This window comes from Pseudonaja textilis, chromosome 3 (genome assembly GCF_049901715.1).
Source record: "Pseudonaja textilis isolate UNSWEBS1 chromosome 3, rPseTex1.2, whole genome shotgun sequence".
Taxonomy (NCBI): domain Eukaryota; kingdom Metazoa; phylum Chordata; class Lepidosauria; order Squamata; family Elapidae; genus Pseudonaja; species Pseudonaja textilis.
The window spans coordinates 19,896,616-20,184,973 of NC_141992.1; the positions used below are offsets into that span (position 1 = coordinate 19,896,616).

The window sequence follows — 288,358 nt, forward strand, 5'->3', positions numbered from 1 at the left end:
ATCTTTCCTATGAAACAGCCACAACCATTTCAAATCAAGCCCATCAAACTTTATTGCAATTTAATTCACAAGAATGGAATGTATATGTGTAAACAAACACACACAAACACACACACCAGACACATACACACACGGATGAGAGAGAGAGAGAGACAAAGAGAGAGAGACAGAGGCAGACAGACACAGAGAGAGAGACAGACAGACACAGACACACACAAACACACACACACACACACAGAGGAAATAGACATATTCCATTCTTTTACTGCAACTGAATAGTTTATTTACTTAGTATTTTACAATATTTATATTCCTATTAATTCTGAGCAGATAATAAACTCCAAACACAAATAGATAAAAGCTCCAAAAACAAAAATGCCATATAAATAATAGAAAATAGCAATAACTTTAATTGTAAGCCACCTAGAAATGCTTTGCAGAATGAGATGGGCAGCACATAAATTAAATTAATAAATAAAAATATCAAAAACAACAAAAGTACCATTTAATTGGAATAGTGCTGTTTTTGTCCATTATTGAATTGTTTTGGTTGGGTGGGGGCTTTTGTATCGTCATAGGGAGAATGTTCCATCAAACAGGGGCCACCACTGAGTAGCTCTGTTACTAGGCCCATGTTCCACAAAGCTCTTGGCTTCTGAAAACAGCTAATGCTTAGTTATTTACTCTATTCTTACAGCTAACTAAATCAATCCCCTTTTGCTCTCAGTACTTAAAAAAGATGATGAGAACATAAACAATAAGATACAGTCATATAATGATGATGATGTCTGTTTTCCCCAATCTGAAACCCTCCAGAAATATTGAACTTCAGTTTTTAAAAGATGAGCTGTCTACTGGCTGAAAATTGTAATACTTGTGGTCCCAAGACAGACAGAAGGGAGTAGGATGGGGAAAATTGATTCATATTTTGAATATAAACCTTACCTCAGTCTTACTCCTTTTCCTTTTCTCTCCTCACAGTTTTGTTTTCTGTTGTGGCTTTTAGATCATAAACCTGTAGATTCTAGAATAGAATAGAATAGAATAGAATAGAATAGAATAGAATAGAATAGAATAGAATAGAATAGAATAGAATAGAATAGAATCCTTTATTGGCCAAGTGTGACTGGATACACAAGGAATTTGTCTTGGTGTAAATGCTCTCAGTATACATAAAAGAAAAGTTACATTTGTCAGGAGTCGAGAATCCTAAGGTACGACAATTAATGGTAGTCATAGGGTACAATAAGCAATCAATCATACTAGGAAACAGTTGCTTGTAAGTATACAAGTGACAAAGTTCCAGTCATACAGTCACAAGTGGGAGGGGATGGGTGATAAGGAATGATGACAAGATTTAACAGTAATAGTAGTGCAGACTTTGTAATAGTTGAACAGGGTTGAGGGAATTATTTGTTTATCAGAGTGATGGCATTTGGGAAAAAACTGTCCTTGTGCCTAGTTGTTCTGGTGTGCAGTGCTCTATAGAGTCGTTTTGAGGGTAGGAGTTGAAACAGTTTATGTCTGGGATGTAAGGGGTCTGTAAATATTTTCACAGCCCTCTTTCTGATCATGCAGTATACAGGTCCTCAATTGAAGGCAGGTTGGTAGTAATTGTTTTTTTTCTGCAGTCCTAATTACTCTCTGAAGTTTGTGTCTGTCCTGTTGGGTTGCAGAACCAAACCAGGCAGTTATAGAGGTGCAGATGACAGACTCAATCATTCCTCTGTAGAACTGGATCAGCAGCTCCTTGGGCAGTTTGAGCTTCCTGAGTTGGAGCAGAAAGAACATTCCTTGTTGTGCTTTTTTGATGATGTTTTTGATGTTAGGTGTCCATTTTAGGTCATGATATAGTAGAACTTAGAAATTTGAAGGTCTCTACTGTTGATACGGTGTTGTCTAGTATTGTAAGAGGAGGTAGTATGGGAGGGTTTCTTCTAAAGTCTACCACCATTTCTACAGTTTTGAGTGTGTTCAGTTCCAGATTCTTCTGGTTTCACCACGAGGCAAGTTGTATTACCTCCTGTCTGTATGCGGATTCATCGTTGTCTTGAATGAGACCGATCACTGTTGTATTATCAGCAAATTTCAGTATTTTTACAGATGGATCATTTGAGATGCAGTCATTGGTATATAGGGAGAAGAGAAGTGGAGAAAGCACACAGCTTTGGGGAGCCCCTGTGCTAATTATACAGGTATCGGATGTGATTCTGCCTAGCTTCACCTGCTGCTTCCTGTCTGTTAGGAAGCTTATGATCCACTTACAAGTGTGTTCAGGTACCACTAGTTGGTTTAATTTATTTAGAAAAATGTCTGGAATGATGGTATTGAATGCTGAACTGAAGTCTACAAAGAGGACCCTTGCATAGATATTGGGAGATTCAAGGTGTTGTAGGTTGTAATGCAGAGCCATGTTAATAGCATCATTTGTCAATCTATTTGCTCGGTATGCAAACTGCATGGGGTCTAACAGCAGATCCGTGATGGTTTTCAGTGGGACAACACAAGCCTTTCAAAGATTTTCATAACTACAGATGTTGGAGCAGCTGGTCTGTAGTGATTCAGTTCCTTGATGAAAGTCATTCTGAGATCTATTTTGGCAAAATAGTAGATTAAAAATTACCCAGTAAATAATACATATTCTAAAAGAGGTGTTGACTAAGTAGTAAGGGAGGCAAATGTTTTGTTTTGAAAACATCTTGATTCTCTGTGCTCTTCAATGAGACCATTTGAGGACATCCATTTTAAGTTTTGTTATGAATGAATCTTAGTTGTATGCTGATTTACCCACAGGGGGTGGATCTACAAGGCTTTGCTTAAAAATATAGGTGATGCTGCAGTGTGTATGTGAGAAAAGCATCTATACAAGTGAATGAAAGCCTCAAATATTCATACTTTTCAGTATGTGATCATTTTCTCCTTAGTGCTCAAAATAAGCAAATATGATCAGAAAGAAACTTCCTAGGGTGGTATGGTAAACTGGTATGGGGGACAACTGTGGCAAAGATCAAGGAACCAGTGAGTAGTCTGGTCCCTTGCAACCTCTTCAGATAAGGAGAGGAAGGGAGATTGCCACAAGTACTCTGGATGGCTGCTTCTTATGAGGAGATTGATGAACAGTAAAGAATAGGACTGTGAGACAACAGGATTAGTCATCTTGCTAGCAGCCCCAACAGAGCTGATGTTTGCAAACTTTACCTTCCAATCACTTTTGAAAATTGCTTACCATTTATTTAAGAAAATTGCGCACCAACATGCCTTTTATTTTTCTTATAAGTATCCATGTATTCATAACTATGTTTTTACTTATACCTATTATCTTGTAAGCAAGTGACAAACCAAATAAATAAATAAAATAAATAAAAATAAATAAATAACTATCTCTGAACTATCTTCAGAACAAGTTTTAAAACAGACCAAGAGAATTACTCAGAAAAGAAAGTTTGCTAATTTGTTTTTCTTCCACTCAGTCATGTCCGATTCTCTGACACTGTCTGGACAGGTCCTGGCAGTTTTCTTGGCAAGTTTATTTATGTAAGTGGTTTGCCCTTACATAGTGTTCGGAGAAAGTGGCTGGTCCAAGGTCACTCCGCTGACTTCATGACTGAGGCAGGACTAGAACTCACTGTCTCCTGGTTTCTAGTCTGAAGCTTTAACCACAGTAGTAAACTGGCTCTCTGTTTATTAATTAAAATTATATATTCAAAAAAGAAAGAGTTCTACAGAGCTGCAAAACTCTAGACAAACCTTAGGTGGCAGCAAAGGGACAATGAAAATCATTCCTGCCATCTTGTGGTCATCTGATGTTTTGCATTCCAGATCTGGTAGTATTTACAATATTATTTACAGTAATAGTAATATTCTAGTTGACTACAGTAATACTACTGCAATTGTTAAAACTTGGTTTTCAAAATACTGTAAAATATTCTGGTGGTGCTTTATTACTAAGATAATAGGCAGCTTAATTTTAAAATAATAACTTTCAAGCCTTCCTAAAATCTTGCTTTATCATTTGATGTACATGGAGAAAAGTTATGAATCCTGCCATTCCTGCAAGGTTTTTCTTTTTTCTTTCAGTGAATTTATGTTACAAACTTAGCAAATGGAAGTGAAAAAAACATCTTATTTTGTTCAGAATTTAGGAAGGAATAACTTCCAAATTAATTTGGCAGGAGAATTTGGCATATTTAGCCTCCTCTGGTATAATTGATTTGACTGGGGTTTTTTTCCTGAATGATGATGTCTGTAGCTTGATTTGCTTGCCCGTATAATTTCCTGCAATGTATTCTGCAACCATAATTTGGGGACTGCATGGTGAGGAAGATGGGCAGTCTCCAAAATTTGATAAATAAATAAGTAATTTTTGAAATGTACTGTACCCACATTCTGCAATGTCTCATACATTTGAATGAATACTTTCTGTGTGTGCATATTTTATGGATGGAAAATAATCCAGCATTTAAGAATTAGCTCATTTAGATGCCTTCCAGAGTTCTAGCCACAATGCAAAAAATATTTTTTATATATATATTAGTGAAAAGTATAGAACTGCTGTTATACAACTCCCATTTTCTAAAATCTGGACAGCAGATCCTTTTGTGAGACCTTGATCATTTGGATGGGAAGGGGGAAGGAAAAAAGGTTATTTTCTGATTCTGAGATCACTAAATGAAGATCTGGAGGCTAAATTGTACAATGAACAGTTAAGGGAATTCTGTATGTCTAGCCTAACAAAGAAAAAGTTTAGGGGGGTGACATGATGGTGTCTTCTGATATTTAAGGGCTGTCACGGAGAAGAGGGGATTGACCTATTTTACAAAGCACCTGAGGGTAGGAAGCAATGGGTGGAAGCTCGCAAAAGAGAGATCCAACCTGGAATGAAGGAGAAGTTTCCTAAAAGTGAGAACAATTAATCAGTGGAACAGCTTGCCTTCTAGTGTTGTGGATGCTCCATCGCTGGAGGTTGTCAAGGAAAGATTGGACAACCATTTGTCCAGGATAGTATAAGGACTTTTGCCTTGGGCAGGAGTTTGGACTAGAAGGCTTCCAAGACCCCTTCTACCTTATGATTCTCTCCTTACTAAATGAAATGAAAACCATGTTCCTGTTACTAAAGAAAGAAAATAAAATAAATGGCATCTGTATGTATCTTTTCTTTTATGTATACGGAGAGTATTTACATCAAGACAAATTCCTTGTGTGTCCAATCACACTTGGCCAATAAAGTATTCTATTCTATTCTATGATTCTATTCTGTTTTGTGTTGCTTTGTTTTGTTTTGCTTTGCTTTGCTTTGCTTTGCTCTGCTTTGCTCTGCTTTGCTTTGCTTTGCTTTGCTTTGCTTTGCTTTGCTTTGTTCTGTTCTGTTCTGTTCTGTTCTGTTCTGTTCTGCTCTGCTCTGCTCTGCTCTGCTCTGCTCTGCTCTGCTCTACCCTGTCCTGTCCTATCCTATCCTATCTTCTAGGGAGAGAACATCTGACTCAGTGAGTTTCCCTTATTCCTACTGAGGAATATATGAGCAGAAGAAGCAATCTTATCTCAATCCCTGCCCATTTGGTGGGAAGAGGAACAAAAGAGTCAACCCAGATGGAAGTCAAGAGAATTCCAACAACTGGGATCAATGGTGTCAAGGAGAACATTGGAAGTGATTAGGACTAAGGAGGCTTCTCTCCTTACTAAATGAAATAAAAACCATGTTCCTGTTACTAAAGAAAGAAAAGAAAAAAATGGCATCTGGTCTTCCACCAAAAGGAACTGAAATATATAACTATATAGAAAACTCTTCTGGTTTCTAGGGAAACTCCTTCTCCTTCTCCTTGGGAATTCCAGGAAGTTATATAACACATGAACTCGCTTCCTCCCCAGTCCATGGTCACTCTCGGGTCTCCTGTAGCAAAGCCAGTCCCAGAAACGGTACCACCAGGAAAATTTAAGTCAGCGGTTGAGGAGCAGATGGGGTTGGCTGTCCTTCTCTCCAAGCCTTTGACAAGCAGCTGGGTTTGGAGAAAGTTAGATCATTCAGAAGGCAGCCTTTGTGGCCAACTGTCCCTTCTGGACTTGGAAGGGAATAGTAGGAGTAACAGGATTCAGCATTTTTCAAACTTGGGGAAAAATGCTGGTGGAAAAGAGATATTTTAGGAAAATTCTCTCATGTGTAGCAGCAGGAGCAGATGGATTTGGGGGCTATTTAAAGAAAAGACAATGTATTTTTAGAACAGGACTGGCTGAGGAGGGCCAAATGAAGTGTTCTAACCATGGAAAAAGGATTCTCCCTGTTGTAATGCAGGAATGCGGAGGAGGATCTTTCCACCTGCAGAGCCCAAATTCTCCCTTCCTTTGGAGAAATATGTTAATTTAGGAAACCCTCCGTCTCTCAAGAGAAGCAGGAGTTCCTATACTGTTGTGGTCAAGTCAGTATGTATCCTGGTAGGTAAATGTATCTGCTCAACTACTTTTTTCCTTAAAAAAAATATTGATTTACAGATTCAAAAATGCCACTTCTTAAGGGCTGCGCTGAAAGTGTCAGTCCCTCTGTTTCAGCATTCTTCACATTCCTGAACATTTAATATAGATTGAGCAGCATATAGGTGGATTTAAAAAAAAAAAAAACACCATGCAAACCCTATAGATACCTGCCTCCAGACATAGATTAGAAATGGTATGCAAGAAATTTTGAGTTTGCACATTTGATTAAGCCTTTGTTTGGATGCATTTGCACAATCCAGTATGCCAGGCATAGACTATGGTTTAACCCCCCATAACTGGAGACAACATGCTAAACCTCAAATATATAAAAGAACTTATTGGCTAGTGTAATATGGGAATAAAGTGTGTCTGTGAATTGTGTCTTTGCGTAAATGTATAGTTCAGTGGATTTTTTTGTTTATATGTCTCTAGGTCTTGATTCCTGAAGACTGCCTAGACATGTCCCTGCAATCTTCTTGGTAAGTGGTTTGCCAATTGGCCCCTACCTGGAGGGATGAGCCCAAGGGCACCCAGTTGGTTTTATGTTTTCCCAGTTTCTAGCCTGGTGGCTTAACCACTATACCAAACTAGCTCCTTCAATGGAAAATCATGTCCTGAAAAATTATGAAATATGCACTTTTTCTATCACCACATGATTATAGAAAACTAGTTCTGCTTTTGATACAGTCCCAAGAGATGAGATAAGCAGTGGTGCAACATATGGGTGTAGAAAAATCACACTTTGATTCCCAAAGAAAAACAATACTCCAAACCTATCGTTGGTAGAGCACTTCAAAGCTTTGAAACAATCTTGGCTTCATTGAAGGCTTTTGCACTCTTGGATGCCACAGGCCTCTCACCAGCCATTTCTAAAAGGGCACTATAGGTAGTCATCAAATTACAACTGGTTGCTTACTGATATTCAAAGTTACAATGGACCTCAGAAAAGGGACTTATAACCCAGATACAACATTACAATGGCTACCCTTTCCCAGGGTCATGTGATCACATTTAGAGCACTTAGCAACCAGCCCTTATTTGTGACCATTTGCAGCATCCTCTGGTCACATAGCCACAATTGACAACATTTTTGCCAGAAATCGAGATTTTCTTTGCATTTCTGTCAAAAAAATGTCCCATAGCAAACAATGGGTTCAGTTAACAACCATAGCATTTGCTTTAAGATTGCAGATTTCACTTTACAATTACTGTGTTCACTTAACGATTGATGCAAAAAGCTAGTAAAATTGGGCACCTCACACTGTAACCAGCCTAATGTCTGTTGCAACTTAAAACTGAAATTGCAACTCAATTATGCTCATAAGTCAAGAACTACCTGCATTGCTTTGCTTTGCAAGGATCTGAGCTAGTAATTCTGCCTACTTAGTACATGAAGGATTTCCATCACCTCCTGCAAGGATTGCCTAGGACAGGAGTGTCAAACTCACGTCATCATGGTGGTGGCATCACGTGACTTTTTTCCCCTTTGCTAAACTGGGTGTGGCCAGCTTGTGACGCATCCAGCCCACAGGCTGGGAGTTTGAAGCCCCGGGCTAGGACAAGGCCTTGAGAAGTGAAGCAGCCTCCACCAGGAGAATCATGAGGTCTCTGCAGTCCAGCTGAGATGAAGCACAGCTATCTAGACCAAGTCTAAAAATTTGCCAATATCTTTATGAGGCCAAGTGAAGTCACAAAAATGGGTACAAGCCAAATTCTATTTTAGACTGGCCATGGCATGGCTGAAAGCTCAAGTCTAATTGAGCGGGAATTTGTTTTATTTTATTTTGCTTCTTTGTAATTCCATAATTTTTGAAACAGCCAAAACAAAAAAAAACCACATTGTGGCTTAACATGATATGCAAAATGTGTAAATCGGCTTCAGATGTAGCTTTAATGTTGCTTTATTATGCACTTCAGTTTCAAAGGTATGTTTTAAATCGATCGCAGGTCTGAATTAAGGGCTAGATATCCCGAGGAATATAACACTCTCGTTTTATTTTTATGTAACTCAAGCAATTTGGAGCATTCTTGAATCATGGTGATCATTGATCATATAATAGTATCTCATCTCGATTACCAATGAAAAAAATCAGATTGATTACTTCAGGAAACCTAAAGATAAACAAATGGTACTTTATTTCCAAAAAAATTGTATGAGTAATATAATATAGAAATGTAGAAATCTATATATACTACCGGTACTAAAACTATCCTGTCTGTAACTTTTAACTTGGTGAAACTTAATGCATTGTAGGTCAAAATGTTTTGAATGAAGATACCTCAAATGGGATAACTTACAGAATGCATCCAAAACTGGGGATCCATGATTTCTGTGGAACTGAAATTTGGCAAATTTTATAAAATATTTCATGACAATTTATGATATAATACAAGATGTCTTAAAATACTTCCTTTGGTCAATTTCTAAAGTTTGATGGTGCTATGCAGTTCAACATGGGCTACTTTCAAGACAGTTACATCTCTGAGCATCTCCGCGAATTTTGAAGAACTTTTCAAGTACATTAGAAGCTCTGTGATTGGTTGAAGGCACTGAGGAATATGGTAAGGAAATATCTCTGCAACAATGAGCAAGAGATATGTATGGACATCTTGTAATAGATGACATCTCCCATCTCGCTGAAATCAATAGGTTTCAGTGTATATTTTCCATTCACTTCAGTAGAATTTCAGGATTTCCTCTCTATATCTCTAATTAGCACCTATCCTCATGAGAATAGGAAATGCTTTTATAAAAACGATTTATATGCATATATTTCTTTGACAAAACGTATTGTCAGAATGAGATCTGCAAAAATCTTGTTTTATCCTGTTTTGATATTTTTCTAATTGCTTTGAATGAGAATGCTGGTCTTTCTGATCTTTCTGAAAGAAAGAAAAAAGGAAGAACTGTTCTCTGAATTCAGAATATTGTGTTTGTAATTACATTTAATGATGCACATTAACACGGGGCTGAATTATACCTATTGTTTCTAGTATTCTGTGTGACTGATTTATTTCTACAGAGCTTTTCTCCAAAAGCAGAGGTTTCAATTGTGAAGTCTAAAAAGACCTGGGATTAAATTAGTCAGTGTACTTGACCTGGAACTTACATTCAGTTACTCTCCTTCTTTCACATAAATATAATTCAGAAGTGTCGCAAACTAGACCAGAGAAACACCAACTGACTTTTGTGCTGAAATATGAACATGAGACCAACTGTTTTTGCAAGTAAAATATTTTTACCTGTGTAGAACAATATGAAATACTCCCTTAATACATAGAATCCACTTTGGTTCAGTGAATTTGGACTAGGGTATGGCTGCTGTATCCATTTCACTTGTGCTTAACATCCAAAGCTCTAGAGAATTGAAAAGGCTCTTACCATTTTGACTGGTGCTGTCAGTCTGTGCTCCATGCAAAATCCAAGAAAGAAATACTTAGACTCCATAGATTAGAGAAAAGAAATCTTTTACTGAAAAATGAAATGGTAGCATCAGGTAAAATTCTGAATCTGAGAAATTAGGTGCGCAAACCACATATGCAAAGTGATGGAATTGTTCTCACCCCCCAAAGTTCAAAAGATTCTTCCAGTTAAAAGTTCTGGATATGATCATGTGGGTATCTTCAGGTGGCGATGAGGCCTCTTTCCATTGACCTTGGCATATTTTGATAAAGATTTGCAGCTGCGCAAAGGAAAGAAAGCTAAGCGAGAAATAGAAAGCTAAAAGCAAGAATTTATACTCCCCCCGCCACTCCTCATTTACACAACGCAAGAATGTAACACCTCCAGCTCTCTTTCCAGACAATTCCCCCCTCCTCCCCCCATTACTTATGGCAGCCAAAAGATGCAAAGCAGTAGCAGAAGATCTTGAAGGCTGACATTCGGCCCTCCTAGAAAAAAGACGTTAGTCCTGCAAGAGAAAAAAGAAAACATAAAAGATACTGATTACCAATCAAATACATTTCTAGGGTTTGTCAGGATATTTTGTGCAAAAGTCTTTGATCAGCTTAGGGGCTCTAACATCCTTCTCATTGACCCACTCAGCTTGGGAAGAAGGGAAATGTTTCTTGAAGGCTGACAGGTGCTAAAGGTAGAACTCTACTGTGGCTTCAGAATAAGTTTGTTTTAATGACCTTCCTAACTCTGTATTTTAATTCAGAATGGGACCAATTGGAAATCATCCCATAACTGCTGACAGAAAGCTCAATGAACTCACGAAGTTATTTCATTTCTTTAAGGAAAAAGTAGCCCCTGATCATTTCAAAATCAGAAATGCTAGTTTTTTTCATTGGCTGATTTTGTGGAATTCCAGTTAATTTATTCAAAGACTAGCAAACTTAAGCCAGTCTCCAATAGTGGTGAAAGTGCAGGCCTAGAAACCAGTAGATTTCTAGTTCTGCTTTAGGTATGAAAGCTGGCTGGGTGACTCTGGCCTAATCACTCTCAACCCAACTCACCTCACAGGTGGGAGAAATAGGAGGAGAAAGGAGTATTATATCTGTTTACCACCTTCAGCTATTTTTAAAGTCATAAATATGGATAAAAATTAAATAAAAACCCCTATTTCTTCAAATGTGCGTGAATTAGATCTTTTGGCATTGGTATTTGTAGGGAATCAAGATAGCGGTCATCACTTTAACTTGGCAAATGCCCAAATACACTGTGAGAAGGGGTATAGACAAACCAATGTAGAAGTGTGCAGGTAAAATCCTGAAGGCAGATCCACCTCTCATTCCTTCTCTAGTAAAATATCTGATGGATCTTGAAAGCCAAAGCGGAAGAATACCTTTGCCTATAGCAAGTGGAACACTCACAAATCAGAACAATAGCAATAGTACTTAGACTTTTATATTGCTTAGAGCCCTCTCTAAGCGGTTTACAGAGTCAGCATATTGCCCCCGACAATCTAGGTCCACATTTTACTGACCTCAGAAGATTGGAAGGCTGAGTCAATCTTGAGCCTGGTGAGATTCGAACTGCCAAATTGTAGGTAGCCGGCAGTCAGCAGAAGTAGCCTGGAGTACTGCATTCTGACCACTGTGCTACCACAGCTCGTGCCTTTGGACAATTACTTGGAACAGACACTATAGAGATAAGGGCAGGGTGTGGCACATCTTACATTGGCATTGTTTTGTGCTATGTCAAGGATATGTATCCACTACTTCAGTCTAAAAGTCTACCATGAAAATATATATATTGTAGACTATAAGTACTCTACAATATTCATCTTTTAGGAAGCAACAGCTGTAATGTCAAAAGGAGATGAGGGCAGGTTCAAAAGACAGCTGTTATTTCTCCCCTTGGGAGAGAAGTCTGTCATCCACACTTTCTTCATTGAAGGTTCATGTCCTTCTGTATTTTCCAGTTGAGCACACACGGGCTGCTTGGAGCAGGTTCGGAAGAAATTGTGTTATGTAACATGTGCCCCTAGGCACCAGTATATTTTCTCCTAAGTGTTTCCAAGAGTGACAGGACAGAAGGGGGTGGGGGAATGTGTTTCCCTCTCTTGCTCTCAGTTGCTACTACACAAACCTTACCATAACAAATCCAGGAACAGAAATTCCAGAGATGCAATTCAAAAACGGAGGAGAGGCAAGATGGAAAGGTCTTGTTTTATGCCAGCCAGCTGTATTGTTCAACTGGAGTCCAAGTTCATGAACAGAAGATGACTCAGCCTCTGCTGATTCCCATGGCCACCTCTGACCCTGACAGCAGTTTGTGTACTGAATGGCAGTTTTGAGATGGCCCAGAGCATCCACAGTTATCACTCACCCTGGCGGTAATTCAGATAGAGACTAGCAGTTCCAAGGTATCCCAAAGGGTCAGGTTCAAAGGAGTCCAAAAATCTAGTTTTATTTAACCTAAATCATCTCTTACTCTGACAGCTGACAGTAGTATGTATACCAAATCCTCTCCTTTCCAACTTATCATTGCAACAAGTCTGTAAAACAGCTTAAGGCTGTGTGTGGTCTAAGATCATCAGGAACAGGGTTGTCTCAATAGGACCCTTCCAGTTCTCTCTAATACTCTAAATATTGCACTATCTCCATGTGTATTATAAGTGTTTTCAACCTAAAGCATTCTTCTGCATAATATTATTTAAACACAGCAGCTGCAACCCACTTTAATGAATGATTCCTACCCATCCTGAATTTTTCAAATTTAAAATTAATTGTTTGGAGATAGCTCTCATTTCATTCTCATATCAGTTCCCATAAGCAACCCTTATGGTTCACTGAGTCAATTAATCAACATCAAGTAATCTTGGATGTAAATTATCAATAAATGTAATGAAAGAACCGTATGCATATTCACATAATTATATTAACACATTAATACAAATTCTCTTAATATAAATGTCCTGCTAAATCTGTTTGGGTGTCTCATTTTTCCATGGACACAGAAAATTGAGGCTATCTTTGAATTTTAAGTGTTATTCCTAGGTGTGCTCTCAGAAAGGACATGGGACCAGGCTGAATCAGAGTTGCGCAAAAACAACATTTTATTTTCATTTAATGAAATGTACCTATATAAAATGCAGTAAAAACAATTGATAGAACAGGGGTGTCAAACTCAAGGCCCAGGGGCCAGATCCTGCCGTGGGGTGCTTGATCTGGCCCGTGGGGCCACCGTGGAAACAGTGAAGGACCAGCTTGTGGTGTCCCTACCAGCTAAAATGGAGCTCAGGAGGGCTGCGTGTGGCCCTAATGAACTACATTTTTGCTGGTGGAGGGTTGCAGGAGGCTGTTACAACCGAAAATGCAGCTCGGAAGCCCATTTTTGCTGGCAGAGCACTTGAGTCTTCACAGGTGCCCCACCCTTGAGTGACATTGAATTGGCCATGCCCACCCTAGCCACACCCACCATCATTTCCCCCCCCCCCCCGACCCGCCGAGGTCAAACACAACCATGATGCGGCCCTCAATGAAATTGAGTTTGACAACCCTGTGGTAGAGGCTGTGTAGACTTGGCTGGGAAGGATCTGACTCCAACTCAAACCTACCAAGACTGAGAGGACATGGATATTAGGGCCAACTATACATTTGGATGGGGTAGCACTTCTCAGTTCGAGAGTGGTGTCAACAGTAGGGCTTATCTTGGACTCATAACTCCTGCTTGATGACAGTTGTACCTAAGGAGCATCTGTTACTAAATCAAGAGGCTCTTCTGAAGACTTCCCTTCAGACTTTCATCATATTGTCATGTCATAGCTGAAGTGTAACATAGAGCAAAACTAAGTGAATTAATCATTAGATTTATATCCTGCTTTTACTTTGTACAACCCCACATGGTGCATACAATTGTTGGAATGGGTCGTCTGAAAGAGGATGCAGTAAGGGTGAAGAAACAATCATGTTTTACCATCCCTTACCCAAGGTAAGCTTTAACAGGGTGATCTTCCTCTGTAGTACTGTGGGTATTTCTTAGCCCTCTTTAGCTTCCCCAACTCTCCATATATCATGGAGGCCATTTGGACATGATCTGATCCAAGGCCATGGCTGCTCCTCCATTCCATGTGGCCACCAAGCAGATTTCTCAGGACAACCCCAGGTTCCCTTTGCAACCCAACTGGATCCATTAGTTGCTTGGGGCAAGTCAAGCTCATAGGTTCAGACTCCCTGTGGAGGGGAAGGGAGGCTCCCCAGGGTTTTACCAATATCTTCCCCAATTCCAGAGCACCCCACCATTGACAGAAAACAGATCATGCATATAACCAGAGTCCATTATGTGCTGGACTCTGGATGATTAAGATAGGGCCATTGTGGCATGAACTCCAAGGCTAAGGGTTGGCAGAATCCATGCTTAGGGTTGGCAAGTTGAAGTTCCCCAGGACCATAAGCCTGGGCAACTCCACTGTTAGGGAGCTGAGGAACTCAGGCAGGGATGTTGCTACACAGCAAGTAAGCTGGTACAATAGCAACAGTCCCAATTGATCCCTCTTAGTGCTTATTTAATAAATAGAGCCTGGCACCCAGTAATCTGAGGAGTTGTGCCCCTAGATGCCTCTCAGATATATTGGATGACCTCTTCCCACCTCACCCCCATCTTGGCCTTCTGCTGTGCCATTGATAGATGTTGGGTGAATATCTGAAATGAATGCCATTACATCCCCAAAATTAACATCTCAGCTACTGATAATATTCAGTAGCGAATAGATTTCTCCTTTTCTCCCTTTCTCCTTCAAAATTCTCTGCAATATATATATATAATTATATATAATTTTGGGGATATATATATTTGCTTTCCAGAAGTGGTAGCAGTTTGACTCAGCTCGATCCCAAACCAGTCAGAAATCATCTATGTCTTAGCTCTCAGTTCATTCCATTTTAGCCCTATTTAATAGGGCAAAGAGAACAATCAATTTATGCCCTAGAGACTTTGGGAGAGAATCTCATTGAATTCTGAGGGTCACCTTCTTAGGTAAAGGCACCAAGAAGGAATAACCTCCATCGTCTGTCCGTCCATGTGTCCATCATCTTCTCCAGGGTTTTTTTTTTTTTTTGGTCCTGGCGTTCCCCTGCCCCCTCCCCCCCCCCCCCCCCCATTGGCGCAGCTCAACAATCGGCTGCTTGTGTCGCGGCCCAGAGAAAGAGGAGAGCGGGAGAAAGCGGGGGGAGCTACAGGGCCGCCTTTTGGCTCCGCTGCAAGGAGACGTCATGGATTCCGGAGTGTGGAAGTTTGCAGGAAAGCCCTCAGTTCAGGCGATGGAGGCGATCCAAGGGTTTCCATGGCACTGGGCATAAACAGGAGGAAACAGTGAGGGAATCCCGTTATTTTACAGCATTCAAGACTATAAACACTCAGAGCAGGGAAGGAAGTGGCTTTTCCCTCTCGGGTGACCCACCTCTCGCAGCACGCAAAGCCAGCAGCGCCGTCCGGGCCGCAGGACCCACGCGCGGCGCGGATCCTTCCCACGCGAGCGAGAGGCGGCGGATAGGCGCGGGACGACCATGGTCTGAATGAAGAAGACCTCCGTCAGCTCGCTCTTTCGCCCGTCCTCGGCGCCTTGTTCCCTCCCCGAGTAGCTTTGATTTTCAAAGTCCCAAATGCAGAGAGAAACCGCGTGCCGGCTGGTCCATTACCACCACATCATGAGGTCTGTGGATCAAGGTAGAGTCCTCGCATTTCTTCTTCTTCTTCTTCTCCTCTTTTTCTCCCCAGTTAATTATGCCGATCCCTCCTTCCGCGCGATCCCGTTGTTGCCCGCTTTCGCTATGCCTGAGTTAATTGGGAACGCGGGTGGGGGATCGCTACTCCTCCCTCCCTCCCTCCCTGCTCTTTTGCGCTCTCTGCGCGCGTCTCCGCTTGGAAGAAAGCACGGAAAGCGCAGGAGGGATCCGCGGGACTCCTGCCTGGCCGGAGTTAACAGGCACCCCCCCCCCCGCTCCCCCATCTAAAAGTGGCATCCCCACCGGCCGCCTTTCTGAAGTGGTCGCGGAGAGGATTGGGGAATACAAGAAGGGATTCCGGGGAAAGGCGGGAGAGCGGGGATAAATGAAGTATTTTCACGCGTGTAACCAGGCGCCCACGCACGCACGCCCACGCGCCCCGGGGAGACGCCTTTTTAACCGGGGAGAGAGGTTAAAGAGGATCCCTGGCGTGGGTTCGCCCATTGCTCTCTTCTGTTCGGGATCGTTTCCTTCCTGAATCCCTCCGAAGAGGCGTTTTCCTCCGGGACAAACCCCTTCCCGGAACCGTAGACCTTCGGGTTGGCTTAAAACGAATGCAAAGCCCGGTGGTTTGCACTGAGTTCTCGATTCAAAGAAGTGATTTAAGGCAAGGGGGATCAGTGTGGGAAGAAGAGGCCATTCTCCTGAAATCAACCGCTCTCGAATATACACGTCAGGGCTGGACTCATGATTGGACTCTATTCTGAGAGCGCCCGATTTGAGCCAAGGTTCCTGAGAAATGTTAACTATGATTTATGATCTATGACCTATCACTTTGTTCTTGTATGTGTGTACACTGAGAGTTTATACACCGGAGACAAATTCCTTCTGTGTCCAGTCACACTTGGCCAATAAAGAATTCTATTCTATTCTATTCTATTCTATTCTATTTTATTCTATTCCATTCCATTCCATTCCATCCTATCCTATCCTAATATCCTATCCTAATCTAATTCTATTCCCATTCCCATTCTAATTCCATTCCATTCCATTCTATTCTTTCAACGATACTCTATTCTATGCTGCTGTACTCTACTTTGCTCTACCCTACCCTACCCTATCCTACCCTATTCTACCCTACCCTACCTATTTTAAATAAACCGCTCAGTTTTAGCGCACTGCTCCTACCAAATTTATCCGTCCGAGCGCGAAGTTCCTCCGAAGTCCATCCCCCTCCCCTGCACGTTTTCAGGGCTTTATTTCCAAGTATGCCTACAGTAGAGTTCTCCGCCTTTAGGTTCCTTCTCAACCACCCACTCCCCAATATTTTTTAGTTCCTGCCTTGTCGTGCCAGGCATCCTCAGCAGCGAACTCCAATGGCGCTTTGGTAAGAGATTCTCAGAACGGCGGAAGATCCGTTCTTTTTAATAGGTCAGTCCTTAACACTGACCTATTCCCATTTCCTTTATTGGGATCGCGCGATTGGGGTTTCCAGCAGATCCGATCTGGGGGTGTTGAGGCAGAGCAGCAACATCAAGGACTAGTCGAGGATAGCGAGAAGGGGGTGGGGGGGGTAGGACTGGGAAATCCAGCGGGGATGGGATTGGGGTGAAAATTGGCGCAATTATGCCAGGAGCCAAATTCTGGAGAGAACCCATCCAAAATGTGCTTCAACATTTGGCATCGGACAGATCGCTACCTTTCCTTAAAGGCGAAAGAGGCAGTCAGTGAAAGGTATGAATATATTAAATATGATCTCTGGATATTATATTTCAATATTTATCGTTCCTCCTCCCCACCCCCATAGGACTTTAGTTGAATTCAGCCCTGGAGCACAAATCCTACACGGACCCTCGGGAGAAGCAGGTGGGGCCAAGTAAATATTCTCCCCATACCCCACCCCAACCTTTCTCTCCAGGTTTGGTGCCGTGAGCCCCGTTCCTGCGTGTCCCGGTCCTCGAAGTGAAGGAAGGAAGGGTTAAGAAGGGAGAAGGGGAGGTGTTTTCAGCGGAGATCAATGCGGATGGCTCCTCCGTTCAGCCCGGGCCTTCCAGCCGCTGTCGCTTTCCTGGAATTGGGCGCTCGAGGCTGCGCGTTGAGAGAATTGGGTAACTTCAGGTGCTCTGCGTCGTTATGTATGTTTGTGGGGGTGTGGTTAAGAGCCCGGTTTGAGCTGAACCAACAGCAGTTTTCCAATCTGGGGAGATTATAGGGAATTCGGGGGGTGCCTGGAGAGCGATCGGTAGCAAACGGTTTAAAGCTGCCCTTGGCTTCCCAATCACCCCGTGGTTTGCCCAACGTGCCCGGAAGGCTAAGATGTAGCTGGCAGGGTTCACTCCAGGCCTTTTAACCAGTCGAAGGCCGAACGTCTGCATTGGCACTGGCTAGCATTCATCTTGCATAAGGGAATGGGGATGTTGGGGGTGGGGGTTAACTTGGTGAGAGCTCTTTTGCATGGTTATAGGCGTCGTTCAAAGCCAGATAGTGGGCTGGTTCGAGAATAACAGAGTTGGAAGGGACTTTGGAGGTCTTCTAGTCCAACCCCCCGCTTGGGCAGGAAACCTTACACCATTTCACACAAATGGTTTGTCCAGTCTCTTCTTAAAAAAAAAAAAAAAACACTCCCAGCGTCCTCAACTTCTGGAGGCAAGCCGTTCCAAGCCACTGGTCCAACGATGACCCTCCGGGGTTCCTTCCACCTGAACTGCACCGACTCCGTTCGCTAACCGAGTGACGCCTCCCTCGGCTGTCCCTTTCGGGCCCGGGGCCGCAGCTCATGACTCAGGCTCCTCTGCTGAGAGGCGGTGAGTCCAGCGCGTCCGGGGCAAGAGCTCCGGAGATGAGAAACGGCGGAGGAGGAGCGCGGAGAGTGCAGTTAAGGTAACGCTCGTTGGGAATGGCAGGGAAAGGATTGCAGGCGTGCGTTTTTGCTTTGGGTGTGCGAGCGAGGGAGCGAGCGTGGTTTTTCTGATCGCGTTGAAGCGAAAAGGTCCCCTGGAAGCGTTCCAATCAACCCCCGGCCGGTTGGAAAGTGGCCACTGTCACTCTGGCCACCCCACGCGCGCCCTCCCTCCCTCCCTCGCTGGAGGGGAACTTCTCTCTTTTCGTCAATTGCTTGCCCTCTTTCGAGCTGGCCTCGCGGAGCCACGAGCTGGCGAGAGATGCTGGCGGGCGATAGGATGGGTGGTTTGGAGGCGCGGAGGTGGTTTGAGAAGGATCTGCTAGGGCGAAATAGGCAACCTCACCCTCGAGTGGCCGAACTGACCTCGGACTTGTCCGGATTGCGAAATAAGGCATGATCTAGCCGAACGGTGAACTAGCAATAGTCAAGGCACTTAGTCTTATATACCGCCCCAAACCACGGCCTGAGTGGTTTATAGCAGGGGTCTCCAACCTTGGCAACTTTAAGATTTATAGACTTCAACTCACAGAATTCCTCAGCCAGCAAAGCTGAAGTCCACAAATCTTACAGTTGGCCAAGGGTGGAGACTGCTGGTTTACAGGATCAGCATACTGTCCCCAACCATCTGGGTCTTTATCTAACCCACCACTGAAGAATAGAAGGCTGAGTCAAACCTCGAGCCCATCAGGATCGAACTCCAGACTGTGGGCAGAGTTAACTATCCCATCGTGCACAGCTCTTCTTTAAACCTGAAGCAAGAGTCCCAGTATGGGAAGACTTGCTTGGCGGAAGGGCAGTGGGTTAATGGAAAACAGGATTACATATTAATGAGCAGTACTGATTAGTATTGCTGTAGACTTTTTCTCAGGGAAGGAGGGGACTGCATTTTGCTCCTTCACATATCCCCCTTCCTCCAATTTTCTTGCACTAATATTGATTCTCTTGTGCAGGTGAAGGGTTAGTGTAGGGTACTGGTCTGTGTATCATTAAATAGGCCCATATCCATTGAATACTACTGCAAGATTACCTTGTGAATCATCAAGTACAGAATTGTACTCCTATTTTGTTTTTGGTTTTTTTAGCCATTGCAACTGTTCTCGTAACTCTCTTACTCTCTGAACCATCAGCAGAGTATACATCAAACCCTGAATTGCTGGTTTTACATAGCATTTTAATTGGAGCAGCAACTTCTAGTATTACAGGGGTTGTAGTACTCCAGATTGCAGAGTGTGGGATGGTACTTGATTATGCTTTGCTCAGCAGCAAAACTGATTGCTGTTGCTAAGCTGAAATGATTGGATTTTCATATCACCGCAGACGAAAATTAGATCAACCGTATTACCGGTATTGTTGCTTGCCCAGTACACTAATAGTTAATTAAATCCAGCTGCCACAACACACTGAGCTACAAACATTTTAGTCTAATGTGTGTGAACTAAGCCTAGAGTTTAGCTTTGTGTTGAAGTTGGCGGGGTTCACACACAATTCTAAATTATTAATTGTAAGTCCCATTGGCTGGATTTGGGCGATTACACAACCAGATTGTTTGTTACGCTCATTTTTCATAATGGGCTTAGTGAAATGGTTTTGCAATATAGAGGTGATAATAACCCAGGATTGCTTCTTTGGCCTTAGCTATTTGCATGTGAAAGGATTCCAGGGATATCTGTTGATGTCTAGGCCCACCTTATTTTACATTTCAGAAATGATCCCCATCTCAGAGCAGATAATTTGAAAAGGAAACTACAACAAAGAATTTTTCAGCTTATTTCAATTGTTGAATAAGCTTCAAAGATTGTTGCTATATAGCTGGATAGGGAGGAAAAAATACCACCCTATAATTAATCAGAGCGGCTCTGCTTTCCCCTTCTACCTCATTATGTCAGCATCCCATGAATGGCCAAATTAGCTGTGCATTATTGCTTTCAAGATCTCGCCAGTAATAAGACTGGTAAGGTGGAATCTCCCAGCTTGGTTTCTCCTCTAAGGCAGGGGTCTCCAACCTTGGCAACTTTAAGCCTGGTGGACTTCAACTCCCAGGATTCCTCAGCCAGCTGAGAGAGAGTAACTGGTCTGAGGTCACCTAGCTCAGGGGTCCTCAGCTGGCTGGGGAATTCTGGGAGTTGAAGTCCACCAAGCTTAAAGTTGCCAAGGTTGGAGACCTTTCCTCTAAGGTCCCTCCCTTCAGTGAACAAAACAGTCACTATTCATTCTTCTATAGGTGTGAGGGGACCTGTACGGGCAAGTAATGGTGATCTAGTAACTCATCCAACTAAAGGTCATAGGTGTTCTGTACAACTTCTGAATAGCAAGATGGGTGGCATGTAAATTTAATAAATATGCTTTTCTGTTAGGAGCAGGTGTGGAATTCAGCCAGTATGGGTGAACCAGTAGTTCCAGTGATCAGTTGGCCCCACCCACCCGCACCTGTGCTAGTGTCCTATATTTCTGTGTTTTGCAGCTCAGCTGATTCACAGGGCACAGTGGATAGCTGTGCCTCAGCTGTTTTACTCACTGGGGCTGCAATAGAAGGTAAGTTTTAGAGCTGAAGATGGGCAGTTTTCAAATGCAGCGCATGCTCACCGAACCAGTTGTTACACCAGTTGAATCCCACCACTGGTTAGGCACATAGGCAGGACTGGATAACTAATCTTGAATGAGCACAATCCTCGAAGATGCAAGTGTTATGGTTTGGCGGTCAATACTGGCAACAAGAGACATGGCTTGTAGCTCCCAGAAATAGCCTGTGAAATTGGTCAAATGTAGGTGTAGGATAGTTTCCTCGTGATCTCTGCTACTGGCTGGGGAATTCTGGGAGCTGAAGTCCACATATCTTGGGAAGATTGGGAAAGGCGGTGTAGACAAAATGGCACCTCTGCCCCATTAACCGGTGACCAAACTAGTAACGTAGCTGGGGGAAACTATCTGTCCTCTGTGTAGCACAGGACTACAGCTCTATCAGAGTTTGCTAGGCCTAGTTTTTAAATAAGTCTATCACTTTTTCAAGAGTATCCAACCTCTGTTTATGTGGTGCTCATGTTTAAGATCCTTTGTGTGCTGAGAAGCAGAAAAAAATTCATACGTTTGAGATAACGAAACTAGAAACCAAGGTTGTTTTTTTTAAAAAAATACATAATAGGTTATTGGAGTAGGAAGCCATAGTAAATTTAATAAATAAGAATATTATGCTTATGCATTTATTTTACCTCATATGTCACTCACTTCATAAGATTACGTTGCTCATAGCAGCAATTCATGGTGCATCCTATGACCAAACCCCCCCCCAATAAAGCTTATGACAAAATCCAGCAAGAATACAATGCAGGAAATAAGTGGGATAAAAGCTTTAAAAAGTTAACATCTAGGTTAGACACCTGGCATGCCTCTCGTGGAAAGTATTTTACAACTAATATGTCACTGCAGGGAGAAGAAAATTCTTCACCTGTTGTAGCTTATTTATTGAAGGCCCATAGAGAAGATTCTCTAAAGAAGATCTTAAATCCTGGATATTGTGTGGAAGTGAAAAAGTCTAACTACTGGTACCATACATTGTCCATACTCAGCGGTATTCTGGGCTAATAGAAGCTCCCTTGTACATTTCCAGAGAGGCTCCCATGGTATTAATTCAAGTGGCAAGGTAAGAAGCGAGGCTTTTTACAGTATATTCTAATGGGAGAACAGCTGTCCTCTTGGCTTAAGCTTTCAAAAACCCCTTCAAGCATTTTTTTTAATCCCTGGAAGAATGAAGATAGACCAGATGTCTCCAAACTTGTCAACTTTAAGACTTATGGATTTCAACTCCCAGAATTCTCCAGCCAGCTATGGAGAATTCAATTCTGGGAGCTGAAGTCCTCAAGTTGCCAAGTTTGGGGACCCCCTGAGATAAACCATTAAACAATGACAAGGAAAAAAACCTGGTCCCTTAGAGCAGGTTTTCTTAATCTTAGCAACTTTAAGACTTCAGTGTGTGGACTTCAGTTGAAGCACACATATCTTAAAATTGTGAAGATTGAGAAACTCTGATTTAAAGGCACCTCCACAAGGGTTTTAGTCGCAATGAATACATTTTAGGAGCATCTCAAGAGGACTCCCTGTCTAAGCAGAGAAATGGAACTAATAATTCTCATGCAGACTCAGTTTTTGGATAAGCCTTGTCCGTTGCTCGTCTTCATAGCATGTGGTTCCCGTGGGTACATCACTGGGTAAGGGAATGGATGGGGTTCAGAGTGGTATTCAGCAGGTTTTGGCCAGTTCTGGAGAACTGGTAGCAGAAATTTTGAGTTCAGAGAACCAGCAAATCCCACCTCTGACTTGCCCTGACCCCATCTATTATCTGCCCCATCTATAATCAGTCCCAGCTGATTGGCTGGGTCTTCTTTTGTTGCCCTGCACAGGAGAACGGAGCTGCTAAGCAGGTTAGTGGGGTGGGGAGGGAATGGGATTTTGCAGTAACCTTCCCCAGAAGTGGGGAGGAAATGGAGATTTTACAGTATCCTTCCCCTGCCACACCCACCAAGCCATTCCCACCAAGTCAAGTCAAGCCACGCCCACCAAGCCATGCACACAGAACCGGTAGTGAAAAAATTTGAATCCCACCACTGGTGGGATTTGAGACAACATGCAGCTACTACATACATTGATTGAGGGGTGGAAACCACTCTAGAGAAATGGGGTTGAACATACATTGAGGTTTCATCCAGCTCGCCACATGGCTTGGTTCGGTATCCAAAATGACTGTTAATGATAGGCAGGCTCTGAGAACCTGATTACTCTTGGATGGGAGACTATCAGGCATTCCCAGGGTGGTTAGATGGGAAACTGGAAAATACTGTGGAAGCAGGCAGTGGGAAGCCACTTCTGAATTGATGCCAACAAAAACTGTGGATAAGTGTCAAAATATCAGCAGGGGTTATGCCTGCTTGAAAAGAGACTTTATCTTAATTTAGAGGGGTTGGAAATTATAGCAATATCAATCATGGAATGTTGATACGTAAATATTAAGACATTATTATTATAGTTGGGAAGAACTGGCTCTTGACCCAGGCTTCTGGCAATGGAGAGTGGGACCCCTCATTTCACTACTCTTGCCAACTTTTATCTTTATCTTCAATCTTTTATTGGTTTTATTGTAATTTCTTTGATTGTTGTAAGCCACCCAGGGTTGTGGAGAGTTGGGCAGCATACAAGTTTAGTAAATTACTATTATTAGTGATTTGCATATATAATTCATGTATTTGAAGAATGCAACATTGCAGGCTAACTCTGCCGATTGCCAGCAGTTTGATCCTGACTGGCTCAAGGTTGACTCAGCCTTCCATCCTTCCGAGGTTGGTAACGTAAGGGTCCAGATTGTTGGGGGCAATATATGCTGACTCTGTAAACCACTTAGGGAGGGCTGTTCAAGCACTGTGAAGGAATATATAAATCTAAGGGCTATTGCTATATATTATGTTAAATTTATTCAATTAAATTTATTGCAATAATCCAGGGACAATGATTATGGCATTACTTTTTTCATGGCATGGCAATGTGGGCAATTATTTTATTTTATTTTATTTTATTTTATTTTATTTTATTTTATTTTTCCGGCCAAATATATAACCTTAACCATTATTTTCTAGAAATCAAACTATCCAAACAACCATACTACACTGCTGTGGCCAACATAAAGTGTCCTAATTTGCTGACACTTGATTTGTATGATATGATTGGAGGATGCTCACTTAGTTTATAACAAGCAATAAGATTATTTAGGTCAGATTAGCTAAGAGTTCTTACACTGTAGACTGGGATCTCCAGGGGTTATTGCAGGGGGGTGTTTACACATTTTAAAATCCATAGTGGGCAGTAGACATTCCAGAATTACATGTGTATTATTAAAAGTGGTAATTTTACTTCTTGGCTAATCCTAACCCCAGTGAACTTGTTAAATTTGTTCATATTGAGAGTCTCACAAATTTATTTCTCAATTTACTGGGTGACTGCACTGTCAAGCTTAAAACAGTGGGTTATTGACATCCTAGAAGTTGCTCCAGAATTACAAAATATATTAAAATATTTCCATGAAATCTAGTCAAATTATGAAACTTTACTCCTGATGCTTAAAATCAGGGTATTAAAGATCATAGTACAGGAAGGCATAATTAAGGCAAAAATCTGGTAAGAATCATTTCAGAAAGCAGTTCAGAACATTAGAGAGTGTCTTGTTCCAACTATTCTGAAGTTGTGTCTTTGTTCTTGATAACATTGTTTAAACTCTGGAATGAAGCTATGCCTGATGAAATTGAATAATAGATTGAGTTTCCTTGATTGTGGCCGGGATTAAAAATAAATAAATGGAAGTGACCTTTGAGAGAATAATAAACACATGTTTAATATCTGTGTTATTTAGCAAATTAATGTGCAATTCTGCTAGCACCAAAACACTAGACAGATAGAAATGCTTTTCTAATTAATGAACATATTTTACACAGTGAGATTTCATGTAAAATATTATCAGTTAGTACCTAGGGCATTATGCTTGTGTGTGTGTGTGTGTGTGTGTGTGTGCATAGTTAGCCTTTATCTTTAAAATGGATTATTCTTGTTAATATATTATAGAGAAAAAAAGCCATGAATATTTCTGATAAAGAAGACTTTGGACCATACAACATAATACAGCTGTAACCAAGTTTAAAGCTGAATCCAATTAATTGTTTCTTAAATTGCTTGTTTCCAGTGGAAATTAACTCAATACACCCCCCCCCCCTTTCAGTAGTTTTTAAATTAATAATAGAATCAATTTGTAGTTTTTAATATGCTACCGTATAAGACTTGGCTGGTATTTTTTCTGTTCCCAAACAACTAAACAGGTACATAATAAAAAGAAAAAATTGCGCAGGAATAAAAAATTACAAAATATGTAATTTATTTAGCATACATGTATGCTCAAGAGAACCTTATCAGATCCTTTTCTGACATATCTAACAACAAATTCTGTACTTATGTTTTAGCAACAATTCCTGTTCAAAAGGTAATAGATCTAAAGTTGAGCAAACTCTGTTGCTCCACTAAAATAATGTCATCGTTCACCTCTGTGGAGGAAAAAGTCTGGGATAATAATATCTTATGAAGCCTTTTCCAATATTTGGTTTCCTATATACTTTTTATTATGATATGTACATTCCATTGGTTTTCAAGGCTGCCTTCAGCAGTTTTAATGGAACATGGAGATTATGAGCAATTTTTCCATTGGCTTTTCTTACCAAAACCACATTATGCTTCAAACTGGGAGCAATATCTCTGACTCAGACTGACCCCAAAATTAAATATGTTTTTAAGAGATTTGTATTCATATTTTATTTTTACTTTGTATAAAACACATATGTTTGGTGGGAAACTTTTGTTATTTGTAGCAACAACGGTAATGTTAATTAATCTTTGTTCTCCCTGCCCTGTTCTTATAGCCTTCCCTAATATGAAGGCTTCCAGATTTCCGAGAATTCCCTGACCGGTCCCAGAATTCCCAACTAGCACTATTGGAGAACATTGTGAAAGGAAAGGGTATCTAATTATTTTGTTCCAAAGCTAGTTCTGTGGATTTCAGAGTTCCTTGAATGCAACATTTCTCACACATTTTCTTGGTGGTATGGATTTAACTTAAAAATGGATCGGAATTAGCAATATTCCTCACATGAAGTTCTTTGGGCAAAAGGCATGTTCAAATGGGCTCATTGTGTGTGCAAACTGATCTGTGTGATCAGCTCAGAGGTGGTATTCAGCAGATTCTAGCCAGTTCTGGAGAATCAGTTCTGAAGAACTGTAGCGGAATTTTTGAGTAGTTCGGAGAACCAGCAAATACCACTTTTGACTGATCCTGCCCCCATCTATTCTTTGCCTCCCGAGTCCCAGCTGATCGGCTTGGTCTTCTTTTGTTGCCCTGCACAGGAAAATGGGGCTGGAAAGCAGGTTAGTGGGGTGGGGAGGGAATGGGATTTTGCAGTAACCTTCCCCAGGAGTGGGGAGGGAATGGGGATTTTGCAGTACCCTTCCCCTGCCACGCCCACCAAGCCATACTACACCCACCAAGCCACTCCCACAGAACTGGTAATAAAAAAATTTTTGAATCCCACCACTGGATCAGCTCAAGTGTGAAGGGACACCTACTTACAGCAAAGTGCAAGCAAATATCTTTCCAAGGAGATGTAAGCCTTACTGTGAATCTATTTGGGAGGTGGGGCAGGCTGCAAACCCTTATCTATTCGTACATAAACCCTCTTTCATCAGCCTTCCCTGGTAAACAGAATTAATAGAATCTTGTAAGTCTAAAAGTAGAAATCTCCCACTGTCTCCTTTATATCAGGGGTGTCAAACTCATGGCTCATGGGCTGGATGCATCATGCACTGGCCATTCCCACCCCAGGTTTAGCGAAGGGAGGAAAAATCATGATACATCACATGATGATGCCATGACAACATGTGTTTGACACTCCCACAGGGAGTGTGGGTTAGAAAAAGTTACCTTACAAGTAACTCTTAATAAGTGCTCATATCCAGCAATATAGCTAGCTGATTTTTAAATCCTCGATGGAATGTTGACTTCAGTTGTATAGCAAAACTGGCTTGCAATTTTCCAGGAAACCACTAGGTGGCAGAAAGCCTTGAGAACTTTCTGCATCTCTTTCCTGCCCTCTAGTGGCTTTCAAGACTTGCAGCTATAATCCTTAAATGATCCGTCATCTCTTAGAAACCATTTGAAGTTTTGATGAATTCTGCCAGAAGGGCACTTGTCAACCTGCTCAGTTTTATGTCTGGTTACAGCATGACTGATGATTTATGGTGGGGGAGGGGGATCGTTGCCAGTTTTCGTTTTCAGCCTGTCAAGGACCATGTGTACAGTTGCCTATAGCATGCAGTTAATCAGCATGCTGATGGACTCTGACATTTCCATTCTTGGCCCACCTGCTTATATCCAAATCTTGGCTGCTCTCCTTATCCATTTTTGCTCTCTTTAATTGGTCATTTTCTGCTCCCTATAAGTTTTAGTTTTCCAGAGTTTGGACCTGAAAGGATCTACCTTAGACAGGGAAGGGCTAGGTCATGGAACAGCTTGGGTTTTTTTTTTTCCATGTCTTTTCAGTGAGTATTTTTCTTGGTTCACTCCTGGCATATGAGATATTCTTAACTACTTGAAACATCCAGTTTGCCTGGTTTGTATAAAGGCTGTTATTCTCCACTCAAGGAGTAGAGAGACACTTGCATCTGCACACAAGCACTCAACGATAAAGCACTAGAAAAACATTAAAATTCAAAATATTCAATTCATATTTGTTCATGCTACAGAGCACACCTACAAATTCACAACTGTGGGAGTTATTCTAGAGAAAATGAGAAGATTGGCTCAAGATTTCCCAACAGGTTTTGAGCCTAGAGACAGATTTGAACTGTGATCATGGCCTGGTGGTATTTCCCTTGTTACCATGCTGATTCTCAAGGAAATTTTTCTAAGGCTTTAGAGTGAGCGCTGTAATTTTAATCTTTGGTGTGACTTTGCAGACACTAAAAATGGCACCTATTGGTGCAGTATATTTCAACTGGAATTATCTCTCAGACTTAAAATAACCTTCTGCTCAGTGCTTTACCCCTGTTTCAGTAACATAACTCTGCATTACAATACTATTTATTGATGCTGGCTGGGGAATTCTGGGAGTTGAAGCCCAAAGTTGAGAAACATTGCCATTAGCAGGTCAAAGGTAGGAAATATAGGCGGGGATATTGACCATGGGAGGGACGCAGTGGCTCAGTGGCTAAGACGCTGAACTTGTTGATCAGAAAGGTCGGCAGTTCGGCAATTCGAATCCTTAGCGCTGTGTAACGGAGTGAGCTCCCATTACTTGTCCCAGCTTCTGCCAACCTAGCAGTTCGAAAGCATTTAAAAATGCAAGTAGAAAAATAGGGACCACTTTGGTGGGAAGGTAACAGCGTTCTGTGCTCCTTCGGTGTTTAGTCATGCCGGCCACATGACCACGGAGACGTGTTTGGACAGCGCTGGCTCTTTGGCTTTGTAGTTTCGGAGATGAGCACCACCCCCTAGAGCCAGAAACGACTAGCACATATGTGCGAGGGAAACCTTTACCTTTACCTTATTGACCATTAGATAATGTCCACTTATAAAGCAGATGTTGGTGTGACATGACTGTATTGATGAGTTCACCTATGCATTGTGATGATGTGATGAATTACATTAATTCATTTGTTTCATATAGCTGGCATATTCTATTAATTTTCAGGGGATGAATTACATTAATTCATTTGTAGTCCAAATTGATGATGATGCAAAATGCTGATTTTGCATTTTGGAGAAACTACTTAACAGCTTTTGCCTTCAGAAATCATGAGTGCTCCATTGCTGGAGGCTTTTAAGAAGAGCCTGGACAGCCATTTGTCTGAATTGGTACAGGGCCCCCTGCTTGACCAAGGGGTTGAACTAGAAGATCTCCAAGGTACCTTCTAACTCTCTTATTCGGTTAAGACATAAAAAATAAGAGGCTAGGAAAGAAAAGTAAACATAAGAAAAGACAGCTAAAGAAGATGGTGATTAAGCCTGTCTGGTTTGCTGCTGAAGCACTGCTTGGCTGGATGACATCCAGATCCCTTCTGTAATGCTTGTTTTGGCAGTGCTGAGGATATGCAACTAGCTAATCTAGAGGGCAGACATCTTAGTCTGGGCTGTTAAAAGTATATATGTGTGTGTGTGTGTAAAACTATAAGCCCAGAAGTGCACCATTGGCGTTTTACGTAAGTACTAGAAAGCACCATAAATGTTGGCTTGGCTTGCTGTACTTTGTTCCATGTCATTTTTATTATCCTGATGTTTGAGGAGTCATCTGCAAATGTGATTCAAATTATAGGGCTGGGTTACTGTTCACTGAGGCTTTGGGACCAAACAATGCTTCGAGAAGGGAGAAAAGACACACTTCTATCTATATAAATGTCTTAGGTTTTGAATGTCTTTTTACTTCCAAAGTTATACTAAAAGTGTCAGCCCTGAAGCTGACCTGACCAAAGCCATTTTTGACTGCTTCAGTGTTGCCATACCGGTGCTGAGGGATAGGGAGGGAGGGATTTGAGATAGTTAGGATTCTGTAGCCAAAACAAAATATTTTCTCTTGGGAACCAAGGACATTCTCACACCTGGTCAGAGGAAGATGGAGTGATGTCATCTGGCAGCCAGACCGCACCGTGATTGGACTGTGTGACTGGTTGTTTGAGAAAATGGGGAAACTTTTCCTTTTAATTAGGTAAAAATGGCGGAAGTCTTCAGAGTTGGTTTTCACCAGATCTGTGCCAATGTGATATTCTTGATATGGATCTATTACTTGGAACTCTGACAAACAGACTGCCTTGGTCTTGTTTGAGATGGTCCACTGTCTGTCCAAAATATTCTATAATTAGTTCAAATTTGGGTTGCAGGTAGTCCTTGACTTACAACCATTCATTTCATTATCATTCAAAGTTACAACAGCAAAAATGTGACTTCTCACACTGTCAGTCATAGCATCCCCATGGTCATGCAATCAAAATCCAGGTGCTTGTTGTCTGGCATGTTTTCACAATAGTTGCAGCTTCCTGGGATTGTGCGATCACCATTTATGATCTTCCCAGGTGGCTTCCAACAAGCAAAGTCGATAAAGGAAGATAGATTCATTTTACCAGTGCAGCAAAGAAGACTTGAAATTGGGTGCAGCTCACTTAATGACTGCATTGCTTAGCAGTCCTGGTTGTACCATAGCTGTAAATTGAGGACTACCTTATAAAGGTAAAGGTTCCCCTTGCACATACATCCTAGTCATTTCCAGCTCTAGGGGCAGTGCTCATCTCTGTTACAAAACTGAAGAGCCAGCACTGTCCAAAGATGTCTCCGTGGTCATCTGGCCCGAAGGCACACAGAATGCTGTTACCTTCCCATCAAAGTGATCCCTATTTTTCTACTTGCATTTTTACATGCTTTCGAACTGCTAGGTTAGCAGAAGCTGGGACAAGTAACGGGAGCTCACTCTGTTACGCAGCGCTAGGGATTCGAACTGCTGAACTGCCAACCTTTCTGATCGACAAGCTCAGCGTCTTAGTCACTGAGCCACTCCGTCCCTGCATCTTTTTTGCAGCCAGTTGGAACTGCAGTTCTGTTGGTGGCATGTTACAATCTCAACAAGTTTGGAAGTTGCCAGATTGGGAAAGGGGCATGTAGCACATGCATTTGTATGCAAGATCTGGCTTAGAAATCTGAATTTAGCTTTTGCAAATGAGGTTGATTATCTGAGGACATTGAGGAATATAATATATAACTTGTGTGTCACACAAGGATTTGGGGAATTTTATATATCAGGTGGGGTGGAATGGAGATAAAGGTAGGATATTAATTTTATTCTAACATCATCTGATTTACAGTTCCTAACTTCCAGTTATAATGCAGTTATTATGGTCCTAAGTTGTGATAGCATTTAGCAATAGCACCTAGACTTATATACTGCTTTACTGTACTTTATAACCCTCTCTGCAGTTTACAGAGTCAGCATATTTCCTCCAACAATCTGTGTCTTTATTTTACCCACCTTGGAAGGATGGAAGGCTGAACCAACTGGTGAGATTTGAACTGCTAAACTTCTGGCAGCCAGCAGTCAGCAGAAGTAGCCTGCAGTACTGCACTCTAACCACTGTGCCACCATGGCTCACAAGTGATCCTTGTAAAGTGGGTGACCCACAGTGACCTATCCAATTTGATGACCTTTTTTTGTGGTGGTCATTAAGCAAATACCACAGTCATTAAGAAAACATCATCATTAAGAGAATCAGTTGTTCACTATGGGATGGTTTTCCTGAAAACTAGAAATAAATGTAAAACTTGGTCACATGTTCAACATTTTGCAATATACTGACAAAACACCTGTGCAACAAGGAAGTCCCCCCCCCCCCATTTCTTTCTAGCACTTCTGTACCTGTTTTCAGTTACATGCTGTTAACTTTGTATACAAGGCTTTATGCAAACTTTACTAATTTACCTTAGTGAAAGGCAATAGTTAAATGTTCTTATACAGATGTCCTGCACTTGTTTTTCATGTATTTAATAAATACATCAGTAGCTTACGTAACTATTGAGAGGCAAAAGGACAGTGTCACATCTGAGGTGGCACGCTTGAGAATGTACTGTTTTTTAAAATAAGTTTGATCAGGATGAAAAACTGATTAATATTTCATGTAATCAAATTTTTATGCATTTCAAAATGTGCATTTTGTATGTTTTCCCACAGGATACCAGCTTATGGTATATTAAATCACCAATATTTGAATAATTAAAATACACAAAATGCCTTTAATGAAATAATAAATTGTACAGGAGGCAGTGATGGCAGTTATGCAGCTCATCATTACATTTAAAATAGACACATAATTTTATAAGGCCTGAGAGATATCAAATCAGTAACTGACCTCCCCTTGCTTTTAACAATGTTCCCCTTTTCTTATTATTAGCACCCAAAGCTTTCAGGAACATCGGAAAGGCGCGCGGTTTGTGTAGCCTCATATCCCTCGCAAAATTCATCCCTGCGACCTTGTTTCTCCCCATTTCCCATGCCCCATTCAAGGGAGCGCACGTGTATTTATTTGCCTTCATATGTGTCTGCATGATTTAAGCATCGGTTTCCCCAGTCCCAACTTCCACGCTTCTTTTGATAGCAGGAAGAAACGCATCCGGCGAAAGTTCACTTTCTTTTTTCCCTCCGCTTTTTCCCGCGTGGTGAATTTTTGCAGCGAAGTGAAAAGAATCGTGGGATCCCCTCTTTTCTCTCTCCAGGGGAAAACGAAGTTAGGCGCTGGTTCAGCATGTCGGGCTGCTGCAAACAACTTTAGGGTTATTATCCCAAAGGTGCTTTTTCAGAAGGCAACTGGACTTCGTTCTTGTTTTTTTGAAGTTATTTCGCTTCTTATCCAAGAAGCTTCTTCGGTTCCTCACGATCCTGCCAGAGCTTTCAAGCTTCTCGAATGAGAAGCGTAACTGGACTTTCTTGGTTTTTTTCTTCTTTTCGGAAGACATTTCGCTTCTCATCCGAGAAGCTTTTTCAGCTCTGGCAGGATCGTGGGAACTAAAAAAGCTTCTCGGACGAGAAGCGAAACAACTTCAAAACAACAACAAGAAAGTCCAATTGCCGTCTGGTTATCTCAAAGGTGCTTTTTCCAAAGGCGACTGAACTTACTTTTTTTTTTTTTCCTTTGAAGACATTTCGCTTCTCATCCGAGAAGCTTCTTCAGCTCTGGCAGGATCGTGGGGAATCGAAGAAGCTTCTCGGATGAGAAGCAAAACAACTTCAAAACAACAAGAAGAAAGTCCAGCTGCCTCCTGAAAAAGCACCTTTGGGACAACCATGACCTGGATGCCTGAGAATCTCTACAGGCCCTTAGGGTTAGCAACCCAGCCCGCGGGCAAAGCGTCACCTGCGGAGACCCCCCGCGTCCGCATCCCCACGTTCTCAGGGCCCCGCGTGTGTAAGCGTAAAAAGTCCGCCCGCTCTTGGCCACCTTTTCATCTCTCCATCTGGTTCCCAACCCTCCCTCCCCTCCACCTCCACCTCCACCTCCAAAGCGCAGCTTCCACTTTCTCCCGCTTTGAAGAGACGGGGCCGGGCAGCGATCAGCGGTGGGAACGCCGCCGCTCCTCCCCTCCCCTCCCAGAGGCAGCGCCGCCTCTTCTCGCCCCAGGTGGCTCCCCGCGAACAGGAAGTTTCCTCGCCGCGCCTCGAACGGGCTTCACGCTCCGGGAGCGAAGCTGCAGCCGTGCAGAGGGGCCAAGGGCGGCGAGAGAGCTGCAGAAGTGGCGAAGCTCTTGCGCGTGCAAGCGCCTCTTCTTTGCCACGCGAGGTGGCGGAAGGAGATCCCAGAGTTTGGGGCCAAACGACCTCCCAGGACCTAGGGGATTCCCCCCTCCCCTCTCCCCTCCCCTCCCCGAGAAGTTTAAAGGAAGCCTGCGTTTCATTTTTTTTTTTTATTCTCGAGTTGCACGGTTCAGACGAGCGGGCGTTATCAATCATTCTTCTTGCGATTGCTTGCGAAGGGAGGGCAGAGTTGCCCCTCCCGTGTTTTTCTGCCTCTTCCCCCCACCCCCCGCTTCCCCAATTAGAATTGTAAAGAGATCACCCTTAGACGATATAGAGATGGCTTCCAGTCCAAACGATTCGGATCCGAACTCCCAGCAAGGGGACGATGATCCGAATCCAAATATCAGTCCTCAAGAAGAGCTGGACTTCTCGATTTTATTTGATTATGACTATTCGCAGCCAGTAGCAGGTTTGTGACTTTGGATTATTATCCTGTTATTAGCAGCGTGCATTTTATTACTCTTATCGACACCTTCGAGCTTAATGGATGCTTTTCAAGAGAACTTAGGAGTGTGTTTGGAATGGATGGGGTTTTTTTTTTCCCTGAAGGATGCGTGTTCCCAAGGTCCAAGGAATAGTTTACAATGGAGCTGGTGTCATTCGGTGGCCGGGATGGGATCCTGTTTCTTTAGCACTTCGGTTGGAAACTATCTGATCAAGAGTTGGGCTGGCTTGGCCTGGCCTGTACAGGAAAAAGTGGTTTTTCTGCAATTAACCCTAAAGAGGGCAGCAGGGAAACTTTACTATGTTTGCTGAGGCTAATTAGGATCATCTGCAGTTTAAAAAGTTTACTTTTCTTCCATCAGACTAAGGTGGGGTTGAAAGTCTGCCTATATCTTTCTGTTTAGAGAGGGATGGATTATTAGATTCTCTGCTGGTTTTTTTTTTATAGGCCAGGCAAATCTAAGAAGCAACAGCAGAAAGGGAACTGTCATGAAAATAAAAAAAAATATAGTGCCAATAGTATCATATCTTAGCACACCAAAGATGCTTCTTTGTCATTTCTGGGTCATATAGGTAACCGCTTTTTTTTCTTTTCATGACTTTCTGTTTTATCTGACAGCATCAAAACTTTCATTGCACTGTTTGTTTGTCCTAATGCAAAGCACAGATCCAGAGGATAGAGCCAGAAATTCATATTGGACATTGGCTTTGCTAGAATCAGTAGAATCAGTAGACTTTTAGCAATCAGAAGCTTGCTAAAATCAGTAGGTTGAGTAACAGAAGACAAGTCTTTGGTAGCCTTGACTGAAAACCAGAGTGCAACAATTGTAATTTCTTGCCCTGTTTGTAAGTTGCTGTAGAATGTCACACTATTTCTACTAGCCTCAAGGCAATGATTGCATTGCTCATGTTTTCAAAGTGTGTGTCTTTGGATGTGATAAAATATACCTGGGGTTTTGCTTTTTTTTTTTATGTCCCGTAAAAATACCACACTGCTTGTTCATGCATCACATGTTCTTGTTACACATTGGGAATATCTAAAAGTCAGGATTCTGAGATGTTTCTTTATTTCATAGTACATAGATATTTGGCAAACACAGTCTCTGAAAACTCCGGGAAGCACGGTTTAATATGTGTCAGAAATTGCAGATGGTGTGGAAAACAATGGCATACTCATGTGAGTTTGCCTCTTAATTAGTCATCAAAACGGACAGTATGGTTTCCCAGTCATCTTCTGAGTATGGTCAGTTTTCTTTTGGCAGGATTTTCTGTACCAATGTTAACATAACAAATTCTATAGCAAATTGTTTTGAAGTCTCTACTGCTGTCCAACAGTAACCACATCTACCAAGAAATGAAGCAAGAATTGGGATGTCTCAGTTAAAAACAAAAACCATCACTCAGATTCAATAATCTTTGATTTCAGAAGGGGGATTCACTTCTTAAGCTCTGCTATTAAGATTTTTTTTTTAAAAAAAAAAACCTGTTTGCTACTACTGCTAATACTAAATATCTTAGGTCAGGAGTCTGGCAACTTTAAGGCTTATGGACTCTCAGAATTGCCCAGCCAGCATGACTAGCTGAGGAATTCTGGGAGCTGAAATCCACAAATCTTCAAGTTGCCAAGTTTGGAGACCCCTGTTTTTAGGTCATCCCGTGACTCACGATTTGGTCCTGTCTGCCTGTTGTATGCAACAGTGAAGCTATAAATAAGCTCTCCCCCCCCTACCTCCCCAAATCAGAGATGGAAGAGGCAGATTCATAAAGAAAGGATGGGCAAAGATTGCAAATGGAAAGGTGCAGAGTGTATTCCTCCCTCTTTTCAGTCAGTTGAAGAGCTGCTTTGACCTAGAAAGAGAGAGCAATTGACTTGGATCCCAGGAGTTTTGAATTGCAAGCCATGATACTGTTTGAAAAAGAAAAACTGTTTGTAATTCAGATATAATCAAAAACAGACATGTGGAAACCTGCAAAGCATTCCCTTCTGCATGCTTCTCAGCCATTTATAAATGCAAATTAAAGGTTTTTCTTTTGCTATTGTAACCTCTAATATTGTTGACATTATTGTAATCACATAGTTTTAAACAGTTTTAATTTTCTTATTTACCAACATATTGCTTGTTTTGCCTCTTTGGGGTAGAATATAATCAATATGTAATTTTTCCATCCCACCCCAGTTTTCTTTAATCCGATTGCAAAAGAACAGCAACAATCAACATTCTCAGCAATCATGACCCAATAGCCAAAAGTGCCAAGCTGGGCCTGTCATACTTTTTTTTAAAAATGATTTTACTGCTGGGGACAGACTTTTTAAATGAGACTGTCATTATATGAAAGTCTTCGTTTAGATGGGATATATCCAGAGAAGGTTTAGATACACAACTGCAATGAATGTAGTCAAACATTCTTGTGAATGAATATATTATTATAGAATGAAGAAAGGTTTACTGATTTTTTTCTGAATATGGACAAGAGGGAATATAACCAAGAGTGATGGATTGTACATGAGGGTAGATCTACTACAGTTGCTTTTATGTCACACCTTTTGAACAAATGACTACTGTGAACAATAACTTAGAATGTGTAAAATGGTGTAATCCTACAGTGCCAAAACCATGACTGAGAATATCTTTTCCTGTGAAATAAGTCAACAGTAGTTGCTAATTTACAATTCTGATGGTGGGTCTAGAGAGATCAACACAATGTTTTTACAGCTTTAATGCACAGACATTCAGTTAAACAATAAACCCAGTTTACTGGTTTATTACCGAACTTTGGGAAATCTGAGGTTATCTTTGATTCCTAGGTATGCACAGGAAAAAAATGTCAGTGATTTTCTTATTAAAACACCTTATATTTTAGTTATTGTTTTAAACCAAAAGCAAAAGTAGGGCTGCTAACTTAAATACCTTTAATAGAAATAAGCTTAACTGAATCAGTGAGACTTAAAATTCATGCATTGGATCATGATGGAAATGCTTATCTTTATGGATGTATTTAATTCTTCATATAATACAAAGAGAACTCAGTGATGCAATCCGTAGAATTGTGCTACAATACTTTTCAGTTAAATTAGGTTATCAGATCTGAACTACCAACATTGTGACAGCCGTAAAACAGTAGAAAAGAATTAGCTTATCAGCCCCCCGCCCCCCAGGTAGATCAAGCCAGGAAATCAAATCCAACTACTTTTACTGAAATTGGCTATAATAGCTGAATCTTGCAATTCTGATTGTGTTTTGCCTCTTCCTCCTCCTTGTATTTCAGTGAATCAGGGCATCTGAGCCACTTCTGAATGTTATGTCATAATTTAGGAATAAAAAAGTCCCCCTCAGTTGCTTTTGTTTATGTAATTCTTGTATATCTCCATCAAGGTCACCTTACTTACTCTCTACAGAGCAGTTTTTCTTAAACTTTTCCTGGTATTGATCCTTTGGAATGTGGGTGACCCCTTCTCTATCAAATTTGAGAAGTTGGTGCAAGTAAAGTTGTATTTTACCCCCATTCAAATTCCTGGAACCTAGGTTTATCATGGATCCGAGGTTAAAAATTCCTGGGTTAGAATTTTTTGTATCTTTTGGACATTATACAGTGGTTTTCTGGATTTTTGCTCAACATGGAAGAACATTATGTGGGCATCTAAATGTTGGCTTCTCCAGCATCTTATAGTTAAAAGAAAACTCGAAGAGTGTTTGTTGTATTGGGAAAAAAAATGGTCAGTTATGCGGCTTTATTATCTCAAGCTGATTTACCCTCACAGAGAGTAAATGTTTAAGTGTCATGATCCAGGTGGTTACATTTGGTTCAACATTTTGATTTATACTGCATTATGAAACCTGTTGGATGGATCTGGTATAGATACACACTATGCTTAACCTACTTCATAAGTTTATAAGGATAAGTTTGGCCTTTTTGTAACTACCATAAGAAAAGGTGATATGTATATGTGTGTGTATGTATGATGATCCGGGGCGTGGCACAAAGGCAACACAGTCAGATAATCAATAAGAGTCCCTTTATTATCTCCAACTTCGCCCCCAGTGTCCAGATTATCTTCTGGCAGGAGAAAAACTCTCCCAGGAACAGCCTTTGACTGCAGAAGATTAAGTCCAAAACATGGTCAACACAAACTGTCACCATAAGTCCAATCAAGCCAAACTGAAGTAATTAGTTTGGCAAGGCAGGAGCAAGAATTTCAGATTTGAAGGCACTGCAAAACTCACATGGTTGGGAAGATGCCAGGAACATGGATAAGCAATGACAACACAAGATAAAGTCGCATTTGCTCCCAGCAGCCTGCCGCACACAGCCTGCCTTTCTTATCAACTGTGTTCCCAGCTGTGGCTAATGAAGGGAATCAGGGCCCTTTCCTCCCCCATAAGCCATGCAACCCACATTGCTTTTTTCTTCGTTCCTCCCTGTGTGCCCTAGGATGAAGAGGGAGTGGGCCTGGGTCTTCCTCTGAATTCTACCTTGTTCTACCTCTTTCCTGCTCTGCCCAGCTGGACTTTGTCCTTCCCCAGTTTCCTCCACAGCCAATGGAGCTACACTCTAACTCCCTGTCAGCTGTTCGTCTTCCTCCTCGGATTCAGACTTGGACAGGGGCATGAAAATATGTATATGTATGTATGTGTGTGTGTATGTATATAGGTTAAGTAACAATAGATTTTGTGACTACAGGGACTTAATACAGTAGATGGAAATATAATAAACCATAATGATCTGGATCAAGCTTGAAATTTAACCTTAGCAAAACGAATGCCTAAGTGAAGGGAAGACAGTAAAAGTAATGTCCTTTGGAACTGTGCATTCAAATTCTTAATTTCTAAAGCTTTAATCATGTGCTTATAGAACCCAATGCAGCAGCATTTGTTTGCCATTGGAAATCAAAACTGAATGAGATTATTGATGTTGTCACAATGCTTTCATTATTGGATGAAGGACTTGCTGGTACCTTATAGGTCCATTTGAAGCTGTGGCCTTGAAGTTGGCCATTGGCTCTGTGAAGCAAATTTTATTAGCAGTAAAAATATACATTCCTTGGAGAAAAATTGCATGGAAAAAATGCCTATCACCTGTAATATAATGCATGAAACCCATTATGTAAATTGCACTTAGCCCTAGTATGGGAATAACATTGCTACTAAGGCAAGCCTGCTTAGAATAATATTTTTTTTTAAATAATGTTTAGTATTTAAATTTTATATTTAAAATGTGTAAATAATATTTTTAATGATCAAGCTCACTTCAACAATCAGAGCATAGATGGAAAATTGGTGTGGCAGAAAGGTGTTTGCTTAAACTCTCTTTTTTCACAAACTGATTGGGGAGTCTGCCTTCCATAGTATCTATCTTAGATTGCAATCAGAACCATTGTTCTTTTATTGCAATCCCCTCTCCCCAGTAGAAGTCACCTTTAAGAAAATATGCAAAGGGTTTAGAAAACCTGCAGTGCTGATGTTGATTCATTCTTAAAGTATAGTGTTACAAACTAGCTTGTTGTTCACATCAGCAAGATGTATGGCACTGTGTGGCACCAGATAATAGATAATCAGAGTTGGAAGGGACCTTGTAGGTAATCTAGTCCAATCCCCTGCCCAAGCAGGAGACCCTACACCATTTCTGACAAATGGCAGTCCAATCTCTTCTTGAAAGTCTCAAGTGATGGCGCTCCCACAACTTCTGAGGGCAAGCTGTTCCATTGGTTGATTGTTCTCACTGTCAGAAAGTTTCTTCTTATTTCCAGGTTAAATCTCTCCTTGTTCAGTTTCCATCCATTATTCCTTGTCTGGCCTTTGGGTGCTTTAGAAAATAGCTGGACCCCTTCCTCTTTGTGGCAGCCCCTCAGATATTGGAAGACTGCTATCATGTCTCCCCTGGTCCTTCTCTTCACTAGACTAGCCAAGCCCAGTTCCTGTAACCGTTCTTCATATGTTTTAATCTCCAGTCCCCTAATCATCCTAGTTGCTCTTCTCATGCAAACATTTTGGGCTCTGACCAGAAAATCTTAGTTCAAGCTTCTGCTTAAATCACCAAGGTTGTAGAGTGCTTGGGGGCAATCACTTTCTTTATCCCAACTGAGATTTTGGGGTTGATATGAGGATAAAGTGGGAGAGGAATGTATCTTGGCTTCAGCTTGGAGGACAGATGAAATTATCATTATAACTTTTCATCCTGTGTGAATGGAGAGTAAAAGATGCCACTGAACAGACTTGGAAAGCACTTCCAGAGACTGTTTTCCTTATTCTGAGGGCCTGAATGCCATGATTATTAATTTTTGGTATTTTTGAGATGGAAATCATTAGTGTAGGAGAGATCACAACAAAACATATAATCTGGAGGACATTCTTTGCTTTCAGAAGACACCATTATGAGTCTGTAAGTAATCCTTTGTACATCAGTGATCTTTAATGTTCCAAGATTAAAGCATGTTTACAAAGAGATGGATTTAACAAAAACAAAAACCTTTAGTCCACATGTCGAAGTGTGCCTAGAAATTGTGGAAGATGACTGTTTTCTCAATTATGTTAGCTTCATTGGAACTGAAATTAGTTTTGGATGTTTACCAGAAATGCAATTCTAGCTATGGGTCAGGATCCCAAACTTTCTCTTCTTTCCTGTAAACATTCTCAAAGTGTGTTCTAAAGAAATTCCAAAATCAAGAGGAAGCAGTACATTTGTTTCAAGCCTTTAACAATTAAACATGGATAGGGCTCCTGGCCGATCTGGTTTTGTCAAAATTTTCTATTATATGATATTACCAAAAATCCTCTGGATTTTCATTGCTGTAATTTAATACATTCAAAAGCCCACCCGGAAATATACTACACATACAGTATGTCTGTTATATTTATTTTTACACTAGCCAGCTTTTAAGACTCAGGGAGGTTTATAATTCAAGATCTTCTTCATCAGAAATCCATTGTTGCCCCCAAATTGACATTATTCAAACATCAATAAACCATAAAAGCAAAACTTGCCCAATCTCAATATACAAAACAAAAATCCAAACTTCACATATTATAATTTAAAAGTCCATCTAAACAAAAGAGGCTTGACAGCTTTGGAGACAGATGAAAGAGAGGTCAGGATGACCTTTGAGGGCAGATAATTAAACAACATTGCAACTAGACACAAGAACAGTTTTTTCCTGAACTCCATCACTCTGCTAAACAAATAATTCCCTCAACACTGTCAAACTAGTTACTAAGTCTGCCGTTACTATTACTATTAATCTTCTCATCCTTTCTTTCACCCATCTCCTCCCACATATGACTGTATGATTGTAACCTTGTTGCTTGTATCCTTATGACATTTTTATTGACTGTTTCCTAGTATAATTTGATTGCTTTTTGTACCCTATGACTATTATTAAGTGTTGTACCTTATAATTCTTGACTCTTGACAAATGTATCTTTTCTTTTATGTATACTGAGAGCATTTGCACCAAGACAATTTCCTGTGTGTCCAATCACACTTGGCCAATAAAGAATTTATTCTATTTTATTCTACAACATGGCCACAACAGAGAAGAACTATCTCTGGCTCCACAATTAATCTCTAGCATACTTAGGACTTTAAGCATCTGTTCCTTGATGCTTGCACAACATGAGAATAATCCATTTGGAGGAAATACAGATGGTCCTTGACTTATGACCATTTGTTTGGCCACTGTTCACAGTTACAGTGGTGCTGAAAATGATCCAGTCCTTGCACTTATGACCATTGCACCATCCCTACAGCTACGTGGTCCAATTTTTGACTCTTGGCAACCGGTATGTATTTATGATGGTTGCAACGTCCCAGGGCTACGCATGATCACCATTTGTAACCTTTCCACCTAGCTTCCAACAAGCAAAGTCAGTGGGTAAAACCAAATTTGCTTAACGGCCATGTGTTTTACTCAGCAGCTGCCACAATTTGCTTAATGACCACAGCAAAAAATAATAATAAGATCTGGCACAACTTGCTTAACAACCATCTTGCTTTAGCTGCAAAAGTTCCAGTCTCAATTCTGATTATAAATCAAGGACTACCTATAGTTCCTTGAATAACCAAACCATGCAGATTGCAGAGCTCTGAAAGCAGGGCTTTGAATTGGAATAAAAATCCAGAATGCAGGAAATTTAGTGTTATTTTACAGTAGCAGATCTCTACCATGTTGTGCCAACTGCATTTTCTGGCAGTCTTTAAAGCAGACCCATGGAGAAGGCTTTGCAATAGACTAAACCTGTCAGTTATTATTGTTAAGTCTTCTCACTCCAGGAAGGTTTGCAATTGGTTACCAGCTTAGCTGAGCAAAGGGTACCCTGGCCACGATTCCTAATCATTGGCAGGAGCCATAAATACCAATAACACTTACACTTTACAGTACTTTACAGCCCTTTCTAAGCTGTTTACAGAGTCAGCATATTGCCGGCAACAATCTGGCTCCTCATTTTACCCACTTTGGAAGGATGGAAGGCTGAGTCAACCTTGAACGTGGTGGGATTTGAACTGTCAAATTGCAGGCAGCCAGCAGTCAGCAGAAGTAGCCTGCAGTACTGCACTCTAACCACTGCACCACTGTGGCTCAAATCAAGGAGAATTCCCAAGTTCTCATTCCCAGAAATCCCATCCTATTCCTATTCCAGAACTATTACTGGATCTGGAACAAAGCCAGAGTGTTTCTCGCAGAGATTTGAGCTTGTTTAACCCCTTCAGTACAATATAGCACTCTTGGTACTTTGTCAGGATTTCATTCCTCAGTTCAGCCTGACGTATGGCTGAACATCATCGGCATGTTAATGAGACCTTAGTCGACCTCTCCCAGTGGCTTCCTATAGGGAAGAAGTCTGAGTTAGCTATGGATCATATGCTTGAGTATGGAACTAAAAGTTCTCAGATGGACATGCTCAGTTGAGCTTATTCTTGAGCCCTGGGAACTAGCATATTTAACTATTCCCTAGGTAGCAACAAATTCCCTAGGTAGCAAGAAATGTGCCAGAGGAGGGCCCTGCCTTCTCTTCTTGTTTCAGCTCCCCCATCCTCTTGTTTCCAAGACTTTCTTGACTTTTGTTAAGAAAGATCTAGGACAGGGGTCTTCAAACTTGACAGCTTTAAGACTTGTGGACTTCCAGAATTCCTCCTCCAGTCATGTTAGCTCAGGAATTCTGGGAGTTGAAGTCCACAAGTCTTAAACTTGCCAAGTTTGAAGATCCTTGATCTAGGATGAGAGGGGAGGGAAATTGCAAGAAGATATCAAAGTGAAAGGCAAGTTTGATCCCCTGCTGTTATCAACCTCAAATGCAGATTTTTTTTTCCTGAGAGTTCTTCCAGTTTTCAAAAAGATCTGGAGACTTTGGGAAAAGTGCAGAGAAGAGCAACTAAGATGGTTAAAGGTCTAAAGACTAAAACATATGAAGAATGGTTGCAGGAATTGGGTATGGCTTGTCTAGAGAAAAGAAGGACTAGGGGTGACATGATAGCAGTGTTCCAATATCTCAGGGGCTGCCACAAAGAAGAGGGAGTCAAGTTATTCTCCAAAGCACCTGAAGGCAGGACAAGAAGCAATAGAAGGAAACTAATCAATGATAGAACCAATTAGAACTAAGGAGAAATTTCCTGACAGAACAATTAACCAATGGAACAACTTGCCTCCAGAATACGCCAGCACAGGAAGTTTTTAAGAAGACATTGGACAACCATTTGTCTGAAATGGTACAGGCTTTCCTGCCTGAGCATGGGGTTGGACTAGAAGACCTCCAAGGTCCTTTCTTGTTATTCCTTTTATTCTGTTAAGCATTATTGTGATATAATTCTGAAGCCTCCATCAATATCAATCAGCCGGGCAATTTGTGAATAACTATTTTTAAAAAGCAGTATAAAAGGAAAATGTATAAACATGTATGTAGAAATGTATAAAAGTAGCAATCAGCAGATAGAAATAGCTAATAACAGCAGCCATCAGTTAAATTTCGGGAAATAATGTTTAATCAATTACTAGTATTTGTTAGGTTTAAGAAAACTTTGTAGGAATGAGTTTTTAAAAAGGTTTTTAACCTGATATCACAAAGTCTAGTGTCAGTGCTGAAGGAATGTATACTGGAAAGTCTACAAAGCTGATAGAAGAGAATATTCGTAGCTCAGGGTTGAACTTGTGGAGTCCTTGGTGATGACTGAAATTAGTCCGTTTTTCTGGAAAATACACTTATAATATAGGCCCTATCCACACAGCTGCTGTAAACAAAATGTTCATATCCCAAGGGGTAAAGGGACATTTTCTTCATGAAATAATTTCTCAACACAATGCAGGTCCAGATAGTGCACATGTTTGTTTGTGGAAAAGGAGAATTACACAATTTCAGCACTTTTAGACTTCTTAGAGCTATAGCTCGGTTTCTGATCTTAACATATAAAAAATGGGACCATATGGGGACTACTTTGGAACTTTGTATGTTTTTATTTTCAGGTATGCAAAGCAGATTAGTACTTTTCTTTAAGAAATGTGAAATGTATACAGAGATTCTTAGTCATCCAAGTCATGGTTGTCCCAAAGATGCTTTTTTCAAGAGGCAACTGGACTTCCTGGCTTTTCTTTGAAGATGTTTCGCTTCTCATTCAAGAAGCTTCTTCAGCTCTAAGAAGCTTCTTGGATGTGAAGTGAAACGTCTTCAAAGAAAAACCAGGAAGTCCAGTTGCCTCTTGAAAAAACACCTTTGGAACAAGAAATGTGAAACCGTTTGCCTCAAAAGAAAAGTTCCAGTCATAACTATAGAGAGATAATGAGAGTTATGTAGGAGGGTGGAGGTATGTTGAGTTAGATCAAAACTGCGTGCCCAAAATTAAGTTTTTTGTTGATGACTGTATGTATGTATGTATGTATGTATGTATGTATGTATATGTATGTATGTATGTATGGCATTCAGCTTTGTTCGGGTATTTTCCCATGTCATTGTAGTTGTGCTTTTAAAGTTGTAGCAACGTTTCGGCAGAATCTCATCTGCCATCATCAGGCATATATACATATATATATGTGTGTGTGTGTCTGTGTGTGTGTGTGTGCGCGCTTGCATATATATATATATATATATATATATATATATATATATATATATATATATATATATATATATATATATATATATATTTTCTTAAGTTTTCATGGTATTTATATGTATGGTATTCAGCTTTGTTCAGGTATTTTTCCATGTCATTATAGTTGTGCTTTTAAAGTTGTAGCAATGTTTTGGCAGAGTCTCATCTGCCATCATCAGGCTTCTGTATTGTGTGATGTGATGATGGCAGATGAGATTCTGCCAAAACATCGCTACAACTTTAAAAGCACAACTATAATGATGTGGGAAAATACCCGAACAAAGCTGAATGCCATACATATAGATACCCGTGAAAAATTAAGAAAACAAATATATATGTGTATATTGTTTCTTAATGTTTGGCAGTTGGCTTTAGAGTACAAGTAATCCTTGACTTATAATCTGTTCATTTAGTGACCGTACAAAGTTATAACGGCACTGAAAAAAGTGACTTATGACCATTTTTCACACTTACAACTGTTGCAGCACCCTTATAGTCACATGATCAAAATTTATTCACTTGGCAACCACCTCATATTTATCACAGTTGCAAGCAAAGTCAATAGGGAAGCCAGATTCATTTAACAACCATGTTATTAACTTAACAACTGCAGTGATTCATTTCACCACTGTGGCAGGAAAGGTTGTAAAATGGGCCAAAAAGGTTCACTTAAGAAATGTCTCATGTAGCCAAAGAAATTTTGGGCTCAGTTTTGGTCATAAGTTGAGGATTCCCTGTAGTAGAATCAGGACGAGCCTAGGCTATTAAGCCAAATAAATACTTCAGTAAATAACTCAAAGTCTGGATTGTTAGAGAATAGCAGTGTAAGCAATGAGCTTGCTTTAGAGGTTTGCAGTGGAGGCTGCTTTCAATTAGTCCTATACACACAGTACCTATATGATGAATTAGAGAAAACTATTGCTGAAGTGTGTCTAGCTGCACACTAATTTGTTGCATGCTAACTGGCACAAGCTGACATTGCCATTTTAGTCAGGATGGAATAAACAACAACAAAAAAAACCCCTTATTCCTCTGTGTTCAATAAGTTGTTGGCTGGTCTTCCTGTCTTCACAGCAGAGGCATATTCCAGCACAACGGTAGTCTTCATGAAGCTATGTGATTAGCAGCTGGGTTTATTAATTACAGGCTCCCAGTTTTGGTGGCCATGGAGTCTAGATTGGAAGATTTATATTAGACCAAATTGGATTACTTAATATTGAAAGCAGGAACGGCAGATTTTGTACTAGCCTCATGCTTTGTCTATTCAATAATTGGGCTGGCAATATACCATTATGGATGTTTCCATGACTACGGACTACGATGTCACAAAACACATGTGTTGTAATGACGAGGCAGTCAAGTTGTTTGATCATGAACAACTGAATCATGATGATCTTTATTGGAGCCTAGTCTTGCATTTATACACATTTTTAATTATCCTCCATCATTGGTTAACTTTGGTTACTGCTTAACTTTCGTTACTGTTTAGCATAGAAATCCATACAATTAATTATCTCTAGTTAAAGTCTAACATATGTTTACTTCCTTTCTCTAATCCTCCTTTAGATTAGTGACTTTGTTTACCTGAGTTGTATTTGCTTGGAAACATTCTTTATCTGAGGTTTGCCATCCGAGATTGGAACATTCCTGCAATTACAACTCTACATATCCTCGTTTTTTATTTTAAATGGAAGATTCAAAGATTTATGAATGTATTGCAATTGTAGAGGATTAAGAGAGGGGGAAGCAGGACGAAACAATGCGAATAAATTTGGAATACATTGAATAAAACAACAGATTGCAATTAGTACAATAATAATAATTATAGCATAAAAGAAAAACTGTCTGAGCCAATACCAATCAGGGAGCCAATTGGTTAGCCGCTCAAAAGGTGAGTAATGAGCATGGATATTATTTTAAATGTATGATTGTAAATTGGCAAGCTCATCCTCAATAGTTTTATTCAAAGAATGAAAATGCACAGCACATCCACGGTGTCCAACTAATGTACAGAATCCTCCCTGACAGGCTAAAAGATAGTCTGTAGCAAAACGCTGCTGTAAGACATCTTGATTTAAGTCTTCTATTTCATGCTGCAAATCACGAATAATAGCAATGGTAGCATTGATGGATTTTTCAAGTCAGCAGGTGAGACCAAGAATAGATCGTCTGTTTTCTTGAGCAATTATGCCAGGATAAGAGCCTAGAGTAAGGACTCCTGTAGCGGCCCCTGCCAATGCACGGCCAAATGTAGAACCAGAAGTGTCAATAATGACTTCATCATTACATGTAGGCCCCAGAAAGGAACGCCGCTGTCGAGTTGATGGGAGCGTACCTATTTGAACAGGTAGAGTAAAATAACCTACAGTTGCACATTGATAATCTGAGGATGAACATTAGTAGCATATTTATCAAAAAAGAACCACATATTAGGATCCTTAAGCTACCAACCAGCGCATATCGATCCTGTATTAGATTGATCAGAGGCATTAAAAATAGGAAAATTGTCAGGATACATATCAGGAGCTATATTAATTCCATGCAAAGAAGAATTAAAGGTACCTGACAACCAATAGTAGTCAGAACAATAACTATAATTCCCTAGCTTTTTAAATATGTGCTGAGCATCTTCATAATCAGACCAATTATGAAGCCAAGTGTGTTTAGTGTGACAACAGAAACACAGACCACTTATAGGTGATCCATCAGTAAAGACTGTAAGAGCTTTAGAAATAGGATTTCACACAAAAATGGAAGAAAAGGCCGGATTTAAAGTAGTAGTAACCACTAGGATCCTTGGGTAAAGAATACAAGAAGTTTCCCACATATTGAGAAAAGGCTATCTGATATGATTCTGAAATCATATAACAAAAACAGGAGTATTCCAAGGACTAGTAGTTCTATATGACTAGCAGCCAATTGTTCTTGAACCAATTGTTGTAAAGCAGCGAGTTTTTCCCTTGATAATGGCCATTGTTCCACCCAAACCGGCGCAGAACAGAGCCATTTAAGAGGAAGAGCCATCATCAAGAATCAAATGGGCATTAAGAAGAGAAAGGATATCATGGCCCCAAATATTAGTATGAATATCTAGAATGTATGGTTGTAGGAAAAAGGACTTACCAGCAGATGTTGTAACATTAATTTCTTGAACATTCTGCCAAGCAGCTGTTGAACCCCCTATTCCCCACAATGAAGAAACTCTCGTTTTTGGCCACTACTGGCCACTGTAAAGAGGAGATGACAGTAACATCGGCTCCACTATCCAATAACCCTTGAAATGGTTGTTTATTAAGGAAGAGTGTTAACAAAGGATGAGAGGAGTTCAGCTGATGAAGTAAGCCTACAGATAAAGAAGTTGATCCAAATCCTGCATCCGCACGATTACCTATACCAGGGATGGAATTTCATGTGGAAGAAGAAGCAACTGAGCAACAGAAGAATTACAAGGAAGAACTTGAGAAAGATTCACCCAAATCTGAATCATGAGGATACCAGTGTAATCTGAATCTATTACCCCAGGCATAACAAAACAGCCCTTTTTGTGTGCAGAAGAACAAGGCAAAATTAAGCCAACTAATCCTGAAGGAAGAGGACCTTTAAATTGAGATGGAACTATTTTAACTTCCATGGGAAATTTAAACTCAATTTCCTCTTGAGTGATTAAATCGATCCCAGTGCTACCAGCTGTGGCTGGGGAGAAGTGAGAGAGACTGCTGGAGGAGTCAGAGTGATGGGAAAGGCACGCTTTGGATTCTGGGTGGGTGCCACACCCATTGGCAAGTTTCCTGACCAAAACCGACATTGATTGGCCCAATGAAATCCCTTTTTACAAATAGGGCACTTCTTAGAAGGACGATTCTGAGGCATAGAAGATGTAGAACGACAGTCCTTCTGAAAGTGGCCAGGCTTCTTACACTTAAAACAGTTACCAATTGGTCACTGTTCTTTCTGAATAGCAGCTGCTAACATATGCATTTTATAAGTTTGTGATCCAATATCCTGGCAGACTCACAGCATATCTGCCAGAGTGTAATGAGCAGTAGCCTTTAACGGCTGTAAAGCTCTTTTACAATCTGCATTAGCATTTTCAATAGCTAACTGGCGAAGAAGTTCACCAGCAGCTTCCTGATGATCAAACTGATGTCTAATTGCTTTGGACAGATGCTCAGCAAAGTCAGCATAAGGCTCATTGGCATTCTGTTGAATGTTTGAAAAATTTGCTCTAGGTTCTCCAGCTTGGGGTACCTTAAGAAAAGCACAAAAGGCACATTCAGAAACAATAATGTAGCTGGAGGAAGAACAACTTGAGTAGGAATTGTACCAAATGGTCCAGAACCAAATAGCTGCTCAACTGTATATGCTCCTCTCCCTCCTAAAGCAGCAACTTGAGCATGTCTCTTTATTCACTCTCCCAAACCACATATTGCTATGTTAAAATCATGTGAAATATTTGCTTCCAATCTTCAGGGATCATTGAATAACCATTTTTTTATTCCTTCTACAAGTCTTCTTGTAAAATTACCACTAATCCCATAGTCTGTAACTGCCTTTTTAAAACTCTCTTAAGATCTGATAAGGCAGACCCTCCCATTCTGCTAGCTGTGGCCCCTGTCCAGGACGATATTGTACTGGGCAAACAGACAGTAATTCTGCAAGTTCTGTTCTTGAGACAGAGGCATCCCTTTTACAAGTCTCTACCATTTTCTGAAAAGAAGACTGAACAATAGAGTCAGGAGGCTTTTGCCCTGTATCTGCAGGAGCTGAGGGAATTGAAGACATATATTCAGGTGAAGAAGGGGGACAAATGACAACATTAGTATAATGTAAAGGTGGAGGTGTTAAAAGAGAAAGTTCATTGTGACCAAATTTTTCAATTGCATGCCTACATAAATGCCACACATGCAAAACTTCTATTTTTGCTTGAGGTTCAGTATGCAATGTTTTCCCAATACGTTCCCAATCAGTTAATTTTAAAGACCCCTTTTCTGGGTACCATAGGCACTGAGCTGCAATCTCCTGGACCAGCCTTAAGAAATTTCTCTGTGGTACCTCAGTATTATTTTTCTTCAACAAATAGCCTAATTCATCTACGTGCTTCCTTTGTTCCTCAGAAAGCAAAGACCCCATACTTACAGAAACCAAAAGGTTGAAGAAACCACAAAGGGTTGAAGGTGCACCAAATCCTTGCCGGACAAAGTAAGAGGGTCCCTGTTCAGGTGCCACTTGTTGTAATGACGAGGCAGTCGAGTTGTTTGATCATGAACAACTGAATCATGATGATCTTTGTTGGAGTCTAGTCTTGCATTTATACACATTTTTAATTATCCTCCATCATTGGTTAACTTTGGTTACTGCTTAACTTTTGTTACTGTTTAGCATAGTAATCCATACAATTAATTATCTCTAAAGTCTAACATATGTTTACTTCCTCTCTCTAATCCTCCTTTAGATTAGTGACTTTGTTTACCTGAGTTGTATTTGCTTGGAAACATTCTTTATCTGAGGTTTGCCATCCGAGATTGGAACATTCCTGCAATTACAACTCTACACACATACATTGCGGTATACCAGTTTAGACAGTGGCAAGGCTTCTCCCCTCATCCCCCCCCCAAAAAAAACACCCCCGCCCAAGCTGCAAGATGTGGTGACTCAGTGAATATCACCTTCCTTCTCACTCTTGAGCCAATATATCTTTGGAATCCAAGCAGTTTATTTTGTTCATTTGCAGGCTGAATTCAGCATTTCAGACAGGTGCATTGGTGTCCCTTACAGGGAGCACATTCATGCAAAAACTGGTGGTGTTATATTTTGCATCCATACAAAAATCTACCTGCCATTATAAAGATTGTATTCTGTTGTTACTACAGTGTACAATAACCTTGCGGGTGTGATGATTTCGCTCAGTTGTCTGTTAAAATTAATTTTCTTGCGCAGGGAAATGAGTGACTAACGTGTCAAAATATTAACTTGTGAAGCATCAAGTGAGCACCCCCGACACAAGTGACATCATGCTGGCCACGCCCCCTCTGGCCATGCCCCCCCCCCCCAAGGTCAAACACAACCCTGATGCAGCCCTCAATGAAATTGAGTTTGACACCCTTGATCTGAGAGATACTTTTTAAAATTGCACGGATGCATTATATTATCAGGGACTGGTTAAATAAATTCTACTGCTGCTGCTATGTATCTGCCAAAGGTTTTATTCAGCTGGGTATTTCAGATATTTAAAGGCACATATTGCCATCCTTTTTAAAGAAGTACATTTTGCATGAAAAATAGTTTTCCTAGATTTTTCATTTTTCAGTAGAAAATTCTTTAAATGTTCCTTTGATTTGCGAAAGATAAAACCATTTACTTTTTATAAGTTCTCAGTTTTATAAAAAAAACTTGAATTCTGATAACATTTTAAAATACAATAGAAAAACAATAGACAATATAGATTTTGTAACAAGGGGTCATATTTGAAGACGCATTCTGATCAGTGTTTCTTTTTAATGGACAAAAACAAAATTAGCTGTATTGTCTGCAAGAAAAAAAAATGACATCTATAATAGAACAGTAAATTGAAAATCCCTAGGCATTGAAGCAGCTGTAAAATTTAACGAAGAAAACAAAGGAGTTGCTAAGCTACAGTGTTTTATTCTTGTGTTCTTTTGAATAATAATCTTTCATTAGGGAATACTCTTAAAAATAGTAAGTTGTTTAAAAATAAATGTAAACTTTAATGTGACCCTATTTGAGATTTTTATCCATTTTATTTCTTAGCTTTATACACCATCTTTCCTTTGGGAGTTCAAGGTGGCATTTCCCTCCTCTTAATTTGTTTCACACAAATACAACCTGGTAGGGTAGGTTGGGCTAAGAGCAAATAGCAAATCTCAGTACAAGTAGTCCTCCATTTATGACCACAATTGAGCCCAAAATTCATGTTGCTAAGTGAAAGATTTGTTACGTGAGTTTTTCCTCTTTTACAACTTTTCTTGCCACCTTTGTTAAGTGAATCCTTGCAGTTGTTAAATTAGTAACCCAGCCGTTAAATGAATCTTGCTTCCCCATTGACTTTGCTTGTCAGAAAGTCACAAGAGGGGAATCACATGATTTGCAACCGTCATAAATGAGAGACAGTTGTCAAGCATCTGAATGTAAATCTCATGACTTGGGATGCTGCAATGTTCATAAGTGTGAAAAATGCTCATAAGTCACTTTTTTCAGTGCTGTTGTAACTTTGTCACTAAGTGAACTGTTGTAAGTCAAGGACTACCAGTAGTTTGACTACTGAAAATGAATGGAGAAATTTTGAGATGTGCAAATGCTAGTAGAAAGTTAATGGGTAGCATGCGGACTGTTACCAGTGGTGTTATTCTACCGGTTTGACCCGGTTCTGCAGAGCCGGTAGCAGGGATGAGCAGCAGAGAGAATTGGTTCAGAATTGGTTCTGCTGTTGGGCCCACCCACCCACCCAGGCTCCCATACTCACCTTTATCCTCTGAATTTGAAGCACAGCTACTTTGCGTGGCACAGAAGAGTGCTGCGTGGCAGCTGCTGAAGTGACTGGGATCGTGCAGGCTTTCAGGAGGCAAATTAGAACACCTCTGTGCCTGTGCAAATGCCTCTGCGCCTGTGCAAAGTGCGTGTTTGGCGCATGCATGCACGTAAAGTGTGTGCGCATGCGCAAAGCACGCCCACCAAGCCACACCCACCAAACCGAAATATTTGACCACTGACTGTTACAATAAATTAATGGCTGCCAAAAGAAGCAAAAAATGACCAGGTGTTTGTCTCCTCGCTTCTTCATATGGGAGTCAAAGCTGTATGTTAGGAGAAGTGTGGTAAGTTGAATGTGGAGTGAACTTAAGAAGGGTGCATGGTAAAACAAGAGACAAGGACAAGAATGAATATGTGTTGAATAAATGTCTATGGTGATTCTCCATCATCTTGCAGATCATGGCTGGTCATGGTTGTCTCAGAGGTGTTTCTCAAAAGACAACTGGACTTTTCTTGTTTTTTCCTTGGAAATGTTTCACTTCACATCCATGAAGCTTCTTCAGTTCTGACTGAATGGGGGGTGGGCGGAATGGAAGGATGTACATTCTATTTGAATTTGATTTGTACATTTTCTGTTGAAGTTTGATCTTAGCTCTCTGAGAGACAGGAGATAGTTTTTGGGCTGTTTTCAGGCCGTTTTTAGGGCCATATTCAAGGCATTTTTGGCTGAAAAATGGCGCTGAAAACAGCACAAAAACTGGTCTGAAAATGGTCCAAAAACCATCCTGAAAACGGCCCAAAATCCAGGCCATTTGGGGGGCGTTTTTTGGGCTGCTTTCAGCCATTTTTTTCAGGCCAAAAATGCCCTGAAAAATGGCCAAAATGACCTGAAAAACAGACTGAAAATGGCGTAAAACCAGACTGCAAACGGACCAAAGAACAGGCTGAAAAATGGCCGGGGGTGGGGCCAGCCAGTGATGGGATTTTCCGGTTCGCCAAACTGTGCCTAATCTTAACTACTAGTCCGTGAGAACTGGTGCAAAACAACAGCAGCCCACCTCTGATATGGGCAAGAATATGGAGAGGAACAGTGAACGGTGCAGAGGATAAGCTAGATTGTTCTGCTCTCTTACTCCTTTTCTGCAGTCTGCCAATTATTCCTTACTCTAAAATGGAACAGTGTGATGGGCATATATGTATGTAATTTCATTAATAAATAAGCAATATTAAATTAGCAATGAGTGGCAAAGTAGCTGAGGAATGTCTTTCATAGCATGAACTATCCAGTTAGGGTTGGAAGTTCAAGCCCTTCAGGAGATAGTCTTGGTGGCTTTGTCCTTGACACCTTTGCCTGACACATAGTAAAGGGACTTCTCTTGCATTGCTCTCATGTGATGGAAAGCACTACTGTATGAGTTGTGTTTGGCTCTGCTTTTTTCGCATTTAGAAATCATATATGTGTAACATCTGTTGTAAACACCTTAAGATAGATGTGATTGAGTGCTGGTCTACTGTTTATAGCATTGATTTACTGATTTTCTAACGCAATACAAGAACCAGAATGCTAGAAAAGTAGGAAGTAAGTATGTATGTTTTTCCATAGGTGTATCATACCATTTTCCTTAAAAAAAAAAAAAGAAATTAAGTAGGAGGGACATTTCAACATTGTATCGCAGTCAAATTAAAATCTAATGTTCTGGGAGATTTGCAATCAGATGAGTCTGAGAGAAAAACACATGGTTGCCAAAGGGATGAAAGTTGAAGATTCGTACTCAATCAAACAGTGGTCAGGGGTGAGGTTGGAAACAGGCTGTAATGAGTGCATTTTCTGAAAAAAGCTATCTGAAGGGTCAGCACTGAGTATGGAGTTGCATAGTTGCTGCCAGTGCACCAGTTGGCTGCTTGGTAGAACAGAGTAGGCTGTTGATGGTATGGTTGGGCCAGCCTGTATACTGCAGCTTCTAATTGCTCTCTGATCCACACCAAATGTGCCATTGTCAGTAGTCATAGCAAAGCATGATCAGAAGGCAGCTGATGGTGGAATGCTGGATTGGGTGGACGAAATATTTCAAGACTGGTGCAATACCCAAGGATGCAGTGGGGGCACGTTCCTTTTCATTCTCTGGCTCTTACTTGGAGAGTGCCCGGTGGGCTTCCCCGCTGAGAAGGCTGACCTGCTGCTTTATGCATACAATTGATGTCTGTGTATAATGTAACCTTTTTCTAAAGCGCTATCGCTAATGCCTTCTTGTTAACCCAGGATTGCTCAGCTTCTGCAGTGGTATATCTAGTCTTAAAAGCGACCCTTCTTTTTCCAGAAGAACCGACTCCTTCACATAAAATCATCAGCCCACCCACTGGAGTTACTTACCCTCATGATGATGTCTCGGATTATGGCCTCAAGCCGTACCCCTTCGCTTTGTCTAGCCTTTCAGCAGATCACATGGGCAGATATGGACAGCCAGATAGCATAGGGTCAAAATGCTACTTGGACCCTTTCAAGGCTGCAGGTCCCCCTACTTTGAGCCCTAGGATTGAGATAACACCATCTTATGAACTGATTCACTCAGGGGGGCCCTTCAGCAGCAGAGACACAGATCTATTGGTAGAGCATCAGTCCAGCTCAGCTACCGCTAGCCCAAGGTTTACCCTGCCGGTCCCTGGCTTTGAGAGCTACCGAGAACCACTGTGCCTGAGCCCTCCTAGCAGCGGCTCCTCTGCAAGCTTCATTTCAGAGACAAATTTCTCTCCTTATACTTCACCATGCGTTTCACCAAATAATGGCCCTAGTGATGACCTGTGTCCACAGTTTCAAAACACCCATGCTCATTATTCCCCTAGAACCTCGCCAATAATGTCCCCACAAGCAACTGTCGTGGAGGATACCTGCTTGGGGCCACGTTCACCATCACCTCGTCCCAACTCAAGGTCGTCATCGCCAGGGGCAAAACGGAGGTACTCTTGCACTGAGCTCTACGGGAGTCAGCACCCACACTCTTCTCCACGGCAATCGAGGACCCCTTCTCCACAGGCCTCTCCCCACATTTCCCTGGGAGAAGACGGAGCGACAGTCACTTACACCCAGTTGTCCACCTCATCTAGTCTCATGGATGCCATGAACAATCTCACCACTGACCCTTCCTGCGGAGTTCCCACCAAAATATGGAGGACCACTCCAGATCCTTCGCCACTGGCTTCCCACAAAGCCAGTATGCCATGCCACGTGCTTCAGCCCATCGAATACATTGGATCCTGTGAGCAGGAGAACCGAAGGAACCCACCGCCAGATTCAATCCTTTTGGTGCCGCCATCTTGGCCGAAGCAACTGATGCCTCCGATACCAATCTGCAGGTAAGTACTAGCAGGTCTTGAGTATTTATGAGCTGCGGTGGCACAGTGGTTAGAGTGCAGTACTGCAGGCTACTTCTGCTGACTGCCGGCTGCCTGCAATTTGGCAGTTTGAATCTCACCAGGCTCAAGGCTGACTCAGCCTTCCATCCTTCCCAGGTGGGTAAAATGAGGACCCAAATTGTTGGGGGCAATAGGCTGACTCTGTAAACCACTTAGAGAGGACTATAAAGCACTGTAAAGTGGTATATAAGTCTAAGTGCTATTGAAATTTATGGAGCTCTATATAATTTGTCTCATAGATACGTATATATCTGTGAGACAGATTGGATATGATAGAGGAGGATTTCTTTTAATGAATGAAGAACTCTCTTGTTCTTCCCAAAGGTGCTTTTTTTTTTCAAGAGGCAACTGGACTTTCTGGTTTTTCTTTGAAGACATTTCACTTCTCATCCAAAAAGCTTCTTCAGCTCTTCATCCAAGCTTCTTGGATGAGAAGCAAAATATCTTCAAAGAAAAGCCAGAAAGTCCAGTTGCTTCTTGAAAAAAAAACCACCTTTGGGACAACTGTGATCTGGATAACTGAGAGTCTCCACAGACACATCCTGTTCTTTTTTTTCTCCTAAGCTGCCCTGGATATTCTTCTGTCGGAGATAACAGCAAATGCATGCTCCCGTAGCAAATCAAAGTGCATAATATTTGAGGAGACCAAAATCATTACAGTGTAGATACCAGCATAATTTGTTTCTCCTTCTTGACTGGGAGAAAGCTAAACATTTTCTACTTTTCATTACATTCTAAATATCTGATTCACCAGTATTTGCACACAATGATGATTGAATGGCTACTGAAAAAGTTCTATATCGTCAGTGTGGAAATAACCTAGAAGGAGAAAGAAACAGATGCTTTTATATAAGATTCTGGGTATTTACATAAAATTAAAATAAATTTTAAAACAAGAAAAAAATACAGAAATTTAAAACCCAGAAAAGAACAATATAAAAGCATATAAATTACATAATTTATATATATATATATATATATATATATATATATATATATATATATATATATGGATCTTTGGTTGTTGGGTTTCTCCGCGTAAGATTCAGAGATTCAGGCAGCGTTTCGATGAGTCTCATTCATCATCTTCAGGCTTCTGTCTTCGGCTCTTGCTTCTCAGAGTCACTCTGAGAAGCAAGAGCCAAGACAGAAGCCTGAAGATGATGAATGAGACTTCATTGAAACGTGCCTAGATACTTCGAATCTTACGCTGGAGAAAACCCAACAACCAAAGATCCACATACAAATACCCGTGAGAACCTCAGAAAATATATATATATATGTATGTATGTATGTATGTATGTATGTATTTATGTATGTATAGTGAAATACCATTCATGCATCATCACAAAATCTTCAGAACCATAAAGCCTACAAACTTGAAATTTGGCACGTATGTTCCTCTTGCCTTCTAGGCGCTCACTAAGAAGGGATTTTTTGAAATGACCATCAGAGCATTAGCATTTCGTATATTATTATTAACACAATCTGATGCTAAGGAGTTTTACTCCCCCTCCCCACCGGAAAAGAAATCTGTTACAAATACAAAACACAAACAGAAGAAAAGAGCTTCAGTTTCAGTTTTAGTTTCATAGCACCAAGCAGTTTTAGTACAGAACCATTGAGCTAAACCATGGCCAGACTCCTTGCTGTCTCCTTCTTGCTCACACAGCAAATACTGCTTCAGTTTCCAAACAGCCCACAACTCTCTCACAGGACACTAGCCTTGAATACTGATGGATGCTGATAGGCAGAGGCAGAATTTTTTCCCTTATTTTCCTTCTCAAAAACTAAGCCCGACCACATAGTTTCGTAGTGAAGCACGGATATCGAGCAACTCACAACCAAGGTAATCCCATTCATCTAAATAATCAATATAGCTGTATTGATCAATATAGCTGTATCAATATTTCACCAGCTCTTCCATGTTCTTTGGTCCCAAATGTCAGTTAGCAATACTTGTGAGTTCCTTTAGGACCTTATGAATAGCCAGCGGGGTTTGGGTCAATCTGTTCATTATCATTGATCCTTCTTGAATTAATTGCCATTGGTTCTTATTTGGCTCCTAGTTAGTGATTGTTGGTAAATGGTGAGGCAAAGAATCCATTCTACTAATATGTGTTAAGCAAATTGTTCTCCATCTCCTGCCAATCAGTGGTCAATCCAGCCCTCTTGAATTTTGAAAAAGAAACACCATTTTCAGTTGTTTGAGTCATTATTGTGCAGCCTGTCCTTGTTGTGCAAGTATTGGGCTAAGATCAGAGGTGGGATTCTACCAGTTCGCACCTATTTGCTAGAACCGGTTGTTAACATTCTAAGTTCGGAGAACCAGTTGTTAGAAGAAATTACTGGCCTAATCCTGTAAGGAAGGCAGGAAGGAAACATTCTGGTGTTGCTTACAGAAACTGCCTCTCCGTTAACCCTTATTACATTCTTGGCAGGACTAGACTTCCTGTCTCAGGAACTTCTCTGGAGTTATTTTCCCCTCCTTTGCTGGTACTTTGCTTGTGTGGAGTGACCATTCAAAGTTAAAATGGCACTGAAAAAAAGTGACTTTGACCATTTTTCACACTTACGACTGTTGCAGCATCCCCACAGTCATGAGAGTCCAGGTGAGGAGATGCGTGCCTTGATGTGAGTGATATTGAGTTGGCCACACCCAGCCAATAACAGGACCACTAAGCCATGCCCACCAACTTAGCCATGCCCACAGAACCGGTTGTAAAAAAATTTGAATCCCATCCCTGGCTAAGTTTCTTTTCTTTCCTAACTTAAATCCAAACTTTCTTCTCCCCAGCATTCCTGTTCAGTCTCTTCCACCTCTGGAGTGGCCTCTTTCGAGCCATTCGGGCTCCTATGAATTACAGATTGAAGTGCAACCCAAACCCCACCATCGTGCTCATTACGAGACGGAAGGGAGCCGAGGGGCAGTCAAGGCACCAACAGGAGGGCATCCTGTGGTTCAGGTACGTTGTGTTTTGTGGGGGGTATTTTACGGTGCTGTGGGGTATTTGGATCCCAGAAAAGAAAGAGTTCTTCAATCCAGCATCAGCATATTTTCCCTGCCTATCAGCTACTCCTTAAAGAAACCATGCCTTTTCCTGGGCTTACAAAGTAGCTATGCATCCCTAGTCTAATGAAGAGAAGGACTAGGGGTGACATGATAGCAGTTTTCCAGTGCTTGAGAGGTTGCCACAGAGAAGAAAGGCACCAAAGCACCTGGTAGCAAGATAAAATGTAATGTGTGGAAGATCCTTAGACAGATACAACCTAGAAGTAAGTAGAAATGTGAGAACAAATAATCAGAGGAATGGCTTTGCTTCCAGAAGTTGTGGATGCTCCATCATTGGAGGCTTTGAAGAAGAGACAGGAGACCCATTTGTCGGGAATGGTATACGGCCATGATGGTGAACCTATGGTACGTGTGCCAGAAGTGGCACACAAAGCCCATCTCTCCGGGCACTCCAGCTGTCGCCTGTTGCTCTTCCAGGTCCTTCGTGCACATAGGAGCGCCATAAACTGGAGACCAGCTCCCCAGCGTGCATGCACACGCCAGCCAGCTGGTCTTTGAGTGTGCATATCATTAGAAACTGGACAACCAGGTGGTTGGCATGCATGCGCGCGCTGGGGTGCTGCTCTTCCAGTTTCCAGGGCGCATGCACACGCACTCCCGTGTTTTAGCACTCAGTACCTTTTTGGTGCGCACGTACTCCTGTTTCAGCACTTGGTGCCAAATAGGTTAACCATCATTGGTATAGGGCCATGTTGGCGAACCTATGCCATGTGTGCCAAAAGTGGCACTCAAAGCCATTTTCCCTGGCAAGCAAGAGGTCACCCAGAAGAGCCCACTGCGCATGTGCATGTGCCACCACCCGACAGCTGATTGGCGTGCATATGCAGGGGGGCCGGAGCGGGTGCGTGAGAGATGCACGTGTATGTGCAGGAATACACTGCATGCGGGGATTCTGTACACATGCGCAGACATGCTGCATACGAGGGGGAATCGTGTGTGAGATGAGGCGCACAAGGGAGATGAGGCGCACAAGGGGGAATTGCACATGCATGCGCAAAGATGTGTGATGCACGAGGGTGAATCCTGCGTGCATGTGCAGGGGTTATGGGCAGTAGCACGCATTGCCTTCTGGGTGGTGGCGTGCGCACGAGCGTGCACAAAGTATCGGCATGGGAGCTGAAAAAGGTTAGCCACCACTGGTATAGAGTCTCTTGCTTGATAAGGGAAGTTGGACTCAAAGACCTCCAAGGTCCCTTCCAACCCTATTATTCTATATTTTATGTTTGTTTGAGTTAGGAGGCAACGTGGAAGCAGCCTGCTTCTGTCTCTTTAAGCTTCTCCTTAACTCTAAAGCGTATTTTTCTCAGCCCCTGGACTTTCGATGCCAGGTATAAGCCAAGCTTCTTCAAGTCTCATTTGATGGGGAGATCAAATGATGCCATCCCAGTTCCAACACCCTTAATCGTTTTGCATCCAAATGGCTATTTTAGAACATCCGTGTCTCTTGATAATTAAATATAGCTTAACTACAGGGTTTTTCAAAGTTGGCAACTTTAAGATTTGTGGACTTCAACTCCCGTGCTGGCTGGGGAATTCTGGGAGTTGAAGTCCTTCCAGCTTAAAAATTGGTATATGTTTATCCTGTATTTATTATTTTCTTATAAACAATTCAATGTGGCTAACATATCGAATATTCTTTCCCCTTCCTATTTTTACCACAACAACCCTGTGAGAGGTTCTCCCAAGGCCCCCCAGCTGGCTTTCATGCCTAAGATGGAACTAGAACTTAAAGTTTCCTGGTTTCTAGCCTAGGCCAGTAGCCCCAAACCTTTCGGTTATCAAGGACTGGTTCCATGGAGAGAGGTTTCTCCGTGGACCAGAGGGGGCATGGTTTTGCATGCTTCCCGCATCCTGCTGATGGCGCTTTGCTTGTTTGCATGGCCCTATTTCTGGCATGCCATAGTCTGGTACCATTCAAAGGCCCAGGAATGGGGAACTCCTACACTAGATCAATCTGGCTTTCAACAAATGTTTCCAAGTTTAAAAAATACTGCTCTATCAGATGGTTTTTCTGAAAGCGAAAGAGGAGCAAAAATACATGTACTGGTAAATTGTTCTCTTTTGCCTGCTTATACAGTTTAAAAGCTTCATTCCAAAAGATGCCATCTTGTACACAGAGAAATAAGGCGTTTGTTCTCATGTAAAGGACATTTTGTAATTGGGAGGGAAAACAAAAAGGGCACATTTCCAAGGGCTAAAGAAAAGAACAGGCTGTAAATGTATCAGCTGAATCAACTTTTAATTAATAAGGCTAAAGAGATACCACCTAACATCCTAAATTGGCCCTTAACACCAACATTTGAACCATTTTGAAATTTGGTATGGAAAGCTTTGCAAAAATTAACTTTGGTTCTGGTATAGTTGAGTATGTAAAGTAAATTTGGAAGAATTTCCTTTTCCAGGATGGCTTGCACTGTAAATATTCTAAATCTAGTGTAAATATAAATCAAAATCATGCGAAATATCATGTGAATGTATAAAACCTTAGTAAGACCACACCTTGAATACTGTATACAGGTGTGGAGACTTTGAAAAAAGGAGCAGAGAAGAGCAACTAAGATGATTAAAGGCCCGGAGACTAAAACATGTGAAGAATGGTTGCAGGAATTGGGTTTGGCTAGTCTAGAGAAAAGAAGGACTAGGTGTGACATGATAGCAGTATTCCAATATTTGAAAGACGAGGGGGTCAACCTATTCTCCAAAGCACTGAAGACAGGACAAGAAATAATGGATGGGTAATTAAGGAAACAACCAAGTTGGAAATAAGGAGAAACTGCCTAACAGTGAGAACAATTAACCCATGAAACATCTTGCTTTCAGAAGTTGTGGAGGCTTAATCACTGGAGGTTTTTAAGAGGAGACTGGAGAGCCACTTGTCTGAAATGATATAGGGTCCCCTGTTTAATCAACGGGTTGGACTATAAGACCTCCAAGTTCCCTTCCAGCTCTATTCTGATTAAATATTCTGCTGGAGACATGTAGACTAAAACACCTTCTTGCCTTTCATACAGGGGGTGCCATAAATCAAGCAGCCAATTTGATGTTTATTGGCCATACTGTTTGTTTCTTTGCCAATACCTTTGTTATGTGACGCCAGTATAAGATCTCTTCATTGGCATGGTTAGAATTGTGATAAGGAGGTCAATTGAGGCTTGCCACAGTTGGCACTTGGTTCAACGAGGTGTTTGATGGCATATTGTAAACTTTATGCTGTTATAAAGATACAGGGGCACAGGCTAATTGGGTTCATGAATTCGTAAGAGAAAGGTGAATGTGTTGGAGCACGAGATTTGTTGATTTAGGCTAAGGTCACTGATAGCATGGGGCATTTTTAAAACAAGAGTAGAAAGCTGCTTTCCTCCCCACTTATTAAACTTGTATCCATCTTTCCCACCAAAGTGAGCACAGGAGGCTGCTATCAACAATACAACATAATTATAAAAACAAAAGTCGAATTAAACCTTGAAAATGGGCAAATAAAATCTCCAAAAAGAAATAAACCATACACACCAATTGAAACTAGTGTCAATAGACAAGTCAAATTGTATGCCCAGAAGTCTGTTTGGATAAACATGTCCTTGGAGAGGACTTTGCGATCTGATCAATCTAGCCAGTATGAACAGTAGGTGGGGATGATGGAGATTGTAGTCAGATGATAATTGGATACCATCCTGTTTTAAAATATTCTCTTGCGTTTATTACAGTTGTGTAAATGAAGGCGAACCTTGCTGGATAAATCAAGTTTAGTCTAAGTGGTAGATGGATTTAAAATTTGAGGTATTTGCACTAAATAATGTGATTGCTGGGATCCAAAGCAGAAACATTAAATCTGTTGATTTCTCCAATGCTTTTTTTTTAAGTGATCAATATGCAAATGTACTTAATAGAAATTAAAGTTTAAAGCTCCATTTGAGGAGGGCATTCTCCAAGGGAATTCTGGTTCTTTTATCTTCCCTTCTGATATTTTGGTATATGTATTTGGTTGGTACATATCAAAACCTGTCTATCATACTGTCATAAAATGGAAGGGATGGAAAGAGATCATCTAGTTTCATTCTCTGTACAGTGCATGGATACTTTACTGCAAGCAAGAATTTCTTTCTTTCTTTCTTTCTTTCTTTCTTTCTTTCTTTCTTTCTTTCTTTCTTTCTTCTTTCTTTCTTTCTTTCTTTCTTTCTTTCTTTCTCTCTCTCTCTCTCTCTCTCTTCCTTTCTTTCTCTCTTTTCAGAGTAATGAAGTGTAAATTCAGCACCAGAAAAGTAAACACAGATGGCTGAGGCTTCATTTACCTTCTTTATAAACATATAAAGTAAATTTTACAATACCAGTTGTAGATTTCTTCAACATGGAACAAACTCAAACAGAAGCAGACATGTTACAGGTTCAGAGCACAACAGCAACTCAGGAGCTCAGAAACAGACATCAATTTCACTTTAGTTCAGCAGGTGAGCAAGACACACAGCAGAGGAGAGAAGCAGTTTCATTTTCAATAGACAGACTCCAATCTTAACATCACTTCAGAGCTGCAGAGCTTAATATAGAGCCATGCCTAGGCTACTTCTAGTTTCAGTTTCCAAACACTCCTTATTGGCTGGTTTAGTTGCTATGCCTATTCATTGGCTGACCTTGTTACCATGCTTTATTCCAGTTCATGAATATACTCTGATTCTTTCTGTCTTTCTTTTGATGGAGGAGTACATATTCTGGTTCTACAGGTAGTCCTTGACTTATAACAGTTCATTTAGCAAACATTCAAAGTTACAGTGGGACTGAAAAAAGTGACCGATGACCATTTTTCACACTTACAACCATTGCAACATCCTCATGGGCATGTGACCAAAATCCAGAGGCTTGGCAACTGACTCATATTTAAGATGATTGTAGTGTCCCAGGCCCCATTTTGTGACAAGTTTGACAAGAAAAGTCAATGGGGAAGCCTGATTCACTTAACAACCGTGTTACTAACTTAACAACTGTGGTGATTCACTTAACAACTGTGGTAAGAAAGATAATTAAATGTGGGGCAAAACTCACTTAGCAAATGTTTTGGTTAGCAACAGAAATTTTAGGATCAATTGTGGTTATAAGTCAAGGACTACCTTTATAGTTATAAGAGCTGAAGCAGTACTGATGTTTTAACTCAGTTTGATACCCGCCCTAATCAAATAAGCTAAAAAATGTCCAGAGAAGAGAAGATGGGGAGATTAGCTCTTTGTGGTCTAGAAAGAAAGTTGTAATTGGACTGGAGGTGTTATTTTCTGTTGCTGGTTTGACAAAATGGTTACGAGTGTGGTGTGTGGGCCAGGGTGCTTCAATGTGCCCTCTAAGTGTGTGGCTGAGTACCCACTGCTTCGGTTTGAACCACAAACCAAACTGGACTAAAATGGAATGCAGAGAATAGCAGGATCCCAGCTGCTAACTTTGTTTAAATCAGGACATACTTTTAAGCCATCATACAATGCAAACTAATGGCTGATGGTTCTGCAACATCTCAGTTCTTAAACTGAGTTAACTTGATTTTGTTAACCGGGTTTTAGAGGTTAGATTGTTGTGGGAAGCCAGCCACCATTTCTACATTTAAGCCTACACCGTTGGAGCCTCCTCCTTAATTCTAAAAAAGAAAAAGGAAGACGCTGCTGAGAAATGATAAGGAGTTCCTAAGGAGTTATATTCCACATATAAGGAGTTATATTCCACATATAACACACACCCCCAACCCTGCCTTAAATATACTTCATATATTGTTGCTTTGGGTTTTTCCAAACATGTTTAAGATGGACAAGGCTGAAATAATAATCTGGATTAGGAAATATCTTGTCCTTCACCCCTAAAAATCTGTTTTTTTTAAAGGAGGGGGAATATAAGTTCTGGATCAATGACATGGATTTATACATAGCGTCTTGCCTTAAAAGTGTTCTTTACTATGACATTGATTACTGTCATAATCAATGTCATAGCAAAGAAGACCAACTGTGAGTCTTTGAAGAAGGCAGCTCTTTTGGGACCTCCACAGTTTTCTTCTTGGTCTGTAGCTGATGGACAATAAAACCAGTTGGCAATGTCCAAGATCCCATATGGATAGATAATACAGGTAGCCAACTTACAACAATTCTTTTGGTGATTGTTCAAAGGTACGACACTGAAAAAAGTGACTTATGACTGTTTCTCACACTTAAAACTGCTCAAAATTTGGACAACTGGTTCACATTTACGACGGTTGCAGTGTCCCACAGCCATGGGATCCCATTTTTTTGCAACCTTCTGACGTGCAAAGTCAGTGGGGATTCCAGATTCTCTTAACAGCCATGTTATTAACTTAACAACTGCAGTGATGCACTTAACAATTGTGGCAAGAAAGGTTGTAAAATGGGGCAAAACTGAACTTAACAATTGTCTTGCTTAGCAACAGAAATGTGTGGTTGTATGTTGAGGACTACCTGCACAGTTGGATTGTCCAATGCTTTCCTACCCAAGTTGTGGAAGTATAAAGTGGACAAGATACAAGCTGCACAAATGAACTGAATACCACATGTAATTTACAGTAAGATATTTGCTTAATGTGCATCAGTTAAGGAGGAGAACAGGGAAATATGTTCATTTATAAATAGAAGCCATGTTTACATCCCTTTTAAGTATTGCACTTACTACCAAAGTTACATTGACCATACAGATTACACACTATAAAAACAGTGGAATTCCTTCCTCCAGCGTGAGGCTTGGAAGTCATGTAAATCATCCTACACAGGGGCATGCAGAAGTGGTATTCAGCAGGTTCTGACCAGTTCTGGAGAACCAGTAGCAGAAACTTTGAGCAGTTCAGAGAACCGGCAAATACCACCTCTGACTGGCCCTGCCCCCATCTATTCTCTGCCTCCTGAGTCCCAGCTGATCGGCTGGGTCTTCTTTTGTTGCCCTGCACAGGAGAACGGAGCTGGAAAGCAGGTTAGTGGATAGGGAGGGAATGGGGATTTTGCAGTATCCTCCTGCCATACCCACCAAGCCATGCCCACAGAACCGATAGTAAAAAATTTTGAATCCCACCACTGTGGGCATGATCTGTACATCTCTTTCTCCAAGAACTGAATGAAAACTGGAGGAAGGAATTCCACTGTTTTTATAGTGTGTAATCTGTATGGTCAATGTAACTTTGGTAGTAAGTGCAATACTTAAAGTTGTATGTAAATATGGCTTCCTGCATTTATATGCGAGAACATTATTTCTCCTGTTCTCCTGTAGTAACTGATGCACAATTAAGCTAATTATTTTCTTACTGTAAATCTAGATGAGTGGTATTCAGTTCATTTGTGCAGCTTGTATCTTGTTGATAAGCTATCTTACATAAGAAATTGTTTATTTTAATGTTTTCTCTATAAGAGCTTTATTCATAGATGGTCCTTTGTATGCTTTAAAAATTGGCTTTATTCACATCCATGATTACATTTGAAATATATGCTGCACTTCTGGGTGATAATTTGCACACTTTGAAACTTATTTTGTTGAGCTCAGACATGTTTCTCAATGATTCTTTTAGTTGCTACCTGAAATTACTTTATATCAATGTAACGTTGGGCCTCCAGTTATTCTGGCTTTCCAGGAAACAGTTGCTGACATACTGAAAGTTGTGATAAGTTTGCTCTTGTTTACTTAAATCTTTCAGGCATCTGAGGTCACCTATTGCTTTTGCCAGTATTCAGAATAAAACACTGAAATTCAGAGTTGAAATATCATGGGATAACAATGCACAAAATTAGCTTGGCTTACCCATCATGCTAAACTATGATTTCTCTAGTCACCATTTGCTAAATATGCAGTTAGCTAGTTTGATGCAAAGGCCTATACCTTCATGAGAGATGGGCGGCTATACAAATATGATAAATAAATACATTTTAAAAAGCCTAAGGCCATGGTGATGAACCTATGGCACATGTGCCACCTGTGGCATGAGAAGTCATTTGTGCGGGCACGTGAGCCCCAGCCAAACTTACCTGCACTGCACATGCGTGCATGTCCCAGCTGATTTTTGGCCTCTCTAAGTGTTGTAGAGCGGCGGTAGATATGAGGCAGACACAGAGCTAACAGCGAAAAGTCTTTATTCAATGAATAAAGGGGTGCCATGGCTGCCAGGGCTAACAAGCAGTCAGCTGGCGGCAACAGCTGATGCCGTTTGACAGCTCCTTTTATAGCCAGCTGTCAAACGGCATCAACCAATGGGAGCGATCGGCGGTCCCACCAGAAACACAGACCGGATTGGGAACTGTCGTCAGTTCAGTGAATGCAACACTAAGGCTCGAGGGAAACCTCTGCAGCCTCGGGAGGCTGAAAAATCGGCCTTCCGGAAATACCGGAAGTGCCCATTTTCAGCCTCCAGAGCCCGGGAGAGGTCATTTTTGCCCTCTCGGGGGCTTGAGGGAAACCTCTGCAACCTTTGGAGGCTGAAAAACAGGCCCGTTTCATCACTTCTGGTATTTTTGGTAAGGGGGTGCAGCGAGAGGAAGGTTTTGTGCATGCATGCACAGGAGGTGGGGTGCATTGCCTTCTGGGTGTTGGCACACGTGTACACACGCATGAGTGCACATGCAGTTTTCAGCACAGGAGCCCAAAAAGGTAGCTACCACTAGCCTAAGGTTTTCAGATTACTTGTGTGTGCTTGTTATACAACCATATTATGCAATAAGTGAGCCCAGCTATCTTGGTACATTTGCTTATTATCCCATATTTTCCTTAGCCAAGCAGATTGTGTAAACATTCACCATCATGACCTGAGGTTGTGGCAAGGTAGAGAATGTTAGGCGCAATATGAAATCCTTATTTGTTTTCTTAGCCTTGGAATCACATATTGACTGAAATCATACAGAGCATTACAGAGATGTAGAAATTTATTTGCAAAATCAATGCAAAGCCAGGAAACCTGCTCATATTGCATTCCTGGTCCTGAGATTCAGCACTTGTCAAATGACTGATTGAACATATGGCAGCAGCAAGTTCTGCTTTTTGTTTAACCGAGGAATCACTTTTAAAAAGTTTATAAATCCTTTTTAATAATCCAAGACACTGTCATTGGTTCTAGAAATCTCCTAAACCTCTGCTACTTTTTCTGCAACACTTGAGCTGAGGTAGCCATGTGCACAACCACCAAAAACATAGGATGGAACTCCAAATTAAACAATCTGTTTGGGCTTCTAAATCCTAAACAAATAGAGAAGAATCTATTAATAAATTCTAGTTCAGAAATTTGATCTTCTCTGTGTTGAAGTACATGCCCCTACTAACATTATTCAAGAAAGAGTTTGAAGACGGGTACAGCTGCTACACTGACTGAAGAGTTGAAATGTGTTTGTGTGTGTGTGTGTGTGTAATGTATAAAATCTGTCTTGTTCTCTCTGTGTTTAAAAAGAGTGTTGTACTCTACTGGATCTGATATCCCTCAAAGCTTTATCTTGTGGTTTTGCTAACTGATGCCACTTCCTCTTCATTGCATGTTGGTCTCAGGAGTTTGGCACTCTCCACTGAAGAGTGTGCATGTGTAAAGTGCTTCTAGAACACCAGAACAATTGTCTGTCTGTTAAAATGAAGAGCCTCTGGCGGGAGGAGAGGCATTCAGCAAGGACATGGGCTTTTGTATGTTTAATGTCTTGTTCAAGAGCCCAGGCTAGCAATAATTGCCTCTGTTTGGTGGGGGGGCAAAGGCTGGTGTTGACATGAAAATTTGTTCCTTCGTGGTTGGCGCAGATGCTCTATTCAGAGAGAGGATGTGATAAATATATCCCTGCCTCTTGGCAAAGTTGAATTTGACCAACTGTGGTTTAAAAAAAATGCTCCTTGCTGATAATCATTGATGATTGATTGTTTGAGAAATGATTACTCTCCGTTGATCTGTCCATTGCATTAATGACACTATCTAACCATCTCATCATCTGCCATCCCCTACTTGTGTTGCCTTCAATTTCTCCCAGCATCTGGGTCTTTTCCAGTGAGTCCTCTTTTCTCATTTGGTGGCCAAAGTATCTGAGCTTCATCTTCAGTATCTGTCCTTCCAAAGAATCGTCAGGGTTGATTTCATTTAGGATTGACTGATTGGATCTCCTGGCAGTCCAACACCACAACTGGAAAGCATCAATTCTTCAGTGCTCAGCCTTTCCCACAGCTATACATTACTACTGGGGAAACAATATCTTTGACTATACACAGCTTTGTCCATAAGGAGATTCTCTGCTTTTTAATACACCGTATTAAAAGATTTAAAGAATATTAAAGATTTGCCATAGCTTCCTTCCCTAGGAGTGAGTGTCTTTTAATTTCATGGCTGTAGCCACCATCTGCAGTGATCTTAGAACCTGGGAAAATAAAAAGCTCTCTCTGCTTCCATTTCTTGCCCTTATATTTGCCAGGAAGGGATGGCACCGGATGCCACGATATTAGTTTTTCTAATGTTGAATTCCTTGCTGATAGTTGTATTCAGCTTGTGTATGTAATACTAGTTTTCCCATCACTGAATAGAAGATATTAGGCATTCAGCAGTCAAACAGATCTGGATTTAGGTTCACAGAAAAGAAAGACCATTATCAATGATTCATGCTATTTATCAACTTTTTTGAGAAGACAGCCCCATTCTCTGTGGGTGTGTCTTCTCAAAAACGAGTAGAATGGAATAGTTGAAGAGTGAATGGGGATTTTACAGTACTCTTCCACTGCAATGCCCATCAAGCCACACCATGCCCACCAAGTCATGCCCACAGAACCAGTAGTAAAAATGTTTGAATCCCGCCACTGACATGAACATATAAAACCTTAATAACAGGGAGCTATTTTAGCAGCAACACTTAACATGCTGGATGTCTACGGAGATTTTCAGTCTCTCCAGGTCATGGTTGTCCCAAAGGTGATTTTTCAAGAGGCAACAAGACTTTCTGGTTTTTCTTTGAAGATGTTTTGCTTCTCATCCAAGAAGCTTCTTCAGCTCTAAAAAGCTTCTTGAATGAGAAGCCAAAACATCTTCAAAGAAAAACAGAAAGTCCAGTTACCTCTTGAAAAAGCACCTTTGGAACAAGAAAAACCTTTTGCCTCAAAATAAAAGTTACAGTCATAACTATAGAGGGATAATGAGAGTTATGCAGGAGGATGGAGGTATGTTGAGTTGGATCAAAACTGCGTGCCCAAAATTATGTTTTTCATATACATACATATGTACGTGAATATGTACGTATGTATATGAAAAACATAATAAAAACATAAGTATATGAAAAACATAATAAAAACATAAGTATATGAAAAACATAATAATCACCCCCACTAGCAGTTAAAAGGAAGAAGCAGCTGCAAGCTCACATAACTCCAAGAAGCACAAAGCCGAAGACACAAGCCTGAAGATGATGAATGAGACTTCATCGAAACGTTGCCTAGATACTTCCAATTTTACGCGGGAGAAAACCCGAATAACCAAAGATCCACATATATATATACATACATGTTTTCTTAATATATAATTATATATTATATATACATAATATAATTATATATTATATGTACATACACGCACACACACACACACACACGGTGTTTCTTAACATTTGGCAGTTGGCTTTAGAGTACAAGTAATTCTTCACTTATAATCTATTCATTCAGTGATCATTCAAAGTTACAACAAAGAAGCTTCTCCAGCTCTAAGATGCTGGGAGAACAAAAAGGGTCAGCTGAGTTCTGCACTGCTTTGGTGCAAAATAACTGCCCAGAATAAGGCATTCTTCACTTGAGATGTCCTGCTCAAAGATTGAAGATGCAAAGGTTTTTCTTTGACAAAAGAGGAATCTTGAGGAACAATCCTGACAAATTACTTTAGAAAGTATCTGGGTAAGGTCACAGAGATTAGGCAGTGCCTGCTACTTTTTTAGCCTTCGGCCTTGTAGAGGAAACTCCACGGAAAGGGGTTTGGCAGTCATTATGACAGGGGTCTCCAATCTTGGCAACTTTAAGCCTGGAGGACTCCCCAGCAAAGCCAGCTGGGGAATTCTGGGAGTTGAAATTCACCAGACTTAAAGTTGCCAAGGTTGGAGACCCCTGATCTATAATATCCAAAGTTCATTACATTGTCTTTCCCTGTAATAAATTCAGAAGTGTCCTATCAGTTTGGGGTCTCAAGAGGCTAGGGTTTTACATTTCTGGTTGACTTGGCACTAGCCAGATGATTTCTTTCATAAGCAAACACAGAGGCGATCTACGTTTCAGCCAAAAATCTCTTTCCTCAAAGATTTCTCTGCCACTTGGTGTTAAAATGCCCATTTATCCCTAAAACCTTTGTAGATGGCAACAGCTAGCTTGCCTTGCCTTGATCCCCATAAAAATAAATAGAATTGGATCATGTTAGCAGTGGAAGGGAGACTGCTTGGAAATCCAGTGATTACAGATCTGGAAATTGAAAAAAAAATGGACGGAATCTTTGGAAAATCAGTGTCAGGGGATGTGTTCATGGAGTCCATTTTGAATGATGTTTATTTTGCTTATTACAAACACATATCTTGAACAAGGGTCACCAAACTTGGTACATTATACCATTGGGCAGTCTCACTAAATGGTTCCCATGCTGAGGATAAATGGTTCCCATGCTGAGCATATGTTTGAGGCAGAGGTGGTATTCAGCAGGTTCTGACCAGTTCTGGAGAACCAGTAGCAGAAATTTTGAGCAGTTCAAGAACTGGCAAATACCACCTCTGACTGGCCCTGCCCCCATCTATTCTCGGCCTCCTGAGTCCTCCTGATTGGCAGGGTCTTCTTTGGTTGCCCTGCACAGGAGAACGGAGCTAGAAAGCAGGTGAATGGGGTGGCGAGGGAATGGGATTTTGTAGTAACCTTCCCCCAGGAGTGGGAAGGTATGGAGATTTTATAGTATCCTTCCCCTGGAGTGGGGAGGCAATGGAGATTTTACCTTATCCTTCCCCTGCCACGCCCACCAAACCATACCACACTCACCAAGCCACGCCCACAAAACCAGTAGTAAAAAAATTTGAATCCCACCACTGGTTTGAGGGTGAAAAAGTGCTAGGGTCCAGCCATCAAGGCAGCCAGCATTTTAATTTTAGAGAATGTTTCTGAGATATTGATGGAGCTCAGAGGCATTATCAAGTTAAGTTAGTTAAGTTAAGACTGGTGCTTTCCCTCTCAACATGCTAGCCTCCCTATAATATTTTGATTAAAAGAATCTTTAAAAAAAATCATGGGGCAGGGAGCTTGCCAGATCTCACAGAATATATTAGCAGGCATGCTACCCTCTCCATATATATCTTTTGTCATGTGAATTATCCAGGATATAAATATCATGTTAACTGTCTAGGATATAAAATTTCATCTTAAGTACTTAGGATCTGAAATTGTGCTGGTACAGCAAAGGGGACAGAACACAGAGGAATTTTTTTCTGGGAAAAATTACACACCAGGACATTTTTTTGGAAAAGTTAAAGTGATGTTTATATGCATGCCTACATGCAAAACACCCAGCTACCCTGCTTTTTCCTTGAAAACCATCCTCTTCCCAAATTGCTGTTAACAGTTGCTGGAAAAACATACATGTGTCTGGCTTGGTGGGTGTCGACCTACTTACTACTATTATTCTTTTTTTAAAAAAAATAAATGTTTATTGAATTTTACACAGTTAAAAACAACACAAATATAAAACACAACAAAACAACACAAATACATTTTTTACAATGCTGTGACATCTACTTTCCCTGTTTTTGTTAACTATCTATTATACATTTATTATACATTTATGTACTATTTTTTTTGTTCTTACTGTCCTATCATCCAACCAATTGTACCATTTTTTCCAGACTGTATAGTATTCCTTCTCTTCCCTCTCTTGTAATTCGAATGTGAGTTTCGCCATTTTAACTATCATTCTGTGTGGATAGATCCTTGGCCAATTGAAGCCATAGTACCTGAAAAATGCTGGCTTGACAGGAAGACAATTTTTGCAGGCTGTTTTCATACAATTTCCATGGACCTCACTAGTCTGGTGCAGAGCAAAGTGTATTGGTATATGTGTATTAAAATAACAAGAGGAAGGAAGTGGTAAGAAGTAGAAAAGGCATGCTTACTCTCTCTCTTTGTCTTTTTCTGTTGCTTTCTCTCCCTTTGTGAAAATACATCACAACAAATTTTGTCCTTTTTTGCTTGGTACTGGTAACATCTTTTCTCTTGGTAGACTATGTTCAGGTGTAATTCCCATTGGTTTCAAGAATTTGCCTTCTGAGTTTGGATGTCTGGTTAACACAATTCACAGAAGAACACTTCCAAAACTTCACTTGCTCTTTCGATTTTTCTTCCCTGTAAGAAATCTGACAGTGGCCAATTGGTTTCAGCTCAGAATTGCTACCAAATTAATGACAGGTTTTGTATTGGTGAAGATTCATGCAAGCAAAAGAGAGGCTCTGTTGTCTCTGTGACTTTAGACTCCACAATAATCTATTTCCTTCCCTTCCCCCTGCTCAAAAATCCAAATTCCTTGAAAAGACAGAATAAATTAAGAATGCAGAATGAGTTTTGTTAAAATGTCTATGCATCGCTGTATTTTTCTGACAGCTATGGTCCCTAATGTAAGTTATATAGTTACAATATTTTATGATGAGAAATTAGAGTTTTTTTTATATATATGTTATGCTGTTTTACTGCAGAAAAGTACTCTTCCACAATGATTTATACCTGGAGAATTAGGACAATATAGGCATGGCATGTCTGGTATAGAAATCACTGTAGAACAACAGACAAACTGTTAGGGCTTGGCACGACATCCTTTCTCTGTCACAGTAGTGCATGCAAAAACAGCAATAGGACACAACACACCAAGCATCACAGGAGTTGAATAAACATTTTACTGATAGATCAATGCCAAATGCTACAAGAGCATAATCAAACTTGAAAAGATTGTAAAATGTCAGGTCTGAAATACTGTACAAAGGTTATGGCGTAAAAGGGCAGAACGTTTCCTCTTATTGTCACACTCATCCAGACTTGGGCTCCTAGGATAGAAAGACTCTCGACTCCATCTGTCCAAAAGGTATACTTTTACTAAAGCCAAGTCGTTACAATACAGCAAAAGTCAGAACGAAAGTTTTGCGTCAGACATTTCCCCACTAACTTTCCCTTTTCTCTTCCTCCTCCCTATTATCTCCCTATTGTCCAGTTACAGTGGAAAAAGTTATTTTGGGAACAGTCCCTGGAATGGCAGGCTGGATGGGACCCATTCTATTCATTCCCAGGCTCTGGCCTTGGGATGGTGAGCTGCTATCTCGGGATGGCACAATGAGTGGTTATCCTTCTCACAGCTCTCTCGTCCCATAGTCTATGGCAGACTGGCTTATAGCGAAGCAAGGCTGGAGCTCAGGATGGCAGTTCTGACACTTACTTACTGCAGAATTAAGAGCTATAAAACTGGGATTGTCAAAATTGTTGACAAAATTAGAATTAGTCACTTTCACAACATTCAGTTTACAAAAAAAGGAAGTCTTTGCATTGAACTACATAGATAGGATATATAAAAGGGCACCACTTGTCCTTTTAGACATAGGGTCTCTTGCCAGAGCAGGGTACAGGATTTGAAGACTTCCCTTCCAGCTTCTATGCTCTGCTCTGCTATGTTCTGCTCTGCTCTGCTAGCCTAGCCTAATTCTAGTCTAGTCTAGTCTACACTAGTCTGCTCTACTCTACTCTACTCTACTCTACTCTACTCTTTATTAATTTTGTTTCAGAGAAAATATTATTGTACTTAGGAATGTTCAGAGGTTATGCATCAAATGAGTATAAGGAAATGTTTAGAAGAACATGGCAACTAATTTAGACTTATAATGTAATTTATATAATAAATTATCAATGAGGCCTAACTTTACTTATGGACCTTCATTTTTGTTACACCCTGTATATTTTAGTTGCATTTGGGCAATTTTAGAATAAAACTTGAATTAACCCTAAAGTCATTGATTATTTTATTATTATTAGCCATTGGCAGTTGTGACTTGAAATTCTGGGTTTTTTTGCACCAGGGAGGGAACACTCTCTTTCAAGAGTTTTCTTATCTTCTTGTGCACAGCAGGAAAAGAGGAAAGGTTGGAGGAAGTTAGTTTTTACTTGGTTTGTATTTGCCTTTAATTAAGCGTAGACAGCAGGGACTCTCTTTTCCTATATATTTTTCTAACTAAAAGTTGACAAATGGGTTTCTGAATCACCACACCATTTCTGAAAAAGCTGACAGCAGACACACATGCTCTCATTGGATGCTAAAATTGCTTCCCTTAAGACTATAAAAGGCTCTACCAGGAATTAATTTTGAACCAATGATCTCCCTCATAAAATTTCCACCCATACAGTCAAATCATTTTGCCTGCTAGTGTCTGTTCGTGGGATTTTCAATTGGATGCCCGTGGATACTTTTATTCCTTCCCCTGTTTGAAAAAGAGGCACTTTTAATTAAAAGGAAAATAGCAACAACAATGGGAAACTCTCCCCCTTTAAATCAAAATGACAGATTCCATTCTTCTCCTTCTGTTTTCCAAGAATAAAGGTAGCCATCCATCAGCATTCTAAGAAGTAAAAGGAGAGCTAGGGGTTCACAGTTGCAAAACTCTGGAAAAAGAAAGCAAAGATAGGAACAATATTAATAGGCATGTTTTGCAATCCCAATTCATTGGAGCACCAGATGAATACCATCGGCATTGACAAATCACCACCAGTCAATTGCAGAAGGCAGTGTTAGTCGTAACAGCTTACATCCTGCAACAATACCTTTAACCCCATCAAACACCAACATCTGCCTAAGGCAGGTCCTTGGGAAAGTCTTGATAGGTGGATAAAACTGCCCAATCCAGTCTAAACATCTGGGTGACCCTGCGACAAACCAATAATACTAATAATAAATTGAAATGGAACATTCAGATTTTTATCGGCTTACGCTTCTTTGAGATAGGGCAAGCCGGTAACTGAAATTTAATCATGCACATATTCTAATAAGCCAATTTTTGCAATAAAAGTCTCCTTGTTTTCAGAATGATGTTATTTATTTATCTGCCTGAGTACCTAGCATTTCCTTGGTCCAGAGGCCAAGTCTGGCCCTGTTAATACTCCAGGGGTGGGCAAAAGAAAAGAGTTCATTTCTACCGAAAGAAAGAAAACCCCAAAATAGAATGTGGAAAAGGTACACATCATGTCTGGCTGGTCTTTCCCTTTTTGGTAAATGTGACTCAAATACATTGGTTTTTCTCCAGTCTACTCTATATATACACTTTTGGGGGAGGATTGTTTTGAGTTGCTCACCTAATATGAGAGGCGAAATCCTCTTTGGGATCCCTATTTGTCTTTCTTGTTTATGTTATGTTCTTTTTTTTTTCCATTGCTGTCCTTAATTCTTGATTATGAATCCTTTTAGTGCCTAGGTGCAAAAACCAAGGACAAAAACTTGCCCTTCAGTAAAAGCAGTTTGCCTTTTTTCAAGGTTATTCTCAAGTCTCAGACTATTTTGCAGCCTTTCTGTTTCTTAAATTTGTACTAATTGACTCTTAACTCTACATAACCCTTTCAGATTAGCAAAGATTGAGCGGGTGCTATCACTTATCTGATCCTGCCATCTTGAAAAGCAAGCAAAATCTTTCTATTTGCAATTGAGGAAAAAAAAAAACGAGTTAACTTTGCTAATGTTAATTTAATTTGCAGAGAAGCATTTAAATTCTCTATGTATTTCTGTGAACTCTACATAAGGATAACTTCCAAAAAAGAAGGATCAATAACAATCAAATAATAATCATTACCTGAGCTACTTTTTACTATCCAGTTAAGTACAATCACATTCTTGAGAAAAACAATTATCATAGAAAAAGCTGCTGAAATATTTGAGGGCAACTCTAATCTCTTCTTAGAAACCTCCAATGACGGAGCGCCCACGATTTCTGGAGGCAAGCTGTTCCACTGGTTAATTGTCCTCACTGTCAAGGAAGTTTCTCCTTAATTCCAGGTTGCTTCTCTCTTTGATTAGTTTCCAACCATTGTTTCTTGTTCCACCCTTTGGTGCTTTGGATAATTATTTGACCCCCCTCTTCTTTGTGGCAGCCCCTCAAATACTGGAATACTGCTATCATGGTGTGTACTTCTTTGAGATACTTCTAATGACAGGCTTAGAAGTCAACTAAGCAATCTGAAAATAATGATTTTAGGGAAGCTCATGGAGATCTTGAAGTCGTCATTTCACTCTCTCTCCCTTGTGGGGAATCCAAAGCTGACTGTTCCCTCAAATAGTTGCTTCCAGAGTTCCTCTTTGCACAGAGCATAGGAAGGCTTTTAGTAGGAACGTCATATGTATTTTTTTAATCATTCAGAATTAAAAGACCATTGTAAATATTTTATAAAAGTTATTTATCATAAAAGAGAGCTTGGTCCGGGACAAGCCAAAAGAGATTTTATGAATCATAAGCCACAAACCCTTATGCTGGTTTAATGACGAAATCCACATTTTTGTGGGTGAATCCAGTCTGTTGGCACATGTGTAGAACTGTGTACCAAGTTAATGAAGTTATTTGCACAAATAAAACCTGCAGACTTGTCCCCTTGTCTTTCTTAAATTCATGCAAAGGATATGAATTTTGGGGAGGTGGGAGAGCGGGGACTTTTGAATATTAAATGCTAGATTTGTGAAAGCAAAATAGGTTCAAAAGACTGTTTGTCTCTGGGTTCTTCTTTATTAAGCAGACTGTGGAATGCTGCCAGCCAATCTAGAAATGGCATGTGGTCTTTTTCTGGGAAGGGGGGTGGGTAGTGATGGTGGTGGTGGATTAATCTAGGCAGAGATACCTCCTGCTGACTGTTAAAATAGAGAACAAAGAAAAAGAACTTTTAAAAAAAGCCATAGATGCTATTAGCTTAATGTTTCTGTTCTATGATCTCCTTGCCCTGCTTGCTTTGTATAGTTTAATCAAGATTTTTTTTTTAAAAAAAATATGTGGACCAAGTAATTGAAAACAAATTTACCGTGTCTTAGACCATCAAGTTCCCTTTCAGCTAGATGGTTGGCTATGCGGTAGATTCATCTGCTTTCAATTTTCAGTGATGTGAGAAATATAGAATGACTTGATTTGTAATTGTGAGTGTTAATAATGAAAGAGATATTCTCTGGTCTGGAGTCTGCATAGGAATTCTGGCTCTGTTATGCTTCACGTAATGAAATCCAATTCAAAAGCTGCTGTTATCCTTTACTGAACGTTTTTATGCTCAGCTAACTTTTTAAATAAACCCAGGGCTCTTTTTACTTCCTCCAAACATACGCTGCATACAGGATGCATAAATATTTGCGTAGAGAAAGATTGCCATGAACGTTTTAAAAACTTGTTTGTTTAAATACATAATTCATTTGATAAAAGTTTTGTTTCGGCCTGTCACCATCAGTGTCAAAACAGTAGGAAACAGTTCATTAACTAAAAATGTATTTTATGGAATGCTCTGCTTTATTTGGGGGGATTTGGGATGTATGTTGTCATTTTTTAAAAATTTCTGTTGGTAGATAATCATTTGATGAAAAATTGAAAATCCAAAGGTTTGGGGGGATCTTTTTGTGCACTTTGGAGTTCCTTAAATCAAGCTGTCAATAGTCTTTTTGGCAAATTAGGAAGTTCTAAACTACAGGATGTTCCCAACCTCAAAATCTACAATATATTGTTTGCAAACCTTCATTTTGGCTCATGTGACTTTAGGTTTTTCAAAGAGGCAAGGCCATAGTGTGGCTGTTACTGCATATGTGGTTTGAAAGACTTTTCAGAGAGTTTAAAAGAAAAGAAGTATTTCAAGAAAGATAGGAAATATATCCAAAGGCAGTCCCTATGCTTTAACTCATCAGAGCTGAGAATGTTCCGTTCTTGGTCAGACAATGTTAGGTTTTGCATGGCTTCTGTACTTCCAAGGCTAGGAAGTGGCTTTCTGACTTTTGATGTATCTGCTAGCATAGCATTTTGCCCCCTTCCCACACACTTCTATCATCCAGATCTTTGCTGAAAGGCTTTTTAAGAAATTTTGAGGGAGGCAATTAGTAATATCAGCAAGAGATGGGACTGACTGCACTATTCTGAATTCCTGAGAGAAAGGAAACATTAAATGTGATTTACACTACCTTAAGCATACCATTAGCCAGGTATATCAAAGATATGTATATATTTATTGGGGCCTGTGTAAATCATTCCATAAAGGTTAATTTGCTCTACATCCATTTCTGAAGTAGCCACAACTGCAGAGAAGCTTGGTGTGATTGTTTTGAGGTCCTCCTGTGATCTTCTGGAAATGGCTATGCATATACAAGACACATCACTGTCCAGCTGCAGGCCTAAAAATCTTGGGAAAATGCAACTATGCCAAGCTTTCAAGAAATTATAGCTGTTTTGTAGCTTTTAGAATCAATTTCCATGCTGCTTTTCCAGGTTCATAGCTTCACATTAAGGAAAAGTTAAACTTCTTCCTAATGTTCTGTTGTATTGTTTGTTTGGGTAGGTTTGGGTTTTTTGTTTGTCACAATGGCTTTTAAGGTTGCACATCTTGCAAAGTCACTCAACCTGAAAGTGACATTTTAAATAAGAGACACCACTCCTAGACAATCTCAGCTTCTCCCAAAGGGGATTGTACTTTTCCTGTACTGGGACTGTACTTGGAGAGAGACAATATATTGGTCCATAATGGTGTACCTTTTTCTGTGATTGACCTGTGCTTCCTCTTCCTCTGTTTCTGAGCTTCACGCAAAGGATGGGTGCGAGCATTTCCTGTCATTTCTCAAAACCTGGGAGAGACAGGAAGCACAAGTTATTTGTGCATCCTCTCAAGCCTTTTCTACAGAGCGTGCAAAGTGTGACTGCATTTCACAGTAGATCAACAATAAAAGTCACTGCACTCAACGTAAAATGGCTTGCAAGCTCTATGTAACCTTGTTTTGCAGGGCTGGCTCCATATTTCAATGCGAAGTCGTAGAAAATAGTCTCCTGCCAATCTGTTCTATGTTGTCAAACCAACATGGTGGTACTGAAAAGTGAGAGGTTGTTGAATAAAGCAGTTGGGTTTGTCCACAAGATCAGGTGCACACTATTTCAGAGTAGTGTCACATCAGGGGCTTTGTGGAAAGATGACTTCTGATAAGTATAGATCAGGGCCAAAGGAGAGAGAAAGCAATCATTCTGAAATCTGACACAGATGTCAGGGTACACGAGACTTTGTTGAGCATTGAGGTCCAAATAGTTAGCCAGAGGTGTTGCATACTAAGGTAAAAGTAGAAGTTTCCCCTTTCCAATGATGTCCAACTCTAGGGGATGGTGCTCGTCTCTATTTCTTAGTCAAAGGAGCCAGCATTGTCTGAAGACACTTCCATCGTCATGTGTCCAACATGACTACATATACACCGAGGCATAGGGAATTCTGTTGAATACATTACCTAAATTTTGAAATATAAACTATTGGGTGCTTGACACATCCATTGCCACTCCAAGTCTGTTTCTGAATTCTCCGGAAGGAAAAAGCAAGACAAAAAACTATGATTGAATGGGGTGATATGGGGCATGATTTGTGACTACGTTTTGCAACTGCAGTGCTATCTTTAACTCCTTTTTACTGCAGTCTTATTTTCTTGCATTATAAGCTGCAACTACTTTTTCTGTGCACAAACTTTATTTACTTATTTATTTTATTTACTAATATAAGCATCTCTTCTCTGGACATAGATAGGGTCTGTGTGTGTTGTATTTATATATTGTATACCCACATGATAAATTACACACACACACACAAACTTCCTTAGTTTTGATCTAATCATAATTACAAATTATTATTTTTTCTGCTAGATTATTTCCAGCTATTGAAAAGCAGGAAATGCTCTGTAAGCTGCAAATGTAAACTACCAAAACCTTTGGCTAAGTATTTAGTTGATGCCTTACCTTTTGAAATTAAGCCTTCAGAGTTAGCTTTGAAGTTTTTTCTTGCATTGTAAGAAAGATTCTAGACGTCCTGTCTTAAAAGTGTTTTGCTGTTGTTATTGTTTTGCCAGAGAAGAAAAAGGAGCAATGGTTTTCCTCAGAAAAACAATTGAGAGATTCAATTTTTCAGGTGATTACTCAGCATTTGTTTATGAGAATTCAACTTCTGCTTCATACAGTGCCTCTTTCCAATGTCTTTGTGCAGCGATATTTGGGAATATTTTAATTCTGATTTAAGGCTTGTAAATTCTGCCTCTACTCACGGAATGAGACAACTTGCTGAAGCCAACTTGCCATGGGACAATCCACATAGGATAATGCAATAAATATTATATGCCACTATTTCTTCGGCATTATTTCCATTGACAAAAATGGAAATAATGTTGAAGAAATAGTGGATGATTTATTGTGTTGAGTTATCCCACATGGATTGTCCCATGGTGAGTTGTCTTGCACCACAAAGTAAAAAAGATATTGAGACTCTAGAAAGAGTGCAGGAAAAAGCAATAAAGGGGACTGGAGACTAATATATATAAAAATTGATTGCTGGAATTCGGTATATCTAGTTTAATTGAAAGAAGAACTGGGGATGACATGATAGCAGTGTTCCAATATCTCAGAGGCTGCCTCAAAGAAGAGGGAGTCAAGCTGCCCACCAAAGCACCTGAAGGAAGGACAAGAAGCAATGGATGGAAACTAATCAAGGAGAGAACCAACCTAGAACTAAGGAGAAATTTCCTGACACTTAGAACAATTTGCCTCCAGAGGTTGTGATGCTCCAACACTGGAAATTTAAAGAAAATATTGGATAACCATTTGCCTGAAATGGTACGGGTTTCCTGCCTAAGCAGGGGGATGGACTAGAAGACAACTCTGCTATTCTATTCTGTTCCGTTCCATTCTCTACTCTACTCTACTCTACTCTACTCTACTCTACTCTACTCTACTCTACTCTACTCTATTAAGAGTTGGCCTCAGCTAGTTGTCCCACAGTGAGTTTACTGGGGCAAGATGGCTGTGGCAAGTTGCCCTAAATCTCTCTAGTCAACATTTTTAGATAATATGTCCTCCGATGCAACTAACTCTAGGCAACTTATGTACATGACTTCAGCAATTGAGTTTTAAGGTGACTCAGGTTTTGTCATTTGTACATTTTGGGATGCCTTACTGATGATGTGGGTGTTGGTACAGTTTGGCATTGCATCTGCTTTCATTTGGCCATTTCATCATGCTGATCTCTTCTCTCTGATCACTGGATAATGCCTTCTGTGGCTATTTTGGGTTGGCCTGCAAGGGAGGTACGGAATCTGTCTTTTGTAGGGGCCTTACCCAGAATCTCTACATATAACATTGAGAAGTTCATTTTTAATGTGTACCAATGTGTTCACAGGAAAAAAAGTGACAGTAAAGGTTACCTTATCTTATAACATAGGTTTTTTTTCAAACTTGGAAAATTTAAGATCTGTGGACTTCAACTCCCAGAATTCTGCAGCATAGAATAATATTATTCTGGAACACTGTGAACACATGTTAGTGATCAGACCAGTTTATCTGATGTTTTTATTTTGCATCTTATTGTACATGTTCTTATTCAAATTGTATTTTTACTATGCTTTACTGTAATATACCCTGAGAGCTTCAGCTACTGGGTGGTTTTAAAATAAAAAAAAAACATTTTCCTGCTGACTTGAGTACTGGAGGCATATTCAATAATGTGGTTATGACAAAGAGCCCACAATGAAGACTGGAAATGCTAATCAAGAGCTATAATGGTTATAGTCTGACTGACTGATTTTGGTTTCATTTTTAGATGAGCAAAATGTCTTTGATTAATAAATTGTAGCCATTAACTGATTAATTATTGTAATCCGAGCTTTTCTCTCTTTTTCTCAATTTCACTGATACTTTCACTTTTACCAACACCTAGACTCCTATGTTTAATAGTCTTAACAATTCTGTGTACATGCAAGGTTCTTTTTCTCATAATGGGGAAGTTACAGCTACTTTCTTTTCCCCTTTGATACAATAGCTTCTTTCTCTCTCTCCCTCCTCTACTCCCCCCTCCCCCCAATCATGTACACTTTTACTGCAGAGGTGACAAAGTGAGCTTAGGGAATCCAGGCAAATGTTTTTTATTTTATTTTGAAAGACATTTTAAAAATGGTTGATGATTCTGTGCAGTTTAATAAGTTACATCCCAATTATGAAGACTGTGAAAATGCTAAGAGCAAAAATTTTACCAAGTAACATAAGGTAGGAAACTTCAAAACAGTTCCTATTAGAACTATTACATATCTCCTTTTTGGAAAATAATAGGAAATAGTCAGATTTCAGTCTTGCAAAACAAAGCCACAGGAGATAATAACATTATTGCTCAGTATTCTTCATTAGTTAATTTATCCAGGTTCTTTGTATGCAAAACTATTTTATCTTGAAGGAAAGGAAAAGAACCATCTTTCTTAGTTATAAAAATTTCCTGAGGTGATTCTCACTCACCGCAGGGAATATGATGAGCTGTTATAAGCTTTTTGTGTTCTTTATCTGATACTGCTAAGACATTTCAATTCTTGCTCTATTTGTTGTTAAGATAATTGTGTAAATGGTTTGTTCTCTTGCCAGCTTCATGGTTATGTGGACCACAAGCCCTTGGGCCTTCAGATCTTCATTGGAACGGCAGATGAGAGGATTCTTAAACCACATGCTTTTTACCAAGTCCATCGCATCACAGGGAAAACAGTCACCACCACCAGCTTTGAGAAAATCATTGGCAACACCAAAGTGCTGGAAATTCCTCTGGAGCCAAAAAACAACATGAAAGCAACGTAAGGTTCAATATTGTAAGATAGCAACAGAGGAGAACTTAATACGCTTAATGTAAAAGATGCCTGTATTTCATTTGTAGAGAAAACTCTCAAGAGTAAGCTTTACTAAGGAATATACTGTAGTTCAGTAGTAGAATAATTCAAGTGAGTGCAGAATGGGTCCTCTTCAATCCCTTAACAGAGGTCATCTGTTAGGAGAACAATCAATTTCTACTGGAGATCTTGTTAGCAGAATAGACTAATAAGTCACCAGCTTTGTCAATTTTTCTGGAAACTTCTATTTCTCAAGGCCCGTAACTAGAGAGTCTTTTAGTGCAAATCCCTGATCATTAGATGATCTGATTTCTGCACCAGGAGAGCTTTCTGATTTGCCAGTCCTTGAGAGAAGAGGACATTTCAATTAATCAGCCTCTTCCCTACATGAATTAGGATTTGAATTGACTTCTTTCCCTCTTAGATTTTGAACTGAGATCATATGGTCTAGTGTCTTATATTGAGCTTTCATGTTTGGATGGATGGATGGAAGCAACCATATAGCTATATTAATGCCACTTGCTCAAGTCATTGCAAATGTGGAGAATATATGTAGCTCAGGGTTGAACTGTAGCTTCTTGTTGGTCTAGAAACAAAATGCCTATAGTAAGAAAACTAAAATTCTGAAAATATCAAAACTCCAGTGGATCATTGTTCCCGGAGGGACAATGACACTGATAAGAAAGATATTGTCAGCTGCTTAAGACTGCAATATATTCCATGGAATAATGGAGACTTTAGATTTAGAAATGTTGTATCAGCCAGCACTATCGTAGTGGTCCATTGGTATCAGCTGATTTCCAGATTAGGAGCAGAGAAAGTATTTCACAGATAAACCAGCTGGAATTACTTGCACTTTTTCTTTGGAACCCTTCTTTGATTGACAGGGTTATAAGATAACAGAGGTAAGTTTAAATCCATACTCTTGCAGAGGTACAGTAGTCCATTTTCCCTCAGGGAAGATAGAGAATCAGCCAGCCTCTTGTTGAGATTCCATAGAAAGGAGCTAAGCATACCTGAACCATTAAATCTGTAGTCATAATCAGAGAAACAAAAACAGACATTAATTTCAGGAGTGAGGAGTATTAAATTTCCAAATGCAATTGGGGATGAAAGTAATGATGTCACTGGACAAGGATTATTCAGTTATTTGTTTGTTTCACAGCATTGACTGCGCAGGAATCCTCAAGCTGAGGAATGCAGACATTGAATTACGGAAAGGAGAAACAGATATTGGCCGAAAGAACACTCGTGTACGATTGGTGTTCCGCGTGCATATCCCTGAATCTAGTGGCCGGATAGTTTCGTTGCAAGTTGCATCCAACCCCATTGAATGCTGTAAGTCATAATTTTCTGATAATTTTATTATTTTTCTGTAACTTTGTTTCTGAAACCCATAACTTTACAACAGAGGTCCCCAATCCCCAGACTGCAGCCTGGCACTGATGCGCAACCTGCTAAGAACTGGACCATGCAAGTCCCATCCAAAGCCCCATCCGTGCATGCATGGGATCCAAGGCAGCACGTGAAACCATACCTCCCCCTGCCCAGTCCATGGAAAAACTACCCTTCACAGAACCAGTTCCTGGTGCCCAAAAGATTGTGGGCCACTGTTTTACAGGACTGAAATACAGGCAGTCCAGGATTAAGACCATCTGACTTAGGGATAACTCATAAATGCAAACAGGCTACCTATTATTAAAAATGGCAGATTGCTTTCTTCTTTCTTTAGTCAATGAAGCATTGAAAGGCATACAATGTTTACAGGAATTGCTGATGATCACTGAAAGTAGTCTGTATTTTAAAAATGTGCAGTTTCAATGGTTCCTGAAAGCATTGCATAGCTTCAGCACTTTGTCTGTTCGAGGAGAGAATACTATCTACTACCTTTAGTCAGGGGTGGGATTCAAATTTTTAATAACTGGTTCTGTGGGCGTGGCTTAGGTGGTGGGTGTGGCTTGGTGGTCATGTTATTGTCTGGGTGTGGCCAACTCAATATCACTCACATTGAGGCACACATCTCCTCGCCTGGCCTCTCATGACTGTGCAACAGTCGTAAGTGTGAGAAATGGTCATAAGTCAGTTTTTTCAGTGCCATTGTAACTCTGAATGGTCACTCCACACAAGCAAAGTACCAGCAAAGGAGTGGGAAAAAACTCCAGAGACGTTCCTGAGACAGGAAGTCTAGTCCTGCCAAGAATGTAATAAGGGTTAATGGAGAGGCAGTTTCTATAAGCAACACCAGAATGTTTCCTTCCTGCTTTCCTTACAGGATTAGGCCAGTAATTTCTTCTAACAAACGGTTCTCTGAACTGCTTAGAATGTTAACAACCAGTTCTAGCGAATAGGTGCGAACTGGTAGAATCCCACCCCTGCCTTTAGTAACAGGCAGTCCATTTGTAAGTACAAGATCTGACTTAAATACAAAGTTGGGTTAAAGACAGAGTTAGGGAATACAACTTGTTCTTAATTCAGTGACCGCCTTGAAATCTGGAAAAATTGCTAAGCTCCTGCCAAAGGCAAACGTCACCCTCTTTACTTCCTGTCTTTTGATTCTTAATTAACCAATGTAAGGTCTTGGTCTTTGATCCTGTGCTATGCATCCTTATTTATCTGGGACTGTCTTATGAACTTGAAGATAAACTTCGTATTGCACCATTAACAGAGAGATGTTGCAAACGCACTGATTTATAAAAGAATGCCCAAATGTAGCAGCATTCTTCCAGAATAGATGGCTCAGTATGATTTTGTCCATATGCCTCTAAGATTTCATGATGCTAAAAAAAAAAAGGGGGGGGGAGTTTTCTAATTCTCACTGTGAATGCAGCAATCCAAGAGACTTTAGGATAAGCCATAATTCAAGAGGAAAAAAATGGGGTGGGAGTTGGGAAGAGGAATTTCCACTAAATAAGTACTATATAAACAATACAGGAAGTATATTGTACTCTCCCATCATGTTTTCCATAGGGCTTTCTGGCAGGTGAGCCTCCTCTTAAATATGCCAGTTTATCTTCCCTTGAGATAGGAGGATGATAAAAACATTTACAGATCCTCAATGTTTGATGAGTCGAGACTTGTGGCATAGCCTCATTCTAGCACCTCAAAGGAGGCTTAGTCATTTTTGGAGAACTTACCCTTGTGACCATCTTTTCTCATCCTGTAGTGTATTTTTTTTAGTAACTTGAGCTTTCTCAGTGGTTCGGGGATTTCATAGTTCTAACGAATCATTTTTACATCTTTTGTTGTATGACTGATATTAGTGTACAATACACTACATATTAATGTAACAATAAACCACCTGAGAAAGGAGGCTTTGAAAGATCTACTCTGTGGTTTTTGATCACAGCAAAATGCTTTCCCTAAGACACATTTGTATTGGAGTTGAACCCTGCTAAAATGGTGTTAGGTTTGCAACTGAATCATCTGGAAAAGTTTTATTATCAATTGTTTGGGTTTGCTTTTCTTGGATGAGGACAAAGTCCATATACTTCCGTGTTCTATTTCTCTTGCATCCTGATAAGTCGATCTATAAGTGTGTTGGTGGCAGTGTATTACTGCTTATGGTTTTCACATGGTATCAAAGTTGGATTCCTCCTTTCCAATGAGATTTCCTTTAGTTAATCTACCTGCTGATTGTAAGTTGTATCAAGAATTTAACAATTTCTTACAACACACACATACCACATATACCCTAACTTACAAACTTGGACCCATTTGGGCAATTCTTGAACTCCTAGTTTAATATTATCAGCATACATCTTGGTGCTTTGCCTGACATGCTTTTTTAAAAAATTATTTATATTTATTAAGAATTTCACATAAAGTAGGGAAAGAAAGAGGAAAGATTATAAAAGACGATTTCCCACCTTCTCTTCACCAGATAACCCATATTAAAATTGTTCACCAAATGTGTACATTTTCTCCTTACTCTTAGTATTGATGATGTTTTGTAGTTATAGCATTGCTGTAAGTGGATTTAATGAACAGCAAGCTGGCTAGAGATGAATGGCAGACCCCATTAAAATAGTTTATCAGAACTGCCATTCCATATAGTTGATGTATGGGGATGGGGAGTCGTGTGAGCATGATTGTAAAGTCAAAAACCATTTATTAGCCCTGGAACTGAAAAAGAGGTAGAGGTCTCCAACTTCCCATATCAGTATGTAAGGGTTTATAGAGTTGTACCTTTATAAACAGGAATTCTCATTACTAGCAAACCACTCAGGGACTGGAGTTGTGGACGTCAATCCCAGGAGAAAACTCACTGAAATAGCAGTGTTATTAGTTAGCTCATCGGTTGCTCCCACTAACTAGTCCCTTGAGTTGATGGTTGCTAACCGTAAGGCATTTAAAAGCTCCAAGGAGGTCAGCAGCTGCAGAGAAATAAGAATTGCCTTGAGTAGATATGTCATATTCCCCATCATGGGTTTTGAGAGATGTGCTCCTTCATAATTGAAAGGGTGAGGAGTATAAAAAGTGGGGTGATTATAAAGTAAAGTACTAAGACACTGCTTGTATGGGAAGCAAAAAGTAAATACTCTCTTGATCTGAGATCAACTTGTAGCAGTTACATGGAAATAACCACGTTCAACCTCATAGCAATAGCAATAGCACTTAGGCTTATATACCACTTTACAGTGCTTTACAGCTCTCTCTAGGCAGTTTACAGAATCAGCAATCTGACTCCTCATTTTTCTGACTTTGGAAGGATGGAAGACTGAGTCAACCTTAGCTTGGTGAGATTCGAACTTTCAAATTACAGGCAGCTAGCACTTGGCAGAAGTAGCCTGCAGTACTGCATTCTAACCACTGCACCACTGTAGCTCGTAGGTCTCATAGTCTCAGTATGGAATTTGTTTGGTCTTGCCATGTTCTGTGCACTTTTTCCAACTTCCCACTCTAGTTCCTTGGCCTATCAATCAAGTTTTGTCCAAATTAGGTTTTGCTTAGCATTTTGTTTTTAAAATCAGATGGTGTTGATTTAACTCAGATGGGGCAGGTCTACCTGCGGCTGGATATTTGTGATGAATTATGTCTCCAAAGGAATTTCTTTGTGTAAGAAATCTGGTGGCAATATGGAGTGAAAGAAATCATTTTTCCTTGAATAGATGAAAGATAAGATGCAATGTTTGAACAAGATGGAAGCATTGGCATGTTCACAGAACTCAATGATTTGTAGAGAGTAAAGATGATGACCCTTGATGAAAAGGGAGATGATTTGTTGCTGAAGCAACAAGGGAAACATTGCTTGAGTCGAACAATGAGGGAGGATTACAAAAACATCTCAGACACTCCGAAGAAAGTCTTTAGTCTGAAACCCTGGAAAGCTGCTATCAATTAGGGTAAACCAGAACTGCCTAATTTCTACTGAGGACCACACCTGAATTTTTGAATGACATGCTGGGACTCAGTATCTGGTAATCACGATGGGAAGGGAAAGGTGCATTTAATAACCCTGTGGTCTGAACTAGCAAGACTTTTAGGTCTTATCTTTTCCTTGTGCAGATATTCGGTACTATAAATATTATCAGAGCAAAGTTACCGTTTTCTATTCCTCTCTCAAGATTTACTAGATTAATGTTGACATCCCTCTATTTACTTTCAAAGGCATTTCTTAATTTGGATGAAATTGGATTAAATCACTTCTTTTGAAACAAGCTCCTTGGAAGTTTTCCTTTTTAATATTTTTTTTCCCTCTTCTCCAAGTTTTCCATAAAATTGAGATAGCCTACATTTATGATATGTGGCACATTTGCAAGGGCAGTGGAAAGAATGTTTTCATCTTGGCAAACCTTCTGCGGCTTTCCTGCAACAAAGAAAGCCAACTGGGAGATTGGCAACAGAAGTCTAGTTAAAGAGCAACAACGAACTATTCTGAGGATTCTTAGGCGATTCATCAGCCTGCTTCTTTTCAGGCAGGGCATTCCGAGGGCTGTCCATTTTCATTAACTTTGCTCAAAACCAATGTCCTTCCTTCCTTCCCTCCCTCCCTCCTTCCTCAAATTACAATCATGTTATTTCAATAACTCTTCCATTAAGCTTCTCAAGCAAGTTTAGGTGCATTGTTTAATATGAAAATCTTAGTATGAAAATCAATAGTATAGATGCAAATGGAAATATTTTCCATAAATGAATGTTGTTTGCATAGGAGGAAAATTGTTGTAGCAGGAAGAGAAATACATTGTTATTCTAGGAAAAAAATATGGATAGATGAGTAAAGTGCAGAAGTGTAATAATTCAACTCCTTTGAGATCTATTTATGGAACATATTTACATAATAAATGTTTTTTATTCACACAATATTGGTAGTAAGTGAAAAATGTTTTAAAAATTGGTAGCCTGGTTTTCTAATAATGCAGAAGTAAAAGTACAGCTCAATTAAAGAATCATTCTTTTCCCCAAATCATTTATAATTTTTCTACAGTGTGTCTTTCTAATGTTATGAGCTAGAGTTTTGGTTTTAAATAATTTAATGTGTTCATATAAGTTCAGCTCCATACAGTCCTTAACTTACAACCAATTCGTTTAGTAATCATTTAAAGTTACAACGGCACTGAAAAAAGTGACTTACAACTATTCCTCACACTTACATCCTGGACATAAACTGTTTCAACTTCTACCTTCAAAACGACACTATAGAGTATTGCACACCAGAACAACTAGGCACAAGAACAGTTTTTTCCTGAATGCCATCACTCTGCTAAACAAATAATTACCTCAACGCTGTCAAACTATTTACTAAGTCTGCATTACTGTTACTATTACTATTAATCCTCCCATCCTCCCTTTCATCCCTCTCCTCCCACTTGTGACTGTATGACTGTAACTTTGTTGCTTGTATCCTAACTATTTTTATTGATTATTTCCTAGTATGATTTGATTGCTGATTGTACCCTATGACTATCATTAAATGTTGAACCTTATGATTCTTGACTCTTGACAAATGTATCTTTTCTTTATATGAACACAGAGAGAAAAGAAATTCTGGTCTCAACTGTGTTCATAAGTCAAGGACTACCTATATTCTATGGGAGTTCTAAACAGCTTGGAACTCTCATTGGGCTCCTGAGTTCCTAACTCTTGAGTTCGCACTTTAAACACAGTAGGAAGGAAAAGCTTGATGTAGATTGCAAAGTTATCTTGAGCTTAATCCTAGAGTGATTGCCACCATGGGAGCCATAGCTTGTATTCAGTGAGCTGTATATCATCCACAGCCAACAACAACTGTCACACCTATTGTTGGAATTTCTGCTTGAAATATGAAACTGTATAGTCTTGTCTGTTCTGGTGCTTTTTATGCTTGCAGTTCCAGGACTTAAAGCCATAACTTATGGAAAATGGCAGATTGTAAAAAGTGAAGTGATTGCCTTTGAATAATGGGTGCAGGTTTTGGGTGGGAAGAAGGAGAAATAGCACAGGAAGGTCTGTTGTTTCCATATTGTAGATTTCATGGAAGCATCTAGTTAACTATTGCTGGATAAAGAATTGTAAGTTTTTTGGATGTTGTCCTGGTATAGAAGGAATCTTCTTACATTCTTAGTAGGAACCTTAGCTGGACCCTAGTTTTAATTTCTGATATACCAGCAAACATTACTTTTAAAATTACAATCCCTTCTCCTTTTACCTCTCCTGCATTTAGATTAGAAGACATGCCTTCTAATCTAAGATAAGCAGAGAAATAGAAGCCAGACTTCATTTGGAGTCTGTTTTATATAGTACTGTTATTCCATAAGAATGGCCCTTCTGTCCCCATTTTCAGTCGTTGAAGTAGGTGCTGGTTGTGATAGTGCTGCTGCATAGCCAGTGTGACTCCTTGAAACAAATAGAAGCAGCTGTGGACAAATAAGGACCACTTCATTGAAGCACGATAGGTTCTTAGGGTCTCATGACTGATTTATAATCTTGTTCCTCCCCAAACAACTGAATAGCCTACTGAAGAGAAGGCTCGGGGGAGACATGGTAGCAGTCTTCCAATATTTCAAGAAATGTCAATACTTCAATATTTGAAGGGCTGTCACAGGGAAGAGGAAAAAAGGATTTTCCTGATAGTGAGAATAATTAATCCAGGGGTCCCCAAACTTGGCAACTTTAAGACTTGTGGACTTCAATTCCCAGAATTCCTCAGCCAGCTATTCTGGAAGTTGAAGTCCACAAGTCTTAAAGTTGCCAAGTTTGGAGACCTCTGGATTAATCAATAGGAAAGCTTGCCTCCCTGAGTTGTGGGTGTTTCATTTGTGGAGGTTTTCAAGAAAAGATTGAACAACTATTTGTCTGGGATGGGACTTCTGCCTTGGGGAAGGGGGTGGACTAGAAGACCTCCAAGGTCCCTTCCAGCCCTATGATTCTATGTTACTATGAAAACCTGTCTTTAGAGCTTAGATTCAAGAGGAAATTGAGTTCCAAGAATAAATCCAATGCTTTTATTTACTAGGGAAGAGAGGTTTCTGCCCAGCCAATGGACAGTGTAGTTCACATTCAATACATGGTGGCTAATTGTGTGATAGTTCCATGCTAGAAGTTGTGACATGAAAGTTCACATATGTAACATTGGTTTTATCTTAATAATTTATTAACTGTTGCTTTATATAGTAAAGATATGAAAGAACTTTACTATAATTCCTTTCTGGGAGAGAATTTGGGTTTGTCTTACACCAAACATCTGTGGTGGGACAACTGGTATTTGCCATCTGAAATTCAGTTAGTGTTTGTCCTTCCCCAGTGGGGGAAAAAGACTGGGGGGAAAAAAACAGGATGGCCCAAACTCTTGTTTTTCCTTTTTCTTTTTATCAAAGGAAAAATGTCCTGTAGCATTGGATTCTCCATAGATATTGATTATCCTCGGCAGCATTTCCTAAATTGACCATATAAATTTATAATATTTCATAATCACATGCTCAGTCAAGAAGTATTACATCAAGGCAGCAGTAATTGAGAAAAATCTTACACCGCTATTTGGGGAGGTTGCTGTGAGAAAAAAGAAAGGTGCAAAGATTTAGTTACCACCTACCGTTTCAAAATTAGATAAAACCATCATTGCTTCATAATAACCTGCCAAAAGGATGTTCAAATGTTTTGATTAAAATGTCTGGATTTAACCGTGCTGGAACAGATATCTGCCCTTTGAAATAGGAAATGGAGGAATCCATTCTATTTTTTTACTGATCGGCTTATCTCTCATCTACAGTAATTTTAACTATTCTGTAGATTTCCAAATGTTTTCAAACATTTAGGCTATGAGATTATGAACTGTTGTTTTTAGACTGTAACAAAGAGAGAAGGTTAGTAATATATGGTAATGGTGAATGCTTCATTAGCAGAAACTCTTGCATTATGTTGATAGCTGTTGCTATTGGAAATAAACATCCCAACTAGATAACTCAATGGTGTTATGTAAAGAGCTCTTAAACTGTAATAGCTATATGAAGTGCCACCCCCTGAGGGGAAGAGAAGGAGCAATGTGACATTGTAAGTCTAAATTTTACTGATTTCTAAGCCCTAGGAATTTACTAAGGATCAAGACAGCTTATCTACCCACCCTTAATCAGTCTATGCCAATATAATGATCACATATTACCCCTTTTCAAATATACATTAGTCTGGTCTAGTCTTCCCAAACATGCCCTACAATTTTTGATTGTTGGAATGCAGTATTCTGCCCACAGCCAGGAGTTTGATCCTGATTTGATTTAACCTTCCATTTTTCCAAGGTTCCAGATTATTAGGAGCAATATGCTGATGCTGTAAATCACTTAGAGAGGGCTGTAAAGCACTATGAAGCAGTTTATAAGTGTATGTGCTATTGGTATTACAACAAAATCATTCTCCACCCAGCTTGGCAGTAACTATTCCTGCTGGTTGAGTATAGCAATTTCAGGCCAACACATTTGGAAGAACCAAATTTGGAAATATTGGAAGATATTAATATACTGTCTGACCTCCTGAGTTTTTACTATTTGTATTTATTTTTCTGGTTCTTAGAATATTAGATTTTTAAAAAGTTCACCTAGATTGACTGCATTCCCAAACCAAAAGCATAAACAAGTCAATTTCCTCACAACAATGTTTAACATATCTTTTTAAAGAAATATTTACACATATACAGTTCTGCAATATAGGTTTACAAATATTGCCTGCTATATTGGAATCAGATACCCCTGGAAAGACAGAATAGCAATCAAGAGAGCTAATAAATCTTATAAGCATTAGTAACAATTAGCCTCACATTCAAGTGATTTTTATCAACAAAGAACAGAGATTTAGATCATCATCCAGGTATATAACTTGAACACTGAGAAAACACTCCTTCGTGGGATGGTGAGCAAGCAGAAACCCATCCACTTTGTCTAAGAAACATTTATTTTGCTTGGCTAGGTTGAGGGAAATAAAAGGAGGACAGGTGGGTGGAGATCAGAAACCATATTTACTCATTTATCACCAGAAGTCAAGCATATCTAGATATCTTAGTCTTTCTTCACTTCCACCTCTTGTTCCTTCTCTTCATGACTTTTATTGTTATTGCTATTGCTGTTGTTAGTATCCACTCAACTACACAGTTGCCCAATCTGTGTTATTATCTTGAACTGTTGTGTCATTACTACTCATAGTTTTTCGGCCGTTTCTCCAATATGATAACATATTTGTTTGTATATTTGTTGTATTTTCTCATTAGTATCAGGGAAGCAAAGCACTCTTAATATGATAAATCCCTTTCTGATACTTGGGACTGCCAGTCGATATAATCAGGAAAGGCAACCTGTAAATTCTCCAGATGTTGCTGAACTACAACTTTCAATATTGACTGTTTACTAGGGATACTAGGATTTGTTGTTCAGCTTTGGAATACCACTGTTGCTTGATATACAATACTTAGATCTACCATGGTTGCATGATAAAAGAGAAAATTGCTGCAAACAGAGTCAAAGATATACATGGGGTTATCCATTCCTTCTCTTAATACTTCCTTTTTTTCCACATTTTTCCTATTTTGGGCCCTCTTTTCTGTCTCCCAAGAAGCAGATTGCAAAAAATGAACAGGGTCTTGTTACCAAGGTCTTAAGTGGCTGCTGTCTCATGGAAAATGTTTGGAATTAGGCTGAAAGGGTGGCCATGGGCCATGGGAGTATTTGTGTCCTGGTTTAACCCTGATCTAAAGCAAATCTCTATATTCCTAATTGTTTATCACTTCCTAATAAAGTTCAGCTTTTAACAAATTAAAAAAAATGTTTGTAGGTCAGCCCTTTGTTCTACCCTTACAGTATTTACTTCCTTGTCCTTTCTTATCTATTCTGCTATATTTTAATATCTTCAAAATGCTGAGTTTGGGTATGTAGCATGCTTATATCGTTGTTCGTGTGTTGGAGCATTGATTATTTGGAGTAAATCTTGGTAAGTAATTTCCCTCCTGTGAGCTGAAAGTTAGTGAAAGTTTGCTTTCTCCTGATTGGTAGGGACAACTATGACTCACATAAGGTGTTTCTCTTTGCCTTGGCAGTGTAGAAAAGAAGAAATAAATAAATTTGTTGTCCAAAATGTGGTTAGGTATACCAGGGCCAACAAATCCTTTTTTCATGATTTTATTATTAGTATGTTTTATGCATTACAGATGTTTAAAGCTGGCTTTTTATGTTTTCATTTCTATTTGTATATTGCACATTGTTTGCTTTCCCTGCTGAGTCAGGGCTGATGGGCACAACAAAATTAGTGACCATTAACTGCATCAGTCCATCCTTAGTCCTGCCACTCCTCAACATTGACTTACAGGCAGAGGATAAATCAGTGGTTCTCAATCTTTTCTTCATCATGGACCCGCTTTAAATACCTTTTGTGGATATGGACTATGGCCACGGACCCCCAAGACTTAAAATTTAAATCATAACATTTCTTCAAGCCTTTGCAGACCCGCTGTGACAACATTGTGGCTCCCAGGTTGAAAACTACTGGCCCAAATAACAACTTGGTATAAAGGAATTTTCCCAATGGATCAAATGTCTGCTTCTTTTCTAAAGATATTTATCCATTTTCATGAAATAAGCATCTAAGAGCCATGGTGGCACAGTGGTTAGAATGCAATACTGCAAACTAATTCTGCTGACTGCCAGCAGTTCGAATCTCATTGGCTCAAGGTTGATTCCATCCTTCCGAGGTGGGTAAAACAAGGGCCCAGATTATTGGGGACAATATGCTGACTTTGTAAAACTGAGAGAGGGCTGTAAAGTACAGTGAAGTGGCATATAAGTCTAAGTGCTGTTGTTGTTGCTTTGGTTTTCCTAAGAATAACACCTCTCAGAGATCTGCACTTTGAAAATGGACCATATAACTCAATGGCAGAATGCATATTTGATTATAAAAACTTCCAGGTTCAGTTCTTAGTACCTCCACTGAAACAAACTTCAAGTAGAACGATGCTTATGTGAATATCTGGAAAGCCATTCAAACTTGCAGATGTGGCTTAACTCTCAGGATCCTTCAGAGAGTATGGCCATTGCAGAGAATTCTGAGAATCTACACATCTGGAAGTTGCAAAGGTTGGGAAATATTGAATGAGACCAATTATATAATTTGGTCAAAATAATGTCATTTCATTGATAAGACTTCTGAGTATAAATTGGTGTGTTGTCATAAGGCTCCTTTCTGTATCTTGTGAATATGCTTATAGCTTTCAAAAACCATAAGAATATTCTGATTTAGTTTATTAAACTTAATCTTTTAATAATTTTCTTGCTTTATCATACACACACACACACACACACACACATGTTCATACATAAGGTATGCATTTATTTGTATATATTTGTTCATTATTAAAGTATAGGATCATTTTGATTAAACAAACACGCCTCTGAATACACATCAGTATTGGGTCAATCAGGTTTTAAAGGTTGAAATTAATTTAAAATAGTTTTAAAAGCCTAGAAGGAAAGACATTTGCCTAATTTCTAAAGATAACAATATAGGCATCTAACAAGCCTTGTAGAAGGAATTCCACAGTGACAAATGTTCTTTCCCCAGTCATCACCCATCCAATATCTGTCAGAAGACACACCAAGAAAAGCAATTGTAGGTTGATTGGCAGGTTGGCTTCTTTCAACTAGGGGAGGATTATTATAAATGAATTATTGCAGCTTACTCTACATTTTTCTAATGTGTCTTTAGGAAAGGAATTCCCCCTTCAAGGGAAACCATAACTAGACCATCCCTGTCTATCTTGAGCTAGTAAAAGATATCTCTCTGAAATATTTCCCACAACAAGGTACTTGTATCTCTATAGCAAACCTGAAACTAAGAATAAGAATATTTGCAAGTTGAGAATCTTATTTCAAACCCTAAACAAAGTGAACACATTTTCTGAAAACCATAGGTAGTTAAATTGAACACAGAAAGAAGTAGAACATAGAATAATAAAGTTGGAAGGTACCTTGGGGGGGGGTCTTCTAGTCCAACTTCCTGCTTAAGCAGGAGACCCTATACCCATGATGGTGAACCTATGGCACACGTGCCACAGGTGGCACGCAGAGCCATTTGTGCCGGCATGGCAGCTGCAGGCTAACTTACCTCACTGCACATGTGCACGCCTCACAGCTGATTTTTGGCCAGTTTGAGGCCTTTTTCGGCCTCCCAGAGGCTTCAGGAAGGCTTCTGCAGGCTTTTCAGGCCAAAAGCTAGGCCCATTTCATCACTTCCTGTTTTTCCAGAAATACTGGAAGTGATGAAATGGGCCTAGTTTTCGGCCTGAAAAGCATGCAGAAGCCTCCCTGAAGCCTCTGAGAGGCAGAAAAAGGCCTCAAACTGGCCAAAAATCAGTTGTGAGGCCAGTGCAGGTAAGGGGGTGGTGTGGGGTGGCAGCTGGGTGGGTGGGGATTATGCATGCATGAGTAGGGGGCGTGGGTGTGTGTGCATAGCCTTCTGGGTGCTGGCATGCAAGCACGAGCATGCAAGTGCACGCACAATTTTGGGCACAGGAGCCCCAAAAGGTTATCTACCACTGCCCTATACTATTTCATAAAAATGCTTGTTCAGTCTCTTAATGGTCTTGTAAGGTCCTTGATTTCTGCTGACCATAAGTTCCTGCTTTGCCATAAGTATGCTCCTTTTAACTATCTCTTTCTGTTAGTGAAGTTATTCAAATTATTAATACCATAGTACAATGAAAGAATACATGCTACTGTACAATCTTTGTTTCTTTACCTTGAAACGTTGATCATGGGGTAGATCTGTTACTGGAACTACATTGAAATTTTCTCCAGTACTTTCTAAATTTAGAATTAGCTCTATAAAAATATTTTTTTTATTTTTCTTATTATTTATTTGTCAATAGTTTACAAGATAATAAACATATGTATAAATACAGGAATAATTGGGAACAATAGGACAGGGATGGTAGGCACAATTATGCTCATGCATGCCTCTTAAGAATGGGGTGAGGTCAATATTGGTTAGTTTCAGCGAAAGGAGTGTGGGTTTGGGGATGAGCAGAGTCAGGTAGTGTGTTCCAGGCATTGACTACTCTGTTGCTGAAGTTGTACTTTCTGCAGTCAAGTTTGGAGTGGTGTACATTAAGTTTATATCTGTTGTGTGTGTGCTCTTGTATTGTTGCAGTTGAAGGTGAAAAAGTCATTGATTTGTAGTACATTAAAGCAGATTATTTTATAAACTATGCTTAAGTCAAACCATAGGCGGCGTAGTTCTAGGCTGTTCGAATTCAAAATCTCAAGCTTAGTGGTGTAAGGTATTCTATTGTGAACAAAGGAGTGTAGTACTCTTCTTGTGAAATACTTCTGGACATGCTCAATTAATGTCCGATATACAGTTTGGATTCCAGACAGCCGAGCTGTATTCAAGTATTGGTCTAGCAAAGGTTTTGTATGCCCTAGTTAGTAATTCAGTATTACCAGAGGAGAAACTTCTTAAGTTTTGAATATTAAGATTAAAAGAATATTAAGATAATCTCAAGACAGCATTTAAACTTTTGAACATTGTAGCTGGATTTTCTTTTTAGATATCTTGTATTTTCAGAACCATAAATCTTCTGTTTAGTGGTCAATCCAATCATTAACTCATCAAGACTGTTACTGTTTACAAAGAATGATTAATCATACATACCATGTGGAAGAAATAAGCAACTTCTGTGAAAGTAATCTCGGCATAAAGTACTGGCAGCTTTATGGGCCAGCTGTGTTAATAATAAAGAATGAAGCACACTAAGTTAAAGAGAGAAGAAGAAACATGTCCCACATTGACAAATTACTGTGATCACTTCTGAACTATAATTTGAGGTTAATTTTAATCACCCAGGGAATGGGTGCAGCTCACTGAATATTAATAGATATTCTGCTAGTTCTCTGAAATATATATGCATTTGGTAATAGATGTGTACTGAGTTTCATGTATGCAATAAACCGCTGTTCAAAATTGAAGTTTGGGAATCCTTTTGTGATTGTACAATCAAGTTAAGTTTTAATAGACTAACAGCAAAAACTGTTCAGGCAGAAATCTAAAGACATGATGTCCTCCAGATGTGTTGAGTAATTCATACCAACACAGTCAAAAATACTCATGATTGTTGTCCAATATAACTGGAGATCATCAGACTGCATCATAGTACACACAACCAACCACAGACCTCTTCTCCCAATTCCCACTTGTTTTTCAAATATATGGAAATTCATATTTACAGTATATAGATTTTTGTCTATGATATGCACTTGGTAGTGTCTAATTAAAATAAGTCTTCTTATATGCATTTTAACTCCAAAGACCCTTTTAGCATGCTTTTCCCAGCTAAGAATATTTAAAGAATTCCCTACCAGGTAATTAGAACTGAAGAAGCTTCTTGGATGAGAAACGGAATGTTTTCAAAGGAAAAAACAAGAAAATAGCAATAGCACTTAAACTTATATACCACTTCATAGTACTTTACAGCCCTCTTTAAGCTGTTTACATTATCAGCATGTTGCCTCCAGCAGTCTGGGTCCCCATTTTACTGACCTTGGAGGATGGAAGGCTGAGTCAACCTTGAGCCTGTGAAAAACGAATTGCTGGCAGTTGGCAGAATTAGCCTGCAATACTGCATTCTAATTACTGCACCACCTCAGCTCTTTCGAAAGGCAAAATACAGTTGCCTTTATAAAATACAGTTTGAGGGTGGGGGGAAAGCACCTTTGGGACAACTATGACCTGGATGAATGAGAATTTCCATATACACTGCTGTATATAAATGAACGATCCTTAATCTTCTCTGAGCTTTCATTACCCAAACCATCATCAGTTGTAGTAAGGAGTTGGGTTTGCTCTCAGTTTATATTCTAGTGGGCAAGTCCACTAAAATGAGAGAGCACTAAAGAGCCCCCATTTCAATCCTGAGCTACAAATATTCTGTTTTACTGGTACAATAAGTAAAGACATGTTTGAAAACCGTTATCTTCCAATCCATAGTTTTACCCAGAAATTATACATTTTATTCATTAAAAATATCTAGACACTAATCTCAATTATTTCCAATCTCTAGTAGCCACTGAAAGCTGGGATATTAGCATGTCTACTCTGTTCATAGTGTAGTTCTCATTTCCTGCTCATCATTTAGAAAGCTACTGCTGTCACTTCCTCTAAAAACTTGACAAGATTAAACTTTCAAATGAAGAAATTGTGAAGACTTTGTCATCAGTTTTATGCATCAGTGTACAAATTGTAGGGCGAGTGATGGTATCTCTAAAAAGGATGTTTGCTTGTGGTATATTTTGGAGACATTCTTTGCAACCATGGCTATTGTTCATTTCAAGCAGAAGTGGTAGAAAATCTTTAAGCAGAAGGGCTGCATGAATTAGTTTGCAATCCATGAATCAAGACAAAGCACAAATGGTTAAGGAGATTATTAAGATGTTGAACAAAATTCCTCAGAGATCTTCATTGAACGGATGAGATTAAAATTGAGGAGTTTGAATTCAGATCTTGAACTTCTAGGTCACTTAATCTAAACAACAGCTTGAGAGGTATTAGGAACAGCCCAAAGAAAATATTTGATCTTTTCAATGGTGAAAGAAGAAAAAAGCACCAATCTGATGAAAGATGAAATTCTGAAAATTTCATTACCACAAGGAATAGTCCAGCGAGGAAACTAGCTGGATCTTTATTATGGTGTGGGTAGATACTTCATGAACAAGATGTCTTTCCTTATGGCAAAGGATTGGTCTAGATAAGTTGTTACTGAAGGGTCTTTGTTGGTTGTTCTGTGAATTTAAGTAAGAAGGGATTTGAAACTCAAAATTTGCCTGGCTAGCTTGAATCTGTGAATTCAGTCTCTCTCTACCTCTTTCCAATCCTTTCTTTCCTTTTGAAAGATTTTATTGTAAAGGCAAATTGGGTTAAATGCAAAAGTGCTATATAGACACTTCACACTTTTTAAATGCACATCAAAGGTGCCTTACAAGAATAAGCAATTGGACTTTCTACAACACCTTTTTCTGCAATTTAGCTCCCTGTCTGAGATTCCTCTGCTCTTACTTATCCCAGTGAAATACAAGATAAAGTATGTTCTAACTCAGCAGTGTCAAACTTGCAGCCCGCGCTGGATGTGTCACGCGCTGGCCATGCACTCCCTATTTAGCAAAGGAGAAAAAAAATCGTGATATGTCACATGACAACAACTTGACGCCATGAGTTTGACACCCCCGTTTAGCTACTTAGCTGATTGAGAAAGTTGTCCTGTTCCATTTCGGAATAACTTATGTTTCAGCTCACTATAAATAATTTGGGCCTATTGATTGAAATTGAGTCTGCAGGTGGCACATTTTAGGTTTCATGATTGTAACGTATGTTCAATTGAATATTTGGCCATTGGCTTGGAATGAAACATGGGCTGATTCCATGTTCTGAGTTCTTGTTTGTTAGAGACGAGGAATAAGGCCAATGTCAGCATTCCAGAGATTATCCATTCCAGCCTGTAACTCCAAGACAACCATAATCTCAAAGTACTTTTATTAGAATAGAAAATGGTACTTCTGTGGAATTTTGAAACTAAAGTTTCCCTCCAGACTTCCCACAAGGACCCAACCTACAACCCATCCCCTTTTTCCCACATCATACATCACGTGAACCAATCCTCCTTCAGCCCCAATTCTTGCTGCGCCTTTCACAATGACCTTGAATACTACAGAATCTATTTTATCTACTGAGAGCTACTCAAACAACATCAGTCCCCTCCAATCCTCCTCAGCTGTGTGGCAGATTTTAATAACGATTCCAAAGCTGACAGCCAGCAGAGCTGTAGTTCTGGAATTAGTTCCTAATTATTATTTCTGTATACATTTATGTTTCCTCTTCTATTTTTAAGCCCTTAATTGAGTCTCCCAGATTAGTGGCAGGATGGCCTAGAGGTGAAGATGCTTGCCTCCCACTCGAAAATTTGAAAATTCAATCCTAGACAAAACAGATGTTTCTCTATCAGGACACAAAGAGAAAATATCTGCTGCAAACTCCACATAGGTGTCAGGAAGGGCATCCAGCCAGTTAACACTCAGCTCTATCCAATCACCCTGACTCCACCCTGATAAAAATGATTACAGAGTTGTAAAAAGAAAAAAAAAGAGTCTTCCAGATAAGTTCTTTAACAGTGAGGGAATGGCAATATTGATAAAATAGAATCTGTGAGTACTTCTGAAATTGCCCACTTTTAAAAAAAAGATTTAATTTAATTAATTCTAGTCTGTATTTTGTCCATAGCTCAGCGTTCGGCTCATGAACTTCCAATGGTTGAAAGACAAGATGTGGACACCTGCCTTGTATACGGTGGACAGCAAATGATTTTAACCGGCCAGAATTTTACAGCAGAATCCAAAGTCATCTTCACAGAGAAGACACCAGGTATGGCGTTCTTTTCATTCTTTCTCTCATGTGACTGATTAAGGAAAACCATGCCTTGAAGGACCCAATCTTAAAAATAATGTTAAAATAGGGTCAGCAACTGTAGGTAAGAAAGCTCTTTTATTATAATTTTTTTTCACAAAGATAGTCAGAAAGAAACAGTGAAGTAGCTTGATAGCTTAGCATTTTCAGTACCAAGCAACCAAACCTGAACAAAGAGGTTGGAGATTTTCAACTGGAATCTGGATGATCATCTATCAGAGTTAGTGTAGTGAATCCTGCTATGTGCAGTGGCAGTAGATTTGATGACCTGATACATCACTTCCAGTTCTATAATTCTAAGGGGTAGAAATTGTCCTTGGTGTCTTCTCTGCCTCTCACAACTTGTTATATAAAACAAGGTAAAAACTCCATCAGGTCAAGTTCAATTACTAATAATTGCAGTATATGAGCATATCCACAACTTCCATAACCAAATAGAAGTACACGATTTGCTATAGCTTCAGTTTTTACTTTCCAGTATAGCCTAGAACCTTGAGATTTTCATAGTGGCTCCTCAAGTACTAATTCAGCCCAACCCACGGTGTTTTGAGGTTCTTCAGGACACTCTAGATGGTACCTACTTGCTAGCTTTTCCATCATGGCAAACCCTAGAAGCATGTCAAAGTCAGCAATAAATTCTACCAACAGCTGTCTTGATTTCTTTCAGGTTTGTTTCTTCCTTTCTTTCAAATACAGCATTCTACCCACAAGCTGAAGTCCTCCCTGGGCTATTGCTTAGGCTATTGCTTCTCAATTTGCTGTCTCCCAGTTTTGGAAATAGTCCAATCCAACTAACATTGTCAGCCATGTTGTCCAGTTATTTTGGAAACAGTAATTCAAACACCTCTGGAGTGCATTACGTTAGGATGTGTTTAGTTTGGCAGATTTCTGTTGTTGTGCACAAAGGATGTTATGTTCATCTGAGGCAGGGGGTGTCTGTTGAGGGAAGTTCACTGTACACAGCTTGTGAAGATATTGGAATCACTTCCCCATTCTTCTGCAGGTTCCCCAGTTCAGATAAGTAATTCTGAAAGAAAACATTGGGTTACTACTAATCTCATTTTACAGCATATGATATACGACAGTCTTTCCAAAGGCAGAATGCATAAAATTGTTGTCACATTACTAAAGGAAAGTGGTTATTATAGTAAGGACACATATAAAAGTTGGCAATCTGAGGTGACTAGTATTAAAACTGTACATTGAGTAGTATACTTACATGGTGATCCCTTACAGAACTCTTTGCAAGAATGTCCTCCTAAATGAACCTTTTACTCCCAAACGAGACTTTTGAGGTAGAAATATTTCAAGAATTTTAATGAGCTATGCATGAGTCAGAAGAAGGGATTGTTAATCAACAGAAACTGGGAAACCAGAACAAAAAAATGGAATCGTGACTAAGAATAATAGATGATTTGCTTTGATGATAGGTCTGTTTAAATGAATTTTCACTGAGATATCTGTGCAAATGGGTCAAGAGTTCTTGTTCCTACCAACAGCAGCCTCCCTGAGGAGGTCAAATTCTGCAAGATGGCTGAGCCAGCATCAAGGGGTGGAAGGCCTTCCTCTTTTGTATGCATATATAAAAACCTGAGGCAGCACTTCTACTGAATGCCAAGTCTGCACAGTTCCTGACAACCCATTGCTGTCAACACCATGATCATGGATTGATTGATTATACATCATCAAGTTGGTGCTGACTCTAAGTGACCACATAGCTGGATTTCCTGCAGGATGATCACCAGAGTTGAACAATATTCAGATTGTTCAGCTTTTACCAGTACTGTAATAAAAGGGGGAGCGGGAAATCTCCCAGTTGAATTTATGGCTTTGCATTGGAGAAAAACAAAACCAGAAGTATAGTGCAAATGCTGTATTTCAAGTGATAATTCAGTGACTTAAGTATTTAGTTAGAGATTCATATGATCAACCATCTTGTATGACAAAAAAAACATATTTGGCATTTAGGAAGAGTTAATCAGTGATATTACTACCCTTAAGTAATTAAATAGATCTTTATTTTATTTCTGTTTTGCAAATGTTATAAAAATCTTTGTCCCTGCTGGGTCAGTCCAAAATCCAGTTTGGTCTGGTACTTAATTTCTCACAGTGACTACTGATGCTTTTGGGGTGTTCAAAGCTGCGGATCTCAGCACAATGTAACAGAACTGCAGCTTATCATTTCTTGGAAGTGTCTTCTGCCCTAATTGCAGCCAAGCACAAGTGAAAACACTGTTCCCAATTTGAACAAATTCCCCTGTAATATTAAGGGAGGAAGGTATGTGGGGAGTAAGAACAGCCATGCTTAGAAAGCCAATATTAAATTTCCAATAGACACATAGCAGCTCCAATTCTGACACCATGACATTTTTTCACAGTAAGGCATGCCACAAATTAAGATTGTCAAAACTACATTTGTTAAAGAGAGGAAAGAGGAAGAAAGTACAGAATGGAAGTCAAGACTAGGCCAGTCACTGCAATGTGTGTGTGTTTTCTCTCCCTCCCTCCCTCCCTCTCTCTCTCTCTCTCACACACACACATAAACACACACACATAGCAAGTTTGTTGAGCCACAACACACTGACTTCCCACATCACAGAGTTGTTCTCTTTCTTGCCTTTGTTCCTCTGCAACTGATAATTGTGTGTGTGTATATATATCCATATCCATATCCACATACACACACACATATATTCACTCAAATATTTGCTGCACTCCCCAATGGTCTCTTTGATACTCCCGAATACTCTTGCTCTTCCCTCCAAATCATAATCTTCTTAATAGCAGCTGCAAATTTAGCCCTGAAGTTATCAGTTGCTGAATCCTTACATATATAAATATGCATGTCTTTTTGGGGCCGTATCTTTACTATATCTTCCCTTTCTTTTCTGTTGCTTGCTTTGAATAGCTGCTTTGATTTCTGACCTGAATCACATCCAACCTTTAAAAAAAATATTTAGGAAGGACTCATTGTTTTGTTTTTTAAATATGCAGTGCAGCAGTTGAAACAATTGTAATAACAGAGGATATAATTTAGCATCCCCACCCCTAATGGATTACTGCAAAGGTTCTGTTACCTTTAAGGATCAGTAAGGTGCTACTTCTAGCTTTATTGCTTCTCAGGAACTAGTTCACATTCAGAAGTATCCAAAGAGGACTCCTGTACTTTTCTGTTTTGAGTTTTAAAAGAAAAGAGAAAGGGTCTAATATCTATGGAGACTCTCAGTCATCCAGGTTGTCCCAAAGGTGCTTTTTTTTTTTTTCATTTTGCTTCTCATACAAGAAGCTTCTTCAATTCTTCAGAAAAACTTCTTGGATGAGAAATGAAAGGTCTTCAAGAAAAAAACAAAGGAAGTCCAGTTGCCTTTGAAAAAAGCGCCTTTGAGAAGAGGCCTAACGGTCCCTCCTCTTCCTTTGTATTCCATGCTGAAACTTTACAATTTGTAGACATAAGTCCACAGTCTTTGAGGAAAAAATTGAAAACCTTAGTGGTCATAATGGAAATTTCTGAAAGGAAATCTTCAGCTCAACTTTCCAACTTTTCTTCAATTTATATAAGTCGCTTATGTTTCTCATGTCATACAGAGAGATACAGAAAAAACACATGCTCTTCAGAATATTAACTAGCTTGTCTGCCTTGGTATCCAATGTAATTGTTTAGGTAATACTGATGGCTTAAAGAAAAAATAGAGAAGGGAATAAGAGCTGTAATCATAATTTCTAAATGGAATTATTTTATTAGATAATCAGCCACATGGATCTTAATGGACAGGAATTAAAGCAGTTGTAAAGCTGACCTAACCCTTTTATCACTTTGCTTCCTTGTTCTGGATTTTTATAGAGTCCATTACATCAAAGCATAACTGCAGATATGAATATACATATGCAGATCTAGTTGTTTAGTTGTTTCTGGAGAGCAACAAGATTACGTATTGCTTTATTAAACAGATGTTGATTTTTTCCCATTGTATCTATGATAATCTCCAAACAGGAATACAAGATTGAAATTCTAACATTATAAAATCATGGAATTCAAATGTTGTTAGATCATTAAATTGCAATATCATAAATGTGTAAAATCCCAACATTGTAAAGCTGTTATTTTTTAAAAAATAATTAAAATAATGAGATAGAGCATCACAGTTAAAAGCTTGGGTGAACAGTGTTTGCACTTGATTCCAAAAACCTTACAATTTTGGTACCACCTATTCATTTCTGAACAAGGGTTTTTTCCCCCTACAATCAGGTGTCTACATTAAGAATGTTATACTTTTAATAGTAATGCTGCAAATTCCTGGCTACTATGCCATCCTTGTAAGCATTTGCCCCCAAATCTTATAGACTGCTAAATAGTAAGGGCTACCAGTATGTCATCATGCCTGCTTTCTTGATTAATTTGTTGATTATCTAGCAAGATTCTTAAGCTTGTATATGCATTTTGAAATCAGTGTTGACTTCTTGCAACTGCTTGGACAAGTTGATGCGTTTTTCTTGGCAACATTTTCAGAAGTATTTTTTCACTGTCTTCTTCCTAGAGCTAAGAGAGAATGATTGGCCCAAAGTCACCCAAGCTGGTTTTCTGCTTAAAAAGACTGGAACTCCCAGTATCTCAGTTTCTAGTTCAGTGCCTTTAACCACTACACCAAGTTGGCTCACACTTCTTAACTTAGGATGGTTTATTCATCATTGCTACGTCAGATAGTTTTCGTTTTGCTATAACTGTTTTTCCTTTGCTAGCCTTAATTGCTGCAATCTAATTACAGTATCATGAAATGAACGCTACTCAAAGTTGCATTTGGCTGGAATAGCATATCAGCCCATCCAATTAATAAATACACAACTTCCTTTGTTTTGAAGACTGCTCTTTCAAGTGGAACTATTCAAATCTGAAGGGCAGTTCTTCTGAACGTTGCACCCTTCCATTTATGCAATTTTTTTTTAAAGTGGCCTGTTCATTACTCTTTATTTTACTAGGTTCACATCTTATTGTAGGTTACTATGATTGCAGATTAACTTTGGAATTCCAAAGTTCCACTTTACATTGGAATTAAGGTTTTGAAGGGCTTGTTTCCATTCCTACACAGCAGCTGCAGACTTTGTCTGCATTCAAATACAGAAAAATGTACAGAAAAATTGTAGATTTATCTATGGGAACATATGCATACATTTGTAATCGGGCTTCGACTTGTATATTTTGTACATAACGTTAATGAATAGTTCAAAGGATACCCAAAGTACTATAAGATCTTGGAGCAAGGGCTACCTAGCGTCCTTGGTGAGGCTATCAGTTATTTTCCTCGATTGTTGATTCTAGGAAAAGACATGCATTTTTATAAAAAGGAAATAGCAAAAAGAGAGAGAGAGAGAGAGAAGAAAAGCACACCAGCAGTTGGAAAGGAAAGCCTGCTCCCTTATCTCTTCATTTCACTTGGATGACTCATGGGGAATGGAGACAGCCAGAGGCAGCATTCAAAGCCGCATGATGAGCCCTGCAAATGATGTGGTTGTTTTAATGGTTTGAAAAAAAGGTGTTTTGAATAAGTTGTAGCTCTTGGCAAGGCTCCTGTTTACAGTTCTAACTTGTAACAGTTAAGTGTGTGCAGCTGAAATGGGGGGAGATACCCATTAGTATGATGGAAATGGGACATACAGAGACACAGAATTGGAAGGGACCTTGTAGGTCAACTAGTCCAGCAGTCACCAACCAGTGGGCCGCAGCCCACTAGTGGGCCATGAGAAAATTTTGGTGGGTCACAGAGAAATCTCACCCCAAGAGCACCCCCCCAATGCAATTAATCCAGGCTGTGCAGAAACACAAGCGCCACATGGCCCAGGGAAACCCTCCCCGCCCACTCACTCCTTACCTGGTAAACTTGCCTGCTAAATTTCTATTTTACCTTTTTCCGACCATCATCTGTTTTCTGTGCCGGGAGCTTTAGAGTAGCTAGAAAGCAGAAAATGGTTGGATTTCTTGCTTTCTAGCTAGTCTTTAGATTGTCAGCTCTGCTTTTAAGTACAGCTGGACCTCCCTTAGGACTGAAGGTTTGCTTGCAAGCATATTCAGTGCAGACTCACAGCAAGCAAATTTGAGAGACTGAGCTAGCCAATGGCAGATAGATAGATAGATAGATAGATAGATAGATAGATAGATAGATAGATAGATAGATAGATCATTGAATGATTCTGTGAGCAACTCAATCTGCCTGCTTTGCCTGATTTGGGGTAAAAGTTGCTCTTTTTTAATAAAAAATTCAATATTTATGTAAATATTTATAATATTTACATACAAGCCATGTCCAGCCAGTCACATGACCACCAAGCCACACCCACAAATTAGGTCACACCCACAGAACCAGTTAATGGTCCCTGGGATCTAAAATTATGAGTTTGGTGTCCCTGAGGTCCAAAAGGTTCGTGACCCCTGATCTAGTCCAACCCCCTGCCCAAGCAGGAGACCCTATACCATTTCTGACAGATGGGAGTCCAATCTCTTCTTGAAAGTCTCAAGTGATGGCACTCCCAAAACTGCCAATTGTTCTGTCAGAAAGTTTCTCCTTATTTCCAGGTTAAATCTCTCCTTGTTCAGTTTCCATACATTATTCCTTTTCTGGTCTTCAGGTGCCTTGGAAAATAGCTTGACCCCTTTCTCTCTGTGGCAGCCCCTCAAATATTGGAACAGTGCTGTCATGTTTCCCCTGGTCCTTCTCTTCACTAGACTAGCCATGCCCAGTTCCTGTAACCATTCTTCATGTTTTAGCCTCCAGTCCCCTAATCATCCTGGTTGCTCTTCTCTGTACTTTTTCTAGAGTCTCAACATCTTTTTTATAGTGAGAGTTAAGTTTCTTCTCAGCTTCATGCAGTTAATCTACTCAATATCTTATGTTCTCTAAGATTGTTATTTTGAGATAACAATCTCTAAATAGAGCTAGGGGAACCAGCCAAGTTTTAATTTCCATAGCTAGCCACAAGACTATCCCTCTCCCCACAATCAAATACGGCTTCCAGACCTTTGACTAGGACAGATATCCCACTTTGATTTTGTATCTGTGTCTTCCAATTCAAAAACATGGTGACAATTTAGATCAGCAATGTAGGCTATTGTTGGGTATATGAATACACCAACTGGTTTGGGTGAATGAATATATAAAACCTAGTTTTAAGTGTTTGCAGCTTTAAGCTCCAAACTGCAATGTCATCGCATAATTATGGGTGCGGTTGCAGGCTGCAATATTAGGCAGTGAGAGAGACGTAACACTTCCTGGTTTCTGATACTGGTTTCTGATCCTGGTTCCTGGTGTTACTGATCTCTGGTCTGTGCTGTCTATCTACTACTGTTTCCTCCTGTATGAGATGTCTACTGTGCAAGATACTTCTCTCAACTGAACACAAGGACTGTCTGCTTGGTGAGCTGTGGATTCAGCATTGTATTTGAGAGAAAGGTATCAGAAGAAGAAGATTTACAAGCAGATAAAGACATTGTATTTACTGTTTAAAAGACTAGGTAACTGGATTGATAAACTGGATACTGACATATGGACTGAATGACTATTCTTAATCTCTGTGTGAATTAAATACCTATTTAAAACCACAAACAGTGTTTTTGTCTCAAGTGTGTGTATACTTTTTGGGCCCAGCCTCACTCTCATTTGGTTGCCTGGCTTGACTGCTGCTGTGCACTCAGCTCGGGGGTTTATCCCCAAACACTAACATTGGTTATGGGCCCAGCAGTGTGCACAGTCTAGCTAACCAGGTTATACCAGTGAGAGTTTGGTCAAGAGTTACACATTGCTGTAAAGACAAACTGTTTGTTGAATAGTTATTTTTCTGCAGAGCAATGGCACAAGTAAATTTGCCAAGTCTGTCCATGATATCCAGGTTAGATGGAACAAACTATGTTTCATGGTCAATGAAGTGTAGTTTACTTCTACGAAGAGAAGGTTTGTGGGACATAGTTACAAACCCACCAGATGTATCCAACTTGGATCCTACTGTTGATGAGGATGCCAAAAAGATACAGGACTATAGGCAAAGAATGAACAAGCTTTGTGCATCATAGGACTGACTCTCTCAGACCAGCAACTGATTCATATTCGTGGAGAGGATAGTGCTGCCAACTGCTGGGAGAATCTCAAGAAGGTTTATGTTCGAGACAGTGTAAGAGCTCATATTAATCTTACACGGAAGCTGTTTAGAACACATCTTGAGAAAAATGGAGATATGTTAACTCATTTAAACTGTATGAAAAGCATTTTTCAAGAATTACAAGAAAAAGAGCTTATATTTAATGAGTTGCAACAAGTATACATTATACTGTCTTCTCTGGAACGAAGCTATGATGATTTTGTAACTGCATTAGAAGTGTTGCCTAAAGACAGTTTATCAGTAAATGAGATTACCGGCAGGCTATTAGAGGAAGCCAGGAGAAGGAGTGAACGTGACCAGCTGAGAGCAGATAAGCCTAATGAAGAGAAATTATCTTCAAAGCCTGAAAGAAACCAGCTATGTAAGCTGAAGCACCCAGAGGAAGAGAAGTTATCTTCAACGGCATACACAATTAAAAAGTGTTTTAATTGTGGAGGCAGAGGACATTTGGCAAGGTTCTGCAGAAAAGGAAAACGCCAAAATGTAAAGAAGCCAAAGAAATCCTTTGAATTAGCCACATACAGCAACTGTGATGTGAAGAGTGATTTATGGGTGGTGGACAGTGGAGCATCCCACTGCATCACGAGAGATAAGACAAAGTTTATAAAAATGTCTACAAGTTCTCAACGTATATCACTCGCTAACGGCTGGCATCTCAAGGCCAAGGGTGAAGGTATTGCATATTGTCCATGTTTAAACCAGAATATAAACATGTTGTATGTACCACAGTTAAAAATGAATTTACTTTCTGTAAGAGAATTAGATAAACTAGGATATGTGGTTACATTTAAGAATAATAAGTGCATACTGGAAAGGGATAACAAAAAGGTAACTGCAGCTTTAAATGGAGCATTGTATGTCTTACATGATAGTAAGAAAGGGGAGGCACAGACTGTATTTAATAATCTCAAGCCTCATGATGAATGTATCCATTTATTGCATAGGCGTTTGGGGCATGTAAATTTTAAAATGCTAAAACGTACAGTAGAGTTATCTGAAGGCATAAGGTTAAAACCCTGTGATAAGTATTTGCGTTGTAATGTCTGTTGTGAAGATAAGAGTAAAATATTGCCTGCAAATAGGCTAAATGGTTTCAAAACTAAAGAACCTTTAGAAGTAGTATTTGCAGACATTATTGGTCCAAAGAAACCCAGTATGGGGGGTGCTCGGTATATACTGAGCATTATGGACCATTACTCTAGATATGGGTTTTGCTACTTAATGAAAAGCAAAACTGAAACATATCAACATTTCTTCAACTGGTTAAAGTTTGCAGAAAGAAAAGCTAAACGGCAACTGATAACCTTGGTGACAGATAATGGCACGGAATTTGTTAATAGCAAATTCCAGACTAGATTAAAGGCAGCTGGTATAGAGCATAAGAAATCTGCACCATACAGACCGCAACACAATGCATTTATAGAGAGAAGAGGTCAAACACTACAGGCAATGGTTAGAACAATGTTAACTGATTCTGGATTACCTGATACTTTGTGGGGGGAGGCTGCAATGTGTGCTAATAATTTATTGAACAACGTGGTTAACTCAACCACTGGTGAAATACCATTCACCATGTGGCATGGCAGGAAGCCTGATCTGAGTTACCTGCACACATTTGGTGCACCAGCATGGGTGCATATCCCTACACAACTCAGGCGTAAAGGGCAACACAGAGCTAAACAATTTTTCTTCGTTGGTTACCAAGCTAACCATAGGGCATTTAGATTTTGGGAGAAAGGCACATCTAGAGTGTTATGTAGTGCCAATGCCCAATTTCTAGAGCACGTAGGATGGGATAAGTTAGAGCAGGATAACAATAAAGAAGTGGTTATTGAATCCTACAGAAATCCCATTAAGTATCCCTGTAACTTTAAAAATAAAGTAAAGACAGAAGTACAGGAAGAGATAGTGCCCATAGAAGAAGAAATAGAAAAAGAAATAGCTCAGCAAGATGAGGAAAAGGACCAAGTAGTAACTCAAGAAAGTCCTCATACAAGCCCTGTAATTCCCAGAAGAACTACACGTGTATCTAGACCGCCTGATAGATACCAGGCTAACACAGTGTGCCAGGTAAATAGAGTTCCATCTACTGTGGATGAGATAAAAAGGTATCCTTCTAAAGAGAAAGAAAATTGGTATGCAGCAATTAATAAAGAATTGAAGTCATTGAAGGATATGCAAGTGTATGAAAATGTGAGATTACCTGTTGGTATAAAACCCATTGGCTGCAAATGGATTTTTAAGTTAAAAACTGATAAGGATGGAAATATAATCCATAAGGCAAGATTAGTAGCCCAAGGCTTTAGACAAAGTGCAAAAGACTATGATGAAGTATTTGCACCTAGTCTTAAAGCAGCAACTTTAAGGGCAGCCTTAGTGTGGGCAGCAAGCAAGCAATATATAGTTAACCATTTAGATGTGGAAACTGCTTACTTGCATGCTCCACTAAGACATACTGTGTATATGAAAAAGCCTAGTGGATTGAAAGGTGATAATAATGATGATTGTTGGTTGTTAAAGAAGAGCCTCTATGGTCTTAAACAATCGGGCTATGAATGGAACCAGTATATTGTGAAGGAACTGAACAATATAGGATTTAAAGCTGGTTTAGCCGACCCATGTCTATTTAAGAGAGAAAAGAATGGGAAGATATCATTATTATTGTTGTTCACTGATGATATTGCTCTGATAACTAAGACTAATGATGAAGCAAATGAAATAATATCATCATTAGCCAAGAAAATAAAAATCAAGCAATTAGGTGAGATAAAGAGATATCTAGGTTTGAATATACTGAGAACACAGAAAGGGTTTAAGATATCTCAGGAAGATAAGATATCTAAATTGCTAATAGATTATAAGATGGAACTTTGTAAGCCTGCAAAGACTCCAATGAGTCAGGATATTTGCAAAATGGATACACAAAGTCCCAAATGTGATAAGGCACTGTATCAATCTTTGATTGGTAGCTTATCATATATTAGCAATTGGTCAAGGCCAGATATAGCTTTTTGTATTAATCAGCTGGCACGACATAGTAATGACCCGCTTCAATGTCATTGGAATGCATTGAAAAGAATCTTAAGATATCTTAAAGGAACATTACACCATGCACTGTATTTAGAACCAGAAGGTGATCTTATATTGAGTGCTTATGCAGATGCTAGTTTTGCATCAGAAAGAGACACAAGAAAGTCGACTTCAGGAACAGCCATAATGCTGGGTAAGACATTAATTGGTTGGAAGTCAATTAGACAACAGCATATAAGTTTGTCTACTATGGAGGCAGAATTCTCCTGTTTATCACTATTGTGTACTGAGTTGATTATGTATATACAAATGTTGAAAGATATGGGTATAACTGTAAATTACCCTATAGTTGTACATGAAGATAATCAGGCAGCAATTCAAATGGCTACAAGTATTGCAGTAAAAACTAGGAGCAAACATACAGATTTGAGATATCTGAATGTAAGGCAATCTGTAAATAGTAAAATGATACAGCTAGAGTACTGTATGTCGGAGGACAATATAGCTGATAATTTTACTAAAGCCCAAGGTGTTAATAAGCACCTAGAGAGTTGTGAAAAATATGGGTTCAGATTGTAAAGGCATTATATATTCATGTCACCCAAAAGGGGAGTATGTTGGGTATATGAATACACCAACTGGTTTGGGTGAATGAATATATAAAACCTAGTTTTAAGTGTTTGCAGCTTTAAGCTCCAAACTGCAATGTCATCGCATAATTATGGGTGCGGTTGCAGGCTGCAATATTAGGCAGTGAGAGAGACGTAACACTTCCTGGTTTCTGATACTGGTTTCTGATCCTGGTTCCTGGTGTTACTGATCTCTGGTCTGTGCTGTCTATCTACTACTGTTTCCTCCTGTATGAGATGTCTACTGTGCAAGATACTTCTCTCAACTGAACACAAGGACTGTCTGCTTGGTGAGCTGTGGATTCAGCATTGTATTTGAGAGAAAGGTATCAGAAGAAGAAGATTTACAAGCAGATAAAGACATTGTATTTACTGTTTAAAAGACTAGGTAACTGGATTGATAAACTGGATACTGACATATGGACTGAATGACTATTCTTAATCTCTGTGTGAATTAAATACCTATTTAAAACCACAAACAGTGTTTTTGTCTCAAGTGTGTGTATACTTTTTGGGCCCAGCCTCACTCTCATTTGGCTGCCTGGCTTGACTGCTGCTGTGCACTCAGCTCGGGGGTTTATCCCCAAACACTAACAGCTATCATTTCCAACCTTCTTGTCTAATTAAAGAGAAAGTCAAGCCACTGGTCTGCATCATCTGGATCTCAACCTGAAAGTAATGTAGGTGCTTAATTGCAATACATTGAGGCTGGGCCATGAAAATAACTGACCTTCAGTATGTTGGCTTGACTACACTACATATTAATGAGATCAGCATGCAGTTTATAAAAAGACCCAGTCATTCTAAACCTGGCACAGGAAATGGTGGAAGGAAGTGAACTCTGGGGGAATGGGAGTTTGCAAATTTGTGCTCTAGCAGCATCTGAATAAAGCCCTTGTGTTTTTTTAAAAAAGCACCAATGTGTGCAATACACATGTAGTATGTGTGTGTGCTTTGCACCATCTGTGGATGATGCATAGTAAGTGGAATGTGCATTGCACTCACTTAAATGAACCTTGTGGTGTTAAGAGTTCCTTATATATATCTCCCTAAAGCATTGATGGTGATAAGACTAGCAATACTTTCTGGGTAGGGAATGTTAGTAATGTGCAAAGGTAGATGAGTAGACCTGGGAATATGTGATAAGTTGAAGTTCACTCTTAGCATGATAGAATTGGGTTCTTGGGGGCAAACCATCCCTCTCAGCTAAGCATGCCTCATGGTGTGTATGTTTTTTAATGGGGATAAAATAAAGGGATGTTTCCACATAAGTGATTTTGAGCTTTTTTAGGAACGGCCAGATAATGCATCAAATAAATGGGTGAATTTTTAAGTTTCTACAACTCTTGAAGACAGTGCAGTCTGGAATGATGCTTAAAGTAGGTTTCAGTTTTTACGTTCCTTTCGTCTCTTCAGCTTTTAGCTAACATTTAAAAATATGTGCCATTGGAATCTTCGGTGCTTGTTGAGTTTTCTTGCAAACATTTCATTACCCAACTAGGTAATGCTAGTGAGTGTGGGGTTTACTTTCTGTTTATATGAATTAGCTTACCCTGTCAGCGTTGATGGGGTTGTTTTATCCTTGGTAGTTCTTTGATTATGACATTGTTTACTGCTTGATTGTTTATCTGGTGTTTCTGTGTTTTCTTATACCAAACAGAATCAAGATTAAGTTGTCTTCAGTTTTTTTCTCACCCTCTATTCCTTCCCAGGGTTAAGTTGATATTTACTTAAGGATTCTTGCATTCCTTTTTTGAGGGTATTTCCATATTCCTCTACAAGAAATCAAGTGACTAACTGGGAGCGGAGGCTGTTGAAGCAGGATAGGGATTGGCAATAGGGAAAATCGATTTTGTGGTGGGATAGTTGTCTAGTGTTTTAAGACGCAATGATAGCATGTACTCAACAAAGGAGAAAACCCCCAAGTTAGTTTTCATAAGCAAGGGATTTGGCCCCAAGATGAATCTTATTTGCAGATGTTCATCTGTTACTTCATTAATGCAAGTGAATCTCTTTACAATCCTTGTAGTTTACTAATTCACCAAAAAAAAAAACACCCTAGGTTTCAATTTACTTTCCAAAGAATTTCCATCTTCTCATGTCCCTTTTTTAGTTAATGGAATTGAGGCTGTAGAAAGCTGTATGAGGACTAAAGAATAGTGCATTGATACAAAACCTCCATGATTTGTACATTTTCTACCTCATTTGATATCTTCCTAAAACTTATAAACAATGTGATTAATTTCTGCTAAACCATTTGATTATTTTTAGTTTTGAAGTCCCCATCTCTCCTGCAGACCTCAAAAATAATTCCCCTCCCAGATCATCTTCCTAAGATGTTTCACCACGCAAAAAAAATCTCTTGATAGTAAAGAAATATAATATGCCTTTTTCTTTACTTTATAACTTAATTCATAGAACATTTCTACCAGTGGCAGAAATGAAAATAATGTTAGAAAGAAAATTGGGATGGTATCTACCTTATTCCTAGCTGAATGAAGGAGCATTCAGTTTTTTGTCTCCCAGGAAAGTACTGCTTTGCAGAATATCGGGTTCTAAAGCAGTGTCAGGATTACTTGGTTTTCAACAAGAGCACAATCTGAATTGCCTTGCAGAAAAAGTGTCAAAATTCATCCATTCAGTCACAGTAGCCCTATCCTTCCTGACATGCCTTCAAGATTGTTTTGACCTAGTACAGTTTGACTTTGTGATGATTATCTAGCAGCTGTGAATTTTCTGCCGTGGCTGGTATTGTTGCAAGTAGGACAATTGCACCCAGGGCCCTGAATCCCTAGAAACATATAGTTACTGTAATTTTCATATATTTACAATTGTTCTATTTTATTGACATTATACTCCCAATATTGTGCAGTATGGATAGGCAACTTTAGAGGTCCGATAGGCCTCAGAGGCTTTGAAGAATAAGTTGACCCTTTCTTCTCTGTTGTAGACCCTCAAATATTGAAAGAGTGCTATCATATCACCCCAGTCCTTCTCTTTGTTAGACTAGACATACCCAGTTCCTGCAACTGTTCATCATATGCTTTCACCTTCAGTCCCCTAATCATCTTTGTTGCTCTTCTCTCCATTCTTTCTAGAGTCTCATCATCTTTTTTTTTTTTTTTATTGTGGTGACCAAAACTGGATGCAGTATTCTGAATGTGGTCTTACCAGTAGAATATAAAGCAGTACTATACTTTAGTACTTCATGTGATCTTGATACTGTCTCTCTCTGTTGATGCAGCACTGGTTTTTTTCACAGCTGCAGCAGATTGCTGGCTCCTATGTAAGTGGTAGTCCAATAGGATACCTATATGCTGCAGTTACTGCTGTTGAACCAGGTATTACCTATTCTATGCCTTTCTTTTTCTTGCCTAGGAATAAGACCTTACTTTTCTAACCACTGAATTGCATTTAGTTGGATAGGACCCAGTGTTCATGTTTGTCAACATCCTTCTGAATCTTGAGCTTATCTTCAAATGCATTGGCTATTCCCTCCATCCCCAGCTTGGTCTCATCTGCAAATTTCTATCCCTTCATCTAAATCATACCTTGATGAGTACTGGGCCTAAGATAATTTTGAGTTACCACTGAATGCTTCCCTCCATGTAGATATAGTTCCATTGAAGACTACATGTTGAGTATGGTTGGTCACACAACCTGCCAACAAAAGTGCGTATACTCAAGGCTATGGTTTTACCATTTGCAATGTATGGCTGTGACAGTTGGACCATAATGAAGGCTGAGCGCCAAAGAATTGAAGCCTTTGAACTATGGTGCTGGAGAAGACTCCTGCGAGTCTCTTGGACTGCAAGGCAATCAAACCTTGCAGGGGGATCAACCCTGACTGCTCTTTAGAAGGCCAGATCCTGAAGTTGAACCTCAAGTACTTTGGCCATCTAATGAGAAGGAAGGACTCACTGGAGAAGAGCCTAATGCTGGGAATGATTGAGGGCAAAAGAAGAAGGGGACGACAGAGAATGAGGTGGCTGGATGGAGTCACTGAAGCAATCACCGTGAGCTTAAATGGACCCTGGGGGATGGTAGAGGATAGGAAGGCCTGGAGAAACATTGTCTATGGGGTTGCGATGGGTCGGACATGACTTTGCAACTAACAACAACATAGTTGGTCAGCTATTTACAAATCCATCTGGTGGTGATGCTGTCTATCCATATTTTTTTTTATCTTACCAAAAAGTAGGACGTGGTCTCCTTTGCCAAATGCCTTACTGAAGTCTAAGTAAAGTGTGCCCACAGCATTTCATTGGTTCACCGATTTAGTCACTTTTTCAAAGAATGTAATATTTTTAGACTTGCAAGTTTCTGTTAATGTTACCTTACAATAAATAAAATAAAACTAAATCTAGTACTACTGAGTGTGCTTCTTGTCTGGACTACCTCACAAAAAGCTGACTTGTATGGAGGCTAACAGAATTATAAAGCTGTGGCAGTTTTGGCAAGGAGAATAATGTGAACATCGATGAATGTGGCTTTGTGAATATTCTATTAGAATTTCTACCTTTTTTATTGCAGCTCTTCATGTCTTTGACTGCTTGTACAAGCATTTCTATAATATGGTCAGTAAATGTCAGATGGAAAATAGGGGAATCCCAGACAAATCTTGTAAAATTAGGGTGGGGGTGGAGAGTGGGCGATAATCCCGAAAATAAACACACAAGAGAAAATAAGAGTGGCCGTAGAAACTCAGTTGCCATAACTAAAAAAGAATCAGTGACAGCGTGGAATTCAGTGTTTTGGAAAATCTCTCTGCATGACACACGGTTTTGGAATTTTGCAACTGGTAAGCTCTCTGTTAACAAAGGCAACTACTTCTGGCTTGGATTCCCTGGCTTGCTACACACACTATGGGGGCGCCTAGAAACCAGCCTGTCAGAGATTATCAAGCTTTGCAGGGTATTTGTTTAAAAGCAGCAACTGCCTTTTAATGCATTTGTCTTGGAACTGAGGAAAAGCAGAGGGAGGAAGAGAAAGAATCTTCTATCACCTGTTGAAAGCTAATTGATCCCATTAAAAAGCTGGCACACGGAGTGGAATTCCCTAGTCTCCCACTTAGTCATCACATCCTGGTGTGACTCATTTCTTTATACGGTGGTTCCCAGTGGTTTTATTTTGAGTGGAGCTTTTGTTTCATTAAATATTTATGCATTTTTGTTGTTCTATGTTGTTTCTTGAGTCACATAAGATATTTGTTGAAATAATCCTGGAACCAGATCAGTATATGCCGTTTCAATGCTGAGCCACTGTTATATTCTGTTCAGATGAGCTAGCAAGGGGGATGCCTCGAAACTTATTCTCTGGGTGCAAAATGTCAGTTTTGGGGTTGGGCTACGGCATGGATGATTAATAACCCTGGCCGTTTCCCAGTTAGACTTTGACATGTATGTTTGGCCTTGGTGAGTCATACCTTGGGTGCTTTCTTGGTGAAATTAAAATACTGGCCTGTTCATCATTGGGCTTGTTTAAATAACTATGCTCTCTTCATCCACTTGAACAAACAAGGTGACCACAGAATGTAGCCCTTCTGAAGAAGGAAAATGTTTTGTTGACTTCTGGAAATCAAATTCTCTTGAACTGCTATAACAGCTTTTCTAAGATCATGGAGATGCCCTATGTGATTAATCATGCACAAGATTAATCATGTACAAGATCACAATGGCAGCTTAAGATAATTGTTTTACTTGATCAGGACAACCTTCGGTGAAGTCCAGAACTTATATCACCAGACCATCAATTGTGGAAGATTACAAGAAGTCGGGTAGAACTGATATGTAATTAATTGTCTGTGATTATGCTAACCTAGGTCTAATGGGGAGATGCTAACACATAACTTTGGAAGCCTCAGCAGATGTATCCAAGTTATTTAGAGGTGACTGAATAGGAATTTTGAAAAAGCATGCGTGCATAGCATCAGAATTAGCTATGCATTAAGTTTGAAAGCACTCAGGAAAACTGTTAAGTCAGGTCTTTGATTATTAAGAACCAAAATAATTTTTACAGAAGGTTGTGTTAGTTACAGTTGACTTTTCAAAGGTAGCTGAAGATTTGCTTACACTCTATGGAGTAGCATATTGTTGCCTCACTAGTAATTCTACACTCCAATGCAAATGGTAGTTCAGTAATAAAGATCTTATATAATATTTTAGCCTAAAGTCAGTGATGGGGCAAATACTTATATAGTAGAAAATGGAAAGGCTTTCTGTCTTCAGAACAAAAATATTGACTCATGAAAAGGATTGGGTAAATAATAACTGAGACCAGTCCTGATCAATATTTATTTATCAAATTTATTTATCAGATGTACTTCCTGCCCATCTCACAGTTCATCTAAGGCAAGGTGTCAAACTCAATTTAATTGAGGGCCACATCAGGGTTGTGTTTGACCTTAAGGACCAGAGGGGGCATGGCTAGGGTAGGCATGGCCAGCTCCAACATCACTTGTGTCAGGGGAACCTGTGGTGGCCCGAATGTTCTGCCAGCAAAAATGAGCTCACAAGCTCCATTTTTGGCTGTGACAGCCTTCTACAACCCTCTGCCAGTGAAAGCTCGATTTTTTTCTGGCAGAAGCACTATGGGTTAGTCTTCCACTGTTTCCAGGGTGGCCCCATGGGCCAAATCTAAGCACCCTGTGGGCCAGATCTGGTTCCCGGGCCTTGAGTTTGACACCCCTGATCTAAGGGCCAGGATTCAAATTCTGTACATATTCTGTTACTATAATTCTATTCAGATAACAAATGGACTTTGTTGTGGTTATCTATTTAGATTTCATGAACAATGAACCATAAAATGGTTATGATGAGATACAGACCCATTTGGAGTTAACTAAGAATTATTTAGTTTGAATGCTAAACTTGGACATCAAATTTGGTTGGATTGGGATAGTGCTTGGGTGAGAGACTATTAAGAAATACAAAGGCTGAAATATAGATTTGGAAGTTTAAAAAAATACCCTGGAAGATGGTTAAGGCAAACCCAATCATTATTGTTGCTGAAGAACTATATAGATATACCCATGAGGTCATTAGGAGTCAAGTTTGAAGAAACATTGTTGGGGCATTCACTCATAACATTAAGCCACAACACCATTACATTTTCTGCTAAGTTGCTGAACAATTCTCTAGCTACCCCTCTCCTTGCAGTGTGTTCCATTACCAGCCCTGGGGGCCTTTTGGAAAGCCACCCAGACATGGTTGGGAGATTGACCCAATTTTAGGTATCTAGCAGTAAACAATTCCCAGCAGTAAACAATTGTTTCCCTGTAAAATTCCCACAATTTTATTTTTGTAAGTTGCTCAGAGTCTTTTTAGGAATTAGGTACCAAATTAAGTGCAGAAATAAAGAAAGAGGAATCAGCATGGCACAATGGCTTGGTTTGCATATAATAATAAGCCACAATAGATGAGTTCATGCCTCAAGCAAAATCATGAAACCAAGCCAGCAAGTTCATACATAAATCCAGGTCCATGGCAAAGTTAGCCTAGATTGATTACTCATGCTGAATCCCACTTGTGTTGATTGGATCAGATATACTATTGGAAGCTACCGTAGATTTTTTTTTCATCCACAATAACTTAAATAAATGTTACTTATTTTGGACACTTTATTTGACAATCTGTCAAGTTGCTGCTCTAAAACCTCAGAGTAAGCTTGTGAGAAATGCAAAGAGAATTTCCCAAACCTCTTGGTTGATCTCTTATGCCAGCTCAGCTAAGCTGTGGCAGAAAGCACATTTTTACCGCCATTTCACAAACCCCTATTCATGAGTAAGAGATTGTGAGTAATGTGTACAGATTTGGGGTACCTTTTAATTGGCTAATTAAGCAAAACAACTGGAAGGGTACTGTAATAGATCAAATAAGATTTACCTAATGCAGGCTGACATCTCGACTTCTCCTAAAGTTTGGCACAAAGCTTGTGGTCCAATCACAGCTTGAGTTAAACAAGATAGAATTACACATTTCCCTTAAAAATGCATTTAATCCTGTAAAGAGTGCTGACACCATTAGATCTGCTAGAGCTTAATTTCATATTATGTCTCCATGCAAAATCAGAACAAAACCCACCATTGTACTACAGAGTAGAAATATCACTCAAAGAAACATCTTTTGATACGAGTGCGCAGCATTTTTTATAGGCATGGCTGGGATGGCTTCACTTTTACAACCCTTAATCCTTTGTATCAGGGTGGAGTCAAGGCTACTGAATGGAGCTGAGTGTTTACTGCCAGATGCCCTTCCTGATGTCTCTGTGAGGCTCACAGCAGATAGTTTCTCTTTGCGCCCTGATGGAGAAAAATCTGTCACTGCCTAGGATTGAACTTTCAGCCTCCTGAGTGTGTAGCAAGCATCTTCATCTCTAGGCCACCATGCCGTTCATGGAATGGCTTCACTATACTTATGTGCTAATAACATCTTGGTACATCTGAAGGGAAGAGATATGAGAATAATATGTGGAGTCCTTGGTGATCTCTGAGTTTGGTTGTTTGCTTGTAGATGTTTCATTAACATATAACATCATCAGTGCTAGCATAATATCTATTGAATGCATTTATGGGTTCTTCGCACTGTCTGTATCCATATGGTTAGCTTGGTGGTGAAGGACCCATGTGTCTCTGATGTTGCTTGAAAAAGGTGAAGTCAACAAGTAATTGGCGCTTTAGATTAATATTAATGTTATATGCAACCATGGGACTCTAGCTATGGAATTGTGGAAGAAACCAGGGAATGAAACCACTAACCAATTAACAGGTCATGTTTTTATTGACTCTGGAGCATGAGTCAACAAAAACAAGGATGGGCAGAATCTATGCATGGGAGCCTCTTAAGAGTCCCTAGTTGTTCATAACATAGTCTGTTTCTAAAAGAAAGAAGGTGAAGATAAATAATCATACCATATGTATCCGGTATGGTTGTGCAGAAGCACTATAAATATTTTCATATCCAGGCAATCAGCCCTCTGGCTTACTACCTCAATTTACTTCCCATTATGAATGCCTACCCTATTTTCCACTGGCCCATATTAAAATGATACCATCCATAATTAGCAACATCAATTCTGTTTCTGTATTTATATAAAATCCAGAGTAAGAAGTATGATGGTTGAAATTATGGATTCTGGAGACATCAAAAGTTTTTGATAACCTGAGCATACTAGTAACCATTAGGAAGCCCATAACAGAAGTCCATGTCCCATCAATGCTAGATCAGCTTCACTGCTACCCATACAAACCCAGATTATTATTATTTTTTACTTCATTTGCCCTTGAACAACTTGCCTTAAGTTGCACAATGATCTTAGGGGACATCAGAAATCTTAACTGAGGGTCCACACAGAGGAAGTTCTTCAGAATGGTTTGAACTACATGGCACATTGTTATCTTGGAATTGTTTCCTATGTTGACTGGTTCCAATGGGGGAACAAAAAAGATTCCTATGCAGACAGACCTGCATTATAGATATTCCCAGCCTGAATTCTGGATGTTGAAGAACCCAAAGTTAGATGACTTACCCGTTCTGCTATTTTATAGGCATAGAAGTATATTCTCAGATTTTGTGGCATATGCCCCTCTTTTTAACCATAAGTGGCTTATAACAAGATATTAACAATATGAAACCAGTTAGGTAGCCATTAATAAGCCAAGAATTTAGGAACTGCTATAAAATGTCCTTTTCCCTTGTTAATTCCAAGCAGGAGCTTAGAAGTAGCCAAAGATGAAATAAAACATTGCAACATAAAATATAGCAGATATCTTTTGTCTGTGTGCAAAATAATCCTGGAAAAAAATACTGAATACCTATGTTTATCCCTCTTAAATTCAGTAATGTTGTGAGGATCTGTGATATCTGAATTAATTAATCCCATGGACTTAAGCTATCCACGGACATTATTACCCTTTGCTGGTTTATGAATCTCTCAAGGAGCTTCTATTGCTGTTCTTTTATATATAGCTTTCTAAAAGGCAGGATATAAATGTATCAGATTAATCTTTAATTAATCCATAAAATTGATGGATAAGCCACCAATAAACTTTAGTAGAGGCTAATTGAACTTTAAAGTTAATCACAACTAATTAAATTAATGCATACTGTATATGAAACGGTTACAATGATCATTTAAAATTGTTATTAATTTTTTAAACCCACACTAAAAATAAAGATAATACCAATGATAACAATTGCAAACAAAACAGTAAATTTCATTTCACGTGTAATTAAAAAAACTCTATAACATAAAAAATTAAGGTTCAGAGATATAAATACATGTTAAAAAAATTTTAAATGTTGAGTGTCCCTATTTATGAATGGCTTGGGATATATTCTGCAGGCAGTTTGTAACAAGAGTTATGTTTTATTCTTAGAAATATACATGTATATCAAATTTTAAAATCTAACTTTATGATTTATGTCAACTCATCCTTCAAGATGGCCTTGTACTAATAAAGTAACAAGATTGAATAATATGATTCTATGTGGTCTAAAATTTAACAATATAATAAGCATACTCTTCCATTAATATTTTGAAAAAATAGAAATGGGGCTCCCCTTTTTGCCTTCATTTTTTTTCCTTCATCTTTTTCTTTGCATTTTAGTGTTTTCTTTGGTATCGATTATATTGTATTTCTATATAATCTGTACCTCTCAGTATGTGGAAGTTGCATTATTATTGCTGGGATGAATAACAACTAGTCCAGCTGTTTCTAAGATTAGAGGATTCCCTAAGTTTGAGACTCAGATAAAACTTTGAGGGGAAGTGTGGATGATGGCTGGAATGTTGGACTAGATCAGAAATTCTCAGTCTTGGCAACTTTAAGATGCATGAATTTCAACTTCCAGAAATCCCAGCAGGGATGCCTGGGAATTGAAGTCCACATGTCATAAAGTTGCCAAGACTGAGAACCCCTAGACTAGATCTATGAAAATGTAGTATGCATTGCCTAATCTTGAGATATTTGCTATCTACCAGGCTAACCTATTTGATGAATTACTGGGATGATAACTGGGAGGTGAGATAGAAGAATTTTGCATGCCAATTTGTGCTTGTTGAAACTTGACTGAGATAAAGTAGCATAAAATATTTGAGAAATTAAATTAAATGTTCACCAACAGCTTGGCAGTTAAGTGGATTCCTAATGGACTTAAAATAATATTCAAAGAATGCTCATCAATAGATCTTCATCAGATTGGAAAGAAGTAATACATGAGGTGGATGAGGAGCAGTCCTGGGTTTTTGTGAATGAAGAGATAAATAGAATGCTTAATGAGATTAGCAATGGATAGAAAGGGGTTATGAATAACTGTTGCATTACAAGACAGAAATAACATTTACAACCATTTTGATATGTTGTAATAAATGGGCTAAAATATATTCCAGATTTCAGGAAGCAATAATTGCATTCTTTTCTGCATTAGTAGACTCAAGCATTACATTAAATATAAAGGATTCAATGAAATTGCACTAGGCTTAAGCGAGAGTGAAAATGTTTAGGGGACTATAAACAGAAAAAACAATTAATGGAGCTGGATGTTTAATTTGGAGAAAAGATTATCAAGGAGAGTTATGATAGTACATTTGGAATATAAGAAAGGCTATCGTGTGCCAGAAAATCGAGATCTGTTTGTCTCATTCTGAGTAGAAGATCCAAAATAGTGGTTTGAAGTAATAGAATAAAAAAAAGCAGTTCAATATTGGCATCAATTATTCAAGTGGTATTAGACTCTCTTTCATTTCATGTGTTCAGGTAAAATCTGGATCTTTGATCTGGGGTGCTTTAAAATTGTATTCCTGAATTGAGCAGAAAGTTGGATTTGATGGTTTAAGCAAAACCTCTTTCATCTCTAAGATTCCATACAGCCTTCAAATCAAGAAGCATCAGCTACACATTTGCTTCGCTTTCTGTAGAAAACCCAGCACAACGTTCATTCAAAGTAGGAAGTAATAGATTACAAGTTGATTCTTTTCCCCCCTCTCCCAAACAAAGCAAACCTGATTTCAGACAGCCTCCTATTTGCCATAGATTTAGAGCTAACATTCAGAGATGTTAAGGGAAACACAAATATTGACAAACTAAAATTAGGGCTTGTACACTCAAGATTATAACAGCATATTAGCAAGACAGATGGAACATGATATACAAACGAAAAGGTCAGTACAATTGCCATGAGATTATTACCTTTTTATGTACAAGGCTACCATACTTAAAGAATCAGGTTTGTTTCAGCTGTGCTAAGGAAACATTTGTTTCCTGCAGACATGGGCCTGTGCAGGTAAGATCATTTGTTGTCATTAGAACATTGCATGTGAGTAAATAAAATGCTGGTCAAATGGGGGAAAGCTGCATTAATTTAATGTGTATGCCTTCACTACCATCCCTAAATAGACACACAGTTACATTGCCTGTAGATTTTAGGGTCAGTCTAAACCAGGGGTGTCCAACCTTGGCAACTTTAAGACTTGTGGACTTCAACTCCCAGAATTCCGCAGCCAGCTTTGCTGAGGAATTCTGGGAGTTGAAGTCCACAAGTCTTAAAGTTGCCAAGGTTGGACACCCCTGGTCTAAACTGACCCCTGCTCTAAAGTATTATCAGGTGGTCTGAATGACTACTGAGATTCTCAGTTATTCAGGTCATGATTGTCCCAAAGATTCTTTTTCCAAAGGTAACTGGACTTTGTTTTTAATAAAGTCCAGTTGCCTTTGAAAAAAGCATTTTTGAGACAGGTGGCTTGAATATTTCATGAGATTTTCTTAGTATTATTTGAGTGGTTTGGTCACCAAATAAAACTAAATGCTTCTGTTGCTTTACTAGTGGAGCACTCTATGTCATTTCATTTACAGTTCCTTGGTCTTTATATGCAGCAGGCATCCAAATGAGTCTGTTGCTTGAGGGAAGCAAATGATGTGGTGAGGTGGTGTGTATGCCATTTTAGACTACATGGTGAGGAAGGGAAGAGTTTTCAGTGTTCTCATTTGCAAAATGCTGACACCTGTTATAGAAGTTAGACTCATTTGGAAATGTTCTTTTTATTGTGCAATTTGTTTAAGAATTGCAGGAGGATTTTGTTGGCTCGCTTGCTTGACATAAAGAAGGGCTTTAAAAAAGCACTTGTTATCAGCAGCCAAAATAATCCTATCCATTCCTGTCAGATCCAAATTCCACCACATTGTTCTGTCTCACCTGTAATCCATGTGTTGTAACTCTTCCAAAATAGTGGATAACAGTGTTGCTATCTTCTCTCTCTTCTTGTTCCAGTTAAAATGAATCTAAGTATATGTAATAGTCACTGTTCATACCACACTTATTTTTCTTACTTCCTTCTTCAACTTCAATTGCTTCCTGCGAAGTTGGAACTGTGATTGTGAACCTCTTCAGATAAGAACATTGTTTTCTCCAAATTTCTAGCCTACTTTTTATCTATGAAATGTCTGGCATAGAATAAGTAAAAAAAAAAACCACGTGTCCCTTCTCAGTGAGAAGAAACTAAATATGTTTAGATTAAAAAATAACCTCCACAAACTTCTGGCAACCATATGAATATATCCATGATGTTTTCTTATGAATAATATATAGAAGTTGTTTACTATTACCTTATTCTGGGATGAGTTTATGATTCAATACAGCCTACAATCTTGAGTTTTTTGGGTAGGATCTCATTCAAGTACCAACTAGGTCAAATCCTATTTAATTTTATTGAAATCACTCAAAGTTAGATAGATGCTGCCATCTGCTGTGGGCTGCTCAGCTGTTGAAATCAGGCCTTCAAGAATTTCATTCACATTTAGGAGACTGGAAGAGAAAATGAAATGGTTTTCTTATTTGTGGCTAGGTTGATGGAATAAAAGGAGATAAAGCAGCATCTAATTCAATAAAGAATTTAGGAATGTCAGTGAATAATAAACTGTACAAGTTCTCTGCTAGCTAGCCTAAATGAATTTGTGACTTTACAAATATATGAATGAATACCACATTTGAAGAGACAGAATGAGGATGGATATGCCTGCTCCAGCCTGTTTTTCTTCCTTCATAAGTAGAAACTGATGTTCTGCAATGTGGCAAACTTCTGTCCAAAGCAGCTCTGTAAGATATTTAAAATATTACATATACTGTGTAGATTTGCAAAATCACCAAGGAACAAGTAGACCACAACCTACTTCTTAGTAAGCTAGAAAAAGATGGAATAGATAGCACCACCACTAGATGGATTCGCAACTGGCTGGCAAACCGTACTCAGCAAGTAGTCCTTAATGGGTCTAAGTCTACATGGAGGGAAGTAAGCAGTGGGATGCCACAAGGTTCTGTCTTAGGCCCAGTACTCTTCAATATCTTCATTATCGACTTAGATGAGGGAATAGAAGGGGAACTTACCAAATTTGCAGATGATACTAAGCTGGCAGGAATAACTAACACCCAAGAAGATAGGCTCAAAATCCAGATGGATCTTGACAGACTAGAACACTGGGCCATATTTAACAAAATGAAATTCAATGTAGAGAAAAGTAAAGTCCTACACTTAGGCGAGAAATACCAAAAGTACACATATAGACTGGGTGAAACCAGGCTCAATAGCAGTAACTGTGGGAGGGATCTTGGAGTCTTAGTGGACAACCAGCTAAATATGAGCCAGCAGTGTGCAGCAGCAGCCAAAAAAGCTAATGCAATCCTAAGTTGTATTAACAGAGGGATACAGTCAAGATCAAGGGAAGTACTAATACCACTCTATAAAGCCTTAGTAAGACCACACCTAGAGTACTGCATCCAGTTTTGTTCACCACATTATAAATAGATGTTGAGACTCTAGAAAAAGTATAGAGAAGAGCAACCAGGATGATTAGGGGACCGGAGGCTAAAACATACAACGAACGGTTGCAGGAACTGGGCTTGGCTAGTCTAGTAAAAAGGAGGACCAGGGGAGACACGATAGCAGTCTTCCAATATTTGAGGGGCTGCCACAGAGAGGAGTGGGTCAAGCTACTTTCTAAAGCACCTGTAGGCCAGACAAGGAATAATGGATGGAAACTGAACAAGGAGAGATTTAACCTGGAAATAAGAAGAAACTTTCTGACAGTGAGAACAATCAACCAATGGAACAGCTTGCCCTCAGAAGTTGGGGAAGCACCATCACTTGAGACTTTCAAGAAGAGTTTGGACTGCAATTTGTCAGAAATGGTGTAGGGTCTCCCGCTTGGGTAAGGGGTTGGACTAGATGACCTAAAAGGTCCCTTCCAACTCTGATTATCTGTTAAGTAAATCTTTAACAGCAATAGCAGCTTTTTTCTAACCAGCAGGCTTACCCTTTGAGATAAACAACGTTATCCATAGTGCCCCAGTTCAATCCCTACAGTAATTAAGAGATGATGGGCTGAAAACTATTGCAAGCCGTAGGATAGGGGTAGCTTCTGGCATCTTTGTCCTTTTTTCATGACTAGCAGAAGGATAATAAATTGTATAAACTTGTTAACTTTGCACAACTAACTTCAGGAATTGCAAACTTGGATATAGTTGCCTGCACCATAGAATTGTACTGTTTGTTTGCTTACTGCCGGATTTAATTTTAGGCTTAAATATATTTCCAGCTGTGTTTAGTCTAATGTGTTCTGTTTTAGTCATTTGAGTTGGCTGATTGTGTGCTACAACACTGCAATTAACCTGTGTTGAAGGCTGCCTGTTCTCTTGAGCTCTGCAGCTGCTGTTCTTCCTGATGGTGGTTTGGTAATGATGTTTCAGCACACTCTGTGAAAAACTGGAACCCTTGTGTTAAGCTGACTTCAAGAACAATGAAGGACTGTATGACTGTATGAACTCCCCTTGAGCAAAACTCCCCTTGGGTAAAAGGCAGCCACCTTGGAGTAGTCCCAGAGATTCCTCTGACTCAGTAAATCTGACTCATAACTTCTCCTTTCCCTTTCCCTTCTCTTGTCCCACAGATTATGCTTTTATTCCCAGCTTCTAACAATACTGTCATTTTACTTTCATGTTATTTTCACTGACTGGCTGTCCAGGCATATCAAACTCACTCCTTCCTTACCACCTTTTAAAAAACATTTAGCGCTAGCTGAACTAAAAGACGAGTCCAGATGTCCATAATATCTTCAAGACCGACATTGGATGCAACTTACTATACCTCATATTGAAGCTACAGGGAATGGAAAAAATGTACCTACACAAGACAACCATGAAAGGAACAGAAGTATCCATTAATAAGTCAGTCCCAACATAAATCTTGCTCAATGTAATCTTGGCTCCAAGTATGAAGTGCGCCTGCTGCTTCTCTTCTTCCTTCTCATCTCTGCTCCCACACCTTCAGGCCAAATTGTTTTATCTGTTCTTTGAAGCAGCCCATCTTTTCAGGCTGCAAATGGAGAATTTTTTTTTAACACAGGCCTGAATGCTCTTTGACAACAGAATATTTCCATGCACTTGGAGTCCTCATTGATACCCAGGTTGTCCTTATAGATGGGGAGTATTTTCTTTTAGGTCATTGTCAGCTCTATCTGTCATGTAAGGTGATACAATCTAGAGACAAACATACTTTTTTCTGGAATGGGCCAGATTGAAACAAATTTCTCTCCGGAGAATAAAAGGGTGCTTTTTTTTGGAGAAGGAGTCCTGGTTTGGTATAGTTTAGAATTGCAGATGAACAAATACTAATTGTATGTATTTACAAATCCATTCTGGTCAGATTCCTTCTCAGACATTGAGGTTCTTCTTTAACCAGATAGGTTTAGTTCATTGTTTTTCAGCACGCCACGATTTGTTCCACATTGTTCAAATGTACAGTATTTTTCAGCACGGGGGAAGTTTGCACACTGATATGCATACAATTGAGTGAGAAGTTGCTCAGTGGATTGAACCTGTCACCAGTATCAAAAAGCACACTAAACACAATGCTAAAATGTGGGATGGTGGGGAAATTAGGTTATGCATAATTAAATCTTATTTTGCAGAGTCCTTGGTGCTCTCTGAGGGTAATTGTTTGCTTGCAGATGTTTCATTACCTGACTCGGTAACATCAATGCTAGTGAGTGTGGGGTTTTCTCACAGTTTATATTCATTAGCTTTCCCTGACACTATTAGTGGGGGTTTGGTTTTCTGGATAGTTCCTTGATTGTTTGTCTTGTGTTAATCCCCACTTATGTAAATGTGGTCTGCTGGAGAAGATGTGTTCTGATCTTTTCGTTTCTTTCTTAGCTTTTGCATTGTGTCTTATCCCCATTGTCACAAGCATTAATGATGTGACCTAATCAGATAATGAAACATCTGCAAGCAAAGAACCAATCTCATGGAGCACCAAGAACTCCACAGTTGAACCCTGAGCTACATATATTCTCTTCTGTTTAAACTTTATTTTCTTCCAATATTACCCTTATGAATATTTTCTATTATTGTAGTTATTATTTCTGAAATGGATGCTGTAAACAGGACTAACAGCTACAGGGGGAAAGGGTTTTTTGAATATTACCACTACTTTCTGCTCCAACGTAACTATTTTATAATCTGTAGCTTCTAGTAATTTTATTTTTTTTAAAAACAATAGCACTTCAAATTGTACATTTAACATTCTAGCCTCCTACACCTGTTTAGTCAATAATAAGTTCTGTGAATAAGTTCTGTGAATGTAAATAAGTACATTTTGCTAGTATCATTGTGACTTTGCGAGAAAAACAGAACTTTAGAATAAAGTGTTTTTAGATAAAGTCACTGATTTAATTTTAGACTTTTTCTAGAAAACATCCACCTCTCCAGTAAGGTTGCTAGTTTAAGTTAAAGCAGAATGTTGAACTTTGCTAAGCTATTAAGTCTAATGTTATGGCAAATATATTTGTTCTGTGTATCCTTATCAAATGTCATAAATGCTTTGTGGTCTTCATTGTTTTCAGCAAAACAGAAAATACAGGGTCTTGCTAATTTTTAAAGTGTTCCAAGAATGTTTGCTGTTTCAGTTCCTGAATCTTACTGGTTTAATTTAAATTATTGTCTATAGACTATGATATTATCAGTCATACTTCAGTGTGTAGTAAAGATACTCTAAAACAATTCCCTTTTGGTTGGTATTTAAGAAGAATGCTTACATTATCAACGTAGGTTGGTTGATTATTTTGAGTAAGTTCAAATTACTTTGCAAACATCATGTTTTTTTTCTATTTGATATGTGAAACATTTGAAAGAAATCGCTAAATTATAACCATCATCAAGAAAAACCACAGGATTGGCACCATAACAAAATAGCAATTATGAAATTAAAAGCATCAAATTTTGTTAGCAGCATTGGTAGAACCAATTATGGAAGAGATAACTTCCCCCACCCTCAAAACTCCAATTCAGCATCAAGGATGTGAAAGTGTGTTTCATGTACTAGTGAAAGATTTGTATAATTGTTACAATGCCTGTAATATGCTGACAAAGTAGAGAGGAAGGAAAGGAACTCATGTAAGGTCTTCTGAGTTGCAAGGAAAGTTTGGAGGAACTAGGAAAGTTTTAGTTCAAGGAAGAAGCTAGCGTTTGTGGGAACATCATAACAAGTTTTAACTTTGGGGCAGGATGCTTATCAGATTTCCCCCACCTCTCCTCTGTGCCAACTATGACAGATCAAGAGTAAGTCTCACACTGAGAAAGATTGTGTAGCTAACAACTGTTTGTCCTTAGACAGTATAGTAGAAGAATCTCCACCTGGAAACATTTTCAAAACTGGCAGAAATAACAAACATTGAAAGGCTTTTAGTTTTACTAAACCTAGGTAATATTATAGAATTCCTTAGGTGAGAAATTAATAGCATTGCAATCCTAATAACAAAATTAGCCCTGTGCTTTCTGAAATCTTCTGCATGCATTTAGACACACCTATATCCATATACGCTCATATTTGCAGCTGAATTTAAGTTCTAGAGTAATGAATTTTAATGTGGTATGTTAGTTTAGCAATTCAAAGAGTTGCCTTTTGCATGACTGACTGCAGTCAGATTCTTGACTTTTCTAATTTCAACTTCATCTCTATGATAAGTTTGTGAGCTTGTCCGGGGGTGGAAAGTGATTCGTTCAACTTTATCTTTCCATTTGCAACAAGCAACAAGCAACAATAAATTGGAGCACCACTTAAACACCATTGGCATTGACAAATTCACCATCGGTCAATTTCAAAAGGCAGCTTTTCTCAGAATAGTTTACATCCTGTGACAATACTTCCTAAGCCATCAAACATCAACATGTGCCTATCCCAGGTCCTTAGGATGAACTCAGTAGGTGGATTAAAATGCAAAATCCATTTTGAACATATGGATGACTATGTAATGAACCATAAAAATAATCATCATTACCATGTATCTTTAAGAATGGTTGTAGGACAACATGTGCAAAAAAAGTACTTCAAACATTATAGTATAAAAAGGGGGTGCATTCTTAATGACTTTATTTACATCTGTCTTCCATGCATTCTGGAACAATTTTCATGGATGACTTAATTTTTTTTCAGATGGGCAGCAGGTTTGGGAGATGGAGGCTACAGTGGACAAAGACAAGAGCCAATCTGTAAGTTCAACTCTATTGTTAGCCACAGAAACACAATCTTCCTCTTTATATGAAAAATAATGGTTAGTAAATTATGTTCTCCTGTAATGCTTAACATTGGCCATAGTGAACATGAATCTGTTCTTGTCCTCATGTGTTGTGGATGAGATTCTCATAAATAGAAATATTAAAACTAATATTTTAAATAAAATTAAAATTAATTTCTCTAAGGTTGAAACTTTAGATACTGTATGTCAAGTCAACTGTTTAAGGGGAGTTGCTTATATAGATACACACATACAACTATTCATTTAATAACTATTCAAAATTATGACAGTGCTGAAAAAAGTGACTTACGATCGATCCTTGCACTTATGACCGTCACCAGTGGTCATGTGATCCAAATTGGGGGCATGGAAACCTTCATGTTTTTATTATGGTTGTAATGTCCAAGGGTGACATGATCACCATTTGCAACCTTTCCAGGGACTTGTGACAAACAAAGATAATAAGGGAAGCTGCATTTGCTTAACAGCTGGTCCCAGTTGTAGTCATAAGTCAAAGACTATCTGTATTTACAAGATTGTAGCCCAGTGATCTCTCGCTGATTGCAAAAATTAGGCCGACAATATTTCAACTGCAAAGTCTAGACAATCATTAGAAAACTCATTTTCTGCATCTATTGATCATCTGGATTTTTGCAGGTTAGATGGGTATGTCTATTAATATTGAATTAGTGACATTATTATACTATATTGTACCCACAGTTAGTTGTTGTTGTTTTCAGAACATGCTGTTTGTAGAGATTCCAGAATATCGGAACAAACACATTCGTGTCCCTGTTAAGGTGAATTTCTATGTTATCAATGGGAAACGGAAAAAAAGTCAGCCACAGCATTTTACCTACCATCCAGGTAATTTTTTTTTTTTATGGAAAGGACTTGTAGCACAAACATTTTGTGGAAACAGAGAGCTACTGACTATTGACAACCGAAGTACAATATACCCAAGGGCAATATAGCATTTGGATGTAAAATATCATGGTTGTAGAGCAGAAAAAATGAGAACTCTCTTGAAAGATGACAGGAATGAAATACTGCCATTCTGAAAAATAAATAGATGTGGTCATGAGGCATCAAGGAGTTGAGCTCAACTCAAAGAGGACTTTACCTTCAAAACTAAGTAGAATCGTTTTAGATTAAGTTAGGAGAAGAACCTGGGGTTTGTATTCAGAAAGTCTCTCAAGGATTGTTTGTAAGATTCCCATTTTGCGGAGCAATTTGTGCAATCATTTCCCATTGGTTGATCGTTAATTTTCTATCTTGCTTTTCCTCAAAGCAGTGCTATAGAGCACCTCACCTCCTTTCTTTCTTTCTTTCTTTCTTTCTTTCTTTCTTTCTTTCTTTCTTTCTTTCTTTCTTTCTTTCTTTCTTTCTTTCTTTCTTTCTTTCTTTTAAAACTTACAATCTCCACATCTAGAGTCCCTAAAAACCACAGGTGCTAGATCTTTCTTGAGTGGAGCCCTATAAACTTCCCCATCCAGATAGCCACAGCCTTCAGATGCTGGGGAAAAACTTGACTTAATTGGCCTAACATAGACCCCCTAATGAAGACACACATTATTGGTTATTGTACCCTATGACTATTATTAAGTGTTCTACCTTATGATTCTTGACGAATGTATCTTTTCTTTTATGTACACTGAGAGCATTTGCACCAAGACAAATTCCTTGTGTGTCCAATCATACTTGGCCAGTAAAGAATTCTATTCTATGCTATTGATATGTTAGTAAATTTTCTGGCAGCATTCAGTTTGTTGCTTACACACACAGAGATTGTTCAATTCCATAATATTGACTTATTACATCACTTGATGCTGACTTTACTAAATAGAACAATATAAGCAATATTTTATGTTGCTTGGCTTTGTGGAATTAAGTACCATGTTCAGCTGGTAGACATTATGTGCATAATGAGGGTGATCTAAGTTGCTATTGTTGTGGGACGGTGGTTGGACTCTAGGTCCCTGAGATAGGACATCCCTCAGAGCTTGAGTCTCTCTCCTTTCCACTTTATCATTTACATGGAAATGCTAGGTCATTTGCCACCACAAGATGTAATATCATCATATGCCGCCCATGGCCTGCCACAGGGAACCAATATAGTGCTGACTGTGCAATTGGACACTGTGTGGACTGGATGAAAAGAACCCACTTTAACTCAATCCTAGTATGACGGAGTGGCTTTCTGCTGTTGTAACTCTAGGGTAGGGGTCCCCAAACTTAGCACCTTTAAGACTTGTGGACTTCAACTCTGAAAATTCTGGGAATTGAAGTCCACAAGTCTTAAGGTTGCCAAGTTTGGAGACCTCTGCTCTAGGGCCTAGTGATATTAGTCCATTACCCCTTGTAGCTGAACACATTAACTGAGTCCACCAAAAAGTATTGGAGGAGAAGGCAATCGAAGGTGATATGAAAGTTCAAATTGAATCTGCCAGTAGATATGTAGTAATATCTGAAAACTGAACAAGCTGAAAACTGGTAGTGGGGAATTACAGTGCCAGAGTCATTCATCTCTTTGACTGTCTATTTAGCAGTTCTTTTAAAACTGATATCCTTTATATGCTTTGTTCCAGTGCCTTCCATAAAAACAGAGCCCATTGATGACTATAATCCAAGTTTAATCTGCAATACAGTACACAGTGGTCTGAGAACAGTAACACAGCCTTATTATTCACATCATACAATGGCCTCGGAGTCTCCTTCCTGTCTTGTGGCTACAATGGCTTCTTGCCAACAGTTGCATTCAAATCTCTCTTCTCCCGAATCTCAGTATCCTTCACAAAACCCAGGAGCTATAATATATCAAAGAAGCAAGAGTCTCAGTCCAAGCCACCTGGGCTACCAGCAGTCCAACTTGATGGGTACCCAGGTTTCCATTCCAGATGTTCATAGGTCAGTGCTTGTGCACACAGGATCTCCTAGCCAAAGTTCAGCAATGCTCCATCATTCCCCAGCCAATCAGCCATCTTCTCCAGTGATTCATTGCTCTCCCACAGCCAATCATCAGATGAGATGTGAAAGCCATCAAGAGTTTCAGCATATAATGTGTAGTGAAAATTTCACATCCAGCGGAGTAAGGCCCCATCAGCCTCAAGTCAATCAAGCCCAAAGGTTAAGCCCAAGTTCTTATCCCACTGTGATTCAGCAGCAGAGAACGGCCAAAAATGGACCACCAGTAAATGATCAGAAGGAAGTGGTATCAGCTGGAGTCACTGTAAAACAGGAACAGAATCTTGACCAAGCTTATTTGGATGATGGTAAGCAATATATGTTTTATAAAATGTTATTTTCTCCCCAGTTTGGCCTTTGAAAGACATCAGTTTGGCTTCCTCTTTCTTAGGGTGCAAACCTGTAGTTTGGAGAATACAATTGGCTGCATATGCACAAAACAATAACTTAGAATTATACAGTATCCTGGCATATTATTAATATACACAGCTCTGCTTTTCCATACGCATTATGGTTTCTTCAAATTGGTTTCTTCTGCCAGTAAAAAAAGAGGTTCAATATCTTTAAAAAAAGTTAATGTGAAAAAGCATAATATTATAATGGAATTTACTTTCACCACACAAGGCAGAAATCATAAATAATTTCAAGTCTTGATTTCAAATTCTGATTCTGATTAAAGTATCCCAAACCAGGAGTTCTGGTTTGAAGATAATGCTAGTGTTATTCGTTGATAGTGACTTCTGGCTACCGAATTTGGCTTAAAATTATTTTAAAAGTCTGCTCTTTTTTAAATTCTCTAAACATGTTTGCCTTTGGATCAAAATCCTTGACTTAATAATAATATTAACCTAATACATTTGTATTTGTTTTAATGGAAAGCACAGCTTTACTGTTTAACTGCAATTGTCTAAGCACATTTTAAATACATCAGGATATGACTTGTGCCACAAATTAATTTTAATACCACTGTTGGAAGAAATGTCCATCTAGGTTCAGTTCCAAGTGGGGAGATAGACGCTAGAAACCTGGAGGTTGTTTGGAAAGGTGGTTTAATGGTGGACAGGACCAAATGGTTTGAGGTCCTGGGCAATTGAGCACATAGGTGAGAGAGGGAGAGAGATTTATACCTTCTCTTGGGCTTCCTGTTCTTGTGGCAAGGGCATGTATTCTGACTGGTTGTCAGGCTCCCATGGGGCCATTTAGGGGTAACTTTGTAGGTTGTCTTGAGTCCCAGACTTGGTTGAATCTTTCCTGGGTGATGATGTAATGAAGAAGGTTGTGTTCTGAAAGGGTATTGGGCAATTCCTATTATGGCTTAATGGCTTTGTCCTGGTTTGGATCTTGAGTCAGGGTTAATCTTATCATGTCTTGAGGGTGAAGATCTTTTATTTTGTAGATAAGCTGGCCCAGCCTTTTGTCTTGTCGATACGTTGGCACCAAAATATCTGCTGAGGGGTGCAGGGAGCTGTGGCTCCGAGTTTATGTCTTTAGAAACATGTTTCTCCTTTAGGAAAAATTTAATATTCTTCCTTTTTAATATTTTCTACAATATTTCATTTTTCTAGGAGAGGGGTGGGTGCTAACTTTCTACAACACTCAAACCATTATTATAAAGTATTTTATTAGATTTATTATATTATTTGCTTTAGATACATTGTCATGTTTTCTATGTCTATTTCTTGTTTTTACCCTTCCTTTTGGATTTCTTAAATATATATTTTACATTTTAGCTTTTTATATAATTTAATTTGGGGGAGGTTTTTTGGTTTTTAATTTTTTTGTACCCCATTCTCCTTATGCTGGTCTTTGACTGTAATAAAGATTAACTTGATTGCCCAAGCAAAGGAATAAATTGGATAAATTAAGACGCTAATATTCAGGTTTTTAAAAGCAATATACCATAAGTGTGGATTCTGTTTTTGCAAAATTCTTTTGAAGCATGCTGAATGACAAAAGAAATTTTTGTTGCCAAGAGCAACATTTTCACTGTTGTTTTTTTTTACTTTTAATTGCCTTGAACGTTATTGGGTTCTTGGACGTATAGGTGGCAATGTGATTTTACCACTGGAATGGCTAGAATTGAAATTGTCTGCCTTAGAGGTGAAGAATCTGGGAGGGTTTCAGCTCAAAATGGACATATTCATAATGGCATTATTACATTCATGATGTCCCACACCTCCCAAATTTAAAACCATTTCAGTAAATATTTTATTAAGATACAGTTGGCTTATATTTAAAAAAAAATGTAGAGGTATATACAAATTGTTAAAAGCATCGTATTTTTGCCAGGAATTCAGATATTTTCACTTAGGGGAAAAATAGGAAAATTGTAATGAAATGCTAAGTATGGGGCCATTGTAAGCAAATAGACGATAGAGTTGTTTTAAAAAGTAGGGTTTTTTTGCCTTATCGATATGAATAAATAGTGCTCCGAAAAAGATGGATATGAGTTTTTGCAACACATTTATAAAGTTTATTGTGCCTCCTATTCTTGGTCAGTGTTTCATTTCAGAATTAAATAAAATTCTAAATCGCGCAAAACTGAACGAAAGCTATTATTTAACACTTCAGGTTTAAAGATGACATGTTCTTGGAGACATGAACCTTCTCATGTTACTCATTCTCCTGAAGAAAGCTTTCATGGATTCGAGTTTGAATGAAGTAATTTGCTGACCTTTGATCACTGAAAGGAAGAGTTATTTCTTAATAAATTTGGGTTGGTTCCCCTTTGTGATTTTGGATCTGCTTAAAAATACTCATGAGAATTGACGCTGGGTGACTTTGGGAGTGTGGTTTCCAAACATGTCCACTGGGTTATTGTGGATGCTTACAGATAGACAGGTTCCTAAGGTTCTTGGTTAAAAAAAAAAAGGTGCAGTAAATCTGTTTTTGTCCTCCTCTTTGTTCTCGTTCTCTCTCTCTCTCTCTCTCTCTCTCTCTCCTGGGTGCGTGTGTGTGTGTGTGTGTGTGTGTGTGTGTGTGTGTGTGAGAGAGAGAGAGAGAGAGAGAGAGAGAGGAAATACAGTAATGCTAATGGGAAAGCTTCAGAAAATTGCAAATAGGATCTGTAATTTATTGCATGCCTGTACATTGCTTTGAGACAGAGGATCAGTGTAATAAATACTAAACGAACTAGGTGTAAATAGCTTGCATGGCCATGAGGAGATACACACACACACACACACACACACACACACACACACAAATACATCTAATGAACCATTCTTAGGACAGCTATCAGATAGAATATGAAAAATAGATATTTATGGGAGCTCATTTTTCCAGTAAAATTAAAATAGTTGCTGAAAGCAAGCAATACATGTTGTTCTCATCATTGTCCAGATTCTGTACGTTCTGCTTTCTCCTCTCCTAATGAAGATTCAACCTTTATTCTTTTGTGTTCTGAGATTTTTCTTTCTTTCTTTTTTTCTTCCTTCCTGACTTTCTTTTTTTGCCACTGCTAACTTCTCTTTTGTGTTTTATCTGTTTCCCAGTCTTTCATAATTTCCCATTATTATGTGGTAGCAATTTCTACCTTTTAACTTTATAGACTTGACTTCTACTAATGGGGTGTCTTTTAATTATGCTGTTCTGAAACTAGAAGATGCCTGAATGGGTAATGCTGCTCAGAGTTTATTCTTGATAAATACAATTTCTGTAATCTTTTCACTCAGTAAAATGGGCATAAATTAGATTTGTCCCATAGCAACTCTACCAGGCTTTCCCTTGCAAATTTGTCTCTCTACATAGATATTCAGCATGCTGGGATGGCAGATGCCAAGAGAAAAACTGCATTTTTTCCCTTTATTAAATGGATAACTGGTAGATTATGAAACATATGCATGGATTCTTATGGCTGCTTTCTTTGCACAATTTATTGAACTTTTTCCTGGACGACTTTTAACCACTTACAAAAAATTTTTTAAAAACAAAAATTATCCACCCTACAAAGCAACATAAAACTCTTATACCCATTTGATCTTCATTGAAAATTTACCACTGCCATGCAAAATCTGGTAATGAAAACCAAGCAGGAAATTCACATGTTCTATCTGACTCAGCACTGTGATTGACAGCAGGTCTCCCAAGTCTCAGACCTTTTTCTGGGTAGATTTTTAAACTGGAGGCCTTCTCCACTTGCAAAGAGATATTACATCTTTGAATTTCAGTCTTTTCAAATTTTGTCTCATAATTGTTACAAAATGTTTCAGGAGCATCCCTGGACTATTGTAGAAAGAAAACAAAATATTTGGGACCGATCCTTTCTAACCAATTTAGGTTAACAGAGGCACAAAGTACATTTCTCTTTCAAGCAGGTGAATAGTCAAAGGTGGATTGGCATCTGCATTACGATGTTCATGCAAGTTTCGTTGAATTAGTATTGTCCAAGGTGATCCATCAAGCCAAATTTATCGAGGAGTCCATGGTGCTCTCTGAGCTTGCTTGTTTTCTTACAGACGTTTTATTACCCAAACTAGGTAACATCCTCAGTGCTAGTAAAGTGCTGCTTGCTGTCAGTTTATATTCTAGAGCAGTGGTTCCCAACCTTTTTTTCGCCCCGCACCCCTAAAGAAATTTCACTCGAACCTTGCACCCCCTGAAATTTAGACTTTAGGAACTACTGAACGCGTTAAATATATGGTAGGGTTGAATCTTTTCAGTTATGTATGTGAGGGCCACTAAATAACGATACTTAACTCTAAAATGAAAACAAAGTTAATCCATTGCATAATAAATAAAAATGCCAACATATAGCCAATATCCTATTGTTTACCTGGACTTTTCTCACACCCCCTGGAATATTGTCTCGCACCCCCGGTTGGGAACCCCTGTTCTAGAGGCTTGCCTGTCAGTGTTGGTGGGGGTGATCTTAGAGATTCTTTGATTGGATTGTTTGCTGTTAGCTTCTCTCACAGTTTCTTGATCGGGATTTTGTTTACTTGATCTGATGTTAACCTTGGAGTTAATCTATGCTGACCTGGGTGCTAATTGCTGGTGGAAAGGTATTTGGGTCTTTTTAGTCCTTTGTTGGGCTGGGTGATATTTTCTTTTGCGTAGTCTATAAATGTTGTTAATGTCTATATATCTGTTGATTTTACTCCTCTATATTTTCCCACAGATTGAGCTATAGATGGTTAGAAGGAATTCTCAATCAGGACACCACGATTATGGGATTGTGTTGGCAGCAGCTTTATTGCCAAAATTGGGGTCACCAACCTTTTGGACCTCAGGGACCACCAAACTCATAATTTTAGATCCCAGGGACCACTAACTGGTTCTGTGGGTGTGGCCTAATTTGTGGGTGTGGCTTGGTGGTCATGTGACTGGCTGGGTGTGGCTTGTATGCAAACATTATAAATATTTATATAAATATTGAATTTTTTTATAAAAAAGAGCAACTTTTACCCAAAATCAGGCAAAGCAGGCAGGCAGATTGACTTGCTCACAGAATCACAGTTTCATTCAGAGATCTATCTATCTGCCATCGGCTAGCTCAGTCTGTCACAAAATTTGCTTGCAAGCAAACTCAAAAAAATTGCTAGCAAGCAAACTCACAAAATTAACTCACAACACACCATGTATGTAAATATTGAATTTTTATTTTTTTAAAAAGAGCAACTTTTACTCAAAATCAGGCAAAACAGGCCGACTGAATTGCTCACAGAATCATTCAGTGATCTATCTTCCATCAGCTAGCTCAGTCTCTCAAATTTGGTTGCTGTGAGTCTGCATTGAATTTGCTTGCAAGCAAACCTTCAGTTCTAAGGGAGGTTCGCTGTACTTAAAAGCAGAGCCGAAGATCTAAAGACTAGCTAGAAAGCAAGAAATCCAACCATTTCCTGCTTCTAATCTAAATCTAGCTAATCTAAATCTCCCAACACAGCAGAACAGATGATAGTCAGAAAAAGGAAAAATAGAAATTTAGCAAGCAAATTTGCAAGGTAAGGAGTGAATGGGCAGGGAGGATTCCCACGGGCCATGTGGGTGGCGCAGCCTTGTGTTTCTGTGCAGCCTGGATTAATTACTTTGGAAGGGTGCTCTGGGGGTGAGATTTCTCTGCAGCCCACCAAAATTTTCTCACGGCCCACTGCTGGCCTATGTCATAGGTTTTATTTCATTTTATTTTATTTTACTTTATTTTATTTCATATATATATATATATTTACTTTGCTTTGCTTACTTTATTTTATTTATTTAATCATGCCTTTCCTCCAGTGGTGTCTGGCAAGTAAAACTATTACATTTTTAGAAAGAGTTGGATAAATAACATTTATTGTTCTATATTCAGTAATGTTTGAATTGAGTTGCACGGTTTTGAGGCACAAATATGCTTTGCCTACAATATTTTTATTGCTCATTATTGTCTAGGTATGGCTTCACTGTTGGCAACACTGTTGGCAACAGTTTCAGATCTTTCAAAATACAGTTGGAAGGGAGCTTGGAGGTTTTATAGTCCAACCTCCTGCTGAAGAGGGAGGTCCTATACCATTTCAGACAAGTGGCTATTCAGTCTCTTCTTAAAAACCTCCAGTGATGGAGCACCCACAACTTCTGAAGGCAAGCCATTCCACTGATTAATTGTTCTCACTGTTAGGAAAATTCTCCTTAGTTTTAGGTTGCTTCTCTCCTTGATTAGTTTCTGTCCATTGTTTCTTGCCTTGCCTTATGGTACTTTGGAAATTCACAGAATTTCCAAAAATTCATAAAATTCATAGAAGTTTCACAGAAGTTTAAAAGAGTGTTCCAAAAAGTACTCAAAGTTCCTTGAATTGAAGGTGCCACATCCTGGGTTTGATTGCATATATGTGCATTATAAGCATTAAAGATAAAAACAAGTTTAAATACTGCAAAGTCTAATGTTTTTTTAAAAAATGTTTCCTTTGGTATTATTCTTCACTTGCTTGTCCAGTCATGTAATAACATATAAGTTACAAACACACTCAGAAACAGACACATACAGACATACAGACATGCTGCAAACCCCAAAACGATAAACCCAAATTCAGCATAGGAGGAAGGAAGAAAATAAATTGAGCTACTAAAAAAAAACAGCAGTTGCTCTACTGGTACTTCTTTGTTCCTGAATTCAGGAATCCTTTAACTGGTATAGTACAATGCCTGCAGGCAAGTTTTGCTATAAAGCATTTCCTGTTCAGAAGAACATACAAAATCTATTAAGAGAGCAAGAGCACCACAAAAACGGAACTTGAGCCTTGCTCAGAGTACACATTCACAATTTGTCCTTGCACTTCTCACATAGAGGCTGTGTTTCAGAGTGAAAAATCCCTCCTATCTTTGCAAAATAAAGTTGGGAAGCCAAATCATAGCACTAGCATTGTGACTTTTGTGGAAAAGCAGCGGTTCGGTTCTTTCATGACAAATATATCCATTCTGTTGCCTTGCAACCCAAGAGTTGACTACAGAATGATTTGGAGAGTCTTCTAGACAAGCTTAGAATGTAACCTCTGTTAAAGCAGTGAGACATTTTCCAGTTTTGGAGATGTACTAAATACTCAGCTGGGTGATTATCTGGAGCTGGTCAATGCAACTGCCATAGCAAAAGTCCAAATAGCCCAATCTATATACTACTAAAATTCTTGTCATGATCTTCATGATCTTTAACTGGTACATCGTAGGGTAGCAATTTTTGAACCAAGATACCTCAGATGGGCTTACAAAATGTGTCCAAAATCCAGGACCCATGACTCCAAAGGAATGAAGTTTGGGGGGAATGGTGGCTACTTCACTACGACTGGCTGCTGTTGGGTTGCTGCTGTAGTCATGTGATCTTCATTTTCACTCTTCTGAGGAAGTTTCTCAGCTAGTTTCTCAATCCCTCAATTCTCTCTTCATCCAATAGTAGCTACTTATCTGCTGGGAGGGAGCGAGGGAGCGAGGGAAGGAAGGAAGGAAGGAAGGAAGGAAGGAAGGAAGGAAGGAAGATTTCCGATGCTTCCTGCCAAATTTCTCCAAGGAAGTTCAATGGAGAAGCTGCAGGAAGTCAGAAGGCACTCCTGTCCCCACTGTTTTTTCCCTGCCCTTCATCCTTCCCTTCCCTGTGTGTAGGTAAAGAAATATTTCTGAAATGATGACCCAACAGAGGACAGGTTGTCTAATATTCAATTGACTAGTATTCAATAATGTTCAATATCTAGTATTCAGTAGCCAGTGGCATTTTAAGATTGTCACTGCAGGGAAAGTGGTTTGTTTATATAAGGCAACCCTGACAACCCACCTTATTTCAGTAGAACTCAGGGTGGGATGGATTCCATTAAAGTGAAGAAAAATGATCAGTAAAAAGAGAAGTAAAAATATATATCAGGCATTAGGTTGACTCAGCCTTCTGTCCTCCTGAGGTGAGTATAATGAGGACTCAGACTGTTGGCGATAATGTGCTGACTCTGTAAACCGCTTAGAGAGGGCTGTAAAGCACTGTGAAGTGGTATATAAGTCTAAGTGCTATTGCTGTATCCTACATTTTAATTAGTGGGATTTAAGAAACGGTATCTTGTTTTCCTTAGTAGTTTCTAAGTTAGAGTTCCTTGTATTGTCAAGAGAGACTTTGAAAAAAAGGGACATAGAAGAAAATAAGAGTGAGGAAGGACATGGGCCTCCCTGCCAGGGTGCCATCACAGAGTGGGTTTTCTGTATGCCATATTTCCCACGCCCCATCACGGGATGGGGATTGCCTCAATCAGAAGGACTAAAAGTGAGGAAAATAGAACAAGTGCAAGGAAAAAGTATTTTAGACTAATCTCAGAACAGAGTGAAATGGAAAGTAGATATACAGTTACAGTTATTATCACTACAGTAGAATAATGTAGGGTTACAATTAGAGTGGAAATTAAAACTGTTTTCGAATTGAATGAAGAGTGCTAAGTGATGACTCTCCAATAGACTAAGTATGATAAATGGATTTGCAGATGAAATAGAAGTAAAGGAATATCGGAAGGAGTATTTTAAAGATTTGACGGGGAATTATATATAGATATATAGACTTATCAATTAGAAAAGTGGAACTGGAGAAATGTTATAAGTGTTAGTTCAGACATATTGTTCATAAAGAAGTCAACGATGCTGTGAAATTGTTCAAAAAATGGTAAGGCTGCAGATGTAGCTCAAGTAACTGGAAAAGTGTGAAGATATGACCAGGATTTGCTTGTGGAGGCTCTATGATTTATTTAACACATATGTGAAGATTATATCTGTGGCTAAGAACTTGAAGAATATTGTTACTATTTACCTGTACTAAAGGAAGGGCAGGAAGAGTAGGTGGAAAACATACAGGTGTATTAATTGGTTAAACTTTGTCTGTGAAAATGGTTAGCAGATTTTGATTGAAAGCATATGAGAGGTGACTATGAGCAAAATTTAGGAATTTATATGCCAGACAGGAAATGTGTAAACCAGATATTTGTGCTTTATTAGAACTTTGAATAGTATACAAATGTGAGGGGAAAGATTATTGTATCAGTGTTGAATTAGATAAAGCATGACATAACATTTATAGGCTTGCATTTTGGAATGTTTGTAAAGAAGTAGTTTGGTTGCTGTAATTCAATAAGGTTGATAAATAATGACACAAAAAGGGTGTTTCAGTGCAAACAATAAGACAAGAATATATAGTGACCCTTGTTTAATCTACTTAGCAACAAATATGTAAAGGATCTTGTGACATGAAGGGGGACATGTGTTGCCTGGGGATATATATGTATGATTTATATGCAGATGATGACATGTTGTTGACTGAGAACCTGAATAAATTGCAATAAACATTAGATGGATTGTATGATGCAATAAGAAGCATGGTATGGTACAAAAATTGATGTAACACAGCAATATAACATGGTACTTGATATTTGAAATGAAGTGAGTTGCAACCCATAATTAAGTGGTGAAACATTAGAACAAACAGGTGGATTTGTTGTGCCTTGCCAGAATGGATGAAATTTGTGCCTTGCCAGATAAAGAAATTTTAAAATGTGCAAATTCTGGTAGAAAGGTATGTTTTTTTGTTGCAAGGAATTAATGATTGTTGGAAGAAGCAAGGATGCCTGTATATAAAAATGTTTTTTCTGCCCAAATTGTTACATGGAAGTGAAAGTAGGATATGTTGGTTAAATTGATTACAGTGGGAATGGGCTAATTAAAAGTATTTGTGAGTGAACCATTAAGAGTTAATTTGGATTGTCAAGAGTTATAATCATAATAAATAAATAAATAATAGAATTCTGGGTGAATGAGTACTTGAACAAACATGGGTTATCTACAAAAATGAATGAGATGAAAGACACATGGTTTTGCCATCAGAGTAAGGATGAAACTGAAGAGCATTTATATGAATGAACTTGGGTGGAATGGACTGAAAGAAAGGGGAAGAGCAAGAAAGTTGTGGTTAGATGTAGTTGATGAAATCCTTAGAAAAGGAGAAATGAGACATGTAAACTTCACAACTGAAGGCAAATATATGTGTCCTGGGGTAATGTTGCAGGATCCAATCTGGGTTGGTAACCAGTACCAGAGGTGTAGCATTCTGAGCTTTCAGACTCGTGCTGGAGCCCATGTTCAGGGAACCTCTCTCTCATCAAAATGTATGTGTGAGGGAGAGACTGAAAGAGGCTTAGAGCACAAAACTGAAAGCTCAAAAGACTAAATCTCTGCTCCCATTGATTGACCCAGGTTGGATCCTGTAGTGTAAACTTCATATGAAGGGCAAAGTATGAAGTAGGATATGGATATAGTGGAAGCAAGGGAGGTATGAGAGGCTAGAAAGGCAGAGAGAGGAATATTAAATGTTGGGTGGTATAAATGAATTTTAGCTGTCTGTGTTTATTTTATTTCTTTACCTTCTTTGGTTTACTATTTCCTTTTTCACTAAAATACACACACACACACGCACACACCCACACCCCAACAACAACAACCCAGATAAAACCAAAATGCCAATCAGTACTTGGCTCAGACCAGTGGTGTATTAGCCACTAAGCAGACTAAGCACGTGCTTAGGGTACCAGGCCCAAAGGGGGCACCACAAAGTTGAGAATATGGCTTCATTTGTACAGTATGTACAAAGAAGGCGGGGCACCAAGATTTGTCAGTGCTTAGGGCACCAGTGAGCCTTAATCCGCTAATGGCTTGGACTGGATAATGACTATGACTGTGAATGGACCCTTCCTTTTTGTCCATCGGCCCTGTCTTTGCCCTTCCCACAACTCTTTATGTGACAGGATTACAGATGGTTATCAAAGCCTTTGAATTCTAATCAAATGCTCCATGGGTTTTGTGAAAGGCAGATACTGACAGATGGGAAACAAGGCTTAGCAGGCACATTTTCAGTCTTTGTGTAGTCGGCCGGTTGGGAAAAGTAATATTTTAATGCAGGGTCCTGGCCAGAGACGGCATCTATACATTTCCATGCCAGGGCAAAGTATTTCTATGTGGTTTCTGCATTTGGCTCTGAAAACGAGCCAGACCAAACATTCGTTCTGGCCAAGGAGCTGCCACAAGCTTCCCTGATCCTGTTCCTCCTGCTGAAAATTTAACACACAAGCATTCAAACCTACAGGACACCTCCCCTTTATTGCTTAGAGCAGCATTTCTCAACCTTGACAAATTGAAAATGGGTGGACCTCAACTCCCAGCAAGCTGCCTGGGGGATTCTGGGAGTTGAAGTCTGTACATCTTCAAGTTGTCAAGTTTGAGAAACTGTAGGCAGAACCTAACATCACCAGCTTTCCACTTGTTCAGATGTCAAGTTGACAGCAAGTGTATGCAAAATTCTTTTTTTCTGATTAGATATAAAAAGTAGGGCATAGTGTGTCATCTACCAAGGAGGAAAGCAGTAATGTATTCAATGAAACTTGTGCTTTTATAAAATTGTTAAAAATCCAAAGGTTTTGTCTTTCTTTGCTTCTGATACCCTATATGTTCTTTTAGTAGTCAGATAATTTTGCTAGTTCATGAAATTTTTGCCCTTTTAACTCACCTGAAACATTATCGTTATATAAATCTGGAAAGCTTTTTGCGGGATTTGATTTATTTAGATTTATTTATACAGCCTTTGAGGACAAAAGTCCTCCTGAGATTATTCATTTCCAGTAAAATAAGAAAACAGAAAGAAAACCATCATAAAAATAAATACACTGCAAAAGTTACAGAGAAGGAAGTGCAGTTTTGCCACCCTGGAGCCAACTTTGTTTATCCCTGTTTTCATTGGGTCGCTTGGACTCCAAAGTAAAAGAATTTATCAACACTGAAAAATTAGTTTCTCAATAAAATGCAACTAATTTAACTGTTTTGAAACTAAAATGGCAAGAATATGACAGTGATTCCTTCTGTAAAATGTTTGCAGAATCATAGTCATTAATCAACTGAATTAATCTTCAAGACTGATAGAGGTTAAGATTTGAAATCCTATATATTTCTAGCAACTGTCAGGATTATGATTTTATCGTAATCAGAACTGATTTTGTCTAGTTTGCTTTGGCACAATTTTCGTTTGCTCTGGTTTGGCTTTTCCGTGTCCATGAAGTTTCTATCCTGTCTTTTTGTTTAGACTCTCAGTTTAGAGCCATTACAACACGGGTATCAAACTCAAGGTCCGAATCTGGCCCACGAGGTGCTTAAATCTGGCCTGTAGGGTCAGCCTGGAAATATCAAAGGACCGGCCCACGGTGCCTCTGCAGGCCATGTGACCTCCCTGCAGCCTGTTTTCAGCCCCCCTCCCTGGCTCCTGAAGCACTGTGCCAGCCAAAAACAGACCACATGGGGTCTCAGGAGGCCTCCGTATGGCCCATTTTTGGTCAGCAGAGTACTGCAGGAGGCCATGGAGGGCTGAAATGGGGCTGCCTCCCATTTTGCCCAGCACAGTGGTGCAGGAGGCATCTATCCAGGCCCACCCTGCTCCCCACCCTCCCTGGCCCACGGAGGAGAACTACAATGCTGATCTGGCCCTCAAAGAAATCCATTTTGACACCTCTGCATTACATCATTGGAGATTTCCTACCTAATTTTTCAATAAAATGCATCTAATTTTAACTGTTAAAAGTACCTGAGATGGCAGGAATATAATCTATCTATTTTGCCTTTCAGCCCTAAGAACTTAATCCTGTAAGAATTGGAATATGAATATACAATAATAGTGACAACATGGTGTGGGGAATCAAGCATAGACCAGACAGTAAAAAGTAAAGGATCCTTCAAGCACAGTTTGACTCTTAATGACTTCATGAATAACTTCATGTGATTTTCTTGGCTTTGCCTTCTGAGATTTTTTTTTTTTCTACTTTCAAGCCTAGCCTACAGACTGTCATCCACAAGCCAGCCAGGTTTGAACCCGCCAAGGTGAGATTCAAACTCAAATGGCTTATGCAGCCATGCTGAACTATTTATTTTTAGATTAATCTATTTTACAAAATTGTTCACAGAGACAAAATAGTGTGTGGAACCCACAGAGACATTGAAAGCTTCCTCCAAGGAATTCAAGATGTTATTTCAACTGTAAGATTTGAGGACTTCAACTTCCTCAGCCAGCTGGGGAATTCTGGGAGCTGAAGTCCACAAGTCTTAAAATTGCCACATTTGCAGACTCCTGATCTAAGATAAGCTAGGTGGAAAGTAAATGGTACAATAACTGACCCCTGTTTCATCGTAACATAAATAATATTTTCTCACCCAAACCACCAGTACGTACAATTCTTTTAACCCCTGTCCCAACTATACAGTTGATACAGGCAGTCCTTGCCTTACAAGTTCATTTAGTGACCTTCAAAGTTACAACAGCACCGGAAAAAGTTGCTTACAACCATTTTTCACACTTACGACCATTGCACCATCCCCACAGTCATATGATCAAAATTCAGATACTTAGCAACTAACTCATATTTATGATGGTTGCAGTGTCCCAGGGTCATGTGATCCCCATTTGTGAACTCCCCATGGAGAAGCCAGATTCACTGAACAACTGTGTTACTAACTTAATTTTGGGCTCAATTGTGGTCGTAAATTGAGGATTACCTGTAATTCTTAGCTAGACAGGGAAATAGGATTTATTTATTTCTGGGCTTTAGAGGTTTTAAAGACTATTGCCAGAGAACATCTACCAAAACCTATGATGTTCTGACTAATCAAATCAACCTTCATTACAAAGACTTGCATAGTTCTGATTAAGGAAACAGTATTTCTTGCCAAGGTTTGAATTCTATTATAACTGGGAACTTTAGCATAGATGTTGGTGTCAAGAAGTAGTGAGTCTGGAGTCCATCTTTGCAAAATAAAATTGAAATAAATTTATATACCATTTTCCATTCTATTTGTTGTTCATATTTAGGGGTGTCTTATAATGTTTCAAGGCAGACTTCAAGTAACTGATATCTTGGAATGTTCTAGATCAAGCACTGTCTAGATGGAAAGCATAGTATATACCAGCGATGGCTGGTATATACTATGTGTGCTATCTATGTGTACTATCGTGTGCCGAAAGTGCACATGTGCGACTGCACCCATAATGCAATGCACGCACGACCACCATCACCCCACCCCCTGGGTCACTTGAGTAGTGCAAATGGGTATGGAGCCTTCTTGGCTGCAGGGTGTTTTTCTGCCCTGTGTCCCTTCACTGTTGCAGATGAGTCTGTGTTGTCTGCATCTCAAAATAAAATTTAAATGGTTCCAGTAGTCTGGAGTTTCTCTGGAAATCCATTCGTACTCCCATACCATCTGAAGGATGTTCATTTCAAAGTGAAAAACACCTTTGGGACAATCATGACCTGGATGGCTGAGAATCTCCATAGATGTTTAGCTAATCCGAGCAGATAGGTCCAAGGACAGATTAGACCAGAGGTCCCCAAACTTGGCAACTTGGCAACTTAAAGTAGGAGACCTCTGGACTAGACAACCGTCTGTTAGGGATGCTTTAATTTGGATTCCTGCCCCAAGTTAGATTTCATGGCTTTAATGGCCACTTCCAATTCTATTGATATGAGAAGTTGTATTAACCGAATATTATTATTCCCCAATAATTATAATATAGCAGTTGGGGAGCCTACTTCTTTCCCTAAAGGGAAGGTGGAGAAAAGCTCAGGTAAATGCTCTGGTTTTGACTGCAGGTGGCTTATTATCAAGAATGAAAAGCCAGATGTCTTAATCAGTGAAGTTAATTTGAAAGTTAAGTAGATGGGGCTTAATTGAATCTGCTCAAACAAGCAGATTTTGGCAGTCAGCAGATTTGGGTAAAAAGCCACAGGAGTTTGCTGAAAGCTATAAATGCAGGATTTGTTTTTCCTATTGATAAATACTTGCCCAGTTATGGGATTCTTTGTATAGTTCTTCGTTGGTTCTACAAAGGCTTGAAATAAAATGACGGTGAAATGTAGCTGTGAAAGTCCTTTAGATTCTACAGTAATTTAAAAAATGGAAGCTATATTTCTAGATACTCAGAAGTGTAAAGAGTGGTACAGCAACACTTTTGCTTCCTTTATTTTCACCAGGGCTTCCACCCTACAAGGCAAGATTTAATATGATGGCTGAGGAAGAAGGAACTTTCTTCATTGTAGTATCAGTTCCAGTAAAAAAAATTGAGTACAACTCAATGAGGTTGAAATACTTACAGGATTTAAGATTCTGTTGAAATGTTGTTAATTGTTTAGACTACAACAGGTCACTTCAAAACGTTTATAGTTAATATTACTTACTTTTGAATTGGTACTACACTGCTTCATTTTCACCTGTTTTTATATCCATATCAAGATATATATATATATATATATATATATATATATATATATATATATATATATAGAGAGAGAGAGAGAGAGAGAGAGAGAGAGAGAGAGAGAGAGAGAGAGAGAGAGAGAGAGAGAGAGATCCAGAAGCCTGATGATGGCAGTGAGATTCTGCTGAAACGTTGCTACAACTCTAAAAGCACAACTATAATGACGTGGGAAAATACCTGAACAAAGCTGAATGCCATACATGTAAGTTCCTGTGAAACCTTAAGGAAACAAATTTGTTTTCTGTACCCGTGAAAATCTACGAATATAGATATAGATATACACACACACACACACACACACACACCCGCACACACATACACATATATATATTCATAGATTTTCACAGGTACAGGTATGCAGGTCTTGGCGTGTTCGGGTCTTTTCCTGTGTAAGGTTGAGAGCATCTTGGCAACATTTCGATGAGGTCCCACTCTCCATCTTCAAGCTGGTGCTTTCGGCTTCGTGCTTGTGCAAGACTAACTCACAGATGAACACAATACACAAGCCTGATGATGGCAGATGAGATTCTGCCAAAACGTTGCTACAACTTTAAAAGCACAACTATAATGACGTGGGCAAATACCCGAACAAAGCTGAATACCATACATATAAATACCCTCGAAAACTTAAGAAAACAAATATATATATATATATATATATTTGTTTTCTGAGGTTCTCATGGTATTTATATGTAGATCTTGGTTGTTCGGTTTTCTCCCGCGTAAGATTTGAAGTATCTGAGGCAGCGTTTGATGAAGTCTCATTCATCATCTTCAGGCTTCTGTCTCCAGCTCTGTGCTTCTCAGGTAATCATTACTCTGAGAAGCACAGAGCTGGAGACAGAAGCCTGAAGATGATGAATGAGACTCATCGAAACGTTGCTAGATACTCAAATCTTACGTGAGAAAACCCAACAACCAAAGATCTACATATATATATATATATATATATATATATATATATGCATGGTGTATGTATATATATGTATGTATGTATGTATGTATGGTGTATGTATGTATGTATGTATGTATGTGTGTGTGTATGTATGTATGTGTGTGTATATATATATATATATATATTCATTCTTAAGTTTTCGAGGGTACTTACATGTATGGTATTCAGCTTTGTTCGGGTATTTTCCCACGGCATTGTAGTTGTGCTTTTAAAGTTGTAGCAACGTTTCGGCAGAATCTCATCCGCCATCATCAGGCTTCTGTATTGTGTTTGCCAGACGAACACAATACAGAAGCCTGATGATGGCAGATGAGATTCTGCCGAAACGTTGCTACAACTTTAAAAGCAGAACTACAATGACGTGGGAAAATACCCGAACAAAGCATCTCACAGACTACCCTGAATGATAAAGAACTTTCTGTATGGCAATCTCTTATATCACATGACCATGATTTACTGATCTGGTTGAGACTCGATAGTCCAGAGATCAGACCATATCTTGGCTGTCCAATTTTAAATATTCAACCATCTGAATTTTAGGTCATCTACATATTTTGCTTAGATATCTAGTCTGCATGACGTTGCTGTCATTGCCAATAATAAAAAGAAAGAAATTATCCTTCAGTAAATCATACATTTTCCATTGATTTAGCCAATTCTTTTTGTAAAAAAAAACAGTTTTATGTTTGGGGAAGCTTTCTATCTATCCACAACTATAATTAGCATGACTGTATGACTAAGTTTATTCACCAAATGTAGAGTACACTCTTGAACAGAAGACTGTTAAGTTTCTGGAGAAGCAAACATGAGAAAGAAAAATGTTACGAAGGAAACTCCTATAAGGATGAGCGAAAGACTGGATTGATAAAATATCCTTCTTCCATCTGTAATTAGAAGTTTTAACAGTGCAATATGTGTTAAAATTCATCTATCTCAATCATCTGCAGAAAGAATTGTGAATTTAATGCATGTTCTAACGTTTACATATTAGCCAACCACTGCCTGGTTTAGGCTACGGTTTCAGAGTTTTGCAGGCTTCAAGGATGCAAGGTGCATACTACAGAGAACAAAGTTTCATTTCCTCAAGTTAGGGAGAAAGTTTTGTAATCTGTGCATCTTATTGGCAATACTTGAGAGGAAACTATAGGTATTGCCATTCAACAGAAAGCCTACAGAAAACTGTATATTTTCTGGGTCAATATAATTGTGACAACATTTGATCTGCTGGGAAATATTTAATTTGTTAATAACTATAGATCCCTTCCAGTAAAGAGTTTCTGGGCATATTCAGGCCTTTGCCCAATTTCTGTTGCATCTTAAACTCTGCTAAAGAAGAAATGCAAGGTCTAGGTTTCATACCAAGCATAGATGTACTCTTTATTCAGGAATAAAATTCTCAAGCATGATTAGTGTATTTATTGTAGACAAAAATGAAACCATACATTTACAGAACTGTAATACTATTAATAATCTTTATCAATATATATTAGACTTTATCAATATATTTGTAGACTGATTAGACTGATAAATCTGTTAGATTCACAGAGGTTTGACAATGACATAAATTTACTCCAAGCCACAAGGTAATATGTAACATCTACCGAATTAATTTCCTAATAAAATTAAAGTATTTGGTTCCTGATGGCACACAGTCAATCTCCAAAAGCCTTCTGGAACACTATGATCTTTACTGTCATCTGGAATTCCATCACTGAGAATAGCTGGCTTCTAAGGAAAAGCTGCTCTAGACTGTAGGTACTCTCCAATATTTAGAGAACTTTTGTTGGAGAATTACAAGCACACACACAATACTCATAGTTTAAAATAGAGGTCTCCAAACTTAGCAACCTTAAGACTTGTGGACTTCAACTCCCAGAATTCCTCAGCCAGCCATGCTGGCTGGAGGATTCTGGGAGTTGAAGTCCACAAATCTCAAAGTTGCCAAGTTTGGAGATCCCTGCTTTAAAATGAACTCTTCAAAAATTGTGCCATCTAATTCCACATAGCTGTTGAATGAAACATCAAGAGTTGGGCTTCATATCCTTGAAGACCCTAGTGTTAGCTCACTAAAGGAAATGCTGTAAGCTCCCCAATTATTAAATTTAGATCAAAATGATTTAATGCTTCCTTAATGAATAACTAGGTGCTCATCGTTCTATTAGCATAGGATTAATGTTTCATTGAACTAATCAGATCCAGACTTATGTTTTTAATCCAACACTGTGGGGAATCTTCTTTCTGTCTTTCTGATGTAGAAACCTTATAAATAATTATTTTTTATTAAAACCCAGCTTTAGTGTGCCATAGTGTTCTAGTGTAAGGAGCATTTTTATAGTCTATGGAAATGTGTAATTGTAGAAGATGGGGCAGCTCTTTGAAATAAAACTAAGAGACATTCCTTAAAATAAGGGACATGTGGTAATGCTAAATTAACATGGAGACTGCCACCAAGCACGAAACTAGAAAGAGAAAAGCAAGCAAATACCTCCAGTATGAACTTATTTTCTCAATTTTCTATGCAAATTGAGTAGGGGCCAGTTAAATGTAGGCTGGCTAAGTTGCTTTTGGTTTGTCTGTGTGTTTAATATAAAATTACTTCATCATCTATGAATGGATCAAGTCAAACATAAACCAAGCAGAAGGAAATGTATGAATGACGCCTCTCACATGTTCAATGTCTCACTTGGTGCTCGTTTATTTGGGTGGTTTCAAACCTTGATGGAAAGAGTGAGGTTGATTTAATACTAGCTGTGACATGCAGTTGTGTGTGTCTTTTTTTTTAAAGGAATTAACCAAATGTATCTCAGAGAGGCAAAGGGTTTAACCAAAACCAGCCAGGGGGAACTGCTTAACTCTTAACAGTCTGTAATGCATTCCCAGATGTTCCTTCAGTTTATATTTCTTTTAAGAAAAAGTAGACCCAGAAAATGGGTAGGCTTTGTCATTTTCTCCCAGCCACTCTTTTGCTCAGATGCTTCCTATACTGGGATACTTTCTATACTTGGGGTTTTGCAGTAATCAGCCTTTCCCACACCTAGAACAGTTGTGATGGATGGGATGGGAGGTTGTCCCCAAAAATGAAAATATAGTGTAGAGCAGGGGTCCCCTGACTGGAGAATTCTGGGACTTGAAATCCACAAGTCTTAAAGTTGCCAAGTTTGGAGACCTCTGGTGTAGAGGGTGAAAATATTCAGCTTTGCAAGGTGTTTTTTTTTTTTTTGCTTACAGGTAATATGAATAGAAGGATAACATGATCATAACCTGGTTCAAACATCACAGTAAGCCATAATATGCTTTGCTTTATTGGAACTTAAAGACTTGGTTTTTTTAAGCCTGACTTGGTTTAAGACTTAGCATGGTTCACGAATCCATTCAATATGTTTCATCTGCTATGCATTAACCAAACCATAATGTTTTTAACCTCATTAGTAGGAGGCCAGGTGAGAAATCTGGCAGGAATACAAATGCCTTTGGCTGGAAACTATAAATTGCACATGTAACAATTGTGTTGAATTATCACCTCCCAGCGTTAAATGAATCATTTGATATAGTGCCACAAAAGGAGGAAATATTCTTCGTATGCATCTAATCAACCTGTAGAACATGGTTCTATGCGTTCTGTTGTGAGCTGCTGGTTTAAATTGTTACAGGAAGGAGTTATATACGTTCCTAGAGGACATGCCTACCAATGGATATTAGTCTTAATCACTGGGTGCTGCCTCCAGAGGCACCCCACCTATACATAGTAGATGTACAGGAACAACAAATGGAAAAGGAAGGATGCCTTAATCTCCTGTTGGTGGCCTAAGATGGGTCTAAGCCTCATCCAGCAGGGCTAATCATGTGTTCACATGTTGAAACCAATGCAGAGAAATAGACATTGATGTTCAAAACTAGAAATCACGCTACACATAGTCCTTGTTTGCCAACTGTTCTTTGAGTGACCATTCAAACTTACAAATGCACTGGAAAAATAGATTTACATCCTTGAACTTGCAGCCATCGCAGCATTATCTGTGGTCACATGATTGCCGTTTTAAGCTGACTTTCAATGAGCAAAATCAATGGGGAAGCCAACAGGAAATCTCATGTGATGTCACTGCTTAATGACTGTGGGTAAATTGATTCACAATCTCAGCCAGAACTGATGTAAGTCAGTCACAGTCACATGAGGTCTCACATTAAAATCTCATAGATTAGTGATGGAATTGACAGTCCTAATTGCAGTTGGCAAATGAGGACTACCAGTATGTCATTCAAGAAATCAGTTGGCTGGTAACAAAACTATATTTTTTACAATTGAAACATTCCTTCCTATAGCTCACTGCAACATCACAGTGTTTGTAGCCTTGGGTCCAATATCTAAGGGACTGCCGCAAAGAAGAGTTATTTTCCAAAGCACCTGAAAGCAGGACAAGAAAGACTGTCTAGAATCTAATCAAAGAGAGAACCCACCTAGAACTAAGCAGAATTTTCCCGACAGTTAGAACAATTAACTGGTGGAACAACTTGCCTCCAGAAATTGTAAATGCTCCAACTCTGGAGGTTTTTAAGAAGAGGTTGGACAGCCATTTGTCTGAAATGATATAGGGTTACCTGCCTGAGCAGGGAGCTGGACTAGAAGACCTCCAAAGTCCCTTCCAACTCTGTTATTCTCGTTCTGTTATTCTGAATTGATATCCTGTTTTTCTTTCAGAAGCTCAAGTTAATGCACCTAGTCCTTTTGCAGTTTTTTCCCCCTACAACAACTCTGTGGAAGACAAAACCTAAGCCAAAGTCATCCTTTGCACTTGCCGGTTTGTGGGTGGGCGAGTTAGTGAATGATAAAATGGTCACTATGAGAAATAAATTGCTAGATTATCGTGACTTTCTAGTTTTATCTTATAAAGGCCCCCATATACATTATCCAGCATTGTTCTGATGCCTTGGATTTTTTTTTCCTGGGAATGCATGTTTCATTTTAAGACCAACATGGTATCACTTGCTCAATGATTAAGGGAGGAAAATAGCTTGAGGAGCTAAAGCTGTGAGCCTATCCAAATGCATCTCAAAATACAATGATTCCACTAGCTATCCACCCTTGCTGACAAGAATGGGAACTCTTTATTGCCTGAAAAGAGTCCATAATCCCCTGCCTTGCCTTTTGTTCATGTTGACTTGCCTCTGGGAGTGGCTAGCAAAGAGGATAAGAAGAATCTGCAGCCAACTCTCAGTCCTCTCTTCCTTCAACAGAGCAAACTCTGTTCTTTTTTAGGCTTCAGCTCTTTGAGTAGGCAATCGATCTGTGTCCCATTCTTCTCCCTCTGTTTAGCCCAGTGAAACATGTAATAATTCTTCCCCTCATCCGCTTCTTTCAAACAAGCACCTCTGTTTCAGCATCTATAAGAATACACTTATTCTTGAGTATAGCTGAGATGCATTTGAACATAATTTTCATATCCACTTCCCCTCGTTAAAAAAAAAAATCACAGAAAAAGAATGTAGGAAATGGGTGTGGGCTGGAAATTGCCAAAACCCCTTTCAACAGACAACCCATGCCTTCAATCAGGGAAGTCGGGGTGGGATGGGATGGGGGCAGGACAGCTGCACATGTTCTTAAATTGTAATCTCCACCGGCTCCATCCATTATGGTCAAAAGTGAAGAAAGCTAGAAATTGTAGTTCAGCAACATATGGAAAGTGATGGTTTCCCTTCCCTGTGAGATAAAGGAAGAGCATTTGTTTTTCCAGGGGTGGAAAATATTTTCAAAGAAATTATTGCTTACTTTGTTGCTCTGTCAGCTTTGTTTGATCAGATTTTGCACATTTGAAAGCATTACTACCCTCCCTCCAAATTGTGCAAATCATATTGAGCAGAGCCAAAATTAAATAAATATTCAGGCTGGAAGGAGGGTTTTTTTCTTAACCCCTCAAAAGATAAAGGTTTCCCTGTTCAGTCATGTCCGACTCTAGGATGATGTGCTCTTCTTCTGCCGAGTAAGCCAGCGTTGCCCAAAGCCTCTTTCCATGGTCATGTGACCAGCATGGCTATGCACACAATGCTGTTACCTTCCCACTGAGATGGTACCTAATTATCTACTGGCATTTGCATGCTTGTGAACTGCTAGGCGGGCAGGAGCTGGGACAAATAACAAAAGCTCACCCCATTGTGTGGAGTTTGAGTCTCAAACCTGGGCTGTCAGCTCTTTAGCTGACCAGCTCAGCATCTTTGACGGCCAAGCTATTACTCTCCTCTTAGCTCAAGGGTCTTCAAACTTAGCAAGTTTAAAACTTGTGGACTTCAACTCCCAGAATTCCTGAGCTAACATAACTGGAGGAGGAATTCTGGGAGTTGAAGTTCAAAAGTCTTAAACCTGTCAAGTTTGAAGACCCCTGTCTTAGCCCATCAGGGAAATATTATTGCCACTGGAGAAGTTTCTTTGGAGTTTAGTAAAAGTATTCTGTGCCTTCTACAAAACACTTGAAAAAAAATCCATTGAACCTTCCTCCTGATTTGTTTGCATTGAAAATATTCCCACCTACCCAACAGTACAATCCCAGCTTGACCAAACTACTAGTGTTTCCACAATATTGTGGCGAATAGATCAAGTTGTTTATTTCCTCTTTTGTATGTAGAAAGACAGCAAGCGATACACATAGGGCACATCTGATTTACGGCAGGAAACTTGCGTGACTGCATACAGATGCTTTGCACACAAAACCCAATGAGGGTTCTAGCTGGGATGAATGGGAGGAAGAGGATTTGGGAAGAAAGATGGTTTTCCTCATGTTGGGCTTTTGTTGCCCAGGAATCTCTGGAAAGAACCTAAAATTGTAGAATCTTAGAGCCAAAAAAGAAAAGAACTATTTATGCTAATCCTTGCTTAGGAATCCATATGAATTCCCAATCAATGCTGGTCTCTACTTTGGCTGCAATGCATTCCGCAGGAAGGGGAATTTGAGGCAAACTTCCACTGTGGGCTGGATCAAATATACATATCAAATGTAAATCAAATATAAACATTTCACTTCCAGAACCCACTTCAAAGACTCAGGACAGTTATTTTTTATTTTATTCATATTTAGAGAACCCCCATCTCTCTCATAGAGCAACTCTAGGCAGTGATATACTGATAATTTTCTTGGGTTTTTTAGTATTATTTATTATCCTGCCTTTATCCCTTTATAAGTAATCCAACGCAGTGTGAACACACATAATATTCCTTCCGCCTATTTTCCCCACAGCAATCCTGTGAGGAGAGTTAGGTTGAGAGAGAGGGCCTGGCCCAGAGCCCCCTTTTGCACCTAATTTGCCACCTTTTGAGCCACAGTGGCACAGTGGTTAGAGTGCACTTCTGCTGCCTGCTGCCTGCCTGCAGTTCGGCAGTTCAAATCTCACCAGGCTCAAGGTTGACTCAGCCTTCCATCCTTCTGAGGTGGGTAAAATGAGGACCCAGATTGTTGGGGGCAATTTGCTGACTCTGTAAACCGCTTAGAGAGGGCTGTAAAGCACTGTAAAGCACTGTAAAGTGGTATATAGAGTAAGTCTAAGTGCTATTGTTATTGCTAATTGTGAGATTAGAATTTATAATCTCCTGGTTTCTAGGCCAGCCAGCCTAGGCCACCTCGACCATAACCATTATGCAAACCAATTTGTATATTCCCCTATGGGCGGAATTACCTGTCCTCAGAGAAGTACCATGGCATATCATCAGTTCCCAGAGAAGACCACTTAAAATAATAATAAAAACATTTTATCAGATAAAATGGTTCTATTGGTGTTCGGGTTGAGCCAGGGATAAATATATCCCATTTACTTACTGATGTGTTTACTTAGTTACTTACTTGTCAAATGTATATATGTATGCTCATTTGAAGTAACTCTGGATAGTATACAAAATATTTTACAATTTTACAAAGCCAATTAAAACAAATTATGAAAATAAGATCACAGGAATGTTACACATGATACAGCCAACAAGCAGGCACCCTTTTTCCAGGTGAGCCCTGGGTTTTCTAAAAGAACCAGTGTTTTAAGGACTTTTCTGATGGCCACAGGGATTGGAACTAACCTCAGCTCAGGAGGGAGGGATGGTTCAGAGGGTGGGCCAGAAAAGTCTCACCTCCTAGGTCCCATCAGATGGAACTTCTTTGCAGACAGGACCTGCAAGTTACCTCTTCTGCAGGACCTGATGAAATTGGCAGAGGAGATTAGGAAGAGGCAATCCCCAGATAACTGTACAACTAGTTCTTGACCTAATGACCATTCCTTTAACAGATAATCAGAATTGGAAGAAACCTTATAGGTCATCTAGTCCAACCCCCTGCCCAAGCGGGAGACCCTACACCATTTCTGACAGATGGCAGTCCAGTCTCTTCTCAAAAGTCTCAAGTGATGGTGCTCCCACAATTTCCGAGGACAAGCTGTTCCATTGGTTGATTATTCTCACTGTCAGAAAGTTTCTCCTTATTTCCAGGTTAAATCTCTCCTTGTTCAGTTTCCATCCATTATTCCTTGTCTGGCCTACAGGCGCTTTAGAAAATAGCTCCTCTCTGTGGCAGCCCCTCAAATATTGGAAGACTACTATCATGTCTCCCCTGGTCCTTCTCTTCACTAGACTAGCCATCCCAGTTCCTGTAACTGTTCTTCATATGTTTTAGTCTCCAGTCTCCAATCATCCTGGTTGCTTTTCTCTGTACTTTTTCTAGAGTCTCAACATCTTTTTTTATAGTGTGGTGACCAAAATGGATGCAGTATCCTAGATGTGGTCCTGCTAAGGCTTTATAGAATGGTATTAGTACCTCACTTGATCTTGACTGTATCCCTCTGTTAATGCAACTTAGGATTGCATTAGCTTTTTTGGCTGCTGCTGCACACTGCTGGCTCATATTTAGCTCGTTGTCTACTAAGACTCCAAGATCCCTCTCACAGTTACTGCTATTGAGCCTGGTTTCACCCAGTCTATATATGTACTTTTGGGTTTTCTTGCCTAAGTGTAGGACTTTACTTTTCTCTACACTGAATTTCATTTTGCCAGTGTTCTAGTCTGTCAAGATCCATCTGGATCTTGAGCCTTTAGTTACAAGGAATGTTCAAAGTTACAGCAGCACTGCAGAAAGTGACACATGACTGGTTTTCACCTTTATGATCATTGCAGCATCACAGATCACATGATCAAAGTTTGGCCATTTGGCAACAGGCTCATATTTAGGGCAATGGCAGTGTCCCGGGCTCATGTGATCACCTTTTGCAACCTTCTGACAAGAAAAGTCAATGGGGAAACCAGATTCATTTAACAACTATGTTGCTAACTTAGCAACTGCAGTGATTCACAAGTATGGCAAGAAAGGTTATAAACTGAGCAAAACTCACTGAGTGGCTGTCTTGCTTAGCAACAGAAATGTTGGGCTCAATCGTCATAAGTCAAGGACTGTATATCACGGCATTTCTTCTGCTTTGTGCTGCAACAGCTTCCTATTGCAAACACAAAGTTGCAAACTTGCTTGGGAAAAATAAGGAGCAAAGACCACAACGAGCGCTCCACTCTACCTGTGCATTAACTGATTTTTTAAAAGATCCTCTCTTAAGTTGCTTGTGGCTATTTGGGGAATCCTGACCTACAATTTGAGAAACTTTTGAGAATATTTGCCTTCGCTCTTCCCCAAAAGGTGTTGTTTCTCAAACAGCACAAATGATTCTTCAAGTTACTCAAAAGAACGAGATGGCAAGCCTGCAGCAATGTTATCACCAGGAAAAGAAAAAAAAATGATGATGATTTTGGGACTAACTCCTAATGGTTTGGAGAAATATCCTTCTGGGGTCATTTCCAAATATTTGGGGGAAAGTGTAGGTTTACTTGGCAGCCGTCTGCTACTATCTCATAAATTTATCATCATTTGGAGTCATGTGTTTTATTTACTTAGTACATTCCTGTCCTACCTTTCTTCTAAAAGTTCAAGACAGTGTAATTTTTCCCCTCCCTATTTATCCTCCGAAACAATGACCTGGTAAACTAAGTTGAAGCAAGAGTTTGTGGATGGAGCGGGCATGTAAAAAGAGTGAACAAATAAGCAATCGAATAATGTTTGCTCCCAAATCTTCACACTTAAATGAAGATTAGTAGCTGGATCTCCTCAGCTGTAACTCAGGACCAGGCTAGCATTGCGATTGCAATGCTTTAGGACAGAGGTCTCCAAACTTGGCAACTTTAAAACTTATGGAAGTCCACAAGTCTTAAAGTTGCCAAGTTTGGGGACCCCTGCTTTAGGAGATTACAAATGCTTCCAACCCTTAGTCATTTGGAAAGTATTTTAGGATGCCGTAATGAGGCGGCTGCTGTCATAATAGCACTTATCACCCAAATCCAGGACATTAAAGTTAGCGCTTTGAGAACATAAAACCTGCCCTAGCAGCAGGCTCGATCAAGCTTTCTTGTGATGGCAACACAAACTCTATGGAAACCAATAGTCTTGGATTGATGTGTTTGGCATTGTTTTGATGTGGGTCGAGATCCTTGGATGCTGGGGAGGAGAACCAGGGAATGCAGGAGAGAACATCAGTTTCTTTTTTTTCCATACCCAAGATGAGGACTTGCCAAACTGACACCCTCCTCTTTCTTTCCAAACAAAGTGGTGCTCCCTCCTAAAGATAATCTTCACTGTGGCCAAGGAAGGATGGTGGAAAACATGAGGTCGTCATGGATTAGCACAGGAATTCATATGGATTGACAGGTTGGGTTTCCCCCATAAAGAGCAGTAGTGTTTTCTTCCCCTGGACTGAGCTACATATTTCATCCCCTCCTTTTCTTCCGTCCGTCCCAAAGGCTCCGATGGAGTTCAAGCTCCATTGCAAAGCCTTCTTTCTCTGCACGGAAAATAGCGTGAAATCAAAGTGGCATATATTTTGTTTTACCCAGAAGCTGGCTTTTCAAAAAAATATTTTGATTTCTAGATGAAAGGACCAAAAAAAAAAAAAAAGTTTCCACTTTCGTCATTAACCACCTATGGCATGCTTTTTTTTTAATGGTAATAAATTTCCCTTTCACTAATTTCCTTGAAACTGTGCACAGACTCAAAACTCATTCATAACTTGACACAGTTCGGATTACCTCTGGTAAAGGGTTTGCAGGAGGCATGGGGGTGGGGGAAGGACGAACAATTTAGCAAAAGATTATGATTATTTGTTTATCGGCCAAGAGTATTAATGCAACTTTAAAATAGCTTTTATGGAACAAAACTAGGGAAGATTGTACTAAAGTATTATTGCTATATTACCAAACGGCGAAAGCGTGTTGCAAAACTACCTGAGAAGTATTTCCAACCCTGAAAGGTAGGCTGATTCAAGATACAGATGGAAATAGTTATCACTCAAACGTTAGCCAGTGAAATTATAGGAATGTTGAAATTAGACTAGCTGGAATCTTTACCGCATAATTCTGTATATATCCTTTCGGAATTGATATATGCCAGTCTGTCAAGACCACTTTCGTTCAGTTTCTTTTTTGTTTGCTACATAGAAGGCCTATAATTTTCATAACACATTTATTGTTGTGAAGAAACTAATGGAATATGAGTTAGACATATGATTTGGCTGGTGGAACAAGAAGTTCATTATATAGTCTACCAAGTCAATTTTATTTTATTTTCTTTCATTTTTATTTAACAAAAAAGAAGAAACGTTTAAAAACTATGAACGTGGTGTAATCATCCTGACCCACCTAGTTATCTTACATAGCTAATTCATATGGTGAATAATGCATATTTACATACTATATACATAATATATAGTATATATATTAACATTAATCATTTTTAATAATCCTGATCTATCATTTTAAACATCCTTATTTTATTTTCATTTACCTTTTGAGTCCTTCTTTTTTTTTTGAACCAGTAGTAAAACTTTTCCCATACTTTACAGTATTCAAATTCGTTTTTATTTTTTAATTCTTGCATCAATTTGTCCATTTCTGCGCATGTCCATATCTTTTTTATTATCTCTATTTCATCTAGAATTTCCATTTTTGGGCATAAACTAATCTTGCAACTGTAATTACATGTATTATTAGGTACATTGTATCTTTGTTGTATCTCTCTAAATTAATTCCAAATAAGAAAAATTCTGGTTTGTATTCAACTTTGGTTTCACACATTTCTTCTAACCAGCTCTGGATTTTATGCCAAAAATTTTGGGCTTTCCTACTAGTTCACCATACATGATAATACAATAAATTTTCCTTGGCACATTTACAACAAATAGGGGATAAATTTGGGTACATTTTGGCCAATTGTTGGAGGAATATGCCATTTATAAAACATTTTATATAAATTTTCTTTATACGATGTGACCAATGTTATTTTTTTATTTCATTCCCATAGAATTTGCCATTTGTGTAAATTAATACCATGCCCGATATCTTTCATCCATGCCAACATCATTTCTTTTACTTTTCTTCCTCTAATTTACATTCCAATAGTACTCTATAATTTTTTCTTATCCATTTATCACCTGTTCCCAATAATATTTCATCTAACTGCATTTTTTATCTGCTAATTTCCCAATCTTTCATGTCTTTCCTATAATTCGACTGCACTTGTAGGTAAGCCCACCATTCTATATCCACTTTCAGTTCTTGCCTCGATTTTAATTCTCTTGTCTCATTTAAGATATCCTCATAAGTAATAATTTTCCCTTGATGAAGCAAATGTGGATACATCAGAGCTTCCAGTGTGGATAACCATATTGGTGTTTCTACATATATTTGTTGTCTAGTTTTATTCCATTCAATGACAAATCCTGCCTAATTTTGTGTCTTTGAAAGTGTCTGAGGACATTCCTGCCATAAAAAAAAGAGAGTGCCATCCTGCCTGTAGGTTGTGACCTTCTAAAGCTAACATTCTTCTTTTCTTAGGGTTTATTCAGTCTTTATCCATGTGAGAATTGCAGCCCTATAATAAATTTCCCAATCAGGCAAGCCAAATCCAGCCCTTTCTTTGGCATCTTGCAGCCATTTTAATTTAATTCTAGGTTTTTTCTTTTACCATATAAATTTCAGTATTAATTTAACCAAATCATCAAAAAAAAAATTTCTAGTTTTATGGGGACGTTTTGGAAGAGAAACAGTAATTTTGGTAGTATGTTCATTTTTATAATTGCTATTCTGTCCATGAAGGATAATCTTAATTTACCCCATTTTTCCAAGTCTTCTGTTATACGTTTAATTAATGGAGTGTAATGTCATCTTTCATTATTATACATCGCTCAGAAATCGTAATCCCCAAGTATTTTACTTTGTTTGTTATCTGGATGTCCATTATCTTAGTCAGTGTTTCTTTTTGTTTATTTGCCATATTTTTTTGTAATTATTTTTGTTTTTCCTCTGTTAATTTTCAGTCCTGCCATGTCTCCAAATAAATTGTCTGTGAAGGCTTGTAGGCTCTTCTTTATTAATTTTTAATCCTTTTATTTTTGTTTCATTTCTAATTATTCTCATTAATGTCAAAATAAACAAAAGTGGCAATAATGGACATCCCTGCCTTGTTCCTTTTTGTATTTTAAATTTATTGTTTCCCCATTCATCATTGTTTTGGCTTCTTGATTGTTTTATATTGCCAAAATCACATTCAATTTTTTTTGTCCAAAATCCATATATTTAATTTCTTGCAGAATAAAGTTTATAATCACTGAACCGGTAGTAATACCAATTGAATCCACCCTTGCTTCAGGTGCTTTGGAGAATAAGTTCTTTGAATATTGGAACATTGCTATCATATCACCCTTAGTCCCACTTTTCATTAAGCTAGATATATCCAATTCCTGCAGCTGTTCTTTGTATCTTTTATCTCCAGCACCCTAATCATCTTTGTTGCTCTTCTCTGTACTTTTTCTAAAATCTCAACATCTTTTTTATATCATGGCAGCCAAAATTTGATGAATATTTGAAGTGCGGTCATACCAAGGCATTATAAAATGGTATTAACACTTTATGTGATCTTCATTCTACCTCTATTAATGCAGCCTAGGACTGTATTGGCTGTTTTGGCAGCTGCAGCCCACCGCTGGCTCACACTGAGACTAGAGTGACTCCCTTTCTTAGTTGCTTTCAGGAAACCATTGCAAACCACTGTTGGGAGTAGATTTGTAATGAGGCAGGGAATCTCCTGCTAGGGGTTTGAAGGCTGCTGGGCACCTCGGTTTTGCTTTTCAATTTAGACTTTCATCATTTTTATTTTCAAATTATTTTGTAAGATGCTTCGAGATAGTGCTACAGTTATAGTAAATAAATCCATCCTTTATTCAATACGAAATTCAACTTCTTTGTTGAAAAAAAATGTTCCCGGTATTTGAATGGTGAGCCAAATTGTAACTTTGAATGGTCACTTCACACAAGCAAAGTACCAGCAAAGGAGGGGGAAAAAACTCCAGAGAATTTCCTGAGACAGGAAGTCTAGTCCTGCCAAGAATGTAATAAGGGTTAACGGAGAGACAGTTTCTGTAAGCAACATCAAACAACTTTTGTATAATGCAATTTTCATCAGGTAGTCCAGCAAAATCATATTTTCTATCCTTTTTAATATACCTTTCTAATTCATGAAATGTCATAAGCAACTAATTAAAAAAGCAGAGATATTAACAGTTTTAAGAATTGCCTTTAAATAAATCAACTTTTCTACTTGTGAATAGATACTGTCTTGCTAACTGTTCCAATCTGTGTGACCTATGCAGCATAGAGACTTAGCTCTGAATCACAAGAAGCAAACAAGAAGGAAGGAAGGAAGGAAGGAAGGAAGGAAGGAAGGAAGGAAGGAAGGAAGGAAGGTTGGTTGATTCTATGTCTCAAAATATGTGAAGGATGGCATTGTCTGTGAGCTCATAGCCAAATCAATACTCAATAACTAGATCAGAAATTAACAGGAATATTAATAAATTAATAACAGCTGACAAGCTTCAAAAAGGATTGATAATTATGCACCTCTAATGGAGATGATAGCAGCTGCGTCTCACTTGGCCCATCACGTCCAGTGTGCAAAGATACGATTAAGCCCTGAAGCATTTTGTGTAGCACAAAATATTTTCATTATTTAATACTGTGTTTTTTCCCCAGGAGAATTTATACTTTGCTTTTCTGTGCAAGGGTAATAAAACTGTAGAAATAAATGATTCAGATATCAGTTTACAATCATCTATATAAAGTAGGCTAAAACATTTTTTTTTAAAAAAACAATAAGTATAAAGTAAACTTAACAGCAGTGGTCTGCAAATGCTCACTGATGTTTCTTTTTTAAAAAAGAGACAGCAATCAGAACAGCCTGATCTCTTTGAAAAGGCTATTCCCACAGCTCACATGCCTGTTGTTGGAACATTACTTGTGTATTATTGAAGGCTGAGATTAAAAACAGCACCCCAAAGAAAGAATTTTTTGTGTGTGCGCACTAGGATGAAAACAGATCACTGAAAAAAAAAAAATCCTAAACCTATTCCCTATGATGCAGCCGAAAAGAATTAAAACAAAGGGGAAAATATGTAAAGGAATGAAAAAATGGGGAATATCTCAAACCAGTAGCTGGTCTGATTAAGTAGAATTCTTAACTAATTCACTTAAGCACAAATTGTAAAGTTCATGATGCTAAATGTTTAATTCTTTTTTAAAAAAAAAGCAAGAATCTTGTCCTTGCCAAATAAGCAAAAGAGAGCCAGCAAGATTGTACAGAAATGTCTAGATGAACAGTGCCCTGCAGAATTTTGTGAACCTTCCTGTAAATTGCAAATATGCCATAAATTGCATTTGTTATTAGCTAAGTAGCTAAGTTTTCATAATTGCCTTGTTCAATTTCCCAGCATAGTTTAATATTCAACTTTTCTTAATAAAGGATCTTGATGTTTAAACGCAGGGTATACAGAGGCCGTGTCTGTGTCTCATAAACAGAGGTTTTAATGTGCCCCCCACACACACACACCTCAGTGGACTTGCTTGGTTGCAAAGGACTTTCCAGCTACGTTTTTGGATTTCAGTTTTGGCATGGCCAGGCAATCAGGGAAGGTAATCCAAGTCTGGAAGATAGTTGACTACTGTTGGCTACAAATAGGTGACTGGAGAGCATGCTGTACTAGGGAAATACCATCTCAGCCTGCATCCAGCTGTTAATAAATTCCTAGTGTGTGCAGCATTCCCTGGCCAAGTCTTTACAGCACAGTGAATTTCAGGGCTGTCTTCTTTTGAGTTTGTAGCTCATCTGGAATTCTTTCCCATCGTGATTTGTATTGAAATCCTTTCTTTTCAACCAGAACTCTTCAGTATTGATCACCTCAGTAACGGTGGTGGATTGACCACGTTCTCAAGCATACTTGTAAACATTGGAATTGTCGTTATGATTTTTAATCTACAGTCCCCTCCCTCCTTCCCATTATAGCATCAAAAAACAGAGGAACCTCAGGCTGTTCTGTAAATCAAAAATGTATTTTAAATGCATTTTAAAACGGACACTGTAGTATCTCAGGAAAGTTTGTCACTGAGCTGAAAACGTGTTGAAAAAGGCTCTGCTTTTAAGGGACCTACCTCAGCCTTCATGGATTTTTCTGATGTTCTTTTGATATGTATTTGGACTGTGCTTTTATATGTTATCTGACTGGATGTGCCAAGGCAACCCGGGTGGCCATATAAATCGAACAAATAAAATAAAAGCTATTAAGCTTATTGCATCTGACATGTTACTGGCATCTAGCTGACCTTTTGATCTTGAAACAGCAAAGCAGAATTGGACCTGTTGGTACTCTGTTAGAACTCCAGAAATGTCAAGGCTGAAGGCTTGGCAAAACCACTGAGAAGACAACAATGGCAAACCATGTTATTGCCAAGAAAACTATATAGAATCAATTTTTAGCTTCATGGGGATTCTTTCCTTTGTACATCTCTCCAAGCACGCTATTGTGAGTTGAAACAGGTTAGCCCGGGGATGAAAGTGAGATACTACTGTAAACCTCATTTCACATCATCTTGAGCTTTCCAAAAAAGCTACTTCAATTCTTCCCCAAAGTAATATCTGTCACCAGTCAGTTATGTTCTTGATTAAATAATAAACCCCATTTAATAGTCCATTCCTCCCTAATGCTAAAGGTCTGTTTTAAATCAGATGTAGGCTTTCAATATACTATGTCTGCTTCTGAGATGAGGGTTTTCATTAGATAACAAATCAGTTAAGTTTCATGGACCCAAGTCCACCTTATCACATTTATTTATTGGTCCTCCAGAAGCTCACGGTGAGATATATAATTCTTGATCCTCAGTTTTTCCTTCACAGCAAGCCTGTGAGATAGGTTGAGAGTGAGTACAAGGGCGTTTTTTTCAAAAGGCAACTGTACTTTCTTTGTTTTTGCTTGAAAAGTTTGACTTTTCATCCAAGAAGCTTCTTTAGTTTTGAAACTTGGATGAGAAGCACAACGTTTTCAAACAAAAACAAAGAAAGTCCAGGTAACTTTTGAAAAGCAACTTTGGGACAACCATGATCTGGATGACTGATGTTGTGATTCACCAGCAGCCGGTGCAGATGTCAGAGGTATCAGACAGTGAGGACGAAAGGGAACTAGTCAGAGAGTCTGGAGAGGACTTGCATGAGGGTCCTGCATCTGATGCAGGGATGGGGCCAGGACCATCTGGGAGTGGGGTGCTGCCTTCAGAGCCTTTGGAGCCTCGCAACAGCGAAGCAGAGGACCCAGGGGAGTCTGTTCCCAGTGCGCGTGTGCACGGAGCTGCTAGAAGGTGAAAGCAGCTGAAGCAGAAGGGATAATCGGGAGTAAGGTTGGGAGGTGATTGCCCCTCCCATAAGGGATAAAAGTCAGACCTCAGTGAGGAAAAGCTTTGCAGGAAGCAAAGCAGTTCAGTAATTTCCGAGTCCGTCTTGAAGCTCTGTACTCTGGTCGTTTTTTTCTGGGTTTTGGGGTTGGTTTATGTTAAGCCTTAATTGGATGTCTGTTTGTTGGCAGCATTCTACAGCACTGAAAAGTGTGCTCTTATCTGGAAGAATTGTGTATAATTAGTTTTGGCTGGGAATGCAAGTAATTCCCAGCGTTGCATTAAAATAGGTTTTACTTTTAAAATCAGTTTGTGTTTTATTAACTTTTACGAAGCCTGGATCAGAACAACTGAGAATCTCCATAGACATCGAGAGGCAGTAATTAACCCAAATCCATCTTGTAAGCTTCCGAGGCTGAACCTAATTCTAACTGAACACTTCAACCACCATACCACACTGACTCTCATGCAAACTCTTATCCTAAGGGGTGTGGGTGGGTGTGGGTGTTTGTTTTGGATGTAGTGTTTATTCATACTTGTTAATGCATAAGGTACTATTTACTATTGGCCAATTCACTATTGATTAACAATACCCTGCATCTTTCCTTTCTTACAATTAAGAAACAAGCAAAGCAAGATAAAACATGTGGTATGTAACAATAAATAGTAATTTTTAAAAACCCTAAAAATCAGAAATGTGAAACAGAAAGAAGCAGTAGAGGCAACACTTGTGAAGATTTTACCAAAATTATTGGGAAATAAATAAAAAGTACATTTTGTGTCCCTTTAAAAGTAAGCACTTTTCTAATATTTTTCTAATATTTTGGAGGCCATCCCATAATCTGCTCAGGAAAAGCCATCTACCTTATTCATATATCATTAGTAGAACAGTAAAAAGGGTTTGAGAAGCTGACTGAAGTATTTTCTTTCTGGCATGTCTGTGGAAAGCTGAATTCTCCAATTTAGAAGAATTCTCTCTATTCTATAAGAAGTTCAGCCCATGAGTGAATACATCGTACTTGGAACTAGTTCTCTTGATTTCCATCATATGTAAACTAATATTAAACACACATTTAATATCTTCCCTGTAATTTACCAGCAATCAACCTGGGAGAGCCAAATGCTTGACTCACTCACACATGGTCTTTCTTGTCCCGTCTCCCCCCCACCCCCTTGTTCTTCCAATCTAAACCATCTGGCAATCAGTATTTGCAAAACACAAATATTACAATAGAAAGTGTTCACTCAAAATAAAAAAGTGAGAATTTTAGAAAAAAAATAAAGGGGAAAAGCTAGATAAACTTAGCAGGGCTGTACAGTGCTATGAATTCTAAAGCCCAAGATGCATCAGAGCCTGCAATGCTTTAAACTTGAACTTCAAGCTGCTTTCCATAGCTGCTGCTCAATCCTGAGGAAAGATAACTTTAGTTTAAAGATTTGCAGATGGCCTGGACACTCTGAAACATCCCTTGGCCTTTAAATCTGAAATACTGCAGAGCTCTAATCTATTGCATGCTAATATTCCATATTACTTAGAGTACTTAGGATCCTTCCATTTCTCTTTCCATGCTCACTGAAACAGATTTCAAGTTGACCCTAAATAATGAATAAGTCCACAAAGGCTTTGATAACACAAATTATAGCTACAGCTTTATTGAGGCAACTTGTGGAATATTTCAGAGTGGCTCAGAAATGTCTGAAAGAAAAATCCTATTGTGTCTTTAAAAGAATTTCATGTGACTTCTGGCTGACGTCGTGGTGACATCAGACATAAGGGGCACTCCCACACTGAGTTCTCCCTGTTGGAAGGCTCCCAAACAACCTAAAGCCTGTAGGGGTGGTGAAAAAAAGAGGCATTCCTGGCAGGTTGTGGAGAGCCACAACTCTTCCACTCAACACAGGGCTTCATCCTTCTCATCCACAACAAGGAGAAGAAGCAGCCATCATGGCTGCCATGAAGCTGGAACAGCCAAGGCAACAAAGAAAGTACAGGAGCAGTGTAGATGAACAGTGACTGGAATTGGATGAGATGATTCCTTTTTTACCTAGAACCTAACCCTAAAAGGAAAAAAAAAGAAAATCCAGGAAAAGAGACTCTTAGAACTGTTTGTTAAAGTGGTGAACAATTACATAGAGAAAAATCCAGGCCTGAAAGAAAGGAACTATGGGGAGAAAAGTAAAAAACTTTTTTAAAATGTAGAAAATTGGACTTTTAAAAGCTGATTGGAAAGGCATATTCAACTTGAATAACTAACTTTGCTTCCATAAATTGAATTAAAATTGGATTAAATATCTGTCAGATTTGAAACAACCCTGAAACCTAAGTTGAGGGCACCACCTACTGATGAATGGAAAATATACCATACCCTACATGTCTGGGAAAATTTTTGATAACAGAAATAAACATTTATCTGGAGGACTGCAGTGATACGTATTCTATAATTATCTGCTTTATGATTACTGAAGACTCAACTGTGAGAACAAGGAAGATACTTAAGTAAAGCAACTTTTGAATGTCAAGATATATGATTAAACTTATAGAGCGGACTGAAGGAGATATTTGGAAAACTTCCTGGACTATCAAAATGGAATTGATTGAATCATCTTGGGATATAAAGAACTATAATTATTGTACTCTCAGAGGAGCAACCTGAGGCTTGAATGTATTGTTTTTGGACTATTGAGCAAGAGTGGGATTTACTAAAATAAGACAAGATACTCCATCAGGGGGAAATGAGTGAAATTTTAAAAGAAATGGCAGTGATGTTCCAAAGCATTAATGACACTATGACAAAGAATCACAGGGAGATAAAGAACCTATTGCATAGTATAAATGGGAAAATAGAAAATACCCTACAAGTGACAATGAATGAAGATCAAAAAGTCCAGGAAAGAGAGGAGATAACAGAAAGAATGGAGGAAAGGATAGAACAGACAAATCAGCAAATAAAGCAAGAAGGCGAGGAGAAGACAATAAAGATAATAATAATGACTGATAAAAATAAATAAAGGGAAAAGTTCTTTAAGAGATTTAAAAATGGAATTGGATAAGCAGGAAGATACTTTTGAAAGAGAGAGAGGGGCTTGGACAGACACTGTAGAGGCCTGCAGCATAGGAGGATAGAGATGGGAGAAATATTTAGACAGAATAGTAAAGATATAGATGTAGATAGAGACAAAGATCCAAAAGACGAGTATGGGAGGCAAGCTAAAAAAAATAAGAATTGAAGTATTAAAATTAACAAGAGATGATGGATAGAAAGAAATATATTTTAATATAATGATGGCCTGATCCAAAACTAAAATAGAGGTAGAAATAAGAATATACACTTTTATATAAAGCAATAGCTAGATGGAAAGATTAGAGGTTTAAAGATGACATTATTATGTATGTTTAAATAATATGGTAATCGGCACTAGAATGTCGCATTGAATCATTGAATAAATAATGAAGGATTATATTTCAATATAAATGAGTATTAACACTAGGATTTGTAATGGTGGCCTGATTAGAAGCTAGATTAGAGGTAGAAATAAGAAATAGGGGGAATATTAGCATACACATCTTTTATATAATAGAATAAAAGCAATAATTAGATGAAAAGATTAGAGGTTGAAAGATAGCATTACTATGCATGCTCAAATAATATTGTGATTGGCATTAGAATGGCACATTGAAACACTGAATAAGTATTTTAAAACAAATGTGTATTAATACTAGGATTATATAATTTTGACTAATGTAACCAATATTATTAACATTATTATTGCTATTTGCATCAAAATGAATGATACCCAGATACCACTCTGTTCATGCATTGATGTATATTTAAAAATAACACACACACACACACATATATATGAATTTCATGCAACTCATGACAGTGACAGATTGTGTTCTCCAAAGATATAAATAGCCAATTTTTAATTCACTCAGTTGTTACCTTTGAATGAGTGTTCTATGTCTCAAAAATGCAATAGCAACATATTCAAAATGTTCTCTGGTTAGTCTTGCACTGGTCTTGCATTGGTCTTGCACACTGAGCACAAAGGGAGGAAAATGGCTATTCTCAGGTTCTGAATCTTTTCCATTATTTGATTGCACTGTGCTGGAATTTTAGGATAACAGGGCCAATTCAGAACCGATCACATCAAACCTGATGGTATCCATACGATGAGCAGTCAAAGATAGATCAAACAAATAAAAATTAATGAACATATATATTGGGTTTGCCTGGGTGTGATGTTCTAACACAATGAGAGACAGATGGTGCATATTGGACAATCGGAGACAATATCACTGAATAATGGTCAGAGAGAAGAAGCAACTAATAGAAGTCATGTCCTCTGCAGAGGAATTTCTTCAGGATAAGATGAATGAAAATTATATATGACTCCCTATAGAGAACATTTAAAAGAACATGTGGCTCAAGGACCATACTAAGTTGTTTTCACAAAGACTAAATTCCCAAATATTAGTGTTGGGAAATATTTTTGAAACTCCCTAGTAGATGAACAGAATAATAGAATAATAAAGTAGGAAGGACCTTGGAGGTTTTCTAGTCCAACACCCTATTCAAGCAGGAGACCCTATTCAGAGATGGTATTCAGCAGGTTCTGACCAGTTCTGGAGAACCGGTAGCAGAAATTTTGAGTAGTTCAGAGAACCGGCAAATACCACCTCTGACTTGCCCCAACCCCATCTATTCTCTGCCTCCTGAATCCCAGCTGACTGGCTGGGTCTTCTTTTGTTGCCCTGCACAGGAGAACAGAGCTGGAAAGCAAGTTAGTGGGGTGGGGAAGGAATGGGATTTTGCAGTATCCTTCCCCTGCCACTCCCACCAAGCCACATCACACCCACCAAGCCACACCCACAGAACCAGTAGTACATTTTTTTTGAATCCCATTACTAATCCTATTCCATTCCAGACAAGTGGTTGTCCAATATCTTCTTAAAAACCTCGAATGATGGAGCACCCATAACTTCTCGAGGCAAGCCATTCCACTGAGTAATTATTCTCTTAGGAAATACAGAACCGGAGAGCAGAAAGCAATGGATTCAGACTGGCCAAAACAAAGACCCAGTAAAATTTCATAACACTGATAACAGGAAGTTGCCATGTGCCATTTGGAAAAACTGCACATATTGTCCGGCTGGGGTCAGTGCCCCCGATACAGTGCTTAAGAATTATTTTAGCATTTTGGAAACCTATTGGGAAGACACTGCAACAGGACTCCTATGGAACCTGCCAATAACTTTTTTTAACCAAGTTGAATTAAGGCAGTCTCTAAGAACCAGTGGGGCAGGACTTACTGGGAAGAAAGTTAACTTTAGCCAGATATTTAAAAAGCAGTACTAAGCTTTAGTGTTTGCGAAAACCAAATCCATCTCTAAATATATCTTGGAACTGCATAGATACCTCAAATAAATGAGAATGAATGGCTTCAGGAATATCAGACTTGGAAGTATAGAAATGTTGAGAGATGATCTTTGTTATGAAGACCATGTAATAATATCCTTATTAGTTTCGCAATTATGATTATTGTGACAGTTTCATGCAAATACTATGTATTTTTCTGATATATTACTAGTTTTTCCACTAAGGAGAGAAAATGGCCAAAGCCCTCAGTGCCCTTCCCAATAGATGGACATGATTACAACATTGTGTACACAGAAAAGAGCTGGAACAACTTTATTCGCTAATAGAGGAGGGTGATGTGCAGGGGTGGGATTCTACCGGTTCGGACTGGTTCTATAGAACCAGTTGTTACAATTCTGCCCAGTTTCGAGAACCGGCAAATTGTGCCCCTGACTGGCCCTGCCCCTCTCCACCTACCGCTCCCCACTCCATTTTCTTTGCCTTCCTGGGCCTCAGGGAAGCTTCCTGGGAGCAAAAGTGCCCCCCAGGAGGTTTCCCTGAGGCCCAGGAGGCCAAAAAATGGAGGGCAGGGGAGTGCTGCCAAAAAAGAAGCCATGCCCCCCCCCCAGTCACATGGCCATGCCCACCTAGCCACTCCCACTTAACCATGCCCACAGAACCAGTAGTAAGAATATTTGCATGCCACCCCTGGGGATGTGTGATGACTGACAGGGTCTGAATTACCAAATTAATATATAAATTTAAAAGTACAGGAACTAGAACACATCTACGCCTCACCCCTTTCTGAGTGGTAATAACTCCAAAGAGCTGTCCCTGTGAGGAACATCAGACCATCATTCTGGTGTGGAATGAAGGGACTTAATGAGGAAGAAGTCATTTTTTTCTACTTAGGATCCCATTAGTTTGTCCACCATATTGCCTTGAGATTAAATCAAAAGGTGACTCCAAATCAACAAAGGCCTTGAGGAAAGAATCTCTAGGCTAGGAAAAGTATTTTGTGGTTAAATTGTAGAGGGCCACTTAGTAGTTAAGAATAGATTGGTCCACTTTGAAATTGCCTATTCCTCAATAGTTTCACTTTCAATCTCATCCAATAGATTTCAGTAAAGATATTTAGTATATATCTTGCTGACTGTATTAGACAAGCTAATGGATCTTTAATTAGCAGAATCTCCTAATACCACTCTATAAAGCCTTAGTAAGACTACACCTAGAGTACTGCATCCAGTTTTGGTCACCACACTATTAAAAAGATGCTGAGACTCTAGAAAAAGTGCAGAGAAGAGCAATCAGGATGATTAAGGGAGTGGACACTAAAACATATGAAGAACGGTTACAGGAACTGGACATGGCTAGCCTAGTGAAGAGAAGGACCAGGGAAGACATGATAGCAATGTTTCAATATTTGAGGAGCTGCCACAGAGAGGAAGAAGTCAAGCTATTTCCAAAGCATCTGTAGGCTAGACAAGGAAACTGAACAAGGAGAGATTCAACCTGGAAATAAGGAGAAATTTTCTGACAGTGAGAACAATCAACCAATGGAACAGCCTACCTTCGGAAGTTGTGGGAGCTTCATCACTTGAGATTTTCAAGAAGAGATTGGACTGCCATTTGTCAGAAATGGTGTAGAGTCTCCTGCTTGGGTGTTCTGACCTAGGCTTCCTTAGAAAGCATAAAACACAATCTTAGTCTTGGCAAAAGCTCTTTTTTTTCCACGGCTGTGAATTACGTTCATTCACAGCCTGCAAGGTTTCACAAACAGTCTTTCAAGGGAATGTTTATAAACACCCACCTTATCACACTTGGAATGCTGCCAGAGAACTAATTGCCAAACACAGTACAAGGCCAAACTTGAGACAGAGTCAAATGGAACTTTTCAAAGCTTGAATTGACCAGGTGAACTAATTGGTTCCTGCAAAAGCTCATGTCCCATTCATGCCTCTTATTTCCTATGGGAGGGGCCAATCATCTTCTAGGTGACTTACTGCTGAGTCGACTCTGCCTTCTCAAATGTTCTTGTCTTCTGGTTGACCTGCACATGCACAAGCTGGAAACAGGTTCCAGAAACTCCCCCACCTCACTGCTGTCTGAGTCTGAAGGCAGCTGATGACTGCCAGCCTACCCTGGCCACATCCCTGCCTCTGATGTAGAGCCCTCGTCCAAGCCCTCCTCAGCCTCCAAGACTGGTCTAGGTTCCTCCCCAACCTCCTCACTACCGTCCAACTCTGCTGCCAGCTCTCTTAGCTGCCTCCGGGCTACAACATTGGGCTGGGGGTTGGACTAGATGACCTATAGGTCCCTTCCAACTCTGGTAATCTGTAATCTGTAATCCTTTGTTTTTGTGGAATGGGATGACAATAGCATTGCTCCCATCACTAGGAAAACATGTTGAGTTGTTAATATTAGCGTCCTAATCCTTGTTCTCCCTTAGTAATTCCATGGAAGATAAAATATTCTTCTGAGATTTGTATTTTAGTTGTGAGATAAAATCCTTGACTTCTGATGTGTACATAGGAGCTGGATTGCCTAATATGCCATTGTAAAAATAGTTTGGAAATACTGTAGTTCTCTTCTAGTTCTGGTAGTATCTGGAAGATCAAACCACAGCCTCTCTCATTAAGGGAGATAATAAATAAGTTCCAGAATCAAGGAGGTTTCTTGAGTTGAAGCTCTCCTATTCCTCTCTCATAGGCCCTTTTCTGTGATTTAGAATGGTTTTGAAGTTTTGTTTTTTGTTTTTGCTGAAGAAATGATGGGAGCATTTCTGGGAGATTATTACTGTAATTCAAAAGGCATTTACTGCTGTGAGTGAGGCATTTTTAACTTTAGTATAACCAGTGTCAAATTAAAGTTTGGGTTTAATATGGAAAAGGCTAGTACAATATGAGAATCATTGTGATAGATAGAGGAACTTGACAGAATAAAGATATGTTAACCCTTTTCATGGGAATCTGCCAGGCAGACCAGAGAGTGAACTGAGGAAGACTCCAACTTCAAGAGGCCATTCTGAACCATTGATTCAGAACATGTCTTCTCTTCTATAACTAAGCCAATAGCGGGCTTTTTTAGGAACTTAGTATTTGCTTTAGAATCCAGCGAGCAAATTACAGAAAGATGATTACAGTTGCAGTGAGTTCCTATACAAAAATGAGTTATTAAGTGAACATGGGTGCATGGAACAAGTTATCAATTACACTGGCCACCCTGGAGCCTCCTCCCCACCCAAATTTACTTCTGTATCAGTGTATCCCCTGGTGGAAATTACTGAGAAAGTGCAAACTTTCTGTTACCTGGGCCAATCAAAATATGCACACCTCAGATGTTAATTGTATTTTGATCTGGAAATGCAACGTAGATCAGTTTGATTTAAAAAGCAGATAAGATAAAATTCATTGCATCCCTAGTTTAAACTACGGTATGTGATTTTTTTTTATTTTTTGCCTATTATTCCAGAGTTGCATCTTAATGCATCATTAATTAATGGATTAATTAATCTTGCTGAACTCCGTGGGGCTTAATTCCATGGAAACACATATATAATTAGGTGGTAATGTCACTTTTTTCAATTTCTATCTCAATTTTGAAATTTATACCCACAGTTTGCATTAATTTTACATTACAACAATACCGCTGTATTTGAGTCTTCCGAAAACTAAGCTCACATGGGCAGGGAGCCTCCATCCTCTGATTCACTGTGTGAAAGTACTCTGGCCTTCTGGAGTGTAATGACGTTTTCACTAATCTCTTACAAATTCAGGTGTGACATTAATGATTGACAGTGCATTGCTTTTTCAATGGCAAGTTAAAAGGGGGAATTGAAAATTAGAAAAACAGCTGACTAGCTCAAGGCAAATGGATCTTCGGAAGACCTCTTTTCATCAGCAATTATTTCCATTCCTGTTTCTGTTCCATTTGCTTAAAAACATTGAAGAAGGAACTTTGGCTAATTGTTACTAAAGAAGGTCTCCATTTAGTGTAAAGGGCATAGAGAATGGCCTTGCATGACAGCAGGAAGATCCATTACTAAGGCAGTGATCACACAAGAATATCTTAAGGCTGTTCCAAGAAATTAACTTTAAAAAATGCTTCAGACAGCCTCTCCCTAATTCACATGAAGATAAAAGTGAGGAGTGGGGGGAAACACATTATACTCTTGCTACTGTTCCTATAACCTATATTATACTATAAAATAATAGTAATTTTTCATGACCTTGGCTTCCTTGCCTGGTCAATCCTATAAGCTGACATCTGGATTCTTGATGTCTCCATTTAAGGGCTTAGAAGATAATAGGTAATGTACAAGTTTTTTTGTCTATGGCAAGGGCTGCTGCCAGACAAACTAGGAACTATTAAGCAGAAAAGAATAGAGTAGAGTAGAGTAGAGTAGAGTAGAGTAGAGTAGAGTAGAGTAGAGTAAAGAAATGGTCTGGATTAATAAATTAATAAAGAAATGGTCTGGATTAAATTTACTTCAAAATTCTTATTCCTGACAAAGAGGGAGGACCTGAATAGGGAAAGGGATGTATAGATTCTATGGGTTTTTTTTATTAGTGCAGGATCCAATCTGGGTCAATCACTGGGACCAGAGGTTTAGTTTTCTGAGCTTTCAGACTCGTGTAGGAGCCCATCTTCAGGAAACTTCTCTCTAGCAGAGCATGCTTGTTAATTTTTGGCGGTGCCAATTTTCATTTAAACAAGAACATGAAGAATTTTCACTTGTGGGAGGGAGGTAGAAAGACCACCACACACAAACAGAAATTTGCAGAATATCAGCACGGTCCACCATCCTACTGTACAGTCATCAAATTCTCAGTGCATGTTGGACAGACTCCACAAAATGATTGAGCTGCTTTGCTCCAGCTCAAATCGGAACTCTTATAATATTGCATTTTACATTCCAAAGACCAAAAGAAAAGCTTTTAAAATGCAGCTTTCTGCAAGCACCGTACAAAAAGCAGTCTTGTACACAAGTTGTCACAGCAGGTGGCAGTACCTAATCAACTTGACCTCTGTGATCATATTAAGAGCAACTGCGTTCTCTTTGCTGATGATGTAAAGCTGTTCAATACCACAGACAATACTGCTACCCTTCAAAAAGATCTTGACTATGTATCAGAATGGTCAAACAAATGGCAACTTCAAATCTCAACAAATAAATGCTCTGTCTTACATATTGGCAAAAAAAAAAAAAACGGAAAATAAAATACAAGCTGAATAGTCAAGACCTTGTTGATGATCCAAGCTCTGTAAAGGACCTTAGAATACTCATCTCTAATGATCTAAGTGCTAGAGCCCACTGTAACTACATAGCCAAAAAGGCATTAAGAGTTGTTAACCTAATCCTATGTAGCTTTTTCTCTGGTAATATCACACTACTAACTAGAGCATACAAAACATTTGCTAGACCAATACTCGAATACAGCTCATCAGTCTGGAACCCACATTACGTATCTGATATTAGCACAGTCGAGAAAGTCCAGGAATATTTCACAAGAAGAGTTCTCCACTCCTCAACTCGTAGAATACCTTATGCCACCAGACTTGAAATTCTAGACTTAGAAAACCTTGAACTATGCTGTCTTCGGTCCGATCTAAGTATGGTATATAAAATCATACATTGCAATGACATACCTGTCAATGAAAATACTTCAGCTTCAACCATAACAACACAAGAGTACACAATAGATGCAAGCTCAAGGTTAACCGCACCAAACTTGATTGCAGGAAATACGACTTCAGCAACCAAGTGGTCAATGTCTGGAATACTCTACCTGACTCTGTGGTTTCTTCCCCAAACCCCAAAAACTTTAACCTTAGACTGTCTACTATTGACCTCACCCCTTTCCTAAGAGGTCTGTAGGGGGCGTGCATAAGTGCACCAACGTGCCTGTCATCCCTGTCCTATTGTTTCTTTTATTTTTCTTATATGTACATATATTTTTCTTAAATGTGTATGTGTATGTATGTATGTATGTATATATATATATATATATTTCATGTATTCATAACTATGTATATGCGATTGACAAATCAAAATAAATCAAAATAAATAAATCTCAAAAAAAGAAAAAAAAAGCTGAAGAGGCTCAGATCCAGCTAGTACTTGGGTGGGAAACTATAAATAAATTCCAGTGCTTTAGCTAATCTGGAAAAATGTAAAAACACCATGTAAATGTTTTTGTTAAGAAAACTACAGAGAAATGTCCACCTAATTACTACAAGCCCAACTCCATCTAAATGAGTTATATAAGACCAAGTGGCTCTGGGTTTGGGGTTCTTTGGCTCAGGGAGAATTGCCACCTTTGGTCTTGGATGAGGTGGCACTGCCCCAAACAGACCTGTGCATATTCTACGGGTTTTCCTGGACTCACAACTCCTGCTTGAAGAGCAGGTGGTGGTTGTGGTCAGGAGGGCCTTTGCACAACTGCGAGTTGTGCACCAATTATGTCCTTTCCTGGATCAACAGTCCCTACTCACGGTCACTCATACCCTAGCCTAGTCACTTTCCTTATTGACTGTTGTAACATGTTCTACATGAGGCTGCCCTTGAACAGCACCTGGAAGCTCCAGTTGGTGCAAAATGCAGTGGCCCGCATGGTTTTGTACAGACTCCGGTCTGCACATATATCACCTCTTGCAGGAGCTGCATTGGTTGCCAATTTGCTTCCAGGTGCAATTCAAGGTGCTGGTTGTCAGTTTTAAAGCCCTTCATGGCTTGGGACTGGGTTATCTGAGGGACTGTCTCTTGCTGGTCACACCTACCCAACCCATCAGAATGAGGAGGCAGGGAATGTTGTGGGTTCAATCCCTGATGGAGATACACCTGGCGGGACCCAGAAGAAGGGCCTTCTCCGTGGTGGCTCCCTCTCTCTGGAACAACATTCCCTCAGAGATTAGAATGGCCCCCCACTCTAATTCTTTTCCAGAAGGCACTGAAGACCTGGTTCTGCCAGCAGGTCTGGGGAACCCAGAGTGAGATGGAGCCCAATAAATGGCTCGTTTGATCTGCTGTTACCAGAGGTGGGTGGGAGGAGGGGGTGATTTTGTTATATTGTACTTTATTAATTTTTTTCATTCTTTTTATTGATTTAAATGTGGTTTTATATTCTGTAAGGCGCCTTGAGTTACCATGGGCGAGTAGGTGGCAATATACATTCAATAAATAAATAAATAAATGTTTCAATTTTTCCTCTTGTTTTTTGGAAACATTTATTTAACAAAGACAGCATACAGCATATTTTTATTTTCCTTCCAGTAATACAAAAGCAGACACTGGAGTGATGCCTAAAGGAAGGAATAGCTGAGTGAAATATTCTTGAACTGAAAGGTCCATAACCTGTTGCCATTTTTAGTGATCATATTTTTTGCAATATGCAATGCTACCCCGAATTTATTTTGAAGAAGGGAGAATTTGGAGGGCTGTCAGACAATTCTTTTACTGTACAATCCTCCTTACTAAAGTATCAAATTTTACAGGATGATTCAGATAATAGTTTTTCTTTATACTGTAATGTTTCCCGGCACTTGCATTTTAGCTAGGAAAAGTAGAATAGCTGTGTAATGATGTATATGATGCATACACCCATGCATTGTTTGATTTTTCATTGCTTAGAATAAAAAGTAATAAATACCTTTAAAAGCCACACAAATGAAACCAGCAGAACATTAACCAATTAATTCGAATCATTGGGGAATTATGGATATTATTGGACTGCACGGTCAGTCATTTTTAGTGGAAATTCTGGCAGTTTCATCCCCAGTACATTTCCAAAAAGCTGAGGTGTTAGTTTAGTGGTAGTGCCAAAAAAAAAAAAAAAAAGGATTGAGGGATCAAAACATCCTGTGCCCAGAAAGTGACATTAAATTTAAAAAAGAATTTGAAGATGCACTCTTTACTTTAAAAAAAAAAGAAAAAGTTTGGATGCATGGTGCAGTTACTCACCAGGGAGGAAAAAGCCCTCTGCAAATACATCCTACTTGAGATAAGCAAATATTGAGACAAATTATGAACCTATGATTTGAATAACCATATTGTATGCATGAAAGATCCAGTGGTGAATTAAATATTTGGCTTTACTGTATGCGATTATGGCATTGCGCTATCTACATCCATGGTTCTTTTTCATTCCTCCTTGTCTCCATTCTTCCCACCCTTATAGCTTCCCTCAGTCTACTTTTATGAATAGTAAAAACATTTTCTATGCCCGTTTTATTTTATAGTTTATTTTATTCCATGCATACCTTGCAAAGATTATATTAACCGACTAGAGTTCCTGCTGCACAAAACTCCAATTGGAGAACATGATCGATGACTCTTGGCTATAGATGTGTTTTGTTGGAGAATATGAATTATGATACACCCAGAGGGATGGAGGAAAACCAGGGTCAAGGGGGACAGTGAATTAACGTGTCTCAGAATCAGCTACATCCAGGTCATGCCAATATGTTGCTCCTAATGAGTTATTTGAAGTTTTTTGAAGTTTGGCTCAAGGCTCATGAATTAGAGCGATCGTTGGAATCCTGACAAATGTAGAGTGGGATGCAGGGAAGGAAGGTAATCTGTTCTCCTGCCAGATGATGCTCATTGTTGGATGGTTACCATTCAGTATAAGACCCAGTCTTCAAGGCACTTCATAACTTCTGAAAATTGTATTGTTTTCCAGGCTAGGCATTCATACCATTATCATTGGTAGAAGATACCTATTATCGAACTAAATAATTCTTGTGTTTTAATCATACACCTTTTCTACCAATCCATGGTGAAAACCACATTGTATTGTTACAGGAGTTGACAACCTTTTAAGGCACCAGAGACCATTATCTGATGCTGCCCGCCAAACAGATTGAAACACAAGCAAATAAAGAAATCAAACTACCTGTTAAAAATACCTTATGTGAGATTCCTCCCCCTCCTAGAATCATTAGACTTAAATTGAGAATAGTTGAAATCTCAGAAATTTTGCAATCTTTCAAGAGTTCATCTGTTGACCGATCTTCAGTCTGATGGATGTTTTTCAAGGGTCTAGGGTTGAGAGCCTCTTTTGAGGGCCATGTTTCCATCAGAGCACAATTTGTATTCTAGTAATTTAGGATTAGTATCTTCTTGCTGTAATTCCATCCTGCTGAAATAGAATACTAGGAACAGGTACTATATCCCTGCTGCACAAGAAATTTGTGAGAGTGGTGGTCAGTTAGTCCAGACATGTGTAGAAAAGTAAATAGCATGTAATATGAAACAGAAAGCAAGGTTGTAACATTTGACCTTATCACTGGGTCAGAGGTTACACTTTCTCAAAAATGGTTTTGCAAATCTTTTTCAGAGCTGATAGATACACACCTTAGCTGGATACAAAACATTATATGAAACAGAAAGGCTGTGCTTTTTTGATCCAAGCAAACAAAGTCCCAGGTAATTTACTTTTTTTTTTCCTCCTGACTTTTGTCTAGCTTCAGTTCTTCTTAAGCTTTCTTTAACTTAGCTGGTCTTCTGCAAATGTCTTTTCGGTTGCTTGCTCAGTTAATTTAATTGCAGAAACATCTAGTATTGGTGGGAAAGGAAAATGCATTTGGGATAAGGTTGAATGGTGGCTACAGGTTTTCTCTGAAGTGACATGACCGTTTTTCACGCTTACAACCATTGCAACAATCCTGTGGTCATGTGATCAGCATTCAGACACTTGGAAGTTGACTCATATGTATGACGATTGCAGTGCCCTGGGGTCGTGTGATTACCTTTTGCAACTTCTGGCAAGAAAAGTCAATGAGAAAATCAAATTCACTTAACTGTGCTAAGTAATAATGTAATAACTGTGTTACTAATAATGCTGTTCACTTAACAACTGTAGCAAGAAAGGTTGTAAAATGGAGCAACATTTACTTCACCTAGGTCTTCCTTAGCAACAGAAATTTTGGGCTGAATTGTAGCCATAAGTCTAGGACTACTGTAATATATGATCTCCCAGTATTTTGTTTTGAAGAGATTAAGGTTATTGTACAGGATTGTGGTTGAAGCTATATTGGCTGTTTCATCAGAAAGTATTCCATCTAAAAGTAAATGCAGCTTTAATTCAAATGTGTTTGAGGACCTGGCCTGGGGCACTCACATTGCAGCCCTGGTCAAAAGAGCCCAGCAGACATTATACTACATGAGACTTCTCAAGAAGCAACAACTGAATGAAAAACTGCTGGTGACCTTCTACCGCTGCACCATAGAGAGTATCTTAACTTACTGCATCTGTGTATGGTTTGCCAGTTGCACAGTGGCAGATAGGAAAGCACTCCAGAGAGTTAACATCATTGCTCAGGGGATCATTGATTGCCCTCTCCCCTCTTTGGAAGAGCTTTATAGTTCCCGCTGCCTTAAGAAAGTTCAAAATATTCTCAAAGATCCATCTCATCCTGGGAACTCTTTTTTTGAACTATTACCCTCTGGCAGACGGTACAAAATAAAAACAAGGACAAATAGGCTGAAAAATAGCTTCTATCCCAGGGCAGTAGCTCTGTTGAATTCTACTGTATAGTGCCGTGATGGCGAACCTATGGCACGGTGGCACGCAAAGCAGGTCTACTGCGCAACCATGCATGCCGCACGCCCGACAGCTGATTGTTGGGTATCTGGCGCACATGTGTGGGAGGTAGGGATGCGTGGGAGATGTGCATGCATGTGCAGAAGCGTGCAGCGCATGGGGGGGGTCGCTCATGCATGCACAGTGGGTGTTGGGGAGACCCGCACACATTGCCTGCTGGGTGCTGGCACACAAACGTGCAGGCAATTATTGGCACAGGAGCCCAAAAAGGTTAGCCACCACTGGTATAGTGCAATATTAATGCAATATTAGGGGTGTTCAATTCAATGTGTAGAATATGATGGATGTGTGTTTGTGTTTATTTTTATAGTCATAATGTACACTGAAGATGGTATTTAATTTCATTATAGGAGATGCAATGACAATAAAGTAAACTAAACTAAACTAAATGCCAAAATGAATGCACGGCACAGGGATTGAATTGTGCATTTATGGCTGTACACAGGCTGTTCTTGGGTATACCTCCGCTTTCAGAATCTGTTGCCCACAACAGTGCAATTCTATGTACACAAGCACTCCCCATTATTTAAACTTCTGATTATCTTAATCTTTTGGATGTCTTCCCAGCCATTTGGCTACAAGAAGGCACATTTTTATCAGATCTTTACAAGAATCAAAGCACAGTATTCAGGCCTCAGAAATGTTTGGACTATTTACCATCATCTCCCCATTCCCCTCTGTTGCAAAAGCAGAATGAGTCATAATAAGCTCTAGATATCAGCTGTGCAATCATCAAAAGTACATAAAAATATGAGCGGATTGGAAAAAGTGAGTCTGGAGCAATTGTTTACCCATTCAATCTGATATTAAGACCACTGAGACAAGGAAGACTGACATGAATGCGCAGCAGGTTAAAGAAACAGCAAAATTTCTCATACACATCCCAAAGAACCACACAAATAGTATGTTGTTGACTTAGAGGCGGCATTCACAATTGGTACTAAAACAAAATAGGCAAAAGAAAGATCCATTTCACAGATATAGAATAATTTGAAGGTGATCTCAGAATACTGTAATGACCCAGGGTGTGGCACAAAAGCAACAAAGCCACAAAAGTAGATAAACCCCCTTTAATGCCTCCAACTTTGCCCCAATATCCAGTTACCATTGGCTGGAAAAAAAAAACTCTCCCAAGAACAGTTTTTAAAGGGAAGAAATTCTGTCCGAACCCAAAGTACACATAGATTATAAATAAAAACCAACACAAACCACGCTGCAGCAATTAATGAGACAGGGCCGGATAAGGAATTGCAAACTTCCAAAAGATAATGAAACACACACAGTTGGGAGGATGCCAGAACCCAGATAAGGCTTGACAAACAAAGATAATTCACAGTTTGTTTCCAGAAAGGTGCTGTGGACAAACGCCCCTTTTAAATCCTGTTTTCCCAGCTGCAGCTAATGAAGGGAATCAGGGCCCTTTTCTCCCCCGTAACCCACATAACTCACGTTGCTCCCTTCTCCGTTCCTCCCTGTGTGCCTTAGGATGAAGAGGAGGTGGCCCTGGGTCTTCCTCTGAAGGTTCAGCCAGACTATGCCCTTTCCCAGTTTCTTCCACAGCCTCCGGAGCCACACTCCCACTCCCTGTCAGCTGCTCGACCTCCCACTTGGAATCAGATTCCAACAGGGGCATGACAAACACCCAAATAATAAAGTTAAAAGGGACCTTAAAGATCATCTAGTCCAGGGGTGTCAAACTTGATTTCATTGAGGGTCATATCCGGTTTGTGTTTGACCATGGGGTGTGTGGGTATGGCTGGGGTGGGCATGGTCAGGGTGGGCATAGCCAGCTCGACATCCTGCAACCTGCACGCGGCCTTCCCAAACTCTGTTTTCAGTTGCAATGGCCTCCTGCAGTCCTTGCCAATGAAAATGGAGCCTGGGAAGGCCAAGCATGGCTCTCCCGAGTTCTGTTTTCACTGGCAGAGGCACTGCGGACCAGTCCTTCGCTATTTCCAGGGCAGCCCCGTGGGCCAAATCTAAGCACCCCACAGGCCGGATCAAGCCCATGGGCCTTGAGTTTGACAACCCTGTTCTAGTCTAACCACCCGCTCAAACAAGAGACCCTATACCATTCCAGACAAATGGCTGTTCAATATCATGCTTAGAATAGTCAGTGAAATAAAGAATATATAACTAATGAAATAACTTTGTAAGTTAATTAATTTTAAAAACTGATTCTGTTGTTAAAACATTCAAAGAAATGTAAGTTAGTCTATAGTTTGATTTTTTTTTCACTCATTGATATATTTAGGTATTTTGTCCATATTTTTATTTTCATATTTTATTCATTTTTATATTTTCTCTTATGTTTCCTATAATTGGAAACAAAATATAACTTTTAAAATACAGGCGTCATTCATCGGCGACTAAAATCTGCTTTTCTGGTTGATCCCACCAGTTAATTAAACAATCTGATTAATCGGATGTCAGAAAGTCTAAAGTTGGGTCCGACCTAGTTAATATTCAGTTCAGAGACCACCAAGAAATCCCACCAGGAAATCTAAAAAAAAAAAAAAAAACATCATCTTGAGAGGAGGAAATGAAAAATCTTGTTTCTATATTATGGCCAAGAAAAATACATGTAGGTGGTACTAGTCACCAAATAAATGCAAGTTTCCCTTGAAGAAAGTTTTTACTTAAAGAAAGTCAAAAAATAAAATAAACGTTTGTTTGTAACCTGAGATAATCTGAATTTGAAGGATGCAACCATGACTTGCCTGCTATAGATCGGCCTACTTACCTACACTGTATTCTGAGTTTTTAACAGCACCAACATTAATTACACCAGCATCAGCTTTCTTAATGGATTGTCTAGCATATCTGTCTGGCTGCCTGCCATCTGTCTGTCTGTCTGTCTGTCTGTCTGTCTGTCTATCTACCTACCTACCTACCTACCTACCTATCTTTTATCTACCTATCATCTATCTATCTGTCATCTGTTTGCTTTTCTCCCTCTTATCTATCTTTTATCTATCATCCACCTCCCTCTCTCTCCTCCTCCCTCCTCCCCGTATCTTACATAGCACCCATCTCACGAGAGTGAGACTTCCAGTGCAATTTGCCAATCTCTAGAAAAGTAGGCATTTATCAAACTATCCTATTGAAAAAAAATTTAGGAAATTTGTGGGAACCCGAATGCATCAGGCAACATTGCAAACACAAAATGCACACAGGAACCTGTTTTACAAGCTGCAATCTTTTAAAGCAAACTTAAAAAAAAACATTCTCAAGTTCAATGAACGTAAGTTGAGAGCTTGACAAAAATGATTGATGGAAATCTTGAATGATTCTCATTCAATCCCATTCTCATTCTCATTGAATCCCATTCTGATTCTCTGCCCCACTGTGGAAACTCATGCCACCAGCCTCTTTGAAGACCATCCTGTTCTGATACTCTAGTTGTCAGCATTCCAGGAAACCTCCATTCCAATCAGTAACTCCGAGACAAGCATAATCTCAAAAGTATCTTTATTAGAATAGCACCTGGCACACCTGTGGAATCTTGAAATGAAAAATTTTCCAGACTTCCCATAATGTCCCAAACTACAATCCATACCATTTTTTTCCCATCATCACATCACATGGACCAATCACGATCTGTCCCAGTGTAAGATCCTTTTTTCCTCCTGCGCCACACATAATAACCTTGAACTAAGAAAAGAATTTTATTTTGCCTACTTAGAACTACTCGATTGAAATCATCCCCCTCCCACTTTCTCAGGCAGTGTGGAATATGGCTTCCAAAGCTGACACTAGTTTTTGCAAGCTAATAACTTTTGAAGGCTCGGGGGTTGTTTATAGAATAAGGTAAAAGAAATAAAAATAAAACAATCCAATCCAATTGAAATTCTGCCCCTTTTTCATATGCAACATACGTTAAAAAAAATAACAGGCAGAGTTTATTATACATAGCATCTATAGTGACACCATTTTGACTGCCACCCCTCTCCTCTCCACCGCCAGCTGATGTATAAGGTATCATAATTCTGAGCAATGAACTCAATTGAATCATGATTTGGAAGCTCCATTCAGGCTTGGATGACCTTTTATCAAGTACATCATATCGGCACTTAGAAAGTTGAAGCTAGCTCTGGGTAACTGCCACGTTTCTGAGCAATAAGAAGAATAGAAACTTCCCAGCTCCCTTGGGTGTTCTGGGTCACATTAACCAATTAGTCCAGCAGTAGCTCCTTCCTTGGTCTCAGCAGATGTTCCCTGCCATGACTTTGGTTCACACGCTGCACCTGGTGGATGTTTTCTCTAGTGCAGGGGTCTCCAACCTTGGCAACTTTAAGACTTGTGGACTTCAATTCCCAGAATTCTGGACTCAGGCATCGCATTCCAGTCCTTTCTAACTTTACCTCCTCCCCAAAAGAGTGGCAACTAAAATATGAAGCAAGAATAATGACCTCGGCTGAAGTCATTTCAAAATTGGCATAAGGTGCATGACTTTATCAGCGCATGTAATCCTGGACGTACGACCACAATTCAGCCCAAACTTTCTGTTGCTAAGCGAGACAATGGTTAAGTGAATTTTGTTCCATTTTATGACCTTTCTTGCTACAGTTTGTTAGGGTTCCGGCGGTTATTCCAATTCAATCATGAGCCTCGAGCCACACTCCCAAAACTAAAGAAGATTTATTTGAAGTCAATCTTCTACTTCCGGCACTAACCTGGGTGTAGCCAACACTGGGATATATAATTCACTGTCACCCTTGATCCTGCTTTCCCCCCCACCCCTCTGGGTGTATCATCCAACGAAAAACATCCATAGCCAAGAGTCATCAATCATGCTCTCCAATTAGATTTTTTCACGGCAGAAGCTTCAGCCATCTAATCAGTCTTTGAAGAAATTTTGTAAACACATTTTATAGTTGACACAATTATTAAGTGAATCACTGCAGTTGTTAAATTATTAGCAGGATTGATTTCAGTGTCCAGTTTTTCAGCTTTCAATTTCCAGATGTTGGGGGGGAGATGCTCCAAAGTTGTGAAATGCCTTGGGGGTTGTAAAGGTATTTTGGCTACTTCAATACGGTTTAGATGTGCTTGGTAAGTAACTACATAAATATCATCACTTTTGAACATATCGTTTGTTGCATTTCCCTTTGACTTTGCTCGCCAGGAGGTCACCAAAGGGGAAATCACATGACCCCAAGACACTGCAACCATCATAAATATGAACCAGTTGCCAAGCACCTGAATTTAGTTCACGTGACCATGGGGATGCTGCAATGGTCATAAGGGTGAAAAACCAGGGATGGTATTCTACCAGTTTGGCCTGCTTCGGGCAAATCGGTAGCTCTGAAGATCAGCTGGGAGTGAACTGGTTTGCTCTGATGATCAGCTGTTGGGGCCACCCACCCTTCCCGTCTGTGCTTTATTTTCCAGCTCAGCTGCTTCGTGCGGCACAGCTGATTGCTGTGCGTCAGGTGTCTTACACACAGGGCATGCAGCAGAAGGTGAGCTGCAAATGCTGCGTGCGCGCAAAACACACAAACCGGTTGTTACATCCGTTGAATCCCACCCCTGTGAAAAACAGTCATAAGTCACTTTTTTCAGTGGCGTTGTAACTTTGAATGATCACCAAATGTTATAAGTCAGGGACTGCCTGTACCACGAGATTTCTGGCTCATTTAAGTTCAGTGCAATTAATTCAGAGATCTTTTCCTCATTCAAGATCCTAAATCTGAAGTATAGTATATAAAATTATATATTGCAATGTCCTACCTGTCAATGAATACTTCAACCATAACAATACAAGAGCACACAATAGATACAAACTCAAGGTAAACCACACCAAACTTGATTGCAGGAAATACGACTTCAGCAACAGAGTGGTCAATGTCTGGAATACTCTACCTGACTCTGTGGTCTCTTCCCCAAACCCCAAAAACTTTAACCTTAGACTGTCTACTATTGACCTCACCACTTTCCTAAGAGATCTGTAGGGGGCGTGCATAAGTGCACCAACGTGCCTACGATCCCTGTCCTATTGTTTCTTTTTTATTTTTCTTATATGTTTCCATTTCATGTATTCATAACTATGTTTATATTTATAGCTGTTATCTTACAATCACTTGACAAAATAAAAAAATTTAAAAAATTTAAAAAATCGACTTTGCCTCCCCTGCTTTCTCAAGACATATAAATGAACCCTTCACCCACTGCCAACCAGTCCCGTTTTGGCTGTCCCGCTGCTTTCGGACAGGAAAAATGTCACATTTCCAAACAGGTTGATTTCTTTCAATAAAAAAGGAAATGTCCTTACAATGCATAGAGCTTTTTTTTTTCATTCTTGGTACTTAACCGTTCTGAACAATTGTGCTGATAAATAAAACAGCTTGTAATGTCATCCTAATAGTTTACACAAAGGAAATGACCCATCATTCCCCTGTTAAGGTTGGTGCCCACCTTTTTTATACCTTAATGCTATTTTTAGCATTTCGAACTACCAAAAACTTTCCATTGAAGATCTGCTCTTCTCATTTCCTGGGTAAAGAAAACAGGAAGCCTTTAAAAATGAGAGAGAAAAGAAAGGTATATAGGCTTCAGTCAGGGCTTCTCCTGAAACTAGATCCATATCACCCCCTGCTGGCAATTCCAGGACATTGCAAGACTTTAGAAACCAGCAATTTCAGTTAGCCTTGTTTTAAAAACCCACATGCTTAGAGCACTTAGCAACATAACCCCAATGTGATAAGGTACATTGACGAGGTTTGAGGAACAATCTTGTATATTAATTATACAATCCCATCAACAAGTATGGATAAGAACACAATCTAAAATAAAACACTTATCTTTTTCCCCAGATAGTTGTAAGAGAAATCTTGGAATATTTTTGAGTTCATTGATTTTTAAAAAATATTTTTTCCATATACATTTTCAATCATGTGAATCGTTGTCTTAGATCAGCAGTTTTCAGGGTGACTGTTGTTTTAATTGAGAAGTCTCTATCCTGTGATTGGATATCAAGTGTGATTGAACACACAATCACACTTGGCCAATAAAGAATTCTATTCTCTGTGTTTCCCTCTTTCTATGTACAGTACAACAGGTAATAAGTAATGTACCGAACAAAATCTGTAGAACAAGCAAAGTTCTTAATAGCCATTACAACTTGAAAATATGCATTGTGACCTGCCCAAATTGAGTCCAGATAATTCTCAAAATACAACCAATTGTTTAGCAATTTTTGGGAGTTACGACTGATCTCTCCAGGGCTATTTGCGATCCAGATTCAAAGTTCTGGCCCTCTCCCTGTGATCACAAAATCACATTTTGGGCACTTAGCAACTGACTGGCATTTGGAGTCGTTTGCACTGTGCAGGAGTCTAATTTGACTCTAATTTAGACTCTTTTTGTTGCTAGAAACTAGTATATGCTTCCTATTTCTGTCAAAAGAAACAACGTTTAACAACTGCTACATTAGCTTAAGATCTACAGTGATTCATTTAATACCTGCCGTAAAAAGGTTGCAAAACCTAATGTGGTAATCCACTTACCAAACCAGCATGAATTGGGACCATAATTCTGGACTCAGTTACAGTCATAAGTCAAGGAATACCTGTGTTTGAAGCAAGTAGAGCTTTTGAGTCACCAGACTGGCTCAAAGGTGGTGACGCTATTATAGGGAGAAATTTGCATGGCCATTGTTCCTTCAGACATTTGCATCAAATTCTACCACACAGAGATAGTCAGGGTGGGCAACTATAACAACTTTATGACTTGTGGACTTAAATGCTCAGAATTCCTAAACCATCCAACTTTAGTGGACTTCAACTCCCAGAATTCCTGAGGCAGCTGACTATGGCAGTAAAGACATAGTTGCCCATCTCTAATGTAGGCCCATCTTGAAGTACCAATGATCCTATCAGTTAATTTTCATGCTTGCTGAGACCAGAATGTACACAACCTCATGGTCTCATTCCAGAACGTTCCAGTCTCCACTGTGACATTCCCCAAATATGCCAGAATGTCCCTGCCCCTTACTGAGCCAATATATTGTATTCTAGAATTTATTATTCTGGAATAGAAAGCAGTACAGGGCGTTCTGGACATGAGGGAAAAGGTCAAAGAAAGCTGGGGAGGAGGTAAAGAGAATTAGGAGAACATCAACAACACAACAATTTCATTTTTCTCTTAGAAACAAAGGGGCTGTGTTGTTTTGTGAACCAGTTTTGCAAGGTGCTTCATCTGAACCTTTATCAAAGTAACAAAGCACTCCCTTGCCATTTCCACAGCCCTACAAATAGCTCTTTCGTCCTTTTTTCTCAACAAGCAGCATTCAGAAGCACACTGCAGGTCTAATGTATAATCATAATAACTAACAGCTATTAAAACTTTATCTTCTATGAATGTATCTAATCCAGTGGTGGTATGCTACCGGTTCGGACCAGTTCAGCCGAACTGGTACGATAGAAAAGGCCTCCAGCTGAGAGGAGGGAAAAAAGCCTCCAACAATCAGCTGAGAGGATAAAGAAGAGAAAAGCGCAGGATCAGCTCTCCCACCCGCCCCTGTGCTTTTGTCCTCTTTATCCTCTCAGCTGATTGGCGCTGCAGGCCTCAGCTGGTGTGGGGAAAGCTGCATGCGTGTGTTAGGTGAACATGCACGTGATCACCGGCCCGGTGCATGATCACTGGACTGGTGCATGATCACCGGACCAGTAGTGCAACAGGTAGGATCCCGCTGCTGATCTAATCACTTTTCAAGAGCTATCCCAATCGGCAACAATCACAGTATCTTCTGGAAGCAGGTCCACAGTTTAAATAAGAGCCCTGGGGAAAATGCAGCTTCTACCTTTGAACAAATCTGATGTATGGTATTTATAGTCTCACCATGTTGCCTTACCCTTTATTCATAACCTTGTCAGCCTAGATCAGCCTCACCTATAGACAGTCCTTGACTTACAGTTGTTTATTTAGTGACCATTCAAAGTTACAATGGCACTGAAAAAAGTGACTAAGGTCCATTTTTCACAGTTAGCTACCATTGCACCATCCCCATGGTCACGCGATCAAAAGTTCAGATGCTTGGCAACTGACTCATGACGATTACAGAGTGCCAGGATCACCTTTTCTGACAAGCAGAGTCAACGGGGAAGCAAGATTCACTTAACAATTACAGTGATTCACTCAATAATTCAGCAAGTAAGGTTGTAAAATGGGGCAAAATTCACTTAACAACTGTCTCATTTATCAACAGAAGTGTTAGGTTCAATTGTGATCATGAGTCGAGGATTACCTGTACCACCTTTCTTCCTTTTAGAACTGACTTCACTATTCTGAACAGTTTGGTTAGACTCTGGCTTCATTTTTTGCCCAATACAGTAACTTTTACATAATGACCAAAATTTTGCTCAGAAATGCAGATTGCAACTTAAATTAGTAACAACAACAGTAATTATGGGCCATCTTTGTTGGTTCTTAGTGACCATATAAATAGATCTTCTCCAGGATGACCTGTTGTCCACCTGGTTCTTCACATCTCCCATCACTACTCTCATTAAATCCTTCCAACTTTCTGATGGTTATTGTTCCTTTTTCCTTCCCACCTTTCCCAGCATTTTGGACTCCTCACGGGAATTGGGCCTTCACAAATGTCCAGAATATAATAATTTGAACCTGGTCATTTTGCCTTAAATGAAATCTCTGGATTGATTCATTTTATGATCCAGTTGTTTGTTTTCTTAGTTATCTATGGTATTCCTAGGCACTTTCTCCAACATCAGAGTTCAAAAGCTTCAATACAGTACTCCTTTGACCTGCTTCTTCAAAGTCCAACTTCTGCTTTCATACAGTGTTGGAGAGAATATTACTGCATTCTGACTTTTGTAGATATAGATGTATCATAGCACGTGAATATTCTTTCTAATGCTTTCACTGCAAACCCACCACTCCATCAGATGCATTTCTCATTCTTTTATTGTTGTCAATCAATCCTAAAAAGGCAAATATATTTGCCACTTCAGTATATCTGTCAATTTTAAGAGTTGTTGTAGTATGTGATTAGTCTGGTCTTCTTTATATTTAAGTGTTAACCGTTTTTTAATTCTGTGCCAAGATTTTCATTACTAGAATTTCCCGAACCTTTGTATTTTCATGTATAGGAGTAGGGCCATCAGGCTAATGCATGTTTTTTCCTCTAATTTTGAAGCCTTGATGATTTTATAACAAAGCAGCCCCTCTCAGTACATATTCAGCATATTGGTTGGATACACAAGGGAAGAACAGAAGCAAAAGACTAGTAGGCTAGGCTAGGCTAGGCTAGGCTAGGCTAGGCTAGGCTAGGCTAGGCTAGGCTAGGCTAGGCTAGAATAGAATAGAATAGAATAGAATAGAATAGAATAGAATAGAATAGAATAGAATAGAATAGAATAGAATAGAATAGAATAGAATAGAATGCAAAACCTGAAGACAGGACAAGAAGCAATTAATGGAAACTAATCAATTAGAGAATCAACTTTAGAACTAAGGAGAAAATTCTAAGAACAATTAATCTGTGGACTGGCTTGCCTTCAAAAGTTTTATGTGCTCCAATACTGGAGGCAGGTAAGAAGAGACCAGACAGCCATTTGTCTAAAATATTATAGAGTCTCTTGCTTGAGCAGGGGGTTGGACTCGAAGAGCTCCATGTTCTCTTCCAACTCTGTTATTCTGTTAATAAACTCTCTTATCTCACTCCTTTGCTGATCTGGAACCAGTATTATATTATTCTGACCAGACTTTTGCTTTCTGTACCATGTGTAGGTTTTACCTGGACTTCAATAGTAGCAATACCGTATTCTATAGGTGATTGCACAATATGGTGCTTGGTCTTCAATATATAAGAAAAAAAAAGCGGGGGGTGTTTAGTCACTTCCAAAGCTTTGCAACCTCGTAGACTTGTTGTGATCACTCATTGCCAGGAACTGCTTCATGGAGTTTTTGGGGTTACTATCAGCTTAGTGAAGTAAATTCTGAGCAACATACAGACACATCGACTATACACTAGCAAGCAGAGTTTTACTGTGAGAAATCACCAATATGTTCATTCAACAGTGAAGAGTATCAATGTATTGAGGGTATTTTGTTCACTGCCTGGAACTCTTCTCCCTAACTGAGCTATGCAGTTAACAGGATCATCGTTTACCAAGTCACAATCTGACTGGCACTGCAGAATATGAATATTTGAATGATCCAGAGTTGGTACAAAATATGAAAAATGAGAATGAGCTTGCAAGAGTGTTCCCTCTGCAATCTGGACAGGATTCAGTAATCAAAGTTCATTATATCTGTGTTGATCCTGTATTTGTAAAAGTCAGTGAAGTGTTGCATTATTATATTACATTACTTTAAATAAACCAGAAATGAAAACTCCCATTTCTTCCAGGAATCCAGGAAATTTTTTTTTTTTACCCTTTTCTTTCCATCTTCTTTACAGTTTGCAAGCTATTTGATGCTGAACAATAATGATGGACTGAAGACCATCTAGCAGGCTTCATGGCTGCATTCCAGCAGTTGAGACTTGTCACTGCCAGATTGTCATAGTCTTAACCCATTATTGAATGCCAGCTTTTCAACAGCAACCACACAGGTGGCTTTATATTAGATTCTTTTGCATTTTCTGCACAGTAACGTTTCTGCTTTTGTGTTTCTTTTTCTCTCTCTTTCCCTTCCCAGTTAATGAAATTATCAGGAAAGAGTTTTCTGGACTCCCTGCCAGAAGTCAGTCATAGAAGATGAGATTTATGAGACAACTTTTGCAGAATCCATCTGTATCTGACAAGATTCTTCTCTTGTCCTGCTTGCCTTTTTGTTTCCTCAAGTGATCATCTCAAGGCATCAGTTCAACACCAGGAACAATGCACTGGCATCCAGCTGACAATTCTTTGTAAGCCACTCAGCACCTATCATTGTAAACATCAAAGAAAACTCTCTTCCTATTGTCCAAAGATCATGCAGGTCTCATGTAACCTTGCAATTATTGAAGTGTCTAAGGATGTGTACATAGACTAGAAATGGTAACTGGGGGGAAAAGATCCAGAAACTTTTATTGAACTAAAGTATGGTTGTGTACATGAATACATGTTATGGACGCTGGATGAATTTTACAATTGCCAACGCAACAAAAAAATAATGAATTGGGTTTCTCAAACAGTCACAATGCATAGCCAGAAATAAAATTTAAAACTTCCAATACTCAAGCATTGAACCTCCCTCCCTTAAATGAAAGGGAACAGATCTACATATGCAATATTATTTTTATTCTTTTTTTTCCAAAAGAAGCATGATCATTGCTCTGCACAGATTCACATTTTTTTTTAATTAAAAGCCCTCAAAGTGCAACAAGGAGGCTGCTGCAATGGAAAATGGACGAAAATAATCTGGTGTGGGCACAGCTTCTAGTGAAAATGTAAAGTAGTTTTTTAGTTGTAGCATTGTCATATCTTTGCTCTATTTTTAGATGTACCAAAGCCATATTTTCATTGGACTAGAAAGTATGTAAACTCAAAACACAATGCAGTCTACAATTAAGCATTTTTAAAGCCAAACAACATCTACAGAAGAGAGCTGAATCTACATTTGAAACTCTGAAATGAATGTTAAAGCTAAAATATTTAACTTTAAACTGGAGTGTGCATTCTATTCTATGCAGTATTTCACTCTACAGTGTACAAATTTGAAACGGATTTATTTTAGATTCTTTCCCATCCATACAAATAACAAACTTTTTTTAAAGTAAATCAATCATCTCAATTTGATTTGGAAACTGCTATTATGGTTTTACAGTGGAATTTTTGCAGATCTATAAAATCATTCAACTCATGGTAAAAATCACAAGATGGCATATTTATATTTATAGGGAATGTGAGATACTAAGTAATTTAATTGACTAAGCATAGAAATGTATGATGAAGAGTAATTTAATTGGTTAAAGCAAGTAGGACTTATTGGTTTATTCTAGCAGCTATCAAATTATCCAAAACTCTCCGAGCCTCTTTTTATTTGTGGTACAATAAGGTTTTTTCCTCCAAACTGTAATTTTTTTCCTACTGAGGATTATCATAGTGTATTCTATATTTAAATGTTATTTCTCTAAATCAGGTTATTTCTCCAAGTCACGGCAGCATCATGTGATGTATCGGGACTTTTCCTCCTTTACTAAACTGGACAGGGCTTGGCCAGCATGTGATATATCCGACCTGTGAGCCACGAGTTTGTCAGCCCTGCTTTAAATTTTTTGTTGCCAAAAGAAGCCACAACATATTTTTTACTCTTCTGCCCAAAATATGTTGTAAGGTTTTTTTTCCCCTAATCCCTTGCAAAATTAAAATTGTAGATCAAGCTACATAACCCACGTAGTACAAATTGTTTGGAAATTCATAATTTTCACGCATACATAGACTTATTCACATTCCATCAAATAAGGTTCTTAAAGAACTGATAAAAACTGATAAAACTATTATAATTGCCAGCTAAAAATTTGATTTTGGTTTCTTGAGGATTGGTCCCAATGTTCAACTTTATAAATGGGCATAGAAAGTAGGACTGATAAGGGTACATTTGCAATAAGCGTATGAACGCAATACTAGAAAGCATGGCTACATTTAAGGAGTTATGATGGAAACTTTTTGTCCATATTTTCCTAAGCTTGATTCAGAGAAGTGAAATAAAGGAAATGATGAAAAGCAGCTGAATTGGACAGTAGTAGAGATAAGTACAAAAATAATTTTCTAGTCACAACTAATCTAAATCCTCAAAGTTATGTAAAAAATTTTATTATATGAATCAGTTTTCAATGTCACGTCAAATTATCCTTTAATGCCAGTCCTTGAATACACTTCATGATCTTTTTCACCACTAATCCTCAAATATTTGCCCAGATACCTGGATATCAGACCACAACTTTTTGAGTTATTTTTGTGCCAAGTATAAAATACCAGAGAAACTTTCTATTTGAATTTCTTTGCTGGTTTATTGTTCTTCCACGAGAATACAATCATTTCATATAAATTGTTTGTCTTGCTCTGCCTAATCGGTAGAGAGTTTTAAGGATGTTATGCAACATGGCTTTGGCTTTTAAGCTCTAAAACACCAGCTCTAGGAAATAAATTCCTGACAAATGTGATAATATTTTTGGATAAAAAGTAAAGTGTCCTTTGAGTTGAGCTTAATTCATTTGACTCCATGGCCACATACCCATAATTTATTTAGCAACAATGCGCCTTCTGTAAGGACATTGGCATCCCTGGTTTATATACAGTAGTAAATCCTTGTGTCCACTTATTTTTACCTAGGTTTGGTGTGAAATTTATTCTTTCTGACTTATAACTACTGTTTCTCTGTAGAGATGGGTTTGAATATCTCACTAAGCCAAACACCCAACCAACCACCTAATGGCTTAGTATTATTTTTGAACCAGGAATATTCATGTTATTTATGCCAGTGAAATACTGCAGAGGATGAAAAATATCACTCCAGAATTGTTGTTAAATACAGAGTTGCAATTCTTGCTGATCCAACTACTTAATCAAATGTTCTTACAAGCTCTTGTAAACTATACGCAAACATGAAAAGTAGTCATAAAGTTCTTAGTTCTCTTTCATTTCCTATGGATTGACCACAAGGAATGACAACAAGACGACCATACTGCTTCTTTGTCTGTTTTTCAGCAATATCTAAAAAAAACCTGGAGCTTTTGGGATGCAGCATTGTACTCTTATCTTAAGCATCTTCCTTATCTGCTGCATTTTACATTCATTTATGTTTTTTAATATATATATATACATATATATTGACTATGTGTTGGCAAGCTGTCCTACTGTGTCTGATTTAGAATATTTAGCAACCATTTGCTCATACTAAAGCTTTAACCAAATATATATTTCTTAAGCAAAGACATTCTGCTACAGACGTTTGTCTTAAAGAATAACTGGATACATTTAAGATAGTGCAGATAATTCTGAAACGTTCAATGAATGAAATTATTTATTTTGGTTTTGCAATAGTTCTACAGTGTTATGATTTGTAAACTTCATGTAAACTTTTTCTAATTATTACTTTGGTCTAAAGAAATGTAAGGTTTGCCTTAGACAATTAACTGCCTTGTATGAATAATTTGTTCTCAGTTTTTCTGGAAGAGAGCCATAGCTGCATATGAGGAAATTCTTTTTTCCCCCCTCAGTTATCTGAAAGCTTCATGACAAGTGCCTTCCTGTCACTGTACCAAAAGGCCTCACAAAACATTGTCTATCAAGTGAACAACTGTAATGCATTTTCCATTATTGTTTTATTATGCTAAATTCAAAGCAGTTTATTGTAACTCAATGACATTTTTTTCAACATTATTATTTCTTAATCACAGTTTAGGCTTACATATTACTGGATGAGCGTCTGTAAATTTTTGCACTAAATAGATGAAGTTGTCCATCTTAATATGTAAACATTAGATGGTGTTGGAGAGGCAACTCATGTTAGTAAGAGCTTTTCATTACTTTGGAATGCATTTGGCATTAAAGAATACCAAAGAAAAACTGCACATGAGAATACTTTGTGATTTGAATGGATTTTTTTTTTCATTGTGAGGAATTCTTTTTTTCCTTTTGCTTTCCTCTAGTTTTTGATCTGTGGGTTTGGAAGATAAATGTAGGCTTATTTGAATAATAGTGATACTGAGATGGAAAGAATACCAAAATACTTACGTCTTACATTTGGTTAATACTGCCTGTGGGTTCAGTCCAGACAAACTGAAGCACTTTTCCATGTATCTTTTGCTAGACAATAGTTTAATATAATAATTTGTTATTCCCTTTATTCTGTTCCACATCCAGTCTTCTTGTGCAATAGATATCTAATATAGAATGCATAATTCCACTGAATTTAGAGAGGAAAATATCTGAAACATGTGTTTTAACTTGAGCACTCTCAAATGTTCTGATTCTACACCTCCCTAAAATAATAAATGAATTTTAACAACTAAATGAATAAAACAAATCCATTCTTAGCAGTTAGAGTTGGGCAAGAAATAAATACCCCACTTATTAAAAGATACGTCATTATCATCATAAATGTTTGACTTAAATCTTAATTGGATGAGTACGGTGGTTATATTGATCATATTAAATGCTTATCTTCCCACCCAGAAAAAAATTCCATTTTGAAAGGCTAGAAATTGAGCATAATGGATAAAAATTTATTTCTATAGCCACACCCAGATTACAGATAGTCTATTACCACGCCATATGGGAAGTCACCACTTGGCAAGAATTTGTCAACTGGCACAGTGCTGCTTTAATTGGCAAATGGTGCTGACGGTTGGCTAGACACACAGGTTTAGCTGTCCTGGACTTTTCTCTCAGGCAAATCATAAATGAACATTGACAGCCCTCCTGCCTGTTTTGCCTGGGCAAGTCTGATCAACTAAAAATGCTGTAAACCTCCCCTCACCCCGGTGCCTGCTCCCCGACCCCAGAGGTTCATAATCCAACACCCTTTGAGAATCTGTTTTTCCTCATACATTAGCGGTCACAGGATTTGAGAAGATGCACATGTCTTTGGCTTGATTGGACTCTACATATCTATGCATTCTATTTGGAATGAATCACATTATAAACATTTGCAAAGAGAGCATTTGATTATATAGAAAAGCTGCTTCTTGACTGTTGGTTTCAACCCATTGTCAGAATTAGCTAGCCTGTTGTATGTTTGCGGGTATGGGAGTGTTATATATATTGTACTATAAGATTTTCTTTTAAAGGAGAAATTGTCTACGATATTTTCTGGTTGCTACAAAAAATGAGACGCCTCCATGGTGGTGTTTCTAAATAGTGTGTCTTTTCTTCAGCTGAAGTTTTCAGAAATGTTATTCTATGGAGGCAAGTACTGTTGAACTCATTGAGTGAACCCTTGTGCTTATGGAGAACAGTATGTGAGGAAGCTCCCTCAGGGTTTCTTAAATAAATTCATTCCTTAGCCAGCTGCTTCCCCTCATGGCTCTCCCAGAGAATCAAGCAAGGATTGGACAAAAGACTTAACACTGCTTCTTCTAATGCTGTGATTTTTGGACACCCGAAAACCAGTCCTATAGACTCATAACATATGTGACCTTCATAGATGCTTTAGTGCCTTATTGGATGTGATCCATGAATCATCCTTTATTTTGTTACATTGGATAATCAAGGAACATAAGTACACGAGCAAAGAAACTGCATTTTTTTTTCTAATTCAGCTATGCTAACTTGCAAATGTCTGTTTGTCTGCTTCACTGGCCAATCAGTAATCCTGCTTGTAAATTTTTGTTTATTTCTGAATGCCTCTATATGACAAATTTAACAAGTTGGTATCTGCATCTCTCTGGATTTCCAGGGCATTGTGCATAGTGTTGAAGGAAGGTGCTGAGAGCAATTGTATAGATTCATTTAGGCCAAAATTGTATTACACCAAGGGAACCCTACAGGCCTCTTGCACAGGGCCTTGTGAGAGACTGAGAATTTTGACAATCCCAGTTTTTCTTTTTTTTAAAAAAAAAGTTAGTCCTCACAATTTCAAAGATGGGTACCTGAAAATAAGTTGACAAAAAGATCAGAAAGGAAGATGCAACAAAAAGGGTGCATAAATGTATCCTAAAACCCTTCATGAGGAAAAGGACTTTCATAATTAGTTTACTGTAAATCAGTGTTTCTGACCTTGGCAACTTGAAGATGTATCAACATTCCCCAGAATTCTGAGAATTGGTCCACATATTGGGAAACACTGCTGTAAATAATCAGCACAATAAATTGCAATACATAGTTTTTTGGTTTTTTTAATTGGATAACTGGTGTCTCAGGAATGTTGTCATTATATACCCTACCAATAGACCGGTAATTTTTGTGTTGGAGAAAAATGAAATACAAGTTACGTTATGCATATAACGTATTATTATTCAGCTTGTGTTCTATGTATCCTCATTCCTGTTCATTCCTGATATCAGTTGCCATCAAATGGTGACAAAGAAGGTGGAATGTAAAATAGATCAAAACCCCATATACTGTTATTGAGCTTCTCCCCATTCCACCCCGAATCTCACTGTCTTTCAGTTAATTCAGCATCTTTGAAAGGTTTCAGTGAATTACCAAACACCCACTTGGAATTGCTAAGAAAAATGAGGATTAGCATCAGGTAATGCTGCAAAGTCTGAGGTTGTGTGTTTGTGTGTGTGTGTGTGAGAGAGAGAGAGAGAGAGAGAGACCCACCCCTTTGGCAATTTTTGATCCATTAAGATCCTGCCATTGAATTCCAGCTGCTGCTTGTCAAATATGAGAAGATTTGTAATCCTGTCCTTCTTGTTGGGCTTCCCAGAAATATCTGGCTGGCCACTGTGTGAACAGGAACCTGGACTTGATCTGATCAGATGGAGCTCTTCTCAAATGACACCAAAGATTTCTGATTTTCCAAATCCATAAGCCAAATTAATGAACTCTATACATCCAAATTAAAAGAATTATACCTCCAAATGGTACATTTGGCTTAAAATAATTCTTTGCTTCTGCTTCATAATCATCAACATGTTTTACAAGCAGGAATTCCAAACTAACTTTTAAAATAAACTGCCCTAAGAAGCAATTGAGCATCGGGAAATTTGGTTTCTTTGGAGGGTAAGGAAGTCAAAATGAACATGTATTTCCAAATGCGGCAAAGTAAATGTGCAGCCTGGGTTGCAGCTAGTCATACCTGCTTGCTGCAGTCACAGAGTCATAGACCTAAATGGAAAGCAGCTTTATTGCTCAAATTTTAACACATGACTAAACTGTTTACTCACCTATTTTTAACTAAAAACCAAAAAAAACCCCACAGGAATGGTGGATTGTATCTGTTCTATTGCCCCTTGTTATGTTTTAATCTCAAGTTTAATTGTGATTTTGCTTTTTGTAAAATATTTTTATACAGCTTGTATTATTAAAGTTCAGCAATAAATTGAACGACAAACAGCTACTTCCATCGTTCTTGTACTTTGTACTTCATTGCAGTTAAAAGAAAGATTATTATGATCAATGAACAATGTCGGTAGGAACACTCAACTGATTTTTTGAAGCTCTAATCATTCCCTGTATGACAGTCAGCCTGATCCAATTAAACCATTAACTTAACCATGAAGCAAGAACTTAATGTGGTGTGATCCAGATTAGATGTGCTCATCAGCTCCCTTGATAGCCAGGCTACTAAATCTTCCCCTTAAAATAAACTGTTGTGCAACCCTGTTTCATCAAGTAGGGTTGTACCCAATCAGTTATTATCAGGAGACTGACTGCAAATCCTCTGTATGCTTTTTTATTGAAAATGGGAAAAAATAAATAACTACTATGTTTGCTTCAAAGTAGATGGGAAGGCACTCCGTTAGATAATTTTCTTTTTCTCGCTTTTTGTTATTCAGATTTTCTTTTATCCTTTTGTCATCTTTTTCTGTTCCTTCTGTATTTATGTACTTTTCTAAACCTCTATTTTAATAAAAATTATTCTTAAAATAAGTAATGAATTTAGCTGCCCAACTCACAAACAGTAAGAGATCTGAGCTGGTCATTCTCTTTTAGTCTAACCAACTTCATGGGATTGTTTATGGAATGAAGATCCAGAATATCCTGATTTGGACAAAAGTTGAGGTATATTTCTAATAAGTAAAAAGACAGTTTTATGTCTTCATTGTTTCATTTTAAATGGACAAAAGTCCATTTATCAGATGCATAGAGTTGCTTTTTCAAGAGGCAACTGGAATTTCTGGTTTTTCTTTGAAGACGTTTCATCCAAGAAGCTTCTTCAGCTCTGAAGAGAAACGTCTTCAAAGAAAAACCAGAAAGTCCAGTTGCGTCTTGAAAAAGCAGCTTTGGGACAACCATGACCTGGATGACTGAGAATCTCCATAGATATTTAGTGATAGAAAAAAAAAAACAGAGCTGAAGAAGTTTCTTGGATGAGAAGCAAAATGTCTTCAAAGAAAAACCAGAAGGTCCAGTCGCCTCTTCAAAAAGCACCTTTGGGACAACCATGACCTGGATGACCGAGAATCTCCATAGACACATAGAGTATTATTAACTTCAAAACATTTCCTGTGGGAGAAGTTGAGTTAGTCCATACCCCACACTTACTCTTACGGATGATATTAGCTGACTGGTAATGAAATGTCTGCAAACAAACAGCCAAACTCAGCACCGAGGATTCTAGAGTTCAATCCTTGGATACATATATTCTCTTCTATTGGAGTCTTCTGCAGTGTGATGTTAACATCCTATCTGCCCATCCTTGAGTGTGTAATACTGTCAGTATGATATTTGCTTTCCTTGTTTCCGATGATCACCTTATCCTGCCTCTGTTCCCAGACACTTTTAACCCATTAAAGAAAATAATGGGTGACAAAGCCTAATACATTTTATATGCTTTGGTCATAGAATAAGGAAGCAAACCCTATATTAACACCAAGACTGCTAAGGATAACTCTCATCCATTGCTGAAGGCAAAGGGGAGAATAAGTATAGCCAAGGGATATTTCCCCTCTGTTCGGGCATAAAAGAGGATATGGCAAAACATCTTATGGAAATGCGATGTTTCATATGCTTTCTTGAATTATATATCAAAGCATAATTAAGAAAGATGCATTCCATTTCCAACTCGGGGGGACATGGGGAATAGAGTAGAAGAAGAAAACAAGCAGGCATCATGGCTTACTATCAACCTGCATACACTATGTAAGCATTCAGCTGATTTGCTAGCCAGGGCTCAGTCTGGCTTCTGCTGGAAGGATGGAGGCTTCTGGGGCATTGAGAGCTGCAGGCTAGATGGGGAAATTGGAAACATCTTGGAAGTAGGAAATGGCAAAACCATTTCTGCATGGTAGCCAGATACTTCAGTGGAAGCATCCCTACAGTTACAGGAATTCCATCTGACAGGTTGAGGACTCTACCTACCTTATGCATTGTCTGTTTTGATCAAGGCTTCCGAGGCGATAATTAAGTGCACACTTAGTTAAAACAACTCTTGTTTTATTTCAGTGCTCGGAATTATGTTCATTCCCACCCTGTAATGAATCCCAAACAGTCCCTCGACATGAGTCCCACCGTTCTTTCCTTTGAATTGCTGCCAATAACTAAAGTGCCAAATGAACTATAAAAAAAGCAACTGAAGTACAAAGTCCACACAGAGCTTCAAGGATTAATCCGAACAGAATGAACGATTTTGCTTCCTACAAAGGTTTATTCACCTTTGCCTGTCCTTTATACCTTATGGGAGGTGCAATCACCTCCCAGCCTTACTCCCAAGTTGCCACTTTGTCTCAGCTGCCTTCTAGCAGTCTGTGCACATGCTCACTGGGAACAGGCTCCCCTGGCTCCTCTGCCTCACTGCTGCCAGACTCTGGAGGCTCTGGAGTCAGCACACCACTTCCAGATGGTCCTGGCCCCATCTCTGCATTAGATGCAGGACCCTCATCTGAGTTCTCTCCAGACTCCCAGACTGGTCCACAGTCCAATTCCACCGGCGTCTGCACAGGCTGTTGGTGAACCACAACATTGTCCCTTCTAAGACATTGTCCCTGCAGTACCAAATATGGTACCAAATATACACAGGTAGCAAAATGTGCTCTCCTTCCATCAATCAGGTGGTGGCATCTACAGGCATTTTTCATTGTGCCAAGCCTTTTGCATTGCCTAGTGATGCTACCAGTGGGTTGGGAGAAGGATCCTTCCCTCGTGCATGTTGAAAATGCTGGGTTTTTACTTCTCCTTGTACAGGTAATCTTCAACTTCTCACAGTTCATTTAGTGACCATTCAAAGTTAGAACAGCACCCCCCAAAAATGACTTCTGACCATTTTTCACACTTACAACTGTTGCAGCAACTGTCACATGATCAAAATTCAGATGTTTGGCAACTGACTCATAGTTATGACAGCTGCAATGTCCCGGAGTTATGTGATCACCTTTTATGACCTTCTGACAAGCAACGTCAATGCAGAAGCCAGATTTGTTAACAATCATCCAACTAACTTGACAACTGCAGTGATTCACTTAGCAACTGGGGCAAGAAAGGTTGTAAAGAGTCACAGTGGCACCGTGGTTAGAATGCAGTACTGCAGGCTACTTCTGCTGATTGCTGGCTGCCTACAATTCGGCATTTCAAATCTCACCAGGCTGAAGTTTGACTGAGCCTTCCATCCTTCCAAGGTGGATAAAATGAGGACCAAAATTGTTGGGGCAATATGCTGACTCTGTAAAACTTAGAAAGCTTAGAAAGCTTAAAGCTTAGAAAGGGCTATAAAGCACTATAAAATGGTATATAAGTTTAAGTGCTATTGCTATTGCTAAAATGGGACAAAACTCACTTAAAAACTATCTCACTTAGCACCAGAAATTTTGGGTTCAGTTGTTACCGTAAATCAAGGACTATCTCTACTGTTTCCCCTTCTCCCCAGAGGTGGTATTCAGCAGGTTCTAACCAGTTCTGGAGAACTGGTAGCAGGAATTTTGAATAGTTTGGAGAACCGGCAAATACCATCTCTGACTGGCCCCACCCCCATCTATTCTCTGCCTCCCGAGTCCCAGCTGGGTCTTCTTTTGTTGCCCTGCATAGGACAATGAAGCTGGAAAGCAGGTTAGTGGGGTAGGGTGGGAATCGGATTTTGCAGTAACCTTCTCCCCAGGGGTGGGGAGGGAACAGTATTCTTCCCCTGCCATGCCCACCAAGCCACACCCACAGAACTGGTAGTAAAAAAAATTGAATCCACTACTACTTCTTCCCACCCTCCACAACAGTGCCTGTATATAATATGCAACCTTGTGCTTAAGTTCACATGGCATGCATTTGGTAAAGTTAGCTGTAATTCCCAAAACCTTCTACTACAATAAATGTATATTTTTTTTCTTGCATAAAGGAAGAAGAATCTAGAATTAAGAGCTTCCTTTGTTTAAGGAAGAGTCATCTGAAAAGGAAATTCTGCACAATCTTGCCTTCTTGTGCAAAGCCACTGATATGTGGGGCTGTAATCTGACAACCCTGAATGAATTTATGTTAACATGCCACACACTGAGCAAAGTTTTCCCACTTCAACAATGACACAGATGGTCATATTTCATATCAACTGGTGCGCATTGGTAATGACAGAAAAGGAAGAAACCTCAAGGTCTGGCAAATTTTAAAGCACAGAGAGAGAGGGAGAGAGAGGAATAATGAACTACAAATTTAGTCCTTCTTCCATTTGCTCGACAAATATCCAAATTAGCAACATATTATTTTGGGAACAAGCTAGATACATAGCTACTAAGCAAAGATGGGTTGCATATGAAGCCAGTGATTTTTTATAATAACTTATTTACATGGCATCATCAACATGCATAGCAAGCAAACAGGCTAATGACCCCAAAAGGCAGGGGTCCCCAAACTTGGCAACTTTAAGACTTGTGAACTTCAACTCCAGAATTCTCCAGCCAGTATAGCTTAAGTCTTAAAGTTGCCAAGTTTGGGAACCCCTGTCTTAGAGGCTTAACAAACTCAACAACAGAAGCAAGAAAAAAAAATGAAGGTAGATGTTTCAAGGCTCTCGATACAATTTGCCTCAGAGAATGGTAGTTTTTCCTACTCTACTGATATTCAGATATATTGGAACTACAGTTCCCAGAATTCATAACAGTGATGTTAGGGACTGGGAATTCCGGCAGTTGAGGTAGTAATCCATTTGGTGGGCAGAGTTTAGGAATCTCCGTAGCTTGTTTCAAATACTTTCTGGCAAAAATGGATGTTTGGAGGAATTTTATAAGGAACAACATGCAGATGTTTAGAGATGGTCCTTTAAAAAATGGAGCACTCACCCAAACACACCTCCAATCGTATCTATTAAAATTCCCTAAGTTTGCCTCCAGAGTAATGGGTGGCCAAAGTGTCATAGATGTTACACATCTTGAAGCTAACCTTGGATAATATGGAAATAATAGAGGAAGAAGTACTGCTGTATATCAGGATATGTAATTTTGACTTTTATGATTGTCTCACGGATGGCCTTGGAAACCCAAAGGCGCTTTTTTTTCAAGAGGCAACTGGACTTTTTTGTTGTTCTTTGAAGAAGTTTCACTCCTCATCTAAGAAGCTTCTTCAGCTCTGAGTGAGATGAGATTCTTGGATGAGCAAAATGTCTTCAAAGAAAAACAAGAAAAACAAGAAAGTTGCTTCCTGTAAAAAAAGTACCTTTGGGGCAACTATGACCTGGATGACTGAGAATCTCCATAGACATGGCCTGTGGAAGAGATAAGCCAATGTCATGGAACTAAGCTGAAGATTTGGGACTACAGATAATCCTTGACTTATGACCACACTTGAGCCCCAAATTTCTGTTGCTAAGCGAGATAGTTATTAAGTGAATTTTGTTCAATTTATGACCTTTCTTGACAATTTTGTTAAATGAATTGCTGTAGTTGTTAAATGAATCTGGCTTCCCCATTGATTCTGCTTTTGTCTGAAAGTCACAAAAGGGGACCTCATGATCTTGGGACACCACAACCATTATAAATGTGAGTCAGTTGCCAAGTGCATGAATTTTAGTGATCCATCTTTTTTCCCTTAGTCTCTTCAAATTATGTGCTAACCATCTCCCTGGTTTATTCACATTTTCAAAAAAAAAATCTGTTTGTTTTAATTTTGGGGCTAGGGCCTCTTTTTCAAGAAGAAAAAGTTTGTGTTTAATTATATTCATTTGATTTTTAATGCTTTTATTTTGTGGCCAAGTGTCTGAATTTTGATTATGTGACCATGGAGGATGTTGCAAAAGTTGTAAATGTGAAAAATGGTCACCGGTCCCTTTTTTTTACGTTGTAACTTCAAACAGTCACAAAATGAACTGTTGTAAATCAAGGACTCCCTGTATTAAAATAATGCCCTGGTCAAATGCTACTATGAACATGTCTTCTTTTTCATTCCAGGTCCATCCACATCTGACGTCTTCCAATTTTTGGGAACTCTTGGTATCATAGTCTCAACAAGTTTGGGAGATTATTAGGGAAAATGAATCCACATCATTAAAGAAAACCCACCAGGATTGTTGTCTGCATAAGGCCTATGTTTATTTCACACTTTCTCCTGTGAACTGTAGTTTTTGTCATTTCTGCACTCCACCTCATCCTATAGATTTGCATGTGCGCATAGATAATTAATCAATATTCCTTGTAGTTGCCCAGAAACCTCCAACTTCAGTTTGTTGGAGGATGTGGGAGGATTAGTATTGTTTATGAAGAAGAAAGTCATTGTTATGGCAGACAGCATGAGTCAGCTCAGCCTTTAAAAGGGTACATCTGGGGAGAGTCAGTGGCCAGAAATGCCTTGCCATGCATTTTGCTCTTTTTGGAAAGAAAAAGAAAAAAAAAGAGGGAGAACAAGGAGTGCGTAGGAAACAAAGGGGCTTCTCCGTTGCCTAGTGACTGACTGTTATAGCAACAGTCTCTACTATGTAGAAAAAAGAACAGGATTTGTGAATGAGATCTGTAGTGAGTTTCACTCAATTGATAGCAGTCCCAATGCAACTCACTTAGTCATGCGTGAGTCAAGCAGACCCTTTACAAAAGCAAATGGAGAGTTGCCCAACATATGTATGCACAGCTGCTTCAAGGTTCAAAGGAACCTAATTAAGAATTCCCATCAGGGATGCTGGTTGAGCAAAATGAAGAGTCAGGGATCAAGCTATGAGGATACAAAATCTTGTCAAGTAATCTAATGAGTAGGCCTGAAGCTCACTGCTTTTCTTCATGGCTGGGTTAATTGGCCTTTCCCCCCAGATGGTGAGGCAGCTCAAAAGTCTAGTATCCTATTTTATGTTGGCCTCAGTGCCAAGACTAACTCTTTCCCCACTCCTCTCCCAGATATTATTTCTCAACATAATTAATAGGAAGAAGGACAGTTGCTGGGTGCTGGGGCACTTCCTCCCAAATTCCTCTTGCAACCAATAGCTGCCCATTTTCTTGTCATTTATTTTTAGACCTATTTTTTAAACATGAGTTTAGTCCTGTTGTGGAACACTAGAAGATCCATGGTTAATAACAGCTTCCCATGCATCTCTCTCTTCCGACCTGCTTTCCAGGCCAGCAAGAGAAGAGGCAAAAGCTCATTTTAAATACAGATTTTGTGCTCTTCCTCAAGAACACTGAAGATTTCTTTCAACGTAGCCAGAGAAAGGGCTTGAGTGGGGTTAGCTGTGTGGTGAAATACAAGCTCCTCATTTGCACGTCAGCTCATTTTATGGCTGCTGTGATGAACAAGTATGTATGTATGTATGTATGTATGTATGTATGTATGTATGTATGATGTATGTATGTATGAATGCATGCATGCATGTATGTGAGAGGGAGAGGGAGAGGTGGGAGAGGGAGGGAGGGAGGGGGAGAGAGGGGGGGGGAGAGAGATTCCTTCAAAAGGAAAGGATCAGAGGGGGGAAAGCCCATCTATCATATAAGGGGAAATCTTTCTCCAAGTCTCCAAAAAGTCCTTTTCCAAGCATACATTCCTCAAATAGGTACAAATTATACATGAGCAATGAAGCACAATTGGGCCCTGCACATATATTTGGGGTTCAGTCCAATGGTCTCCATTTTCCATGGTTCCATTGGAGTCCATTATTCCCTATGTTAACTATCCACATTTCTGGCCTTTCTTTGGCAAATCAATAGAGGGTCTCAAAATAAATAGCAAACTTCTATACTATTATCAAGAAAAGTACAAAGAGGTGCCCATAAAGTCATCAGGAGTTGACCATACCATCCTCTTTCAATTGATAAAAACATTTTCTCAGGATCCTGTTCCCTAATATCCATCTTTCCTTAGTAGATGCATTTTAGATCCTACACCTATGAGAAAGAAAAAGAGAAGATGTTAGTCCCAAAGAGTTAATTCTTTGACAGGACTCCACAATTAGAATCATACAGCAAATAGAAGCAGAGTTTATGTTGATTATAATATCTTTGTTGGTCTGTATGGTCCACCTCTTACTAGTCGAGTTAGGGTGAGGCAATTTAGTTTTATTAATTCAAGTTTGCTTCACATTAAAAAGTTCATATTTTACTTCAGCAAAACTTTCCATCCCTCTTTCACTTGCTATTCTTCTAGATTATGTGTATAACCTCTGCTTGTGTGGCCCTTTGGGGTTTAGTAGAAATAAAAATATATTGCAAAGATTTAAAGGGAATGCAAGTTACTTTAGTTGGAACCACAGTTATACAGAACAATACAATTACCCATATTAGAACCAAATGCATAAATAATCCGATTAACATGAACAATGACATTGTTTGTCCTTCAGAGTTCATAAAGAAAATTAGATGATTTTTGCTTGCAGACTTTTTAATCAGCCAGCAAAAATATTGCTATATTCCACCAAGGTTCAGGATGTTCAGAATGGCAATTTTATATACTGTGGCTAAAACTGTCTAATTGTGCAATACCACCCAAAAATATTAGAAATAATAAAAAAAGAGTTGCCAGTTCCCTTACTAGGCAAATGAGCAAAACAAATAGCAGATAAAATCCAAGCTGTCCCAATTTGGTTATAACCAGGGGTGGGATTCTACAGGTTTGCACCTATTCGCTAGAACTGGTTGTTAACATTCTAAGCAGTTCAGGGAACTGGTTGTTAGAAGAAATTACTGGCCTAATCCTGTAAGGAAGGCAGGAAGGAAACATTCTGGTGTTGCTTCCAGAAACTGCCTCTTCGTTAACCCTTAATACATTCTTGGCAGGACTAGACTTCCTGTCTCTGAAACTTCTCTGGAATTTTCCCCCCGTCCTTTGCTGGTACTTTGCTTGTGTGGAGTGACCATTCAAAGTTACAATGGCACTGAAAAAAGTGACTTATGACCATTTTTCACACTTATGACTATTGCAGCATCCCCACAGTCATGAGAGGCAGGCGAGGAGATGCGTGCCTCTATGTGAATGATGTTGAGTTGGCCACACCCAGCCAGTCACATTACCACTAAGCCATGCCCACCAACTAAGCCACGCCCACAGAACCGGTTGTTAAAAAAAATGAATCCCACCCCTGGTTATAACACTAAGTAAAAGAAAAAAAAAAGCTGAAATCGTTTGGATTCAGCTAGGACGGCCAGAGAAGGGACATCCAGAGCCTTCCCTTCAAATGGACAGACTGGGAATAAACAATCTCTAGAAGAGTGTAAATTATATCAGTTAAGGCATATGTATCCAATACAAGCCATGCTGAGGACATTCACATCATGACATCCTTGCACATATTACAAAATTCTGTAAAGTATATAATTCGCATCATTTGCATGATGAGGTGTATGATGCCACTTGCCCATTTGTTCTGCATGGAGATCTGCAGTTGAAGTGCATAGATCAAGGGTGTCAGACTCACGACGTTATGGCGGTGTCACATGATGTGTCAGGATTCCTCCCACCCCCTTTGCTAAGCCAGGTGTGGGCGTGGCCAGCAGGTGGCGCATCCTATAAGATACTACAATATTATCCAGATTTTCTGAAGTAAGTAACAATTTAGCTGTTGCATTTAGCAACAAATGTAGCTTCCAGACTTTGTCAAGGAAAACCTCATGTATAATCAATTTCAGCAGTACAGCTGGGCTATAACTTAGGCTTCCTCCATGCATTATCTCTCCAGTCCAAAATGCTCCTTTTGTGGGGAAGCTGATTTTCTCGAGATAACAAGAATTGGGTCACAATGGAAAGATGAGTTTGCATTATAAGTAGATCCTCGTGTCAAATATTTCAGTTTGGTTCTTCTTTCAACATTTCCCCCTTAATTTACTCAAATGGAACATATGATACACATGGCACATGTTGAGCAATGAACCACCCATGAAAAGTAGAAGACACTACTGAACAACCCTCATGGGAACAAAGACCTACAAAGCTTCTCCCTATTTAATTGAGACCCCGTGATGGAGTTACATTCCAGAAATTCCCCATGACTTTGAACCATGAAATGAATAACCATCTTTTAAATAAAACAATACGTTTCCAACAATAAATTCTTCCAGATGCTATATGCTTCATGTATGCTGTTCCAGATTTTAACCATCAAGTCTCAAGGTTCTCACACTTGGATAATGCCGTTACAAGGATCACCGCAAACTGCCCACCTCATTTGTATCTCAAAGGTGCTTTTTCAAGAGGCAACTGGAGTTTCTGGTTTATTTCTTTGAAGAGGTTTTGCTTCTCATCCAAGCAGCTTCTTCAGTGGAAGAAGCTGCTTGGATGAGAAGCAAAATGTCTTCAAAGAAATAAACCAGAAAGTCCAGTTGCCTCTTGAAAAAAGCACCTTTGGGACAACATGACCTGGATGAGTGAGAATCTCCATAGACATCTCATTTGTAACAAAATGTGTTAGTGGCAAAAGCAAGAACAGGTAGTCCTCAGCTTACAACCATTCGTTTAGTGAGTTTTTGAAGTTATAACAGCAATGAAAAAAATATGAAATATGACCGGTTTCTACACTTAAAAGCATTTCAGTATCGCTATAGTCACATGATCAAACTGCAGGTGTTTGGCAACTGGCATCTATTTATGACAGTTGCACTGTGCTGGGGTCATGTGATCACCATTTGTAAGCTTCTCAGTTGGCTTCCAACAAGCAAAGTCAATGGAAGCCAGATTTGTTTAACAACCACATGACTCACTTAACAATGGTGGCAAAAAAGGTCATAAAATGGGGTAAAACTCACTTAAAATATCTTGCTTAACAATGGAAATTTGGGCTCAGGTAGTCCTCAGTACTATACCATAGCATAGACTGGGTGGAATAGGAGGTTCATAATGAGACATCTCAACAGGTTGAGAGACTTTTTTTTTTAAGCAAATTTTATTGATTTTAACAACAAACAAACAAAACAAAACATCATTAAACATTAAAAACATAAAACCTCTTTCCATTATAAATCTTTACAAGGCAGGTAACACATTATTTTATATCACATTCTTCTAATTTATCCCATTTCCATATAGATACTTAAATTCCCTTTAACAAATTTCACATTATTTCTCTTTACTCTTATTCAATCACATTTCTTTTCAAGTTTATCTGCTATTCAATCATCACATTTATATTTTCCTCTGGCTTGTTTACAGTTGTTCTCATCTGGCCTTCCTCCGAGATTTTATTAATTCTCAATTAAACACACACACATAAAGCACAAAAAACATAAAACTTCCTTTTAGAAAGTAACTTGGCCCCAGATTACCTCTTTTTGTATGGACTTCAATTAAATTCATGCTCTTCTTATATACCATTACCTATCTTGTTTACCATTCTATATCTTCTATATAACTCCTCCCCACTTATATATTTCATCATACTTTAAGACAATATTTTTATATCTTTTGTCCATTTTTCCATTTACATCTATCTCATTCCCAATATAAAAAAAGAATAATTTCTCCTGAAATCTCTAATCAGAGTATGATGCCTTTCTATCATACCCCTAAAGTGAAATTTGAAATAACACCTAAGTCCCAATCTGATTCTGCTTAGTACATTCTACTATTTCAAAAACAAATACTACAATAATAAATCTATAATAATCAACACATTAGCCCATTAAACTCTATAATTAAACTAATATTTTAAACATTTCCTTTAATATTTTATTAAAACTTAAAATCATTCATTATTAAACATTTTAACATTGTACCTTAATATTTTAATCTTTTATTAAATCTTATAAAATTCTAATTTTCTATTTTTAATACAAATACAACTGCTACAATACTATCATGTGTACTATGCAGAATCCCTTTTTTTTAAAGAATCATACATTACCCTTTGTCCCTAAAAAAGATTTTCTTTTTCCCATCTTGTTTTATACCTTTATAACTTTTTCCCCCTTTTCCCTTTCTTTCTTGGCCCACCTAGACTTTTTATCCACTCCACTCCAAACCTCTGCCTTCTTGGCTTCCCCTTTCTGTTGCATTCTTCTTTCCTTTTGCTTTCTGGCATTATATTGTTTTTGCATCTTATTTTTCTCTTTCATAGATATTTTTTTATGTCTTAAGCCCTTCCTTTTCCCTCCTCTCTTTCTCCTTTCTTTCTTAATCACACTATTTAATTCATTAAAAATGGCTTCTTCTTCCTCCGCTTCTTCCAGCTGTTGTTTAATTTGCTGACACATAGCAAGCGCCATATCTAGAAAACAAAGGGCTTCTCCCATAGCGTCCTTGCCTTCTTTCCTTATTTTTAGATATTGTTATTTTAGTTCATCGAGAGGTAGAACCATTATAAACTTTTTCTTCTTCTTTTTCTGTATCCTCTTCTTGTTATTAAGCCAATCAAATATTTCCAAACTTAAAACAATCCCCCAAAATCCCAAAGTCCCAAAATCATCAAACAGTCCAGGCAAAGCACAAACTTCTTCCTTTTACAGTTTCTCTTCCTGGGGTAAAGTCAATTAGGGAAAAAAAACCCAATCTGTATTTTAAATCTTTTTTGCAGTTAGTTTCTAATCTCTTTATCTTCAAAGCATCTCCTCCAACAAAGTCTTTGAATATTTTTTTTTTTCCAAGCCTCTCCTTCCCACTTGTAACAAAGGGCTTTAAATTTTTACCTTCTGTTAGAGAGCAGATTTTCCATGTCCATTTGTTAGTTCCATAAGGGAGGGAGAGTAACTTTCTCTTTCAACACTTTCCTTCACCGCTGAAAACCTCCATTAGAAACATTGTAGCATCCAAAAAGAATAGTAATTTTCCAGGTATTAGATATGTCCTTAAAGTCCCGGTTCAGCCAAGAAAAACTTTCATTTTAAAACTTCCTTCTTCTTCCTCCTGCACATTCTTAATCCAGTTGCCGGCTTCCTCGTGATGGCCATTGAGACCGCTGCTCCACCGCCTTGAGAAAAGGGGGTTATTGCCGGCTGGGGAGGGGGTCTGCAATACTCCTCAACCCCTGTCCGGATCCCCCCTATCTTCAGCTACCCCAACAGGGCAGCCTTATCCTCCAGATGCGTCAGGATCGGAGGCACCAAGATGGCTAGCACAGCAGGGATCACGGAGAAAGCGAATCCCTGCTGTCACTGAAGCCTGGCAAACCGGAAGAGCCAACAGGCTGAGAGACTTTTATCCAAATTACAAAAGCATGATTATGCCATCACAATCCAAGTTCCACTCCCTTTCTGTAAAGGAGAGTTTGATTTGTAACAATCATTCTGCTCGTACATACACACCCACAGATATCCTCACAAACAACTTGATTTATAACACTGAGTGCTAGCAAACAACAGAGAAACATTATTTCTCTTTTTTGTGGGGTGGCACTGGAATCTAAAATATTTTTCATTATAATTATTCTTTACCATTAGCAACCTATTTAACATTGTTCATACAGGAAAAAAAAGATATAAAATAAAATTCTATTATTTGTTAGTGATCTTAGCCAATGAAACATAGGCTTTACATGAAGAAATTGCCAATCAATCTATTTCTAGAAATCCAGTATCAAATTAGATAATTTTGGATTAAGGAAACAGAAGAACATTCTGTGTAGCATATGTGTCCAGTCTTTTTAAGAGATATCCCTGGTTTATAATGACCATTTGCTTTCGTCCTTATATTGAATAAAAGACTATATTATGATCTTGCTATTGTAGACTTGTTTAACAGTACAAGCTGAAATTATTTTATTGCATTATTGGGATCCATTGCTAATGTCCTTTAATTTATTTATGCAATTATATGGTTTTGGAGGCAATCTGGAAGATTACTTCATACTGTGATTTATATATTTTTGGCTTAGCATAATGCATAAGCGAGGTTCAGTCAACAATTCATGTTACAAAATATTGTTAAAGCATTATTTATTTATAATTTAATTACTGAGTCCTTTCTATTAAATCCAAAGATTTAAAGAAGGAAATAACTGTCCAGTTTGGAATAAAACAGTGCCCAATGTACATATACCCTTTGTATATTGACAAACATCATTGCTGATTTCCACAAGTTCAAAAAATGCTCTAAAGCAACTCTGTCTTTTGCAGGATTCTCAATTTACACAAAAAAAACCCCAACGTACATATTATAGTTTGCATCTGATGGCTGATTCTTTCTTGGCAATATTTCCAGAAGTGGTTTGCTGAGAGTGGCTGGCCCAAAGTCACCCAGCTGGACTGGGGCCTAAAGCAGAACAAGAACTTGGGTTTTCCCATTTCTGGTCTAGTATTTTAACCACTAGACCAGACTGGCTCTCATTCCATTTCTAACTAGCAAAGCTCTTGTCTAAGAATTCTGTCAGCTGTAACTGCTAGGAGCTAAAGTGATAACAGAATAACAGACTTACAGATTTAGAAGGGAGGTCTTCTAATCCAACATCTGGTCAGTCAGGAAACCCTTTCCTATTTCAAAACAAATGGTTGTCCAATCTCTTCTTAAAAATTTCCATTGTTGGAACATTCACAACTTCTGAAGGCAACAGGTTCCAATGATTAAACGTTCTGTCAGGAAATTTCTCCTTAGTTCTAAGTTGCTTCTCTCCTTGATTAGTTTCCATCCATTGCTTCTAGTCCTGCCCTCAGGTGCTTTGGAGAATAGCTGGACTCCCTCTTCTTTATGGCCATCCCTGAGATATTGGAACACTGCTATCATGTCACCCCTAGTCCTTCTTTTCATTAAAATAATTAACCTCTGGTATTCATGACCAAAAGAAGTGATGATGGCTGCTAAATTTGAATGGCTTTAAAAGGAGATGGGACGAATACCTGGAATACAACAATATCTGTTGGGTTTGTTGATTCAGTGATATTTCCAGATTGCAGAGCATGTCTCCAAATGTCCAGTGCAGTGTGTGTGTGTGTGTGTGTGTGTGTATTTCACACAATTGAATCCTAACCTTCAGTCAAGAATTTGATTGCACATTTGACTTTTTGACACATAATCCCTCTGCTCTTTTCCCATCAACTCTAATGGCCAACCTGGTGCCCTCTTCTTGTTTGCAATAAGTATTTCTTGAAATACTGGGAAATATAGTCTTTAAAAAACCAGAAAGACACAAATTGGAGAAGTCTGATCTATATAGCCTGAAAGGTGAAACTTCATGTATCTTAACCACCGCCATCCCCCCCCAAATGCCACGCAAAGTACAAATAAAAACAATTTCAGTTTGTAATTCCAGAAATCTGATTTAAATGGATCTGACTGAGTTTTCAAACTTTTATTTTAATGGAAACATTGCAACTTAAGTCTGTAGTTACCTTTCTGCACAACAGAAATTAATTAGTCTAAAATACTCTTTCATATAAATCACAATAGCTTTCTTCCATCTGTCCAACAGCTATCTGACTAATAGGGAGATATTATGTATGTTTGTAATATATATTATATTTATTTCAGTATACACCTGATGAATATCACCCAACTTCCAGTTAATTTTCCGTTTGCATCTATTTCTTCTTTCATGTGGAGCCAGAAGATCTGAATGAAACTTGTTTCTGCCAACCAGTGCGAGGCTTTGAGGAATTATTTTATTATCCATGCATGTCACAATGAGTTTGATTTAAAGATGGTTGTCCTTTCCAAATACTTAAAAGGAAGCAGAGTGCACTCCTTCTGCTTTTTAAACTGGATGCTTTCCCAGATACAGAAATCTTGGAACACAGCAAGTATGTATCTGTCTACTCAGAAGTAAATCCCATGGTATTCATGGGCATAAGATTGAATTGAAATGTGTTTTAATTTGTCCAGGAATGAACCGATTATATAGTTCACCAATTATATAGTTACCCATTTCCATATGAATAAAACAATAGTGTTTAATATAAATGAAAAAGAAGAATGCTTCTTCAAAGACAGCACATTTTGCAATGATTTTTATTAAACATAATTGTGAGAAGATTAAAATCAGTTACCAATTTAAATAAACACTGCCCATTTGAGCAATGCAAAACTCAAAGGTATGTCTACCACATTGTCTCATTTCTCACTTCCTATGCTGAGAGCAAACCTGGTTGCAAAATGTTGACAAGCATATCTTAGCTTTTTCACTTTCCTGCCAATAATGGCTTACTGAACAAATTTGGTAAAGTTATAGCTCACCCTAATGTACTGTATGAACCTAGTCTCTGTGTGCACCAGAGGGGTAACATTCACAATACAGAGTTACTTCACTTAGAAGATAACTCAGTGGTTAAAGATGCTAAGCTTGTCAGCTGGAAAGCCGAGAGCCCAGAGTCAACGTGCAACGTGTGAAAGGGTGAGCTCTTGTTATTTGTTCAACGTGTGAAAGGGTGAGCTCTCGTTATTTGTCCCAACTCCTGCCAACCTAGCAGTTCAAAAGCATGCAAGTGAGAGTAGATAAATAGGTACCACTTTAGTGCGAAGGCAATAGCATTCCATGCACTTTGGAATATATAGTCATGCTGCCCACATGACCATGGAAGTGTCTTCAGACAACCCTGGCTTCCTCAGCAAAGAGACAGAGCTTAGCGCTGTCCCCAGAGTCAGACACAACTGGACAGGGAAAACTTTTACCTTTATGTAGTGGCATGGTCATAAAGGAAACCTGGCTATATCTTTCTGTAGAGCTTATTGCAGAAATCAAATCCAGAAAGCACACACAGATGACTGATTCAGCAGGATTCATTAACTTCTTTATATACATAATAAATATGAGTAAAATGTACAATACCAATAGTAGATTCTTCCAACGTAGTAAGTAGTTACAAGCAAAACACAAGCAGCAACTTCAGAACTCAGAGCAGATTAGTTTCAGTTTCAGAGCTGAGAGCACAGAGCTAAGCCACGCCCAGATTCCTTCCAGTCTCCGCCCCCAATTCAGCTCCCATTGGCTGACCTTGTTACCATGTCTCTGCCAGTTCATGACTATTCTGACAATTTCAGCTGGCAACATTAACCCAGTACTGTTGCCACTTGCCAACCTCAGGTACAAATAATCTCTGATTGCCATTAAAACATTTGCCCATCACAACATTGGTACAAACATGTGACGGGCTTAATGACACAGCTATCTACTTACTCCAGCAAACTGGAAAAGCAAACCAATAACAAGTAGCTTGTTTCTATTGTTTCTATTCTATTCTATTCAAACAGCACAAATCAGCTTATTCTGTTTTAGCCTATCATTTTGTACAAACTTAATAAGTATGATTAATTTGTGGTTCAGTGAATTAGGAAAGTCCAGAAAACTAAGTGGAAGAAATAATGGTTAAGCATGCAATGGAAATCATGGATAATGGAATACATGAAATGGTCCAATGTTTACTTAATATCCGCTGTTAATTTTTAGATATGGATTATTCTTAGGTCTCTTGCAAATGTCTTTATCTTAGTGGATTCTTATCAATAGTTACCCTTGGCATTTAGATCAGAGGTGGTATTCAGCAGGTTCTGACCAGTTCTGGAGAACCGGTAGCAGAAATTTTGAGTAGTTTGGAAAACTGGCAAATACCACCTCTGACTGGCCCTGTCCCCATCTATTGATCGGCTGGGTCTTCTTTTGTTGCCCTGCATAGGAGAACAGAGCTGGAAAGCAGGTTACTGGGGTGGGGAGAGAATGGAGATTTTATAGTATCCTTCCCCTGCCACGCCCACCAAGTCACACCCACCAAACCACACCCACAGAACCGGTACTAAAAATTTTTGAATCCCACCACTAATTTAGATCCATCTGCAGCAGTGAATTTGAAACTAAAATCATATGAGAAAAGTCCCTCCTTGAGAGAGATGAGCAGTCTAAAAACACAAAGTATAAATGCATAAATAAATGTAGCTCAGTATTGGCTTAGTGAAATAATGGTTTAATGTAACTTGTGAACTCAATCACTGTGATTAATAAATCATGTTTTATGGCTCAGCACATTGCTCAAAGTCTATCAATTGCACTATAGTCAACAATCCACAATTAACCAAATGGCAGCTAGCAAGATATTATTTATCCAGCAAATAGGGTATTTGATTCCACCCAAGATTTATTCTTATGAAAGTTTGGTGAGACTTAGCATAAATTTGCATAGGATTCCAATGTTAACCAAAAGACTTTTCTTTGGCTGTGTGTGATACATCTTATTAAAATGACTAAGACGCCTGTGGGTGTAGCCTCCATAATGTTTAGTTCCAATTTATGTGTGGATTTCTTTTGCCAATGGGGATTTTTCAGTATAGGCAGTATCAGATCATAACATTATTTATGACTGCCAGGACAAGACATGACTAATGAGTGATTCCGTACACATGGCTGCTTGAATGTATCAGGATGGTTCAACTTGACACTTCCAAAAAAAGAGAGGAAAAAAATCCTTTTGACATATTTGTGGGTCATCAGTGATTCAAGCAGATTTTTAAAGTATGCATAATTGTTTTCTTTTGGAAATGCTACATCTTACAAGAATGAAGACAGTGCAAAGAACGAAGGATATTTGTGCAAACCAAATTAGAATAGAATAGAATAACAGAGTTGGAAGGGACCTTGGAGGTCTTCTAGTCCAACCTCCTAATTAGGCAGGAAACCATATATCATTTGAGACAAATTGTTATTCAATCTCTTCTTAAAAACTTCAAGTGTTGGAGCATTTACAACTTCTGGAGGCAAGTTGTTCCATCGATTAATTGTTCAAGCTGTCAAGAAATTTCTCCTTAGTTCTAAGTTGCTTTTCTCCTTGATTAGTTTCCACCCAGTGCTTCTTCTCTTGCCCTCAGGTCCTTTGGAGAATTACTTGATTCCCTCTTCTTTGTGGTAGCCCCTGAGATATTGGAACACTGCTAGTCCTTCTTTTCATCAAACTAGACATACCCAGTTCCAGCAAGCATTCTTTATATAATGCTTCTGACACATTAAAACAACTTGCATCTTCCGCATGACATGCACACCAGTACCAAAGGTTTTTCAGAGTTGTTTGAATGCCTGGATAGGGGACAGTGGTGGGATTCAAATAATTTAACAACTGGTTTTCTGCCCTAATGGTTTCTCCAACAACCAGTTCACTAAACTGCTCAGAAAGTTAACAAGCAGTTCTCCTGAAGTGGCGTGAACCAGCTGAATACCAACACTGATAGGGGCTACTAACGAATCAAGAGAGGCTGTGCAGGTACACACGTGTTCAGGAAACCTGAAATATCTTTGAAGCATTTGTGTGTGCCTTGACTCTGAGGCAAGTTTATTTATTGGTTTATTTTATAGTATTAATATGCTGCCTTCATTGAAAGATTGTATGCAGCTAACAAGAATAAAACTCAACCTTAAAATCATAAAAGCATTACAAACTTTCCAATCCTAAAAATGAATCATAATTTCAGCTAACCATCAAATGTAGCTATCTGCTAATATAGTGTACTATAATCAGCGTGCTAACATGCTTTGTACAAAGTGTTCTTCCAGTTGTTTTGGGCAGGCTGAATGTCAGTTTTGGCAGCCCTTTCACAAATCAAATTGGTCAACAGCGGTTGGACACAGAATCTCAAACTTAAAGTGGACCCACAAATTGCATTAAATCCTAGCATGGCTTGATTGTTTAGTACATGACCTAACCATTAAACGAGGTCTGTAAATTATGATTTAACATAAACCAAATCACTGTTGCTTGTTCAGTGAAACTTTGAGATACATGAAGCAGATCTTCAAAAGCCATGCTTTTCCAGGCCATAAACTTGATGGGTCTCTCCACTGTAATTCAACTCTTACACTGCCCATAGAGGGATGTTGTTACAAGTCAGCCTGTATTTCTCCTGGTGCCATTCAAGGAGCAATTTGCTCATCCTTGACTGATAGAACCAGACTGACCTGTGTGATAAACACTCACTTTATTCTGCCTATGGACCATGGAAGAAAACGACATATTAGTCCAATAAAGTATAAGAAGAGACAGGATGGACCTCAGATTACAAGCCATCCTATGTAGACATCATCCCCAGGCAAACGTTCAAATTACCATCTGTGATTAGCTGGAAATGAGAAAAAAAAAGCACCAATTTCTCCATTTTCTGGATCCAGTTACCAGGAATTACTTATCCGGATATAGGCAAGTTGAGCAGCAGATGGCTGCCTAAAATCTCCTATGCAGAGCCAGAGTTCTTGGGAGCCTGAGCTCAGTTTGTTGATGCAAAAATTGTTTGGTTTTTTTTTGCTATAAGCAATTGTGGAGCATTTTGTCAGCTTGTGTAGAAATAATAAACTGCTATGTTAGGGCAGGGGTTATGTCAGAGTATATTCATGAACTGGAATAGAGCATGGTAACAAGGTCAGCCAATGAATAGGCATAGCAACTAAGTCAGCCAATGAGGACTGTTTTGGAAACTGAAACTAGAAGTAGCCTAGGCGTGGCTCTATATTAAGCTCTGCAGCTCTGAACTATGTTAAGCTTGGAGTCTGTCTATTGAAAATGAAACTGCTTCTCTCCTCTGCTGTGTGTCTTGCTTCCCTGCTGACTCCCCTGCAGTCATATAACCATATTTTGGAAACTTGGCAACCAGCTTGCTTTTACAGTTGTTTGCAGCATTCAGTAGCACTAGGACTTAGACTTGTATATGACTTCATAGTGCTTTACAACCCTCTCTAGGCAGTTTTCCAGAGTCAGCCTATTGCCCCCAACAATCTGGGTCCTCATTTTACTCACCTCAGAAGAATGGAAGGTTGAGTCAACACTGAGCCAGTCAGGATCGAACTGGTATAGTGTGTTATCTGAACCTTAACAGATTAAGCGATTAATAGAGTTGGAAGGGGCCTTGTAGGTCATCTAGTCCAACCCCCCTCCAAGCAGGAGACCCTACACCATTTCTGATAGATGGCAGTCCAGTCTCTTCTTGAAAGTTTCCAGTGATGAAGCTTCCACAACTTCTGAAGGCAAGCTAATCCATTGGTTGATCGCTCTCACTGTCAGAAAATTTCTCCTTATTTCCAGGTTGAATCTTTCCTTGTTCAGTTTCCATCCATTATTCCTTGTCTGGCCTTCAGGTGCTTTGGAAAATAGCTTGACCCCCTCCTTTCTGTGGCAGCCCCTCAAATATTGGAAGACTGCTATCATGTCTCCCCTGGTCCTTCTCTTCACTAGACTAGCCATGCCCAGTTCCTATAACCGTTCTTCATATGTTTTAGCCTCCAGTCCCCTAATCATCCTGATTGCTGTTCTCTGTCCTTTTCTACAGTCTCAACATCTTTTTTATAGTGTGGTGACCAAAACTGGATGCAGTTCTAACCACTGCCTACCATGACTCTTCATTTAGCAGTCACATGATGTGATTTGTAATCTTTTTTTTTTTTTTGCTGGAAACTGGCCTTTTCAGCCAGTGTCTGGTAAAAAATATTCATAAGATTGTATTGATTCATTTAACAATTACAGCATTCACTTAATGTAGGGGTGTCAAACTGGCAGCCCACGAGATGGATGCATTATGTGCAGGCCACGCCCACCTCAGCTCCATGAAGAGAAAAAACATCGTGAGATGTCACATGATTGCAATGTGATGCCGTGGGTTTGAACCCATGACGCAGTGGTTTCTGCAATAAAGGTTGTAAAATCAGGTCATTCATGTGAGTGCCCTGGCTTACAACCATCATGACTTATAATGAAATTCCAAGCTCCATTAGGGTCATTTTTCAAGGACTACTTATAAGTGTGTCCTCACTTCTCAGTAGGACTGACACTTAGTAGCTATACTGAATCAGTCAGTTCAGAGATCCTTGTATTTTTCCTTCTTTGAGAGTTTGATTGCAGAAATAACAAACCAAGCCAGCACATATGCTCAACTCCATCCCATCAAACCTGCATGTTTTCCTGCCAGTTGTCTGTCAATATGATGATGGAAAATTTGCTTTAAACAACCTTTCAAATGAGGAGAGAAAAAAAAATTACAGAACTGTTCATTGATGGAAAGTGGAAGTCTCTTGTATTTATTGAATGATGAGCTAGCTAAGAGGTTGGGTGAGCTGAACAACTCTACAAAAGTTGCTGGAGCTGCAGCCTTGCGAGAAGAAAGTGAAGAGTAAGATATCGAAGAAGTAAGAGAATGAAAAAAGTAAACTGGGAGGGAAGCAAGAAGAGGATTCTCTAACGGGCTCCCCTCCTGTGTTGGGGTACAAAGCAACAGCAGAAAAGCGGCTGAGTATATATACCCTAAGAACTCTGGTGCAGAAAAAAACATTTACCAGCATGATTGTCCCAGGGAAATTTATTTGATAATTAGAAACTGCTCATCACTCATCAAGAGGAAAGTCTAAATTATGTAGAGGTTGCCTTGCTTTCAAGGCATTTTTCAGAATTTGCTTGATGGTGCTGGTCCTATTTGTCTCATATCTAAAGGAAAGGAATACAAAAAAAAGACATCCACTGAAGCCCTCAAAGAATTTCCTTCCTTCCTTCCTTCCTTTCTTTCTTTCTTTCTTTCTTTCTTTCTTTCTTTCTTTCTTTCTTTCTTTCTTTCTTTCTTTCTTTCTTTCTTTCTTTCTTTCTTCAGTCATTAATTAGCCACAATCCTCAAGGGAGGGACAGAATTCCTTGGATGAAGTAATTTTCTCGGTTTATGTTAAAGAAAATTTCTTGATCCCTTCCTGCTGGTTTATTTCTTCATTATAACACCACGCTGAGTTACTGGAAGATTTTACAGATGTTTTATGAACCTTCATTTCTATTCTCCCTGATATTATGAGACATTTATGAGCATAACAAATAAAAATTCCCTATTCTTTGGCCCAATTTCTGTTGTTTCAAAAGTACATTGGTGTCTAGTTAGGAATGAGACTTTTTTCAAAACTTTTCATGTGATTAAAAACATAAAGTGGGTTTATATTTTTATCTTTTACAGGATAAAAAAAAATCAGGATTACAGGATTATAGCTCAAAAGATGGGGGCTAGTCCTCAAAAACATTGACTAATCAAAACAAAAATAAATTTGGGGTGCTATTCCTTCACATGGTGATGGCTGAGAGGATTCTACTTGCCAAACACTGGAAAGAAAAAGAGGTGCCCACTGTTGAAGAATGGATTTTGAAATTGACTGAGTTTGCAGAGATTGTGAAATTAACTGCTTTGAGTAGAGATAATGCACTAGACAGCTTTATAAGAGGATGGAAATCATTTGTGGACTTTCTACATGTTAAGTAGAATAACAGGGGAAGAGAATTGACTGCTTTTTCTTTTCTTTCAACACCAAGTCAGGGTGGATCCTACATGTTAAATGTTAAATTTAATTGATCACTTTTCCCTCTTTTAGGTACACTATATTTTTTCTTTTTTTCTGTTTTTAGAGTTGAATGTATGCTTTTGTTTTGTTTCATTGTTTGTTTGTTTTACTGTTTTGTATTTTATGTTTTATGATAAGATAAATAATATTCAAAAAACCAAAAATAAATAAAAATCACACTGCATGTAATCATGTGTGTGTGTGTGTATGCACATATATATGCATATTTATCTATCATTTATCTATCTATCCATCCATCCATCTATTCATAGATCGATCTATCTATCTATCTATCTATCTATCTATCTATCTATCTATCTATCTATCTATCTAATCTATATATTTTGTTCTTAACCTATTCCAGTATTAAAGTATGTAATGCCCTCGTTTTTTCTATGAATGGAGGAAGAAGCTTTACTAAGTAATCTTCCGTAGGTTTTGGACTATATATTCCAGTTTCTTAGTTTGGCCATGCTAGCTGGGGATAATGGAAGTTGAAATTCAAATATTTGGATGGCCCCAGATTATCCAGCACACTTCAGGTTGATTCATGCAATTCATGACAACAAGACTGATAAGTAACATGAAAGCCAAAGAGCCTTCTCCAAGTATGAGGGTCAAAAAACTGAATGAGGTAGTGAAACCCATCAGCAGGTTCTCCGTAAATATCAGCGATCCCATTATACCACTCAGTTCCTTTTAACTTTGTGTATGGAAGGAAAACCGAAATGACAGCCTTTGAATCTCTTGTTCACCATTAAATTGGTCAATTTTCTACTGCAAACTGTTTTGAAGATTTAGTTCCAAGTGATAACTTGATCAGATTCCTTTGAAAGGTTGTACTGTTAGAAATAATATCTTACTGGACAAGCTAAAATCATCTTTACTCAAATATGATGTCAGACCTCATCCCTCTAAAGGTTCAGCTATGAATTCAAAAGAATATTGGAAAATCCTTTTTTGGGTTTGGTTAATTAATAGCCATGAGGTTTGAAATGAGAAAGCTGAGAAATTAATATTTTTTTCACTAAACTCATTTGTGCCTATGATATGTTTTGTTTGCTAAAGTAAAGTTAAACTTAATAATGTTACACAAGACAATTACAGAAATGTTCATATTTAAGAGCAACCAATATTTCATTTGCAGAGGCAGAACTTTTCAATGGAACTCAGAACTTTGAAATTTGAATCAAAATGCTAAATGACCCAAAATATGTCCTGTGAATTTAGTGTCAATTCAATTATATTGTCTGACACATACAGTATATAATTTTTCAGAATTCTTTTTTTTTTTAAATAAACTTTATTAATTTTACTTTTTTTAAAAAAAGACAACAACACAGCTATAAATTATATACAACAAAGAGACGCACCAGTCTTGGCGTAAGCCAAGAGGGAAAGAAAGGAAAGTTTGAGAGAGGAAAGAGGGAAAGGGAAGAGAAGGGGGGAAAAGTGGGGAAAACAAAGGTAGGAAAGACAATTATAATAAAACCATATTTTGTGACTGTCAGTAAGGTCTTTTCTTCTTCAAAGCTATCGTCGGCCTTAGTCTTCTTAGCGGTGAACTATCTTTGATTAAGCCAAATATACAAAGGATTCCAATTGCTAGAATAAATTGAAGATTCTTTATTTTTTAATGCTTGGGTTAGATTGTCCATTTCTGCACATTGTAAAATTTTCTGAATGACCATAAGTTCAGTGGGGATGGAAGGTAGTTTCCAGAACTGGGCAAATGCCAGTCTGGCCGCGGTTAAGATATGGATTGTAATATACTTTGATTTTTTGGATATTCGTTTATCAAAAATTCCTAGAAGGAAGGACTCCGGTTTGTACTCAATCTGTTCCATGGTTATTTCCTCTAGCCAGTGCCTAATTTTTGCCAATACTTCTGGGTTTCCTTGCATGACCACCACATGTGGAAGAAGGTACCTTCTGTGTTTTGACATTTCCAACACTTGGGGCTCGTGTTGGGGTGCATCTTGGCCAATCTCGAAGGAGGCAGGTGCCATCTATAAAACATTTTATATAAGTTTTCTTTATAAGCTGCTGATTTCGTGATCTTAATGTTCCTGTTCCAGACCTTTTCCCATTCTGCTAGGTAATGCTCCGACCCACATTTCTGCTCCACGCAATCATATTTCCTTGACAATTTCTTGTTCCAGTTCTGTTTCTAATAAATATTTGTAAAATTTAGATATATTTTTTTACTTGGTCCTAATAGAATTTTGTCTAGAGTCTGTAATTTATTGTAGATTCCAAATTCTTTAATGTCTTGTTTGTATTTACTATGAATTTGAAGGTACACCCACTGATCAATTATAAATCCTCGTTCTTGTAATTCTTGTCGTGTTTTTAACTTTCCTTGTAGGTCTAATAAATTTTCATACTTAATCATTTTGGTTATATCCAAATTATTAGGGTGTACTATCGCTTCCATTGGAGACAGCCAAATCGGTATTTTTAGATAAAGTTTTTTACGTACTTTTTTCCAATTAGTTAATAAAGCGTCCCTAATAAGATGCCTATGGAAATATGATTGCCTGGGTTTCCCTGATTCCCACAGAAAGGCATGCCATCCTTTCTGCATATCGTGGCCTTCTAATACTAGTGTTCTTTTGTTGGTTAGGTTTACCCAATCCTTTATCCATAGTAAGGTGGCTGCCGTATGGTATATTTCCCAGTTTGGCAAGGCTAACCCTCCTCTGCTTTTCAAATCTTGTAGGGCTTTTACGTTAATCCTAGCTTTTTCCCTGCCAAATGAAATTCAATGTTATCTTGTTTAGTTCCATAAAAAAATTTTTATTTAGTTTGATTGGAATTGTCTGGAATAAATATAGAAATTTTGGCAGAATATTCATCTTAATCAAAGCAATCCTGCCCAATAAGGAAAGTTGTAACTTGCTCCAGAAATCCAAGTCTTTCTTAGATTGTTGAAGAAGTTTGTCATAATTATTTTCTTTTAACGATTTACTTTGTGGAGTTAGCCAAATTCCTAAGTATTTAATTTTTTTGTCACCTGTATTCCCATTGTTGTCTCTAGCTTTTATTCTGGTCTCCTGTTAAATTTTTAGTCATTAATTTTGTTTTTCCCTGTTTATTTTAAATCCCGCGACTTCTCCAAATCGTTCTAGTTCTTCTAATAAGTTGTGTCCTTTTTCTATAGGCTCCTCCAGAAAAAAACCAAATCATCAGCGAAAGCCTGTAGTTTATATTCTTCTGATTTGATCCTCAGACCTCTAATTCTCAAATTTTGCCTAATGTACGTCAGAAGAGATTCTAGGCGAATATGAAAAGCAGAGGGGAGAGAGGGCAACCCTGTCTTACCCCTTTTCTATTTTTATCGGGCCAGTTTGTTCCCCATTTATTAGAACGTTTGCCTGTTGAGTGTGGTAAATTGTTGTGATGACATTTTCAAATCTGGTGCCAAGATTCATATTATATATTTTTTGAATTAAGAAATGCCAATTTAAATTGTCGAATGCTTTTCAGCATCCAAGAACATAAATGCAAATTGTTTTTCCGGGTGGGCTTCATAGTATTCTGAAATGTCTATCACTGTTCTTAAATTATTCTTAATTTGTCGAAATGGGAGAAATCCATTTTGATCTTCATGGATATAAGTGTTTAAAACCTGTTTTAATCTATTAGCTATTATAGAAGAGAATAATTTGTAATCTGCATTCAGGAGCGAAATTGGTCTATAATTATTAATAAGTCTGTGGTCTAGGTCCTCCTTCGGGATCAGCGAAATTAAGGCTCCTCCACGAGTCCGGCATCTTGGCTGCTAAGAGTACCTCATTAAAAACATCCAGCATCAGTGGTCCAATTTGTTCTATGATAATTTTGTAAAGTTCTACCGGTATCCCATCCGGTCCAGGTGCTTTATTGTTACTTTGCTTCTCTATTGCTGACTTCTAGTTCGGACCATGTTATTTTTTGATTTAATAATTCTATCTCTTCCTCTCCAATTGCTTTATCATTCGCTTCCTCCAGGTATTTCATTATTTTATCCTCAGAGACTTCTTCTTTTTGTATAATTTCTTGAAGTAATTAAAAGTAATCTCTTTTTCTTCTCTATCTCCTCCTGCATATTGCCCCCTCATCCATTAATTGGTGTATCAATCTTTTTCTTTCGCTTTCTTAAGTTTGTGGGCTAACCATCTCCCTGGTTTGTTTGCATGCTCAAAGTAGATTTGTTTAGTCATTTTCAGACTAATCTCCAATTTTTCTTGTTCCAGTAAATTTAATTTGTGTTTAGTTGTTATTAACTGGTTCTGTATTCTTTGGTTTTGGGGTTCTTTTGTAATTGGATTTCTAAATCTTTAATTTCTTGTTGTAGATTACTTTGTTGGGCATACTTTCTTTTATTTCTCATAGCATTGTAAGAGATTGTTATTCCTCTTATAAATGCCTTAAATGTGTCCCATATATTTTGTTTGAAGTTAGATCATTATTATTTTCCTTTAAGAAGAAGTTCAGTTCTTCTTTCAGTTTATTAATATATTCTTCTTCTTTTGTTAAATGAGTGTTAAAAGTCCATCTTTTCTTTGGTTTTCCTCTACCTCTCCAGGTTATTTGAATTGGATTGTGGTCAGCCCAGTCATTTGGTAAGATTTCGCTATCTTTGATTTCATTAATCAATTCACCGTTTATCCAAGCCATATCTATTCTTGTCCAAATTTTGTGTGGTTAGAATAATAAGTAAACTGTTCTTTTTGGGATTTAATTTTCTCCAGATATCTACCAGATTCATTTCATTCAACATATCCTTACATGGCTTAGAAAATTCTCTATTCCCTTTTTGTTCTTACTCCTATTACTATGATCCTTCCGTAGTCAGCAATAGAGTTAAAATCGCCAATCAGAATAATATTACCATTTTCAAATTCTGTTATTTTTTGATGGAGATGTTTAAAAAATTTACCTTGATCATCATTTGGGGCATAGATTACTACCAGTAAGAGTGTAATGCCATTAATCGAGATTTGTACTACCAGCGTTCTTCCTTCAGGGTCCGCCCAGATTAACTCCGCTTTTAAGTCATCTCTCACATAGATTGCGATGCCTTTCTTTTTGTGTTTATCTGCTGGTGCTGTAAATAATTTTCCCAGTTTCGGACACTCTAGGAATTTCTCCTCACTTTTCCTAACGTGTGTTTCTTGTATGCAAATTATATCAACATTTTGTTTTATTAGTTTGGTTAGAGTCCTTTTCCTTTTAGCTCTTGAATTTAGGCGTTTATATTAATGGAAAGAATTTTCTTCCTTCAGTCCATTTACTTAAGTCTGCCTCGCTTTTTGTCTCGTAACTCTCACGGCTCTCTTCTTGTGGCTGATATGGAGTTGTTTCTTCTCTTCCTCGTTGTAAGTTGTCTTTCCCTTGAATTTGGACAGATCTTTCTTCCTTGTTCCTATGGCGGTTACGATCCTCCTGCATATTTCTTTGGATTTTCTCCCTAGTGAGTTGATCCTCCGTGGTTGTTAGCTGTTCTAGGAAGTTTTGTGCTTGTTCAATTGAGTCTATTTTAATTTTTCTTCCCTTCCACGATATTAGCATCCCTTCTGGGATTAGCCATTTAAATGAGATTTCGTTTTTATTTAAGTAATTAGCTAAAAATTTATATTCTTGCCTCATGGCCCTCACTTTACTTGGAATCTGCTTAAGAATTATAATCTCTTTGTCCTTATATAATATTCTCTCATCTCTGGCCTTTCTATATATTAGGTCTCTCATGCATCTTCTTGAAAAACGGATATGGATCTCCCTTGGGCAATTGTGACGCCTTGCATAGCTGGTATTCACCCTATAGATTTCATCAAATTCCTTGAGTAATTCATCTTTCTCTTTTCTACTAGTTCAGCCAACAAACCTGCCATTAATTGTTCTAATTCTTCATTTTTGGATTCCTCCACATTTTGGAACCTTAAGTATGCAGCTGCTCTGTCCATCTCAAGTTGGACCAAGGAATCTTCCATTTCTTTATTAACATTTTTGAAATCTTCCTCAGTCCTTTCTAGGTTCCTCTCCACTTGTTCCGTCCTTTTCTCTATTTCTTTTATTTTTAATTCAGTTCTTTCCATGACCAATTGCATTGTCCCAACCCTATCTTCAACTCTCTGTATATCTGCTCTCATCTCCTCTTTTAATTTACCCATTTCTTCCTTCAGTTCGCTAATATCTGCTCTGGTCTCATTATGATTCCTAATCATAATCTCCTGCATTCTAGACATCGATTCTTGCATTGATTCTTGCAGGGATAATAATGTCACTTGTAAGTTGGCATTCGTAACAGTCGGTTGTTTTTCTCCTTTCAAGGTCTCTTCTATAGTTTTCTGCGTTGTTGGGGAGGCAGATGCCAGAGTTGTCAACAAGGTCTGATTGTTCTTCCTTCCTGTTTTCAGGGCCGTGGTTGTTGTGGAAGTCATCTCTGCTAAGATTTGTTTTTGCAATTGGACAATGTTAAGAATATTATCCCAAATCACCATTCGATGTAATAGCCCTTTAAGTGTGATTACAAATCTATTTGCTATGCTTACACCCCAGATACTTTTAGCTCTCTTTCTTTGGCCCAATCTATCATTCAGGCAAATTAAATTCCAATTCAATAGAGTGTTATCAGTTACTATACAATACTATACAATAGGTGCTATACAATAGAATGAAATCAAATATTATGTATTATGTATTATTCTCTATATTAAATTCAAATACCAGAGTTAATTGTATTTTACCCTAGTAAATCATACTTGTTTAAAGCATACAACCAACTCTAGAATTTCTCACTCTATATATACTTTTGTCCTATAGTATATATAAATATTTAAGATTCCATTCTATCTGAGACAACCCTATTAACAGTCCTTAAGATTTTTATATATCCAAGAGAGTCTAATCTGTAAACCCTAATACCTGTAACAAGCAGTTTGGCTTTATACTTTATACTTGTATTTTTAACTATTATAAAAAAAAAAGAAAGACCAGAGAGAAAGGGAGAGAGAGAAAGAGTGCCAGAGGAAAGGGGTCTTTCCAATTATAGGAAATCACTAAGCACGTATCTGTAGGAATTCTTATTTTGAATATGTCTCCAGGTTTATAGTGACCAGCATTAATATTAAGTGGTATGGTTAATCCCATACTTAAGGGATCACAACTCTAAGGCATTTTTAATGAGTAAGATCCATGGCATTACTTGCCAGTTAGCCAAAGTTATTGATCTGAGACCATTTTCCTGGCTTGTGTAGCCCCTAGTGAAAGGCCTATGTATGTCTATTTTGATGTTTGACAAGATTCTCATTCCACCTTGTTTTAAAAGGCTAATTGCTTAATTTTAGATGGCATGCTATGAAGTAAACTGCTGGCTTCAAGCACCATTTTTATTTCTAAGAACGCCTCTAGGCTTCACATAATTTGCAAATTACTAAGACTAAATTCTAAATCAGCCAGAATCTGGTCTAAACACTCTAGCAAAGACACCTATATATGAAAAAAAATCACAATTTTGCTTGCTTGCCTTCCCAGTCCTTGCTACGTGAGCAAAAGCTGTCAGGAGTAGAAAAGAAGAGTAGAGAGAAAGAAAGGAAGCAAGAAAGGAAAGTAGAAGTGATTTTTCCCCCAACAGTTTACCCCACTTTTTTTGTTCTTAACCAATAAAGAATGTAGCTGTCAAATAGTTTATTTTTATTTTATTTTTATTTGTTTGTCAAACATGTACAAGATAACAAGCAAAGGTATGAACATAAACATGAACAAAGGAAGTAAATACAGATAAATGGGGACAGTAAAACAGGGACGATAGGCATGCTGGTGTGCTTATGCACACCCCCTTTAAGGACCTCTTAAGCATGGGGTGAGGTCCACGGTAGACAGTTTGAGAATGAAGCTGTGAGGGGTTGAGGCTGTAACAACAAGAGTCGGGTAGGGCGCTCCAGGCGTTGACCATTCTGTTGCGGAAGTCATATTTTCTGCAATCAAGTTTGAGTTTGTATCGAATGTTTGCCCATGTATTATTGTGGTTGAAGCTGAAGATGTCGTTGACAGGCAAGATGTTATAACAGACAACTTTGTGAACTAGGCTTAGATCGGACCGCAGGTGGCGCAGTTCCAGATTGTCCAGGCCCAAAATTTCGAGCCTGGAGGCATAGGGAATTCTATTGTGAGTGGAGGAGTGGAGTACTTTTCTCGAGAAATACCTCTGAACCCGCTCAATTGTGTTAATGTGCGATATAGAGTGCGGGTTCCAGGCAGACGAGTTGTATTCGAGATTTGGTCTGGCAAAGGTCTTGTACGCCCTAGTTAACAATTCAATATTGCCAGAGAAGAAGCTTCGCAAAATAAGGTTAACAACTCTTAATGCCTTTTTGGCAATGTTGTTACAGTGAGCTCTGGGGCTTAGATTGTTTGAGATGAGGTTCTTGACTCTAGGTTCTTGACCAAGTGGCAAAAGGGAAGCCAGGAACCAGAAGAGAGGGAACATTTGGCAGCCCAAAATGACCAATTGTATCATCAAGAACCTCACTGAAGAAGTGTCATGGATCATGTTCACGATTCAGAACTGTATCAAGAAAAAAGGGAAAATGCTACTTTAAAAACTGGAACCATGGCAGATAACTTTAAGCTGTCTTGCTGTGAACTGGAGACCCAATGAAGCCACAACATGAGAACCAAGCCTGAAATGTAGCTGAGGGGGCATCCTCATGCTAGAATTATAAGAATATGGGGATGAATCCTTTGACAATACATCCTCTTGTTTGCACAATCCGCTTAAATTGATCAGCTGAAGACCCAGTGATTGTATTTGCAGTTGGTTAGAGTTAACCTTGGTTGGTTTTTGCATGAGCTACATATACTGTATATGTATGCAGACATTAGAGTATATCCAACCCTTTGGGTTAGTTTATAGTTCAATCTATTGTCCAAGAAATCCAGGTAGTACATGTGGTATGAGTGCAATCAGTGAATTGCTGGAATCTGCTCCTTTGTATGGAGTTGTAATCAGTGGAGCAACTTGCCTCAGAAGTTGTAAATACTCCAAAACTAGACGTTTTTAAGAAGAGATTGGATAACCATTTGTCTGAAGCGGTGTAGGGTTTTCTGCCTAAGCAGGGGGTTGGACTAGAAGACCTCCAAGGTCCCTTTCAACTCTGTTATGCTATTCTATTCATAATGTATCTACTTATCCAGGAAAAAAATAGACGGAACCCTGGAATGGTAAAGCTTGGAAAATCATAAGTTAGAACAAGGCATTTTGCAGGAAACCATTCACAATATGAACGCTTCAGAATAGAACACTAAAATTGGATTCAGGTCCTTTCATATTATCAGATCAGCTTGATATACAATGTATTTGTCAGGCCTTAGGAAACTTCCTTACATTTTTTTCTCCCATCTTCATTTTAGGCAAAATAATTTCATTTCAGGGCCACATGAGGACAGCATTTTCTTTCTTCTCTTTACTACCCCCTCTCCACCCCCCCCCCCACAACAAACTGTGAGGGGTTGATAAACGATTGCTTCTTTTAAGATTAAATGTCAAGTATGTAAACTGCTATACACATTCAACATTCGTGCTTATAGAGACGGAACATTTACAGATGTTTATATTTACAGAATACAGAATCATAGAGTTGGGGAAGACCTTGGAGGTCATCTAGTCCAACCCCTTGCTCAAGCAGGAAACCCTGGACCATTCCAGACAAATCGTTATCCAGCTTTTCTTTAAAAACTTGAGTGATGGAGTGATGGAGGCACCCACAACTTCTGAAGGCAAGTCGTTCCACTGATTAATTGTTCTCATTGACAGGAAATTTATTCCTTAGTTCTCGGCTGGATCTCTCTTTGTTAAGCCTCCATCCACTGCTTCTTGTCTTGCCCTCAGGTGCTTTGGCGAAGAGGTTGACCCATGCACCGCTCCTCTCTGTGGCAGTCTTTCACATATTGGAAGACTCCTATTACATCACCTTTTTGAACTTCTTCACGGTCCTTATCTCAAGCTTGATTTGACCTGCTTCATATCCTCATTCACCCTTAACCACCCACTCAGGATAGTCACTATACCACTTCCAAACTCATGAGAAGCTCAGCTTGCCAAAAAACACATGAGTGCCACTCTTTTGTTCCCTTTCATCTGTCTACCTGGCTTGGAGTGCTATAAACCTGTGGGCTGGAGGAATTCTGCCCTGTGTTGCAAACAGGTGAGTTATTAACACTGTGCTGTCTGCATGATACCCACCTTGGGCTAATCCTGTCTCACAATCACTGTCATTCACTTACTGATGAGCAGAAAGACGGTTAGGAAAGACAGGCAGTGTCATGCCAGTGCCCCTTCTGCAGGGCCTGGGTAAGGTGGAATTGTAAAATTTATTGTGGAATCCTATATATTTTATTATATTTGGTGTGTGGCTGGATATGGAATTTACACCAGCATCAAATGCTTAGAACGGTGTGACTCAGCCTTGGCAGCTTTCAGATCAGTGGACTTCAACTCCCAGCAGGCAGCAGACTGCTGTACTATTCCTGTAGTTGCAGTGGAGTAAGTATTTCTTAAAGGGACACAGTGGCTCAGTGGCTAAGATGCTGAGCTTGTCGATCAGAAAGGTCGTCAGTTTGGCGGTTCGAATCCCTAGCACCACGTAATGGAGTGAGCCCCCATTAATTGTCCCAGCTTCAGCCAGCCTAGCAGTTCAAAAGCATGTAAAAATGCAAGTAGAAAAATAGGGACCACTTTGGTGGGAAGGTAACAGTGTTCCGTGCACCTTCGGCGTTTAGTAATGCCAGCCACGTGACCACGGAGACATCTTTGGACAGCGCTGGCTCTTTGGCTTTGGAAAGGAGATGAGCACTGCCCCCTAGAGCCAAAAATGACTAGCATGCATCTACGAGAGGAACCTTTACCTTTTACCTTAATGTTAAGCATTTCCCAGCAGTGGAGTTAGACTGCTGGGAGTTTGCATAGCTGCCTGCACGTGCAAATGCGGCATATGGAACAGACCCTCTTAGACATCTGTTCCTTTTTCTTTCTGTTGCCAGATTTCATATTGTTTTTTCAGATCAGCCAATTCCCACTCCCTGTGTAATGAAACTCCATAACACTTGTAGCAATATTAATTTCAGTACAATTAGTAAGTCTATTTATACCTCCCAGGACAGCTCTAATGGAGCACAAAAATTTATACTTAGGCCTGGCTGGCTTAGCCTGCTCTCTGTAGGCGATGCCGTGGATGCTTGTTTTCACCCCAGGATTTGTATTAAAGGCCGTGCAGAGATGAATCGCTATCGGGAAGCAAGAGAGGGTGGGACCCAGGAGAGGAAGGGCAAAGAATGCAAAGAAGCCCTTTGGATATCAATGCCAGAGTTATGCCTGGATGGGCTTGCACCACCCATGAACAGAGCAAGTTAGCAAGCTGGGAGTCCTAGCTAAGCAGCAGATGGAAGCTATAGCTGGAAGGGACTTTGGCTTACCTGGTGTGGGAAGACTTGGCGACAGCAACACAAGGCTCATTGCCATTTAGTAATTCTGCAACACCTCCTCTCCATGGGGCTGCTACAGCTAGTCCAAAATTCAACATCCTGTGTGTTACATTGGGAACCTGTCCTATCAACATTGGCTGGTGGTAGCCTATCGAACCTTGTATGGCTTGACCCCTGGGTGCCTACAGAAGTGCTTGTCCCAACTTGAATCAGCTCAACCTACTACATCATCAAGGGCAGCGGTCGTCAACCTTTTGGACCTCAGGGACCACCAAACTCATAATTTTAAAACCCAGAGACCACTAGCCAGTTCTGTGGGCATGGCCTAATTTGTGGGTGTAGCTTGGTGATCATGTGACTGGCTGGGCATGGCTTGTATGAAAGACAGCGCTGTTTCAACAAGCCTCCCCTTGAGGTGATCGTGCCACCTCGAACTATCATTTTTGTTGTTTGTATCTTGAGATTTGGCGGGTGTCTATGTTTGTTGCTTTTATGGAATTTTATAGCAAGGGTATTTTATGTTATTCTATCAAGAGCCTTTTGATTGCAGCGGGAGGGAAATGTGATTAAATCAATAAAATATTTTTTGAATCATAGAAGTTGCCACAAGTCTTTGGTTTGCAACCAAGAACAAAGGCCTTGTGTGAACCACAACAGCCTCAGGTAGACCCCAGGCCCTGTCAAAAGAAACAGAACATTGCGTGAAAGTAGGTGGTACAAGGCAGGTATGGAATGTGCTAAGCCATGAGGCTATTGCACCATTCCCCACAGCTTGCATGCCTTGAGGAATGGCGTAAAATGACCAATCATCTTAAATCTGACAGTTTTGGTCACCATATTATAAAAAACATGTAGAGACTCTAGATCTGGTTGCCACCATGCTTTTTTCTCTCTTCTGAATATCTACAGTTTTCCCAGGGTTTAAATTCTATTTATCTATTTTTACCATATTTTATTTCTTATAATAAACTCATTACCTTGTCTTTCTTTCTGTGTATTCTTTTACAAAATTCATTATATTTATACCCCAACTTTTTTGAGCAGCTCAAAGTTACATCCATAGTACTCCCCTTTTCCTCCTGTTTACCACAAATTACCCTGTGAGGTAAGTTGAGCTGAGGGACAGCAACTAACTCAAAATTACCTGCCGAGAGACCAGAACTTGAGTCTCCCAAATCCTAACCTGGCACCTTAATCACTATATCCTATTAATGTTCCTTTTATTTTGTTCTGCTTTATATATCTATGGAGATTCTCTGTCATCCAGGTCATGGTTGTCCCAAAGGTGCTTTTTCAAGAGGCAACTGGACTTTCTGGTTTTTCTTTGAAGATGTTTTTGCTTGTCATCCAAGAAGCTTCTTCAGCTCTGACTGGATGCTGGGGAAACCATCTACTCAGACCATCCATTCCTCACAATTTTGGTATATAGTTCAGAGCCTTTGATAAAGTAGTCCTTGACTTATGATCAGTTGCTTAGCCACCATTTTGAAGTTACAATGGATGCCCCTCCTCCAAAGCTACTTACAACTTGACTTTCGAAGTTCCAACACTGGATTACTCCCTACCCAATGGTCACATGATTGTATTTTGAGTGCTCAACAACCAGCCTGCATTTACAGCTATTGGCAGCACCCTCAGGACATGTGATCATGATTTATGATGGTTTTTCCAAAAACACAACATTTCCTTTTGGTTCCACCAAAAAAGTAGTGAACAATGAGTTTGCTTAAATCCAAAATGTTCACTTAACATACTTTTTAAAAGATTGTAAACTTGGGCCTGGTCAAATGGTGGCTTGCTTTATGACCATCACAGCTCAGTTGTAACTTGAGGGCTACCTGTAGTTCCATAAATCTACATTACTGGTAGCCCAACCCCCAGAAATAAAAATAGAACTGAAAAAGAAGAGAAGATTTGCCAGGAGAAGGAGAAAATTGTTTTTCAAAATGCTAAAGTAGAAGACCAAGTTTGACATGTCACCATTCATGCAATAAGCATTTTTTCATGGAATTTATTTTTTTAAGTGTATAACTGTTACAGTGGTTCTCATAAACATGAAGTATTTTTTACCCAGCGATTATCCATAATGAACTATTTGCCATTTTCTCAATAACGACTTTGAGAACAAATCATAAGCTAACTGTACAGAATGGTCTTCTCCATTTCGGCCACAAGGGGGTAGACTTGCTTAACTAGTCTCTGCTCTAGAAATGGTCTTTGCAGATCAAGAAGCAATGGGATCTGCAGTATTTAAAATAATTGCTACCAAGTGGGCATCTGAGAACACAGCTACAAATCTATTTTAGTGAATGCTGAGCTTTGGTACAGATCCATTCAGCATACATTTACAGCCCTAGTGCAAAGAGCCATGGTTTGTTTTAGCCATTTTTACCTGAATAAGTTGTGATGGCCATTGCACAACGCCAATCTTCCCACAATATCATCCTTCTGTTGCGCTGGCACTGACAGAATCCTCGGAGAGTCTTCAGTCCATGTTCAGTAAAAATTCTGTGTTGGAATTCTTAAACCAGAAGTCAGGTTGGGGAGGCAGTTCAAATACGGGTTAAAAACCACCCGTCTTCTTAACCCACCAAGAAATCGCATAATCATGATGTTGTTGTTGTTTTTGCAATGGATGAAGCTGGCTATTGGATCCAAGACCTGTAATGTTGGTTGACAGCCAAGAAACAATGGCTTTCCAGATATTGCTAAATTGCTATCCAGTGGTTGAGACTACCGAGAGCAGTACTTTAGTAACATGTGGAGTCCCACAAAGTTCTCACTGTTTCCCTTCATTTATAATTGGGAGAAAACAATTTTGGAAAGAGAGCTATGGATCTTCCATAGCAGACAATTTCTTCAAAAGGGAAAATGGAGTGAATCTACCTTGATCTCACTTAGCTTGATATGAACAACTGAAAGTATATTTTTGTTGTGTCACGTACACTATAGTGGTGGTATTCCACCGCACTGCATCGGGTGAACAGGTAGCAAGGATTTGGCGTGGGTCGCCGAATCGGTAGTAAGTTCTGGCTGGCCACGCCCCTGACCTGGTCACCCAGTCACCGCTGACTTGCTTGCCCTGCCCGCCTGACGCTCACCCCTTCTTTCTTTTTTTCCCCTTCCGACTATCAGCTATTCATATGATCAGCTGTGCCAGGATTACCCTTGCTGAGGCCCAGGATGGCAAAAAATGGAGGGAGGGGCTCAGCCCCCTGTCCATTTTTTGCCTTCCTGAGCCTCCAGAGGAGCCTTCTGGGAGCAACCCCCCCCCCAAGGCTCTTCTGAGGCCAGGAAGGTCCAAAAATGGGTGGGGGTGGCTGCAAAAGCAAAAAGCAAAAAAAAGAAAGGCCCACCCACCCAGTCACATGGCCACACCCACCAAGCCACGCCCACAGAACCGGTAGTAAAAGATTTTGAATCCTATCACTGGTACACCCCATAATAATTTAGTAGGTTTGCTACTAATAGAAGACAATATTCCCTATTAATAGAAGACAATAAAAGGCAGGGTTGAACTGTGGAGTCCTGGATGCTCTCTGAGCTTGGTTGTTTGCTTCACATAAGCAGTGCACGTAGGTGTAGGATTTGCTACCTGTTTACATACAGTGGTTTGCCCTGCCGGTTTTGGTAGGGGTTGTTGGAAGAAATATCCAGGTCCAGTTTCAAGCCTGGAATAAAATGGAGGTAGATTGGGGAAAAAGGATTCTGTTTATTGGTGAACAGAACCAACACACACACAGTGTGCAGTTCTGAGACAGCTGACAAAATGGAATTGAGAATAGCTGGGTTTTATACAGTACCTTCTTTGGGCTTTATATTTGAACTTCCTGCGCAAGAACATGTCCTTTAATATTCTATTGACTGTTATCAGATTCCTATGGGGCCATGGTTGGCTCTATAGGCAGAAGGGGAAATGCAACCCCTAGGTGTTTGTCTGAGTTAATCTTGCCCTGCCTAATTGCTTATCTGGAGTTTCTCTCTGAGCCAGTCTTTCTGAATGGATTACCAAATTTGCATTTCTAAAAGCTGGCCTCCTCAGTTTCTGCTTGGGGCAGAGAGACTGGTGCTGGCTTCTGCCTCCCTTAAGATTTTTTTTTTCTCCTTTAGGGGAAATATTCTATCCTGCCTTTTTAATATTCCCCAAAATATTTCATTCTCTAGGAAGGCAGGTGGATGTTGACTTTCTACAGGGTAGTGTATAAACAGGGAGCAAATCCCTCATTCACTTCCACTGATGATGCTACCGCATTGGGTAATGAAACATCCGCAAGCGAGTAACCATGCTCAGAGAACCTGTTCTAAAGGGGTTGCCAACCTTTTGGACCTCAGGGACCAACAAAATCATAATTTTAAATCCCGTGGACCAGAGACCCTGTGAAAATCCCCCCAAAACTCTGCAGGAAAATTCCCCACCCAGTTTTCCTACCGATAGATTATTCTTTATTTGGGATTGCAGGATACCATCTCCAGCTCCATTCTCAGGGGGTGAGAGAGAGAGGGAGAGAGAGAGAGAGAGAGGGAGGGAGGGAGAGAGAGAGACTTTTGGCTTCATGCAAAGAAAGCAGCAGAAGTCTTTCTTTCTCTCCCCCATACTCCACCAGAAATGAGTGTTTGTGAGACTTGTCATGCCAGTGCAGCCTTTTGGAGCAGGATGCCTTGCAGGGTCCCAAAGATTCATTTCTGGTGGAGTTTGGGAGAGAGAAACAAAGACTTTTGCTGCTTTCCTTGCATGCAGCCAAAAGCAGAAGAAAGAAGTGGAAAGAAGTAGCCCAGTAGCCAGACGAGGCACATGGGGTGAGTGGGGCAAGTTCCCCCGCCTCTGCCCTTTCCCCTTTCCCCTCACTACCTTGTGTTGTTCCTAATGCAAGTGACACAAGCCATGTGTTCCTGCGGGCCATGTGGGTGGCGCAGCCTTGTGTTTCCATGGAGCCTGGATTAATTGCTTTGGGGGTGACATTTCTCTGCGGACCACCAAAATTTTCTCTTGGACCACCAGTGGTCCCCAGCCCACTGGTTGATGACCACTGCTTTAGAAGTTACTTCGGCAAATACCACTATCTGGGGTCTTTTCTCTCTCTTTCTCTTTGTCTGAAAAATTACTCTAGGCTATCCAGTTTGAGAGTGATTGCTACAAAGAAGGATATCAAGAGGAGGTGGTATTCAGCAGGTTCTGACCAGTTCTGGAGAACCACTAACGGAAATTTTGAGTAGTTCAGAGAACTGGCAAATACCACCTCTGACTGGAGGTTTTACAGTATCCTTCCCCTGACATGCCCACCAAGCCACACCCACAGAACCAATAGTAAAAATGTTTGAATCCCACCACTGATATTGAGCATCAGTCCCCAATTTTTACGGCTTTGTGGACAGGTGGGGGGGGAGGGGATGGCTCCACATGAGTGGCATGTGAGCACAAATGCATGTGCTTGCCCACTGCTCACCCAAGTGGAGCTGCACATGCGTATATGTTGGCTGCCATTTCTGCAGCCTGGTTCTGCAAGCAGCCCAGCAGCTGAGGACTCCTAATATAGAATCATAACTGTGTGAGGATGATTTTATTTTATCAGGGTGTTCCCTAACCAGGTAAACTAAGAGGAGGGCCAATGTGAATTTTTTTTTTTTGCTTTTGTGCATTTAACATGAGCTCCACCACAGGGATGGTTTGGAGACTGCTATTTATTAACTTAGAAATCGGGTTGCTTTTTTTTAATTCTTGAGGAAAAGTGCATGTAAACAAGTGAAATCATTCAAAAACAAAAGCTTTCTTGCATGTGTAACAGATTTCCAGCTTTCTAGATTTCCTCTAAAGCAATTGCTTTTCACACGGAACTGCTGCCTTAAAAATTCTGAAGTTTCTCATTTGCATTTGGGTAAAGTGAAACCATTCAATAGCAAGGGAAATAAGTACTGGGATGTGCAATGATTCAGAAGAGGTGATTCAAAATATGCAGGAATAAGAATATGAATATGGAACTGCTTTAAAACAACTGCTTCTTTTTCTTTTTTTCTTTTTTTTTAAATTTTATTGAACAAAAAGAAAACATTTAAAAACAGTGAATGTGGTGTAATCATCTTGACACACCTAATTGTCTTACATAGCTATTTCAGATAATAAATGATACATATTTACATAATATATACATCAATATTAACATTTTTTTATACTCCTGGCCTGTCATCTTAGTATCCCTATCTCATTTTAATTTAAATTTTCAATCCTTCCTTTCTCCCAACCAGTGGTAAAACTTTTCCCATACTTTATAATATTCAGATTCATCTTTATTTTTTTAATTCCAATGTTAGTTTATCCATTTTTGCGCATGTCCACATCTCTTTTAATTATTTCCACTTCATCTGGAATTTCCTTAAGTTTCCATTTTTGAGCATAGAGTAATCTTGCAGCTGTAATCACATGTATTATTAAGTGCATTATATCTTTATTATATCTTTCTGTATTAATTCCCAATAAGAAGAGTTCCGGTTTATATTCAAGTTTGATTTCACCCATTTCCTAGCCAACTCTGAATTTTATGCCAAAAATCCTGGGCTTTCCTACAAGTCCACCATACATGATAGTACAATCCATTTTCCTGGGAGCATTTCCAGCAAATAGGAGATAAATTTGGATACATTTTAGCTTATTTTGTTGGAGGAATGTGCCATTTATAAAACATTTTGTATAAATTTTGTTGGAGGAATGTGCCATTTATAAAACATTTTGTATAAATTTTGTTGGAGGAATGTGCCATTTATAAAACATTTTGTATAAATTTTCTTTGTATGATGTGGCCAATGTTATTTTTTTGTTTCTTTCCCATAAATTTGCCATTTATCCAAATTAATACCACGTCCAATATCTTTCATCCATGCCAACATCGTTTCTTTTACTTGTTCCTCCTCTAATTTATATTCCAATAATATTCTATAAATTTTCCTTATCAATTTATCATCTGCTCCCAGTAGAATTTCATCTAATTGAGTTTTTTGTCTACTAACAAAAAATTCCCTGATCTTTCATGTTTTTCCTGTATCATGATTGGACTTGTAGGTAGGCCCACCATTCCAAATCTACTCCTTGCTCTTTCAGTTCTTGCTTTGATTTCAATTCTCCCATCTCGTTTAGAATATCCTCATATGTAATAATTTTTCCTCAGCGAAGCAAATTTGAGTGCATTAGCGCTTCCAGTGTGGATAACCATATTGGGGTTTCTATATATATTTTTTGTTTAGTTTTATTCCATACCAATAACAATGCCTGCCGGATCTTATCTCTTTGAAAGTATCAGTGGGCCTTTTGTCTATCTTGCTATAAAAAGGCATGCCATCCTGCTTGTAGACTGTGGCCTTCTTCTATTAGAGCTAACATTCTTCCATTATCAAAAGTTTTCCAATCCTTTATCCATGTGAATGTTGCAGCCTGGTAATAAATTTCCCAGTCGAGTAAGCTGAAGCCACCTCTTTCATCCTGCCATAATTGTAATTTAATCCAGGGTTTTTTCTTTTGCCATATAAACTTCAGTATTAATTTGTCCAAATTGCCCGAAATTTTTTCCCCCAGTTTTATGGGGATGTTTTGAAAAAGAAACAATAGTTTTGGTAATACATTCATTTTTATAATTGCTATTCTGCCCTTGAAAGATAACCTTAATTTACCCCAATTTTCCAAATCTTCTGTTATGCGTTTCATTAATGGAGTATAATTGTCTTCCTTAATTGTTAAAGCAACAGCTTCTTTTTCAAAGCTTGGACAGAAGTCTGAAAAACAACATGGCTTTATTCATTATGTTTATCTAATGTGGCTCTGGGTGGCATACAATAAAAAATTAAATATTAATAATAATAATATAAAAAAGTATTGCCTTTGGGTCTGTGAAAATTCTCAGTCATCCAGATCATGGTTGTCCCAAAGATGCTTTTTCAAGAGGCAACTGGACTTTCTGGTTTTTATTTGAAGACGTTTCGCTTTTCATCCAAGAAGCTTCTTCAGCTCATCTTCTCTTGAAAAAGCACCTTTGGATATTACCGATTAGCTTTCTTTTTTTTAACAAGAGAATATATGTGTATGCACATTTCTGATGGATGAGCTTACACTGGATACAATTGTTTGATATATATAGCAAAGTTCCAACAAAGACACTTTGGTATTTCTGTAATAAATTGCAATTGCAATGTATATCCTGCAATTTAATCTGGAAAATTAATTTTAAGACTAATGGCTATCCAATGCAATAAATATTGCATATGGTAATATTTATATGTGCTTATAATATAATAATAGCAATAATAAGATCATGCAGGCCGGGTACAAACAATGGCATGACAAAGTAGTGACAATGGTGGATTGGAATATCTACAAGAAATACCATTTGCCTGCAAATAAAAACTGGTGGAATGATAAGTTAGACAAAGTAATAGAAAGCAAAGAAATTAAAGTACTCTGGGGATTTCGAATTCAAACAAATGCTTGCCACATAACATCCAAGACTTAACAATTATCAAATAAGAAAGAGAACTGTCAATGAGAAAGACAAAAAGGTTTGGAGTATGGATCTTGCAACACTTGGAGGCAGAAGAAGAGAAGAGAAAGAACGGGAGAAAATGACAAAAATACAAAGACCTGAAAATAAAAGTAGAATGGCTATGACAAAAAAAAAAGTCAAAACATGTTCCATTTTTGTGTGATTTTTCGGAGCTTCGGAGGCTGTTAGGAGAACAGTGATGTGTCACCTAAAACATTGTGGTTTGTCATCTGGCAAGTCACCCAATCAATCAGAATAGAGCTGGAAGAATAGAGCAGGTAGACCCTGTACCATTTCAGTCAAGTGACTGTCCAATCTTTTCTTTAAAATCTCCAGTGATGAAGCTCCTACAACTTCTGGTGGCAAACTGTTCCACTGGTTAATTATCCTCACTGTTAGGAAGTTTCTTGTTAATTCCAGGCTGCTTCTCTCCTTGATTAGTTTCCATGTATTGTTTCTTGTCTTGCCTTCTGGTGACAAAGCCAAAACACTGCAGTGTGCCACTTTTCACATATATGTCATAGGTTTGCCATCACTTCTCTAAAGCCCCTTCTTTACTTGTTCTTTAAGGTACATTCAGATTTCTGTGGAATTTATATATATATTGGCAGTGTATACATTGCTATTTTTCAGTCTACTATATTAGCTTTGTTCCGCCCCTCAGTTTTCCTTAACAATATGGATTCAACCAAATTAGATAAATCCTTTATTTTATATGTCCTGATTTAAATCATTGTTCAAGGGAGCAGATCCAGCCAATACCATTTTATCAAGACTTACAGAAAATCAATGGCTCCGAAACTCAGGAGCAGATTACATTAAACCTGAATGGCTCTTTTGGTCTTTCAAAATACCCTTAACAAACAGACATTTGGATCTGGAAAATAAGAAAATTCTTAACCTACTAGTTACATTTTTCTCCCTCAGTAACTCTTCCCCAATTCTGTTAATGCTCATAGGGATCAAGGTTAATATTTTTAAGATCAGTCTAAGTCTGGAACAGTGGCTGAAACAAAAAACATACCTTGGCAGAAAGAGTTTCAGGGGGGAAAGGATGTGTTTTTTTTGTTTCCAAAGCAACTCATTTCAAACTGGAGTTAATATTCAAGAAGGGGAAACAAATTCAGATGGCTTAAATGCATGATATTTCATGTCATGTACATATGATATTGCATGCCACGTATGTTCCTATTCAGTGTGAAAAAAGACTGTATGTATTCACCAGTCCCTTTTCATAATATTCAGTGAAACTTTATGGCTTATTGGTTATAAGCTATAAACTTTGTGGCTTAATTAATATATTTCATTCATTTATGTTATGCTTGTTCAGGATCCAGATTCTTATTCCTGAGCCCTCTGGCAACATTTACTGGCTGTTGGAACAAAATAGGTTTTCAAAACTTAAGATGCCTTTAAATCAAGTTTAGTTGCTGAAGATGGCATCCATGTCAATTTCTATCATTCTGCTAACAATACCACTGTATATACCAATAAATCTTGGAAGATGACAACATGGACAGCACAGAAATATTCCACCAGAATCGAATACTGAAGAGGCTTGGCTTGGCATTAGCTTCAGTGGTTACTCTCCAGTCCAATGGCAGGATGATAAGCAATGGTTGGAAACCTATCAAGGAGAGATCCAACCTAGAACTAAAGAGAAATTTCCTGACAGCAAGAACAATTAATCAGTGGACTGACTTGCCTCCAGAAATTATAGGTGCCCCATCACTGGAGGTTTTTAAGAAGACATTGGACGGCTACTCTATGGTATAGGGATTCCTACTTGAGTAGGGGTTGGACTAGAAGACCTTTGATGTCCTTTCCAACTCTGTTATTCTGTTATTATATCACCAACTAGGAAATTCTGTAAAGAAGCATCCTGTACAAACTACGGAGTATTGTATTAGAGTGCAGGGTGTGTTCTTTTGGTCACATTCAGTGCTTGCCTAATGGATGCCCTCCCAAGTCAGCTACCTATTAGAAGGAAGAGAAAAAGAAGCACAAGACCTAGTGCAAAACATTTCCAGAAGCTCTGTAAATCCTGAGAATGATGTGCAAAGAAGTAGAAATTGTCTCAGCTGATTAAAATTGTTAAAGGGCATTGTTACCCAAGGTGCTGTATACCTGAGGCAGTCCTAAATCTAAGTAAAATATATTGGTTGATGGTAGAGAGCTGCTAGGATGATGAAATTAAGAGGGTGGCCTACCTCTCTTTGTTGTGATTATCTTTTTCAAAACTTGAGTGTTTCTTTCAAAGTGATTCATCTATGAGAGTGAAGGTTTGCTCTCCAAGCTTGTGGGTTGGTTTCCAAACATTTTATAGCATGGTAGGTAACATCTTCAGTGGAGTTTGGGCTGGGGGGAAACTCGACTGAAGATGTTACCTAGCTTGGTAACAAAATATTTGGAAACCAACCCACGAGTTCTGAGAATGAACCTTCATCTTCTTCCTACACCTGAGTTACAAATATTCACCACTATTGATTCATCTGTATTATGGATTTATTTGCTCTAGGCACATGCAGATGGAGCAGCTGCAACTTTTCGGTCATTAAGTACCACAAGCCTACAAACATATTCAAATCTTTACTGCTCTTATCCTGAATAGAAGTAATGGCTAAGACTGGAGTAGTATGGTCCAAATCAGCATCAGTTATTTTTTTCCTGACTTTGACTGGATATTGACAGAAGCAGAATGAGGCCAATTAGTTGGAACTTTAAAGTTCTTTCAGATGAATGCAAACCACTGTGAGCCATATGTTTTAGCAGTATTTAAACAAACAAATGTATTTTTAAAAACGTGCATAGAATCAGTGGTAGGATTCAATCTGCAGGGAGGCCTACTAGGCCCAAAATGGGGCATGATCTGTTTTTGCTCCCAGAGCGGTACAGAAGGCTGTGTGCTGCCTGTCACACCCCTTGGCCACGCCCACCATGGCGACGGCCACCCACCTAGTCATTAGGGCAGAGACTGGGTTGTTAAATTATTTGAATCCTACCCTTGCATAGAATCATAGACTTTCAGGGACCCAGGTAAAAATAACTTTCCCTTCCACTTATCATTATTTAAACTACTCCCATTTTAAATAACACTCTTTTTGAAGAAGCTTAAAATCCTACATTAGTGAACAAGACACTAATGAAGGCCTTAATTATACCTCGGCATGCTAGAAATTAATTTGTTGACTTTAGCATTGTCAATCTCTTTTATTTTATTTTCCCCTATTAGCATAATAATACAGAAGAAGACAATAGTTTTGCCAGATTGCTATCTTTTAATTTTTTAAAAAAATACAGGCTTTTTTTTTTTACATTATTTACGTTTAGAGAGCGTTGAAGTTACAATGGCACTGAAAAAGTGACTTATGACTGTTTTTCACACTTATGACCATCACAGCATCCTGAGGGTCACATGATCAAAATTCAGTGTTGGGCTCCGAGTTCGCTACAGAGCCCATCAGCTCCGAACATGCCTCCCAGCAAGTCAGTTGGCTGGGGAGAATGTCACCTTATCTCTGCAGCTGCTGGATTTGTATTTCTGCTTGTATGCTGGCCGATGGTGTTGAGAGTCACTGCAGGATGGATTCTGAAACAACTGTGGGGCTGGAAATGGCTCTTTTCGTGTATTGATGTGGTGCATATTGTTAGAGGGGGTTGGGGCACATATAGGTGGTAAGTAAGCCTTAGGTTAAACATGGTGAAAGTGGCACCAGGTGGGGATCAGTTAGTGAGGGTCGGAATAGGGTAGGGATGTAGACATGTTATAGGGTTAATAGCATTTAGGGATAATGGGTTAGGCGTGGCCAGAACTAGAACTGCGTACAGGCCTGGGTGTGGTGGGGTGTGTCTAATGATAATGGTAATAAAAGGAAAGGGAGCAAACTCAAACCCAACCTTAGACTGTCTACTATTGACCTCACCCCTTTCCTAAGTGGTCTGTAGGGGGCATACATAAGTGCACCACCGAGCCTACTGTCCCCGTCCTATTATTTCCTTTTATTTTTCTTATATGTATCCATTTCATGTATTCATAACTATACTTATACCTGTTATCTTATAATCGCTTGACAAAATAAATAAAATAAATAAAAATAAGGAAAAAAACACCACTAACTTTGCCTGGCTTTTAGCCTTTCTTGTCAGATAAGAGTATTTGTTGTTTGCTGATCTAGTGAATAAACCATCATTGCACTACAAAGGAGCTGGAGTTTGTATTCATTTCAGGACAAATCTTCAATACTCAAGGACTGGCTGAGATTCAGTCTCTTGGTAACCAGCATGTATTTACGATGGTTGCAATGTCCTGGGGTCACGTAATCACCATAGGTGACCTTTCCAGACAGCTTCTGACAAGCAAAGTCAATGGGAGGAATCAAATTTGCTCAACAACCTTGGCAAAAGAGGTTATAAAATTAGGTGAAACTCACTTAAAACCATTTTGCCTAGCAATAGGAAATTTTGTCCCAATTCTGGTTGTAAGTCAAGGACAATTGACCAAAGCCCTGTTTTCATATTCATGGAGCAAAGGAGGGGAGAGAAAGAAAAAGATTCTTTTAACTTATGACTCATTCCACCAAAGAGTTGACGCGCCTCATAGTTTTACAGAATGGAAAGCAAGTGGTGTATGATTATATGAACACCGCACCACCAATTTCCCTTCCGTTTTGCAGGATTAAATACAGTGCTTTCTGTTTTAGAAACCAATCATTATCTGCAAAGGAGGAAGGTAAAATTGGAGGATTAAAATCACCATTGGGCTTACCTCAGCATAAGATGCAGCAGAGTTTTCTCAATTCAGTAAATACCCAATGAAAAGGAGTCTTCGGCTATTGCAGCTGGTGCCTATTTAGATGTGTGTATAGTAGCCATGCTTTGCACATTTGTGACATGAACAAATATGGAAGGGAACATTCTGGGGTGATTCTCCAGCATCATTTTGTCCAGCGAAGAGGGTTGTTCCATCTGGAAGAGCGAGCAGCACAATATGGTAATCCTTACATTGCTGCTGCAGAAACAGTCAAATAGCAACTTTGGGGATTTGGAGTAAATTGATTTTTTTAATGTGAACAACTGCTCTTAAAAGTACTGCTGTTACTAGTCTAGACACACAACTATGCCCAAATGCATTGGAGCTTTGCAATGGAAAAATGTCTTAGTTTGCAATGGAAAATGTACTAGTTCTATATATATATAGTTCTATATATACTTTTACTTATTTATGAACTGAATTTTATTCTGTCTTTCAGGCAATTATCTGGCTTCAATAGCTTACATCACACACAAACACACACATACCTCTCTCTCTCTCTCTCTCTCTCTCTCTCTCTCTCTGTGTGTGTGTGTGTGTGTGTGTGTGTGTGTGTGTAGACCCTGAGGAAAAGGAAGAGGATAAAGTTCAAGTCTTCAAAGTGACATTTATAAGATGGCACATGTACCCAGCTTGGGCCTAGCTGATTTTTCTTTGCTTGTGCTTTTCCTTGACTAGCAATTGGCTGTTGGTCAGCAAAATAGTCTTTTGGCCAAAAAAACTGTCAAGGAGAGCTGAATATTTGATTCGGCAGACCAGAGCAAGTAAACTCCCAGAAGCTGCTGCATTTCTGGTGATAAATTGGAGCACAGGTCAAACTTCCCTTATCAAAAATGGACTGCAGCCTCTTTGTGTCTTAGACCTTTGGTTGATGAATGAAGCCAAAGGATCCTGTCCTTTAACTCTCTGGGTCTAAGATAAATTGCCAAAAGCTTGGAATTGCAGGGGTGGAAGGAAGGGAGGGAGGAAGGGTGGGAGGGAGGGAAGGAAGAGAGGAAGAGAGGGAGGAAGGGAAAGGGAGGGAGGGAGGAAAGGAGGGAGGGAGGATAGAAGGAAGAAAGGGAGGGAGGGAAGAAGGAAGGGAGAAAGAGAGTGAGGAAGGGAAGGGAGGGAAGGAGGGAGGAAAAAAAGGAGTGAGGGAGGATAGAAGGAAGGGAAGGGAGGAAGGGTAGAAGGAAGGAAGGAAGGGAGGAAGAGAGGGAGGGAGGGAGGAAAAGAGGGAGGGAAGAAGGAAGGGAGGGAGGGAGGGAAGGGAAGGAAGGAAGGAGTAATATATATTATGCATCTGTCCATTGTAATGAAAATAGACGACAAAATAAATGGGACTCATTTATTCTTAGATCTGGGGTGAGTGGAGGGGGGAGCAGCAAAAAGGATTTCTAATCCTCTTTCTCTCAGAAACTGTAAACTTTTCCTTTCCCAATCCATCTTTTCTACTCTAAACTATAGCAAAAGATGTTGAATGAGAATAGGAGTAGTGGGTCCACAAGGCAACCCGTACCACATACACAAAAAGAGGCAAGACTTCAGTAGGTCAGTCACAGTTGCCATTTTGATCTTGTTGATCCCCCTGAAAAAAAATTGAATATGCTTAAGTTGAACATGCCACATAGTAGTGAGTGAATTCACACATCACTTTAAACCACAGTGTGATTAGTTTGGTTCTGGCTTATTATATATATCTAGCCCAGAGGTGGTATTCAACAGGTTCTGACCAGTTCTGGAGAATCGGTAGCAGAAATTTTGAGTAGTTTGGAGAACTAGCAAATACCACCTCTGACTGGAGATTTTACAGAACCAAGCATTGCCCACAGAACCAGTAGTAAAAAAAATTGAACCCCACACTTATCCAGTCCATTGTATGTTAGTTAACAAACCATAGTTAAAGAACCTACATTAAATATGATATGGGTTTAAATAGTCACTTTATCCCCAGAGTGATACAAATGAGTGGAAAATGCAGAGACAGAAAAAGACATTGAACGAAATCTCCTAATGATCTTTTTGGAACTCCTGAAATCTCCTCCATTTCAAGAATTTAAGAATTTAAGAAGGAGACTCATCCCTTCCTGTGGCTGTATATTCTACGTTTATCAAGGAAATACTTTCCAAGTTCTCTTGGCACTCAGTGATTCTGTTTCCTGATTGGTTGTCCTGTAATGAGGCAACAAGCAGAGACAGAGTGGAATCCTTTGGGTTTTGATCAGCAAATAAGCTGTCACAGAGTGGAAGGGAACAACCTATTTTCCAAAGTATCTGAAGGCCAAACAAGGAACAATGGATAGAAATTGATCAAGGAGAGATTCAACCTAGAAATAAGGAGAATTTTTTCTGACAGTGAAAACAATCAACCAATAAAACAGCTTGCCTTCAGAAGTTGTAGGTGTTTCACCACTGGAGGCTTTCAAGAAGAGACTGGACTGTCAGCTATCAGAAATGGTGTAGGGCAGGCCCAGGGTATCAAACTGGTGGCCCACAGGCCGGTTGTGTCAATGTGTAAAGTCTGTTTTTATTTATAATGGAGATTCCATTAATAATTTTAGCTTGCTGCCAAGTTATTTCAGTCAAAATCAATATTCTAAAGTACCACAACAATTATTGATTAATTTTGCATAACATCCATCCTGACTGCCCACAGGTTTGCTTCTTTCTTCCACTTAATAAATACATGAGAAAAGTTCTAATTATTCAGACTTGCGGAATCTCTCTCTCTCTCTCTCTCTCTCTCTCTCTCTCTCTTTCTCTCTCTCTCTTTGTCTCACCTGTGCCAACGAGGTAAGAAGTCCAAGTTTCAAAAGGAATATATACAAGCAGACAAGACCAGTAATGACAGGGTTAAATTCCTTTGGCCAGGCAAGTCCTTGGCAGATTCACACAAGCTGTCTGCCAAGTCCAATAATAAAGCAAGAACATAAATCACACAGGCTTTCAGGAAACAGAATGCACAGAAGCTCCACAGGAAAACTCACACTAAATTAACACCTTGTCCCGAACAAAAATCCAGAGCTAACACACCCACTTTTATTCCCTGTGGGGCATGTCAGTCTCTCATCTCAGTCTCTGATTTGTCCTTTCTTTCTACGTTGCATTTCACGCTTTGGCCTGCATCTTTCCCTCGCATCAAACCAACATTCCTCAGTCAGAGGCTCTGATATGCTCTCCTGATTATCTGCCGACACCTGAGGCACAACCAGGGAGGAAGGTAATTCCAAATGCTCTAACAAAACAGGCTCAAACCTCAGAGCCAAATCCTCCTCTTCCTCATTATCCAAGTCTGTGTCCTCTAACAGAGCAGGCTCAAACCTCCGAGTCACAACATCTATCTATCTATCTATCTATCTATCTATCTATCTATCTATCTATCTATCTATCTATCCATCCATCCATCCATCCATCCATCCATCCATCCATCTATCCTATCTGTCATCTAGCTAGCTCTATCATCTATCTATCTATCATCAATCATCTATCATCTATCTATCATCTATCTATCTATCCATCTAATTTGCTAATCTATTTAATTTGAATGCTAATCTAATCTATTTAATTTGCATGCTAAATGTCTATGGAGATTCTCAGTCATCCAGGTCAGGATTGTCCCAAAGGTGTTTTTTTCAAAAGGCAGATAAACTTCTTTGTTTTTCCTTGAAGATGTTTCATTTCTCATCCAAGGAGCTTCTTCTGTTCAGTGAAACGTCTCCAAGGAAAAACAAGAAGTCCAGTTGCCTTTTGAAAAAAGCACCTTTGGGATTTATAGGCTAAGGCACAAGTTCTGCCCCAGGTAAATAATTTCAAAAGGGGTGATTGGGTTGCACTGCAACACTGTGATGCTGCTTTTCTCATTTTGCCTCATACCTCCAGCTTCCCTGCTGATGCTGTTGCATAGGTGGAGGTGTCTGAAGAGTGTATGGTCAAAAAACTCAACATGGTGGCTGTCAGCTCCATCATCGTGCCCTGCCATTCTGTTGGACAGGAGGGGGAGAGGAGGTTTGCTGGCATTTTTGCTTCCTTTCGCTTTTGTTGTAACTGCTTGGGAATTAGAGAAGGGGACTGTCTTCAGAGATGGAGCGGACTCCCTCCCAGCTGGTTTCAACCTGATTTCAAGGCCATTGTGTGCTGAAGGTGAACGTTAGCTGCCTAGGACCTCACAGTTCCCAAAATAACCTTGTGGCATCACATTGGCTGCTGGTGGACTGGTCAGGGGGTGGTGGGGATGAGTTTGTGGAAACAAAAGAATGTGTATTTACTGCGTGACTTTTCAGATCTTGCCTTGCTTTCCTGAAATCACTTTCACTCAGTAAACTTTCTTTTGATTCAACCAAATGGATTCAAGAGTCTTACTTTCCTGAGGGATTATCTGGGCAGGTCCTTACACAGGCCATGACAGTGCGATCAAAACTTCCTGTTTGTTTTGGGCATCACATTTTTTTTATGGCCACAACCTTGCCTTTTTCACATCATTCCCTGTGGACATCCTGATCCTGTGCAGGGAGATTCCACTTTGTATTTGATTACCTATCATCAAAATCCCTACAAAGTACAATTACTGAGGCCTGAATCTTTACCAAACACGCTGAATTTTGTGCCTTCACCGTCTCCTTCTTCTACTGCTTTTCCCTTTTTCTAGATAAAAACATTAGAGATTGAAAAAAGTGACAAAAGAAGTAGGACCATAGAAAACAGAAAATAAAAATATGGAAATAGTTAGATGAACCTGTATTTATGGACATTCCTTTACAAAATTTATCCTTTATCTTACCCCAACTCACAAAGCTTAAAATCAATGTTAGCCACTTCAATCCAAAAGTTGGCATTTCCTTTTTCTTTCAGCATAGTTTTTGCTGTGGACACAATTTAGCCAGCTGCATAGACTTCTTTAGAAACCCTAACAGCCAAGTGCTTTGAAATTCAAATCAAGTCTCTTCTTGAAAAGGATCTATGTCTTTAAAAAAAGTCTGTAATCCCAAACTGCCATTTATCTATTTTTATATATCAACCAGCCCTAAATTGTTCATCAAATTAAAGTTTTGGTTATTTGCCTTGAATGATTGTAAGTATTTTTCTCAGAAATTCTGTCCAGTTGTGGAATGATCACATCCCAACCCCCCATTAAATACCAATTTTCATAAGAGAAACCTATTTGAGTCTCCATAAGTCCTTTGTAGAACAGTTCTTATTCCTCTTTGGGGACATACATTTTCATCATGAAACTCTTAGTCCCATGCAAATTAATTTCCATCACAACAAATGTACCATGCTCATTAGTCAGTACAAGTTCTAGTTTTCATTGGGGTACTTCCTTCCTTCCTTCCTTCCTTCTCTGCTAAAATCAGTTCTTCAGCCAAATTTTTATTGATCAAATATTTTATGCCCTTTTTTTAATATGTTGTTATCTCTGGTAACCCTTTTTGGACTTCAGGACTGAAATGACAACACTTTATGGATTTGTTTATATAAAAGAGATGGAATATGGGAAAAAGACAACATTTCTTGTATTTTAAGAGAAAGTGATAAGTTACTAAAATCATTTATACTTGTGATGAAGGAGGAAATCGTGCCTTTATATATTTCTTTTTCTTTATTATTCTTATTTTCTTTCTTTTTTGTTTTATTTCTATTTTCCTCTTTTTTTCTGCACTTACTATTTCTCTTCTTTTAATTTGCATTAGTTCTTATTGTTGAAACTTGTAATCTTTAATAAAATTGCTATGTAAAAAATGTGAACAGAATAGGTTTTGGTTCTCAAGGATAACTTTTTTTACATAAGGATTCTTTTCTGCTCAGCTCAAGGAGTGATGGATTTGCACTTTAAGGTGGATATCTGGATGTGCCAATAGATGGACAGACAGATAGATAGCTTGTATTTTAATGGATTTTATGTCACAAAGAATTCCAAGGAGATGCATCATTCAAATTCCAAATAATTCTAGAACTTGTAAAACCTTTAAAAGTCTGTTATGTTTAATGTAAGAGCTTTATATAATATTAATGAGAATTCCTTGCTTTTAAATTAAATAAATTCTAGCTATTCATCAAAATGTCCTCTATGGTCTTGAGGGGATCTAGATAGTTTATGAAAAATGACTGTATTTTTGGTCATTTGAAATCAATACCTAACCCAACCCATTTGAGGAAAATATTTTTGCAAAATATAATCAGCAACTTCAGTGGTGTCAAAAAGCTAAACAAGGTTACATTTAGTTAATCCTTCAATAGGCTTCGACTGCAAGTTGAAAAGATATCCCAGAAGACAACAGTGGCAAACTGACTGCATGATTGCCTTCAAGAAGTCACCAGGAATAAAAACAAGTTTAAGCTAGGTATACCGAGTCCCACTTCTTATATCTACAACCAAGCAAAATCTGGCCAATGTCATTTTACCTGGTGCCCAAGAGAATCAGCAGCGGGGTGCCAGAGAGTACACTTAGTATCACAAATCAAAAGCGACTGCATCACTTGGCCTAGTTGATGATGTTACTAGAAGTGAGATACCCTTACTCTCAGTATCATTCACTTAGCAAAAGCTAGCATTGCATTAAGAAAAAGACTGCTGTTTTTTCTGCAACAAACTAGCAGCAAAGTTTTTTTTTTCATTATTGAAATGATGAAATATGCATTGTAGCTTTCCAACGTCATATATAAATGTATAAGGAAGAGAGTTTCTGCCATGATAAACACTCAGCCCAAAGTTTAAATTCAGCTTAAGATCACAGCCAGTAAAGTTTATTCTACATCTTTTGAAAGGTAGACTTTTACATCACAAAATCCTTATTTCCTTCTGTTCTCCTTGTGTGGATGAAAAATAAAAGCAAAGGCTGCAGGGAAAGGAGGCAGCAGTCCTGTTTTTAGGACTGAATTTTATGAGGACCTTTGTGGTTATGCTGGATGTGAGAGTCAGCAAGCAGAATTCTTTGTTCTCACTTCTAGATAAACTTTCAGAAGCAGAAGTCAAAATACAACTTTGTGTCCTTGATGTCAAGAGGAGAATGTCCTGCTCTTTTCATTAGAAGGACATTGAGGGTTTTAAATGAGATTTATCATATAATTAAGATCCTTGGTGGTGCAGTGGTTAGAATGCAGTACTGCACACTACTTCTGCAGACTGCTGGCTGCCTGCAGTTTGGCAGTTCGAGTCTCATTGGCTCAAGGTTGACTCAGCCTTCCGTTCTTCTGAGGTCAGTAAAATGACGACCCAGATTGTTGGGGGCAATATGCTAACTCTGAAAACAGCTTAGAGAGGGCTGTAAAACACTGTGAAGTGGTATCTAAGTCTAAGTGTTATTGCTATTTAGCCATTCAGAGCCATGGACCAGATTTTTAACAGGTCTGTGATTGGGTGCTTCGCCTCAGTAATAAAAAAATAATGGACAGTAAGTCAACTTCCAGAGAAAAGGTGTTAATCTCCCATCCAACATCCCCTTAATAGCTTTGGAACTTTGGGATTCATGAGTGAATCTTCTGAACTTGAGGTGAGAAGCTGAGCTAAATACAAGCCCATGTGGTGTATTTGAGCCCGTAATGGGTACAATTCAAAGGCATGTTGAACAGCCCATGGTACAGTGTTCTTTGAACCCAATCACTTCAATTGCAGTCATAACTAGTTATATGATTATATGAATAATCCCTTATTATATTTAAAAAGTCACTTGCTATCAAGGTGGAAGGCTAACATCTCAAGGTGTTACTTAGCTTCCCAAAACTTTTTTTAAAAATATAATAGAGTAGGTATTAATGTGGAACAAGTCAGACTGAAATATATTATCATTTGGGTTCATACACTGCACTAAGCATGAGTTGATTTAACTATACTTTGTTGATTAAACCACAACAGCCAGATTCACACATGCTATAAGCCACACTTTGACTTAACACAATATATAGCAATAGCACTTATAAGCCATTAATAGCTCTCTAAGCCGTTTACAGTGTCAACATATTGGCCCAAACAACCTGGGTCCTCATTTTATCAACCTCAGAAGGATAGAAGGCTGAATCAACTTTGAGCTTGGTGAAATTTAAACTGCCAAATTGCAGGCAGCCAGCAGGCAGCAGAAGTATAAATATGAATTAACCATCTTTGTATATAGTTCAATCAGCCTAAACCACTATCTCTAAGTATTTATATTGTAGCTTGGAGTCTGCACTGGAATTCAGAAATTTTTGGATGGACAAGACAGCTTCAGGAATGGAATTTAAGGCACTGTTAATGGAAAGCAAACGGGTGGTTAATTTTTTCTTAAATGTTCCCCAACAATTGGGAATTAGGAACATATTATGGCAATGGAAACACAAAGATTTGCAAGCCCTTGTAATAAAGGTCAAGAAGCACAGCACTAAATTTAAGCATAAAGTTTATTATTAAGACCAGATAGAAATGACATCAGGTAGAACACCCAACCTTAGAATAAGCTGAAGTGGAATGCAAACAATTGCAAGCGCTTGTAATAAAAACCAAAGAGCACAGTGAAAAAAATAGCACTAAATTTAAATATATAGAAAGACAAAATTTAATTAACTACAAATGTTGTTAAAATTAAATATAAAGATTGAACTGATAACAACATGTAGAACAACCAGTCTTAGAACTGACAATGAATATGCTGAATATGATGGTTTGTTTCTGAAAGGCTGAAGTACTGGTTCTGCCTTTTAGAATCAACCAGTTAAAGAATACATGAAAGACCAGCACTTGGTAGAGCAGCCATGAAGGTCTTGGAAAAAGATATTCAAATGTCATAATATGTCTATTTTTTTTTATTTTGTCTATTTATCCAATTTATGTAGCCACCCATCTCACCAAGCAAGTGACTCTAACTTTGTATATGCTTACAAAGATCAGAACTGTGTAAGCTATTTAGTTAGTTAGTTAGTTTATTTAGTTTAATTTGTCAGGCATGTATGAGAAAACAAGTATAAGTATGAACATAATATATAAACATATAAATATAAACAGGTGTAAGTATATACATAATTAATGAGTATGAATAAATGGGAACAGTAGGACAGGAACGGTAGGCACGCTGGTGTGCTTATGTACGCCCCCTTACAGACCTCTTAGAAATGGAGTGAGGTCCACGGTAGACAGTTTAAGGTTAAAGTTTTGGGGGTTTGAGGATGTAACAACAGAGTCAGGTAATGAGTTCCAGGCATTGACCACTCTGTTGCTGAAGTTGTATTTTCTGTGATCGAGTTTGGAGCTGTTTACTTTGAGTTTGTATCTATTGTTTGCCAGTGTGTTATTGTGGTTGAAGCTGAAGTAGTCAGATAGGACATTGTAGCAGATACTTGTGTACTAAGCTTAGGTCAGACTGTAGGCAGCATAGTTCTAAGTTGTCTAGGTCCAAAATTTCAAGCCTGGTGGCATAAGGCAATCTATTGCAAGCCGATGAGTGGAGTACTCTTCTCATGAAATACCTCTGGACTCATTCAATTGAATTAATGTCCATTATACAGTGTGGATTCCAGGCAGGTGAGCTATATTCGAGAATTGGTCTGGCAAAGGTTTTGTATGCCCTGGTTTGCAGTTCAATGGTCCGTGGAGAAGCAAGATTAGAAGACTATTGATTCTATTCTAAAATCACATTCACTCTTAATTTTCCAAACAGACATTTTCATTTTTTCCATCAAAGCCCTCTCACATCTTGTCTTCAGCATCTTCTCACATTTCAGAATAAATTGCCAGGAACTACTTCTCCTCTTCAGTTTCTCCTATAAAAATAATGTATTCTTAATACTATAATGATGCAATTGTTAAAATGGGTTAGCCACACAGCATGGCCCCAAGTCTTAAGCTATTCTCTGGAACTCAGTGTTAATCTATGCATTCCAGCATTAGCATATTGGTGTTCATAGAAAAGTGCATATTTTTGTATACATACAATACACATAACAGAAAAAGAAAATGGTGTGGAGTCAATACACTTTGTCTATTAACTTAAAGGAGATAGTTGTTGAAATATTAAGCATCTTTCATTTTGCATATAAAGGTAACACAGCAGAACTTTGAATTGCAACTATGCATTGACATAACATCAGTGCCCTACAATTCACTTATTGTTAATACATTTTTTTATCGGTTTCTGCTTGTGGATTTGTTGTCATTTGAAGCAACAGGAGCTTCTTTCACTCAGAATTTGTTTCTTACCATAACACAATCTTGAAATTCACATACAAACTATGTTGTCAAGTGCCAGGGAAATCAGGAGATTCAGACAATTCGAATGAGTATAAAGATTTATTGCAAGCTTAAGTTCTCTACAAAAATGTGAGCTACTAACGGTCAAGGGAAATGAGTAGAAATTAAGAAGGTGGACTGGACTTAGATCTCTTGTGGGTGCACAGAGACTCAAGACTTACGATGCGTTTAACCCCTCCCTCAGGCTCAGCCTGGTCATCTCCTACATATGTCTTTGTACTGTGATGTACTACAAACAAATTTTAGAAGATGAAATTCTGCATGTTTTTCCTCTTACTGTTTCAGTTTGTTTCCTTTTTCCCAGGTACACATTTTACTACCATCACATTTTAAGAAAATGTCTCATGATTTAGTTATTGAAAAATGAACTGTTCTCTCTCTCTCTCTCTCTCTCTCTCTTTCTCTCTCTCTCTCTCTCAACAATTACAAGATCACAACATGGAATTTGCATCAATGATTGTACATTTTCCATTTTCAAATTCCATGCAGTGTCTACACAGGCATGGAAGTGCATTTCTGAAGGTAAGCAGGATGCTCTGAACAGTCATTTACACATTATTCCACCTCACAGCAATTCAACAAGAAAATACACTGATGGCCATTGTGATTACACAGGCAAGCAGTGTCCAGGAGAAGAAAATATTATGTGGTTTCCTTATATAGAAATGTCCAACTGGAAAACAATTTCTGTAGACTTTTTATATGCATTTAAGTACAGGGAAAAAAGAATATTGCTAAACAATTTGTAGCTAAAAATAGGTTGAAAATATATGACAGAGATTGAGTCACAATCTTAGATGTCTGTAGATATAGACAGAGGAACTCCTTGACATAGTTCAAACTTTTTAAAACAGTAACCAAACTTTTTTTTTTTTACCCTGTCTAGACTGGCAACCTTTGACTTGCATCTGGATGTTTTTCTATGTTTTAACACTAAAATGAATAAGTACTGTTTTCACAGCACATATAATTAAACTATAATATTCAAGGATACTCCAGGCTTCTAAATACCCTTGCTTCTGGCTCCCAGCAATCAGATCTGGCTGACCAAGAGTCAGAGGGAAGATGATGTGCCCAACATCAGTGTGAAAGAAGTAATTGTGAATTCAGAAATCCACAATTGTGATATCAGAAGTTGTGGGCGCTCCATCACTGGAGGCTTTTAAGAAGACATTGGAGAGCCACGTGTCTGAATGGTATATAGGGTCTTCTGCTTGACTACAGCAGCTAGACTTGTTGGACTAGAAGACCTCCAAACATCCTTTCCAAATCTGTTATTCTATTAAATGGCCAATAAGAACCTCTCAAATTTTATCTGTCTCTGGGAATTTGATGTGGGATGATAAAACACTAATTTAACACTGGTAGAGCTAATAATGATTTCATTCTGTCTCCTTCAAGATTCATTGATTATGTGCCATGAAGTCATTGTCATCAAAGATAGATTTTCCCCATGACAATTTGTCCCTTACCTTGTTTTTCAAATTGCAATCTTCTCTGAACTTTTTCCAAAGTCTTAACATCTATTTTGGAGTGTAGTGACCAAAATTGGTTGCAGTATTCCAGGTGTGGTTTTACAGTATATAGTGGTACTACAGTAATACTTCATGTGATTTTGATTCTATGCCTCTGTTTATATAACCCAGGATTGCATTAGCTTTTTTGGTGGCGGCTGGATTCAGGCAAGATAAATTAAAATGATGTCCTTCCTGGATGAACATCCTCAACAATAAGTCAGCAACTTCGGGCCTCATTTCTGGATTAAAACTTTAATAATCACTGGCTAATTAGTTGCCTTAGTTAGTTAAAAATATCCTAACAAAAGCTGAATGTTCAATGCTGTATGCTCACAGTTTCTGCATTTAAGTATCATAGTTGATAGTTTTTGAAAGATTTATCTCTATTAATTTGTCTGCTTTTTAAAAACTATATGTAATAGATGACTAAGACTATAGAGTCGAAGACTGAAGTCTCAAACCTCCTCTCCCCAAAACTCTTTAGTCTATATCTTCATTCCCTAGCCCCAAATTCTGCCTTCATATAGTGGCTTAGTAGCTGTAATAGCATAAGGGAATGACCTTGGGAGACCAGGCGAAGACAGGGTATAAAGAAGAAAGTGGGTGAATTATACTTTGAGACTTGCAATGACTTGGTTCCAGCTTTACCAGGTACAGTAGACTGGACAAGAAATACAAACAGATAAGCTAATTCTACTTTATCGTAAAACTGCATTAACACAACCTTGCAAGTTTCTGAAAAAAACATCCTGTGGAGTTTAGATTTAGAAATGTTAGACAGTGTTATTGGATTGGTCTTCTACTATCAGCTGATTTCCAGATCAGAAGCATTGTGAAGTTTCAGGATGCCTGCATCAGCAGTATTTCACCAAGAAGCTAAGCAAAGCTAGCCCTGTTAAGATCTTCAGAGAATATCAGAGCCATACATTAGTTGGGAAATTTCCAGAGACCTCAAAATGCACTGTTTAAAGGAGACTTTATTCTTTTTCCTAAATTGAAGATCAGTTCTATGTATATACAGCATATGTATATACCTCATGCTTGAGAAAACTCACTATAGGACATTAAAAAAATCTTAGGAGAGCCACATGCGGAGGTGGTATTCAGCAGGTTCTGACCAGTTCTGGAGAACTGGTAACAGAAATTTTGAGTAATTCGGAGAACCGGCAAATACCACCTCTGAATGGAGAATTTACAGTATCCTTCCCCTGCCACGCCCACCAAGTCACACCTACAAAACCAGTAGTAAAATTTTGAATCCCACCACTGGCCACATGGTTAAATGATCTAGGTCAGTATTCTCATCTGGAAGATAGGTGGACTTCAACTCCCAGAATTCCCAACCAGCAAGCTTGGAATTCTGGGGGTTGAAGTCCATCCACCTTCCAGTTGCTCAGGCTGAGAAGCATTGATCTAGCTAATATTATCTGCAGCAAGTAGTAATAACATTCCAGGATTTTCTTCCTGGGGAATTGAATGAGGCCTTCTACATAGAAAGGAGGGGTTCTTCTACTCAGCTACAACTTTTCCAGAAACTCCTGGGTTTCTCTCCACCTTCACAGCCTTCTTTGCATATACGGTATATAGTTAATTTAAAATGCGTACGAGCTTGGATGGCATATTTCAGGAGCCAAATTAAATCTGACCTGAAATCCAAACCACAAAAATAATTTGTACTTGTTAGTAAATTAGCACTGAATTCTAATTGCTGTTTCAGTTACCAGACATCAGTGTAAAAAAAAAAAAAAGAGCAAGTGAAAAAGTATGTTTTTGGTCTTATTTACAAAGAAAGACAGAAGACAGAGAAAATCAACTTGGGAAATTTGAAAGAAGTGGTGAGATTAATAAGCACCTGTTTTTAAATGATTCAGAAAGGAGCTTAATGAAAAATGTAAATTTGGTCTATTAAGTTAAGCTAATTTGTACAATAGTTAGCATTCAAAGGCATCTCAGCTGGTACAGAAGCTCAGAAGCTAAATAAGTCTTGGGGCTGATTAGTATGAGGAAGGAAACATCCAGAGCATGCTGGCTGGGGATAGTTGAAGCCCACAAATCTTAAAATTGCTGAGGATGAAAAACACTGATCCAGAGAATAGTAGGGCTGAAGTTAATAGAGTGCAGAAGGAGGCAAAGACAAGCTATTTCCATATTGCTTGCAGGAAGCTGGGTGAACATATCAGTTGAATTAGGATAACCTTGACCTTGGCATGATTGGGACTTATTTTCTCACTCTAAGAGGATTGTATACAATATAGTGAAGAACTTTTCCTTTCTTTCAAAGCTACAATCATTCACAGTGAAAATTGGTATAGATTTAACCCCATCTCTAGGTGTTGAGGGGGCATTTCAAACTCTGAGATGGCAGGCATGGCCTTGCAAGAGAAGACTTGTCCTTTTGCACATGGATGTACAAAAGAAGCACGGCTTGGACTACAATGCTGCATCCGGCAGCTCGCAGAATTTGAGCAACACCCAAACATACATATGCATAGACACCAACCACAACACCCAAACCTCTTATATACACATAGTTTCCAGTTCACAAGGACTGTCCTAAAGAGAGTGGCCTTTAGACATTTGAACCATTTCTGTACAGCAGCAGTTTAGAGATGGAAAGTAGGACACCAGGTGTTCTTAAATAAAGAATTTTGTAGATAAGTACATGTAGAACACTCACTGTCCTTTTTGTCTCTTCAGTTCCTTCTCTAGTCCTCCATCATTGCTCTCCTGGAGCAATAAAGCTTTGAAACACAAGTCCTATTCATGCCAATGGGTACCTTCCCCCAAATCCTTATGGACATCTGGGCAATTTGTAAGAGAAAGTGATCACTATGTTTGTATTGGTGTGTGTGCACCTGTGCACACATGTGTGCAAGAAAAGGACATTTCCCTCCTGCTGCAATTATTCTCAAAACAATAATAGCAACAACCTTTCCCCTCGCACCACAGTGTGATTTTTTTTCACAACTTTACTAATTGGTGAGGAGGGAGGAAAGAGAAGTTGAAACACTGTTAACATTACATTAGATTACAACGGCAAAATGAGACGTATATATCAATATGACAGAAGAGAAATGTGTAATTATTTATTACGCACAATTATTTAATGTTAGTGAAAAATCACTGAAAATAATATACACATAGAGGATTTGTTTGTGGGAATGAAATGTATTTCATTGCCACAAACACAACACAGAATATAAAAGAGGTAACAAGTTGTTGCCCTGATTCTAACCATTGAAAAGTCCAATATTTTTCCATAAAATATTCCCAAGCTAATGAAGCCAGGGATTTGGTCTGAGCATCAAACTCTGCCCATGATTTTTACTGTTGCATGTGAGAGATATAAAATGAAACGGCATGGTAGGATTTATATAGCAAATGCCTTGTTTGTTTTATATCACACTTTTATTATTTTTACAAGTAACTCAAGGTGGCAAACATATCCAACACGCATTCCTCCTCCTATTTTCCTCATAACAACAACCCTAGGAGATGAATTGGGATGAGAGAAAGTCACAGGTTCAAGGTCACCAAGCTGGTTTTCACAGCCAATGGGGGACCTGAACTCACAATCTTTTGTTTTATAGTTTGGTGCCTTAAGAACTACACAAATTTTCCCCACAATGAAGTTTGTTTGGATAACAAGAGCGTGACTTATAAATTCATTCATTCAATGCAATGCAATGCAATGCATGTTTATTCAGAACTAAATCTCGCTTTGTTCATGGAGCTTTCACAAATGTTTTCAGAATGTTTGTCAACAGAGATTATCTCAGTATTGCATTATGTTCCCACATTAATCCTAGCCTTAGACTTCAAGATTTTATACTAAAGGGAATCAGATAAAACAATGTGGCCTTCACATTATTGTGTGAAGTATGAGTGTAGTTGTAAGGCATCCAGAAAGTATCCATGATATCAATCACTCTGAGACATTTCTCTCCAATTGATTTATTTAGAAAAAGATCTGGCATGTCAAAGGCAATTTCCTAAGTGAAATTATTTTCGAGTGTTACACAGAATCCACTTTCTCTCCTCCCTTCTCTCCTCCCACTTCTACAGTTCATAAACCACAAGAAGCAATTAACTGCCACTAGAATTTCTTAATATGACATACAGAATAACCTTGAACCTTTCAACTCCTCCAACTCTCTTTAAAAATATGTGGCAGCTCAATTTTGAAGCTGACAGGCGTCCCCCCCTTGAAAATTCCTCCTCCTAAAAGAAAGGAAAAAAAACAGATACAGGGGTTAACACATTTTCCTTAACCCCTTCTCTCCCCCCCCCCATGAGGACCCTTTGGTTTGTGGGGAAAATCCTCATGGAAATGGTTAACTAATTGATCAACATGAACATCCCAACTCTTTACCCAACTAGCATCCGAGAGAGGGTATTCTTTCCATAAGACCAAATATTGCAATCGGCCACAGTGTAATCTAGAATTGAGAATTTTTTGAATTTTATAATGTGTTTCCCCCAGTGGTGGTCTTATCATTGATGTAGTAGCTGGTTTTAGTAAACTACAAAGGAATACTGGATGAATTTTCCCCAATATTCGAGGAAGACTTAATTGGACAGTGACTGGATTATCTTTGAAATTGGGAATGGACCCAAGAATTTTGGACCCAGCTTCTTACTGGGCAGTTTCAACCTAAGATACGTGGTCAACAAATATACTTTGTCCTCTATTTTAAAAGGCGGTTGAAGGGATCTATATTTATCTGCCTGTTTTTTATAATTTTTTGCAGCTTTGGTCAAAGTTTTTTTTGTATCTTTCCATCCTTTCTTTAATGAGTTCATCCATTCTGTTAGGGACATGGATGAGGGAGGTTATCTAGGTAACTCTGGCATCAGGACAAAATCCATTCCAGTGTTGATTTGGAATGGAGTTAATCCTGTGCTGCTATGTATTGCATTATTGTAAGCAACCTCTGCAAAAGGTAATAACTCAGCCCAATTTTCTTGTTGATAATTTACATAGCATCTAATGTATTGTTCAATCATGGTGTTAGCCCTCTCCACTGCTCTGTTACAAGCAGGATGGAAAGCTGAGGATAACCCTTGAGAGGAACCAATGGATTTCAGAAATTCCCTCCAAAATTTTGCAGTAATTGTACCCCTCTGTCTGATATTATTCTATGAGGTACTCCATGTAGTCTATAGATATGTTTCACAAACAGCTTTGCAAGTTTTTTCACAGATGGAAGTCCTTTGCAGGCTATAAAATGGGCCAGTTTAGAGAATAAGTCAATTATAGTCCAAATGATCATATTCCCTTCACTCTTAGGTAATTCAACAATAAAGTCCATTGTGATCTCTTCCCAAGGTTGGGTTGGTTCAGCAACTTGTTGCAGGAGCCCAGGGAATTTTTCAGTCCTGTGTTTCATTGTGGCACAAATTGAGCAACTTTTTACATAGTCCTCGACATCAGGTTTCATTTTTGGCCACCAAAACTGTCTTCTCAGTAAATATAAGGTTTTTAGGAATCTGAAGTGGCCTCCCAGCCAGAAGTCATGGCTACGCTTTAGTACCAGTAGTCTTAGGGTTGTGGGTATATAAAGCTTAGTCCCTTTGCAAGCTAGTCCATCATTCATTGTCAACTCAGTTTGATGGTCCAGGAACCAAGGGTCGGTCAATAGGGCCGTTTCCAATTCTGTAGTCAGCTTATCTTCCAGGTGTTTGGGGTTGCGGTTGGCTTGGGCTCGAGTGGTCACTTGGCCTGCCGTTTGAGCTTCTGAAATGAAGGCTTGTACTATTTCCTCTAGGTGGCTGTCAAACTGAGGTTTTCTGAACAGAACATCCGCCAATCGTTTTTCCCTCCTGGGATATATTTAATGTTAAAGTTGAATTGCTTGAAATATTGGACCCAGCAGACTTGTTTGGGCGATAATCTCCTAGGGGTCTGTAGAGCCTCGAGGTTCTTATGATCAATCCATACCTCAAAGGCCTCTGGCACCCCTTCTCGAAAATGTCTCCAAGTCAACAAAGCCCATCGTATGGCGAATGCTTCTCCCAGACCGCCACCTTCACTCTGTGTCTGTCAGCTTTTTGGACACATAAGCACAAGGCATCAGTCATTCTTGAGAGTCCTTTTGCAGCAAAACAGCTGCCACCACTATATCACTTGCATCCATTTGGACAATAAAAGGCTTGGTCGTGTCTGGGTGCTGGAGAATGGGCTGTGCTATGAAGAGGCATTTTAAAGCCTCAAAAGCTTTCTGACAGTCCATAGTCCAAGCCAGGGATTGACATGGCTTCGATTTGGTGGGCGATGGGCCTGTTTTTAATAGCTCCATCAATGGGAGGGAAACTTCAGTAAAGGACAGAATGAATTGTCTATAGAAGTTGGCAAACCCCAAGAAACTTTGAAGTTGTTTTCGGGTTCTGGGGGGTTGCCAGTCCAGCACCACTTTCACCTTTCTGGGATTCATTTCAATCCCCAGGTTGGATATTCAGTAGCCTAAGTAGTCCAATGACTCTTTGTGGAATTCACATTTTGAGAGTTTCACTTTTCCTAGAACTTGTCGGACCAATTGAACATGTTCTTCCATAGTTTTGCTGAAGTTAAGGATGTTACCCAGGTACATGAGGACCACCCCCCCCGGTAAAGGTGCAGGTGTAGCACCTCATTGATGAGCTGCATAAATACTGCAGGAGCCCCCTGAAGTCCAAAAGGCATGACTTTGAATTGGAAGCTACCCAGAGGGCAGTTAAAAGCAGTTTTCCACTCATCTCCCTCTTTGATGCAGACACGGTAGTAAGCTTCCATGAGATCTTTCTCTTCGACAGGTGGCTCAATGAGTCCTTCATAAGGGGGAGAGGGTACATGTTTTTGATGCATATGGCGTTCATGCCTCTAAAGTCAACACACAATCTCAACCCGCCACATTTCTTCTCCTTGAACAGCACGGGGGCAGCTAGCCTTGATTTGGCAGGCTCAATAAAACCTCATTCCAAATTGCTGTCGATGTATTTCCTTAATTTAGTCATTTCAGCAGGCATCATGGAATACATCTTTGGTTTTGGTAATTTCGCCCAGCTCTAATTCTATGGAGCAATCAGTGGCTCGATGGGGAGGTAAGACATTACACTCTTTTTCACTGAATGCTTCAGCCAAGTCTTTGTATTGGTCAGGTACCTGGGGGTTATCTGGGAGAAGGTGGGATGCCATGGATGCTGGCTCAGGCTCTGGGTTCAAGCTAACCAGTGGCTTTGTAGTGGGTGGAAGAGGGGGCAATGGGCCTGGTCCAATGAGGATTTTTCTGAATCCATCCTCCCATTTGATCATTGGGGCCCATTTGTCTAGTCAAGCAAGTCCCAGTAAGATTGATTCTGACATCTTGGGGGCCACTATGAAGCGTATGAGTTTGCGATGGGGCCCTAATTCCATCTTGATCAATTCAGTCATCTGAGTGGCTGCCCCCCCCCAATTAAGGTTCCATCCACTTGCTCAAATCTGATTGGGTGTTTTAGCGGGTTAGTCTTTATGCCCAATTGTTCAATGATGGGGAGTCTGATAAGACATCTAGAACACCCAGTATCAATGACATCTTCTAACTCCCCAGCCTCCCCCGTGTTTGGTCACTTGACCTTGACTGTAAAAGGTATGATGGGATCACTCACCATTGGGTCATCGTTGCAGGTTGGGTTCTCGGGGACGTGGTGGCGGTCTGATGATCTGTTGCTCCCATCTGCGCAGAGGGGGTTTTCCCAGCTGTGTTTAGTGAACCAGCTCCTGGCCGGAGGTCTTTCTTGATTCTTCCAACCTCTAACAGCTGCATTAGACTTAGACTGAGGAGCTTGTGGTACAGGAGCAGGGGCCAGACAGTCTGCTCCTCTATGGCTGGCTTGGCAACATCGGTAACATTTCAGCACCCTGATAGGTTGAGTACGAGCAGGTTCGGCTGATCCAGTTGGTGGTCTCCTAGCCATAATTCTCTTATGTAGGGCTGCTGGAAGGGGTTTCCTGTGTGAGTTGATGCTGCGATCTAAGCTGAGGGATGCGACATACCACGATTGTAAGGTCTCTGGGATTCCCCTAATTTCACAGTCCTTCTTTACTTCTGGATCAATGGAGTTTTTAAAATAGTGTAAAGTAATTCTTTCAGGCCAATCCATGAGGTGGCTTGCGACCCTTCTAAAGTCCCAAATAAATTCTGACAAGGGTCACTTGCCTTGCCTCATTTCCATTAACTTCTCTAAAAAAAGGCTTGCAGATTCAATTAATGTTCTAGAGGGAGGGCCCCCATACTCTCCCCCCGGCATACCTCCAACTTTGGCTGTTTGTTGATAATTCTCCATCTCAGGAAAAAGAACTCTGGGGTATCAGCCAAGCCCCCTTCAAAAAATAAAAGTTTGACTTGGGAAATAAATGTAAGGCATTCAGAAAGTATCCATGATATCAATCACTCCAAGACATTTCTCTCCAATTGATTTATTTAGAAAAAGATCTGGCATGTCAAAGGCAATTTCCCAAGTGAAATTATTTTCACGCGTTACACAGAATCCACCTTCTCTCCTCCCTTCTCTCCTCCTACTTCTACACTTCATAAATCACGAGAACCAATTAACTGCCACTGGAATTTCTTAATACAACATACAGAATAACCTTGAACTTTTCAACTCCTCCAACTCTCTTTAAAAAATGTGGCAGCTGAATTTTAAAGCTGACAGTAGTTAGCTGATTAAACTTGTAAGGGGAGAAAACTGGAGGAACAATGATATTACCTTTACACTCACAAATGCTGCCAATACTTAGCATAGAACAATTCAAGCATTAAAACCAGAAGTGGTATTCAGCAGGTTCTGACCAGTTCTGTAGAACCGGTAGCAGAAATTTTGAGTAGTTCAGACAACTGGCAAATGCCAACTCTGACTCGAGATTTTACAGTATCCTTCCCACACCCATAGAACTGGTAGTAAAAAAAACTTGAATCCCACCACTGATTAAAACTATTAATTGCAGCATGGAAAGAGATTGCAACATCTTTAGGGCAATGCTTGGCACTTGTAATAAAATAAGTAGTCTGCAATGCTGAAAATATTGCAAGGTTAAAATGAAAGCAGAGACAGGAGTAGGTATTTTAGTTGCAAGAGAATCTCTTCTCTAGAGGCTTTTACTGTACTGAGATACTAGAATTTGGAGATTTGTTTAATAAGCTTCATATTCTATTGATGTTCAGGTTTTGTGTACAAAGACAGGACCCCTGTGTATTAATTTCTTGCAGCATTTTCAGAGAACATAATCCAGATTATCCTTCCTTTAGGCATAATCCTTAGCCAAAGTTATTGCATAGAAGTCAGATGCGTCTCTTCCAAAACTCATTAAGACTTCCTTGCTAGCTAATCAATTGGATTTTCTTGCTAGCTAGCCAACTGGACTGTTTTTAAGCTCCGTATTATTAGGTATGGAGTCATGACTGAACAAGTATAAAGGTAAAGGTTCCCCTTGCAAATATGTGCTAGTCATTTCCGGCTCGAGGGGGTGGTGCTCTTCTCTGTTTCTAAGCTGAAGAGCCAGTGCTGTCGAAGACTTCTCCATGGTCATGTGGCCAGCATGACTAAACACCAAAGGCTCGCAGAACACTGTTACTTTCCCGCCAAAGTGGTCCCTATTTTTCTACTTGCATTTTTACATAATTTTGAACTGCTAGGTTGGCAGAAGCTGGGACAAGTAATGGGAGCTCACTCCATTACACAGCACTAGGGATTTGAACCACTGATCAGAAAAAGTATAGACTCTGCCTTACTGCATGAAGGCATAATGAACCTATTGAGGATTAACAGGCTTGTAACTCTTGCTGTCAGTTATTCAAAGTGTTCTTTTTAAGTGTTTTTAATATCTCTGGTTTCAATGCAGGTTTTATTTATCATTGTAAACTACAGTGAAGTAAATAAAAATTAAAATAGTTTATTCTTAATTGCCCCTTCATTTATAAAGATTGAAAGCAGAAGATCTATAAAGAAAAATAGTTTTAATTCAAGGCAAAATAGTCCCTCTCCCTCCCCCAAGACATCTCTCAAGGGCATTTAATCAATCAACACTGGCCATGGCATACTTATAAGTGACATTTATAATATCTACAGATCAGGTCAATGGAAAGAAAATTGGAAGCAAATATATAGAAAACACAGTGTTTTAGCAGCTTCATTTGATTCTCCATACAATGTGAATGAACACATGGAAATGTCAGACTATATTACTATTGTGGGGAATAAATACAGTGGCATAAAGCAAAAGGAAGAATCTTATTTTCCTTTTGAGATTCTTGCACATGTTAGGTGTGGATTAAAGCCCTGAGTGTAGCTGTTTCCAGTCAGAAACTATAATGATGCTAGAAACGGCTCCTGTTGACTTTCTTTTTAGCCTTCAGCTGTTATAAGCCGCAATAGAGAAAATAAACCAGGATATGTGAAGTGGATGCTAAAAAAGCAGCAGTATTTTCATTACTCTTGAAGCAGGGAGAGACAGATGACGGTGGAACACTTGAAGGAAAAATTATAGGAGAGATGCAGCAGAAGGAACAGGAAGGGTATGAGGGAAGATGGAGTCTGGTAACAATAACGCCTCAGAGAGTTGATAGGAAGAGGAAAAATCTGGAGGGTTGGGCTGCAGGTGAAGAAGCTGATGGATTGAAGATTGTGAATCATGATGTTAAAAGAAAGCAGAAATATCCCTTCAGAAAGCAATCATGAAGAACAAATGCATAGAAAGAGAGTTGCATTGAACTTTTGGTCCCAATCTCACATGGTTTATCTTGGTGTGCACCAAGATACAACAGTTTCTCATGGGTGAATCATGGAAGAGGAGCAGAAATAATATGGTACCCTTTATATACCAATACTGAGAGAGAAGCGGGGAGAGAGAGAGAGAGAGAGGTAGGGAGAGAGAGAGAATTATTATATATAATATATCTTATAATACACAACGATGAAAAAAATTCCACCCTTTTTTAACATTACAGATAAAAAACTGTTTTCTTCTGGTAGCATAACTTCTATCTATGTGCAATTCACACAAGTCATAATCCCTTCAGTTCTGGTGCAGCAAAAAGTCCATAGGGAGTTATTAGAAATATCAAACATATAGTTTATCCCTGATCAAATAGTCCAACTTTATATTCCTTTTTTTTTTTGCTCTTCCTAGTCTTAACCTTTAAATTATTCCAATGGCATTTCATCAGTCCTGAATATTCAAAAAGCATACAAAGCTTTCAACAACTTCTACATTCTAATTATAGATAATTGAGGAATCATATGACTAGAACAGTTGGTTAAAAATCAACAATCAAAGGAGAAGAAGATAGTTTAGAGGGCATGTGTAGTTGGAGGCAGAAAAAGCACAAGACAAAATTAAATATAAGTATTTTTTTTGGTTACAATCATTTGTTAAGTGACTGTTCAAAGTTACAACTGCACTGAAAAAAGCGATGTACAACCAGTCTTCACATTTACAACCATTGCAGCAGCCTCACAGTCCTAGGATCAAAATTTGGGCTCTTGGCAACCAGCATGTGTTTATGACTGTTGCAGCATCTCAAGGTTATGTGACTGCCATTGGTGACCTTCCCAGCTAGTTTCCAACAAGCAAAGTCAATGAAGGAAACTGAATTAGTTCAGTGACAGCACAATTCCCTTATTAACTGCAGTGATTTGCTTTTAACATCCATAGGGGGAGTTGTAAAATAGGGCACAACTCACTTAACAACTGCCTTGCTTAACAATTGTGGTCTCAATTGTGGTTGTAAGTCAAAGATTACCTATAAACCAGGCTTGTCCAACCCGCGGCCCAGGTCGGCTCGTAATGCGGCCCAGTGCCCACCCCAACCTTTGTGCAAGAGGATGAGCCAGCGAGGAGGAGGAGGAGAGGCAGGCACAAGGCGGGGCGAGGCGAGCGCCATGCCAAGCAGCAACAGAAAAGGGGGTGCTGTCAGAGCGCTCCTCGTGCCGAGGCAGCCGCAGCCCAAGAGTCCCACTCCGCCACCTCCTGCTGTTGCCGCCACCGCCGCCGCTGCTGCTGCCAGAGCTGTTGTAGCGGCTTCTGCCCCCACTGCCGCCCCTGCCAGAGCTGTTGTAGCGGCTTCTGCCACCGCTGCTGCCGCTGCTGCTGCTGCACCGAGCCTCCCGGTCCTCGCCTTCCAGTCCTGCTGCATCCAGCCAGGTCATTTGCAGGAGGAGAGGTAGGTGCGAGGTGGGTGAGCTTTCTCCCTCCCCCCACCCCAGCGTTCCTTTCTCCCTGGTTGACTATTTTTTATGATATCTTATGAAAAAAATGTTTTCTATGGTTTTTTGGATGATCAGGTATCGTTACTGTTATTTTATGTGCGGCCCAAACCAAATTTTCATCTTCTAATGTGGCCCAGGAAAGGTGAAAGGTTGGACAAGCCTGCTATAAACACTCAAAGACGCAGGACTCAAAGTGTATTGTGACATTGCCAGGAAGAAATCTGTCAAAGTGAGATTGCTCTGGAGGCTTCAAAACAGTAGGAACTGTTTTGTAAGAATATTTTAAATGTAAAACACATTTAAAATATTGAAAAATGTAAAAAGGAGTTAGGAGCAACATATATTTCTGGCTGGAAGAGTTGTGTTCCCTATTAGGTTTTTGAAAGAAAATAATAGTCCATTTAACAATCAAGGTTTAGAACTTTGTAAGAGAAAGGCAGAGATAAAGTACTTAACTTCTCTAACAAGTGATCTGGGAGGAGGAAAATTATGAAAACGTTAAACTGAATCAGAACTGGGGAATTATTAGAAGAGAGAATAGTAGGAAATTCCATGGGTGAGAACTAGAATGGGAAATTGAAAACAAGCATTACAGAAGATGATACTTCACTACTATTTTCAATAAATTAATTTGTAGATTGCAAAAAAAAAACCCTGGGAATGTATTTTTCAACTTGAAAACAAGACACATATAATAAATTCCAGATATATTATGCAGACAAAGCTGAAATGAAATACAGATTGTGGGAGGAGTGAGATGGCAGAGAGAGCTGATTGGTTGGGAAGAGAAGTAGATAACAAATAGGAACTCCTTGTATTTAACCATAGTAGAAATGTATCTTGGCAACATCTTTTTCCTCTTTGTTTCCAGTGCTCCTTTCTTCTCGACACCAATCAACGAATGAGGCAACCTTAAGTCCTCCTTAGCTGTAATCATGTTAAAAATAATATGCTGCCCCTTTAGTTGAAAGCAGAGAAGGATAACTGCAACATGTGTAAACCATTATCTTGGAAAGATATTGGGTGGTTGCGCTAATTAGAAGAACTGAATAGGACTTTGAAGCTGAAAAGATGTTACAGAGCAAATATGGGCATCCATGCTGCACCTCTAAAAACTGCTTTAAAGATGCTGCATAGCAACTATATATTTCTATAAAAATATGCTAGAAATTTAACTTAAAGAGGCACTGACACTATAACTGCTGGCAAACTATCTTTTATACCATGTCAGTGCCTCCTTAAGTCATATAGTTCACTCACTCAATCAGTCAGAATATAGCTGGAAGGAACCTTGGAGGTCTTCTAATATAAGCCCCTGCTCAAGCCTATACATTCATATACATACATTCACACACACAGACACACGCACAACACAAACACACAAACACAGACAGAGAGATAGTCCTCCATTTATGACCACACTTGCCCCAAAATCCTTATCACTGAGCAAAGTGGTCATACTGGTAAGGTGCCACATGGTGGCTTTGCTTAATAACTACTATCCTAGCTCTCCCAGTTGCAGTCGTTCAGCATAGTGTGAAGAAGAGGGTCACGGCCTCCTGGGAGGGTAGGAAGCCCAGGCCGTCTTCCCATCCCACCTCGCCCAGAAGGCCCAGCAACTCACCATCCCTGCCCCCATGTTTGGGTCCGCTTACCTCTGCATTTTTATGCAGCTGCTGACTACTGAGGCTGCCTCCTCCATCCGGCAAGCAGGCCCCCTTCTCCTGATGGTTCAGAAGGCTCCTTAATTTGAGCCTTCTGAACCATCATGAGAATATTAACTGACGCCATTGTTCAGGAAGTCTGTTCACTGGCATTGTAGGTCCGTTTTCTCCAATACATGGAAGGATTTCCCCTTCCCCATGCAGAGGGGAGGAAAAAATCATTCAGTGCACTGAGGATTAGATTAACAGAGTTGGAAGGAACCTTGAAAGTCATCTAGTCAACCCCCCACCCAAGCAAGAGACCCTACAACATTTCCGACAAATGGCAATCCAATATCTTCTTGAACATCTCAAGTGATGACACTCCAACAACTTCCGAAGGCAGGGCAAGCTGTTCCATTGTTTGATTGTTCTCACTGTCAGAAAATTTCTCTTTATTTCTAGGTTAAATCACTCCTTGGTCAGTTTCCATCCATTATTCCTTGTCAGCCCTTCAGGTGCCTTGGGAAATAGCTTGACCCACTCCTCTCTGTGGCAGCTCCTGAAATATTAGAACACTGCAATCATGTTCCCCTGGTCCTTCTCTTCACTAGACTAGCCATGCCCAGTTCCTGTAACCGTTTTTCATATGTTTTAGTCTTCAGTCCCCTAATCATCCTGGTTGCTCTTCTCTGTACTTTTTCTAGAGTCTCAACTTCTTTTTATAGTGCGGTGACCAAAACTGGATGCAGTACTCTAGGTGTGGTCTTACTAAGACTTTATAGAGTGGTGTTAGTAACTCAGTTGATCTTGAAACAGACCTCAAATCATCACTTGAAACAGACCTAAAACCCTCCATTCCCTCCACTTGCCATCTTCCCTGACAGCTTCCCCACTGACTTTCTGGGGAAGCCAGCAGAGAAGAATGTGAATGGCAATCACATCATTGCAGGGTATTTGGCAACGAGTCATAAATACGAACAGGTTGCCAAGAACCCAAAATGCAGTGACATGACTTTAGGAGGCAGCATGATCCTTTACAATGTCTGGAGGAGATTTGCTGGCCATATAACACTCATTCTAAGACCATCGTAAATGTGAATGGTCATAAAACAATGTGTGATAAAAATAGCAGTTAGACTTATATACCACTTCACAGTGCTTTACACCCCTCTCTAAGTGGTTTACAAAGTCAGAATATTATCTCCAACAAACTGGGTCCTCGTTTTAACAACCTCAGAAGGTTGGAAGGCTGAGTCAACCTTGAGCTGATCAGGATCAAACTGCTGGCAGTCAGCAGAATTAACGTGCAATACTGGATTCTAACGAATGCACCACTATGGCGGATAAGTCAAAGACAGACTGAACACATCATATTTTCCTGAGATCATGTAGCTGTCCTGTGAACCCAGAGGAAAGCCCTGCTTCTGTAAGGTCTACCAATAGGCAAAGAGTGGCGTTTATCTTTTATGCAGATGTACTGCTGAACCTTGTCCTGATGGATTTGTTCTCTTATGTTGTATCATGTTTTTGTAGAAGTGGTTGTTTTGTTTCCCCAATGTATAGATCTACTCATGGCTCACTGCATTGTACTGCATTCCATCCGCATTTAAAAGACAAAAGCCACTCTTTTGAAGACAGCAAAGTCCATAAATTGGACAGAGGACCACTGGTTTGAAAGGGCGTTCACAGAGATCTTCTATGTCAACATTGAACAGCTGTCTCTCAATAGAGGGGGAGGGATATAACACCACTCCAGTCTACAACATAGTCCTTTCAGCAGTTCCAAGATGGCTCCACACTCATTTGCACTACTCAGGTGATCCTAAAGATAGATAAACCTCCAAATGGCCTCAATGACTCTCCAAAAGAATGCAAATGACCAGCTGTCTACAAGAAATATACATCCTTTCATTCCCACCATCCAGTCAGAGCTGAAGAAGCTTCTTAGATGAGAAGTGAAATGTCTTCAAAGAAAAACAAGAAAGTCCAGTTGCCTCTGGAAAAAGCACCTTTGGGATAACCATGACCTGGATGACTGAGAATCTCCACAGACATCTCCCAAAACTTTTTTTTCTTTCAGATTCAAAGTTCAGCAGCTTATAATTGAGGCAATGCAAGCAAGATAGGAATTGGCAATGGGACATGGCAGATTTCATGCCAGCAAAGCTTTCAGCTGACTCCATCAATCAGAATTATGTAAAATCCTTTGGGTCATCCAGTACTTTAGAGATAAGTCAAGTACAGCAGTGACTGGGAACAGAGGCAATAAAGGCTGGCAATACAGACAATAAATTTCAGGCAACTATAATTTTCTGCTGATTCAACAATAAGTGGGTAGTATTATGATCCTCTAGTGAGGAAATGTTCAAAGACTGTTTAAATGTGGATTATTTAAAAAAAACACCAATGAAAGTGGTAGCATTGCAACAAAAATGAGCAAAAGAGATTTTGCCATTTTAAAACTATATGAAAGCCACCACCTCCCTTCCTTGAAATTACTGCCAAAAATGCTGAGAGCAATTTTAAACATAAAATAGGCAAATGGACATTATTCTAGTAATCAACAAATACTAAATGCATGCTCTAGTTATCAAAAGGCAACATTTCTAAATCTTTGAAACATTCTGTGGTTCCCCAAGAAGAAATAGTTGTGGAATTGATCAAAGGTATGGCTAACCCAACAGAGAGCTGTTATTAAACAAGTAAAAAACTGATTATGTGTTATCAAGTTGGTGTCAATCCTCAGTAATCGCATGAAAGATAGACTGTGAAAAGGAAGATCGAAAGAGTATTGAAGCTTTTGAACTCTGATGCTGGAGAAGACTGCTGAGAATACCAGGGATAACCACAAAAACAAATAAATGGATCATAAAGCAAATCAATCCAGAGTTTTCACTCAAGGCATAAATGGCCAGGTTCAAATTATCATACTTTGGAGATGTTGTGCAAATGCGTTAGTTTCTTGAGAATTTAACCAGGAAGAATTCCCCTGAGGAATCACCTTTTTCCAAGAGTTTCTACCCATCCAACTCAATCTAGCAGAATTCCACAAGCCAAAGAATGTCAGCTGGTAGGAAAGAGGTTGGGTTTTTTCCATGGGGGCCCCTGTTCTATGGAACACCCTCTATTCGGAGTTTAGAATGGCCCCAATCCTGTTAGCCTTCATAAAACCTGGCTGGGTTCCTGAGCATGGGGTGCTGAATATGTCAAAGGCTCTGTTTACCGGCTGTGTTGCTAACTGGCCAAGTATCTCAACTGCTACGTATATTTATTTTGGATATTTTATTGTTTTTAGTGTCTTAATTGTAATATATTTTTAAATTGTCAGCCACCCAGAGTCAGAGATGGGCAGCTATAGGAGGGAGGGGGGGAGAAAGAGGGAGGGGGAGAGAAAGAGGGAGGGGGAGAGAGGGGAGAGAGAGAGAGAGAAAGAGGGAGGGAGGAAAGAAGGGAGGAAGGAAGGAAGGAAAGAGAGGGGGAGAGAGAGGGGGAGAAAGAGAGAAAGAGGGAGGGGAAAGAAAGAGGAAGAGAGAGAAAAAGGGAGGGAGGGAGAGAGAAAGAGGGAGGGAGAGAGAAAGAGGGAGGGGGAGAGAAAGAGGGAGGGAGGGAGGGAGGGAGGAAGGAAGGAAGGAAGGAAGGAAGGAGAGAGAGAGACCAAATTATGGCAGATCATTAGTCAGTAGAGATTCAAATAAATGTATTCTGCATGGCTCTGAGAGGGGGTAAGTTCTTCTTGAACTGTTATATAGAACTTTCTCCCTTTCTTTTCAAAAGCTAATTGATTTCAGAAGCTACTCTGCTTTACAAAGGGACTTTTGAAGGTGTGAATAAACTCATATGCTATTACAAGGCTAGTCTCTTTGGGAGAAAAGCTACTCTGCTGAATTTAAAAGAGAGAGAGAGAGAACTACACTAAGAAACTGCATCTGGTCCATTATCTGCAGATCATTTAAGGTGAATCTCTGTTTCCAAATTAAAAAAGAAAACAAAACTTCTCATGCCATTTTCAGATTTGTCATTAAGTAACATCCAGTGATGGGCTTCAAATAATTTAACAACCGGTTCTCTGCCCAGTTGCTGGGTGGGCATGGCCTAGTCGACCTCCTGCACCATCCTGGCAGCAAAAACAGGCTCTGGAAGACCTGTTTTCCACCTCCCTGGGCTCTGGAGGCTCTCTGGAAGCCAGAAATAGGCCCATTTTTGCCCTCCATGGGCCTCTGGTAGGCCCATTTTCCACCTCCCCGGGCTCCACGCTCCCCCTGCACTTACCTGGGATCCAAAACAGGCTGCATGGGGACTACTGGGAGGGGCAGTGCAGGGAGGGGAGGGGCCAGCCAGTGGTCAGAACTACCGGTTCGCCAAACTGGATGTAAAATTAACATCCAGTTCGCACGAACCAGCACAAACCAGCTGAAGCCCACCCCTGGTAACATTCTATTCTGACAAACCAGAAGTCTGCATTTGTTACAATCCTTACATGGACCAAATGAAACCCGTGTACTCAGTTCACATTGGGAACTAGTACTTTAATTATCTCCAATCCTTTAAAACAAATGTGTAAAAGGCCAGAAATCCCAGTTCCTTTCCTGTTGTTTTCAGAGTCAGAGGAATGTTCATGAGTGTCTGTATAAAATAAGGTATATAAGGACCATGTGATTCTGTATAAAAGAATCATATGGTCATGGCCATCACCTTGACTTATTTATCTGCACTAGACTAATTCTACTAATGCCTTGCCCTTGGTGAGCTTCTGGTTGCATTTTTTTAAAAAAAATGCAATAAAACCACAAAAGTTTTTTCTATGACTGCTTTCTCCCATTTGCTTGAAAGCTGAGGTTGATGAACAATTTGGCTTCTATTTCTGAATGAACTCATTTAGGCTGAACTGCTAAGGAGAGTGGACCATAATGAGGGAAAAGTGAATGAGTAGAGAAGATAGGCAGAGGCTCAATAGATGCTCATCTTTTGAAATTACAAACCTGGACGTCACTCTGATTCGCCTCCAGCAGTAATTGCAAGGCAAGTTCTTTTGGAAAGCAAAGAGCAAGTAAAATTCTAAATATTCTAAATGAGCAGGTATGAAATTACTTGATTGCTTTCGTGTTTTGTGATTTTATGAGATGGTCTGAACAATATTGTTTTTGAGCAATTTCTCTACAGCTAGTCCTTGATGACTATTCATTTAACAACAGTTCCAAGTTATGATGGCCTTGGAAAAAATGTTGTGTGACCAATCAGTGGTGGTATTAAAAATTTTTTACTACCGGTTCTGTGGGTGTGGCTTAGTGGGTGTGGCAGGGGAAGGATACTGTAAAATCCCCATTTCCACCCCATTCCAGAAGGATATACTGCAAAATTCCCATTTCCACCCCACTTCAGGGAAAGGATACTGTGAAATCCTCATTCCCTCCAGACACCACTAATCTGCTTTCCAGTTCTATTCTCCTGTGCAGAGCAAAAAAAGAAGACCCAGCTGATCAGCTGGGACTCAGGAGGCAGTGAATAGATTGGGGTGGGGCCAGTCAGAGGTGGTATTTACTGGTTCTTCGAACTACTCAAAATTTCCACTACCGGTTCTCCAGAACCTGTCAGAACTGGCTGAATAGCACCTCTGCGACCGATCCTTGAAACTGCAATCATCATACCATCCCTGTGGTCACATGATGACATGCTTGGCAATGGTTGCAGGATCTCAGGATCATATGATTGCTATTTGTGACATTGATGTCAGCAAATTGATGTCAGCATTTCAGGGAACTTCTATTCCAATCAGTAACTCCGAGACAAGCATAATCTCAAAAGTACTTTAATTAGAATAGCACCTGGCGCATCTGTGGAATTTTGAAACTAAAAGTTTCCCGGACTTCCTACAATGTGCCAACCTACAAACTATCCCCTTTTTACTCATCATCACATCACATGAACCAATCCCAAAGTAAGTTCCATTTCTTCCTGCGCCACACTCTTTGACCTTGAACTAACAAAAGAATTTATTTTGTCTACTGAGAGCTACTTAATTAAAATCACCCCCCTCCCACTTTCTCAAGCTATGTGGCAGTGATGAATAAAGATTCCAAAGCTGACAATTGATTAGTGATGTTGGATTTGCTTAGCAATCGCATAATTCATTTAACAATCATATGATTCACTTCTTAACCACGGTGAAATAGTCATAAAAATTGGATCAGGTCACATGATGGTTTGCTTAAAACTGCATTGCTTAGTGACTGAAATTCTGGTCTCAACTATGGTTGCAAGTTAAGAACTACCTACATATTTAAAACAAAATCTGCTATATGTCTGTTAAGTAAGACATTCCCTTTACGGTGACTATAGAGATTTAAGAGTATTTGAAGTATTTTTTTTCCTCAGAATGTACATTTTCTGAGGAATTGTCTTGAGCAAAAGAGTATTTACTCTTACATTTGTCTCTAATGCAAAAAGTATCTTTCATTCTTTTTACTATAACACATTTCTACTACAGGTTAGTATAAATAATTCTATATCCAAAATTCTATATCCAACATTCAGATGATTAATCTGTTCCTACATTGAGACATGTAAAGCATTTGCTTAATATTCATTCTGGCCCCCACAAAAGTAAGAACATGTAGTCATTGACTTATGACCATAATTAGGATCAAAATTTCAGAATTTCTATCATAACTTGGGGTAGTCATATCACCATATGACCGTAACTAATTTTCTAACTATTTTTATTGTGGTTGTTAAACAAATCCATGTGGCCATTAAGTGACTCCAGCTTCCCCAAAGTTTCACACTTTTTTTTTGTGCCAAAAATCAGTTTTAAAAGATTGCAAATGGATATAAATACAAGCCGATTGCCTGTTACCTGAATTGTGATCTGGTGAGCTGATGCAACAACCATTAATGTGAGAATATACCATAAAACACTTTTTCCAATGCCATCAATATTGCAAAAGCACTTAGACTTATATATCACTTTGCAGTGCCCTCTCTAAGCGGTTTACAGAGTCAGCCTATTGCCCCCAACAATCTGGCTCCTCATTTTACCCCCAGAAGGAAGGCTGAATCCACTTGAGCCTGGTGAGATTTGAACTGCCAAATTGCAGGCAGATGGTAGTCATGGCTCAACATAGCTACAGAGATGACCAGGGATAAAAAAAAAATCAACATGGCAGCTGTAACCACACAACTGAAACCCTATTCATTTTCTGCACCCATCGCATTAAAAAAGTAATGAAGCTTCAATTACATAGTTGCAATTGTCATGTTGGGGTGTTTCTTTTTGACACCCCTTGCCAATAGAGGCTCACCATTGACTGGAGTTGGAATATAACAGTATTGAAAGTTATTTGAAAAAGCAGAAAACTTTGAAGTAGGATTTTAATTGAAATATAACTGATCAATTTAATTTTTTCAACATGCCTGACTCTCCATGATGAATCAGTGTATTGAAAGGGTGTCTCTTTTAATAAATTAACATTGATATTTTTGCTTCTTTTGTCTCATTGCCATGCACTCATCCGAAGTCTTTTTGCTCAAGCATTGTTAAAAGTGCCATCTTCATTTAATCATTGTCAGACATCTAGTCAATTAATTGGCACTTCCATCAAGGGAAGCCACTTGTAGGCACAAAAGCTTACATTTATTACCACCTGCCAGGAGATACAGCAATGCCTGTTTCTTGTTGATAGTCCCTTAATGAGATACTTCATTAGTAGCTTTTTGCCGTGAAGCTTTTTATCATGATGTTTTGGTGGTGGTGGTGGTGTTTTTAAAAAAAAATACCTACAAGGAATTTAAATGGAGCAGCATTTCACTGACCTTGCCTGATCTTCAACAGCTAAGCAGGGTTTGACCTTCTTGTTACAAGGATGAGAGACCCTCTAGAAAAGAGATACTATAGGAGGAGGTAATGGCAAACCCCATTCCACAATATTGCCTTGAAAACCAGAGACTTCTGTCCACAAGTCAACAGAAGTCATGCTCTGTTGGAAGGAGTTTTGATTTTATTTTATCCCAGGGGAGACTTTGACCACATTGAAGTTGCTTGTTTAATTGTGAGATAAGCAGTTATAAAAATCAGTAAGTTATGCAGAGTTGTTTTCTAGCTGACTTTCAAAACAAAAAGAACCTTAAGTACAGAGTTATGTTTATTTATTTATTTGTCAAACATGTACAAGATAACAAGTATAAGTATGAACATAAACAAGAACAAAGGGATACAGATAAATGGGGATAGTAAGACAGGGTCAGTAGGCACGCTGATGCCCCCTTTAAGGACCTCTTAAGAATGGGGTGAGGTCCACGGTAGACATTTTGTGATTGAAGCTGTGGGGGGTTGAGGTTGTAACGACGGAGTCAGGTAGGGCATTCCAGGCATTGACCACTCTGTTGCTGAAGTTGTATTTTCTGCAATCAAGTTTGAAGCGGTTTACCTTTTAGTTTGTATCGATGGTTTGCTCATGTAATAT

General features: G+C 39.0%; 1 protein-coding gene and 1 long non-coding RNA gene across 6 annotated transcripts; both read left to right on the forward strand.

Annotated features, from left to right (window-relative positions):
- The first annotated feature begins 6,339 nt into the window (after positions 1 to 6,339).
- On the forward strand, positions 6,340 to 9,251 carry LOC148126019 (uncharacterized). The gene is made up of 3 exons (XR_015742544.1): positions 6,340 to 6,426; positions 6,898 to 6,944; positions 8,720 to 9,251. It is a non-coding gene; the product is annotated as an uncharacterized LOC148126019 (long non-coding RNA).
- A 6,030-nt stretch (positions 9,252 to 15,281) lies between these two features.
- On the forward strand, positions 15,282 to 206,343 carry NFATC2 (nuclear factor of activated T cells 2). 5 transcript variants are annotated; one of them, XM_087928992.1, is made up of 11 exons: positions 33,277 to 33,793; positions 54,711 to 55,743; positions 58,601 to 58,769; positions 83,467 to 83,669; positions 84,868 to 85,040; positions 102,417 to 102,557; positions 133,880 to 133,935; positions 134,702 to 134,828; positions 136,550 to 137,233; positions 186,121 to 186,209; positions 199,051 to 206,343. In XM_087928992.1, exons 1-10 carry the CDS (start codon positions 33,661 to 33,663, stop codon positions 186,162 to 186,164), a joined length of 2,763 nt encoding a protein of 920 aa, XP_087785118.1. In that variant the 5' UTR covers positions 33,277 to 33,660; the 3' UTR covers positions 186,165 to 186,209; positions 199,051 to 206,343. The 5 variants fall into 5 exon arrangements, with proteins under 5 accessions (XP_087785119.1, XP_087785120.1, XP_087785117.1 ...); XM_087928993.1 differs by lacking the exons at positions 33,277 to 33,793; positions 186,121 to 186,209 and adding an exon at positions 15,282 to 15,577; XM_087928994.1 differs by lacking the exons at positions 33,277 to 33,793; positions 186,121 to 186,209 and adding an exon at positions 17,645 to 17,684.
- Positions 206,344 to 288,358: the final 82,015 nt, after the last annotated feature.

What these genes read in the sequence shown, in the direction of transcription:
- NFATC2 (XM_087928990.1), top strand. Translation starts at nt 33,661, where the DNA reads ATGGCTTCCAGTCCAAACGATTCGGATCCGAACTCCCAGCAAGGGGAC. An exon ending in CTATTCGCAGCCAGTAGCAG is followed by an intron (nt 33,794 to 54,710) that starts GTTTGTGACTTT and finishes TTCTTTTTCCAG; the next exon opens with AAGAACCGACTCCTTCACAT. An exon ending in AAAAACAACATGAAAGCAAC is followed by an intron (nt 83,670 to 84,867) that starts GTAAGGTTCAAT and finishes TTTGTTTCACAG; the next exon opens with CATTGACTGCGCAGGAATCC.